General features: G+C 52.4%; 10 protein-coding genes and 1 non-coding gene across 18 annotated transcripts; 4 read left to right on the forward strand and 7 right to left on the reverse strand.

Moving 5' to 3' along the window:
* Window positions 1-23,554: 23,554 nt before the first annotated feature.
* On the forward strand, window positions 23,555-47,902 carry SLC9A3 (solute carrier family 9 member A3). 2 transcript variants are annotated; one of them, XM_056135296.1, is made up of 16 exons: window positions 23,555-23,771; window positions 39,343-39,645; window positions 40,889-41,049; window positions 42,417-42,495; window positions 42,813-42,990; window positions 43,183-43,403; window positions 43,749-43,951; window positions 44,185-44,274; window positions 44,361-44,431; window positions 44,851-44,980; window positions 45,456-45,571; window positions 45,954-46,083; window positions 46,432-46,608; window positions 46,708-46,780; window positions 47,256-47,369; window positions 47,655-47,902. In XM_056135296.1, the coding sequence occupies exons 1-16, from the start codon at window positions 23,555-23,557 to the stop codon at window positions 47,900-47,902; spliced, it is 2,511 nt and encodes an 836-aa protein (XP_055991271.1). The 2 variants fall into 2 exon arrangements, with proteins under 2 accessions (XP_055991271.1, XP_055991272.1); XM_056135297.1 differs by having other exon boundaries at window positions 44,212-44,274.
* A 4,717-nt stretch (window positions 47,903-52,619) lies between these two features.
* Window positions 52,620-73,835, reverse strand: EXOC3 (exocyst complex component 3). The gene is made up of 12 exons (XM_056135078.1): window positions 73,651-73,835; window positions 72,524-72,743; window positions 65,539-66,220; window positions 63,477-63,594; window positions 62,868-62,993; window positions 61,887-61,987; window positions 59,555-59,665; window positions 59,332-59,482; window positions 58,038-58,160; window positions 56,998-57,159; window positions 53,635-53,762; window positions 52,620-53,005 (listed from the first exon to the last, which is right to left on the reverse strand). The coding sequence occupies exons 1-12, from the start codon at window positions 73,792-73,794 to the stop codon at window positions 52,834-52,836; spliced, it is 2,238 nt and encodes a 745-aa protein (XP_055991053.1). The 5' UTR covers window positions 73,795-73,835; the 3' UTR covers window positions 52,620-52,833.
* Window positions 73,836-74,184: 349 nt separating this feature from the next.
* Window positions 74,185-122,084, reverse strand: AHRR (aryl hydrocarbon receptor repressor). Its single transcript, XM_056135092.1, has 13 exons — window positions 122,023-122,084; window positions 116,972-117,153; window positions 106,069-106,166; window positions 93,626-93,715; window positions 85,902-86,031; window positions 84,043-84,179; window positions 81,848-82,047; window positions 78,915-78,976; window positions 78,582-78,723; window positions 78,052-78,245; window positions 77,810-77,886; window positions 74,753-74,765; window positions 74,185-74,348 (listed from the first exon to the last, which is right to left on the reverse strand). Exons 1-13 carry the CDS (start codon window positions 122,082-122,084, stop codon window positions 74,185-74,187), a joined length of 1,551 nt encoding a protein of 516 aa, XP_055991067.1.
* On the forward strand, window positions 102,552-102,686 carry LOC130043032 (small nucleolar RNA SNORA70). Its single transcript, XR_008795305.1, has one exon. It is a non-coding gene; the product is annotated as a small nucleolar RNA SNORA70 (small nucleolar RNA).
* Window positions 122,085-134,864: 12,780 nt separating the features above from the next.
* Window positions 134,865-147,450, reverse strand: PDCD6 (programmed cell death 6). 2 transcript variants are annotated; one of them, XM_056135151.1, is made up of 6 exons: window positions 147,305-147,450; window positions 146,946-147,007; window positions 140,192-140,236; window positions 139,888-140,040; window positions 137,738-137,847; window positions 134,865-135,391 (listed from the first exon to the last, which is right to left on the reverse strand). In XM_056135151.1, exons 1-6 carry the CDS (start codon window positions 147,394-147,396, stop codon window positions 135,293-135,295), a joined length of 561 nt encoding a protein of 186 aa, XP_055991126.1. In that variant the 5' UTR covers window positions 147,397-147,450; the 3' UTR covers window positions 134,865-135,292. The 2 variants fall into 2 exon arrangements, with proteins under 2 accessions (XP_055991126.1, XP_055991125.1); XM_056135150.1 differs by having other exon boundaries at window positions 139,882-140,040.
* A 4,991-nt stretch (window positions 147,451-152,441) lies between these two features.
* SDHA (succinate dehydrogenase complex flavoprotein subunit A) lies at window positions 152,442-170,770 on the reverse strand. 2 transcript variants are annotated; one of them, XM_056135208.1, is made up of 15 exons: window positions 170,643-170,770; window positions 166,516-166,602; window positions 165,664-165,825; window positions 164,740-164,883; window positions 164,455-164,619; window positions 163,419-163,567; window positions 162,465-162,589; window positions 160,210-160,378; window positions 159,202-159,397; window positions 158,231-158,402; window positions 156,657-156,775; window positions 154,355-154,466; window positions 154,134-154,264; window positions 153,213-153,326; window positions 152,442-152,740 (listed from the first exon to the last, which is right to left on the reverse strand). In XM_056135208.1, the coding sequence occupies exons 1-15, from the start codon at window positions 170,703-170,705 to the stop codon at window positions 152,654-152,656; spliced, it is 1,995 nt and encodes a 664-aa protein (XP_055991183.1). In that variant the 5' UTR covers window positions 170,706-170,770; the 3' UTR covers window positions 152,442-152,653. The 2 variants fall into 2 exon arrangements, with proteins under 2 accessions (XP_055991183.1, XP_055991182.1); XM_056135207.1 differs by having other exon boundaries at window positions 166,516-166,605.
* A 281-nt stretch (window positions 170,771-171,051) lies between these two features.
* On the forward strand, window positions 171,052-174,963 carry CCDC127 (coiled-coil domain containing 127). Of its 2 annotated transcripts, none has more exons than XM_056135171.1 (3): window positions 171,052-171,062; window positions 171,625-171,756; window positions 173,726-174,963. In XM_056135171.1, the coding sequence occupies exons 2-3, from the start codon at window positions 171,636-171,638 to the stop codon at window positions 174,385-174,387; spliced, it is 783 nt and encodes a 260-aa protein (XP_055991146.1). In that variant the 5' UTR covers window positions 171,052-171,062; window positions 171,625-171,635; the 3' UTR covers window positions 174,388-174,963. The 2 variants fall into 2 exon arrangements, with proteins under 2 accessions (XP_055991146.1, XP_055991145.1); XM_056135170.1 differs by lacking the exon at window positions 171,052-171,062 and adding an exon at window positions 171,405-171,534 and having other exon boundaries at window positions 171,626-171,756.
* A 3,145-nt stretch (window positions 174,964-178,108) lies between these two features.
* On the reverse strand, window positions 178,109-184,919 carry LRRC14B (leucine rich repeat containing 14B). Its single transcript, XM_056135209.1, has 2 exons — window positions 183,993-184,919; window positions 178,109-179,342 (listed from the first exon to the last, which is right to left on the reverse strand). Exons 1-2 carry the CDS (start codon window positions 184,877-184,879, stop codon window positions 178,697-178,699), a joined length of 1,533 nt encoding a protein of 510 aa, XP_055991184.1. The 5' UTR covers window positions 184,880-184,919; the 3' UTR covers window positions 178,109-178,696.
* Window positions 184,920-197,031: 12,112 nt separating this feature from the next.
* Window positions 197,032-208,206, forward strand: GTPBP6 (GTP binding protein 6 (putative)). Of its 2 annotated transcripts, XR_008795301.1 has the most exons (11): window positions 197,032-197,383; window positions 198,304-198,441; window positions 198,861-198,931; window positions 199,058-199,188; window positions 199,521-199,588; window positions 200,314-200,472; window positions 202,690-202,898; window positions 204,692-204,840; window positions 206,673-206,825; window positions 207,386-207,674; window positions 207,955-208,206. XR_008795301.1 is itself a non-coding variant. In XM_056135145.1 (10 exons), the coding sequence occupies exons 1-10, from the start codon at window positions 197,032-197,034 to the stop codon at window positions 207,507-207,509; spliced, it is 1,554 nt and encodes a 517-aa protein (XP_055991120.1). In that variant the 3' UTR covers window positions 207,510-207,930. The 2 variants fall into 2 exon arrangements, 1 of the variants encoding a protein (XP_055991120.1); XM_056135145.1 differs by lacking the exon at window positions 207,955-208,206 and having other exon boundaries at window positions 207,386-207,930.
* Window positions 208,207-208,853: 647 nt separating this feature from the next.
* On the reverse strand, window positions 208,854-232,038 carry PLCXD1 (phosphatidylinositol specific phospholipase C X domain containing 1). Of its 3 annotated transcripts, XM_056135188.1 has the most exons (8): window positions 231,938-232,038; window positions 231,380-231,606; window positions 219,548-219,691; window positions 218,953-219,089; window positions 215,448-215,576; window positions 214,113-214,268; window positions 213,375-213,558; window positions 208,854-211,512 (listed from the first exon to the last, which is right to left on the reverse strand). In XM_056135188.1, the coding sequence occupies exons 3-8, from the start codon at window positions 219,672-219,674 to the stop codon at window positions 211,274-211,276; spliced, it is 972 nt and encodes a 323-aa protein (XP_055991163.1). In that variant the 5' UTR covers window positions 219,675-219,691; window positions 231,380-231,606; window positions 231,938-232,038; the 3' UTR covers window positions 208,854-211,273. The 3 variants fall into 3 exon arrangements, with proteins under 3 accessions (XP_055991163.1, XP_055991165.1, XP_055991164.1); XM_056135190.1 differs by lacking the exon at window positions 214,113-214,268 and having other exon boundaries at window positions 231,938-232,036; XM_056135189.1 differs by lacking the exon at window positions 231,380-231,606 and having other exon boundaries at window positions 231,938-231,974.
* An 11,376-nt stretch (window positions 232,039-243,414) lies between these two features.
* Window positions 243,415-251,581, reverse strand: LOC130042846 (regucalcin-like). The gene is made up of 7 exons (XM_056135093.1): window positions 251,495-251,581; window positions 248,898-249,063; window positions 248,040-248,222; window positions 246,071-246,286; window positions 244,288-244,419; window positions 243,717-243,871; window positions 243,415-243,465 (listed from the first exon to the last, which is right to left on the reverse strand). The coding sequence occupies exons 1-7, from the start codon at window positions 251,579-251,581 to the stop codon at window positions 243,415-243,417; spliced, it is 990 nt and encodes a 329-aa protein (XP_055991068.1).
* Between the last annotated feature and the right edge of the window lie 29,885 nt (window positions 251,582-281,466).

Below are 281,466 nucleotides of genomic sequence, written 5' to 3' on the forward strand. Positions count from 1 at the left end.
ATGGAGTGGACAGAGGCGGGTCCCTAGCTCTCCGTGTGGGTGGAGTTCCAACAGGAACTGGTATTGTATCTGCCCTATTTGTCCTACTTGACCAGCAGGACCCTTTATCTGACCTGCAGGACCGCCATTGACCATGCAGAACCCTCATCTGACCTGCAGGACCCCCGTTGGACCATGTAGGACCCTCATCTGAACTGCAGGACCCTCATCTGATCTGCAGGACCCTAGTCTGACCTGCAGGACCCCCATCTGACTGCGTAAGACCTCCATCTGACCTGCAGGACCCCAGTCTGACCTGCAGGACCTCTGTCTGAACTGCAGGACCCCCATCTGACCTGTAGGGCCCCCGTCTGACCATGCAGGCCCCTGGCAGGCTGACCGTGCAGGCCCAGGAGCTCTACACGGGCAAGATCTCCAGCTCTGGGAGAAGGAGATGGGGGTGGTCTAGGTGATCAGTGCCCCATCCCCACCTCACGAGGAGGGGCGCCCTGTGGACACAGGCCTGGTCTGGTTGACCGAAGAAGCCTCGCATAGGAAGGGTCTGTGCGGGCACCGGGCCTGGGGCCAACGTGCAGAGCAGAGCTGCAGCAGCCCTGCCCTGGGTCCATCACGGCCCGCTCACAGGCTGCGACCCGATAAGAAGCCCATTAAACCCCGTTTCCTCACCTGCCTTTCTCTCGGGTGACAGCGAGCCTAATCTTGGAGGGCCTGGGCACCTTATCTCCTTGGGCAGTGAACAGCCCCTCCCTGCGGCCCTTTGAAGACCTGCAGGTGGCCATGAAGCTAGCAAGGAGGAAGCATGCCCATGGAGGCTGGTGCCCTTGGCGCTGCCCAGCCGGGCTGGGCCTGGAGTCGGTGACGGGAGGCCGGAACACGGGCACCTACGGCGGGGTGAGCACAGTGGGTGAGGGGAGGCCCCACTGGCTTGTAGGTCTGGGCACAGCCCATGCCCAGGGACCTGTTGGCCAAGCCGACTGCCTCCCAGACCACAGTGAGGTCCAGGTGGCTCTCCCTCTGTGAGGCTGTCCTTCCTCGAGGCACTGTGGACACTCGTAGCCCTTTCGTCCACCCTGAGAAAGTGTGTGATGGCAGGTCCAGGGGCACCTGGCACTTTGCTGCCTGCCCTCTGTCCTGCCAGTCAGGACCCAAGCACCCTCACCCCTTAGGCGGAAACATCATCATGCATGGGCATGGACTGGCAAGGAAGCTGGCCCTGAGGTCAGGGGAGGCCTGTGCAGTGCCCCCTCACAGAGTCCCTACACGGACATCAGGACAGGGGCTCATACTGGCCCTGTCTCTGATCTGCCCCCGGCTGCACTGTGAGGAGATGAACCTTCAACACTCACCACCCTGTGGGCTTGAAATGACCAGCGTCTTCATCTCCTGCAGCTAAGTGTAGCCTTTCGTCTACACTTCAACACTCCCCATCCCTGTTGACTTGAAATGACTTGAAATGTCTTTGTCCCCTGCATTCAAGAGCAGCCTCTGACACAATGCACAGAATAGAATTCTAAGAGCAAATGTCATTTGGTGGCCACAAAGGCCTGTCCAGCTAAAAGCTCACAAATGTCATGTGAGGGACAGGGACAGAGCCCACAGTGTGTCCTGGACTACAGATGCCCAGGAGGCATGGTGGAGCTGGCACATGGCACCACCCTCACCCAAGGTCTGTGCAGGGAGGCTGGCATAAGGGCTGGACATGAGGAGGCCCAGGAGTCCCGGAAGAAGAGTTGGTTGGAGGTAAAGTGGAGTGAGGGAAGCAGAGGAAGAAGGGCTTTAACTGGGGCCCACTGAGGGGACTGGGGTGTACAGGGGGGACCGCACATGTGGGGGGGCAAGCACAACGCTCCCCCCAGGAGATCCGGGATCCCAGAGACCACGTAGCTGAGCTTGCAGCAGTGGGATTCCCCAAGAGTGTGGCCGTCAGGGAGGCGACAGACCCCCACAGCTCCAGGGACAGGGCTCTGGGTGTCAGCCCTGCCCCGACACACGGTCTGGACACTTCCTGCCCCCACCCCACCCGAAGGGTCTGGGGGCACCAGCACTGGTGGGGACTCTCTGCAGGATGGGCCGGCCAGTGGGCCGGCTAAGATGCCTCACGCCCAGCCCTGTCCATCTGCCATCTGCGTTTCCCTGACCAGCTTGCAGGCACCGTGGCTCTTCTGCAGAGCCTACTTAGAGGGGCCACCCTGACCTAATCTGCTTTGAGGAGCTACAGCTGAGACTATCACCCACCACGTCTCCCCACAGAAGGCTGGGCCCAGGTGCAGGCGAGATCAGGTGGGGTCAGATGCAGGTGCATCAGGTGCAGGTGGGTCAGGTGCAGGGGGGGTCAGGGGAGGTCAGGTGGGGTCAAGTGCAGGTAAAGTCAGGGGGGTCAAGTACAGGTGGGGTCAGGTAGGGCCAAGTAGGGTCAAGTGCAAATGGGGTCAAGTACAAGTGGGGTCAAGTTCAGGTGGGATCAGGTGGAGTCAGGTACAGGTGAAGTCAAGTACAGGCGGGGTCAGGTGCAGGTGGGGTCAGGCTGGGTCAGATGGGGCTAGGTGGGGTGAGTGTAGGTGGGGCTGGGCCATGAGGTTTGTCCCCTCTGTGACCCCACTTATCCCCCCAGGCCTCCTGCTGAGCCCACTGATGGGCTGAGCCCGCCCTGTAGGGCCAGGACCCTCAGGGACCTGAGCTCTCCTCTGGCTCCTCTTCATGTGCTGGGCTCTGGGTCCAGGCTGCCGCCCCTCCTGACAGGGACAGGGCCTGCTCAGTCCCTCACGTCAGCCTCGGGACAGCTGGGGAGTGGGGATCCTCGGGACCGTGTGTCTGTGAAAGGCACATGGGGTCAGTATATGTGCTACCTACGAGCATCACATGTTCATGCACGTGCAAGCCTTGTATATGCTTACCTAGATCTGTACGTGTGAATGCGCACATACGCATCAATATGTCTCGTATGTGTGCACGAACATACAAGAGGCATCTATGTACTATGTATATAAGCCATGTGTTACATTGCTGCATGTGCATGAATATGCATGTACACATGTGTATTTGTGTGTCTATACCACAGGTCACTGTGCACATATACACTCTGTGAATATACGCATGTGCCTGGATTTAGGTTGCCTTGCAGGTATACATTACTGCACACACATATGTGGAGCATGTACGTATACACGTGAGTATGTCTTTGCACACATATGTAAAAAAATGAAGCCTTTTTGAGAGCGTGGGCCATCAACCAGGAGAGCCCTGTGGCTGCACAGCTCTGCAGGATGAAGGCAATGGGGTGGTCAGCCCCATACCCTCTCGTTGGCAGGAGGAAGGTGGGGAAGGCACTGCTGCCCCGGGCGGTTGAGGGCCTGCATCTCCACTCGCACAATTCAGGGGAGGGGCAGAAAGAGATGTTTTCTTCCAAGGCTCAGCACCAGAGTCCCACAGGTCCTGTGGGCATTGCTGCCAGGGCACAACTTGGCACAGGCAACGGACGCTCCAATGGATGGAGAGGGGGCCCAGGGCCCACAGAGAAGGGGTGAAGGTGAGGGATGGTGGTGCAGACTGGAGTGGGGTGCAGGCTGGGTGGGGTGCAGGCCGGGGTGAGGGTGTAGGCTGCAGTGGATGGTGGACTGGGGTTGGGGTACAGACACAGGATGGGGTGCAGGCTTGTATGTCTTGTCAGGACAAGACTCCGGCTTCCAGGAAGTGAAGGAATCCACTGCAGAGTGCAGAAATCAGCCTGTATTGCTCCAGGTTGTGCAGTGGGCTATTGTGAGGGTCTGTGCTTTAGGGCTCAGTACACTTCGGAGTCTATGCATTGGGGAGTCAGTGCATTGTGGGAGTTTGTGCAGGAGGGTCAGTACATTGGGGATCTGTGTTGGGGGGATTTGTGCATTGAGGGATCATGCAGGGGGCCAGAGCGCTGGAGACAGGGCTGTGGTGTCTCCAAGCTCTGTCCAACTGTGAAGTGTGGTCAGACCTGTTGGCCAGGCTAGTGCCCCGAGGCTCCTCCTGGCTCTAGCGGCAGCAGGCGGACGCCCTCCCCTCCCTTCCCTGGGTTGAGTCCTCTCTTAGCATCCTGCAGAGGGGGCAGCAGGACCTGCTTTGTGGCGGGCTCCTGGCCTCCTGCCAGCCCTGAACGTCCAGAGGACAGAGCAGGGGCTGGTGGAGTCCATGTGCCCTGGGGTGGGGGTGCAGTCTCTGCAACTGCCCCTCTGGCACACAGACCCTGGCTGGGATCCCACTGCCTCACCCCTCTTAAGTTCTCCTGGAGAGGGGGCCCCCAAGGACAGACTGCTCTTAGTGCCAGCTGAGTCCTCAAGCACAGCGCCCCTGGTGGCCGTGGGCGCCCAGCACTGTCAGTATCAGCCCTTTTATTTTTATGAAACCACTATGAGATACACAGTTCCAAAGTTGTTCATGCTTGGGTTTCAGCCATACACTGTTACAACACCCATTGCTTTACTAGTGCACATTTCCCACCACCAATGTCCGCAGTTCCCTCCTCCCACCCCCACTCCCAGTCTGTCTCTAAAGCAGGCACTTTTTCCTTCCCCTCCCCTCCCCTCCTCCCATTTCCCCTTCCCTCTCCTCTATTCCCCTCCACATTCTCTCCTCTCCTCTTCTCCTCTCCCCTCCCCTCCTCTCTCCCCCTCTCTCTTTCTGTCTCCCTCCCCTTTTGGGTCTTGTAGTTTTCAGTACAGGTGCTGGAAGGTTACCATGCGTATCCCTTCATCTCCTTTCAGCATTCAATTCTTGTCCAGCTTGATCATTTCTAACCAATAGAGCTGGAGCGATAGCACAGCGGGTAGGGCGTTCGCCTTACAAGCGGCCAACATGACCGACCCGAGTTCGATTCCTCCGCCCCTCTCGGAGAGCCCGGCAAGCTACCGAGAGTATTCAATATGCCAGACACAGTAACAACAAAGTCTCCAATGGAGACGTTACTGGGCCCGCTCGAGCAAATCGACGATCAACGGGAGGGCCTTTACCTTTACCTTTATTGTCAGAGTGGTCCCTTCTCTGTCCTAACTGCCCTCTTCCTCACACTTGTGGCAAGCTTCCAACCAGGAATCCGTCCTGGACCTTGTTTCTGCTGTCCTTCTGTAACAGTCTCATACTATACTATGTTTTTCATATCCCACAAAAGAGTGCAATCATTCTTTTTTTTTTTTTTGCTTTTTTTTGGGGGGTCACTCCCAGCAATGCACAGGAATCACTCCTGGCTCTGCGCTCAGGAATTACCTCTGGCGGTGCTCAGGGGACCATATGGGATGCTGGGAATTGAACCCGGGTCGGCCGCGTGCAAGGCAAATGCCCTACCCGCTGTGCTATCGCTCCAGCCCCAAGAGTGCAATCATTCTGTCTCTCCCTATCTTGTGACTCACTCAGCATGATATTCTCCATGTTCATCCATTTTAAGGGAATTTCGTGACTTCATTTTTGCTGGTGCTGCATAGTATTTCATTTTGTAGATGTACCATAGTCTTCTTCTTCTTCTTCTTCTTCTTCTTCTTCTTCTTCTTCTTCTTCTTCTTCTTCTTCTTCTTCTTCTTCTTCTTCTTCTTCTTCCTCCTCCTCCTCCTCCTCCTCCTCCCTCTTTCCTCCTCCCCCTCCTCTCTTCCTCTTTTTCCTCCTCCTTCCCCTCCTTCTCTTCCTCTTCTTCCTCCTACTTTTTGGGTCACATCTGGCTTTGCATCCAGTAATTACGCCTGGCAGTGCGCAGGAGACCATATGGGATGCCGTGGATTGAACCGTGATTGGCATCATGCAAGGCGAATGCCTTTCCTGCTATACTATCACTCTAGCCCCCTGTACCATAGTTTCTTTATTCAGTCATCTGTTCTTGGGCACTCGAGCTGTTTCCAGATTCTGGCTATTGTGAATAGTCCTTCAATGAACATAGAAGTGCAGATGGCATTTCTGCTATGTGTATTTGGGCCCACGGGCTATATTCCCAGAAATGGTATTTCTGGGTCAAATGGGAGCTCAATTTCTAGTTTTTAGAGAAATGCCCATATTGTTTGCAAAAAAAATCCTGGACTAGTCTACATATGCACCAACAATGAATGAGGGTCCCTATCTCCCCACATCCGTGGCAGCACTGGTTGTTCTTATCTTTTTGATATGTGTCAGTCTCTCTGGTGTGAGATGATATCTCATTGTTATTTTGATCTGATGGTGATTAGTGAGGTAGAGTATTTTTTTTCATTTGCCTTTTGGCCACTTGAATTTCTTCTTTGAGGAAGTTTCTGTTCATTTCTTTACAGCACTTGCTCTTATCTGCACACAGAAGATACAGTACAGGTGATGGAAGGTTTAGTAGAAAGGTGCTAAGACCAAAGACAGCTGATGTTGCCCCCCACGTGGACAGGGGGAACAGGAGCCCAAGACCCATGTTGGTGAGCCTTATGGGGTGTAGCAGGGAGGGAAGGAGAGGAAGGAGAGCAGGGAGCAGTGGGAGGAGTGAGGGAGGAGTGGGAGCAGAGGGAGAAGGGGATGGAGAGCAGGGGAGGAGGGCGAGGAGGGATCAGGGGTGTAGGGGAGCAGGGGTGGCTGGAGTGGGAGTTAAGGGAGCCGTGGGGAGACGAACGGAGGTGCAGGGTGGAGAGCAGGGCAGGGACCTGGCCGTGGTACCCCCTTCTTGGGTGCTGTGGGGTCCCTGCGTTCCCCACGGTGGGGGCATGTGGGGATGGGGGGGGCTGGGCATGCCTGGGAGTGCTGGATTTTCAGCACAAACCTGGCCAGTCAGAGTGGCCTCAGGGACATGGACTCTGCAACCAGGCCCATGAGAAAGACCCCGAGAGGACCCATGAGGGTACGCTAAGGTGGACCCTTGGCGGCCCCCTCAGACACCAGCCACCGCTGGGATTCTGCACTGTGCACCTGGGAGGGGCCAGGCAGCCACCACCCTGAACCCAAGGGCTGCTGGGGTGACATGATGTCGCCGGAGGACCAGGATGCGGCTGTGTGACCACTCACGGGTGGGCCAGGAGTGGGATCAGTGCAGTCATTCACAGGAGAGCCGGGTGTGTAGTCCAGAGTCACTCACAGGAGGAGCTGGGGAGGAAGGACAGATTTCTTTGCTGTGGGTGAGGACACAGAGTTACAGAGTTCAGTGACCCCACAAAGCCGTGGGGCAGGAAGTGCCCCCAACCTCTGTACCTGTCCCGCGACCTTGCCCGGCTGGGCGTTTGCTCTATTTATAGATGCCGTTTCTTTCTGGTTTAGTGTCTGCAGCTACTGAGATTCCTTAGAAGTGTTGGGGACCCAGCCCAGGCCACAGGGCAGGTCCATGTCATAAAAGGTGGCATGACACATCCTTCTCAGCAGGAAATGCTCAGTAGGGGTCTGCGTGCACTGGACTAAACAGAAGAAACTGTGCATGCACAAGTGTTTTTGCATATGTGCTTGTGTGTGCATCTGTGTGCATGCATATGTGTGTGCATGTGTGTTTATGTGCTTGCATGTGTGTGCACGAATGTGCGTGTGTGTGTGTGTGTGTTTGTGGCAGGCAGAGGCTTTACTCCAGTGGCTGTAACCAGCATGGCCTGGCACCCAGCCCTGGCCTGAGAGGGGGACCCCAGAAGAGAGGGAGGACGCCAGGATGGGAAAGACCCAGGGTGGGAGAGACCCCAGGACAGGGGGAAACACACGACAGGGGCCTCAGCTCAGGAGAGAGGGGAGGGCCACGCCCCTCTGCCCCATCCCTATAGAACCGGGGTAGAGGCTGAGCCTCTTTGCACTCCTGGGGGCCACAACAGATGGGAAGGTTCTGGACCTTGTTCAGAACAGGAAGTTGGTTCCTCCAGCACGGCGGGCACTGGGGCTGAGAGCCCTGAACCTGGTGCCATGTGCTGCCCAGCACACAGTGACCTTTTCCCCAGGGTCACCAGCACTCTCCCAGGCTCCTCGCCTGGAGGACCCAAGCCCTGGCCATCTGCCCCGGGGCTCTACCACACCCGGCGAGGGGCTGAGTCGTCTGCAGCTCTGTGCGTCTTCAGGCGTCCTGGGTTTTGGTAGGCACCTCCTGAGGCCACAGCTGTGCTCTCTGGCTGTGAGACTGTGGGAACAAGGACTCTGCCTGTCCCACTGTCCTTGTCCCCTCTGTCTTTCCCGATATCCCTCCCTGTGCCCATATTGATGTTTAATGCCTTCTCATGGTTCTGTGGCAGTCGGGCCCCTGGCTGTCACCCCAGCCACACTAAGACCCTGTGCTCCTGTCAACTTCTGTCCCCCACATGGAGATCCCTGCCCACGGCACCTCTGCGTCCCGGCCCCTGCTGCTACAGCCCACCAGAGAAAGAGATCAGCTCCATGGCCTGACAGCACTGACAAAGCTTCTTTGAGGGTCTTTCCTGTGGCTCATGTGGGGGCCGAGTTCCTCAGGGCCATGGCTCCTCGGGCTGACACGTCCATCACCTACACGTGGAAGCCTCTGTGACTCATGACGACCGGGCCTCCCTGTGCACCGGGTCCGCACCGCATCCTGCTGATGTCTGGGACACCAGGGCTGTCCCCGGAGCTGGAGCTGTCCTGCAGCCCGTCCTGTGGGTTCTGGAGGGGGGCCGAGGGCACGATGCTTCTAGACCCAGACCCTGATGCACGTATTCTCCCTGCAGCTGCCGCTGTGTCCGCAGACACCCCAGCTGACTGGGGGACACCACGCTGCTTCCCAGGCTGGGATCATGTGTCCTGTGCAGGGGGCAGCAGCCCCTGGGGCCAGCTCCGCAGGGGGCAAAGGCAGGTGCTGGGTGCCCGGTGTGGTGACTCAGTCTCTGACACCTGAGCTGGGGGTGCCAGGCAGAGCCAAGACCACACCTGCAGTGACCCTGGGCAGGTGTGGAGGATCTGCTCTGGGAAAGCTTTGGGCACCTACCTTCACAACACATCCCTCAGTCCCAATGGGCAGCGCCCCCGGGCCCCAGGAGGATCCAGAGCAGAGACTTCCTAGGGCAGGGGCTGCCCCCCACCACACACTGTGAGCCTGGTGGCCAGCTGACATGCAAGCAGGTACAGAAGCGAGCGTGAGAGGCTGGCCGGGGTATGGCGAGGGGCAGAGGGGTGGGAGCTTCCTCCTCTGGGTGCAAAGGACCTTGTTTGGAATTCTAACAGCTGGGCTGTGGGAAGACGAGCCTCAGCCTCGTGGTGGTCCCTCCAGGGTCAAGCACGGGCCCCCACTACACCTCAGGCCGTGGGCTCGGAGGACGTGCATCCAGAGGCAGGGGCTGGACTGTGGCCCTGACCTCTGAGCTGCCAAGTTGGTCCCACGGTGTTCCGGGAAGCAGGAAGTGTGGCCTGAGTGAGCAAGTGAGAGAGTGGCACCAGCCCAAAGTCCCAAAGTCCCAGGCTGCAGCCCTGAACCTCCGTGGACCCTGTCTCCCCGGGGGCCCAGCCCCAAGCTGGCTGGTGAGGTCGGAACAGGGAGGGCAGAACACGAGACCCCTCGGCCCTGACGGCCATCTGGGGGGTGCTGGGCAGGCTCCCCACCCCCAGCCCTCCCCCACCGTCCTTGGGGTCACACACCAAGGGCCAACTTCCCTCCTGATAAGTCCTGGCAGCAGCTCCAGCCTGGGCCACCAAAGTCACTTTGTCTTGTTCCTGACCCCTCCTGTGGCACGGCTGCCATGGCTGTGGGTGTGGGCGGCAGTGCCCCTCGGCCCCTGATCCTGGCCAGGGAGGGGGCTCTTTACAAGGGGCCGCGGGGAATGGCACATGGACAGCAACTCACAGAGGCTCCAAAGGTTGGGCGAGAACATTCTGCGCCGTGCTTGCTCCACACACACAGCCCCCGAGGAGGGGCCGTGTGTGTCCTAGACTCAGCCCCCAGCCAAGGGTATCACCCCTCCCCGTGCACATCAGGAAGCTCCAGCAGGAGTAGTGGTGGGATGGTGAATGCTTGCCACACCCCACCAAGCACTGTGAGCAGCTGTGAGGCTGCCAGGATGAGCACACACAGGCTGGGGGTGCTCTGTGGGCTGGCGAGGCCTGGGGAGGGGCCCTGGAGATCTGAGGAGCCTGTGCCCCAGCTCAGGAGGGGCCTGGAGGCAGCTGTCCGGGTTTCGGAGAAGGGCCAGGTCCCAGCAACACCCCCACAGCTCCGCCCCAAGGAAGGGCCGTGTTTGCTCACCTTCTGGGCCCCTGGACCCGCTCTGGATGGGAAAGCCTGGGGAAAGCCATATCTGACCCACCCCGTCACCTGATTCCAGGCCGATGCAGATCAAATGGGGAGCGCACAGCCCCCCTTGGCCTGGCCACTGGGCACTGTGTCTGTCCAGACAGTGTGACCTGCCTTTGGTGCCGTGTGGGCTGTGCGGAGACACCTGCTCAGCTCTGGCCTGTCCCAACTCCTGCCCTCCCATGGCTACTCTTCCCTGCGGAGTCACAGAACCCGCCGTGGGCCCCCAGAAGGCCACCAAGTCTGGAGACAGTGCCGCACCACTTCCGCCCCAAGGCAGGCTTGCCTACACGTGTGGAACATAGCCAGCAGCTCGTCCCCACTCCCCACACCCTTCCCACGTGCCTGTGTGGTCAGGGACACCATGGGGGGACAGGACCCCCTCCACCTTCGGACATGGAGGGCCAGTCCAGGGTCCCTGGCCACATGCTGCTCCTCTGCTTGGCCTTCCTGGCGGCTCCCAGCATGCAGACCCCACGGGCATCCATGGTCATTGCCCACCCCAGACAGGCCCTGCTAGCCCAGCTGCAAGGCACTCCCAGAACACAGCACCCTGAGCCGCTTCTGCGTCTGCCCTCCCCGCCCAGGAACATGGATGCAGGTCCTGTGCCCTTTCACACAGGTCACACAGGACCCTGGGGGGCCAGCAGGGCAGGACGGCAGGGAAGCTGCTCCACAGCTGGTCTGGACACGTCCTGCGGGGACAGCGACTGACCATCTGGTACCAGTCTGTCCTGTGTCTGCTTCCATGGGGGGGTCTGTCCTGTGTCTCTATGGGGGGTCTGTCCTGTGTGTCCATGGGGGTCTGTCCTGTGTCTCCATGGGGGGGTCTGTCCTATGTCTGCCTCCATGGGGGGGTCTGTCCCATGTCTGTCTCTATTGGAGGTCTGCCCTGTGTCTCCATGGGGGGGACTGTCCTGTGTCTCCATAGGGGGTCTGCCCTGTGTCTGCCTCCATGGGGGGTCTGTCCTGTGTGTCCATGGGGGGGTCTGTCCTGTGTCTCTATGGGGGATCTGTCCTGTGTTTCCATGGGGGGATCTGTCCTGTGTTTCCATGGGGGGATCTGTCCTGTGTCTCCATGGGGGTCTGTCCTGTGTCTGCCTCCATGGAGGAATCTGTCCTGTGTCTGCCTCCATGGGGGGGTCTGTCCTGTGTCTGCCTCCATGGGGGGGTCTGTCCCGTGTCTGTCTCTATCAGGGGCCTGCCCTGTGTCTCCATGGGGAGTGTGACCTGTGACTCCATCTGGAGTTCTGTCCTGTGTCTCCATGGGGGTCTATCCTGTGTCTCCATCTGGGGGTCTGTCCTGTGTCTCCATGGGGTATGTCCTGTTTCTCCATGCGGGGGGGGGGTCTGTCCTGTGTCTTTGTGCAAGGGGACATTTGACCTTGTGCCTCTGCTGTCCAATCATCACTATTTTGTGCCCAGGACACTCCCCTCACTCTCCCCAGAGCCACATGTGTCTCCATGGGGGGGGGGTCTGTCCTGTGTCTGCCTCCATGGGGGATCTGTCCTGTGTGTCCATGGGGGGTCTGTCCTGTGTCTCTATGGGGGGATCTGTCCTGTGTCTCCATGGGGGTCTGTCCTGTGTCTGCCTTCATGGGTGGGAGGGTCTGTCCTGTGTCTGCCTCCATGGAGGGGTCTGTCCTGTGTCTGCCTCTATGGGGGAATCTGTCCTGTGTCTGCCTCCATGGGGGGGTCTGTCCTGTGTCTGCCACTATGGGGGTCTGTCCTGTGTCTGCCTCCATGGGAGGTCTGTCCCGTGTCTGTCTCTATCCGGGGTCTGCCCTGTGACTCCATCTGGAGTTCTGTCCTGTGTCTCCATGGGGGTCTATCCTGTGTCTCCATCTGGGGGTCTGTCCTGTGTCTCCATGGGGTATGTCATGTTTCTCCATGGGGGGGGTCTGTCCTGTGTCTTTGTGCAAGGGGACATTTGACCTTGTGCCTCTGTTGTCCAATCATCACTATTCTGTGCCCAGGACACTCCCCTCACTCTGCCCAGAGCCACTGGCAAGTCCTGGCCTGTGGTCCAACCCCACTTGACCTTCTGGCCTGGCCCTGGCCTGTGGTCCAGCTTCATTTTCTGTCCTGTGCAGAAGCTGAGTCTGAGCCTGCTGGTGGGGCAAGGCTGAGGGTCTGCAGGGGTGAGGCAGTGCTGTGAGGGCCTGACCACAGTTATTCTTCCTACATGCCACGGGGGCTGTGCTCAGAGATGGGCTCGCTGCTGCAGACTGGGCACCTGGTGGGCTCTGGGTCAGTAGAGAGGGGCAGGTGACAGGCTGGGTCATGGGGCGAAGCCAGGGATAGGAGCGGGGAGGGTCGGCTCCCTTGAGAGTCAGACTCCAGGAAGCTGCCCTGATTTGGTCTGTGCTGCAGTTCCCAGGGTGGAGTCCACAGACACCAGCCCTGACCCCCAGGACACTCTGCTTCTCATCCCTGACCCCTTGTCCTCCTTCAGCCTCTCCGTTCCAAGGACCCCTCCCTCTAGAGTCTGCAGGGGAGGGCTGGCCTATGGCCTGTGGTCTAGGGGTAGCTCACGCCTGGGAGCACCTGTGTCCCCAGGCTCAGCCTGGTCCTAGGCACCTGGTCAGCAACAGGCAGGTTGAAGTTGGGGTGAATCGTATTGACAAGGGGCTGAAGCAGTAGTATAGTGGGTAGGGCACTCGTCTTTTCCACAGAGTCCTTCATTTGGTGAGGGTGCTTGGAGCATGGGGTAGGAGGTCCTAGGAAGTTGGGGGCCAAGACCCATATCCCACCTGGGCTTGATCCCCTGTACCCCATGTGGTCCCCAGGCTCACCAGGAGAAGTCCTGATCACTGCGAGGTATGACCCCAAAATAAAACAAAACAGAACAACTGCATGTGATAGAGATGCACTGCTCCTGGCTTGCTACATTGGTGGAACCCGAGCAGCTACATTTATTTGCAGTTCACATTGGGAAGGAGTTTGGGAGTCCTGGTGCTGGCTGCCAGCCTGATGGCCTGTCACTATAGGCCCGGCCATGCCCACAGCCCCACACTTTTCAGCCCCTTGGCAGAAGTGGCAGGGAGGCGGCAGGTTGCACACTCGTATTGGCCAACCCTCTGGAGTGTCTCCTTGCATTTTACCGGGGACGGGCTGGGGTCCTAAGCCTCGAGTCCTTCATTTGGGGAGGGTGCTTGGAGCATGGGGTAGGAGGTCCTGGGAAGCTGGAGGCCAAGACCCACATCCCACCTGGGCCTGCGATAGTCAGAGCTATTCTGGGCTCCAGAAGGGGCTGAGGTGACCAGGGAGAGAACCAGCAAGGCACAAAAAGGTGGACGATGGTGCAGGTGAGCACACCTTAGACTTCAGTGGGAGGGACTGGAGAACGTAGGCACGAGGGGTGGACTCGCAAAGGTGGGCACACATGCTAGACCTCCATTCCATCAGCTCCTCTGGCTCAGGACTGAGGCAGAGCTGAGCTGTTTATCTCCCAGGAACTCTCAGCTCTGGGCTGTCAGCGGCTGGGACAAGGCCTCAGGCACTTTCTGCAATGTCCATACCTCCAGTGACCCCGTGTGGGGACCAGGAGATCCACTCAGGCTCAGCCTCCTAGAAAAATGTGAAATGTATCAGCAGTCCCAGATTCTCCTTTTGTCTGCCAGCTGGCTCGAGGGAACATTCTGGGGCTCATGGACCACCCGAGAATGACCAATGAGATGTGACTACCTGCTAGGTCTGCAGTGTGGGGTCTGATTTTTTTGGTTCTTTTTCTTGTTTTAGTTTTTGGACCACACCTGGCGATGCTCAGTTCTCACTTCTGGCTCTGCACTCAGGGGTCACTCCTAGCAGTGCTCAGGGGACCACAGGGGATGCTGAGGATGGAACCAGGGCTGAGTATGTGCAAGGCAAGAGCACTACCCACTGTAGTATTTCTCCAGTCCTGGTTTTTGTCTTGTTTTGTTTTGTTTTGGGCACACCTAGAGGTGCTCAGGTCGACTCCTGGCTCTGTGTTCAGTAATCACTCCTGGTGGGCCTTTGGGGACCATATGGTTTGCCAGGGATTGAACCCAGGTCAGCTGCACGCAAGGCAATCTTGGTACCTGCTATACTATGGCTCCTGCCCCTGGTGTGTGGGGTCTGGGCAGGGCAGCTCTGAGGGTCCTGGGCAGCAGCGGGCCCCTGGTAAGCCCAGTCTCAAGCCCTGAGAGCAACGTGTAGGGTGGCCAGGGCTGTCGGAGGTGTCGACTGCATAAATGCTGTGTAGACACAAATTAGCACGGGTTAATATGTAATTGTGCTTCTGTGGAGATCTCTGTGCTATTGTTTGATAAGGTTTAATGAGAAGGAGGGAGCCTCGATAAGCTTCTCATTGTGAGTGCCCCAAGGTCGCCGGTGCCCAGTGGACTCCACAGCACGGCACCAGCCCCAGGCGGCCCCCAGGGCTCAGCGCCCCTGTGGCTGCCCAGCCCAGAGGAACATGGATGCTGGCTGCCCACACCCTTCCCTCTGGGCTGGCAGGCCCCAGGGGCAGTGAGGGCAGGACACAATGCTATAAAGTCACTGCCCCGGTGGGACACGGAGTCCCCTTCCTTCCTGCAGGCACATCATGAGGATAAGCATGTCATAAACTGAGCTCACCTCCCCGCCCGAGTGGGGCTGGAACCCAGCAATTCAGGGCACCATCGGAGCAGGAGGGGCCAGCGCTACTTCCTGCTGTTCCCCGAGACACCCGGCCCTGACCCTGACCCCAATGTACAGGTCTGTGGTGGGCGCCCAGCATGCCAGCACCACCCAGGGACATCTAGACTGTGTGTGTACGTGTACACATGCATGTGCACACGTGTACATGCACACACACTAACTTGCATAAATGGGTACGCAGACACGGCCTCTTTCTCAGCATCTGCCTGGTCTCAGGGATGCTGTCCACATGCATGGGGCTGAGTCACCACCACCATGACCTTTGTCTCCTGTGCCACATGGAGGTGGATGGGGCCTTGGGGGAGCCACAGAAAGGCTGTTCCCCCAGTCCCTGAGTGCCACTGCCATGTCCCTGGCTATCCCTGACCAGGCCACTGGGCACCCCAGGCTCAGGGACCTGGGTACTGAGAAAGGGAGCGCTGCCCTTCAGCTCATGTTACTGGCTTGGCCAGAGTGACGCAGGGCAGACAGGCCATGTATGACGTGCACTCCCAGGCACCCTGGATGCCCCTGTCACCTCTGGTCACCCCTGGGACCCCTGTAACTCTGGTCATGCCTATCACCAGGGATTACATTTCCATAGACCCTGCCATGACACCCTCCCAGGGAGGCTGCAGCCCTGGCCTAGGGCTGGACTGTCAGCGGGATCCTCCAGACTGGGTGCCACTGTCCCCAACCCGCCTGGATCCCAGTACAGAGTTCAGGGATGTTCCCAATGGCACAAAACAAGACCACCCCACTCTCCCCTGTGCCCTGAGAACCAGCAGCCCCTCTCCGGGCTCCCCTGCTGAGAAACCAAAGGTCCAAGGCTTCAGCTGTGCCAGGTCTGTCTCCAGCTCCCCCAGCATCCCTGAGGTCTTACCCTGTCCAGCTGCCCTGCTGGGAACTCTGGGGCTGCCCTCGTGGCCAGTCTGGGGACCTGCCTGCATCTCTTGAGCTCTTGTTTTGTGCTGTTGGGAACATTCCTGAACTCTGTGCTGGGATCCAGGCAGGTTAGGGACAGTGGCACCCAGTCTGTGGATCTGATCCCTGGTCTCTCAGCCGGCAAGCTGAGCAGAACACTCGCGTGCGGCGGGCAGACAGGATGTGTCAAGAGGCAGTGGGCAGCGTGCATGCAACTGGCCAGTGCTGCACTAGCAGGTGAGCTCCTTGAGCAGTCCCTGCAGCAGCCCTAGGACCCTGGAGACCTGAGCCACGCCTGGCCCAGCTGCAGGATGGTGTCACCAAGCACAGAAAGTGAGGGATGCTCCAGGGGCACACAGCTTCTGGGGGGGCTGAACGGCCAGTGGGGGCCAGGCAGAAGTGCTGGTGGGGCTGAAAGCAGTTTTGAAAATGGTTTTGAAATACGTGTTGTTGTGCGTGTTGTTTGCTGGCCGTGGGGTCCCCAGGGAGGGGGGAGTTAGAGGCCCTGCAGTGGTGTCTCGGCTCTGGGGGCACCAGCAGAAGGGAGCCAGGCCCACCGTGCTTCCACACCCTCTCACAGCCACAACTGGTGACTCAGCGTCGCCTGGCACCCGCAGAATCACACCCATAAACCCAAGGGCTCATTTCTAGAAAGAACTGGCAGTCCGTGTCCTCCAGGTTCCCGTGCAGCGGTCGACCCGGGCACAGCCGGGCAGCGGGAGGGGACTGCTGTGCCCTTGGTGCCCTTGCCATAGCGGGGAGGGTCAGACCTACCTGAGCTCCGCAGCTCCTGTCTCTGGAGTTGGGGCTGCACACGGGTTCCCGGAAAACACAGACACAGTCTACCAGTCCCTCTGTCCCCGTGCCTCTGGTGCGGAAAGGCCCCGCGCCCACGCCGAGGCCCTGCAGGGCTGCCCGAGGCTGCCCTAGCCCTAACCCTCGAAGGGCTGCCCAGGGCTGCCCAAGGCCGAAGGACGGAGGCTGAGACCCAGGCGTCCAGAGAAGGGCTGGGTGGGCTGAGACCCAGGCGTCCAGAGAAGGGCTGGGTGGGGGTGCTGGGAAGCTGCACCTATGGGCCAGTGTGGAGGGTGCTGTGAGGATCCACCTCCCGGCCGGGCACACCCAGCAACCTGCAGACCCCTACCTCTGAGGCACAGCTCTGCCTTGACCTCATATCCCCTGGGATGAGGGGCACGAGGGGCAATGGATGCAGGGGAGGCTCAGGCACCTCCCAACCCCTGTGCTCCCTGGGGAAGCCAGGGCTCGGCCACTCACGGCTCCTTCCTCTGTGCTCTGGGAGCCAAGTCTGGGCAAACAGGAGAGCAGGTGGGAGGGTCCCTAGAGCCTGTGTGTGCCAGCCTGCCAGATGGGGACAGCTTTGCCCCTGGCCTGCCATATGGGAGCCCAGAGACACCCCCTCCCTGCCCCCTACAGTGACCCTTGGCCCACCCAGGCAGGGGCCTCAAATAGAGGGAACAGGGCACAGGACTGCCCCAGGCCAGGGATGCTATGTGGGGTCTGGGCTGGGGACACAGTCGGGGCCTGGGGACACTGTCGGGATCTGGGGGGGATTCAGTTGGGGTCTTGGGAACACTGTCTGGATCAGGGGACACTGTCGAGACCTGGGGAACTGTCAGGGATGGGGGGACACTGTTGCGGTCCTGGACAAGGCACTGCTGACGTCCAGCTGATGTTTCTGGGTACCCATGAGGCGAGGGCTGCTTGCAGGAGGGCCTGTGGGACCTTGACTTGGTGCCCGTCCCCTGTCTTGCATGAGGAAGTCCCATCTGAAAGGCTAATTAGTGCAAATGAGGCCGTGCTGGGCGCCTCCTGCCTCCCGCATTCCGGCCGCCACATTCCTCTCCCAGAAAACTTTCCATTGCGGGAGCAAGGGCCACGCGCAAGGGCCACGCGCGTCCTCAGGACCCTGTCAGGGCAGTTAGCCCATCCCCAGCCTTGGGGACCCCTGCTCTGCCCAGGCTTGGTGTCCCAAGACCCTACAACAGGCCCGAAGGGGACACGGGCTTTCACAGAAGCTCTGTGGGGACAGCCCCTCTGAGGATGGAGAAGACACCCAGGTCCTGTGGGTGTGCCCCCCCCCCCCAAGGACCTGCTCCTGTAGCCCCTGCAGTGTGGTGGGGCCGGGGCCCTGTGCTCCAGCTTCCATGTGGCCCCTCAGGGGACCCAGCTGTCCTGGAATCAGCCTCTGCTGACAGGCAAGAAGTGGGGGCCAGGCCTGGTCCCACAGAAGGTTCGGGCTGTGGCCTCAGACCCCAGTGAGGAGCTCCTGAGCAGGTACTCTCCTCCCTGGGAGGCTCGGGACACAATGAGCATTGTACTTCCCGGCCCCCGGGTCACACACATTATCAGCCACAGACAAAGCCCTGTGTCCACCCACGCCAGGCCATTGTCATACTGCTCCAGCCCCTGTTTGCTCTGGGCTGGCCTGACACCAAGGGTCAGTCCCCCATTCAGCAGGGTACAGGGTGGGGGTGCAGAGGGGGATGGACGGGGTGGGAATGCAGGGATGAGGAAAGCAGAGGTGGAGGGTGGAGTGCGGGGGGGGGGGGGGTTAGGGATGAGGGGTAGGGTTGCAAGGGTAGAGTACAGGGGTGGGATAAAGGGATAGGGGTGCAGAAGTGGGGGTTCAGGGGTGGGGTACGGTGGTGGTATGTCGTATGGAGGTGGTGGGGTACAGGAGTGGTGGTATAGGCTTAGAGTGCAGGGGTGGGGTATAGGGTTGGGGTGCAGGGGTGGGTGCAGGGGTGGGAGGTTCAGGACTTGGTTACCAAGATGGGTTTGTAGGGGTGGGGTGCAGGGGTGAGGGGTGCAGGGGTGGGTGCAAGGGTGAGTGCAGGAGTGGGTGTAGGGATGGAAGGTGTAGGGCTTGGGTGCAGAAATGGGGTTGTAGGGGTAGGGTACAAGGGTGAAGAGTGCAGGGATGGGAGTGCAGGGGTGGAGCACATTCATGAGGTGGGAAGTACAACTGTGGGGAAATGGGGTGGGTGCAGGTGTGACCCTGGCCCAGCTCAGAGTCCCGTGTACATCTGTGCAGGTGCCACGGCAGGTGGCCACATGGGAAACTGAGGCCAGTCAAGCAGACAGGATCTGCCCAGCCAGTGGGGTCGCTGACTGGCTTGTGCCTTGTGTGCCTGCAGCTGGTCCTGCTCAGACGCCTGTAGGCTCCACAGCTCACACCCATCCCTGCACTGTCGTCTTGGCAGTCACCCACGAGGGCAGCAGGGAACCCGTGGGTGACCCCTAGGGCCTCAGCACAGCCTGCAGGGAGGTGTCTCCTCCATCCAAGAAGCACAGCAGGGCCTGGCACTCCCTTCTGTCGGAGGCCTAGCACCCTGCCTTGCTGAATGAGAGCTAGGCCAGCAGTACCAGGCCAGTCCAGAGAAGTAGGGGCCCTAGAGCAGGAGAAGGGCCTTGTTCCGGAGGACGGGGGTTGGGGGCTGTGCAGAGGTTGGGGGGGGTCTGCGGACAGAGGGCAGCAGAAGCAGGAGGGAGGTGTTGGGTCAGTCTCCTGGGAAGTGCCATACAGGGGGAGCGAGGACCTCAGCTAGCCCCTCCTGGGGGTGCAGACCCAGATGCTGGGGGTGTGGGACCCCATCCCACTGCTGGCTTCAGCAGTGCAGAGAATGATGGAGCCGGTCAGGGGACATGGGGACAGTCATCCTCCCTGTGTCCCTGCCCCTGGAACAGTGATTCACCCCTGCAATGCCATGTGTGCCAGAGTTCCCCCTCCCACGCCCATAGCCAGAGGGTACCTGCCGCTGACCCACAGCTCGTCCAGCACTCCTGCAGCAGAACGGGGTGAGGCAGGGTCCAGGGAAGTGTGTCCTGACCCCAGAGGACCGCAGTAATGCTGCCCGGACACTGAGCTCAGTTCTGCTCTGGGGCCTTGGCGCCTGGGGCCGGAGGACAAGCTCCTGGTTGTGCAGACGTGGGTGGACCTCAGTGGGCCACGATGGTCAGTGAAGAGCTGTCCATGGAGGTGGGAGCAGCCAGCCGTGAGGATATCAGAGCGACTGTGGCAGGACAGCTCAGGAGGAGGACACCTAGGGGACAAAGCTCCCACTCAGTTCCACTGACTCTGGAGAGTCCGAGGCAGGAAGAGGGAGGGAGGTCCACACACGTGCATGTAACCAGCATGGTGAGAAATAAACAGGCATGCAGATGGCACACTAAAACCAAAAGAGACACATGGAACAGACATACACCTGCAGACCTGGAGAGGTGCATGGATGCAGATGTATCTGCACACCTGAAGCCGGTGCACAGACACATACCTGCACATTAGAGCAGGTGTATGGGCACAGACACACCTGCACACATGGAGCAAGTGCATGAACACAGACCTACCTGTGCACCCAGAGCAGGTGCACGGACACACACCTGTACATCCAGAGCAGGTGAATGGGCACAGGCACACATGCACACCGGGAACAGGTGTATAAACACACTCTTCTGGACCTGGAACAGATACATGGATGCAGACATACCTGTACACTTGGAGCGGGTGCACAGACATGCACCTGCACTCCACACCTGCAGTCCTGGAGCAGCACCAACACCCACAACTGCATACTCAGAGCAGATGCAAATACATACATACATCTGCACCCCACAGAAGACACTTGCTGACCAAGAACTCATGGCATCTGTCCCCAGACAGCAGATTCCAAACCACAAAGCCAGTTAACAGCTGCACCGGGGCAGAAAGTGTACGTGGTGTTTGTGTTCTGGCCACAGTGGAATTGCATTTCATCACAATCACAGAGAGGTAGTAGGGAAAGTCTTCAAACATGGCTATCACTACCAACGAACCCACATGCTTGTAAGTCATATGTCAGGGGAGAAAGCACAATGGCCACTTGAAGGTCTTATAGTGAGTGAGGAAAACAATTCAGCTGCACGGCATAAGTGACTGCAGCGGTCTGTGATGGAGAGATGCTGGGAACAATTTCCCGCTCAGGAACATCAAGGAAGCAAACAGGGAAGAAGAACACGAGCAAGAGCAAGAAAGCCGGAGATAAAAACAAAGACGATGAGGGAGAGAGCCACACTAGAACATGTGCTGAGCCCCGAGCTGCCTGTGAGTGATGTCCGCAGCCTTGTGCAGACCACGCCAGCACTGACCTGCGCCCTGCATGGGGCAGGGACCCCGCAACGGCCGTTAGCAGATGCTGAGAATGTTATGCCAGTAAATGGGAGGCCTGATGAAGTGGGCAAATTCTCACAGGTGCCATTACCAGGACGGGCACAAGAGACGCAGGAAGCCTGCGAGTCTCATATTTATTGGGAAATCAAACCCAATTACGAAACCTGGGCACTGCGGAGTCCACCTTGCTGGCTTCCTGGCAGGCGCCTCCATGTCTGCAGCTAGACTTTCCTGGCCGGTTGGCACCGTAGATGCTGCCTAGATAACATGTAAGTCAACCCCCTTTCCTATAAGGCTGTCATGGTGCACAGAAGTACGAGGATGATCCAGCCGGCATCTCCTGACTCCACGGAGTACCCAGGTCTGCATGAGGGGGCTCTGCAATGTCAGGTGGGGGTGTTCTCTTTGCTCCTTCCACCCCCCACTTTCTACACTGCCCACCTGCATCACAGGCTGATGCTGAGGCATGGAGCGGGCAGGTCCCTGCCCCGTCCATCTGAGCATGCTCCCCAGCAAGCAGGAGGGGGCTGGCCTGGCCCTCCACAGGAGCGACTGGGGTGGGCCCTCACACTCGCCTGGCTCGCTCTTCCTCTGCTGCTGGGTGGCCTTTCTCTTCATTGCTCTGCTCTGAACCCGCTCAGGCTGGTCACCTGTTCCCCATGCCCAGTCCCTCCCTGCCACTTCCCGCTCCGCAGGTAGGGTGCAGGTCGCTAGGCTACTACACCCAAGTCAAGGGCGAGCAGCAGGAAAAAGCCGTGCTGGGAACCCCAAACAGTTTACTGTGCTGCCCTCTGCCCTGAGGTGATGTCACCTACTCCCTGGGGTTGACCCCATCCCAGGCACATTTGTTGGGTCTCGGCATTGCCCCTCAGAGCTCAGGACCCGGTAAGATCTCTGGTCTGCTCTGGTCTGCTCTGGTCTGGACTGCTCTGCTCTGGTCAGTTCTGATCTACTCTGGCCTGCTCTTTGTTCATTCCACCCCCTTTCCTGCCACACTGCAGCTTGGAAAAAGGGCCCACCCAGTGCAGGGACCAGAGATGTAGGTAGGGGTGCTGCCAATGGCAGGGGTTCCCTCCAGAAATGGGGTCTTGCCATCAGAAAGGACAGAGGCTCAGGGTGACTCAATGCCAGGGCTCCCAGAGGGTTGGGTCCTGGGACTGTGGGGTCCTGGCAGTGGGGCAGGGCAGGGGACATGACATCATGTGGAATGAGGGCTGGGCCTGTACCCCAACCCCTCGCTTGGCGCCGGCTCACCTGAGGCCTTCACAGACCCCCCCTTCTCTGAGGCACTTGTGCTTCTGTCAAGCAGGAGAGAATGAGCACACTTCTCGGTGATGTGGGCCGGCTCCCTAGGGCCGGGCGCCAGGAGGGCGCCCCACACCCGCCCTTCTGCTGGGAGCAGTCCAGACTCCATGTGCTGGTGAGGGACTTCCACAGCCTGGAAGGGCTGTCAGAGGCCATGCAGCCCCAGCCGCCCCCATCCCCATGCTCGGGGACTTCATCCTAGTCCCCGCGTGGTGGCCTGGGGTCCTCAGGGCTCACCCCTCAGCCCTGCCCCTCTGTCCTCTGTCCCTTTCTGCTACCTCTCACAGCCCCTCTAGGGAGAACAGCCAGATTTGCTGTGGGGGGCCCTGAGGGTGCCCTGACGTCAGCATCTCTGGACACCACAGTACATGCGGTTTTGTGTGGACATGTCCATCTGTGGGGACATGTCTATCTTGGGAGATGTGGCCATCTGCAGGGCAGTCCTGACCGTCCCCCACACGCTCCCGAGAGCCAGAACTGTAGCACCAAGCCAGGATGTGGGCGAGGGAGCAGAGACATGGTCTGTCCTGCTGTCCAGAGGGAAGTGGGACCAGGGCCAGTCTTGTAGCCATGGCCCTCAACCCCACTGCTCAGGCTTCCGCTCAAACAAGCCCCCAGCATACTCCCCCCGCCCCAGGCTGACCCCGGCTCCCTGGAGAGCCTCACTTCAGGGCCCCAAAGCACAGCCTCAGCACGCCCCTCAGCGCACCCCAGCCGCCCAGAAAGGAGAGGGAACACCCTCCCCCAGAGAGGAGGTAATGCACCCCACAGCCACCCACGTTCCCATCTGTCTATTCAGCCAATGTCCAAGCTCTGGGGGCTGCCGCCAGCAGCCAGTCTCCAGGGGCGTCAAGAGCAGAGTCGAGGGGCTTTTTTGAGCAGAAGACCCCATGGTGGAAGTGGTGGTGGTGAGATGCCTGGCGGAAGCAGGAGGGGAGTGGACCCCCAGGTCGGTGAAGGGGCACAGCAGGAGACGAGAGGGACCGCCAGAGGAGGACCGGCGCTCCTGGGCAGACTGTCTCCTGGGTGGCTGCCGGCCAGGGCCTGGGGGAGTCGCCGAGCGGCCGCCGGGAGAGGCAGTGCCCTCCGTTGCCCACCCGCAGCCGCTCCCCTGCGGCGCCCGGGGAGCCGAGGCGGGGCTGGGACCGGGCTGGGAGCAAGATCTGGGCCTGGCCCGGCTGGGGCGGGCGGGCTGGCGTGCCGGGAGCGTGCTCGGGTGTCCTCGCTCGCGTGCGCCGTGGGGGCGGGCAGGCCCCGCCTAGGGGCGGGCGGGGGCCGCGGGATTAAAGGGCGCCCGCGGCGCGCCGTGCACCCCGGACAGCCGCGGCATGCGCGTCCCGAGAGCGCGCTGAACGATGTGGGGGCGCGGGGCCCGGGGCCCCCGCTGGGCGCCGCTGCTGGCGCTGCTGCTGGCGCTGGGCGCGCTGCCGTGGGCGCGGGCCGTCGAGGAGGAACCGGAGGGCGCGCACGGCCAAGGCCAGGGCTTCCAGGTGGTCACCTTCAAATGGCATCACGTCCAGGACCCCTACATCATCGCGCTCTGGATCCTCGTGGCCAGCTTGGCCAAGATCGGTAAGCGGCCCCGGACTCGGCGGCTCTCGGGTCCTCGCCCGGCTCTCGCGGCCAGCGCTGCCTGGCTCGGCGCGAGTCCTCGCGGGGTGCCCTGCTCGGCGCGCGCGCGCCTGCCCGGGTCCTCGAGCCTGGCTGGTCGGAGCGGTTGCGGCAGGGTCCCTGCGCGCTTTTTCCGGCCAGCCCTTCCGCGCCGCTCTCCGGGGCCCCGTGGCTAGCTCGTCCAGGGGGCTCCGCGACCCTCCTCTCTGCATCCCGGGGACTGTGTGGCGCGATCCTTCCCTTGCGCCTTCGGGGCTCTGCCCCTCGACCCTCCCCTTGCGCCCTCGGGGCTCCGCGGCGCGACCCTTCCCTTGCGCCCTCGGGGCTCCGCGGCGCGACCCTTCCCTTGCGCCCTCGGGGCTCCGCGGTCAGACCCTCCCCTTGCGCCCTCGGGGCTCCGCGGTCAGACCCTCCCCTTGCGCCCTCGGGGCTCCGCGGTCAGACTCTCCCCTTGCGCCCCGAGGCGCCCTGGCCAGACCCTCCGCGCTGCGCCTCCGGACGCCCTGCCGGCCTCAGGCTCGCGGGCTCCCAGTCCGCGGGGCCTTCTCTTGGCTAGTGCGCGCTCCTTAGTTCCCGGGGCAGGAGAGAAAACGGTGCGGCCCTGCCCGCGCCATCCTATTTATAGGCGCGTTCCTGTTCCGAGTCCGGGTCCCTCCCGTCTCAGCGCTCCAGTGAGCCGCGAAGTGGGGCTGCAGGCGCTTCCCAAGGTGATAGCAAGGTCAGCGGCGAGGAGGACCACGTCCGCGCTGGCTCCAGGGAGGGTCTGCTGGAATAAGTTGCCCTGGCGGGGAGCCTGGGAGGATGACCCAGCTGTGTCTTGGAATGGCGGGTCCAAAGCGCCCAGCCTTGGCAGGACCTGAGGGACAGACACAGGCGCCTGTATTGGGCCGCCTGTGTCCGCCGGCCCCCTTGTGGCTGCAGCTCAGTGTGGAGTAATGTGCCTCCCCCCTCCCCTTTCTGCTCTGGGAAGTGCCCATCTCAATGGATGGGGGTGTGCGGGGAGCCAGTGCTGCAGGGTGGGGACCTCTGAGGGGGCCTGGCTGGGCCCCTCAACTGCAGGGCTCCTGAGGCTGACCCACTTCTGGGCAGGCCTGCTGCACCCCTCTGTCCCGTGAACCCCTGGGGTGCTCTCCAGGGCACTTTCCAGCTCTGCAGGGCTCTGGGCCACACCCCCGTCTATACCCCTCACCACCAAGGATGCTCTGGGGTGGTGCCCAGATGCTGCAGAGTAGCCCTGGGCACACCCCGACCCCAGAGACCCCTGTGACACCAGGGTGACCTCTGGGAGCTCTGAGAGCATGCAAGGGGCCATGAGCTGCGTCCCCACCCCCAGGGCTCTGGGGTCTGACCGCGGGCAGTGGGTTCTGCAGGGATAGACTCAGAGCCGAGTCCCCTGGAAAGCACTGCACAGGGGTCCCTGCTCTCACTTGACCTCCTGGGTCTCGGATCAAAGCTCAGCCACGCCTAGATCCCTGGACTGAGCCCTCAGCCCAGGTCGCCTTTGTGGAAAGCAGGTGAGCCCCACGCACCCCAGCAGCTCTGGACTTCCTGGCAGGGCCAACCTTGGACCTCACTTAGGGAGTCCTGAGGAACCACCTGATCTGGGCCTTCTACAGGCCCCTGCAGCCATGGGCAGCGTCCACCCACCCAGTTCCACCTTGAGGGCTGCTGGGATCCTGATGTCCTACCCTGCTCAGATGATCCTTTCTGCTCTTGGAACCAAGGTCAAGCCAGAGTCAGGCTGGGAGGTTCCCTTTGGGATCCCCTGTGCCCCAGGGTGCCCACCCAGAGTGCTGTGAGCATCCACATGCAGGGCTGAGCCCCTGGGCGCCAGGAGGGGAGGATGCGGGTGTGGCTGGGCCAGGTGGTGTTCCTTGTGCTCCGGTGGGCTCCCACATGGTGTGGGATGCTGGAAGGGAGAACACCGAGGCTGGACCCCTTCCTTTGCACGGGGTGGGCTGCGGGGCAGGTGAGTGGGAGCCGCCCCTGGAGGCTGGAGAGACCATATGTGGGTGGCCAGGGAGAGGACAGGGCTTCTGCATGTTGGGTGCTGCTGTCCCGGACGCCACACAGTGGTGTGCAGCCTTCTGGGCCACACAGGGGTGTCACGTGCCGCAGACAGGACTGGTGGGTGGGCGGGGCTGCAGGCCACACTCTGGACGTGGGTCACTGTGGGCCTCTTGCTGCCCTTCCCACGCTCACCCAAACCCACCCCCCACATGCAGAAGGGCAAGGGTGTCTGGGTGAGACTGGCCTCTGTCCTTCCCGTTCCCTGCAGACCCTTGTTCCCCCCTCTTCTCTGGGGACAGCTCGTCCTACCCTCAAGGTCTGGGAGGGTATAGGAGGGACCTGCAGGGCCTGGCCCCAGGCTGAGTCCCGGCAGACAGTTGGGTCTTGCATTTCATGGCCCCCAGCTTGGGGGGGGGGGTGTCACGCCTTCCCATGGGCTCCTGGGCCTGGACCTGTGTCCTTATAACCCAGGAGCAGATGTGGGGAGCAGCGGGGCCCAGTAGGTGGTGCGTTGCGGAGGGCAGGCGGCCTGGGGAAGGTGTAAAGTCTCCTGTCTCAGAACGGAGAGGTTGTAAAGTGAACCAGTGCAGGAGGGGGCAAAGGTTGGTGGCCGGCAGCTCTGCCAGGGGCCAGCTCCCCCTCCATGCAGCCGGAGCTCCTTGTCCCCTGCCCCTCCCCAACACACACATTCTCCTGGCCCTTGGGAGGCAGACCCTCCCTGCCCACCTGAGCTGGGGTTTAAGGGCCCAGAGCCCCGTTCAAGCTGAGCCTGGAGGCTGAGCCTGCTCTTGTTCCCAGAGGACAGGACCAGTTGCCCCCTGCCCGCCCACTGTGGGGCCTTCAGCCTGGCCCTGCCCTGTCCCCTGCCTGGGGGGGGGGAGGTGCTGGGAATCAGGAGGGAGAAGCATTGTGCTGTGGACAGGGCCTTCCCTGGCCCATGAAGAACTCTCTTTCCAACTTTGACAGATTCTTGTCCAGTAATGACTAAGAGCGAACGCACTACCCGCTGTGCTATCGCTCCAGCCCGGAGTGATAGCACAGCGGGTAGGGCGTTCGCCTTACAAGCGGCCAACATGGCCGACCCGAGTTCGATTCCTCCACCCCTCTCGGAGAGCCCGGCAAGCTACCGAGAGTATTCGATATGCCAGACACAGTAACAACAAAGTCTCCAATGGAGACGTTACTGGGCCCGCTCGAGCAAATCGACGATCAACGGGAGGGTCTTTACCTTTACCTTTTACCTTAATGACTAAGAGCTGCTGAGTTGGTTCTGGGGCTGTTGCCCCTCTGGGCCGCATTCCCTGGAGCCGAGCTTGACTGACCGGGTGGTGGCCACAAGGTCAGAGCCAAGGCTGTCCTGCACCAGGGCCTGGCTGCGCCGGAGCCCCTCGGGGCAGGGGCTGGAGCTGCTCAGCCCCGGACGCCTGCGTGAGGTTCCCAGCTGGGCTGTTACCTCTGGAGCTGTCCCCTACAGAAAGGTCACTGGGTGCCCCCCACTTGGTGTGCGTGCTCTGTCCAGGCCACTGCCCCTTCCTGGGTTCACTCTCAGCACCCACCGTGTCCTACCTGTGGAGGGTCTGGTAGCTGTGGGGCTTTGGGGCAGGGACCCCAACGGTCTCCTGGTCCTGCCCCTGGGTGCAGGTCACTTGGGCCCCTCTGGGAGGTGGGCTGGGCCCCCCTAGACACCCCTCTTGGTCCTGTTAGGTCAGCACTGCAGACTCTGCATGGACCTACCGGCCAGGTTTGGGTTCTCTGCCAGCCAGTGGGGCCCATGGGTGTCCAAGCTGGCCCAGGGGATGAGTGTGTATGTGTGCCTGGGTGCATGAGGGCGCACCTATGCCTGTGGGTGGGCCTGTGCATGTATGTTGGTGTGAGTATGTGTGGGGGTGGGTATACATGTGGGTGTATGTGGGCATTTGCAGGGGCGCATGTGAGTGCATATTTGTGTGTGTGTCTGTGAGTGCATGTGACTACATGTGAGTGTGTGGGTACGTGTGAGCATATGTGCATGGGTGTATAGGTGCATGAGAATGTGTTTGGACATTTATGGGCATGTTTGGGCACATGTGTGTGCATGTCAGTGTGTGTAGGTGAGTGGGGTGGGCATCTGTGTGGGCACAGGTGAGAATATGTCAGTGAGTGTGAGTGTGGGTGTGAGTCTTTGTGGGCACATGTGGGTGCATGTCAGTGAGTGTGGGTGGGCATCTTCATGGGCCTACGTGGGTTCTGGTCAGTGTGTGTGGTGAGTGATCATGGGTGGTGGCCCCGCTGTGGCCCTGTCAGACAGGGGTGGGTGGTGGGGGGCGGGCCTATGGCCTGGCTGCGTCTCCCAGTTGCCACATGGGAAGGGAGTGCCCCTTCCCAGCTACACCCTCCGAGAGCTCTGTGGGAACGGGGATCAGGGTGGGGACACAGGCCTGGGCGGGCCGGCGAGAAGCAGCCCCACCCTCCCAAAGGCCTGTGAGCCACCTCGGCCGCCACTGAACAAGAAGGAGCAGGTCTGGCACTTGCTCCCGCCTCGCTCCGCCAGGCCGTGGCCGGGGCCCTAGGAGAAGGCCGTGGTTTAAGGACCAGCTGGGTCAGGGCGGGGCAGGTGGCCTGGGGTGGGGGCATGACTCGGGCAAGTGGGGCCCAGCCTGGGGCCTCTGCCAGGATCTCTCCAGAAAGAGCCCAGAGGGGCTAGTCAGATTTCAGAGCTCGGGGGTCCTGGGGCAGAGCATGTCTGGGGTGGAAGCCTCCATCCCAGCACCACCAGCCCCTCCTCGTGGCCTTCCCCCAGCACGCGTTCCCGCTGCAGACCGAGTACTCACTCGTGGCTTCTGGGAGGAGCGTGACGGGGGCTGTGGGATGCAGGGTGAGAGTCCAGGCTGGGGGTCAGGTGGCAGCTGGGGTGCAGCTTCCCTTCTGGGGCCTCAGAGGAAAGGAGGGGCCCTGGGCTGCAGACTGGGCGGTGGGGCCAGCAGTGGGGCCGGAAGGGTGTGGACTTTGCTAGGTGAGGGTGGCGAGAAGCCAACAGTCCCCTCAGCCCCGACCCCAGAACGCCGACTCTGGCTCCAGCAGGCCCTGGGCCTTCCGAGACACCTGGAGCAGGGCGAGGCAGGCCCGAGTCTGGGGGCCCAGCAGAGGTCAGCATGGGGAAGGGCCGGCTGCCCCCCACCCCCCCGGGCAGTTGCAGCCTCTCCCTCCTGAAAGCCTGGAGCCACCACCTGCAGAGCTGTCAGGCCAAAGTCCAGGACCTGCGGGAGCAAGTGGGCTTGGGTGAAGGCCGGCACCTGTGCGTCCCCCCAGCAGCCTGGGGACTGGCTGTCCGAGGGTGTGGTCCTGTTTCCCAGGTCAGCAGGCCCGGAGGGGCTGTGGGTGCTGCTGGGCTGCCTGGTGTCTTCGGGGCGTGGCCCTGGGGCAGGACACACAGACCTCTCCTTCAGGGCAGGGGAAGGCACAGCACAGGCCTGGGGTGGCTGGGGTCACCCTGCAGGGACACAGCAGAGACCCCATAAGCACCCAGAAGGCCGGCAAGCATCCTGCTCACCACCCCGGGGACCCCAGCACTGAGAGCTGGTGCCCCAGGGAAGCCTTCCTTCGAGTGCTTGAGCCAGTTACAGGAGGCCTGCACTCGACCTGAGAGGAGCACTGTAGAGGCCTGTGTGCACCCTGATAAAGGCATGTGAATGCCATGATGGAGACGTGTATGCCGTGATGGAGGCGTGTGTGCTGTGCTGTGATGGAGTCTTGTGTGTGCCCTAATAGAGGCGCGTGAGTGCCATGATGGAGGTCTGTACGTGCTATTATGGAAATATGTGCATGCTGTGATGTTGTTGTGTTGTGTTGTGATGGAGGCCTGTATGTGTTGTGATGGAGGGATGTGTGTGTTATGATGGAGGCATGTGTGCTGTGAGAGGCGTGTGTGACTTGGGGAGGCTCTGGCCCTGCCTCTCGGCCAAGCGCCTGATGGAGGCTCTTCCCAGGCCTGCTTGTTTGTCAGGTGAGGCTTCTGCTGAGTGTACCTGTCCCCATGAATTCCACATCCCAGAGGCCTCCCTGAGGCAGCGGCCTCTCTCCTGGTTTTCAGAGCGTCTCCCAGACTCAAGTGTCCATTTCCACAGGGCCTGACTTAGCGTGGCTTTTTACTGATGGGCCTCCAGCACTGTATTGAGAGCCTGTGCCGGGTGGCTGTCTGCTTCCCTGCACCTGCTAATGTGTGCGAGCTTCTTTGTCTTGATGCCTGTGGGATAGATTGGGGCAATCCATTCAGGTAGTCAAGGACTGTCTTCCTTCATTTGCTGAAGACCAGCCAGCTCGGTCCACTTGGCTGTTTCTGGCTCTCTGCTGTCCCTCTGACCTCTGGTCTCTTGATCACAGATGGTCAGGGGCAGCTGTGGTATCTCTGACTTGTTTCCTCCTATGCTGGCATAGCTGAGGGCTTTGCGTCACATACGTTGCTTACCGTGTGACTGTGTCTGAGATGACCGTCATGACCTTGTGTGATGGCGCGACCCTGTCTGAGTGATGGCTGTATCTCTCTGACAGTGGTGGATGTGACTGTGTCTGAGGTGGTAGACATTACTGTGAAGTGATGGCTGTGACTGTTTGACAAAGTGATGGCTCTGATGATGCCCGAGATGGTGATTGTGGCCATGTTGGAGGTGGTGGCCATGGTGGTATTTGAGATGGTGTCTGTGACGGTATCTGAGGTGGTGGCTCTGATGGTATCTGAGATGATCTCCATGTTCATGTCTGAGTTGGTGGCTGTGTCCATGTCTGAGGTGATGGATCTGATCATTTTTGATGGTGATGGTAGTGACCATGTCTGACAATGGGCGGCATAACTATATCTGAGGTGGTAGACATTACTGTGAAGTGGTGGCTGTGATGTGTCTGAGGTGGTGGCTCTGATGGCATCTGAGGTGGTGATTGTGACCATGTTTGAGGTGGTAAGATGGTGACTGTGTCTGAGATGGTGGCTGTGACCATGTATAAGATGATGACCCTATTGTATCTGAAAATAGTCATGATGCTGTCTGAGGTGGTGGGCATCACTATGAGGTAGTACCTGTGCTCATGTCTGAGGTGGTGAATGTGTTTGTGTCTGAGGTGGTGGATGTGATCATGTTTGATGGTGGTGGTAGTGACCATGTCTTTCAATGGTGGATGTGACTATGTTTGAGGTGGTGGCTGTGATAGTATCTGAGGTAATAGTTGTGATCATGTCTGAGGTGGCAGACATAACTATGAAGTGGTGGCTTTGGTTGTCTGTGGGTTGGTTGTGATAGTATCTGTAGTGGTGATTGTGACTGTGTCTGAGGAGGGGGCCATGACTGTGAGGTGGAGTTGTGACTGTCTGAGGAGGGGGCCATGACAGTATCTGAGATGATGATTGTGACTGTGCCTGAGCAGTGATTGTGACCATGTACAAGGTGGTGGAAGTGATTGTGAGGTGGTAGTTATAATTGTGCCTGAGGTGGTGGTCCTGTCCATGTCTAAGGGTAGTTGTGGTAATAATGATGTCTGAGGTGGTGGGCATGACTGTGATGTGGTGCCTCTGATCATGCCTGAGGTGGTGGGCACGCCTGGTGTTTTCCCCAGTTTCCCCAGTTTCCTCCGGGTGCTCTGTCCATGGCTGGCTGGAGGGCTGTGTGTCCATACTCCCCTCTGTGTTGTAGGCAGCCTTCCCGTCCCTGGCCTGCTTTCCTGCCTCCCTTCTGCCTGGGGGGCCCCTCTTTTGGGTGATGTTGTTTGCACCAAACGTGGCTCTGCTGTGCTCTGTGGGCATTGTGGGGAGTGTGGCTGGGTGCATGAACCCCGGACTTGTGTGCTGCCAGCTGTCCCCTGAGCTATCTGTTAGGTTTTGTGCCAGCAGCTGTGGATGCAGGTTGTGGCATATGTCACATGCCCACTGCTGTGTTGGCTCCCACTCAGCCCTGTGTTGAGACCCCCAGACACACATGTTCTTGGGCAGTGACTGGACACTCTGTCCATGTGTTCCCAGCTGGCTCTTCCTGACAGACTTGTCTGGGTTTAGGGGGCTGATCTGTATTCCCTGTCCTGTCACTTCCCTCTCTTCAAGTCTTAGCTTCTCTTAACGCTTCTTCTGGGTTTAGAAGCTCCCTGTGGACCCCGGGGTACTGTCCATTCTCTCCCCATCCCAGGCTCAGTTCTGAGGAGACGCCATGCCAAAGGGCAGGAGGTCCCGGGGGCACTGCTCAGGGTGGGGCCGGCCCCAGGCTCACCCACCGGACCTTCCTTGGACTTGCTGTGACCAGATGCGTGTTGTGCCCAGTGATGTCAGCTGGGCGTTTGTCCTGCCGGAAGGTGTCGCCCAGTAGCTGTGCGCTCTGTTGAGGTGATTTGCAGGGGCAGGACTGGGGCAACATGGCTGAGTTCATGCCACCTTGGGGAACCCTTGTCCTGCCAGGCTGCACAAATATCCAAGATCAACATTTGCACACGGCCAGGTGCCGGGTAGTGGCTGTGCCGGCCTGATAGGAGCTGTGATGCATGCCACACAAGTTGCATGGCTGCTGCCGGAAGGTCAAAGGTTCGGGAGGTCTCACCCGACCCCCAGGATACTATTGGGGCAACCCTGGGTCACGTCTGCTGGGATTTCACAAGGAATCTTGTGTTTGGGTATCGAACCCCCAACCAGCCACCATGCGCCAGTGGGGGTGGCCCCACACAAGGGGCCCCCCACTTGCTGGCCCCGGGAGCACCCCTCCCAGCTGGTCCCTTTGCCTCGTGCTGCCCACCCAGAGTCGCTCCCGGCAGCTTGAGTGCAGCTCCCATTCCATGCATCCTCTGGGCTGTGGCCTCTGGTGTCTGCCCCACCATGGGCTTCCCCTGTGCTGGGCTGGCATGGGGGGTCCTTCCTGGGGTTCAGTTCCTGGTCCCTTTGGTATCGGCTCCTCAGACAGGCTCGACTCACAGCCTCAATGGGTGTGCATGACGGCCTAGAGGTGCTCGTCACTCGGTCTGTGTGCCAGCACTGTCCCCTGCGGGCCACCCCTGCTCAGACTGGGCACCTGCATCCTGAGGACACCTCCGTGCTCCCAGTCGGTCCCAGCCTGAGCTCAGGTGCTCACGGGGGTCTCCACAGGTGTGGTGGGAGCGGCAAGAGCAGCTCAAGGTCCGGCTCTCTCCGTGCCTGCACACTCCATTGGACTCAGGTGCTGTCTTCAAGCTGGAAGTCTGTGAGCACAGTGGGTCCCCGTGCAGCTGCCAGCAGTGCCCACGGAAGAACCCCCGGGCAGGAAAGGCAGGAGGGACAGTGCCAGCCAGACACCATTAGGGCATTTCCCTGTCCTGGGGTCCTGCTCACACATGCACACACGCATACACACACGTGTGAGTGCACACATGTATACATGCAGAGCACATGGCACATGGATGCACGTGCCCACACATGCACACACACAGGCTATTGTGCTCCAGTGTGTCAGGGTGCTGGTCCTCAGCACAGCTCCTGTGGGGGCAGAGCAGGGTGGAGTGCTGCCCTCTCTGTGCCTGAGTGTGTCTGCATCTCTGTGTGTCTGTCTGTCTGTCTCTGTGGGTGACTGTGTCTGTGTGTCTGTCTGAGTTGTGTCTGGCTATACTTGGCTGTGGCTGTGGCTGTTTGTGTCTGTCTGTCTGTCTGTCTGTTTGTCTGTCTGTCTTCTGTATCTATCTGAGTCTGTGTCTGACTGTGCCTGTGGCTGTAATTGTCTGTCTGGTCTGACTGTGTGTGTCTGTATCTGGCTGTGTTTACGTGTCTGTCTGTGCCAGTGGCTGCATCTGTGAGTCTGTTTGCTTGTGGGTCTCCGTATACCTGAATGTATGAACTTCTGGCTCCATCCCTTACCCACTGCGGCCCTCAGGAGCTCCCCCATTTTTTTCTTTTTTAGTCACACTGTAGTGTGGCCTGGAGGGGTTACTTTTGGCTCTGCATTCAGGAATTACTTCTGGTGGTGCTCGGGGACCATCTGAGATGCTGGAGGATCGAACCCCGGTCAGCCACTTGCAAGGCAAACGCCTACCCTACTGTGCTATCGCTCTGCCCCCACCACCAGGGCCCATCTTGTTTCTGGACAGTTCACTGCTCTGCCCACTCTCTGTAGAGCTCAGATGTGTTAAAGTAAAACCAAGGGATTTACTGTGCTGCTGCATTTGCGTAGACTCAGCTGAATCCCGAGGACCCTGGAAGATGGCAGGGGGGACCAGCGCCCCCTGCAGACCCTGGAAGGTGGGGCGGGGGGCCATGCCCGCCCGCTGACCTTAGAGCTGGTGCTGTGGGCGGCCCTGGAGTGGCTGGCAGGAGGCATGGCTAGGCCTTTACTTGGTCGAAGGGTTGTAATTAGGACTAAACGCGTGTTCCCCATTGCGCCGTCCTGTGGCCAGTGGTTCATGCTTAATTGGCTGTGACTCGACTGGGCAATGAGTGACCCATTGGCCAGGAAGCCGCTGGTTCCAGGTGCCCTGGCTGTGAGGTCAGGGAGCCTCTGTCGCATGTCTCTTCCTTGGGACACATGTAGGTTTGACTGCGTCTTCAGCACCCGGCCCTCACTTGGGCTCTTCATGGCTTCCTGAAGGGCAGGGAGCTGGCTCCCAACTCTTGGCACCTGTAGGTGAGACACAGCCGCGTCAGGCCAGTCCCCCAGCTCCACACTGCCTGTGTCTGGACACCTGCTGTTGCCAGAACACACATCTGTGCCTGGGACTCATAGTTGGCAGTGGACACTAGGTTTTGCTGGGTTCTTATGTGCCATAGCCTTAGCTCTGGAGAAAGCAAAGATGCAGGTGCTGGTGGTCACCTGAGCATGTGGCCCATCACCTGGACATGTGGTCATGTGGCTATAAGGCACTGGTTCCTCAAGGTGAGCAGGAGGGCAGAGGGAGTTTCTGGTCCCTCACCACTCCTGCCTGGACCCCCACTTCTGCCATCCCTTCTGCCGACTTCTGGAGAGATGCAGGTGGTACCACCTGGAGGGAGGCTGCGTGGCGGAGATGGGGCCCTGTGTCATTCTGGGCCACGTCTGCGCCCCTGACAGTGACAGTGATTGTGGCACTGGGTTGGGGCACCCAAACCTTTCCCCTGATTCTCAGCTGTTCAACTTTGACTGGACTCCTGAGCCCAGCAAATGTCCCCGTGAGCTGAGTCTGTTTGACCCACTCACCACTGTGTACCTTCTCAGACAAGGAAGGCCTGGTCTTGGGCGAGGAGGGCCAAGGAGGCCAGGTCCTCTGGCTGGTCTTCCCCACAGCCATCGCAGCGTCAGGAGGGCAGCCCGCCCTGCCCTGGCTCCTAGGAAGAGGCTCGGGAGAGGGGAGGAGGCCTGGGCAGATGGTGAGACAGGACGTGTATCCATCAGGGCCACCAACACACAGAGCACAGGAACCCAACACGGAGACCCCACGTGAGCTTCACATGACATCCACAGAGCAGGAGTTTGAAGTGAGACATGAGCCACAAGGAGGACTGGGAGGAGCTGGTGTGAGGAAGAGGCGTTGGGATTTGGGGAGTGGTCCCTGGGCAGGCACTGGGGGACCACAGAATCAGTACCTGCCAGTTCAGCCTGTGATGCACACAGGGTTTAGGAGACACACAGCCGGCGATAGATACACATCAGGTATAGATGTACATTACAGGGATGTCAACATGCACGCAAGGTGTAGACACACAGGAGTGTAGACACACAGGGTGTAGACACATACAGGGCTGTACATACACACAGGGGTGTAGACACACAGGTTGTAGATACACAGGGCTGTAGATGCACACAGGAGTGTAGACACACTCAGATGTAGACACACCCAGGGTGTTGACCCCCGGGGTGTAGATCATATAGGGGTGTAGACACACACAGGGCTGTAGATACACAAAGAGGTGTAGACACACCCAGGGTGTAGATACACACAGGGCTATAGATACACACAGGGGTGTAGCCACACTCAAAGATGTAGACACACCCAGGGTGTAGACACACAGGGCCGTAGACACACCAACAGTGTAGATACACACAGGGGTGTAGCCACACTCAGAGACGTAGACACACCCAGGGTGTAGACACACAGGGCCGTAGAAACACCAACAGTGTAGATACACATAGGGGTGTAGCCACACACAGGGCTATAGACACACAGGGTGTAGACACACAGGGTGTAGACACACACGGGGTGTAGACGCATACAGGGGTGGACACATCCAGGGTGTAGGGGTGTAGACACACCGGGGTGTAGATGCACACAGGGTGTAGATGTATCCAAGGTTTAGACACACACAGAGGTTTAGACACACTTGGTGTAGATGCTCACAGGATGTAGACACTCCTAGGGTGTAGACACAGGGGTATAGAAGCACACAGGGGTGTAGACGCACACAAGGTGTAGACGCACACAGGGTGTAGACATGCACAGGGTGTAGATAAACACAGGGGTGTAGACACACTCAGATGTAGACACACCCAGGGTGTTGACCCACGGGGTGTAGATCATATAGGGGTGTAGACACACACAGGGCTGTGAATACACAAAGAGGTATAGACACACCCAGGGTGTAGATACTACACACAGGGCTATAGATACACACAGGAGTGTAGCCACACTCAGAGATGTAGACACACCCAGGGTGTAGACACACAGGGCTGTAGACACACCAACAGTGTAGATACACACAGGGGTGTAGCCATACTCAGAGACGTAGACACACCCAGGGTATAGACACACAGGGCCGTAGACACACCACTATGAGTGTGTCTACACTATGGGTGTGGACACAGGTGTGGACACTCAGGGGCTCTCATTGCAGCTGTGCTCTGTGTGTCGTGTGGCCGTAGTGTTGACCCGGGTGCCATGGCTATGGTTGCTGATGCTGATTCGCACCTGCTGCTGCAGATGGGCTGGCGTCTGGCGTGCCCTGTGCTGATCCGTGGTTGTCAGAGGCAGATTCTCAGTGGCCTGAACCCCTGCACCCCTCCTTTGCAGAGACGGTGCCCGAGCAGTGGGTTCTGGGAGCAGGACTGCAGTCCTGGGTGGCCTGCGAGTGTGGGGCCAGCCGTGCAGGGAGAGGCGTGTCGTGTGCTGTGGCTGCCGGAGGGGTCTTTGGCCCCAGGGAAAGGGGTGGGCCTGTTCAGTGCTGGTCCCCGGGAACCCACCCCAGCAGGGGCTCCTGCACGGCCCCTGGCACTCATTACCTCTGGTGCTTTGCATTTGGGTCCTCATGGTGGCTGTCACACGGGACCTGTGCCTGTGTCACACGTGCCCCGACCTGCCACTTCCTGGGTTCACGGGGGAGTGAGAGGCTGCCCCTCCTGTACAGAGACGACCCGCGGCCCATGTGGGCTGTGGCTCACGCTGTCTCTGATCTGACCCAGACGTGAGGCTATCCTGGGAGCCAGGCTAATCCCCTGATCCCATAATGATGCAGCAGGCGCCCAGGGAGGAGGGTGGGGCACCTGATGGCAGCAGGTCCCACCCGCACGTCCTGCCCGCTCCACCGCACCCAGAATGCTTCCCTCAGAAGGGGCACACCTGGCTGGAACACCCGAGCACAGCTGGCAGGGACCTGGGGCACAGCTGGCAGGGGCACCTGGGGCACAGCTGGCAGACACCCGGGCACAGTTGGCAGGGACCTGGGGCACAACTGGCAGGGACCTGGGCACATCTGGCAGCGGCACCTGGGGCACAGCTGGCAGGGACACCGGGGCACAATTGTCGAGGACATGGAGCACAGCTGGCAGGGACCCAGGGCACAGCTGGCTGGGACACCTGGGCACAGTTGGCAGGGACCTGGGGCACAGCTGGCAGGGACACTGGGGCACAATTGTCGGGGACATGGAGCACAGCTGGCAGGGACCCAGGGCACAGCTGGCAGGGACACCCGGGCACAGTTGGCAGGGACCTGGGGCACAGCTGGCAGGGACTGGAGCACAGCTGGCAAGGGCCTGGGGCACAGCTGGCAGGGACCTGGGCACAGCTGGCAGCGGCACCTGGGACACAGCTGGCAGGGACATGGAGCACAGCTGGCAGGGACACCCGGGCACAATTGTCAGGGACATGGAGCACAGCTGGCAGGGACTGGGGCACAGCTGGCAAGGACCTGGGGCACAGCTGGCAGCGGCACCTGGGGCACAGCTGGCAGGGACACCGGGGCACAATTGTCGGGGACATGGAGCACAGCTGTCAGGGACCCAGGGCACAGCTGTCAGGGACACCCGGGCACAGTTGGCAGGGACCTGGGGCACAGCTGGCAGGGACTGGAGCACAGCTGGCAAGGACCTGGGGCACAGCTGGCAGGGACCTGGGCACAGCTGGCAGCGGCACCTGGGGCACAGCTGGCAGGGACACCGGGGCACAATTGTCGGAGACATGGAGCATAGCTGGCAGGGACCCACGGCACAGCTGGCAGGGACACCCGGGCACAGTTGGCAGGGACCTGGGGCACAGCTGGCAGGAACTGGGGCACAGCTGGCAAGGACCTGGGGCACAGCTGGCAGGGACCCAGGGCACAGCTCGCAGGGATATGGGCACAGCTGACAGGAACCCGGGGCACAGTTGGCAAGGTCACCGGGGCACAGCTGGCAGGGACATGGGGCACAGCTGGCAGGGATATGGGCACAGCTGATGGGGACCTGAGGCACAGCTGGCAAGGACACCCGAGCACAGCTGACAGGGACCCGGGCACAGCTGGCAGGGACCTGGGCACAGCTGGCGGGGTCCTGGGCACAGCTGGCAGGGACATGGGGCACAGCTGGCAGGGACATGGGGCACAGCTGGCAGGGACATGGGCCACAGCTGGCAGGGACTGGGGCACAGCTGGCAAGGACATGGGGCACAGCTGGCATCCTGGGCACAGCTGGCAGGGACATGGAGCATAGCTGGCAGGGACATGGGGCACAGCTGGCAGGGATACCGGGCACAGCTGGTTTCCTGTCCTAACCAGACACACTTGCTGCCCTTCCTGCCTGCTCTGGAGACATGGGCTGTGACTCTCGGGAGACAAGTTCCTGAGGGTATCAGAGACAGTTTGGTGGGCATGACAGGGAGGGACAAGGTGACCCCACACTGCTGGACAGGGCACAGTTTCTTGGTGCCCACCCAGCAACCCTGGAAATCAGACGAACAGGAAGCCCTGCTGGCTTTTGGGGTGCCAGCAGTGCGTGGAAGCCCAAGGTTAGGGCTCCCCCAGGATCAGCGGTGCCCCAGATTGTGTCTGAGAGTGGACCCCAGAATCCTCCAGGACTGGCCAGTGATGGGCTGGGTTGGGGAACAGCTCCAGACCTGAGTGTGGAACTCCAACCTCTCCTGGACCTCAACCTGACCCTGTGGCCCTGACCCCCATGGACTCTGACCGTTTGTACCCCGAACTTATGCATCTGACCCCACAGACTCTGACCCCGTGTACCCTGATCTTAGGCATCTGACCCCATGACTGTGACCCCGTGTGACCCAACCTTATGCATCTGACCCCACGGACTCTGACCCCGTGTCCTGAACCCGTGCATCTGATGGTCTTGTGCTCTGCCCCGTGCGTCTGACCCATGCACTCTGCCCCCAGGCTTCCACCTGTCCCACAAGGTCACCAGCGTGGTCCCCGAGAGCGCGCTGCTCATCGTGCTGGGCCTGGTGCTGGGGGGCATCGTCTGGGCGGCCGACCACATCGCCTCCTTCACGCTCACCCCCACCGTCTTCTTCTTCTACCTGCTGCCTCCCATCGTGCTGGACGCTGGTTACTTCATGCCCAATCGCCTCTTCTTCGGCAACATGGGCAGCATCCTGCTGTACGCCGTGCTGGGCACCGTGTGGAACGCAGCCACCACCGGCCTCTCGCTCTACGGTGTCTTCCGGAGTGGCCTAATGGGTGAGTGGGTCACCCGGGAGCCGGGCAGTGGCACCGAGAGAGGTCAGCCTGCAGCCGCGGGGGCACATGCTGCTCGCCCGCATGTCGAAAGGCCCCAGTGAGGTTGCCGGGACCAGCCCCTCCCTGGCACCTCATGGCAGGCTGGATTCCCGTCAGACCAGGTCGGTGGGTGGGTGGGGCGGGTGTCTCACCCCGGCAGGGAGGTGGTCTGGACTCCCTCCAGTCACCCAGCCGCCGGGGAAGCAGGGCGGGGGGCAGAGCCGGTGCTCGGGCGGCCACTCAGCCACAGGCTGCCCATGAGCTGGCCGCTGCAGCTGCTCCGCCCGAGCTTGCTGTGGTTCTTCCCCAACTCAGCCCTGGCTCACCTCTGCCCTGTCTGCCTGGGGCCTGGGGCACTGTGCAGGCTGCCACTGACCGACCCAGACGGTGGCCACCGTCTTGTGTCTTCTTGGCGTCTTCAGCCCAGTTCTGGGATTGCTGGTCCCTGGGCACCCACCTGGGGTTCAGACAGTCCACTGGCAGGACCGGATTCGGGCAAAGGCCCGCATGGCACACGCTCTCCACAGCAAAGGCTATGGGAGACCCGCCTGGCCCGCTGGCCTCGTGCGTGCCCCACGGCAGAGTGACCCGGGGCTCACGTGTGGTGAGCCTCCCACACTGGCTCTGGGAAGCATCTTCTGTGGCACCTGGAGGCTGCGTGGTCCCTGTGGCTGTGGGCCTGGGGGCGCCCCCCACCAGGAACAGTGCTTGGGGGCTGCAGCCTGGTGCCCGGAACCTCCCGGCAAAAAGTCGATGTGGGGCAGTGGGCAGGGATCGGCCTCCCAAAGGGGCGCGTGTCTGGGGTCTGGGGCCGAGGAGCAGCTGCGACTGTGTCTCCGCAAACCTCCCCAGCTCCAGCCTCCGGCCGCTACCTGCAAACAGGCTGGCCACTGCCACGGGCCTGACCAGCTCTTGGGTATCTGGGCTGGGGGCAGCAAGACTCCTGCCAAGTCGCTCCAGCCTGGGCCCCCGACCGTCTGTGGCCCCAAGTCTGTCGCGAACGTCCCCTACAACACCGTCTCAGGCTTGTCGTTCTCCCCCTGGTTATCTTTCCTGTCGGGCAGGCCTCCAGTTTCTGAAGCTATGGGGTCCCTTCAAATGTCCGGGCGGGGTCCCCCGCCCACGCCTCGGGAACAGAGACAGGCGATCAGCGCCCAGCAGCCTTGGGGCCTTCAGAAACGTGGCCTGGCCTCCTTGTCCACAGGTGACCTCAACAGTGGGCTCCTGGACTTCCTCCTGTTTGGCAGCTTGATCGCGGCCGTGGACCCCGTGGCCGTGCTGGCCGTGTTCGAGGAGGTCCACGTGAACGAGGTCCTGTTCATAGTCGTGTTCGGGGAGTCACTGCTGAACGACGCGGTCACTGTGGTGAGCAGGGCCCACGCCCACCACACCTCACAGGGGTCCCTGCAGCACCACACAGCCCAGCCAGGCTCGCCCCTTCCGCTCAAGCTGGGCATGGTTCTGCCCAGAGCAGCAAGCAGGGCCCAGTCGGAGGGAAGTGGCTAGCTGCCCAGCCCCAGGATGGCCCTGCATACCTCCCACTGACCACGCCCTGAGGCGGTGGTTGGTGCCCCAGCAGGCGCGGAGAAGGCATGGATGTGTCCAAGTGCCAGACCTGGGGTCCAGCTGGGCCCCTGTCCAGTGTCCTGTCTACCAACATGTGCACAGGCACCCACCGTCCTGGACACAGAGTTCACAGGTGACCCAGACATGCCCTGTGGACTGAGAAACCTGGGTTCTGAAACCCTCTGGGTACCACGCTGTCGTGCCTAGGAGGAGCCTGACCGCCGTGGAGCTCCCTCACACCCACCCACTCACACCTGCCCATCACAGTCGTCTCCCTACACTCGCCAGCCCCACCAGAGGCCTCTGCCTACACTTGCTGCTCAAAGAAGCTGGGAGCCTCCTCAGATCTGCCTCCCTCAAATGTACCCTCCTCAGACCTACCCCTCCTCAGACCTCTCTCCCACACATCTGCCTTCTTCACGCCTGCCCCCCTCAGGCCTTCCCTCCCTCAAACCTGCTCACTCACATTTGACATTCCTCCTCACACCTGTCACCCACACCTGCCCCTCAAACCTGTCCCTTCGCCTTTGCCCCTTGACACTCACCCCCTCAGATCTGCCCCCCTCACAACCGTTCCTCCTTCGACCTCTCCCCACATGTGCCCCCCTCCCTGACTTGTTCCCTCCAGTCTTGCAGCCTTCAGAATGTACCAGAGGTGCCCTGAACACTGGGGCACTGGGCAGGGGCAGAGGAGCTTCTCCCAAGGCCAGTGCAGCAGCTCGACTGCACAAGAGTCGGAGCAACCTGTCAAGATGAGATGCTTGGTCCTGTCACAACCACGTCCCTGTCATACCTGGTCTCTGTTACACCAGGTTCCTGTCACGCCTGGTCCCTGTCACACCCAATTCCCATCATCACACCTGGGTCCTGTCACTCCCAGGTCCCTGTCACATCAGTGACAGGGCCTCGCTGGAAAGGAAAGAATGAGAATTGGCACATAGGGGTCAACTTCATGGCTGCGCCACAGCTTTGCTGAGTAGAGGAGAGAGCAAGTGCCACTCCTGAAGGCTTTAGCTCCTTCCAGAATGTTCTGTCTCATCGCCCTGTCTCTGTCCTTTACTAACTCTCACGATGGTCCTGTGGTGATCCTTGTCTGAGGGTTCAGTCAGAAGCTGCCACCGTGGGTTCTGAGGCAGACCTGGGCTCAGTGGCTTTTCTCTGCCTAGGTTCTGTACAATGTCTTCGAATCTTTTGTGACCCTGGGAGGTGACAATGTGACGGGCGTGGATTGTGTGAAAGGCATAGGTATGTGTCTGGGGGCGTCGTTCTCAGAGCTTGGGCCAGTCTCTCATGGTGGTGGGAGGCCTGGCTCCTGCCAGCACACCCGGGCCGCGGGTCCCTGCAGCTGGGTGGGGGTGCGGTTGTGGGTCCTTGTGTGCTGGGTGGGGACCTGCCTCCCACTCCGTGAAGCTAGCCCCGATCCCAATGAATTGGTCTCTTGTTCCCGGGCCGCCTCTGTGGGGGTTACCGGGCTGAGGCCCAGGAATGGTCTGGAAGCCGGCTCACCCCCACACGGCCCCGGCCACAAAGAGTTCTTGAGCCCAAGCGTCCCCTTCCCCCAGTGTCCTTCTTCGTGGTGAGCCTGGGGGGCACACTCGTCGGGGTCGCCTTCGCCTTCCTGCTCTCACTGGTGACTCGCTTCACCAAGCATGTTCGCATCATCGAGCCCGGCTTCGTCTTCGTTATCTCCTACTTGTCCTACCTCACCTCGGAGATGCTGTCACTGTCGGCCATCCTGGCGTGAGTCTGGGTCCAGCGGAGGGCGGGCAGAAATTGGGCAGTGCTGAGGGGAGTGGGGCCCGGCCTCCCCCACAGCCCTCATGGGCACACAGTGCAGGCAGCAGCTCAGATGCTCAGGGTCCCCCGAGGAGGAGCTCCGTGTTCAGGGCGCTGGAGTCTTGCCCTGGCGCCTCACGCCCACCCCTTCCTCAGCATCACCTTCTGCGGCATCTGCTGCCAGAAGTATGTGAAGGCCAACATCTCCGAGCAGTCGGCGACCACCGTGCGCTTCACCATGAAGATGCTGGCCAGCGGCGCTGAGACCATCATCTTCATGTTCCTGGGCATCTCGGCCGTGGACCCCCTCATCTGGAAGTGGAACACGGCCTTCGTGCTGCTCACACTGGTCTTCATCTCTGTGTACCGGGCCATCGGTGAGGGCAGGGAGCACTGGGAGACCTGGGGGGGCTGACCACCAGGGTCAGGACAGACATTCTGGAGCCCAGGGGGGACCACTGAGTGCGGAGGCTGAGGGAAGTCACCCCTGAGGACACGGGCTCCGTGTGGGGAAAGAGCATCACTCTCTCCCTTGCCCCAGCCCAGGTGGGGGGCCTGAGGGCTGCAGGGAGCCTGGCCACGTGGTGACACGGTGGTGGGTGACCCAGGTGACATGAATGACATGGGGTGACACAGGCTGGCCCCTGCCCAGGGAGGGGTCCCAGAAGGGGTAGGGGGATGGGGCTGGTGAGGCAGAGCCCCACTCTGGGCCCTGTCCCTAGGTGTGGTCCTGCAGACGTGGGTCCTGAACCGTTACCGGATGGTGCAGTTGGAGCTCATCGACCAAGTGGTCATGTCCTACGGGGGCCTGCGTGGGGCCGTGGCCTTCGCCCTGGTGGTCCTGCTGGATGAGAACAAGGTCAAAGAGAAGAGCCTGTTCGTGAGCACCACCATCGTGGTCATCTACTTCACTGTCATCTTCCAGGTGCCGCTGCTGCCTGGTGCTCACTCTTGTCACTGCTCCGCCACTGCTCTGCCTGTTACTGCGGCAGCCTCGGGCTTGGCTCGGGGACAGCGAGCTGGGGCCACGGGCCACAGACAGCGCAGCCCTGGGAGGGCCGCTTGGGTTCAGGCCCCTATGCTGGGGGCTTCGCGGGCTCGGTGGGAGGTGGGAGGGGCCGGCTGCCCGATGTCAGGATCAGCCCACCTGTTTCCCAGGGCCTGACCATTAAGCCCCTGGTGCAGTGGCTGAAGGTGAAGAGGAGCGAGCACCGTGAGCCCAAGCTCAATGAGAAGCTGCATGGCAGGGTAGGAGGGTGCAGGGGAGAGGGGAGGGGCAGGAGAGAGGAGGGGGCAGGCCCCCTTGCTGACTCCTACTCCATTCACTCCAAAAGGCCTTTGACCACATCCTGTCGGCCATTGAGGACATTTCCGGGCAGATAGGACACAACTACCTCCGAGATAAGTGAGTGACTGGTCAGAGGCTGCCCTCCCTCCCCGCCCAGACAACGACCAGATGCAGCCACTGGGGCCTGAACCAGAACTCAGTGTCACAGCCCCCAGTGGAGGGAGACATGCATGCACACATGTGCCTAGTACGTGTGTGCACTTCTATGCACATGTACACACACATACGTGGTCTCCTGGGAAAGCCCTCCACCTGCCCGTCACTTCTGTGTCCTACTGAGGGCACCAGTGGACCCAGGCTCCTGCCGTCCGTGTGTGCCATTCTCCCTTCTGATGTCCTCTCCCGTCAGCAGTGCTGGAGCAGGAGAGATAGGCGGTGGGACCTGTGGGGACCACTGGGTCGGTACTGCCATCCCCAAGGCTCCATCTGCGTTCACCGTGGCCCAGGAGCCCTCATGCCTCTCGGTTTGCCCCCAGGTGGTCCAATTTTGACAGAAAATTCCTCAGCAAGATACTCATGAGGAGATCAGCTCAGAAGTCCCGTGACCGGATTTTGAACGTTTTCCATGAGCTTAATCTGAAGGATGCTATCAGCTATGTGGCTGAGGTACTGGAACCTCCCACACCTCTCATTGACATAGATAAGGGATATGAAGCCTGGATGGTTGAGGCAGTGGCCCCAGGAGAGCCGGCCTGCACCCTGAGATTGGGGGTGGGGGACACTTCCCATGCTTGGAATGATTACCCTTGCTCAAAGGGAGCTGCTGTCCTCTCCCCCAAATTGGGCTACATCAGAGCTTCCCCCACCACAACAAACTAGAGCCCAGGACCCTGCTTAGACACTCCCCTGCCCACCCCACGGGACCCCTTTGTGCACTGGGGGTGCCTCTGGGGGGCGCCTGACCTGTCTCTGTGCCCTTCCGGAGAGCCGCTCCTCTCCGACTGTGACTGCTGCGCCCACTAGAGCTGACCTGTTGGGTTCCATCTGGGCTGGGGCATGGGGGCTGGACAGGTGGGGCCACCCCAGTGCCTTCTGGGTCCTTCATGAGGGCTGACCCCGCTGACCACGGGGTCCCCTGCAGGGCGAACGCCGTGGCTCCTTGGCCTTCATCCGCTCCCCCAGCACCGACAACATGGTGAACGTGGACTTCAGCTCCCGGCGCCCTTCTGCGGTGGAGGCCTCTGTCTCCTACCTCCTGTACGCCTGCCTGGAAACAAGACCGTGGGCATTTTGGCGCTGCAAAGGGGGCTGGGCACAGGAACAGAGGCGTGGGGTCACCACAGGGCTGGGAGGATGGAGGACCCAAAGCAGCAGCTTCAGGCGCTTGCAGGTCCCTCTCTGGGGCACAAGATGCTGTGGGTCTGTTCTGGGCTGCAGGCGTGTGTGTGTGTGTGTGTGTGTGTGTGTGTGTGTACGCGTGCGCATGCAGGTACCGGGGACCCAACTGGGTTCTGGAGGAGGAATCACTGGTCAGCATCCCAGAGGCCTGGTGGGGTCAGGGTGACAAAAACCCAGGGGGTTCTGCTTGTGGGGCGGGCAGGAGCAGTTGAGGGGTGCTCAGCGGGGCCCCCTATTGCAGGAGGGAGAACGTTAGCGCCGTGTGCCTGGACATGCAGTCCCTGGAGCAGAGGAGGAGGAGCATCCGTGACACGGAGGATGTGGTGACACACCACACGCTGCAGCAGTACCTGTACAAGCCAAGACAGGAAGTGAGCTGCTGTGCGGGCTGGGACCCGCGGCACCGGCAGGCCCCGCCCCGCTTAGGCCCCGCCCCTCCAAGACCCCGCCCCATGCTCCTGGCCCCGCCCCACGCTCCAGACCCGTCTCCTTGTGCCAAGGCTCGCCCCCACCCACATGCCGCACTGCCCTTGCGTGCACGCCCTTCCCCCACATGCCTTGGCTGCATCTCCCGCCCCAAGGCCGCCCCCACTTGCTAGTAATCCCTCAGTAACAAAGTGGGGACTTCCTGCCCCTGAAATAAGTTGGGAGTCCCTATGTTGGCGCACACTCTGGGCTGCCAGGTTCCGGGGCCTCCACTGACACCGTGTTTCCCCCAGTACAAACACCTGTACAGCCGGCATGAGCTGACACCGGAGGAGGATGAGAAGCAGGACAAGGAGATCTTCCATAGGACCATGCGCAAGCGCCTGGAGTCCTTCAAGTCCGCCAAGTTGGGGCTGAACCAGAACAAGAAGGCGTCCAAGCTGTACAAGAGGGAGCGTGCCCAGAAGCGGGTGAGCAGGAGGCCTGCCCCTAGCCCCGGAGGTGCCTCTGCAAAGGGGGTTCGGCCCTGCGCCTGATGCCGCCTTAACCAAGGTTTCGCTCTGCCGCAGAGAAACAGCAGCATCCCCAACGGGAAGCTGCCCCTGGAGGCTCCCGCACACAGCTACACCATCACGGAGAAAGGTACCAGGTGGTGCCCTGAGCCCAGCTGCTCCTTGCTGGGGGCTGTTGTGTCCCATATTCTCGGCAGTGCCCCTGGGGCACTGTGACCCCATGTCCTGAGCCCCGGGATGAGGGCCTCTCCTCATGTCCTCCCCGGTGGGCCCAAAGGCCAGGGATGGATCAGGGGAACTTTGTCCTGTTCCAGCGCAGCCGCCCAGCACTGCAGCCACCAAGCTGCCCAGATGCTGTTGCATTGGGTGGCAAAGATGTGAGCAGGCTGGGGTGGTGATCAGGGGTGGTGGTCAGGGGTTGGTGGTTAGGGGCACAGCTCGGGTTCGTGACGGGGATAGAGGTCAGGGGCACGGTTGGGGACTGTGGTCAGAGGCATGGTCAGCGACAGAGGTCGGGGCATGGTAGTGGATGTGCCAACATGGCATTCAGGGTGCTAATGCTGTGCTCAGCCTGGTCCCCTCCTGCCACCCCAACCCTGCTGCAGAAGTGGAGCTGTCTGAGCCCGAGGAAGTGCCCGACTATGAAGCGGAAGCTCTGAGTGGGGGGATCGAGTTCCTGGCCAATGTCACACAGGACACGGCCCCAGATTCTCCCTCAGGTACGGGAGGCACTGAGCGCAGGGTGCGGGCCGGGCTGTCTCAGGGCAGGCGCTGAGGTGACTCCCTCTAATATGCACAGAGGCTAAGGCTGTGGTCACCGCTCAGAGCTCCAGTCCAGTGGGCTCTGGAGGGATCTGGGTCCAGGCATGGAGGGAAAGACGGGTGGAGGCCAAAACCCACTGCAGACCCATGAGTTTCCAGACAGGGTTCCGGGTGCAGGCCTGCTGGTGGCCACCGCTGTGCCCAGACACTGGTGGAGGCTGATGTTGCCACCTGTCTCCTAGGGATTGACAACCCTGTGTTTGCTCCTGACGAGGACCAGGGCGTCCTCTCGAGGGTGCCTCCTTGGCTCTCTCCCGGAGAGACAGTGATGCCCTCCCAGAGGGCCCGTGCACAGGTGCCCTGCTCACCTGACCACTTCCACCGCTTGGCGCCCATCCGCCTCAGCACCAAGTCCACGGACTCATTCCTGCTGCAGGACCACCATGAAGATCCCCCACCAGCCCGCCCTCCGGAGACCACACACATGTAACTGCACCTGCTGTCACTTGTTCACTCTCTCCTCTCCTCAGGACTCTGTCATCTGCTTCTTCTGCACTCCTGCCGCCAGGACGCTCTCACTTCCTTCCATTTTCTCCTCTCCAGGACGCCCTCACCTACCTCTGCTCTCTCCTCAGGTCCCAGGACACCCTCACCTCCCTCTGCTCCCTTCTTTCTCCTTCTCTCCAGGATGCCCTCACCTCTCTCCTCCCCAGGACACCATCACGTCCCAGAACTGTCTCCTCTTCAGGACGCCCTTGTTTCCGTCTGCTCTCTGCTCTCCTCTCCAGGACACCTTCTCCTTCCTCTGCTCTCTTCTCCCCAGGATGCCCTCACCTCCCTCTTCTCTCCTCCACGCCAGGATGTCCTGGCCTCCCTCCTCTCTCCTCTCCAGGATGCCCTCACTACCCTCTGCTCCTTGGCTCCCTCCAGGGCACCTCTATCCCTCTGTCTGTATCCCATCTATGCCCATAACCCCTATGCCCACTCTCTATGCCTGCACCCCCTCTGTGCCCGCACCCCTCTCTGCCCATACCCCTTGCTTGCTTGCTAGCTCCTTCCTGCCATGCCTTCCATGTTTCTAGGGGCACTGAGGAGTGGGCACTAGTTCTTGGCTTGGTTCTGGGGCCTAGAATCATGGGGATGCAGTGTCCAGGCAGTTAGGGGAGCTTCCTGTGGGACTGTTGGGGACCCCTGAGTGAGACCCTGAAGCTCCTGGGGGCAGGGGGAAGGAGCACAGGCCAGACTGCAGGCTTCTTCCTGAGTATATGCTAGCCTCGTGCCCCCTGCAGTTCTGCCTGTTCAGCTGCTTGAGTGCAGGTGCAGGAAGGAAGGCCCCTGTCCTTGGACACTGATCCACACAGCAGAGCGGCTGCCTCCGGGCTGCGTGGGGAGGTGGCTCCTGGCTGTAGGGAACTAATGGTTCGCAGTGCCCGCAGCCAAGGCCGGGCAGTGGCCAGCTTCGGGAGGCAGTGGCGGATCCCCACGCAGCAGAACCCAGCCTGGCTAGCGGGCTCGAGGAGAGGCCGGGAGTAAGCCAGGGAGGTGGAGTTTGGGGCTCTGGGGGCTCGGGGCTCACGTTCGCATCTCCCCCAGGTGACACGGGCTCCGATGCGCCGCTGACCGGACGCTCGTCCCCAAGCGAGGAGCCCCAGCGCCCTGATCAGCCCCAGCTGGCCGCTCGGCTCCCACGCCCGCGCGCCCCGCCCACCGCGCCGCCGGCCCCGCCCACCGCGCCGCCGACCCCGCCCCCTCCGGCGCTCGCCCTGCCCACCGCGCCGCGGGACCGAGAGCCGGGGGCGGGACCGGAGCGCCGAGGGCTGCCGGGCGCGCATGCGCGGTCTGCGGCGGCGCGCCGCGTGCACAGCCGACGCTCGTTCCAGCGGCCGCGCGCGCGCCGCCCTGCGCTGCTCAAGCTCGCGTCGCTGCAGCCGTCGTGCCACACGCCCCCGCACTCGCTGGAGCAGGAGGAGACGCCGCTGTGACTCCACCCCTCCGTGGCCTCGATCTGGGAGACTCCCCTTCGTGGTCCTGTCCCCGCGAGGTGTATGCTCACTCGTGCCGAGGGCCGCCCTGGGCACTCACCCAGGAGTGGAGAGGCTAGGACTGGGATGGACAGAGTCTGGGGAGCGGCGAGTGGCCTCCCAAGCGTCCTAGGCCGCTCGGAGCTGCAGGCCCTGACTCAGTCGCCCGAAGGACCCGTGGCCGGTGTTTCAGTTTTCGCTGCTGTGTCCCTTCTCATCCGCGCTGCCAGTGGAGCCGAGGCCAAAAGGAAACGGGGCTTGCCCAGTGTGCCTCCCGTTCCAAAAGTCCAAGCCCGTAGCGCCCTCACCCTTCCGCCCACCTGTTGAGGGCTGATTCCAGGTCCTCCCGTGACCCAGGCGCTACTTCCGGCCCTCTTTACCAGTTCCATGAAATACTGTTAGCCCACTGTTAGGGGCGCAGGCACATACACTTCCACTCTAGTGTCCAAACATCTAGATCCTGCGCTCAACTCTGCGCGGACCTTAGCGAGGTAGCTCTGGGCACTGGACAGCCTGAGCTGTCCCGCCTGGAGGGTGGCTGAACCCGTCAGGCCTGGTCCAGGCTGCACTGGCCTCAGGCGCACTCAGAGCTCACAGTGAGGTGGGACTCAAACAGCTCCAATAAGCTGCAACAGGGGCCGGCCGTGGTATGGAAGGATTTCTAACTAACTTGCAGGATTTCTGAGCCGCCGAAGGATGTAGCATCCTGCCCCCCCCACCCCCTCCCGCTCCTTACCAGGGTCTCAGACCTTTTGGAGAGGCCTTTTATCCTGTTATTCTTGGGAAGTACACTGGGGTAGGGAGTACCCCCAGCTGCGCTTGCTCTCTGACTCAGGCTCTTTGTGTGAGGTGCAAGAAAGGATTCAGGGACAATGCAGCTACCAGATCCTCTAGTGCTACTGGCTCATGAGAGGACTTGCAGGTTTCCTGGATCCTTGAGGGGGCAGTTTAAAGTGCTGTAATGGGTTCCAGTCTTCTCCCAGCAGCCTGAGGGGCTGCTAGATCAGCCTTCAGCTACAGGGGAACCCACGAATTCCAAGGCACCATAGTCACCAACTACCACTGTAGCATCTGGCCATGTGGCCTGGCAGTCATGGGATACAGGATTCTGCATGGAGTTCCAGGCCTGTGGCCCAGTCTTTAGGGCAACTCTCAGCTGTCTGAATCGCCCAGTCCAGTTTTTGCAAGCAGCTTAGGGGCATTCTGAGGATCCACAGACACAAGCTTTCCATAGGTGGGACCACAAAAGCTGTTCCAGAAGAGCTGTTCCCAGGCCAGTCAAGAGGACTGATGCACCCTGGTCCTGTGAACACGTCACTCAGAATCTTCGCTGTTCTTTCATGATTGTCCAACAGAATGTAGTCTTGTGAATGTATTTCCTTAGGGAAACTTGTGAAATGTTTTCTTGGGAAGAATTCCTATTTATTTAATACTGAACTCTGGCCTGTTTTGTGGTAGATTGGAAAGTACACACATTTAGGAATATTTCTCACTTCTTTATTTTCTTGAAAGTAACTATAATAGTGCACACTGTGTACGATTGATCTATCATGAAAGATTTAAGAATTTCATTGATACTGGAATTGAAATGCATTTTATCAGTAGTGAAAATTGTGTGTTTCTTTTTGTAAATGTAATCTCAATCATGTTTGTGTAACTGAATCAGAACATGCCTTAAAGTGTACCTGGGGCCTGCTGGCAGTGGCTGGGCAGGGAACATCAGACTCCAGCCAGACTGCTTGATCGAGTCCATTAAAAATGTTTCAAGGCATTATGGGTACAAACTCTGTGTCCCAATGGCTCTGCTAGTGAGACAATGTGTCTGATAATACAGGGCCCGGCCCTGGCAGAGGCAGCCCTTGCCTCCTGACATTCCCATATACAATGTACACTTTCTTAGGAAGGAGTGCAGCACCCCATAGGCTTGAAGATAAGATGGAGCATCTGGCACCAGTGTTCCAAGGGGGTGGAACCTGAGCTTAGGCAGAGGCCAGAGCTGGAACCTCTACCTGTCCCCACACTTCCTGATGGAACCCCATGCGTATGCACCCCGCCGTCATCCCCAGCAGGGCCCATCTGAGGTTTCAGCATCATCTTTTGAGCAGCATGATTTCAGATGTTTATTATAAAAGGCAATCCACACAGGTAGAGCCCACAGATGCTGTATGGAGGCACTGAGCCGCTGGTGCTGTGACAGCTTACAGCTGTCCCAACATGACACCTGCCCTGGGCCATGGAGGCTAAAGAGGCAGCTCACTGTGGCCCAGACCTGTGGATGGTTGCCAGAGGCCTGAGAGCCACCTACCCAGGTTAGACATCCCCTTCATGCCCATTGCTTGTTGCATCCAGGAACCCAGTAGCACATTCACGCTCCACCAGCCTTGAGGACCATCATGTGAAGCCCTCCTCCACTCTCCCCCAGGCCATGGTAAGCAGCTGCTCCAGACCTCCTCTGGAGACAAGGCCCCCATTTCAGGGCCCTTTCTTAAACACAAGGAGATCAGATGCAAAATGGCATCTCCTCCACGAAGTGAGACAAGAGCCAAAACCCTTTCCTGACTCCTGGAACCTATAGGAGAACAAATAGGCTCTTTAACCCCACGTTCTCTCTCCTTGTTTTTTTCTCTGCTTGCTTATTTCCACCCTGGAGAAGTGTGTGTTCATTCTTGAGCATGTACTTCTCACTTACTTCTCCCTCACATCTATGCTTCAATAAAAACTACCTTACTTCACAAAAAACAAATTCCGCCCCCCCCCCCCCCCCCACACACACACACACAAAACAGAGAGAGCAAGAAAGCACAAGCATGGGCATTTTCCAACTTGGAAGATATTCTTTCACCAACTGGCAGTTTGGGGGACTTCCAGGGAAACTATCCAGGTGTGGGTTTTAGGCTGGGATGATCCTGAGGTGGAAGGATCCAGTCTTGGAGACAGGCACTGGAAGTTCAAGCACACTGACAAGTTCCTATTTGCTTTGAATTATAAAGCATTCTCCCCAGTGAATGGTCACTGGAAACAGTCTGGGGGACAAAATGACAGAGATGGATGGATGTTCAGCCTGCCACCTGTTGGGGAGGGTTTGAGATTGCACTGGCAGGACACTAGTCTCAGACCTGGGTTGCCTCTAGGCTAAAGGCACCCATCAGATTCCCTGCCCACCCCACCCCCACAGCAGTTTTTGCAGCTGCTTCACTTCTCACAGACATGGTGACTCGCTTTTATTACACAGAAGGGTGGGAAAGTGCTCAATCTAGGCCTCCTGGTCCTCCCGCATGGTCCTACCTCACCAAGGAGGTTCTCACGCTTGAGAGTCTTGCAGACGGCACCCAGGACTACAACACCCAGTGTGGCCTGAGTCTTGGCTGGAGCACGACTTAGCAAACAGTGGTGGCATAGGCTACTTGAGGAGCTTGGCCACATTCAGACTGGGGACAGTAATCTCTTTGAAGATGGGCACATAGTTGGGGTTGGGCTGAGCGGAGCCCTGCTCCAGAGTCTCAATGATGGTCTGCTTCATGTCCCTGCTGGCATCCCCTCGCATGGCCAGTAGTGCTCCAATGTGGTCATCCCTAGGGAGACATCAGGACATGGGGGTGTTAGGGAGCCCCTGCTCCAGCTCAACCAACATCCCAGACAGGGTCTCCTCGTATGGCAGGAGAGGACTCAGCTGTCTGTCCCCTCACTGTTGTTCTCTCTGCTCTGGCATTTCTGCCTCTCATCTCTGGTAGCCTGAGGGTGGAACTGGAGAGGGAGGATAGGGGGCCAGCAGCACAGAGAACATTGGGACAATTCAGGGCAACCCTGCAGAAAGCACAGTGGGCACAGACACTTCCAGTGGTTCTGGCTGAGCAAGAAACAGAGGCCACAGAGACCCCCCTGCAACCCCTGCTCAGACATACTCCTTGTCCTCTCTGTGCAGCAGCATCTCACCTAAGCTACCCACCTGTAGCCCCTGGGCTAATTTTCTGGTTGAAGGCACACAGCTAGTGGCCAGAATAGAATGGCCATGACACCACAACTCCCACAACCCTATCATATACTCTCTGGACTATGCTCACAAATGCCATCTCTAAGTGTCTCTCCATGTGATTCACACCTAATGCCCATGATCCCTCATCTTCCCCATAACCTTGAATCTGGCCTTAAAAAGACCCCTGCTACTGGTATACCACTTGCCAATGAAATAAAGTGCTATTACCTAATGTCTGGGTATTTGCTAACCAGTGTTGAGACTTCCAGGTAGAGTAGAGAAGGGTCTGTCAGCTTAATGACCTCAGCAACAGCAATGATAGTGTCACAGTGTCCATCTGTTTCTTCGCCAAGTCCCTAGGAAACAGCAGGTATGGAGGTGACAGGCAACCCTGACACTAGGGATGAGCACAGGTCAGTTCTCCCAGATACCACCTGGCTGGCACTTCCATCTCTGCCTCCTTCACAGGAATACCTAGAGGTCTGTGTCCTCAAGTTGGAGAGTCAGCAAGAAAATGTGTTAGGATGTTAGGGAGGGAGCTCAGATCTCTGACAAATTATGAGAGTCTAAATGTGTGGTCTGAGACTTAGAATGTTTTGAAGGAACCCCGGATTTGAAGGGTTCAAGAGTCTTAGGGGACCCCTGAATTTGAGGGGGTTAAGGGTGTCTGAGGGGAGCCTGGTCTGAGGTGCTAGAGCTTAAGGGGATCCCTGGTCTAAGAGGAACCTAGTCTGAGGGTTTAGAAAGTCTGAGGGGATCCTTGGTCTAAGCGGTTAAATAATTTTAAGAGAGACTAGTCTGAGGGATCATATCACCTGAGGGGGAGCCTGATACGAAGGGAAGGGTACAGAGTCTAACAGAAACCTGATCTGAGGGGTTAGAGTCTAAGGAAATACCTGGTCAGAAGAGAACCTTACGGGCCAGAACGATAGTACAGCAGGCAGAGCGTTTGTCTTGTACATGGCCGACATGGGTTCAATCCCTGATATCCTATATGGTCCCCTAAGCACCGCCAGGAGTAATTCCTGAGTGCAGAGTCAGGAGTAACCCCTAAGCATTGAGCAACACTGGGTGTGAACCAAAAAGCAAAAGAAAAAAAAAAAAGAAGAGAACTTGATCTGAGGGGATCCTTGGTCAGATTGGTTAGACTATGAGTTTATCCCTGGTCTGAAGGGAGCCTGATCTGAGGAGGTTACAGAGTCTAAGGTGATCCTTGGTCTTTGTGGAACCTGGTCTGAAGAGATACCTTGTCTTAGAAGAACTAGATCTGAGGGGATCCTAGGTCTGAGGGATTCAAGTGTGAGAGGATTCCTTGTTTCAGGGAAGCCTGGTCTGAAGGGTTAGAGTTTGAGGAAATTGTTGATCTGAGGCTGACCCGGGTTCGATTCCTCCACCCCTCTCGGAGAGCCAGGCAAGCAACTGAAAGTATCTCGCCCGCACAGCAAAGCCTGGCAAGCTACCCGTGACGTATTCGATATGCCAAACACAGTAACAACAAGTCTCACAATGGAGACGTTACTGGGCCTGCTTGAGCAAATCGGTGAACAACGGGAGGACAGTGCTACAGCGTAGTGCAGTTGATCTGAGGGTTTAGAGGATCTCTACACTGAGAGGGACTCTGAGAGAGCCTCACCTGAGAGAGAGTATGAGGGCAGCTTGGTTTGAGGGTCAGAGTCTGGGAGGATCCCTAATCTGAGGGAACTACTGGTCTGAAGTATTAAAGAGTCTGAGGAGGTCCTTGTGGTCTGAGAGGAATTTGGGTGGAGGGAGGGAAGAGAGGAGAGGGGAATGGGAGAGAGGGGAGAGAGGGGGAGGGAGGGAGGGAGAGAGAGAGAGAGAGAGACAGAGACAGAGAGAGAGAGACAGACAGACAGAGACACAGAGAGAGAGAGAGAGAGAGAGAGAGAGAGAGAGAGAGAGAGAGAGAGAGAGAGAATCACTAGTCTGAGGTAAACAGAAACACTAGTCTGAGGATCACTAGTCTGAGAGAAACTGGTCCGAGGGGGTTATAGATGCTGAGGAGATTCCTGGACTGAGGGGTTAGAAAGTCTGAGAGTTGCCTGGTCTGAGGAGTTAAGAGTCCGAGGGGATTCCTGGTCTCAGGGGTTAGAGACTGAGAGGATCCCTGGTGTCTGGTGAGCTTGATCTGGGGTTTGAGAGCCTATGGGGCTAGAGAGTAAGAGGATCCCTCTGAGAGGACCCCTGGGCTGAGAAAAACCTAAACTGAGGAGATCCCTGGTCTGAGTGGTTAAAATGTGAGAGGATCCTTGATCAGAGGGGAGCCTGGTCTGAGGGGAACCTAGTCTGACAAGAAAGATACCTGGTCCAAGGAGAACCTGATCTGAAGGGATCTCAGGACTGAGGGGTTAAAGTATGAAAGGATCCCTGGTCTGAGGGGATCCATTGCCTGAGGGATTAGAGTCTGAGAGAAAACTGGTCTGAGGGATCAGAGTCTCAGTCTAAGGAGCCAGAGAGGGAGAGGATCCCTAGTCTGCAAACCTGATCTAAGGAATCCCTGGTCTGAGGAGATCCCTGGTCTATAAGATTAGAGTCAGAGAGAATCCCTAGTCTGATTGGAACATGATCTAAGAAAATCCTTGATGTAAGAGGAATCTGATTTGAGGAGTTAAGAGAATCTAAGAAGATCCCTGATCTGAGTGATCTCTGGTCTAAGGGAATGCATCTTCTGAGAAGAGAGTCTTAAGGGGTTACAGAACCTAAGGGAGATTCCTTTTCTGAGGTATTAGAGTCTAAAAGAATCTCTAGTCTGAGGGGAAACTGGTCTGAGAGGATCCCTGGTCTAAGGGGGAACCTGCTCTGTGGGTTTAGAGTCTAACGGGATTCTTTGTCTGAGGGGAGCCTAGTCTTAGGAGTTTGAGAGTTTCAATGCCTCTTTTGCAAACCACAACACCGAAAAGGAGAGAGAGAACAAAAGGGAATGCCCTGCCACAGAGGCAGGGTGGGACAGGGGAGATGGGGGGTGGGAGGGATACTGGAACCCATGGTGGTAGAAAATGGGCACTGGTGGAGGGATGGGTATTTGATCATTGTATAATTGAAATCAAAGCACAAAAATTTGTAAGTCTACAACTGTACCTCATGGTGTTTCACTAATAAAAATTAAAAAAAAAAAAAAGAGTTTGAGAGCCTGAGGGGGTCCCTGGTCTGAGGGGTTACAGTCTGAGTGGATCTCTAGTCTGATGGCAGCCTAATCTGAGGAGTTAAGAGTCTGAGGGGAGCCTGATCTGAGGAGATCTCTGGTCTAATGGGAGTCTGGTCTAAGAGGTTTGAGAGTCTGAGGGGATCTGTGGTCTCTGGTTAGGATGCTGAGGAGCCTGGTCTGAGGGATAAGATTATCTGAGAAGAATCTGGTCTGAGGCATTAGTGTCTGTGGGGATTTCTACTGAGGGTTAGAGAGTCTGAGAAGAGCCTGGTTTGAGGGATTCTGAAGGAACCCAGCAGTGCAGAAGCTCTGGGAAGAGAAGCCTACTTACAAAGAGGGATGTCAGTGGTTCCTTGGTTCCTGATGCTGCTTGGCTGACTTTGAATATTCAAGGGGCTCCCAGGGCTCAGTAACTGGGGCTTACTCACAGAAGACAGCTTCCGGAATAGGAATCGAAGTTGCTCAGCCTCCCGGACCATTCTCTCGGCACCCTCCTTGCGTTCCTCTGCACTCCGGAAGGAGATGCGCTTCTGCATGACAGCCCTCAGGTACTCCACCACCACACGTCTGTGCGCCTCAGCCGTCAGCCTCTGGGGAAAATGCCTGTCACCTCAGCAAAAGGGGGTAGGCTGGCATATCCTTTCCCACCTGCTAGTGAGCACACCAAGCCCATGAGCCTGTGAGAAGCTTGTTTGGGATTGTGTCCTAGAAGCTCTGGCAGCTGCCACAGAATAGCTTCCTGCATACCCACACAGGTGGGAGGGCAACATCAGCTGCAGACCCACAGGCCACTTGCTCTGAGCAGAGTGTGGGTTCAGTGGAGACAGTGGGGCTTTCCCAGGCCAAGGTCCCACAGGACTAAAATCTGTGAGCACACACGTTACACCTTGCACAGATACTGCTGGTTACCAGTAAGTGAAAAGATGCCAGGAACTTCTAAGGAGGCTATGGTTGTGCTTGAGGAGTTCTGGGGAGGTTAACTCTGCACACTGAACAGGAGACCAGAGCACTCAAGGAGATGGGGCCAGGTACCACCCATCTGCAGGCAGGCCAAGATGACCTGCACAGATACCACAGCTACATAAGCTCAGGGAGGTGGGAATCTCGGGCAGGGAGCTGTCTAAAGGCCTAAGGTTAGCTGCCCCAACAACCAGAGGGGGGATGAATGGGGCACTACAAATAAGAGTAAGCAAGAGTGCCCAGAAGTCTGGAACGCGCTAGTTCCAGGAAAGAGGATGCACAGGAAAGCCCCTCTGCTCCAACAGTGCAGAGAGGACCAGCGAGGTCCAGCTACCAGCACCAGGGATAGCCAGTGTGCCCAGGACATCTTTACACAGGGCTCTTGGACACATATGAAATGTTTCAGCAAGAACTCGTGGAAGTAACAAGAAATTCAAACTCAATCTGGCTGGCCCTGTCCAACTGCCAGTATCTTCTACCAGTTGTTCATCGCTGGGGTCTCTCTTACCTTCTTATATGGCTTCTTAATTCTTGCAAAGTCATTGAAGTAGTCCTCCACGGTGACACAGATGATGTCTACAGCATTGGAGCCGAGAAGCCATTTCTTCGTCATCAGCTCATTGAGATGTTGCTGAAACACAAAAAACATCAGTCAGAAACAGTCCCAGGCACAGATGTTGGAAACGTGGCATTACTGCCAACTGCAAGCGGCCTGGAGGTATCCTGGCAGACACTACACCCCTCATATGTGCGACCCTGCGTGCAAGAACTGCAGACACACTGTCATGTGTTTGCCTGCCTAACACCACAAGAGAAAACCGCTCGTCTTGCAAATCCAGAAAATCTGTAGAGAATCCAAAGGTATCATTCCCTCATGAAACTGTTCAAAGGTAGATCTGCAAACTAAAGCTACAGCAGCCCCACACCAAAATGCCCTCCAGATTCAACTCTCATCACAGTGGTGTATAGGTCTCTCTCATGTTTCAGAGCAACTCGTAGGGCTGAGGCTACCTCTGATCTTGGCCAGCCTGCCGACAACAGCTAATGCTTAGCTTTAAGCTGCCACTCTGAGGCATGGCCTTCTGAATTATGCTGAAGACACTGGTATTTCTTCACTGTACAGTGCTTGTTTGTGCCCTTTATCTATATTCTGCCCTGTCTTATAAATGCATACTGTCTCCTTCCCAATTTCCCAGTCTCTCGGAGCTAAGCATTTCCTATCACACATCTTTCCATTTTCTCACATTTCAGGTTTTCCAGGCCTGGCCCACAAGCCTCTGCTTCTGCAGCTCCTAGAGCAGGCCATGTGTATGTTTAGAACAGACTCCACTTGCTCACAGAACACGGCTCTGTGTGACGCCAAGTGCGTCTGGGTGAGGGCTTTGTCTTGGATCTTTGTTCAAAGCAGAGACTGTTCTGTATGTTGCATCTGCTCATGGGCACAAGTCTATGCTTCAATCTGGTACCAAGCATCTGTGGAGATTAGAAGTAATCTTCTCACACATTTGTTTCTTGTTTGTGACCCAATAAGGGGTTTGGCAGTTTCCCTTTCCACCTTTTGAATACCTGATGGTAATAACTAAAGAGTAACCTCTGACATTCAGCATCAGGCACAACCATCATTTATTGGCTGGCGCCTCTCTGGTTGTACAAGCAAAAGGACCACTCAGGACAGCTCGACTCTGAATAGCAGAGCCCTGGTCTCAGCCCAGCTGAGCATGCAGTCATAGATGAACAAGCACTGTGTGCACTAGGAGAGCAGCAGGCAGCCCTCTCTATCCAGAAAGTGAGGGTGTGTATACCTCTAGGTCCAGAAAGACTTCCTCCAGTAGGCTGCTGCAGCCCTCCTGCGCAATGCTGTCTAGAATTCCATCCACACTGGGTTGGCTCAGAGACAGGTCTGGGTCCAAGCTGCTCTTCATGTACTTCCTTTTCAGGCTGACTACAGATTCTCTGCAGAGGACAGTTGTGGATGCATGAAGATGGATCCCCAACCCCCGTACACCCATGCCCACCAGCACTCACTTGAAGGTCTGGCAGTTGTTGATGATGGCAACCATGTAGTGCACATAGCACTGTGGGTGCTGGCGGTTACGTAGGTGATCCTCCTTGTAGAGCTGAGCTTCTTCTTTATACCTATGGACAGACCGTCAGATGTGCAGGTTCAATGCCACACAAATAACACCCACCTGCACACATCAAGCAGATGGAACTTTAAACTAGTTGTTTATAACACGTGACTGAAAATTTCACCAGAATTTAAAATAGTGTGCATTATCTTGATGTGACAGAAATTAGTAACACTGGCACACGCTACACATCCCTCTCTGAAACTGCCTGAAGAAATCAAGTATAATATAAACTGGTTCTCTAGATCAGGAAATACCTGAGCTCACCACAACTCTTCTACATTTCTCCGGCAAGCTCTCATATGCAGGATACAATAGTACACTGTGTTGTATGTACAGAAAATACCTAATTGCCTTTACTCTGAGGCTACACTGGTGATGCTTAAAAGCTGCTCCTAGCTCAGTGCTTGGCTTCACTCCAGCCCAGTGAACTTTCTCCAGTCTGGGAATGGGGGCATGGGGGGTGGGATAGGAGATGCAGGGGGTCACTCAGACAGAGCTTGGGGGGCAACTCCAGCAGTACTCAGCCAGTCAGGCCAGTAGTTCCATATGAGAGTAAGAAAATACTGTAATGCTCTGGCCCTGTAATGCCAGGGGTCACCTGCTACCTGTGCCTCCCCAGCACTACTCAGGGGCTGCAGGGCTATATCTGGAAATCCTTAGGGTCAATTAAAGGTGAAATGGGGGGTTGGGGCGTAGCACAGAGAGAAGGGCATTTGCCTTGCATGGGTCTGATTCCCAGCATTCCACATCGACCCCACGAGCACTGCCAGGAGTAATTCCTGAGTGCAGAGCCAGGAGTTATCCATGTGCATCGCTGGGTGTGACCCAAAAAACAACCAACCAAACAACAACATCAAAACCATAAAAAAAAAAGTAAAATGATTATTTCACTTCTCTGTCCAAAGTCATGTTCAGGTGCTCCAATAGCTGAGACCAAGAAGACTTCCTCTTTGTAGAGGAAGCTCCACCTTATTTCTGAAAAATGACATGCTCAGGTGGGGACTTCCACGGACAGGGGCTAATGACTCAGGCAGGGATCCCCATGATAGGAGAAAGAGGGGTGTTGATGAGAAACCAGGTAGGAGACCCTTAGGTGAGAACTTCCATGGTAACCTATGGAGAGGAAGGGGCAATTCTTTGGACCAGGACTCAAAGCTCTGCCCTCCACAAGCTCTACTAACCCAATGAACATTTTATAATAAAAGCATGTGGTTTGAGTGGTTGGGGACAAAGCTCATGATAAAGCACTAGCTTTATCATGTGGGAACCCCTGGGTTCATTATCAGGACCACACGATCCCCCGGGATCATGTGCTGGAAGTGACTCCTGAATACCAAGCTGGGAGAGGCACTGAGTGTCCAAAAACCAAATGAAAAAGCATGTGGTTGTGTATTTGGGAAACCCAAATGCCAACCTGATGTCAGATGGTTGTCTAGTGGTAAAACCCTGGAATTCACTAGCACTGTTCCCTCTTATCGTGGGAAAGGATTCTGGGTAAGGTTGGTTGATGGTGGTCACTCTTCTCCCTTTCTAGAGTCTGACCTTCCTCTCAGGCATTATTCTTTGGCTTATGATGGACATCTGGTGAAGCTTTGGAGGAGGTGTTCTTTTAATACTGGGCTTGTACAGCTTCTTGCGTACTGGTCTTATGTTAGAATTGGAGTAGGCCAGTGGATAAACCTGGTGTCAGATGAGTTCATGGGTCAATGCCAATTTTCTATGTGGCTGGCAGCACTGTGGTTAGACAATGTATGTAACAGATGCCATATTGTTCAGGACCTGCTTTAGAGGATTTGGGGGCAGGGATGACAGGAGGAGGCAAGCAGAGACTGAGAAAGACAGAGGGACAGCCTTGAATTGAGATACTGGGATTATTTTTTTCCTCTTTTTCTGAGCACGAAGGACATCTTCCACTCTGCATTTGTTTGAAAATATTCATCATAAACAACTCAAGAATCAGAAAGAATCTTCAAAAGCAGCCGTGGGGAAGCTCCACAGAGGCCCCTGTTTCTCTTCCCCAAAGGTTTAGGAAAAGGGCATAAAGGGAAGAAGGTGAGTACCCTCATACTGCTGCATCTGCTATGATTTCCCTCATGTCAGTCCTCTCTGAGGAATAAAAGGGCTTTGTTTATTTGTAAGCTGTCAGATGTATTAGGTTTCACAAAGATTAGCTTTCAGTTTTTAAATGGGTATTTTCGGAACCAGCATTCTGCAAACACACATACCTGCTTAAGAAAGAGCTCATCTGCTGAAGACACAGAACCAGCACCTTTGTCTTCAAGTCCTCGCTAATCTGAGCAGCAACTTGAAGGTTCTGCTCAAACATCTAGAAATGGGAGAACTGGTGAATTATGACCTAACTTCTCTTTATATAAAACTTCATCTGGAAGTGATAGAATACTACACATTAAAAGAAGTGAAATATATGCCCTCCTCCCAGGAAAACACGGGTCCCCTCCTCCCTGCACTGCAATGGGCTCCACAGTGGAGGCTGAAGGTACTCAGAGCACTATGGGACACTCCTCTGTTCCTGCAATGAGTCTCCAAGGCAGGGACTGCAAATTTTTCCAGGGCTGGTATTCAAGCTGCTTCTGCCAGTGCCTCAATTGCCCTCTCTAAAGGGTTTATGTGTAGTGTGCTGAGAAGAGTAAGGAGACAGCTATACATCCAAGCTGGAGACAACGTTCTCCTATGTCCTGAGCACAGGGCACCTACCATGATGTCACCTTAAAAGAAAAAGGTGAGGGCCAAACCATGCTTCCCCAGCGGTATTTCAGGGAACCCCCCACCTGCATTCACTCCTGCCCAGCTCGAGGCTGCCACAGATCTTCCAACATGTCTTAGCCTCCAACTATAAGTAAAATGAGGCCAGAAAAGAAAGGAACTAGGACTTATTCTCTTCTCAAACCCAATCAGATCACACTCGACTAGGAAAAGGATGGGGCACCTGTGACGAAAAGCTGAACACATACACCACTGGTATGAGGAAACTCACTTAAAGCATCACATACAACTAAATAGGTGCCAGTTCCAAAGAAAAAGGTCAGAAAAACAAAAATGGCTTTGGGCAAAGCTGCTTGGCAAGCAAGGCCAATTTTCCTGGCATCAGAGAAAAAGAATGTCTTTAACCCACGTCAGGTACAAGGGTTTGTCAGAGATGCCACAGACTGTCATCCAGCTGGGATGACCCCAGGGAGGGTGGGCACCTGGAACACAATGGCAGGGAGCGTGGTCTGATAGTAGCCATCCTGGTCAGCTTCTGGTTCCGTCTCTCGTAACCAATCTTTCTTGTCAGTTTCCAGTGCTTTCCGCAGCCAGGCAATGATATTGGACTAAGGAAAAGAACATCACAGAAAAGAAAGGCAAGGGCCAGAGAGAGAGGACAGGTGTTAAGGCACTTGCCTTTCATGCTGTCAGTCCTGGCTCAATCCCTGACACTACCAGGAGTGACCCCAGAGCACAAAACCAAAAGTAAGCTCTGAGAAGCATGGGTGTACCCAACCCTCCCCCTTGACACACACACCAAGAAAAAGAAAAGCACAGAACATTCAAGGGAATAGTGTGTCTGCAGAGCATGGCCCTCAGCCTCCTGGACTGAAATCTTGAAGCACCAAGCCAGGTAAGTCAGAAACACAGAACAAGACATGCCCACTCTGGCATACCACCCTTCTCCCTCCCAAATGGCAAACAGTCTGAGACCCAGGGTCCAGAATAGCATGAGGACCCCAATTCCGTACCCTTCAGGAGCAAGAGCAGTCTTCTGCCCTGCCCACCAGCACCAGACAGCCCCGATCACGATGGGCCTGTGCACTCACGGTGAGGGTTGACATGTAGGTGTCGAGCAGTTCTGAGACCATGTGTGGAGAGAGAAGAGAGTCCAGGCTGCTGGCATCCACCTCTGGGGCCAGCTCCACGTTCCCCATCATCTCTGCACTACAGCGAGAAGCAGGAGTGAGAATCACTGCAAGGGAAACAAAACACTGTGGCAAAAGGCTCTACCCAAGATGGGGGAGCTACGGAGACATCCGCATATCCCCCACTGGGGATAACACTGGGTGCCAAAGGCTCCACCAGCAAAGACTGAGTGTGAGGGTAGGGTCCTGTCCACCATTGAGAATGACCAAGTATGAGAGCGGAATCCTATTCAACACCAACGATGACTAAATACGAGGGAGGGATCCTGTCCACCACTGGGAAAGACTGAGCAAGAGGGTGTGATTCTGTCCATTACAGAGAATGACTGTGCATGTGGGGGGATCCTGTCCAACAATGAGCCTCCCATGTAGCAAAACGCACACACTGGATGGGACCAGCACTAGCAAGTGACATATATACTTTGCAGTAGTAGTAGCAATACAGGTAGTCTGGATCACTCTGACACTGCAAGACTGAAGGGGTCTTGCATGGGTCACACTTTGGAGGAGGCAGGACATGGACCAGGCTTCAGACAACATGGTTTTCTGGGACGGGGAAGATGTCCAGGAGGCTGGAGGTATCAAGACCCAAGGATTCCAATGAACCCTGGAGACCTGGGAAACCATCTGCCCAAGGACCGATACTGAGCAAACACAGGAACGAACTGCTCACTGAGAAAAAGTCAGAGCCTCCCTAGTAAAAAGCACTTCAGGGAACCCTACGGGTCAGATTCTTACTGAACTTGGGTCATTTCTGCCCACAAGAATCTGACTTTAGAGTATAAATATTTCTAGAATGAAAGTGGACGGACACTTGCAGAAGAAAGGCTGCAAGACAGGTGAGGGGACAACAGGAAGCTCTCAGGCACCCCAGACCAGAAAATGCTCTGGGTAGCAAGACACAGCAAAGTCCAGCCTCACAAATGACCCTGCTCCCCTGCTGCTGGATGTGAGGGCGTGGGCCCTCCTCCCTGTCTATCCCTTACCTCATGTGACAGGTTTGGTCTAGGAAGTTGGAAAAGGTCGTGCGGTATGGCCACCACAGTGAGGCATGACAGGTATAGGCGAGTGACCATCAGTGTATTTCTTTCCATATTTCCCTGAAGCAGATATACTCTCAACTGATGTGCCATTTCCCCAGACACACAACACAGACAAACACAGACACAGACACACACACATATGTGCACGCGCTATAACCTGATAGCTGAAACACAGGGTCACCTTCTTTAAGCAGCGTTGGGGACTGAACCCTGGTCTCATGCAGCAAATTATGTGCTTTATGACTAAATCATAGCCCCGGCCCAAGTTAAAGAACTTTCACATGCTAACAACAAGCTGAAACATGTATACATACAGCGCTGAATATTACTGTCCCTTTGACAACAGAAAAGGAAAAATGTTTCTTCTACCACTGATCTGATTCCTCTGCCACCCACTGCCTCACTATTCACCCCCACCCTCCAACTCCTACCAGCTGGTGAAATGAAAATGCCTTCAGGTGGACATGCAAAAAGGCCTTCAGCAGGAAGGAGTTGGGCTCAGTCACCTGGAAGGCAGCTCTGGAGCACGAAGCAAGTCACTGCCGAGGAGCATAGGTCTCCTGGAAACACACCTAATGGCACAGCCTAGACGCCAAGGGCGAGGAACCACCAAGTGTTCCCACAGCAGAGCCATGCCTTGCCTCAGAAGACCCAGAACAGACACCAATGCCCATGGTCTGAGCACCAGCCCAGAAAAACAGAGCAGCAGTGCGCAGGAACAATAGTAGAGTGGATAGGGTCCTTGCAACAGACCTGGGTTTGATCCCTGGCACCCCATATGGACCCTCCCCTCCAAGTCCACAAAGAGTATTCTTTTGAGGAGTAGGTTCTGAGAATCCCCATATATGGGCCCAAAACAAAAATAACAAAAGAAAACAGACCAGTGGCTCCCTGGTCAACACCGAGCCCGGGACACCTACCTGGTGTAGGTGTTTAAGACCCACGTCAACAGGCTCACAATCTCATTTGCTTCCAGATCTTCAGATGCAAGCTCCTGCATGCGTGTACTCAGAGCCTGATGGTACATTTGTAGAAGGTGCCTGAAGATCTCGTAATGTGGAGGGAAGCATTGCACCATGAGGTTCTTGGTCACAAGCAGGTCATCTAGGACATATTTCCGAATGATCTCCAGGTGGCGCACAAGCCACATCTTGTCGGACTCCCTGGTGTCAGCTTGCGTGCCCTCAATTCGCGTGGTCACAGTTCTGTCCAGGATGGCAAACATCTTCTCCTTCCAATTCTTGGGCCTCCCAGGAGGAACAAAGCCTGTTTGCTTTTTCCGGTCAAGGATGCGTCTATCAATTTTTTCTTCCCTTTCAATGATCCTGACAACCGAGACCAGGAGGGTGGGATCACGACGGACAGTGACCAATGCTCTCTGCAGCACCATCCATAGCTGTTTGGCCAGCTCATCAGAGAGACCCTGTGTGCTCCCAAAGTAGCTGTGGATGAGGGTCATGTCACGTGTGTTCCCACTGTCCATGCGGTACTGCTCGTACATCAGCCCATCCCGGGAGCACTCTAGGTCCATGAGCTTACGGTGGGCCTGCAGGAGCTCTCCTTGTTCTATGAGGTCCTGGGTCTCCCTCACAATCTCAGGCACTGTAAGAAACCACAGGAGAGGCATGTAGGACCCTTGAGAGATAAGAGGAGGTGTCTCCCCAGGACATGAGCATGCAGGGTGGCTGCCATGATGACCCTGGACTCAGAGGCCTCTGAAGACTGGAGAGCCCCAGAGAGTGAACTGGAGTGAATTTTAGGCAACTGCAGTTCTCCACAGTTCACAGAAACCAGAAGCCAACACAATATAAGCTCAGGTCAGCCTGGAGGAAAGGGAAGGCCCACCACTGCCACACTTGTTTGTTCATTGCAGCACTCTTTACAATAGCCAGAATCTGGAAAAAACCTGAGTGTCCAAGAACAGATGACTGGTTAAAGAAACTTTGGTACATCTACACAATGGAGTACTATGTAGCTGTTAGAAAAGATGAAGTCATGAAATTTACATATAAATGGTACTACATGGAAAGTATCATGCTAAGCGAAATGAGTCAGAAAGAGAGGGACAGACATAAAAAGACTGCATTCATCTGGGGGACATAAAGTAACAAAATAGGAGATTAATACCCAAGAATAGCTGAGATCAGTACCAGGAGGATTATTCCATGGCTTAGAGACCAGCTGGGCATTCTAGGTGAAAGGGCAGTTCAGATAGAGAAGGGAGCACCAAATAAAGGGTGTTTGGAGGATCCTCCCAGGATGGGAGATGCATGTTGAAAGTAGACTATGGACCGAACATGATTGCCACTCAATGCCTCTTTTGCAGACCACAACACCCAAAAGGAGAGAGAGAACAAAAGCGAATGCCCTGCTACAGAGGCAGGGTGGGATGGGGGGGATGGGGATGGGAAGGATACTGGGATCCATGGTGGTGGAAAATGGGCACTGGTGGAGGGATGGGTATTTCATCATTGTATAATCGAAACCCAAGCACAAAAATTTGTAAGTCTACAACTGTACCTCATGGTGTTTCACTAATAAAAATTAGTAAAAAAAAAAAAAGAAAAAAGAAACTCTGATTCAAAAGATATAAACTAAAAATAAAGAGACAGAAAATGAGACTCCAGGCAAATAGTAACCAAACAGATCAGCAGAGTCAACAGTGACATCAGGACTGGAGAGACACTTCCAGAGTTAAGGTAACATGCACCTGCCACCAGCTTGACCCAGCAATACCCATATCTTCCATATCATCCCCCTGAGCCCTGCCAGCTGTACTGTGCACCCCCCCCCCCAAAAAAAAGTGCTGGAAAGAAAACATGGTTATGAGACAAAAGAGGAATTACTATTAGTAAAAGGCTTCATCCAGGAAGCAAATAAACAATTCTAAATATTCACATAAAATGATATATATAAAGCAAAATTTGAGAGTTGAGAAAAATAAAAGCTGGAGACTCCAATATCCTATTCACAGTAATAAGATGGACACAACCAGACAGAAGGGGATTAAGAAACAGAGAACACGGGGACTGGAAAGACAGTATAGTGGGAGGATGCTCGCCTTGCACACAGCTGACCTGTGTTTAATCCCTGGCATCCCATATGGTACCCCGAGCCCCAAAGAAGTGATCTCTTGAGCACAGAGCCAGGAGTAAACTCTGAGCATTGTTGGGAATGTTCCCTAGACCCCCAAACAAACAGAGAACATGAACATGATGACCCAACAAAACCCCAGAGACACTCACACAGAACCCTCCCCTAAATAGTGCCCACTGCTTTCAAGCGCAGGGGTTTAAGCAGGCAAGACTACCAGAGCACAGATAAGTCTCAGCCATCCTGATAAAGGTATCATATAAAGCATCTTCTCTGACCTCATGGAGGAAATAGAAATCATTAACAGATAAAAAAAATTCATGAATGTGCTAGGGCTGAAGTGGGTAGGGCATTTGCCTTGCATGTGGCTGACCAGGGTTCAATCCCTAGCACCTCATTTGGCTCATTGAGCCCACCAGGAGTGATACCTGAGCACAGAGCCAGGATTAGGCCCTGAGCACCACCGGGTTGTGGCTCCAAAACAAACAAAAAATCCCCAAAATTATGAATTATGAAAGTGAAGAAATTAACCAGAAAGTCAAAGAAGAAATTGAAAGAGAAATTAAAAACCGCTTGGGAACTGGAAAGATAGTACAATGGATAGGGCATTTGCCTTGCATATGGTCAACCTGGGTTCAATTCGTGGCATCCTGTATGGTTCCCCAAGCACTACCAGGAGTAATTCTTGAATGCAGAGCTGGGAGTAGCCCCTAAGTACTGCCCGGCATGGCCCCCAAACCAAAAAGCAAACAAAATAAATATCACTTAGAATCAAATGAACACACGACATACCAAAACTTAGGGGACACACAGCAACAGTGCTAAAGGGGAAATTTTAGCTATTCACACACACACACACACACACGAACAAGCTCAAATCAACATTACACACACAAATACAAATACAAATACACACACACACACACACATATGAATGAGCTCAAGTCAACATTACAATTTAAGGAACTGGAACCAGAAGAGCAACTCAGACCAAACACAGCAGAAGGAAGGGGGAAAAAAAATCTAGGCACAGATTAGCAAACAGAAAACACGAAAATCAGAGAAAATGACCAAAACCAGGAGATCTTTGAAAAGATCAACAATGGACAAATAGTAGCTTGATGCATAAGAAAAAAGTCTCAAATAGTGAAATCAGAAATAAAAAGTGAAACCGTCACAGTCAATTCTATAGAAATAAAAGAATTATAAGAGCACTGTATGGACAATAGTAGATGACTAGGTGAAATGGCCAATTCTTAGAGACAAGGTTCACTAGACTGTCTCTTGTCACTGTAACTGGGAAGGGGTGGAGAGGACAGGGAAGCAAAGCTTCTGTTCTGACAGATGGAGAGTTCTGGAGATGGCCAGAGGCACTGTAGCAGAGTATCAAAGGACTGGATAGCAGTGGCTGTTAAGACAGCAGAACATATAGGATGCGTATTTTAAAATAAAAAACAAGTGAATGAAATCTACCATGCAGAATTAAGAAAGCAATTCCACTGCCAACTGCATCCAAAGAATCAAATACCAGGACTGAAGAGACAATAGGAGCCTGCCTTGGGGCTGGAGTGATAGTACAGCAGGTAGGGCGTTTGCCTTGCATGCAGCCAACCCGGGTTCGATTCCTAGCATCCCATATGGTCCCCTCAGCACCGCCAGAAGTAATTCCTGAGTACAGAGCCAGGAGTAGCCCCTGTGCATCGCTGGGTGTGACCCAAAAAGAAAAAAAAAAGAGCCTGCCTTGCACGAACTAGGTTCAATCCCCAGCACCACTTAGGATCCACTGAGCAATACCAGGAGTGAACCTGACCAGAACTACGAATAAGTCCCAGGTACTGCAGGGTATGGCCCTAACTCCTCCTTCCCCCAACCAGGGGCAAAATAAAAAATCCAAAGAATCAAATACCTACAAATAAATTTAACAAAGAATGTGAAAGATATATATGTAACAAAAACGATAAGACAGAGTTAACAAAAAGAAACAGACATTAAGAAACGGAGATATATAATGAACATGGAAGAAAATTATAATAGTAAAAGTCTCCATTGTGTCAAAGAAATATACACATTCACGGCAATCTCAATCCAAATTCCAATGACATATTTTAAGAAAATAGAAGGAAAATACTAGGTCTATGAAGGACTATATAAGATCTCAAATTGCTATGGCAATCCTGAGGAAGCAAAAGGAAAATGGAAGAATCGTGTTCCCTGACTTCAAGTTTATGACAAAATGACAACAATTAAAATTGTGTAGTATGAAAGTAAAGACACTTGGACCAATGGGATAGAACCAAAAAAACCCCCAGAAGTAAATGCACAAATTTACCAATACTAGAGTTATAACAAAGAATCTACAACCATTTTTTAAATGAACAGTGCCAGAAATGTGGGGCAGGCCTGTGTAAATGGGCAAAGCTAAACTCCTCTAAGTCAATCTACAGAAATAAATTAAAGGGATGGACCTGGAAGTAAAACCCAGAACTGTAGTGTACATGAGAAAACACAGTGAGACGTCCCATGTACCAGCATTAGAGACATTTGAAGGAACTCACCCCAGCAGGAAGCAAAGGGAAGACAGATTAACACTGAATCAAAAAGCCTGTATCCAGCCAAAGAAACTAAAAACAGACAGAAAAGAATCTCCTGGGTGGGAGGAGATACTTTTCTGCACACCACACATCTGATGAGAGGCTAATATCCATGGCCTATAAAGAGCTACAATTCAGTCGCAGGAGAGAAACTCCCCAGGAACAAAGAGTCATAAGGGGCCAGAGTGACAGTACAGAGGGTAGGGCGCTTGCCTTACACAGAGGCAATCCAGATTCAATCCCCATATGGTGCCCAGAGCACCGCCCAGAGGATCCTGAATGCAGAGACAGGAGTAATCCTAACATCACCAAGAGAGGGGAAAAAAAAAAAAGAAGAAAAAATAAAAGAAAAATAGGCAGAAGGTCCAAATAGACACGTCTCCAGAGAGGACACACAGGTGACCGAGACATATGGGAAAGTGTCCATTGTCTGTTATTTCTGGGTAAATGCAAACTGAGACCATCCTGCACTCCTACCCCATGCCATAGACATTGCTTGGGCATGGCTCTCACTCGAGTGAATGGCAAGGACAGTAGCGTTGGTGAGAACATGGAAAGGAGATCAGGGTGCTATAGGGATGGGACTGGAACCACCGCTGGAAAACACTCAGGAGTTTCCTCAAGAAGCTGACAATAGAGCCACCCAGAATCTGCCAATCCCACTCCTGGGAACGCCTGTGAGAGTGATAAAAGCATTTACAAGAAAGTCAGTCCACTTTTTGCATCTAGTAATCTGGGACATGTAAATGTCCGTCAGTACCTGACTAGGTGGAATGTGGTTCAATATAAACAAGATAAAATTCTGGTATATGAAACAAAATTAAAGGTGGAGTCAGAGCAGTAGTAGAGTGGGTAGGGTGCCTGCCTTGCACGCAGCCAACTCAGGTTTGATCCCCAGCATTCCATAGTGGTCCCCAAAACTCATCAGGAGTGATTTATGAGTGCAGAGCCAGGAGTAAACCCTAAGCATTGCTAGGTATGGCTCCCAAACGAAAACAAAACAAAACAAGAAATGGACGGTACTTAAGGGCATTAAGTAAACTAAGTCAGAAGGGGAAACATAAGTACTGAATATTTCACCTACGTGTGTACAAAGTAAGGCTGCAAAACAGGAGAGCAGACAAAAACACAGGACACCAAGAAAAGAACTAAGGTTACCTGAGGAGAAGGGGTGGGGCAATCTGGGGATATCTGGCAGTAGCCTCAGAGATGGGAAGAAAGTGCTGCCAGCGAAGAAGCAGCTGTGAGGGAGGGAAATCAACCACAGAGGTACTGGCTGAATCTACCGAAGAACCCAATTTCAGGAAGTCTCATCACCCTGTAGTTGTTTCCTTTTACCCCTTGTTGAAGTGCTTGCCACTCAGAGGGACGATTAGGGACAGGGAAGAGAGCACAAAGAGTGAGGTTGGAAGAGGTAAAAGGAGTGCAGGGGAGGTGAGAAGAGCTGAGTAGGCTCTTGTATCCAAAACCCTGGGTGAAGTCAGCGCACACTCGTACCCTGTACAATGTGGAAAGGGCAGGAACCAGTGTCCAGCCTCAAACATGCAACATGGGAAGAGAAGGCACAAGCCCATGTCAAGGCATCTTGCTGGGAGTGGTTGTCCCTGACAGAGATTCGGGGGTGGGTGGGTGGGGGTAGGAGGGAGAGAAAGGCCTAAGGGGTAAGGACTACCCAGCACAGAGTGGAGCCCAAGCAGGTGGCCTGACATTGCTGGAGAAGCCTGTCCACTCACAGAAACAGAAAGAAAGGCTGCCCCAGGCCCGGCTGCTCAATACCTCTGTCAGGTCTGGCTTGAACCACGACCGAGATCCTAGAGGGTTTTAGGCCACTATGGCCTGTCCATGCTCTCCCTCCATCTGTCCTTCTCTGCGACTGCATCAACCACAAACCATGGTGTTGGTGAGTGACACCGCAGACCTAACACTGGGCAGCTCCTGGAACAGGCAGTCAAGTGCCAAGGTTCCAGTGCAGAATCTCAGTGATGTGTGGGTTCGTGTGTCTGATGTGACCAAGGCTGAGGCCCGCAGCTCTCCTGGTCCCTGTATCCACCATATGTGCACTGAGTGCACAGCAGACACCAGCCCTGCCAATCCTGCCAGGTGGTACCTGCAAAGGGCCCCTCCTTGGCCCTGGGAAGTGCTAGGAGAAAATAGAGGCTCTCAGGGTTCCCCCCAGTTCCAAGCCGTAGTGTGAGTATGCAGATGCTTTCCATGCTCTCACCTGAGAAGATGCTCTTCAGGTTCTCCACAGCAGCAGCAAGTTGGCTGTGCCGTACCACAGCGTCCTTCACGTCCTTGAGGCTCTCAATGGTGTTGATGCTCTGCCTCCAGTCTGTGCTGACATCGGCTAGGGACTGCTGTATGTCCTTGACATCAGTGAGGGCACTGTGCAGCTGGCTCAGGCCTGTGCGCACCCCGTCCAGTTGCGACTGGATAGCAGCCTGGGGCAGGAGCATGTGGTGAGCAGTCAGGACCGGGAGGCCCCCCACCCCTTGCCAGGAGCCCCATCAGAGACAGTTCCAGAGCTGAGCTGAGAAAGGAGACAATCCAGGGCTTCCCCAAATGCACAAAGTGGCTCTCTCTTCTCTACTGCTGGCTGGCAGCGGAACAACAATGCCTTTTCTGTATGTGCAGTGCTTGGGGAGAGAACCCAGGGTCTCGCACATGCACAGCAAATGCTCCCCTGAGCCCCATCCTGCACCTACAACACCTCTCTGAGCTTTCTTGACACTGCTCATGGACTTAAAAGCCGTAGGGTACCACATGATGCCTCAGTCAGGACCAGGCTGCCCCTCCAACGGGAGCACTCAGATACAGGGTCGCTCACTACTAGCCAGCAGCCAGGCTTAGGGTCCCCCCACAATCAGACTCAACTCAAGGGTGGCCAGGTCACTGCATACACTGGGTCCAGCCATGGTGGCATCCACAGGTTTGCCAGCGCAAAGCCATGAAGGAAAGGGTGGGGGGGCATTGGCAAGAGCACCTGGGAGCATATGCCCTCAGGAGTCTCAACGGTTGTCAGTGAAGGTACTACACGGGGCAGAGACCACTCTCAGCATCCGAGTCACTCCTGACAGCCTAAAGGGTTTCCGCACGTTTCTAAGACATAAAAACTCTGCCTAAAACCATTTTGAAGGTGAGGGCCAGGGATGTGGTGCAGAGGCAGAGGCGCTGGGTGGGTGAGAGCCCAGGGCCGCCAAAACCAGAAAAGACCCCAAATCCTCAAATTCAGGATTCGAGGGAACGGCTGGGGCGCTGATGAGGACTGCGGGGACCGGACCGAGGGAGCCCGCGGGGCTCTGCATGGGACCGTGTGGAAAACGGAGGGCTCGTGCGTCCGGGCGGTACCTTGAGTCGCGCCTCCACTGACGCCTTCTTGCGGGCCTCGCGGCGGCGGTACTGCTCCACCTTGTCCAGCTGGTCGGGCCGCTGCAGCATGCCCGCCACCCGCTGCACGGCCGTGCCCACGGCCTCGCGGTCCGTCTCCTTCATGGCGCCCGCGCGGCTCCGCTACAGCAGCGACCGGGAGGTGTGAGCCGAGCCCGGCCGCGGAGAGGGAGGCCCCTCCGCCCCAAACGCTGTCGCACGGACTCGCCCGTCCCGGTGCTCCCCCGCCCTCAGACTCGCCCGTCCCGCTTCCCTCAGCCCTCAGACTCGCCCGTCCCGGTGCGCCCCCGCCCTCAGACTCGCCCGTCCCGGTGCTCCCCCGCCCCTAGACTCGCCCGTCCCGGTGCCCCCGGCCCTCAGACTCGCCCGTCCCGCTTCCCTCGGCCCTCAGACTCGCCCGTCCCGGTGCGCCCCCGCCCTCTGACTCGCACGACCCGCCCACAGCCCCTCACCTCAGCCCCGCCGCGCCGCTCCGCCCAGCGCCCAGACCCGAGGTCAGCGGCCGCGGGCACTTCCGCTTCCGGAGGCGCGGCCGGACTGCGCGCGCGCACACAGCTTGCTCCGCGGGTGCTCGCCGGAAGCTACGTCACGACGGGGCGTGTCCGGCGGGCGATAGCAGGTGGGCGTGTCTCCCCGGATGACGTCAGAGCACACGTTCCCTGGCACAGGGTGACGCCAGGCGGTCCGCTCCGGGAGAGCTCGGCCGTGAGCGGTGCTAATCCCCGCCGGCAGGAGCTCCCAGCAGAGTGCGTACAGGTGAGCGCGCACGCAGGCACAAGCTGTGGCCCGGCCTGTGGCAGCAGCCCAGCTGCGGAGTGTCCGAACCCGCACCGGAAAGCCCGCGGGAAGGGCAGGCGGGCCAGGGTGGCAGGTAGCAGCAGTCCCCAAGAAGAGGTGGAAATGACCCTGGCAGGACGAGCTGGTCACAGGGAGATCTGGAGTGGGAACATGCTCAGTACCAGGCTCAGATACCTGCTCTGCTGAGGAATTCCTGGACCAAGCAGGAAAGAACAGCAGCCCTCTGCAACATTGGACTGTTCAGCTGGGCCCCAAGCCCCAGTACCTCCCACGGCAACCTACGGGACAGATTGCACCCTGGGTGACTTGATCCCTCAGAGGTAGGCAGGAGGAACTACTTATCAGAACTGGACACAGGGCTCATGGGCAGGGACGCTGACCCCTCCTGGTGTTCCCTCCCCCAGTCACAGTCCAGATGTCCTGCTGTATGCATTAAGCTACATATTTCAAATGCAGTAGAGCTACTTCATTTCAATCAAGTAGCCTTTCCAACACTAAAATGAGCAGTAAGATGCCTTTTATTCAACATTTGTATTGCGATTTTAATACAAACCACAGTGGAAACATTTGAGAGCTCTAAGGCACTGAATCATCAGTAGAAAGGGTTGCATTATACAATATCCACTTTAAAATTTAACAGCTTAGTCCAGGGAACCGGCAGCTGCTTCCTTCCAGCAGAAGCTTCAGAAACATGAACTCCTGCTTCTCTTCCCCAGCACAGTCTCACGGCATGTTTGCGTCACATGTTTTTTTTAGCTATAGAGGCAGAAGCTACATACAGAAAAACACCCTGGGGTTTGTCCGGATAATGCACATGGAGGCAAAATTAGCCCATCTCCCTCCGCCTCTTCTCACACAGTGGCAAGGCTGAGTGTGAAATTGGGGTGCTGATGTGGGAAAGGACACACCTCCAGCCCACGTGTGGGAGACTCGAGGGCATGGCACTGTTGTCTGGCTGTAATTTTTACCCTAGATACATGAGGCTGTTGCCCAGCAGGTGCAGCCAGTGCTGAGTACCTGGTGGGGCCAAGGCCCTCAAGGCAGGGGGTACAATGCTCATGGGGCTCATCCCTGCTGCCCTGGCTCAGGTGGGGATCTACTAGTCTCTGGCCCCTAGTGTCCACAGCTGTGTGGTGAAGCGGAGGAGACAAGGGCATCTGCATGGGGGGACCCAAAGCTGGTGGAGCAGAGGTCACATGGTCTGAACACTAGAGAAGAAGGTTCTGGAATTCCACCTTTGTCCTGAGAAGAATGAGTGCTTTGGAGTTGCAGAGGGCAGAGCACACAGAGCATGATGAGGCTGGATCAGGGAAAGACCAGGGCAGGGATAGGCTGGGGTAGATGGAGGTCAGGACAGGCAGAGGCTGGGACAGGTGGTGGCCAGGACATGTGGAGGCGGGGACAGATGGAGACAAGGCAGGGGGAGGCCAAGACAGGTGGAGGCTGGGACAAGAGAGGCTGGAATGGGGTGGGGTGCTGGGAGAGGCCTGGGCAGGGGGAGACCAGGGCAGGGGGAAGCTGGGGCAGGAAGAGGTCAGGGCAGGTGAAGGCTGGGACAGGTGAAGGCTGGGGCAGGGGGGAACCAAGGCAGGGGGAGGTTGGGGAAGGGGGAGGCTAGGGCAGATGGCCCAGGCAGGAGGAGACTGAAGCAGATGGCAGTCTGAGCAGAGAAGGCCAAAGGCCGGGACATGGAGAGGCTGGGACACATGAAGGCTGGGGAAATGGAAACCCCGGCAGGGAGGAGCAGGACAAGGAGAATCCAGGACAGGGAGTGTTCACTGAGACAGAGTTGGGACAGAGTTGGGACAGAGGCAGGCTGGACTAAGGGAAGGCTAGCACAGGGGGAGGCTGAAACAAAGAGAAGCCAGGACAGAGGGAGTCTGGGACAGGTGGAGGCCAGGGCAGGGGGAGGCTTGGGCAGAGGTAGGCCAAGGTATGGGAGGCTGGGAGAAGTGAAGGTCAGGTTGCTGTTCTTTTGCCACTCTAGTAGGGGATGGGAACATTCAGGGATACAACCTGCAGAAGGTGAGCAGAGCAGAGACGGGGCTTAGATAGGACCTTGGGCTCGGGAGAGTTGATATCTCCCCAGGGGACCACAGTCCGTGTCCCCTCCATGGGCTGCCATGGTGACCCAGAAGAGCTGCTCCTGCCCAGCTCCAGGTCTGAGCAAGTGAAAGTTGAACCAAGGGAACAGCACTGATCACAGCACTCCCCGCTGCAGAAGCCAGGCCCACCCTGCTGAGGCTCCCAAGGATCTGCAGTGACCCATGCCCACCCAAGATGCCTCAGCTGGGAGGGCATCCCCACCACCCCAAGCCCAGGCTGGGCCCAGGCCTGTCCCTTTAGCCTCCTGTCTCCTTCCCCACACTGCTTCCTCTGCCCCAGGCCTGATTACTCCTGAGACAAACTGGCCACACGTGGACAGTATGTCTCCCTGTCCCTCTCTCCTGGCCCTGCTCCTCCTCTCTTCTCCAGCTCCAGATTTATAGGCCACAGGAGGCCACGCCCACCCAGAGCCCTCAGAAAACACCACAGAATCTTCAGGAAGGAGTTCAGTGTGCCCTGAGCCAGGCTCTGCTGTGTTGGCCAGGTGTCTGCCTAGTGTGGACATTCTTGGGGGTCCCAGGGTGAGTCTGCTCTGAGTCCCTCAGGCGGTCACTGGCAGCTTCACCCTCCTCCTCCCACTAGCTGGTCCATGTCACGGCCCCCTTGCAGAGAGAAAGTTCTGGGGAGCAGCCCTCAGAGCTGCACATGGAGAATGGCACCTAGGCACACCCACGTGGCTGCAGGCCCTGGGGCCTCCGAGCCACTTGCTGGCGGTGGCAGGAACTCCTTAGGGCAGAAACATGCACCCTGAGACTCTGGGCGGTCGCAGTGTCGCCAAGGCACTCCTGGGGACCCCCTCAGTGCACCCACTCTGGCTGTGAGCAGCCCAGCCCTGCGGGTCCAGGGGCTCCAGCTTGACTACAGGGGCAGCCCCGGGAGCTCTGCAGATGCAGTCAGGGCCAGGGGGACGAGAGCCTTGAACACAGGGCTGGGGGGTTCCATGTACATGCTCCAGGCAGGGGCAATGGGCGGGGACAGCTGGGCCGGGGGGGCTTCCCAGAGTGTGCCGGCAGCCAGGCTCTACTTTCAAGGGCACCCCAGCTGGGAAAGTGACCAGTGGCCCCCCAACTAGATGGCTGCCTCCCAGCCAACCCTGGCTTGGGGGCCCTGAGGAGCTGCTGGCCGTGCCCTCAGCAGCTGTATCCCTCTCCCGCTTGACAGACAGGGATAGTGCCAGGTTGCAGGGGGGCCGGGGGGGTCCTGGCACGGCCCTCACCTTGGTGTCCCTTGAGGGGTAGCCCCCTGCTGGGAGTCGCTGCTGCCCTGGGGGCGGGAACCCGTTCTCTACACCCACTGGGGAGAAGGTGCAGCCAGGCTGTGGCCGGCCCTGGCCCAGGCCCCCGTCCCGCTCAGCTCTGTTCGAACGTCCCACAGAGGCACCTGAACCTGAGGGCTGGCCCAGGGGGTGTGATCTGGGTGGACTCCTGAAAGTGGGGGTTCTGTGGTCGTGGGCGGTGCCTGGGACCCCAGCATAGGGCAGGCAGGGACCACGGGGCACCCCTTGTGTGGAGAAGGGGGCGGCTCTTTCTGGCTCCTGCTTCAGTCTCCCTGGAGTCCAGTCTAGGAGCCTGCCTGGTCCCAGCACTTGGCAGCAGCCGTCGTCCCCAGGGGCCTCCCTGCGCATCCGCGCTCTCGAGCTGGCAGGCCCTGTCCTGCAGGCAAAAGGCTTGTCAGGACGGCCGTGTAGCCCAGCATAGTGGCTGTGACGTGTCACTGCAGCTTCCAGGCTGGGACCACCACAAAGCCTGCCCTGCCCACCCCCGGGAGAGGGACGAAGTTCTGGCAGCTCTTTCTGTGACAGCCTTGCCGCAGGCTGTATGCTTGGGCGGAACACGGTGTTTGGGGGTCTCCCAAGGTGGGACCCTGCAGCCACCCCCAGGCCTGCATGTCCTCCAATCCGGAGCACAATCCTGGACCCATGAGCCTCTAACTCAGAAGCTGAGGGGCTGTGAGCAACCTTAAGCTGCCACAGTTAAGGCACCACTTACCCCGCGACACCCTCTGGGCCAGTGACGAGGCTAGGGCCTCCCCTGAGGCACAGGCAGGGGGTCCTGGCCGGAACCCGGGCCCAGCGTCCAATGTCCATCTGTAGTCCGAACACAGACATACCATTCTCTCCATCGCTCCTTCCTGCAGGGATACGGAGAAGGACAGCTAGTCCTAGGAGTAGCTCCAGGCCCATGGTTGTATTGTACCCCACCAGCCTGCCTGCTGGGCACCCCAGATCCTGACCCAACAACCCCAGATAGTCCTGTCCATGCCCACCAGGGAGCTACTAGAACAAATGTCCCCATATATGAGACCAGAGAAGCCATTGGTACCTGCCAGGGCACCAGGTTCTCTGCGCACCGTGGACTCACAGAGGTTTGTGGAGGTTCTTGACCTGCAGGGAGAACCAGAACCATGTCACATCACATCACAGGCATCAGCTCATGCTGATGCAGGGCATGTTTGCAAGGGGTGTGTGTGTAGGTGCTGGAGCCACACGGGTGCACTCAGGGACCAGGTGTGGTACTGAGGATCAAACCAGGGTTGGCCATGCGCAAGGCAAGCTCCTTGTCTCTGTCCTATCTCACAGATGTAGGATGAACAAACCCGAGAGGCAGGGCTGGACCCTGAGCAGGGTGAGGAGACACCGCGTCCTACACCATACTGAGTAGAGGTTGGACTTTTCTGGGGTCTAGGGAGTCCCTTGCAGGCCATGAAGGACTGTGTGTGCTGGAGAGCACAGACACATCTGCAGAGACAGGAATGAAATACTGCTCCCTCTAGTACTGCTGCTCTGGAAACACTGGCAAGGGAGGCAGCCAGCATTGGGCAGCACATACGCACTCACCTCACATACCAGACATGGCACGTGCTCACCTCACTCAACACATGTGACACACACTCACGTATCATGTGTGACACGTGCTCATCTCATACCACAGTGACAGACTCACCTCACATGTGGCACATGCTCACATACCATGTGTGACACCTAACCTCATATAACACACGTGATACCTCACACAAGCACGACACATTATCACTTAACACATCACACGACACACGCTCACACACATGTGACACCTGCTCACACACCAGATGTGACATACCACATGTGTGACACATACCTCACAATACATGTGTGTGCCTGTGTGCACGGGTACAACAAACATGTGAATTCTCTTTCCTGCATACACACAGACTGCAGCCTGAGCAAGACACTGACACACATGTGCATGCTCAAGCATGAATATGCACACACACAGGTGTGCATGCTCGTGATATGCACTTGCCCACAACACATGCACATCACACATATGCACATTCACACATATCACCCATTCCTAAGGCAGAGATTGTGTGCTTGCCTTGCACATAACTGATGGGGTGTGACCCCATACTGCATAGCCCCCATATCTTAGAGCTTACCTTAAGCCCTTAAAAAGACGATCACTCTTAGTAGATGCTATTTTCATCATTTTCCAAAATAAATAAAATGAGACTGAAAAGTGTTGAATGGAAAACCTGAGGCTCCTGGGTGCTAACGTGAAGTCTAAGCCCATCAACAGGCCCAGTTGAGCTTCCATTCAGGCTTTATTCTCCTTTCCAATATGGCCACACCAGGCCAGGGAGCTCAGAGAAAGACGGTTTCAGAGACAGCAGCAGGGAGAGAGAGCAGTGGTGGCTTCTGGGTGGCTCAGCCCAATCCTTGACCTCTCTCAGACAAGGGACCGTGATGCAGTTTTTTGGGCAGCGTCCAAACTGACCTCACATCATAGCTCTGAATATTCCCTAGCCAGTGTACACCTGTCCCCCAAGTTCCCCGACCTGCTCCACCTGCAAAGTGCCTGCACTTCCACATATGAGCAGTAGGGGGCAGAGCTGCACCAGGGAAGCCCCGTAAGGCCCGCAATGCTGACAGTGCCGATGTCAGTATTAGGGTGCAGGCCCATACTCTATGCTTGGGTCTGGGCAGACAGTGTGCTTGCCTTGCATAAGCCAACCAGTGTAACTCCTCACCGAATGGCCCCTTTAAGGGTCTAGGAATGTTTCTAACACTCCAACACTCACCTTGGCTGGGCCACTGTCCCCGTGGCGCCTCCCTCTGTGCATGTGGGAGCTGCAGCACTGGCTCTCTGGGGCCAGGGCAGCCCCAGCTATGATGATAGTGAAAAAGGTGTGTGTTTGTGGGGAGGGGGGTCTGGGTCAGGTTGGAGAGCATCAGTAGGGGGTCCTCAGTAGTGGTCCTGAATGAATCTCAGAGCCCAAGGGTCCTGGGTTTTTTTTTTTTTTTTTTGCCATAACCTTCACCTGGACGTCAGCAGATGTGGCTGAGCACCACTCACAGAACTGGGAATTGTGAGCAAGTATAGATGACATCCCACTGCCACTCATGAGACCATGAGGCCCTGGTTAACATAGCAGTGGCAGAGAGAGAGAGAGAGAGAGAGAGAGCAGAGCACAGGCAGACCCAGGTAAGGAGGGCCCAAGTGAGCACAGGTAAGGTGGAGCTGGGTGGGTGAGAACGGGTAATGTGGGCACAGGTGAGCACAGATAAGGAAGGCCCAGGTAGGTACAGATAAGGAGGGCCCAGGTGGGCACACATAAGGAAGTCCAGGTGGGCACATGTAAGAGGGCCCAGGTAAACACAGGTAAGGAGGGTCCAGGTGAGCACACATAAGGAGGGCACAGATGAGCACAGGTAAGGAGGAACCAGATGAGCACAGGTACTGTGGACTCAGGTGAGCACAGGAAAGGAAGGCCCAGGTAGTTACAGGTAAGGAGGGCCCAGATGGGCACAGGTAAGGAGTGTCCAAGTAAGCACAATTTAAGGAGAGTCCAAGTGAGCACAGGGGCTCAGGGAGGAGGGGCGTGTGGGAGTGGTTGCTGTGGACCAGCGTCCAACACTCACATGTAGACAAGAACCCCCAGGCTGTACCCACTGGGATCCCATCCTACTGCAGAGGTTTGGGGAAATTTCTGGTAGATAAGGGGGACTGTGAGGGTAACAGGGCCCAACTTTGCCTACAGCAGGAAGCCCAGAGTTTCCAGAAGGCTTTGAAGAGTGTCCAGGCACAGTGTGGGAGTGGGGAGTGAGGTGGGGGTGAGGGGTTTGCCCTGTTGGGCTGGGAGGGGCACCCTGGCTGACTTGGGGGAGACCAGGCTGCTCTGGTGTCAGCCACCCAGGAGCTGGGCTCTGCTCTGCATGGCCAGCTCCTCTAGCCTGGTGGGAACTGGGGGCAGAACCAAATGGGGCTGTGCTCACCTTGTGTCCAGCGCAGCTGTGGGGTCTGCCCGGGGTTTGGCCCGCAGGAAGGCTCCCTTTGCCTTCATTTCAGCCCCAGGAGGCAGAAGAAGGGGCGCTACAAGGCAGAACAGTGACAGCTGCGGGGGCAGAGCTGTCCCTGATGGGGCCTTTCGCTTCTGTCCGAACAGGAACCTCAGCTTCCCTTGAAACTGCATCGTCTGGTGTTAAAGGACAGAAAGAGATGTGTTGATGCGCACTTGCCACCCATCTAAGACCCTGGGGTCCTTGGGGACAAATATAGACAAAGGCTTCTTCCAAGAGATGAGATATGAGCCCATGCCCACCACCTTCCTGGGACACAGAGCTTCACTTCCCTGGTTTCCCAGGGGTGTTCTTGCTCTGTGTAGATGCCTGATTCCACTGAACGGTGGGAGAAAATCCTCTGTGAGGGCTTCCCAGGACCCTACTCCCATTCTGAGTGGCTGTTCTCGCCCATGTTGACCAAAACCTTTTGTTTCTGTAGAGCCCATGGTGGAGTTTCACAGTTTCTGGGGTCCAGGGAGGTGGCTCCGGTGGCAGATTTCTTTTCTGGCAGACCCCCAGCATTGCCAAAAGTGGCCCTCATGGCCCCTGAACACCACTGGAAGTGGCCTCTATAAAATTTTTAAATGATAGCTTTAAGTGGGGGAAAGCTGTTCTGCGGTTGGAATAACTATCCAGTGCCTTTGAGGGTTTTCTTGTCCTAGTGGAAGGACCCTACTCTGTCCCCACACTTTTGAGCCTGCCTCAATCCACCATCTGCCATCTATCATGGCATCATGAATCCATCCATCATGCATCATCCAACCATTCATTATTTTCCATCCATCCATTTGTAATCCATCATTCATCCATCCATCATCAGTCATCCTCTATTTATTATCCATCACCAACAGCCTGGGCTGGAGCGATAGCATAGCGGGTAGGGTGTTTGCCTTGCACGCAGCCAACATGGCCGACCCGAGTTCGATTCCTCCGCCCCTTTCGGAGAGTCCGGCAAGCTACCGAGAGTATTCGATATGCCAGACACAGTAACAACAAAGTCTCCAATGGAGACGTTACTGGGCCCGCTTGAGCAAATCGATGATCAACGGGAGGGCCTTTACCTTTACCTTTACCACCAACAGCCTATCTGTTCATCTGTCCATCATCCACCATGTACCCATCCATCATCAGTCACCTATCATTCATCTATCCAATTACCCACTGTACATCATTCACCATCTGTCCATTTATCCTCAATCCACCATCCATCCATCCATCATCCATTGCATTTCCCACCACCTATTCATCTGCGCAACCATCCATCATTCAAATGGCCTTGTTTTCTGTCCACCTTCACCCTCAGACACATCCTAAGCCCTTACTGAACACCATCAACCAGCTTCATGCTTGAGGTTCTAGCAAACAGCAACACTGGGGTTTTGTTCCTCCCAGGACCCACAATCTGGAAGGGAGACGGGCACTCCTTAGATCTCACGGTGGAGGTGAAGAAGACCTCCAGGACCCATAGTAGAGGAGGATCTGGGGAGGAGCTGCTTGCCCTCAGCGAGGCAAAAGCCAGAGGCCCGCCTAGCAGGTCCTGGGGTCTGGGGAACAGGGCGCCAAGGATCTGCCCATGGATATGGCCCTGGGCATTCTTGAGAGAGCAGGGACTCAGGGGAGACTTGAAGACCAAGCCAGAAGAAAGGGTGCAGGCTGCGACTCTGGTCCTGTGGGCAGCAGGAGTAGGACTGTACTCTTTGCTATGTTTGAGAAGGCCTACTTCCTCTTTCCTCAGCTCTGTCAGTGAGGAAAGCATCAAACAGCAGAGGAAACACTCCTCATGCATTGGCGAAAGAAGAGGTTTGAACCAGAGGTGAGCAGGGTGGTTGCTGCCAGGCCCCAGTGACTCTTCCTCACAGCAACACACTTGAGGGTGCTGGGACTCACCTTCATGGGCCCTTCAGGGAACCCACGTTCCTAACTGAATAAGAGACACATGTACATTGCTGAACTAGGACCCTGCCTTTCCTGCGAATCACACAGCAGTCTGCAGAAGGCTCACGTCCACTCTTGCACACTGACCCTCACACTGCACAGTTGCAAATACCCAGGTAGCATCACCTCCAGCTCTAACCTCCCTGTGTGTCCTGCTGCCCAGCAGATGCAGCCCAGCAGTGCTGGCCACTCACCAGGAAGCCAGAGGTGCTATCCAGCAGGCAGCGCACGCGGCAGACGAAGCAGCGGGTCAGGAAGGCTGAGTACTCAGAGGGTGAGCCTGGGGCCCCTTCCTGGGCCCTGAGTAGCCTGCCCAGCACCGCAGTGTCCTCTTCTGCCATCCAGGGGCAGAGACCAGGGAGAAACGATAAACATAGGTGAACTCACATCATGCCTGTAACAGTAGGTGAGTGACAGGGAGCACACACAGAAAATACAATACACACCTCACAGACAGAATACGCATACCTCACAAGATACACATGCTTCACACATACAGAATACACACACCTCACAACAGGATACACATGCGTCACACACAGAATACACATACCTCACACAAGAGAATATACATTCTTCACACATAAAAAAATACACACACCTTACACATACAAAATACACACACCTCAAAGATACAATACACGTGCCTCACACATACAGAATACATACACCTTACACATACAAAATACACACACCTTGCACACAGAGAATATACTCACCTCACACATACAAAATACACACATCTCAAAGGTACAATACACATGCCTCACATATAGAATACATGTGCCTCAAAAACAAACTATACATGCCTCACACTACAGAATACACACACCTCACAGACAGAATATACACAGAATGCACACACTTCACACATCCAGAATACAAATACCTCAGAGTACACACTCCACACTGAACATAGAATACACAAGCCTTACTTACACAGAATATATATGCTTCACCATAAAGAATACACACACCTCACAGACCATACACGCCTCACACACATAGAATATACATGCCTCACACACAAAATATGGACACCAAAGACATATAGAGTATACGTGCCTTACACAGAATACATATGCCTCACACATAGAATACATATACTTCGGACATATGGAACACACATGCCTTACACAATAGAATACACTGCCTCAGACATCCACATGCCTCAGACTTCCACATGCCTCATATATACAGAATACACACACTTCACACACAAAATACACATGCCTCACACACACTTTCCTTTCTGGACATGCCTTAGGTATATGGAAAGCACGTGCATCACAGAATGCACACACATGCCTCATATGCAGACAATGCACATAATTCATGCATATGGAACATATGGAACATACACGCCCCACCCAGTATACATATGCTACTCCCCACCGACACAAACTGCCTCCCAGAACACACATGCTCCCCCACAGTATACATATGCCACTCTCCACAGACCACCAACTGCCCCCAGAACACACATGCTTCCTCCACATGGAAAAACAGAAAACATAGCCCTCACACACCTGACATGCATACAGAACATACATAACACCCCACATGAAACACACATGGTACCCACACATATACCACACCACAAAGAACTGCATACTGCCCCCCACAGAATGTGTATCCCTCCCTGTGCAGTCCTCCATGTCCCTGCAGAGCACCTCTCTGAAGGGACCAGCTGGGGGCTCCCTTTAGGCCTTCAGGAAGGTGGTTCAGAGTGAGTGTGGACGGATCCCAACCCATCTCAGCTTGTGCACAGGACAGATACCTGCAAGGGCATTTGAGGACTCTTTCTGAGCTATTTCAGATACATGGAATGAGAACAAAGAAATTCCTGGAAGTCAGGGACCAAGAAGGGACCCTGAAAGCTGGCAGCTTCCTGGCAATGGGCACCCACCTGGCTGAGCAGGATGGGCTGCCAGACAGGGGCCACAGCCAACGGCTCTAGGCAGGGGCCCCAGAGAGGGTGGGATGGCTCTGTCTGCAGCAGTGCTGAGCCAGGGCTGCTTTCTCCAGAGGCAGCTGCAACCTGTGCACCCACCTGACTCTGAGGGCAAGGCCTGCCCACAGCCTAGCTGTGGGGGTGCCATAGCCCAGTGCAGCTGCCGGCAGAAGTCCCGGCGGTCGTCCACATGGATGTAATCATAGATGTTCTGGTGCATCACATCTGTCTGAAACATGCAGGAGATCCCCAAACACATCATCAGAGTTAAGTCACACAGGGAAGGCAGGTACCAGGGACATCACCTGCCATGAGCACAGAGCTGAGCAAATGATATATCAGTCCCCACTGAGCCTCAGGCTATGCTCCTGGAGCAAAGTGGAGGCTCTCAGGCCAGGAGACACATGCCCACAGCAGGACTGTGGCCAGGCTGTGCGTTTGTGGTGCCACAGCTGGGCCTGGTGTGTGACCTAACAGTGCCTCTTGGTCAAGTGTCCCTGGAAGAGTACCCCCAGGGAAGCAGGAACTGGTCAGTGGCCCCCAGAGATGACCTCATCCTTCCTGTATCTCCAGACCTGTCACCTCCTTTTTCCATGAGACCACCACCACACCCTCTAGTACACAGTGCTCTCTAGACTTTGATCCTCTGGCCCACCAGACTCTCTAACAAGGGCCGATCCTTGCAGGCAGGGGACCATTGGGGAATTGGGGTTGGTAGAACATGGGGAAGGTCACTCCTCGGGACACACAGCTTGATGGTTCTCTGAATATCACCCACCATCCAGATCGAGAGCCAGAATCCCAGAGCAGAGAAGCACCCGTCACTCTCCCCTAGGAGCAGTTCCATACAGACCCATCCTCACAACTGAGGGTGCCACAGGTCCTGTTATGCCCAGCATCTGCAGGTGACAGCCCTCTCACTCTCACACTGTATGCATATCACACGACGGACAGTCCCTCAGCCTCCTGGAAAACACTCCCAGCAGGGGTCCAGGGCATGGACTAGAGGTGAATGCATGTCCTGTGCCCCAGTGAGAGTGCATGCATATCCGATCTTGCCGACGGGTGTCTTTCCCACACATGTTCACCAAGCTGCCTGACAGGCACCGCTGCAGACAGTTCCACTCCCTTCATGAACTCAGCTTCGAGAGATTGTTCAGTCTTCCCTCCTTGAGTGGACTCTGTCCTAGGTCCTTTGGACCCTGACTGTGAACTTCCACAAATACCAGTCAGCCACCTGCTATTTACTGTATATGGTGGGGACAATGGAAATTCCTTCTCTCCCACGAGGATCCAATTTTCCAGTAAGACCACCAGCCCCCCCACCCCCCGCACAGTGCCTCTTTGCTGTGTCCCCTACTTGTTTGCACTAGTCTGCTTGACACTATACTTATGTCTCAGAGGTCTCTGTGTGATATCTCTGTAATATCTACTGTCTCAACTACTAGATTTACAGCAAGTACTGCTCTTGAATCAAAAGTTCCCTATAACTCTCACCCTGCTCCTTTTCCCTCCCAGGACAGTTCCGGCCATCCTGTCCATTCCAGGAAAGCTAAACCAGATTCCCTGTGAATTTTCACTGGCAAGCCCCAGAGCTTCATATCCCACAAGAGGAGAAGCCACAGGACATTTACTCCACACATACAGTGACTGAAGGGGTGTCTATAGGCAGTCATGTGGCACAACCAGGACCACATAGAGTCACTGGGCACGACCAAGAGTGTGATCGATTTTAACAGGGATGTAAAGGTAAAGGTAAAGGTAAAGGCCCTCCCGTTGATCATCGATTTGCTCGAGCGGGCCCAGTAACGTCTCCATTGGAGACTTTGTTGTTACTGTGTCTGGCATATCGAATACTCTCGGTAGCTTGCCGGGCTCTCCAAGAGGGGCAGAGGAATCGAACTCGGGTCGGCCATGTTGGCCGCTTGTAAGGCGAACGCCCTACCGCTGTGCTATCGCTCCAGGGATGTAGATATTCACTAATGGAAGAAACAAAATTTAGAAACATCATATTTGGGCTAGTGTGTCTGACAGTCCTTAGACTCAGTCTTCCGGAGTCTGATTACTACAAAGTGATGTCAGGACAAACTACTGGGGGAGATGCAAAGAAAGGAGAGAAAATGAATTAGTAAATATCATAAAACAAGTTTGGTTCAAATGAGAACCCATTATCTTAGCTAGACATGAAGCAAAGTGAAAACCGTGGGGGAAATCTCAAAGGAAATATGGTCACAGAGCAGAATAACTGCAGTGAGGACTCTGACGGGGGAACATCAGGGAGCAGAATAAAAGTAATGTGGACTCTAACATTGTGGAGAAGAAAGTAAAAGAAGAGAGGTCTCTAATAGGAAACATTATCATGGAAAAGAGTAATAGCAGGGAGGACTCAGGAAGTGTTATCAGGGAGCAGAAGAACAGTAGTAAGGAATCAAAGAAGACATCATCAAGGGAAGAGTAACAGCTGTGAGGAAAATTCTTCATGGAGCAGATAACACCAGCTAGGACTCTGATGAGAAACACTAGGGAGCATACAAAAAGAGGTGAGGACTCCGATAGGGATGTCATCCCTAAGTAGAGTAACAGCAGTGAGGTTCTGTCAGAAAATAAGACTGGAATAGCACTGTGGACTCTGAGAGGAAAAAATCATAAGGGTACGGGGTAAGGGCAATAACAGGACTGAGGATAAACATCAAGAAGCAAGAGTGAGGGGCTGGAGCAATAGCATAGCGGGTAGGGCATTTGCCTTGCACGTGGCCGATCCGGGTTCGATTTCCAGCATCCCGTAAGGTCCCCTGAGCACCGCCAGGGATGATTCCTGAGTGCAGAACCAGGAGTAATCCCTGTGCATCACCAGGTGTGACCGAAAGAGAAAAAAAAAGAAGCAGAGTGAATGCAGTGAGGATTTTTGTAGAAAATTTTATCACGGAGCAGAGTAAAAGCGGTAGATTGATAGGAAATGTCACAGGACATAGAAAGTGCAATGTGCACTCTAACAAGAAATGTCATAAGGAAGTATAATAGAAACAGTGAAAACATTGACAGAAAACACATTCAAGGAGCATAGCAGTGATAGTGAAGACTCTGATAGGAAATGCCCTCAGGAGCAGAGAATAGCAACAAGAGGACTCTGAAAAGAAAGCTGTTAAAAAATAGAGTGATAGTGAGGATTCTGAAGGAAACATAGTCAGGGAATAGACAAAATGCAGTGAAGAATGTTATAGGAAATATTATGCAAGTGAGTAAAAGCAGTGGGGACACTGACAGGAACTATCAGGAATCACAATAACAGCTGAGAGGATAATCACAAGAATCTTTATTATCCAGAAGAATAGTAGCTAAGAAGACTTTGAAGGAAACATTAAGGAACAGAGCAATAGTAGTGAGGAATCTGACAGAATCCTGGTAGGAAGCATCATCAGGGAACAGAGTAAAGACAATGAGGACTCTAACAGGAAAGTTGTAAAAGAGCAGAGTAATATCGGTCGGGACTGTGATGATAAATATTATGAGGAAGTATAGGAAAAGAAGCAGAAATTCTAACAGCAAACATCATCAAGGAATAAAGTAACAGCAGTGAGAACGCTGATAGAAAATATCACCAGCGAGCAAACTATAGGAAACGTCAGGGATCAGATGAAGCTAGAGAGGTAATGACAAGAATGTCATCAGGGAACAGAGTAAAAGCTTGGAGGAATAAGATAACAAAAGCTGTCACTGGGGGTGGAGAGATAGTACAGCATATAAGGAACTTGTCTTGTACATGACCAACCCAGGTTCGATCCCTGGCATCCCATATAGGCCCCCAAGCACCTTGAGGAGTAGTTCCTGAGTACAGTGTGAGGGGAAACCCCCAAGCATCGCCGGATATATGGTCCAAAAAATAAAACAAAACAAAACAAAAAACTCTCACATAGCAGAGTAGATGATAAATGTCATTATGAAGCAGTGAATAAGCAAAAAGGATTCTAACAGTCAGTGTTGTGATAGAACAGTGTCATAGCAGTGAGGAATCTGAGAGGAAATGTGATCAGAGTAAAAGCAGTGAGATTTATGAAGTAGTCAAGAAGTGGAGTAACTCTAACAAAATGGGAACTCTAACAAGAACCATCATCAGGAAGCAGAGGGAAATAAATGAGGATTCTGACAGAAAATGTCATCAAAGAGCAGAGTAGTACCAATGAGGGCTCTGACAGGAAACTTCATCACAAAGCAGGGTAGAATCAGTGTGGACACATATGGAAATGTCATGAGAGAGCAGAGTAACAACTGTAAAAACTCTGACAGAAAACCTCATCCTGGAGCAGAGCAACTTCTGTGAGAACTCAGAATATTCACAGAGAGCAAGAAAAAATAAAGTGTAGACTCTAACATGTAATGTCATCAGGGACAACATAACAGCAGTTGGTAACTTCATAAGAAACATTATCTGGAAGCAGAGTAACAGAAGTGATGATTGTCAGGAAACATCAGTAAGCAACAGAATAGCAGTAGTGAGAACTCTGGATACATCATCATGGAGCAGAGTAACAGCAATAAGCACTCTTCCAGGAAATGTAGTCTGGGCAGTAGTGACGACTTTGACAAAATGTTTCTTCAGGAAAGTGAGTATGCTTATAGGAAACTATCACAGAACAGAGTAAAACAGTGAGGACACTGATGGAAATGTCATTGTGGAGCAGAGTAACAACTTTAAGTACTCTGATGGAAAACCTTGCCATGGAGCAGAGCAACTGCAGTGAGGATTCAGTAAGAAGGGAGAAGGAGAAAAGGGAGAAGAAGAAAAGCATGGAGGACTCTGACAGGTAATGCCACCAATGCGAGCAAGAGCACACTAGTGAGATTCTGAAGAAAAACGTGGTAATGGGGGCTAGAGAGTATAGCAGTTACTATCTTGCCCATGGTCCATACGGGTTCAATCCCAGGCACCTCATATGATCCCATGAGCACTGCAAGGAGTGATCCCTGAGTGAAATCCAGGAGTAAGGCCTGAGCATGCCAGGTATGCTCCCCACCCCCCCGCCCCCAGAGTCATTAAGCTCTGAGGACACTGACAGATTTGTGGTTTCAGAGCAAAGTAACAACACTGTGGACTTGAAAAAATTGAAGCATAACAAAAGCAATGAATGTTCTGACAGCAAATATCATTAGGGAGCAAAGTACCAGCTGTAATGATTGACAGGAAGTAATGTCAGGAAACAAAACCAAAAAAGTGAGAATTTTGACAGAAACTTCTTCAGTGAACAGAATAACAGCAGTCAAGACACTGATGGGAAATACTATCAAGCAGTAGAATTATCAGTAGTGAGGGCTCTGACAGCAAACATTGTCAAATAACATAACTACATCAAGGAAAACTCTGACAGGATACTCATCATGAAGCAGAGTAACAGCAGTGATTCTGACAGGAAATGTGGTTAGGAAGCAGATTAAAGTAAGTGAGGAGACTTCCAGAGAAACTTCAGGCAGTAGAGAGAAGTGAGGTCTATAACAAAAATGTCATTGGGAAGCAAGGTGAAATAAGTACTGATTCTGACAGAAAATGTCATCACAAAGGGTAGTAAACTATAGTGAGGACTCTGACAGGAAACATCATAAGGTAGCAGAGAGAAAAAATAGAGAGAACTCTGATAAGAAACACACTGAAAGCAGAGCAACGATTGTGAGGACTTGGACAGGAAATGCCAGTGAACAGAGTAGTAGCAGTGAGTTGTCTAACAGGAATCATGTCATGAAACAAGAGTAACAGCAGTAAGGACCCTATCAGGAAATGTTGTCTAGGAGCAGAGTAAGCACAGTGAAGGTGTGACAGGAAATGTGATCAGAGAACAGAGTAATAGCTCAGGAGTATGTCAGGAAAGCCATCAAGGAGCATTGTTACAGCAGTAAAGACTAAAAACAAACAAACAAACAAAAAAAAACCCCAAAAACCCAACATCATCATGGAGCAGAGTAACATCAGTCAGGATTCTGACAGGAAATTTCTTCAGGGAGCAGAATAACAGCAATGAAGATTCTAATAGGTGCCTCACAGAGCAGAGCAGAGCATTTTGGATCTAATATAGATACTTCTGCAGTGGTCACTGATCTTAACACTGAGTGTACTTATACTCCCATCTTCCTTCAAACTATAACACCATCACCCTGGACTCCTTGTCGGATCCTCACATCTTTCTCCTCTGGAGACAGCTGAGAAACTGGACAACTAACAGTACTGTCAGTACACAAAACTGCATCAAAGTTAAGTCACCTGTCATTGTGCCAGACTGAAGAGTCCAACCATTGTGCTCAGGAGGGTTGGAAATGGTTTATTCCCAGCTTTCTGTCAGATACTTTGCACAAGATGATCACAATATAGCTCAAGGCTTTTAAAAAACATTTTCATGAAATTCCTTGCATAAACTAGAGGCACTGCCTGATTTAATGACATTTGGAAACAATTTCCTTATAATAAAAGGCAAACTTTTTATATTTCTAAAGCTTAAGGGGAAATAATCAAGCTCCAAGAAAGCAAGCCAGCTGATTAGCTAGTTCAGAACCAGACATAGGCAGCAGCTGGGAGGGGCAAAGCTGCCTGCATACCAGGAGCCAACCTTGTGCTGAGTGTTATAGCCTGGTGAAAGGCAAGAGATTCTGGGGGCCTGGAGACAAGACAATTTGAAGGGGTTGAGAGTACAGAGAGCAGGCTCAACCACATTGGTTTGGTTTTCTGGGCAAAATCCTTCACATGAGTCCTTCATGAAGCTGGCTGACTCTATGTCCAGCTATCTTGAGACTATTTGGAGAGAGATGCTGTATGGGAAGGTCCCAGGGCTCCAGAGTTGGGTGATATCAGGATAAGGAACTATTTCTCTCATCCAGGTCTTCCTGAGATTAGCTCTCCGATCCAGTACTGGGGATGAGCTCATGTCAGATGATGTTGAGAACCACAGAAGGCCCCTGGTGGAGGAGGCCATCATGAGGCCTCTTGATTTTCCCCAGCACTCTGCACATCCAGGACCATGTTGTTAGTGGGTGGTTTCCTGTTGACCACCTCTAGCCTGGGCATGAGGCTGCCTATTGCCAATGAAAGGATCTCACAGATGCATGCCTGCTGGAGTTCCCCCCCTCTGGCCTGTGGGCCATTGCTCACAGTGTAGCATATCTGAGTGGCCTTTCACCACTGGTCTGTATCACAGTGAAGAACTTACATTCAGTTCACCTCAAGTATTCGTTAAAAAATGCTCATGTCACAGCATGTCTCAGGGTCCTGCTGACACTGGCATCTGCTTCATCTGCTTTGCAAATGCTTTCTGTTCTGCCTCACATGGCCTTCACACTCTGGAGAGGCATCTCCCTGCAGTTCTTGAGGTTCACGATTGAGTTCTCCTCAGATAAGATTTGGGGGCCTTGTAGAAGTGGGATTGCCAGTTCTTAGCTCTCTGAGGAGGGCTCTTCCTTCCTCCCTACACTGGCCCTCATGGGAAAGCTCTCCACTCTTCCTCCCTCAGGCCTTTATCCAGTGGATTCTTAGCTTCCTCTTTCCCATGTTTGGGCTCAAGAATGGTTATCCAGGGTATTTCCACAACCCTGGGTACACAGGGTTTAAGACACAAATGGGTCTATAGATCTGGTGGTGTAGGTTCCCTGGGCTCTTCTGGGTGTCAAGGACCACATACACACATGCTCAATGTACAGGATCCAGTCATCACAGGCATAGGTCACCCTGGACACCATCATGTGACTGAGTCCTAGATATCCTGGTCTGACCACAAAGTCCCAAGTCAGATGAGCCTCAGCTGTGCAGGAAGGCTGCACTCCCACAGTGGCAGACAAATCATGCTTACCTGGTGGAAACCCAGATAGTCCACAATTGTTGCTGATGCATAGAATATCATGCCTTCTGCACTCACAACCAGAGCGAAGCCATCCAGCGACTAGAAGGAACCAAATATGGAGTTAGTACCTAGACATACTGCCAGGACCACCAAATGAGGGGTGTGTGTTCTGCTTCTGGGCCATCTGTGGTCTTTATCTCAGGCAGATTCATACTCACTTTTATTCCCCAGTCCTAGGCATGGGGAAGGCAGGAGTTGTTAGGGTCATAAACCTCGAGGTTAGGTCCTTAACTTCTAAAACAATCATGGCGGGCTGTGACTGCAGAGCCTTTACCTCCCCACCATACCCTCTTCTGTGCTGTCTTGGTCCTCTTATGAGTTTTATCACAGAAAGATGTTGAACTCCACCTAGGGCTATTTCTGGATCTACTGATCAGTGATGGGGTCTCTTTAGTCTATTCTGTCAATCACAACAGGAAGTTTTTATACATGAGTCTATCCTGGCTGAGGGGAAAATTGCTCTACAAGAGACTCGCAAAGCCCAGACATGTGATGGCGGTTTCTGAAGGAGAGAGGGAGATGCACATAGACAGGACCACATCCTGCATCCCCTGTCACCAGGGAAGCACAGATAAGCTTGCTGAGACACCATCTCAGACAGTGAGCAAGAGAGGTCTTACCCACAGGAAGGGGAAGCGTTACAGTCTCTGCACAACTGTTACTTTGCAGGCTGCTGTGCTGTGGTCTTACCCCTTGACTGGGGCACCAACTATTTGGTTGGGAGAGAAGCAGAGCCATCTAGATATCCAGATGATGTTCCGGGGTATCTGAAAGCCTCAGAGAATCAACTAAGATAACCAACAGGAATCAGGCAGGACACTGGACAAATCCTCCACATGGAGGTCCAACGATCTTTACACAGGAAAAAATGTGGTCAGACTGATGACACAGATAAAACCCCCTTTATTGACACACTGAGAAGCAAAGATAACTGGAATATGCAGGAAATCCCTGGAGAACAAGGTCTTATGGACAGTGGGAAGAGCATGTTTTTAGCCTGGACATGAAGGTCTCCTCAGCCTCAGGGATACTCCACGGCACACATAGCCTTATGGTCCTGTACAGTTCCACCTTGTGGGCCTACAAGCCACAGAAATACCAACAATCACAAATACACTGGGTTGGGACAGCTAAGAGGGAGGATTCTTCCTTGACCCGGATGAGAACAAAACTTTCAGCCTGTGGAGTTGAAAGCCAGATGCTCCCAGATATGGTTTAGTTCATGTCCTCAATGAGAGGTGCTCAGCCCCAGATACTGGAGTTTGGCTCTGTGCTTCTGGGACCTGGGCTTCTGCCTTTACTCAGAACTGCCTGAGTTGGCATAGGTGGAAGTCCCTAGAACTCTTCTGTGTGCTCCCTGACCTCCCACATTCAGCAGGGGGGGGAGGGGGGAGAGGAAAGGGTGTGGTGCAGCTCTAATTGCCCACTGCCTGCAACCAAAGACCCTGCTGGCATGGCTTGGTGGATGCTCTGCCCCACCCCACCAGTCTCCTGTGCCACTCAAGTGCTCCTCACCAGAACCCTGGAGTTTGGTCTGCTTAAACTGGACCTGTTTGAGGCTTCTGATGTGTGCCTAGCCCAGTCATCACTCAGTGGGACAGAGGGAAAGCGTTCTTGAGCCACTGCATGGGAGGGTGGTGAGCTCGAGTGAGGCTGGAAGAACAGACCTTAACATTGACTCAATGCCTTGTGCACCTACCACAAGTATTACCTTGCCAGGGCCCAGTCAGGCGGGGGCAACTGGGTCCACATGGAGTCCTGCAGACAAATGGTCAGTTGAATACCTGCTGTTACACCAAATGACTGAGAAGAGGAAGTTGCTCCCTCAGGCTAGGGGATAGTTCCCCACTCCCTGCCAAGGGAAAATCCAGCCCTGTAGACCCCAGGGGGGATGCTGGATCCCAAACAGGCATCCTCACTCAGTGGGCTGTCACACACTCTGATGTCCTCTAATAATAGTTCAAAGACCAAGGAAATGTTCAAGGCTTGAGTGTATTAAATGCCTTCTTAAAAAAGATTTTATGAGATTAGTCAGAACTCAAAACAACCTCAATTTTAACTCACAAGGCAGAAATTTAAAAAAGAGGACCATAAAGCTGTTTGCTGAGTCATATGGATTCAATATTGGATGACTTTCTGGTCCAGAATCTTCATGCCAAATCCTTTTTGCACATGTGGGACCATCTTCCAAATATGCATCAAGGACGCTTGTTTGTTTTCTCTCCCTCTTTTTAATTCTACAAGAGTTTCATGGAAAATGAGATCACTTTTCCAATTGGAAAAAGAATTTGGCCCCAAGCTTACGGCTGCACTTCTTTAAGAAAAAGTTCACATCCGCTCAATTAGGGCAAGTCACGAATCATGCACCTGCGTCCGAGTGGAGGCAGGGGCACTGCCCCCAGGCACAGCCACAGAGCAGGCACGAGGAAGCGTGTCCCGTCAGAAAGCCCTTTAAATAGTTTCCTCTCCTCCAGGTCCATGGCAGAAAGAAAACCCACAAGTGCTTCAAAGATCCTGCCGTCAAGGTCATGGCAGAGGAAGAAGAGGGAGAAGGGAACAATTGTGAACACGAACCCTTCATGGCTTCCCCTCAGAGTAAAGGGAAGTCAGAGGATGCCCTCCCCTGAGAACTGTTGCTATGGTCATGGAGCAACAACTCTAAGGCTAAGTGCAGCTAGTCACGCGAGGGGCATGGGGCGGTGTCAAGGCAGCTGGCCTGGCCCTGCTGGAACCAGATCACACGCGTGGGCCTCCCCAGGGGAGCTGTGTGTGTGCGTGCGAAGCAGAGCCTGCCCTGGGAGCAGAACTCATGGCTGTTTACACACCCTCAAAGCTCAGCCTTGAATTCCTGCCACAGAGTAGCAATGGCACTTGGGAGCAGTTCCTGAAACATGAGGTCAGCTGGGCATATGGGCCACAGGGATGGTCTCTGGTCCATGCTGCCCCATGAGCACATACACCTGCCCCTGGGGCTCCTGGACACTCACAGGCCCCTGATGCCTGGGGCTCCTGGTCATTCATGGGCCTCTTTTGCAGACAACCAACTTCACTGAAGGAAGACCCTGAGGAGTGGATGCTGAGAGCCGGGCCTCTTGATTGAAGCTCTCCCAGCCCCATGGCTTTGAGTCCAGCCCAGGGGCACATCCCTGGAGAATACTGCTGCCACAGAGACTCTTCAGCCAAGAGCTGCCACATGGAGAGAACTTGCAAGTTAATCAGCCTCTTTGGGCTTCAGTTTCCTCTGTGTCATGGGACACTGATGTGCCAGCACACAGGCAGCATAGGGCAACATTATCATTAGTGTATCCAAAAGACCTGGATCTGGATCATCTGATCCATGAGATATAGTGATGGGTCATCTGATCCATGAGATCAAGTGTATAGATCATCTGGTCCATGAGACCTGGATCTGGATTGTCTACATAGTGCTGGGTCATCTGGTCCATCGGATTTAGTATGTGGATCATCAGGTCCATATATGATCCATGAGATCTGGTGCTAGATAAATTGTTTTACACCAAGTTCTAGAATTACTCTCCAGAGAAATAACAGTGACACATTCATTAAAACCAAGACTTGCTTCTGAGAGCAAACACTTCAGTGTTACCTCTGATTCACAAAGCACCGTTGTGCTTTCACTTAAGTTGCCCTTGACAAATTGGAAAGGGAAGGACACGGGATGCCTGTCTGGAAGAAGAAGGCCCACTCTGCTGCGGACCCTGGTGGTTGGGGGCTACACACTCCAAAGATTCACAAATCTGATTGACTCTCTGGTATGTGTGTTACCCTACAGAAATGGGTCATTCCAGACCAGTTGGGTCCAGATCTGCCACTGGACAAGCTTCCAGACCTTCCCTCAGTGCATGGGCATCTTCATATGTGCCTGCATGTCCCCCATCCCTCTGCTGCGGAGCTGAAGGAAAGGGCTGTTCCAGACATTGGCTAACTTGGGGGAAGTCCCCATTGGCAGTAGTATTCACAGGGAAAAGCCAGAGAAGTCTGGTATCTGCTCCCTAGAGGAAATGTGTGGGAGCGGCGGTTGTGCTGAGGGGCATTATCAGCACCCACAGTTCCTGATGGAACAGGCTGGGTCATCCCACAGGTGTCCAGCACACCTGGAGAGGGGCAAGATCACATGAACTTAGGACAAAGCCTCCTGAAACCTGCTCCTTGCCTGGCAATTGCCTTGTAAGTGATAATAAGGCACATTCTCTGGCTCTGGAATAATGGGATGAGCACACACAGCACAGGGCTCTGAGAATAGCCAGTATGTCCCTTCCCCATACTGGGCTCACCTAGTCCATGCTGAGGTCACCTGATGACCCTCTTAGTGATCAAGAGCTCAGCATGGAAGGGTCTGAGCCCCAGAGTGTCCCAGTTAGGGAAGTCCTGATTTATCTTCATGGAGAACCCAGCATGTCCATCTCGGTGAGTCTGGACTGACAGTGCTGATGGCGGCTGATGGTAGACAGGTGGTATTTGGATGTTTGGGGCTAATAGTGGAACGTCAGGGATCTGTGGTGGACACTTGGGGCTAATGACAGACATTGGAGGTTAAAGATAACTGGTCAGGTCTGACATCACACAGTGCACTCAAATAGGTCTAGGCCTTTCCATGAGGACCAGACCAATACAACCTCCATTCACACTCTGCTGATCATTCACTAACATTTTGCTGAATTTACACTCCCTCTGCTGATCCTCCACTCACACTCTGATAAGACTCCACTCACACACTCTGCTGGTACTCCACTCACATGCTACAGAGCCCTGAAAGAAAAACGGCACCAAAGATGCTCAGGACAACAGACCTAGTTGTTACCACAGAGCTCCATGGTAATTTCTATGAACACAATATATGTTGTAGGAAACTATGGGCCAGGAGAAGCCAGAGTTGGAGCCACTCATTGGAGGTCACAGAAATGGGGGTGCAGGTGTGGGCATATCAAGGTGCCCTCTGGTAAATTAGCCTGGTTACCCCAGAACACTCAAGACACACGAGTCAAAAATCAGGACGTGATGGCTCTTCTTATGTCCGTCCATTGTCTCTCTTATGAGTGACCCAACAAGTCAGGCCTGAACCAAGAACTGAGGGCATATATGTTCTTTAGTGCCAGGCCCCTTTCCTGGGCCACAGACCCTACCCCTTTGCACTCCTGAACAGGACAGCCATGCTATATTTCCACAATGACAGCCCACCTGGGCCTGAACACTGGACACCAGACCGTTTTTCTTGCCAATTCACAGAAAGACCTGTGACCGCCTGAGTGAGCCAGGAGCTGCTCTGGGGCCTAAGCACATATACATTGACAGGAGCTCCCGCCACCTCCTGCCCGGCAACAGCCAGCAGCGAAGATGCATTCCTTGGCTCTGCCAGTAAGAAGAGGTGAACACAGCCTACAGTGGGACTAGACTCAGACACTCTTCCTGACACAGAACAGGGTGGCATGAGGAACCAGTGTGGGGAGGCCATGGGGTGCAGACCCTGCTCCCAGAGTCACTTGCCTGTCTCGTGGCACCCCTGAGCTCAGACGGAAGGGCACACTGATGCCTGAGAGCCACTGTGCCTGACTGGATCCCAAGGACACCCAGCCTGCACCCCTCTGACCATCCCACTTGCCTCGTCCTCCCTGGACTTCCCTGCTTGAGTCTGAGGGCTGTGGGTACAAAGCAGCAGTGGCTCACAGGGATGCTATGTTGATACTTCCCTGGTTGGGGTGGGGAGCCCCTGGCAGGCCTGTCCCTGGTCACCCACCTGGGGGCCAGGTTCCCTGTGGCCAGTTGAGACACAGCTGGTTCTATGGCCCTTGAATGTGTTGAGATAAGATCATTCCTGCCATTCCCAAGTCACTTCATTCCCAGGTCACCCCCACCACTTCCGGGTCACCTCCACCATTCCCAGGTCACCTCCCCATTTCCAGGTCACTTCATCATTCCCAGGTTACCTCACCATTCCCAGGTCACCTGCCATTTCCAAGTCAGCGCAAAGACAGCACAGGCAAGCTGTTGTCTGAGTCCATTGTCTGAGACCGCTTGTCCCCTTGAACTACAACAGTGGTCAGCAGCACTGGGACACTTGTCCTCAACAGGGACATTGTGGGGCCCTGCTACACACCAGAGACAATATGTGCCGATGCAGGTGTGCGGTGCAGAGGCTGTGTGTCCTGGGCCCTCCCAGTGCACCCTGGGTGGAGTGAAGAGCAGGGGCCCCTTCATGACTGGAGCCAGGAACAACTGCACCCCCATGAGAACTTCTCTGTTAGACCAGCAAGGAAGGCATGAGTGGGGGTCCTGCAAAGGAGATGACATATAACTTCTGTGTATGAACCAGCATGAGTCCCACTCACACTCCCCCATGTGTCTGTGTGAGGGTGCACTGTATGCAGTATGTGACATTACTCAGGGTGCACTGTGTATGCAGTATAAAAAGACCCTCCCGTTGATCATCGATTTGCTCGAGCGGGCCCAGTAACGTCTCCATTGGAGACTTTGTTGTTACTGTGTCTGGCATATCGAATACTCTCGGTAGCTTGCTGGGCTCTCCGAGAGGGGCGGAGGAATCGAACTCGGGTCGGCCATGTTGGCTGCGTGCAAGGCAGACGCCCTACCCGCTGTGCTATCGCTCCAGCCCTGGAGCGATACTGTGTATGCAGTATGTGAGTCGTTATATGTGGGCACATTATGTATGTGCATGTGTGTACACCATGTTTGTACAGGTACATGTCATGTGAAAACCTATGTTTGTTTATGCTGTGTGGGTGTGGCTATTGTGTGTATACTGAATATGTACACATGTTTATGTGTATGTGAGCATGTATATGTGTTTATTATGCATGCATACATGTGCACACATGTACATGCACATATAACGAGTAGTGTGTACATATGTGTATTGTATGTACATGCCCATGTGTACATTGTATATGTTTCTGTGTGCCTGTGTGCATGTATATGTATATCTGTATAACTGTGCATGTATATATGTGTGGCCATGTTTGTGTGTATGCATCTGTGTATGTTCATGTCGGTATGTGCACAAGTATATATGTGTGCATGTCTGTATGTTTCATATCTTTGTATCTGTGTGCATGCATATATATGTGTAAGTCTGTGCATGTGCATATGTGTGGCTGTGTATGTGTGTATCTGTGTATGTCTGTATAGTCTGTATGCACATGTGTACTTGTGTATGTATGCATACCTATGTGTATAAGTACTTGTGTAGGTGTTTCTGTGCTTGCGTCTGTGTATGTCTCTGTGTTCATGTGTAACTATCTCTGTCTTTGCGCGCATGTTTATATGTATTGCTGCACATGTCTGCATATGCATGTCTGTGTGTGCATGTGTATCTTCTTGTCTGTGCATATGTGTATCTCTGTGTCTGTGTGCATGTGTATGTGTGGATCACAGGTTGGCCATCTGAGAAGACACAGGAGAACACTGTGGAGAGGAGCTTTTGGATGAAGCTGACCAGGCTGTCTACAACTAGATCAAGGAACAACTCTGTTCCAACCTTACGCGGCAAGCAACCGGATCTGTGATGCATGGCTGATCCAACACACATGGCTTCTAAAAGCCCAAGGCAGAGGACTCAGAAGCTCAGGGAGGCCTAATGGCTGCTCTGAGAGAAACAAACCCAGAGGCTTGTCATTCAGCTTCATGGCGCAGCTGCTGATAGAGTCTGTGGTAGTGTGGCTGGGACAGGTGCAGCTGAGGGAGGAAGCGTGCAGACTCCTGTGAAAAACTAACGGCTCAAAAGTGGACATTACTCAGGGTCTCAGGAAAACACCTAATCTCATCTCAGTAAGAGGAGCTACCAAACGTGGCAAGAGAAGACATCGCCCCTGCAGGTTTGATGGGGCATTTCAGTGGGAAGAGAAGGAACTTTGGGGACCAGAACCTCAGGCCCAGGAGCTGCTGAGACAGAGATAATCCACCACACAGACTCTGAGCAGTGCCCACTGCCCACCAGTCCAGAGGGATGGGTGCATGCAGATGTGACTCTTACAACTGATACCACACGTGGGAATGGCAGAAGAAGCCCTGGGGTTTAAGCTTCTCTGTCTGACACTGAAAGTGGGGTTCATATGTTCTATTCCTTAGAGCAGCATTTTTCAACTGGTGGTCATAAATATTCCAAGGAGGCCACAGGTGAAAATGATGTAAATGAGGAGCTGTGGCACAAAACTAGGGGGCCAACCAGTAGGATGGGGGCACAGGGATGAAAGAAGGCCAGAAGGGGGCCATGACTGAAAAAAGCCTGAGAAACACTAGCTTAGAGCAACAATTACAAACATAATTAGAATATATATATACAACCCCAAATTTATAGACTAGAACAGAATACTAAGAAATATTCTTGTTTTAGCTAAGAAATATTCTAATCAAAAGGAAGACAAGAAAAAATAAGACAGGAAAAAATATTGAACTTAAACACTATAAAATCACTTCACTGTATGGAAATGACCTGAATACACCAATTCAAAGAAGGACATTGTCATCCTGAATTTTATTTTCCTGTTTTTGGTTTTTGGGCCACACCAAGCAGTGTTTACGGCTTACTCCTGACTGTGCTCAGGGATCACTCCTGATAGGGCTCTGGAGATAATATGTGGTAGCAGAAAACGAACCCAGATCAGTGACATGAAAGGCAAACGTCCTCCCAACTGTACTATTGCTCTGGTCCTGGATTTTTTTTTTGCTTTTTGGGTCACACCGGGTGATGCTCAGGGGTTATTCCTGGCTCTGCACTCAGGAATTACTCGTGGTGGTGCTCAGGGGACCATATGGGATGGTGGGATTCGAACCTGGGTCGGCCGCATGCAAGGCAAATGCCCTACCTGCTGTGCTATCGCTCCAGCCCTGGTCCTAAATTTTAAAATTAACAACTGTATGCTCTCGGACCTGTGGGGCCCAGTGTGCAATGACTACAGACCATAAGCAACCTCCTCAGTAGTGTCCCCAGCCTCTGGTTCTTGTATGGGCTGTAATAAGGAACGTGGAGACAGTTCTTTGTCGTGGATGTTCTTATTTGTTCTCATACTCACTGGCCCCAAACAGGTATGCAGGAGCCTGGCAGAATAACCAGGGTCCACATAGGCCAAGCCATCATGTCCATCCGCACCAAACTGCAGAACAAGGAGCATGTGATCGAGGCTCTTCTCCCTGGCGTGTTCAAGTTTCCTGGTCTCCAGAAGCTCCACATCTCCAGAAAGTGGGGCTTTACCAGTTTAATAATGATGAGCCTGAAGACAGTGGGACTGATAAACAGTTCATTCCAGTGACTGTGGGGTCAAATACATCCTCAACCCTGGGCCTCCGGACTGGTGGGCACTGAACTCCTGAGAGCCTTGGAGCTGCCCCCTCCAGTCTCTGCTCCCCACCCCAGCACACAAACGCCCCATCCCAACCCCACAATAAATCCTATTTCTTAACAAAAAATTGATTAATTAATTAGCTAAATAAAAATAAAACAAATAACTGCGTAGTGGTGAGAGCAACCACACTTAGAAAGAGTGAGCCACTGAGAGATGAGTAGCTCATTCACCCAGAGACTCAGGGTTTTTGCTGGCATGCAGTGACTATAGAACGTGTGTCTCAGACTCCAGGGCAGCTCCCCAGGTGGTGATGGTAGACGGGGCCATTTGCAGGGAAATGTCCCTCAGGAAGAAAGCACCCACCACAGAGCTCAAGGCATAGAATGGGAACTTGGGAGGTGAGAGGACCAGGGCAGAGCCACGGTTAAGTTGGCAGCACTGAGTGCAGACACGCATCCCAAGGACAAAGAAGCTTCTCCATGCAGGTGGGCGGGACAGCACTGGCTCCCAGGCCCTCATAACCAGGCACTGTTGTGCAGGGGGTCTCCCGGCAGGGGGTGCTACCAACACTTGCCCCAGCCCCATCGTGGGGCTCCAGACCACATCCCAGAGGTGATTCCATTTCAAGCTGCGGATCTCGGGTGCAGGTTAGGATGACACAGAGCAAAGGTCAGAGAAAACAATATTTGTATCTGGAGAAAAACAAACCATTAATAGATGGCTAACCAAGGGAAGGAAACACAGATCTCCAAGGAGAGAAGAGTCTAGTCACACAGACAGCCCATTTACTCCTGATTCAACAGGTAGAGGTCAGGCAGCACCATCCTTCAGGACACAGCTGCTAATAGTCACACTGGAACAGCCGCAGGACTCAGGCCTCCTAGAACATCCTTACAGAGCTCCACCCCTGCTGGCCACTAAGCTTAGGATACATTTCAGGAGGAAACAACAGTGATTATTCCATGTACTCCAGAAATATTAGAAGATTCAATGGTTTCACAAAGCCTTCAGAAAACTGCAAAAAAACATTTCTCATGAACACAGGAAGCCCCATAATACGTTAGCTGCTTCAACCCAGCAATATAAAGTGAGATCCTAGACACACTAGCTGGCTCCACTTTGGGCCAGTGGTTCATGACACTCACACTATTAACAGACTGAAGAGAAGACTCAATGAGCATCTCACCAATGCAGACAAAGTGTTTGCCACAACTGCGTTATCCATTCACAGTATAAACTGTCATCTCCCGAAGCATGATACTGTCCCAAATGGTGCCGGAACAGTCCAGGGCATAGGAGCAGTCAGAGACAACTGGAGGGTGCTTTTCTCTCACAGAAAGCTGATTTCTAGAGGATGCTGAGTGGTGAAAATTTTTCTGAAAGGGGGCAGTAGGCCAAATAAGTTTTGGAAACCGTGACTCAGGAAAAAGGGAATAGAAGGGGGCTTGGGGGGAAATTCAATCTAAGGCATCTACAAAAACAGCAAACCTAAGCTAATATATTTTTCCTTTGCTTTTTATTTCTGACCACTGCGCGGTTCCCAGGGGCTATTTCTTACTCTGTACTCTGGAATGACCGCCCAGTAATGCTCAGGCATATGCAGGACTGGTACTGAGGGAAGGATACTTGTGCCTTACCCTGTCCTAGCTCCCTGGCCTTGCTGACATCATTTGAAACACTGATTCCAAAGATCAGGAATGGGCAAAGCACATCCACTCCCACTCTACACTGCATTAAATCACAAATGTAATGGGGCAAGGAAAGTAAAATACAACGATCCAAAGGTAGATGCACTCAGACATGATCGAGTATGTACAGATTATCACAGACTCTACTGAAAAAAACTCCAGGAACCACTGGGAAAAAATCCAGCAAGATACAACATACAAGACAATCTAGAAAAAATAGAAAAATTAATGTATTTATACATGCTAGCGATCAAAACTGACATCGAACAACAGCTTATAATAACAACAAAAAGGTGAGATAACATCAAAAACTTCCAAACCAGTGTGGAGGAGGCAGTCCATAGACTGAGGGCTCCATTGGCTGCTGGAGTGACACCAAACTGCTTACCAATGCTCACCTAGCTAGCAGATGTCTATACAAAGTTAGACAAAGTTGCTAATTCTTCAGGTGGCCTATATGTGGACAGCTAGATGAGTGAAAATTAACAAAATGGTTTTGAAACAGAACAAAAAGGTTGAAGTGCCACAATTTGATTTCAAGATGTGCCAAAAACTTCAAGATGTGCAATGGAGACTATGGGGGCTTCTGGGCTTTACACGTAGTTGGGTTGCTGAGACAGGAAAGCCACTCTCTGTCCTGTGGAGCCTCACATGTGTGTGGAGAGTGAGATGCTCCATGGACCAGGGGATGATAATCATGGTAAATAATTGAGACCTGGCAGGTGCTGTGGGCACAGGCCCTGTGTCTGCTCCCCCAACCCAGCTTGAGCCAGGCATAGATGTGGGGCCAGGAGCCATGAACTCAGAACTGCAGAGAAGCAGAGATAATCTCTGTCATCTCTTAGCTGGGAGAGGAAAAGCAGGCTCTACAAAGACCCCATTCTTGCCAGAACCTATCTCTCCACGAGGCTCTGCAGAGAGAAAGAACAGACATGCCCCAAAGGAGGGGGACAGTCATAACCTCAAAGCCAGCAAAGGAGACCAGGAGACAAAAAACAGAGGATAGTACAGTGGGTAGGGTGTTTGCCTTGCACATGGCCAACCCAGATTTGATACCCGGCATCCCATATGGTCCCCCAAGCACCGCCAGGAGTAATTCCTGAGTACAGAGCCAGGATAACCCCTGAGCATCACTGGTTGTGACCCAAAAAGAAAGAAAGAAAGAAAGAAAGAAAGAAAGAAAGAGAGAGAGAGAGAGAGAGAGAGAGAGAGAGAGAGAGAGAGAGAGAGAAAGAAAAAATGTTCCACAGAAGAAAGCAAAGCACTTGGGCCACACCCTTCAGGGTAAACCTTTCTTGGCTTGTTCAGCCAGCAGGTGGGCCTGTTTGTTCCCTGAGGGTGATGACCTACCCTCCAGTATGGGGTCCCGACTCTGGTGGGGGCTCACCTCCAGCAACAGTCTTCCTTCCTGCACAGGGGTCCCTCTGGAAGGGTCTCTGACTCCGGGTGAGGAGGCACTGGCCCACGGCCCCTTCTCCTGCAGTGCTGTAGAACAAAGCGCAGGAATTGGCACCTGCCAAGCCCTGTCCCTGCCCTTTGCACTGTCTCCCACAGGGCTGTTTCCCTCAGCCCTACTGCACATCCTGCCCAGTCCTGAGGTGTGGGCGGGAGGATAGGGGCTCAGGCTGCCCAGAGTGGGCTAGCGTGACACCTGAATGTCAAAATGGGGTCTGATCTAAGCACCCCTACATCTGCTCCCCAGATACCACTGCTCCCTGCTCCTTCCTGAGACATCCCGACCCACAGTATCTCCTCAAGACCAAGCACAGGTGGGACCTCACAGTCAGTGCCTTGGATCACCCTTGACCCTGTGCCCTCCGCTCACCTCTCACTGGCAGCCACAGTGCCCTGTCCTCACCTGGACAATCCCCACACCCAAAGTCTGACCTCACCTCTACATTGTGGTGGAAATTTCAGATGTGTAGGACTCTTTCACATCAGACTGGAAGTCCTTGCTGGAGGGACCCCAGCCCCATACTCAGCATTACTCAGTACTTCCAAATCCTGCTGAAAGCAGTTGGATGTCTCAGGGATGCCTGACAGGAATGCTCTAAATCAGAATGGCCTCACTTTTCAGAGTAGGCAGATGGGAGGTGCTGCCCACTAAGGGAAGGACCTGATAGGTGCAAAGCCTTCTCTGTGCAAGCTCATCTGCACATGACTGTCTATGCAGCCTGTCTGTGCAAACCTATCTGTGCAGACCCATCTGTACAAACCCGTCTACAGGTTCTTCTATACAAGCCCATGTGAGGACTTATCTGTGCAAGCCCATCTGTGCAGACACATCTGTGTAAACCCATCTGTGCAAGTCCACTTTTGTAGAACCATCTGTGCAAGGCCATTTGTGCAAGCCTGTCTGTACAGACTTGTCTTTGCAAGCCCATCTGTGTAAGCCAGTCTGTGCAAGCCAGTCTGTGTAAGCTGGCTCCTGGTGTGGAGAGAACAGGCAACCCTTAACTCCCTCTTTCTAAAGAAGTGGCTCTGTGCACTGGTGCCGCTGCATCCCTGCAGGATGGAGCGGCACCAGTCACAGGACACCCAGGGATGCTCAGCCCCACCTTTTAGCCCTTGCCTTGACTGGTCAATAAACTTGGGGCTTCAGTGTCTATCCTACTGGTCAGAGAGCACCAAGACTGCAGCACCAGGTCCAAGATCAGCTCCAACATCTCCTCAGGATCCCACCTCCTTTGGACAGAGACCACCAGGCCAGCAGAACCTCTTCTCTAAAACCTCTGTGCCAGGAGAAGGCAGCCCTGGGGTGAGCCCAAAGGTGGAGGTAGCTCATCCCAACTGCTCATACTTCTGTCTGTTTGTCCTGGAGTTTGTATGTCTCCTTCCCTCTTCTGCCTCCCCTTGCACAGAGTCACTTCTGAACCTGCGTGAATGTCACAGCAAAATGCTTCCCACAGAATCCTACTCCAGAGCCAGCTCACTGGGGTCCCTGGGCAGAGATGCAGGGGACCTCTGCCCCCACTACCCCATTGATATTTTTAAGGCAAGGGAGACCTGAGCTGTGGGGGCCAAGAGGGGATCCAATCCCTGGTTTTGTCCTTTGGACCCAGTTCCCACGACATTGCACCTTGAATTCAGACCTGGCCTAAGTGGAGCACAGGGGTCGAGGCATCAGTATCCAGAGGCTAATGTCCTCCAGTGATCCTGGTCTCACAGAGGACCCCGGTAGACCCCTGTAGACCCCATGTTCTAATCATCCTGGAGGAAAAGTTCCACCAGCCTTGGGATGCCAGAGATCAGGGTCCTAGGCTTCCACAAGGCCTGGCCAACAGCCCACCTCTCCTCCAGAGATCCAGTAACCATGGGTGATGTGGGGACTCAGAATACCATCATCTGCCCACCTTTGGGTCACCAAGGCCTCCCATGAGCAAATTGAACCCCAGGATCCTGTCCCTCATTCCGCAGTCTCACAGCCCTCCAGCTCAAAACTCCCCATGATCTCAGACCCCATAGATTCCCTAGGTCCACTGACTTCCTGCCCCTAAACCCTGCACCTCACAGCCTTGCAGCCCCACAGTCCATGAGCCCCTCAGTCCCTCAGCATTGCAGCCCCATAGCCCCTTAGCCCCTCAGCCACACAGCCTTGCAACCCCTCAGACCCACAGCCCCTGAGCTCTGCAGTCCCTCAGCCTTGCAGCACCTCAATACTGCAGCCCTTCAGGCCCATAGCCTCTCAGCCCTGTAGTCCCTTAGCCCCCCAGCCCCCAAACCTTCAGTCCCTCAGTAACCTAGCCCCGAGATCCTCAGCCCTGCAACCCCTCAATTCCATAGTTTCCTCAACCTTTGCAGCAATGTGGTTCTCCAACTATGCAGGTCATGGCCCCCAGATCAGTTCCTGGGAATCTGGGATAGAACTGTCCTGTAAGCTCTCTCTCTCTCTCTCTCTTTCCTCCCTCTCTTTTTGTGCCTCTTTCCCTCTCTTTTACTCTTTCTCCCTCCCTCTTTCTCCCTCTCCCTCTCTTCCTGTCTCTCTTTCTGCCCCCTCTCATGCTTGGTCCCCTCTGCCAACCCCACAGATGGTTCTGGGAGGGGGCTCTAAGAGGAGGCATCACCCCTGTTCTCATGCACAGTGAGGCCTCATCTACTTTCCACCACCTCCCCTCCCCTACTACGGAGGCAGCTGACCCCCCAGCCTTGCGTGCTGCCCCGCACCCCACTTCCCCTCCTCCGCACCACATTCCTCAGCGCCCACAGACCTCCCCATGTCACGCGATGGGGCCTCAGCGACAGGCGCCTGGAGCAGGGCCAGCCCCTCGCGTGCAAGCAGGCGCCCCGCCCCGCCTGTGGGAGCTGGACAAGCCGCTGCTGTCCCCGGGAGGGAGTCGGGTCGGTTGGGGGGAAGAGAACCAGTGCTGTCCTGCTGTTCTGGGATCCCAGAGCCTGAGCAGAGTTGGGGGCAGTCCAAGCCCTTGTAGACCCCCAGGCCTCCCACCTGTGTGCTCTGGGATTCAATTGAAGTTCATCTGAGGGGTGTGTGGGGGCTCTGGAGAGGAATTTCAGCCCTTGGAGGAGCTCTGTGGAGTCCCATCCTCTCACCAGAGGACTCCTCTATGGCAAAGGACAAGCCCACCACCTTTGGTCCAGGGCCTCCTACCCCACTGCTGGCCCTGCCTGCCCCCGAGTCAGCCTCCCACGGCCCACAGGCTATCAGGCACCCCTAGGGCAGTGGTGGGGTGTCAGGAAGTTCATACAGAAGTGCTCACTTCTGTAAAGGCTCAGGCTCTGCCCACGGGTTCCCTCCCCAGCTCAGGTTCCCCAGGAAGCTCCATTCAACCATGCTTGAGGGTCACTGTTGAGGCCAGATCAGGCTACCCACTCATAGCCATGGAAGGTAACCAGAACCAGAGACCCTCCTTTTGCTGCTCTCTCTAGCACCCTGAAATGTTCCCTAGAAAGGCTAGTTTGAGGACTGACAGTGAGCACAGTGGAGTCGGTCCCACACAGCTGTGGGGTTGGGGGCTGAATAAAAGAAGAATTGCATCCCCCTGAGGTTCAGACTGGGGTCAATTGCAGCTGGAGGTCCTCTGTACTGCATCCCTCACTAGGAGAGATGTTTCCTTCACAGGAGACTCGGGCAGAGTGCCTCAGTGGCTTCTTGAGTGTCTGGCATTGAGGGGTATCCAAGTACTCTGGAGGAAGATCTAGAAGGCTTCCCTGCCTCTGGCTGCCTCTGAACAGTGATGTGATATCCAGAAGACAGCAGCTACTTTGCTCCCCATGCAGGTGAAGCCAGCCCTTTGGTGAATGGACAGATGGGCCAGAACATGCAGACTTACTGACGGTGGGGTGCAGGAAGGTCTCCAGGAATTGGGCATGGGACTTCTACCCCTGATGGTAATTGAGAAAGCAGCACAGACCCCAGGGAACACTGGCCTGATCCTGGATTCTGACTCTCTGTAACACTGGAAGAAAACTCCTGCATGCACTGCCTTGCCCTAGACCACATGGTGCCTCAATCTCTACTGTGCTGCTATGGTCGCACTCGATCAGGGGTCACCTAGATGGGACCCTCCTCTAGCTCTGTACTGGCCATGCTGGCCCATGGCTCCACCTTTGCTTCCCACTGACTGGTTGCCCTGGGTCCTCAGAGGTCCCACTTGGCCTGCCTGTCCCTCTGTATGCAGAGTGACACGGAGTACATCCTCACTACTGCCCATGAAGGAACTCCCATTCCAGGGGCCCTCAAAGCCTCATGAAGTGAGGACTTAAGATGAAGGGGGACACCATGGTCAGCACATCCACACATCTCACATGTCCCAGAGGCCTGTGCAGAGGTGTCACAAAGGTCCTCGTGTACTTAGCACTGAGAAGTGCTGTGGACAGAACTGAGCCCCCAGTTGACAGTGAAATTACTCCAGCAGGTATAGCTTTTGGAGGGGATTAGCTCCAGGTTGAGATTAGTGCCCTAGGAAGGATCCCCCACCTCCACACAAACACACTTTGTTCACCCTTTCTTCTATCATATGTGGGACCAGAGGCAGCCAGACTGGGGCTCTTTTAGGATGTGGGCAAGGAAAGGCCCCTCACCCATTGCTGGTGGGATTGTTGATCTGTTCAACCTTTTTTGGAAAACACTATGAATGTTTATCAGAAAGATAAGACTTGAGATTCCATAAGACTCAGTAATTCCATTTCTGGGCATCTACCCCAAGGGTTCAGAAATGAAGGGGATCATGCTATGGGACTGGGTTCCCTAGGATGGGACATTATGGGATCCAGCCCACATGGATTCTACCCTCAAGGGATCCAGTCCTCATGGTGTTCAGCCACATGGGATTCTGCCTTCACAGGATCCAATTTTCATGGGATCAGTTTTTATGGGATCCAGCCCATGCTTGACTGAACCTATACTTAATTCTGTTTCATGGGACAAGCCCACACAAGATCCAGCTCACATGAGATTGAACTTCTTGGGATCCAGTCCACCTGAGGGCCAGTCCTTACAGGACCAATGCTACATCTTGCTCTATGACTTTCGACCAAATTATGAGCAGAAACACTTCCTTGAGTTGCTAAGGCACAGTCCAGTACTGATTTAATAACTCCAGAACTGATCATATAGACCCAATATGGTCCTACATGGCCCTAGTACTGAATAAATACCCAAAATACTAGCCCAGTACTGACCAGTACTGACCATCTAGTCCAGTACTGACCACAAAACTCAATACTGACCACATAGCCCAGTACTGAAAATACAGCTCAGTATTGACCACATAAGCCTCAGTATTGACTATAGCACAGTAGCAAAAATATAACCCAAGACTGGTCATGTAGTCCAGTACTGACCACATGCCCCAAATGTAATTTCCCCAATATTGGCTTTATTGCAAGAAGGCTTGCTGTGCAGTCTTCATGTGTTGAGACATGATTTATTGACCAATTTTTCTCACTATATCAACAAGTTCCACATGGTTTGAAGAAATGTGAATTTTGTGGTTACCGGTGTGTGGTGTGTTCTGTGTCTCTCTTAAAGCAGCCCTTTACTGCACTGTTGAAATCCTCTATAATCTTTACTGTTTTTTATTAATTTGATCTATTAACTACTGTGAATTATTTTAAATCTTTCTCTTGATGAGTTCATGTATTTTTCTTATAGTTCTGTTCATATCTGTTTTATACTTTTGAAGCTGTATTACTAGAGGCTCACAATTTAAAACGAAGTTACTTGCTTAAAGAGATGGCTCTGATCATTGTTACAGATACTGTCTGATCCCCAGCAAGGACTTTAACCCTTACTCCTTCCCGGGTGTTTCGCAATATGTATGTTTTTGTGCACATTTTCATCTTCTCTTAGCCTTTGAGCATGGGTGTGATCCCAATAATTCTGATCTCAGCTGGTGTGTTGGGTCCACTGACACTGAGCGGAATCTGTGACACGTCTGAAATTCTTGGCTTTTTTTGCTGTTGCTCCACCCTATCATGCTTCTTTTGTCCTCATTTTTGTCTTTTAGCTTTTGGTTTATTCCCCCCTTTATTTAAACACCATGGTTTATAAAGTTGTTCATGAAACATTTGTTTCAGGCATTTAATATCCCCAAGACCAATCCCACCATCGGTGTGATGTTCCCTACTCACTGGCTCCATTTTCTTAATCACCCCCCAAGTCTGCCCCTTAGCCAGTCCAAAATGATTTGTTTTATATTGCTTGCTCCAAATAATGGATAATGAAATTGTTAAAATGTACTTCAGTAAAAGAAAATTTGTGAAAATTGTTATATCTCACCATGGGGTCATTAAGTCATTGTCTGAGAGTTTACTAAGCTGTTCATTGCTAGTTGAACCTTCTGTGTTAATGGTTTTGTTTATTGGGCTTAGTTGGTTTCTATGTTACTTTCCATTTAATTTGGTGTACCCCTATGAGCTGCAGGTTGACTTTAGGTTGACCTTGCGACCACTCATGAGTGATAGCACAACGGTAGGGCGTTTGCCTTGCATGCAGCCAACATGGCCGACCTGAGTGCGATTCCTCCGCCCCTCTCGGAGAGCCCGGCAAGCTACCGAGAGTATCTCACCCGCAGGGCAGAGCCTGGCAAGCTCCCCGTGATGTATTCGATATGCCAAACACAGTAACAACAAAGTCTCCAATGGAGACGTTACTGGGCCCGCTCGAGCAAATCGATGATCAACAGGAGGGTCTTTACTTTTACTTTACTTTACCCCTATGAGAGTGTCAGTATTGTAGAATTTGAGGTGTTGAGTGGCAGCATGATTCAGAAACTCCAGAATATTTAACTGGGCCTGGAGTTCACACCATGGTGGTTGTGTGCTGTGGGTGTGGCTGCTGGAGCTTCTGCAAGTACAGGAGGGTTGGGGGAGGCTGCTTGTCTCCACTCTGAGAAAACCCCATAGTTCTCAGCCTGAAAACTGGTGTACCTGGAATTTTCAACAGTTTAGGTCTGCAGAACTCAGTCATGAGGTGGTGGAGTCTGGCTGTTGGTATGGCTGCAACTGTGGGGTTTGAGTGTGGTTATTGGGGCATGGTGGGGACTTGGCCTGCCCCCTTCTGGGGGCACCCCAGACTTTTCATCAAGGAGATTGATGTACTCATGTATTTTTGTGGCTTGTTGATCTCTGCCAAGATTTAAAGGTGAATCTGTAAAGCTGGGCCAATGAATGAGCTTTTATGGCCATGGTTGTGGGATGTGGGTTATCTTTTCTGCTTTTGTATGGTTGTTTTCTTATGTATACTTTTTTTGGTTTATTGAATCACCATGAGTTAGAGCATTACGAAGCTGGCTGGATTTCAGTCATACTATGTTCCAACACCCACCCTCCACCAGTGTACATTACCCAGAACCAATATCCCCGGTTTTTCTCTATTTTTACACTTAACCCTACTTCTGTTGCCTTGATTATTATCATAGAAATGATCTAATCAACCTGTAAAGTCCATTAACCCAGAACCCCTGGATGTACTTGGAGCTCCTCTCTCACTGTGAAGGCTTCAATGGTTGAGGAGCGACTTCCTCCTTTGTTCCTCCAGTGCCTTTGTGGTTGTCACTTTACTTCAGCACCTGGTGCCTGCTTCATCCTTTTCCCCCTCAGTATCTTGATTTTCCCTCCTGGTCATCCCTTCTTTCTGCAGGTCATCCCTTCTTTCTTTCTTTCTCATCCCTTTATTTCTCCAGTTCTCTATGTGGCCTGTCATAGGCTCTCTGCCTCTTCACATCTGGAGATGCCAAGCAACCCCTAATTTCTGGCTGCCTCACTGATGGAAACTCAGGTCAGGCCCTGCCTGCTGAGCTGCTGGAACAGCAGGCAGGGGCTCAGTGCTGGTCATTGCTGGTCTCAGAGCCTTGAGGCTGGTCTGTGCATGAACTAGGATGTTAAGGTGGAACTTTTCCATCTGGATTTTGCTGAGGCCCAAATACAGCAGGCAGAAACTCCACCCAAGTCTAACACTGAGGCCTAAAGCAAATGCTGTATAAGCGAGTTCTGGCACCCCAAGAGGGCATGCTCCCTCCCCCTCCTACACAAGCAGCCCCTGAGGGCCAGTGGGCATGCAGGGCACCTCTGCATGCACAGAGCCCAGAGCCACTGGACATCTCTACAGGCAGCCCCATGTGTGTGAGGTGCAGGATCCTGTGAAGAGATGGGACCTCCACAGCCCCAAATGGCTAGTGAGTCCTCTCTCAGGAGGGTTCACTTCAGTGTTCTCCTAGGATGCCCGTGTCAGGGAGTGACTCCGGAGGCTGCTTCAACCCCGACACAGGTTCCCTCAGATGCTCAGGAAACAGAATTCGTGGCACAGGATGAAAGCAGGACTCAGGGCTTAGGACACAGGATGCAGGACACAGGGCTCAGGATGCAGGACATGGGACACAGGGCTCAGAATTCAGGACATGGAACACAGGGCTCAGGACATGGGATGTGGTATACACGGCTCAGGATGCAGGATGTGGGACACAGGGTTCAGAATGCAGGACATGGGACACAGGACTCAGGACACGGGACACAGGGCTTGGGATACAGGAGACAAGGCACAGGACTCAGGATACAGGACATGGTTCTCTGCAGCCATAGAACACTGGGACAAATCACTGTACCCTAGGACAGAGACACTGGCTGCTGCCACTCATCCCTACCCCCAGGGCCCAGTCAGGGAGCCAGGACAGTGTGGGGCTGGTGCAAGGACAGGAAGATGCAACTGAGCTCAGACTAATGCTGGACTGAATGTAATGAGGCTTCCGGTATTGTCCCTCAGGCCTCCAGGCTCTCACTACAACTAAGGGTCTCTCTGCTCCCTATGAGGTCATCTGCCTGTGGCCCTGAGCATGTCCCATGTCCTGTAAATCTGCTTACCCCCAGCCTCTGGCCACATACTCCAAAGGTTGTCCAACATCAACCCAAGGATGAGTATGGCTGCTCACTACCCCACTGAGCTGCAGTGCTGGGTATCCAGTACAACCCACAATCACAAGGGCTCCAGTATAATCACACCCCATGTGCTCACAATCATGGGGGCCCTAGCACAATCCACCTGCACATGCTCACAATCACAGGCTCCCCGGTATGACCACACCCCATGGGCTCACAATTACGGGACCCCAATATAACCACACCTCATGTGTTCACAATCATGGGCTCCCAGGAGATGAGACTAGCTGACCATGGTCACCCCATTTGTACTGCTACACCCTCCATGCCTCCCAGACCGCAGATGGCCACTGTGTCTGACACCACAACTTCAGTCTCAGAACTGTGGAAAGTCCCTTGTGCTGTCCTCATCAAACACCTGCAGAGATGTCCCCTGGGAGCCCATGGCTCTCAGGCCCAGGGTACCACTGGCCTGAGACTGCTGTTTTCAGGTTAAAAACTGTGTCACCTGAAACTGTTTCCGGCGGTGACAGAAGCAGGAAGACTTCCAGCCTGCAAGTGTTCTCTCAACGCTGTGAGGACCCATAACCAGTGCAGTAATCCTGTAGTCCTAACTGGCCGACCAGGGACCACATTTGTCCCATGGCATCCCCTACTCAAAGAACTATCAAGTAGGGAAGAACCAAGAATCCACGGCTCAGGCAGGCAGAGGGACAGAGCAGAGGTGGGGACACAGGCAGGGGACCAGTCAGAGCAGAGGCAGGGGGACACATGTAGGGCCCAGTCAGAGCTGAGATGGGAGAACACATGCAGAGCCCAGTCAGAGCAGAAGTGGGGCCCAGTCAGAGCTAAGATGGGAGATCACACACAATGCTCAGTCAGAGCTGAGACAGGAGGACACACATGCAGGCCCAGTCAGAGCTGAGGAGAGAAAAACACATGGGGGGGCCTGTCAAAGATGAGATGGTAAGAAACAGCCAGAGGCCCAGTCAGTTCTGAGGTAGGAGAAGGACACATGCAGGCCCATGGGTTTGGGGCATCAAGCAAGGAGACACATACGTTTCCACAGGGTCAGGGCACTGCACTGTGAGGGGCACACGTAGGGGCCTAGAGCTGAGGTGAGACAGATGCACAAGCCCCCAGGATTGGCAGTCCTGTGGGTGAGAGATGTCAGGGTCAACTGCCAGCAGGGATTCTAGCACTGATGTTCCCTGGGAGCCAAGGGCACTCAGGTCCAGGATCCCACCACCTGGGAGTGCTAAGAACAGAGGGCGTGGATCAAGGAGGTTGGGCATGCTGAGTGCAGAAGGGGTTGATAAGGAGAGTATGAGGGTACTGAGTACAGACAGGGTGGATCAGGGAAGTATGGGGGTGCTGAGTACAGACGGGGTGGGTCAGAGGAGTATGAGTGTTTTGAGCAGGGCCACAGCAAAGCCAGACCTAGGTATGCACGGGGCAGAGGGAGGCTGTGGGGGGATTCACACAGCAGTGCTCCAAGAGGCATCCAGTCAGAGATCTCAGATGCAACCCCACAGGAAGAGACAGAGAGCAGGATACCCCCACTGATAGCTATGGACAGCTAGGTGAAACAGTGTGATCCTCATGAAAATGCTTCCTTGCCCTGGCCATCCCAAGAGTAGCCTCTGTACCTAGATGTCCTCAGCATCCACCCTCTCAGGAACTTCCTGAGACTGCCTGCTTTCAGGAGCTCTTGTTCCTTCCCCCAGTATTCTCTGAGACAGCAGCACCCAGCCGACCTGCCTCCAGGTGTTCCAGGTGCTGTCTGTAGAACACAGCCCAGGTGACATCCAATGACACGGTAAGACCTGGGTTCCCAGGTGAGACTTGGGTTCCAGGTGAGACCCAGCAACACAGGTGGGACCAACCCCAGGTGAGACCTGGGCCCAGATGAGGCCTGTCACGTAAGACCAGGACCCGGGGAAGCTTTGAGCACCTACCTTGGAAGAAGCTTCTCACCCTGAGGTAGCTGACACTGAGGCGCAGCACAGAGAGCTTGTCCAACTTGGAGATGACATCAGGAGGAAAGGGTAGCAGGCTGGCCAGGTGGTCCAGCTCAGCATTGAGGCGGTCCCGGTGCCGCTTGGAAGGGTTTGACTTCTCTGCCTCCACAGTAGGTCTTCTATGGGAGACATCACAGTCAGACTCAGGCTCCTGGCCAGTACCTGCCTGAGTGCCCACAGGCAGGGCTCAGACCTACTGCTACACATACCCAAAGGGCTGAGACTAGCCTGAGCCTAAAGCCAGATACCAGGAACATTTGTCCTTTGAGTGAAACTGTGAGATCCAGCTTATCTCTGGGTTACTTCCCTAATGCAGTCTGCAATATGATCCATGTAATTTTGGGGAAAGGGAGCAAGGGAGGGAAGAGAGAGGAGGGGAGAGGCGGGGAGGGTATTTAGGCAGAGGGGCTGGCAGGGAAAGGGACCAGAGAGGAGGGGAGGGCAGGGAAGTGGAAGGGCTTCCCTGAAGGGCCATGCTGCTCAATGGTTAGCTCGTCTTGGGTTTGGAGGCTCCTGGGGTTTTGAGCACATGGGTTTCTTGCCCAGAGATTTTTCTGTTTCCACTTAAAATGTCCCTTGAGCAGTCTGCACAGTGTGGAGAAATTGCCTCTCTGTTCTGTTTTAGCACTTTGGGATAGACCTGAAGCTGTAGGCCTGAGGCCCATGCAGTTACAGGAACCTGTTGCCCCCATCTCAAAGCAAAGTCTATTTCAGTGAAACCTATTTCTGCTTTGAGGGACTCACTGGGTACTGTGCTCCGTGGGTACTGTGCTCAGTGGGAACTCTGCTAGTGGGTACTATGCTCAGTGGGTGCTATCTTCAGTGGAGTATTTGCTCAGTGGGGTACTATGCCCACTGACTGGCTGGGAGAAGCACCCCTTTTGGTTAATAGAGACCTGTCGCCTATCCAGAAAGCAGGAGAACACAGGGGGAAGGTGTGGGTCCAGCAGGGAGAGGCAGTGAGAGTCAGGCCTGTGTATAACCATAGAGCAGAGGGCAGTGAGCAGCACATCCTCAGGTGGGAGCAGAGTGCACTTGTCAGGTGGTACCCAGGTTTGAATTTAGGCCCTGGCAGAGCCAGGTATGTGCCCCCGCCCAGAACCATGTCCTCAGGCCTGAGACTGAATCTCTTTTGTGATAGCAAGTCATCCCCAGACCAATCTGGAGATTCAGTCTCAGTGGAAAGCCCAAGAGGACTTTTCCAAACAAGCTGCTGTTAGCAATCTGTGTAAACATGCAAAGGCCCTATCAGAATAGGCGATGACAAAGCTCAAAACTGGAGGATCAGGAGGATTCGAAGCTTCCTCCTCACTACAATAGTCAAGGTACTTGGGAATTAGAAAAAAAAAGAGAGAGATTTAAATGGAAGGTGCAGAGCAAGAGTCTAGGAACAGGCCCAGATTGCAGAGGCTGTTCGAGGCTTTCTCTGGAGAAGAGCCCAAGAAAATCAATGATTTACTGGAACCAACACTTGACCAGAGACAGAGTGTCCACAGTGCTGTGTTCCAGTCATAGGGAGCACAGCTGAGCAGATGGTACAGTACTGGTCACGAGGAGCACAGAACCTGTCACAGGAAGCACAGCTGAGTAAATGGCACAGCACTAGTCTCAAGGAAGCACAGAACCAGTCATGGGGAGCACAGCTGAGTAGATGGCAGAGCACTGGTCACAAGGAGCACAGCTCTAGTCACAAGGACCGTAATCCTGTTACAGGGAGCATAGCTGAACAGATGGCACAGCACCAGTCACAGGGAGCATAGCTGAGTGAGCACAGCATTGGTCATGGGAAGCCTAGCACCAATTGTGTGGAACTCAGCACCAGTCATGGGGAGGACAGATGTGTGAGCACATCACTTGTCATGGGAAGCACAGCACCAGTCACAGGGAGCGTGGCTGGGTGAGCACAGCACCAGACATGGGGAGCATAGCTGTGAGAGCACATCACTAGTCACAGGGAGCACAGAACCAGTCATGGGGAGCACATAACTGGTCACAGAGAGCACAGCACCAATACAGAGAGCATATCATTGGTCATGGGCAGCAGCTGCATCCACCACCGGCCATCCTGTGGCACTGACCTCACTCTGGAGACTCAGGAGTTCATGTCCTGTGTCCAGGAAGAGTGTCTGGTGGCTTCTTAAAAAGCTGACACTGTGTGACCGAGCTTTTCAAGAAAACAGATCTAGCCAGACATGCACAAGGCCAGCAGCTTCTTCCTAATAGTACCCTCATGCTCAGGCATGTCCATGGGCCCAGACCCTGTGCAGTCTGGTGTGAGGCTGCAGTTCACACTCCTCCCTGTGTAGAGGAGACCCTGGACACAGCATGAGAGACTGCTGGGCATGGAGACAGGGTAAGAGCAAGTCTGTGAACAGCACTCCAGAGAGGAGGCGGGGCTTGTGGTCTTGAGTCCATAGTCTCTGATGGGCATAGACATCAATCCAGCACCAACACGTGAAGATGTGCAGTCATGGGAGGATACTCATACAGAACAATGCGGGCTACAGGAGGAAGCTGCAAGGGAATGGTGTAGGAAGTTGCACATGGAATAATGCAGGCCATCGGACAAAGCCACAAGTGAAGCAGTTCAGGCCATAGGAGAACACCACATGTGGAACAGTACAGACCATAGAAGGAAGTCATAAGTGAAATGGTGCAGGCCGTGAGAGGAAGCTACATGTGAAATGGTGCAGGTCATGGGAGGTCACCACATGCTGCTGCATTGTTGGTGACCATGTGCTGTTCTGTGTACACCAAACAGCTGTAATCAAGTCTCATAGGATGCCACGTACACAAGGGGCCAGAGTAGAGCACTGTGCAGTGGGCCTTCCCATATACTGCATCCAGTCACGGTTTTCCTGTGGTAGCCTCAGCCCAGGAACCAGGCATCCGGGAACCATGGCTCCAGCTTCTGCTCATTCCAGGCCAAAATTCCTCTTCAAACTGTCAGTGGCTGCCACTCATGGAAGTCTGGGGAGGCCCAGAGCACCCCTGCATGACCAGTTGCCTGGCCTGACCCACAGCTGGGATGCAGAGAGGAACCAGGAGGCCTGTGGGCTCCAAGTCTGCAATCAAGCTTCAAAACCTCAAGTCCCCAGCACGACAACTCCTAAACATGTACCCAGAGAGGTGCATTGCACATGGACCCCATGCACATAGACACATGCAAGCTCCATGCACATGGACGCATCAGCACCACCCACCACCCCATGCACATGGACTCATGTCAGCACCACCCTCAGCCCTATGCACACAGACACATGTCAGCACCAAACACATGCACACATGTCAACACAGGTGAAAACCCTGTGTATACAAACACATGTCAGAACTATCCATAGCCCCATGCACATGGACACATGTCAGTCCCATGCTCGTGGACACATGTAAGCACTGTTTACAGCCCCCCAACATACATGGGCACATGTCCGATACCCACAATCCCCTATGCACTTGAACAGATACATGTCTGTGCAAGCCACACTCCCCCATGTACATGGACATATGTCTGTACATACTACAGTCCCACACACATGGACACATATATGTACAACCACAGTCCCTTATGCACATGGATAGGTAAAGGTAAAGGTAAAGGCCCTCCCGTTGATCGTCGATTTGCTCGAGCGGGCCCAGTAACGTCTCCACTGGAGACTTTGTTGTTACTGTGTCTGGCATATCGAATACTCTCGGTAGCTTGCCGGGCTCTCCGAGAGGGGCGGAGGAATCGAACTCGGGTCGGCCATGTTGGCCGCTTGTAAGGCGAACGCCTTACCGCTGTGCTATCGCTCCAGCCCTGGATACATGTTTGTATATATCACAGTCTCCCATGTACACATATCTTCTCATATCATAGTCTCCCATGTACATGGAGACATGTCTGTACACCCCACAGTCACCCATGTCCATGAACACATATCTGTATGCCCAAAGTCCCTCATGTATATGGACACACGTCTGTACAACCACAGCCCCTCATGTGCACAGACATACCTCTGTACACCCACAGTCCGTCATTTATTGGACATGGACATGAGTCTGCTAAAGCAGGAAAGGAGATGAGTTCAGACCCCACAGCTCACAACCCTTAGATACACCTCTGCACAAATGACCCTGGGCAAGTGCTGTTCAGGGACACTCTGCAGGTCCCGAGGGAGATGTAAGAAGCTCAGGACATTCTGTGTCCCCACCCCGGCTCTGACCCCCCAGTGGCATCGCGGCTACACAGGACAGACTTGGACATGGGCAAAGTGCAGAAGTTGCTCCCTCCAGTGAAGTGGGGAACCTGCCAGGGCCCTCACAGTCAGAGGGAGGGTGGCGTCTGCAGCCCTGGCTCTTGCTGTGGGCAGCTGGCTTCCACCCTGATGTCCTTCCTTGCCTTGAAATTCCTGTTAGAGCTACCCTTCCTTCCCCCTTCCTCCTCCCCTTCCTCTTCTCTCTCTTCTCCTCCTCCCCTTCACCTCTTTTTCCTTCCCCCTTGCTTCCTCCTCCTCCTCCCCTTCATTCCCCCCTCTTTTTCTTCTTTTATTCCCCTTTCCTTTCCCAGTTCCATCCCCACATTCTGCCCCCTTCCTTCCGGCTTCCTCCCCTTCTTCCCCCTACCTCCTCCCCTTCCTTCCTCCTTCCTTTCTGTATCTTTCCCTTCCCTCCTCCCCTTTATCTCCCCTTTTATCCTTTTACCTTCCCCCTTTTCTCCCCTCTTCCTCCTGTCTTTCCTCCCCTTCCCGCCTCTCCTCTTCTTCCCTCTTTCCTTCCTTCCTTCCTTCCTTCCTTCCTTCCTTCCTTCCTTCCTTCCTCCTCTTCCCCTTCTGCCCTCTCTTCTTCCCCTTCCTTCTCCCTTCCCTTTCCCCTTCCTTCCCTGGTTTCCTCTCCCTTTCCCCTTCCTTCTCCCCTTCCTTCCCCCGCTCTCATCTCCCCTCCCCTCCCCTCAGCCCTCCCTCCCTCCCTTCCTTCCACCCTTCCTTCCCCCATTCATTCTCCTCACCCACCGCTTCTGTATGGGTTTCCTCCTCCTCCTGCCAGCATACGTGCACTCCCCTGGTGGAATCATCCTCTAGGCAGAGAGACAGAGAGAAATAGAGGGAGAGGGAGAGAGAAGGTAGAGGGTTCAGACCCTGCAGCCTATGCCCCATAGGTGGGTGCCACCCCATTCCCTTCCATGGAGTCCCGGTTCTTACCCCCACTAGATAGTGAGGGTGAGCACTCCACCCACGATATTTCGACCCCCAGAGTGACCTGAGTGCCTATACCAAGCTCCTACATGGAGGCAGCCTGGGCCCTGGGAGTGGGAGTGGGGAGCCCTGTGAAGTTCAGGAGAACAGGAAGATGTGGGGGAACATCAGGAAGGGGTGGGAGAGCACTGGGGACCTGGGACAGTGTGGAATAGCATCGGGCAGGTGTGAGGGAGCACAGTGAGCACGGGGAAGTCATGGGGAGTACCAGGACCCCCAGGAGGATGTGGGGTAGCAGTAGGAGCCACAAGCAGGTGTAGGGAGGCCTGGGAAGGTGTGGAGCACCGGACATGTGTGTGGAAGCATGGAGAGCCCTGGGCAGATGTGGGGGTGCACCAGAAACTCTGAGCAGATGTACCTCAGGTGAGCCATAGGTGCAGGCTGTAGGGGGTCTGTGCAGGGATCATCAACCACTGTTCACCAAGGCTTGTGTATCCCTGGTTTTCTTTCTCTTCCCACCATTCCTGCAACCACAGCCCCCTCCTCTACAAATCAGCATCCTTTACAAATCAGATGCTGGGCTCAGCATCCCAGTGATGGCTTCTGCTTGGACCCTGCCCCAGTATCTCCCAGGTGACTGATTGCCATGGCCTCTATCAGCAACAATGTGGTCAGATGACACCGTGTTCCCTGAGGCACATTGAACCCCGTGGCCCAGGGGGATTGGGACATCAGAATCTTGATTTTTCCAACCCCCTACAGACCAGGTGCAACATCTGCCTTGTATGCATTCCCCAGCCCCATAAAGGCTGGACACTGAGGTAGTGAGCACCACTGCCCTATGCACAGAGCTGAGCCCGGCAGATATGCCATCATAAAGAGCAGTCATGGAGAAGGGAAGATTGACTGAGAGGGTCTGTCTGCAAAGCTCGGGAAATGCAGCATGATCAGGATCAAGAGGGGTACTATGGAAATACAGAGGGTCTTTCCCAAGAAGATACAGACCCCGGAACAGGACCTCAGGACACAGAAACAATGGGACCGTTGGGGATGCCAACAAGTCTCTTAGGAAGGGGAACAAAGCCAGGATGGGGCTGAGTTTACTCCTCTCCTGCTGCCCTTGCTAATACCTGCCTCCTCCGCAGGGCATCCGGGGTACAAACCTTCAACTTCCTGAACTGGTTGCAAAGACCAGGAAACATGCTGAGTGGGTTCTCCCACATCAGTAGAATAAAACTAGAAAACACATGGGAAATTCCAGCTATTTAGGAAGTTTCCCCCTTTTAAATAATGATGGGTCAAAGAAAACATTCTGAAGGAATGAAAGGGAAACAGAGGCGAGGGCATGTGCTGACAGAACTGATAGGAAATGCCAACTGAAGCTTGAGACATCCACTTTCAGCACCTGGAGCCCAAATCAAAGGAAAGTGTAGTTGGAGGACACATCAGCAGAACTGGAAGATGCTCCTGGGAAAGGTGAACAGAATCCATGACCTCTCATCAGATAAACACAAGCCACTGACATAGAGCTCATTAGCCCAGGGAGAGCTGAGACCAACACAGCAGGTTTTCTTGAAAGGTCCCCACCACAGCACAGTCTGACCTCACTGGGCTGCACATGGGAAGGGGCAGGTTGCAGTGTGGGTGCTCAGAACTGTGAGTCAAGAAAGGACCCCAGGTGGCTGCTGGTTGGTCCAGAATGTGTGGTCACCTGCAGTCAGGTCTGTGGGCACCTGGACTGAGATGTCCCCACCACACCAAGGGAAGATTCCTGGGGTCAGAGGTCCCTGTCCACGGTAGGACATTGTGGAGGCCAAGCAGAAAAACGAAAACATAGCCACAAATGCAGTGATTGAGAAACAGATCAAGTCTTTGAAAGATGCAAACTGTCACAACTCACCCAGGAAGAATCAGGTGACTCGTTTAGTCCTCTATCTTTTCCCCAAACAAAGCCCAGACCAGGAGGTCTCCTGATAGACCACTCAAGGAAGGAAGAAGTAACAGACTAGAAAAAATGACAGAACTGAAAATTGCCAATCCACTTCCAAGGTCAGCATTACACCAGTCCAAAACCAGACTTTTCAAGAAAACCTGGACCCATGTCGCTCATCCACAACACATAAGTACACATCAGACCCTCAAAGAGAGCCCACAGAGCTCTTACAAGGCAGTGCCACCAGGTGTGTGCAGGTGCCTGGTACAATGATTCTATCCTGAGAACTCAGAGAAATACATGTGATCCTTTCCCACCCCCCAACGTACAAACACACACACACACACACACACACATACACATACACACACACACACACCTGAGAGAAACTCTCTGGAGCCAGGAGAGGGATCCACGACAATGACTCAAATGCAAACTCCACAGTGAAGGATGTTTGCCCAAGGTCATGGAAACCCAAGGATGCCCTCCAGGGCAGCAGGGAAGACAGTGAGCAGGTCTCAGACCAACCTCTCGTCTCAGGATCACAGCCAATGACATGCAGACAGGGGCCAAGCACAGAAACACCGGCGCCCTCCACCTGCACTGTAACCAAACCTAGAAGGCAGTCCACACTGCCAGTGTGTGTGTGACCCACACAGAGGAGAAGTGGGAGACAGGAGAAATGAGAGCAGAGACATTCCGAGAGCTAAGAAGCCAGCCTGAGCCAGAGCCCACTGTGAGGGCAGGCAGAGGAATCTGGGGGCATCAGGAGAAAGTCTGTAGCTAAGGACTCTCAATGCTCAGGGTTCTGTGGTTCTACGGGACTGAGATGCCATTGAGAGCAGAATCAGGAAGCAGCAGGCCCAGTGTGGAGCTGGGCAGAGCAGACGGGAGTGCTGAGAGGAAGGTGCACTTCACCTTGCTAAGTAGCTAGCACTGGGAGCCCACAGAAGGGAAGAGGCTCCGCTAGAAGCCCTGCTGGGGCTGAGGGTGGGTACAGGGGCTAAGCACCACTGGGGCTTCCCCACACTCTGGGGCTCCTCACGAGGGCTTCTTACTGGAGCCTTTCCTCATTGTGGGCTTCTCACTGGAGCTTCTTATCACGGGAACTTCTCACCAGGGATTTAACCTCACTGGGTCTTCTCAGTGGAATTCTCACCAGGGTGTCTCCTCACCAGGACTTCTCACTGGGGCTTCTCCCTACCAGAGCTTCTCCTTACCAGAGCCTTCTCACCAGGGACTTCTCACTGGGGCTTCTCCTCATCGGAGCTTCTCCTCTCCTCCTCTCCTCTCCTTACAAGAGGCTTCTTACTGCAGCTTCTCCTCACTGGGGGTTTTTCTCTGAGTTTCTCCTTTTAGAAAGTTCCTGACTTGGGTCCTTGGCCACAGGGGTGAAGGTGTTCTTGCCAATTGTCTTGCTCTCCCTTGCTCTCCCTTGCTGAGAAACCCATCTGAAGGTTGCATATCTGTGTAAGCCTGAACCCCAGTTCTGGAAGGGTCACTTCAGAGTCTGCCTCCCCTCCACTGTGACCCCACTGCTGCATTAGCACTTCCTCATAATTAGTGCGAAAGTGCTGGAGGATCCCTTGCTCATGCAAGGTACTGAGTTCCATTGCTGGCACTGCACGACCCACTTCACAATGCTCCACCATGAGTGGCCCACAAAACACTTCTGCCTATGAAAGTCTCATGTCCAGTAAAAAATTAAGATGATAAAAGTTGATTTTTCAGCCCATGTATTTTATAGCTACTGAAACACTTCAAAGAAACTGCAGGTAGCGGCGTGTCTTTGAGTACCTTTCCATAAGCACCAGGCCACAGCTCCCAGTGGGATGCTCACACATATTCCAGAAGTGTCCCTGGCTTTCACCTGTGTTGAGGTGTTTACACAAGCCTGTGTAGGCTGAGTGTGGCTGAAAAACACTTGTGAAGTCCTGGCCTGGAGTGGTAGGGCATAAGTATAGAGATACAGGGGATAGGGTATAAGCTCAGTAGTTTAGTGTGAGAGGCCCTGAGTTTAATTCCTTGCAACAAATACGCACATACATACACATATACAGGCATAGGAAAGAGAATCTTTTAACAGATATCACTGGGACAAGCGTACACCAACATGCCATCATATTTTAAATGTTGGCCATAAAGCCCAAGTACAAGAGTCAAAGTTTGGAAAATTCTCAACAGAAACAGGATTATCTCACAGTAACCTTAAATTTGACATGAGTTCTCAGGCAGCACAAGCAAAGGAAAAATAAGTAGACAGAACCTCATTAAAATGAAGAATATGTCCTTCAAAGAATTCAATCAAGGAAGTGAAGACAGTCCACAGAGGGGTGAATATTCACAAATCATAACTGAAAAGGGCCTAGGATAAATGACAAATAGAGACTCACACAATTCAACAACAGAATACAAGCAAATATAAAGAAAGCCAAGGACTTATTAGGAATTTCTGCCAAAGAAGATAAGTAGTCCGGGGCCAGAGAGATAGTCTAAGGTAAGGTGCTTGCCTTGCACACAGCTGACCTATGTTTGATCCCCAGCACCCCATATGGTCCCCTGAACCTTACGAGGAGTGATTCCTGAGTGCAGAGCCAGGAGAAACCTCTGAGTATTGCTCAGTGTGGCTCCAAACACAAAAACATATATACAGTCAACAAGCACATAGAAAGAGGCTCAAAGTCATGAGAAAAATGCAAACAGAACCCACAATGCAGTACCTGTTCATTGCCATGGGGATTATGAGAAAGAAAGAAAGAAAGAAAGAAAGAAATTGGATGGGGGAGACAGCTTAAAACGTTGAGTGCACACTTTGTCTGAGGGACCCCCAAGTCAGTCCCTGACACTCCATGGTCCTCTTAGCACTGCCAGGAGTCACCCCCAAGCACCTCCAGAGGCTATGACCAGAGTATGAAAATCAATTCAACCATATACCACACAAATCACACCCAGACTCATAAAAGGAAGAAGCTTCAGGGGTTGGAAAGGAACATGTTGAGCTGTATTCATACCATGATGTATGTATTTTTTAAAAATTCTTAAATCAAAAAGAAAAAATTAAGACACGGGTGGGAGGAGAGCTCAAAGGGCTAGTGCACCTGATTTGCACACTGGAGGCCCAGGTTTGACCCCTGAAATGTATGATGCACAGTGTCTGGAGTAGAGCCATTAGTCAACCCCAGACAACAAGCCAGGAGAAGCCTTCAAGCACTGCCAGGTGAGGCTCTAAACACAAAAATGCTATCGAGGATGTGAAACACTGGGAATCTGCACTGTAGTGATATGTGAACTGGGTGGAACTGTGGAAACAGCCTGGCCAACTTACCATGTGAGTGCAGCTCCACGCCTAGGTGTATTAACGAGAAAACTGGAAACGTGTGTTCAAATGGAGACTGGCTCACATGCTCTGACATCGTCATTCACAGATTCCAGGATGCACACCCTCTGAGAGTGGAAAGTCATGATGGAATTTACTTAGCCTCAAAGAGGCCTGCATGCCTAGATTTGGGGGCTGGAATGAATGACAGTCACTGGGCAGGTTTACCAGTGAGTCCAGCAGGTCCAGAGCAGACAGAGGAATGAGTGAGAGGGCAGCCTGGAACTGAAGAAGGAGATTACTCAGTGTGGCCAATGTGTGAAGAAGTTAGTGAACCCCATCTTTTAAAAATGGGGAGTTGCGGCCAAAGCAATTGTACTGTGGGTAGGGTCTTGCCTTGCACATTGCTGACCTGAGTTCCATCCACAGCATTCTATATGTTCCTCCTGAGCCCCATCAGGAACGATCCTTGAGCTCAGAGCCAGGAGTAAGCCCTAAGTACCTCTGGGTTTGGTTCCCAAACCAAAAAATATTTAAAAAAATAAATACACAAATAAAAGGGGGAGTTACATAGAATGGGACAACATACGGACCTCAAACTTGCCCATAAATGTGAGCAGCATCTGAGGGGCCAAAGGGAAACGCAGGAGACTTGGGGGAGCTAGGAGGTATTTCCTGACCCTCAAGAGGATTTCAGGTAGAGGGACAGAGCTGACCCACTCCAGTCCAGAAGAGAGACCCCAGCACCTTAACCCAGGACTCTGCACTTGTTCAGTGCCAGAGCGGGTGGACAATGAGGGAGATAAACAGGGGCTGGGACCTTTGGGCAGGCAGTGCTGATCTCTTGCTCTTCAGCTGTCTCTCCCATGTCCAGACCCCATCACTGCACAAACTACATTCCCCTTTGCAGAAAGGCTCAACTTTTCATGGAAATAGCTGAGGAACTAGGGTCTCCAGAGCCTCAGCTCAGCTCAGACTGAAGGAATTAGCTCGATGCCTTAGCCAGTTCCCGGGTAATCACGTCTGAGTTCTGATGGGGGACCTGGGTCCATTCTAGGACCCTGGAGACAGGGGACCATGACAAGAGCAGCAGGCTTGCGGCCAAGCTGGGGCTGAGCCCGAACAGGGGTGCTGAGTACTCTCCTTAAGCTAGGACTCTGACAAAAAAAAGTGACGTGTGACACACCCTCCCTGGGATGCCTTTCCCCTTCCTTAGGATTCTCCTTCCCCAGGTTCTTCCTTTCCCAGAACCTGTCCCCTTCTTCAGGAACCCCTCCCTGGGCCACTAGCTTAGGGCAGCAGCTCTGTCAGCAAAGTCTCAGATTGCACTGTCTCTACACCTTACAGAGCTGGAGTGATAGCACAGTGGGTAGGGCATTTGCCTTGCACGCGGTCGACCTGGGTTTGATTCTTCCGTCTCTCTTGGAGAGCCCGGCAAGCTTACCGAGAGTATCCTGCCCGCACAGCAGAGCCTGGCAAGCTCCCTGTGGCATATTCAATATGTCAAAAACAGTAACAACAAGTCTCACTTCGTGTTCCTGGAGTGAGCAGAGAGGGACGAATGGAGATGTTACTGTGCCCACTCAAGCAAATCGATGAACAATAGGACGACAGTGCTACAGTGCTACAGTGCTACTCCTTGCATCCCTCTGGGAACCTTCAGAGACACCCCTGCAGAGCGGGCTGGTGGGTGGAAGTCCAAATGAGACTGGACATCCACAGTGGCCACTGACCAGGCCCAGAGATGCCAGTCCACAAAGCGTCAGAATGGGGGACACTCCCTGGGCATGGGGGTTAGCCTAGACCCCAGTGGAGGCTTCCAGGGGGCAATCACCCTTCACCCAACCAGGAATGGCCAGAAGGAGGGACACCCCCCCCCAAGCCACTCCTCACTCTGGCCTCCCACCTGCTTGCTCAAACAAGCATGAGTTGGGATTCTCCCCCAGAACAGGGGAAAGAGCTATATCCCAAGCTCATTGTGCCTCTGTGTCCAGAGCCACTGGTCAGGAGATCAGAGTGAAAGTGCAGCCACACCGTGTACCCCTCTATTATTCCCAAGTTAGAGACACAGCCTAAGCTCAGGGAATGGGACAGGGACAGGGGATCAGGATGGGGGGCAGGGATAGGGGATGGAGGCTAATATGAACAGGGGATCGGGGACAGAAGGAGACAGGGTCAGAGGACAGAGATGAGGATTGGGGGATGGGTGATGGGCAGAGACAGGAGAAGGGAATGGGGAACAGGGGCAAAAGGCAAGGGATGGTGGACAGAGGACAAGGGATGGGAGATGAACAGGGACAGAGGATAGAGACGAGGACGGAGGATGGGGCCAGTGGCAGGATATGGGAGTCAGAGGACAGACGACAGTGGCATGGGATAGGGACAGGAGAAGGAAATGGGGGGACAGGGCAGAGGACAGGGTCAGGGTACCTGAACAGAGGCAGGAGATGGGATGGGGACAGAGATGGGGGCAGGACAGGCAATAGAGGCAGGGTTCAGAGAAAGGGAAAGGAGATAGAGGACTGGGGCAGGGGACAGGGGACATTGGACAGGGCCCGGTCGCTGGGGACTTACCGAGCGCGCGCGGGGCGCAGAGCTGAGAGCGGGGCTGGCTCTGCTGCCGGTGGAAGACCAGCCAGCCCCGCCCCGCGGCCCTTCCCGTCGGGAGGCGACAGGGGGCGCGCGCACCCTGACCCGAGTCAACACTGCTCACCCCCCACCTCCTCCAGTCTACACACCCACAGGGCTCTCCGTGGTCACCGTCTGCTCTGAGGAGGGTCGTGCCCCGCATCCTCGCGTTCTGGGGATCCCCGTAGGACGGGGAGGGGTGCAGCTGGCGCAGCACAGACGGGGAGCATCCCGCGGAGAGGTGCGCTCCGGGTCCTCCAGCCCTACGCTCCTGGGGCCACCCGGCGGCGATGAGCGGCTAAACCGGCCCCTGCTGCCCGTCTGGGGCTTCAGGTGGCCTCTGCTAGGCTCATTTCTCCCGAGAGCCCCCCAGTTCCCCAGAGCCTCAGAAATTCCTGCACCCGCTGCACCTCCTCGTCCACCCGCCCCAGTCAGCTCTGCGGTGCTCCTGTCCCCCGTCTCCTCAGGGCCTCGGCCAGGGTGTCCCCCGCCCCCGGTCGGCGCCTGGAACCACCGCCCCTACCCCAGACGCTGGGACCAGCTGGGACCAGCCCCTTGCCTGTCCTCAGCATAGAGGACAGTCTCCAGCCCTGTTTGCCTGGAGATATCTCCGGGGAGGAGGTTGGTAAAGAATGGGGGTTCCCACGGACACCCCAGGAGTGGCCCGGTAATGTGGGAGCCAATGAGACACGAGGGGACCCTGGTGAGACCCGGGGGAGAGGCCCCGGCCCAGGAGTCTTTCAGGACAGACCCTGGCAATGCCGGGTGGGACCCGAGCTGAGTCTGTCAGGGCTGATTCTGTCAGGACGGGTATGTGGGGGTGGGGGTGGTGCCTGTCAGGGCGGGGTGGGGCCTGTAGGGCGGAGCCTGTCGGGTAGGGGCGGGGCCTGTAGGGCGAGGTCTTTAGGGCGGAGCCTGTCAGGACGGGTATGGGGGGGTGGGGGTGGTGCCTGTCAGGGCGGGGCGGGGCTGTAGGGCGGAGCCTGTCAGGACAGGCATGTGGGGGGTGGGGGTGGTGCCTGTCAGGGCAGGGCGGGGCTGTAGGGCGGAGCCTGTCAGGACAGGCATGTGGGGGGTGGGGGTGGTGCCTGTCAGGGCGGGGCGGGGCTGTAGGGCGGAGCCTGTCAGGACGGGTATGTGGGGGGTGGGGGGTGGTGCCTGTCAGGGCAGGGCGGGGCTGTAGGGCGGAGCCTGTCAGGACAGGCATGTGGGGGGTGGGGGTGGTGCCTGTCAGGGCGGAGCGGGGCTGTAGGGCGGAGCCTGTCAGGACGGATATGTGGGGGGTGGGGGTGGTGCCTGTCAGGGCGGAGCGGGGCTGTAGGGCGGAGCCTGTCAGGACGGGTATGTGGGGGGTGGGGGCGGTGCCTGTCAGGGCAGGGCGGGGCTGTAGGGCGGAGCCTGTCAGGACGGGTATGTGGGGGGTGGGGGCGGTGCCTGTTAGGGCAGGGCGGGGCTGTAGGGCGGAGCCTGTCAGGACGGGTATGTGGGGGGTGGGGGCGGTGCCTGTTAGGGCAGGGCGGGGCTGTAGGACGGAGCCTGTCAGGACAGGCATGTGGGGGGTGGGGGTGGTGCCTGTCAGGGCAGGGCGGGGCTGTAGGGCGGAGCCTGTCAGGACGGGTATGTGGGGGGTGGGGGCGGTGCCTGTCAGGGCGGGGCGGGTCTGTAGGGCGGAGCCTGTCAGGACGGGTATGTGGGGGGTGGGGGCGGTGCCTGTCAGGGCAGGGCGGGGCTGTAGGGCGGAGCCTGTCAGGACAGGCATGTGGGGGTGGGGGTGGTGCCTGTCAGAGTGGGGCGGGGTTTTTAGGGCGGAGCCTGTCAGGACGGGTATGTGGGGGGTGGGGGCGGTGCCTGTCAGGGCGGGGCGGGGTCTGTAGGGCGGAGCCTGTCAGGACAGGCATGTGGGGGTGGGGGTGGTGCCTGTCAGAGTGGGGCGGGGTTTTTAGGGCGGAGCCTGTCAGGACGGGTATGTGGGGGGTGGGGGCGGTGCCTGTCAGGGCGGGGCGGGGTCTGTAGGGCGGAGCCTGTCAGGACAGGCATGTGGGGGTGGGGGTGGTGCCTGTCAGAGTGGGGCGGGGTTTTTAGGGCGGAGCCTGTCAGGACGGGTATGTGGGGGGGTGGGGGCGGTGCCTGTCAGGGCGGGGCGGGGTCTGTAGGGCGGAGCCTCTCAGGACGGGTATGTGGGGGGTGGGGGCGGTGCCTGTCAGGGCAGGGCGGGGCTGTAGGGCGGAGCCTGTCAGGACAGGCATGTGGGGGTGGGGGTGGTGCCTGTCAGAGTGGGGCGGGGTCTGTAGGGCGGAGCCTGTCAGGACGGGTATGTGGGGGTGGGGGTGGTGCCTTTCAGGGCGGGTCAGGGTCTGTAGGGCGGAGCCTGTCAGGACAGGCATGTGGGGGTGGGGGTGGTGCCTGTCAGAGTGGGGCGGGGTCTTTAGGGCGGAGCCTGTCAAGACGGGTATGTAGGGGTGGGGGTGGTGCCTTCGGGGCGGGTCAGGGTTTGTAGGGCGGAGACTGTCAGGACAGGCATGTGGGGGGTGGGGGTGGTGCCGGGCCTTTAGGGCGGAGCCTGTTGGGTGGGCGGGGCCCTGAGGCGGAGCCTTCCGGGGGGAGGGGCGTGTTAGCGCAGAGCCTGTCAGCGCGGGGTGGGTCTGTCGGGGAGAGGAGAGGCGGGGTTGGAGGCTGTCAGGGGGCGCCGGAGAGATTGTCAGGGCGAGGCGGGCCTGTCGGGACAGGGCAGGACAGAGCAGGCAGGGCAGGGTTCTCCACAGCCCACCGAGGGTCATTTCCTGGCACAAGACCATCATCTTCCGTGACGGGTTTCCTTCCTGGAGACCCTGACTCATCTGCCTGGTGACCTGTGGACCTGACACCTACCCCACGCGCTCGGCTGCTCCGGAGAACCTTCCAGACTCCCGAGGGTGAGGGTATCAGGCCCGAGTTCTGGCCCCAACAGCAGTCCAGGCCTTGGCTAGTGACGACACGGAGCCAGTGTTCCTGGACAGCACAGGAGAGCCCAGTGTGGGCAACTGGCCGCATTAGAGCCAACGCTCCCCAGCTCCAGGGGACTGGCAGCCTCGGCAGGCCCTCTCCCGCCGGGAGAGTTCTGGGCAAGGGTACCTACTGTCACGGGGGGCTCTGGGCTCCTCTGGGGTTTGTGAGCGTGCAGGCGGACTAGGCGAAACCTCGGGGGTGTGGCAGCAGGGACTGCGCTAGGCAGCAGGTGCGCCTCCTGGTGGACAGAGCGCGGTACAGCAGACGCCGCGTCCAAATTTCCGCTCCCCCTCTCCAGAGTAGGACCAGTCCTGGCTTCCTCATTCCTCCTTACAGAACAGGTAAACGTGGACTATAACGCTAGGGATGTGGCCCACAATTAATCCCTGGCGCTGCATGGGTCCCCTGTAGGCGTGACCCTATAATGATTTTTTTGTTTTATTTGGCCATACCCGGCAGTGCTCAGGACTTACTCCTGACTGCTCTGGGATCATTCTGGAGGTAGGATAGCAGGTAAGGATAGCAGGTAAGATAGGATAGCAGGTAAATGTCTTGCACATAGATGATCCGGGTTCAACTCCTGGCATCCCATATTCCTGAGCACCACCAGGAGTGATTCCTGAGTGCAAAGTCCCTGAGCATCACCTGTGGACACTCCCAAAAACAAAAAAGTCAAAAGAGGGTCAGAGAGTGCAAGGGTTAAGGCACTAACAAGAGGACGAGAGTCATGGCACCCCCAGGAAGGTGGCAAGGACTGAGAACAGGAGAGAAAATGGTATGCATTATGCTGAATTTGTTCTGATACTAGGGAGCAATAAGGCAGGTCCTGAAATCCTGGAGTCCAGTATGTCACTTCTGAGCATCAGCACAGTGAAATGCCATTGATGGACAAGAAAGAAACAAAGCCAGGCATAAATGCACGATGGAATAGCACCAGCGTTAAGAGGGAAATTTTGGTACAAGATAAACCTGAGGACAATGCTCAGGAAATATCCCAACAGACAAGTGACCTGCTCCAATGCACAGAGAAGTGGACAGAGGTTCTGGAGTGTGAGGACACTACGGAATGGGGACTGAGTTTTCGGCAAGGGGAGATGAAATTGCTCAGGAGACAGAGGGCAGATGGCTGTATGACCATGTGGATGTACTTTGCATCACTTGGACAGATAATACCACCTTGCCCAATATCCATTTATCCTTTCAGATACTGATATTCAGGTCTTAAGAGGCAGCCATGGGTTGGACTCCCAGAGTATCTGTCTGGGGGCGGTCTCTCCCTAATCCAGTATTGCACAGATTCCCTTACATGTACACTGAGATACACACATTCCCTCGTATGCACACTCAGACATGCACATTAGCTCACATGCACACTCAGAAACACACACTCCCTCACATACTCACGCAGCTGTTCACATGCACACTCACTCCCTCACATATACACTTAAGCACACACACTCCTTCACGTGCACGCTCAGGCATACATACTCCCTCACATGCACACTCAGGCAAACACACTCATTTTTAGGCATACTTGCACATACTCTCATTTGCACGTAGTTAGGCTCACCCTCACTTGCACTTTCTCTCAAGCATACTCAGGCACATATAGTCCCTCATATACACAGACATGGGTCCCAGGCCCATTTTCAGATCACTGTTAGCTAGAACCTGAATACCCTTACGAGATCCAGCCCCAACTCTGGGGAAGCACATCAAGGGGAGGACAGAGCTCTTCACATCTGAGGGCATGCTGAGGACCCGTCGGGGCCATTTTGAATGTCTGAGACTCCGAGACCCGGGGCACATCAGCTTTATTGTGACAGTGCATATGCAAACACAATGGCCCCTTTAAAAAAGTAAGGCACATGAAAGTGTGCAAGTCCCCACGGCCACTGAGTGTCTGGGCTCCAGGAGAGATCATCTAAAAAGCACATGATGATTTCTGAGCATGCAGAATACTTGAACATTATTACCTCTTACCTCATGGCACTATTAAAAGTCACAAACCAAGTTTGTATCTGAATAATAATAGAACTATTCAAATTGCAAAAACAATCAGCTTATCCACATATGTACAATTGGGTCCCCGGATATCAATCATATAAAATCTAAAGGAAGAATAACAGCATCTAACTGCATCCGTTTTCTGCTCTGTTATATGGAAGAGATTTGGCATTTCCAGTCTTTTTCAATAAATCATGCTGCTATGTGTGAGGCCGGTGTTACACGATGCTGAAGACCATGGAGAGATACTGTTCGTATGACACCTGGATCCAGCCATCCTGGTCTGTGTCGTAGCGTCTGAATATATCTGTCAGCCTCTGAAGAAACAAGACAGTCAGTGCTCCGTATTTGTTAAACTCAAAGAACAGATCTATTTGGAAAAAGACAATTAGAACCCAATCTCAAAATGATTCAAGGCTCCACACCCTCAACTCAGGGGCCCACCAAACAGTGTCCACCAAGTTTTTCCCCAAGAAGGACATGGGTCTGGTGGGACACAAATAAGAGTCAGGAAAAAGGGCAGGAAGAGGGATGAAGGCTCATCCCCCTGGACTGTGTGCAGCCCTGGGTCCTGGGGGGCCATGCCCTGCTGCTGATCCTGGGCCTCCCCTCCCAAGCTAAGGCGTTCTCATGGGTAGCCAGGCCAGGGAGGCCAGACCCTCAGCTGGAGTACAGAAGGGCCAGTGTGCCTGACTGGCTCAGAGGCAAGATGACCTGGTTAGGGCTGACTGATGCCAGGCTAGCCCACTCTGGAAGCCTCTGAGAATTCTGACCAACACCAGTTTTCAGGAGAGCAGAGGGTTAGCACCCAGGTCCATGGTGACCTCACTGAGCCCAGTCATCCCTCTTCAGGGACCGTCGGCTACACTACTCCTTGCTGAGCAGTGGGGACAGCTGACAATAGAGTTCCGACAGAGGGGACAATCTCTTCATGCTCCTCACTGAACAGTGGATAATAAAGGGTCTGACGGAGGAGACTGTCTCCACATGCTCTTCACTAAAAAACTGAGAGTAAAGGGTCCCAATGGTGGGGACAGTTCTCACATTCTCATCATAAACAAGAGACACTGTGAGACTAACTGTAAAACCTACCAGCACTGGGGTCCGAGAGAGCTCGCCTTGCTTGCCTCATACGCAACCAACTCCAGGTTTATCCCTCGCACTTATTATGGTTCCCTGAGCCCCACGAGGAGTGATTCCTGATCACAGAGCCAAGAGTCAGCCCTGAACACTGTCAGGGCTGAGTTCCCCCAATATATCCAGCAGCAGTAGGCAGGCAGCTCCGGGGGGAAGCTTGATTACCTATGCTGTTCTGCCACCTCCATGGGAGCTGCAGGCCACTCTCAAAAATTGGGTGGGACCAGGAGTCACTGTGGGGCTACGGGCATACACATGGCCACTGAAAATCCAGTGGGGTACAGACAGAACAGGATCTCCCAAACTGGAGTCCCACTCCCACCAGCAACTGGCATAGCTGGGGAACTTAGTTGCTTAGAGAAGTCAAATTTCTGGGATGGGGGAAGCAGATGTCTCCCTCCAGGGACCCTCTGCCTGACAGTGACTCGGGGGCAGCTGTGCAGTGGCCACCTGGCACCTTCACAGGTCCCAGCAGGGCTGCTGAATGTGCTACCCACACAGACACACAAGCCCTGCCCAGGCTTTCAGCAGCAGAGACTTCGCTGCCTCGTTGTGCAGCATTTCCCAAATCCCAAACTACATATGGTTGGGGGTGGGGCGAGTGGTGTCTCCCTCCTGCTGCCGAGGCCTGGGTGGCAATACTTAATCAGGCTGTGTGATGGTTTCCAGTGCTCAGAGAGCTCCAGAACACTTTAGTGATGCCAGGGTTGAGTCTGGGGCCCCATGCATCCCAGACACGCACTCCAGCCTCCCAAATTACATGTACAAGCTTTGGGCTGTCCACATCTTTCAGAGAGTTGTGTAGTGTACGAGACCCCACCTTCTATTGAAGTGGGGCAATTTCAGAGGTAGGTTCTACTCCTCCATGGAGCCTGCCTCAGGGTAAGAGGGAGGGTGCCTGACCCTCACTGCAGCCAGGCTTGCAGGTAATAAGCACCTGTGTGTACCAGCCAGCAATTCTGCACTGCATTTTCAAATGGATTCGCAACACACCAGCACCACACGTTTCTAAGGCTTGATTAAGAAACTTGAGCCTCTGCCCATACACAGGGATGAAGGCCTTGGTGAGAACAAGGCTGCTGCCTCCGCCTTTGGGGGGTGTCTTGGGCAGGTCACCTCTAGGGAAAAGAAAAAGATAGGATATCCAGAAGGACAGAGCACAGCCACCCATGGCCAGGACTGACCTCATTGGCCCCACAGGGAAGCCTGCTGAGGAAGGCAGGCATGAAGGTCACAATGGAGTGACCCAGTTTCGGATGGAAATGCAGTGAAAACTGCAGATTATTTACCACAAAAATAGCTGGTCACAGCCTGGAGCAAATGCTCTTTCTCTTTACAATGGTCTGCTCGTGAGTATTCCCAAGGGGAATGAGAACCATTACTTCACCAGGGACCAGGTGACCAGAAACTCATCTTATTCATCTAATGCTACTAAACCACAGATTCCAGAAAGGAGGTCCTTGTGTCCACTTTCATAGCTCGCCCATTCCAGTTCTGCAACTCAACTCTCTGGAGTCTCCCATTACCTGCAGGACGATGCAGCCCTGGATGAAGTCATCGAAGGCAATCTGGCCCCGTCCTTGCCTGTCGAACTTTCGAATGAGAATGTCGTGAAACTGGTCAGAGAGCCGGTACCCTGAAAGAGGAAATAAACAATAAAGGAGGTCCAGGAGAGCGGCCATTCCCTGCAGCTCTTTCAGCTGGACACCTGCACTGCTCATGCCTGGGGCAGCAGGAGAAATTGGGGGCACGAAGATGTGCAGGTGAACCCACTTCTCAGGCAGCGGAGCAGAATACCACGAGTGCTGACCACTAGTGTGGCAACACCATAGAAAGGATCCTGAAGGCCCCTGGACTACAAAACAAGCCTTAAGGAGCAGACTCCCAACAGGTCACACTTCAGGCACTGATCACGGCCATGTCACAAGGGCTCGCTGCTTCCATTCTAACCCGTGGAGGGCATGAACAGATTCATAGCAAGGTCAGAGCCAGGGGGGACTGCGCTACCAGAGTCCTGGCTCCCTCCCCCACTGCCCCACTACCTGATGCTGTGAGGTCTCCTTATTCAGAAAAAAGACTGTTACCGTTTCAGGCTTTGTTGGGCTTCTGGCAAGGACATGGAACCTCCTATCACGTTCAGTCCCCACACCAGCACTTTTTTAGTCACTTCAAACATGCACACACGAAGAGCACCTTCCAGAGTGACCAGGTGTCCTGGGTATCTGTAATCCCAACCCAAGGTCCCTTCCTGCAAGCCAACCCAGCCCGCAAAGACAACACAATCTGAGCAGCCTCAGATCCTCACTCACAGGGTCCCATGGACAGACAGAGGCCTGGGCTGAGAGCAGAGCACGGGGCACAGCAAGAGGGAGGGAGGGGAAAGACTGGGAAAGGACAGATGTCATGGCACACACAGGCCCTGACCTCCAGCTGCAATTGCCCTCATGCTTAGTAAGGCCACAAGAAACAAAAAGAAGGAGATGAGCCAGGGACAGGCAGTGGGGACAAATGTGCCGCATGCTCTCACCACCAGAGCAGCCAGCATCGTCTAACCCCGGCTCCCGTCAGGAAGAGGAGGATACCGAGGTCCAGAGTAAAGTCAAGGCATAGCGCAGAGACAAGCACAAGGGGCCAGACTGAGAGTCTGTCCAACGTAGGGCATCCTGGACACTGCAGGGTCCCTGCTCCATGGTCCTCTCTGGTGGGCAGCCTCCACCCTCCTCTCTGACCACTCTCTTAGGAGGCTACTGTCTGCCCACTGACCCCTTCCTACAAGACCCCAACCCAGTACCTATCACTCCAAGCAAAGTGGGTCAGCTACTACTGAGTCTACCTCAGAGAGCTGGAGTTGACCTGGTACCTAGGCCTGATCCACACCATGGAGACAGAACTCCCTGCAGAGTCAGGGCCTGTCTGAACCTGTGTCCACATTCCTTGGGTGAGAAATGCGGGGGGAGGGGGGATAGGAGGGGGAATGGATGCAGGGTACAGGCCCAAAGCAGGGTGAGAGGAGAAAAGTGCTCAGGTATATGTGTCTACATGGTCTTAAGGCCCCTCAAGCTTTCCCTGGAAATCAAGGCACAAAAAGCATCTTCTAGGCCAGACACTTCAGGGTTATGTCATCCCCAACAAATCAGGATGTGGGCGGTATTTGAATGTGCCTGCACTCCCGTCTTCCTTTGTGAGTGAAAATGATGCTTCCTCACAAACAAGTGCTGTGAGAGGCCTCTGACTGACTCCTCTGGAAGTGTGCTATGTCTATGTCTGCACCCTACAGCACACACTCAGGTCTCATGGCATTGAGAACGGGCATCTGTGTTGCCTGCACCTCACAGAAGCACTTGGCAGGAGCTGCCCCTCCCCTTTCACCCCAGGATTCATTTAAATGGTCTGGGAAGCCACATTCTCAATGGGCTGGGACATCACACCACTCCGCAGAAGCACTCCACAGAAAACACACACTTGTATAGCCCTTATCTCATTTTGGATGAAAATCTGCATAAAAGTCTTCATGTCAAATAGACGCTTCATGATGTAAAAAACCTGCCTGATGCAAGCAAATGTTTTATACACACTAAGTTACAAAACAAGACAAACTGGTTTCAGATGGCTTGAAAGGCAGCTGGGCTCCAAAATGAAATATGCTACACAAGCAAGAAAGGTGGGTTACCGAAACCTGACAGTGCTTGCTTGAGCTCATTCTTGTCGATCATGCCAGAGTTGTCCCGGTCGTAGGTGCGGAAAACGTTCTGCCAGTCCGTGATGTACTTCCAGACACCTGTGAACTCGCTGAAGTTCACGCCGGCCTTGTTTTCTCGATCGAACATGGCTGAGACAAGAGCACGGGAAGAGGCAGGGCATGGTCACAGCACACACCAGCACCCCTGGGCCCCTCATGAGGTGGGTTAGCAGGGAACAGGGTCCCACCCTGTCCACATGGACAGGGTAGCAGCAAGCCCGTCACTTGTGCCTCTACTTACATATGATGGACCTCACAGTCACGGGGTTGAATGGCGTCCACGTGCCTGCAAAGACAGGGACTCAAGTGAGCAGGACGACGTTTCAGGACTCTTGCTTTCTGGTCTAAGAGAAGGCCCAGGAAGGGACACTCCTGCACCTCCGACACCCTGTGACACCAGGGAACACTCCTGCCCTCCCTACGCACCATGACACCAGAGGACACTCCTGCCTCTCCACTCCAACACCCTGTGATATCGGAGGACACTCCTGGCCCTCACCTCCAGGGGCGGGGGCATTTTTGGGGTTCGTGTGTGCACAGGAGTTGCTGGACCCTCTGAAACTTGAAGGACCCTTGAAACTAAGAAGGATCTGTCTGTAGGGCCAGGGAGGAACTCCTCTTATGTGGATTAAGAAGGTGTTTCTTGGAAGCCCCATTTGATAGGAACACCCATTTTCTTCCTTCCATGCATGAAAGATTTCAGTTCTGGGGCACCTAGCTCACACCCATGAGCCCAGGCTCTCTGACTAGCTACTTTCAGCCCACGACGTGATCTCACCAAAGACAAGAGCTTCACCTCACTTCTCTGTCTCAGGTAATAGAAACGCTTCCACAGCGGGGAGGACACTTGCTTTACATACAGTCAATCCAGTTCAAACCCAGGACCATATATGATCCCCAAACACCACCAGGAGTGATCCCTGAGCACAGAGCCTAGAACAAGTCCTGAGCACTTACTCTGTGTGGCCCTGCTGGGTGTGAGCACTGCTGGGTGTGGCCCAGAAACAAACAAGAAAAACGTTTCTCAGGAGCCATGTGAGTTGAGCCTCTGTGCTCACAAGCACAACTCTGTGCTTCCTCCGTGGTTCCCTCTGCCCCAGCCCCTGAGCCTGCCAGCACGCCAGGTCTGACTGGCAGCTCCTGGCAGTAGAGTGACGGACACACGGGCTGGGGAAAAGCATGACTGGAATCTGCATAAAGACAAGCATAAAGGAAGTTCTGAACACAGACCAAATCTGCTCTGCCCTCCCATTCTCTGGGCGTCGGGGTAGCATCTGAGGCCCTGCACACCTGCACCCTGGGACAGATGTGAGGTTTGTGCTCTCCCTCTGCCTCTTTCCCTCCTGTACCACTGAACTGGGCCAGAGAAGCATCTGTGGATGTAAGAGAGCAGAGCCAGCCACACTGTTCGCAAGAGAGTAGACAGGGCCGGTACCACCAGGAAACAGAAAAGGTGTAGTACTCACTCATGTGGGACTCACACGACACTCTGGGCTCAGAGTTTTGGCAGTGCTGGGCATGAGCCATGCTAGTCTCAGGCTCTGCAAGCCTGTGGCCTGGCTGCCATCAAACACCCAAGCTTCAGGCCTGTCGTAAGGCTGGGACACGGCAGGATTCAACAGCAACATCTGCGTCAGCAGCTGTGGTCAGTGCCTGAGCCTGCCATGGGTCTCATATTCATGCCTATCTCTGGAAGGCCAGAGGCCATGCCAACCGGTAGCTGAAGGAGCTGCTGAAAGGCGACTTTGTGCCCACGAACATGGGTCAGCCCAATACCAAACCCACTCACAGCACCATCCCAGGCGCTCCTGGCCGGTCTGGGCCTGGACCACTTCATCTCCAAGAACCAGACGACAGAAGCACATGCTGACCCTGGGCAGTTCTCCTCCAGTACCACCAGGGGACAGCACCAAGGCCTTGAAGAGCACTGAGATAGCATGCAGATCTCAGGAACAGCCCTGAATTCAGTGGGCAGAAGGCTCAATTCACAAAGAACACCAGGAACTAGACCACCCTTTTACAGGGGAACTCTCTCCATACCCTGGCAGCAGAGCTGTCCTCAGTTTTTTAAGTTTTCTTTCTCTATACTATCCACCTGGCCCCCTGTAATCCCATCAACGGCCAAGATTCAGAGACTATAAAACCCAGCTCCCGGACGAGAACAGTGCAGTCTCCTAACCCCCGCGCCTGGCTGTTCCTCGCCGGGGCCCCTTGGAGGGGAGCAGGTTGAGCTTTCCTCCCCGCCCCGACCAGGGCTCCAGCAGCCGACGACCTCCAGGACCAGCTACCACCATGCTGAGACCACTCTCCGCACACATGAAGGTACTAGCAGAGGGACAAATCCACGCGGGTTCCGGGGCCGAGATCTCCAAGCCTACTCGGATTGGAGTCGAGCATCCTCCACCCAGATCCTCCAAATTCCAGTAGGCGGGGGTCACACCCACCACCTGGCCCCCTGGCACCGTGTAATCCCATCAACGGCCAAGACTCAGAGACTATAAAATCCAGCTCCCGGAACCGCGCGGCCGCATTTGCGGCTGCGCGACATCTTATCAGGACATCTTTTTTATGACATCTTATTATCTCATTCCTACTTTGGACAAACTTGCAGGCTATCGAATGTAGCCTACCCACAGGGCAGAGTCTGGTAAACTCCCTGTGGCGTACCAAATATGCCGAATACCAGTAACAATGATGAGTCTCATTCTCCTAAAGAGCCTTGAATATAATCTCAGGACTAGGATGAAAGAGACGTTACTGGGGCCTGCTCGAGGCAATCGACGAATAACAGGATGATGAAATGAAATGAAAACGAAAATACTATCCTGTACTCCAAAATAGGAGGCAGGTGAGGTGGATAGGATGCTCGCCTTGCACACAGCCGACCCAATTTGATCCTCAGCTTCCCATATGGTCCCCCAAGTCCTGTCAGGAGTAACTCCTGAGTGTAGAGCCAGGAGTAAGCCCTGAGCATCACCTGGTGTGACCCATAAACACAAAAAGCAAAAAAAACTAGCCTGTGTATATGAGCACGAGTTAATGGCACCCAGAGAGCTGGAACACTAGCTCCCTGAAACCTGGTGGAAACAACCACACTTTTCCACATGATGGGCTGACGGCCTACCACAATGCCTCCAACCTGGGGCCCAGCCTCCACAGCTTTTCTGTGAGATTTGGATGGGCCGCGTGGGACCCCCTTCAGGGCTCTGGCCTCTGGGGGTGCAGTAGGTATCTTCCTCACACTAGGAGAGGGGATGCAGCCCCTCCAAAGCCTCTGAAGACCAACAACGCCCATCCTGTAGCTCACAACCATGCCGCTGTGTGTGCTCAGGGCACAGCTAATGGCACATCTGTCACACACCAGACACCTCTGTCTTAATATGGGTCTCAGTCCAATGCAGTCTGTATAACTGAATGTGGCGTCACTGTAAAAGAAATTTATTATTTGGTAAAAGAAACGGTTTATTTGTATTCCCACTGTGTACTCCTATAGTTGAGGTTCACGTAAAGAGTTTTCAGGTCAAAATGAGTCACAGGTAGAAAAAGTTCAAGTCATGTCTAGGTCGGAGTCAGCTTGCGAGCACAGGCTCAAATCCAGGTGTGAAAGTGGCCCCACACCCAAAGTAAACAAGGAAGCAGCCCTAGTGAACAGTCTGTGAGGGACCCTGCAGATGGGCTGGGAAGGCGCTGCTGCAGAAAGGGCGGCAGCAGACTGCCAGCGAGGCTACAAGCATGCAGAGCAGGGTCTAGGGCAGCAGCACCTGCATCCGGCAAGAGAAACCAAGCCCAACAGAGGATGAACCCCAAATCCCCTCCCAAAGAAACTGAGCAGCCTATAATCTGCCCAAAAACTTGTGCAATCTATACAAGTTTCCGGAAAGCACAAACGTGACAAGCTGAGTCCCTTCCAGTATGCCTGAAACTTTCTCCAGCAACTTTTACACAACCTGGGCATAGAGATGCACACAGCAGGGAGGCAAATCAGGAGAGAAACTTGTTGATTTCTGAGAATCAGTAAAGAAAATTTGCCCTTTTTTTTTGGGGGGGGGGAGGAACCACACCTGGATATGCTCAAAAAGCAGAACTATCAGGCCTACACCTCCAGGCCAAGTATGTCTTCAAGTGGCCACTAGTCTCTGCTGTGAAACTATCCTTCTGAGGGACCAGAGCAACAGCACAAAGGTTCAAGTGTTTTCTAGCCTGCAGCTGTGGGGAAAACTCAGGTTTCAAATCCTGGCATGCACAGGGTCCCCTGAGCACAGAGCCGGGGTGGCTTCTGGGCTAAGTGTGGCCATTCTTCCCAACTCACACCCCAGGTCTTTTAGCAAAAAGTCTAGTTTGTTACATCCAAGCCATGTAAAGGCAAACTTGCAAAAGGCACAGAAGACGCTTCCCAGTAGGTGATTCCAAGGCACACTATGAAACGAGGCGGTTCCAGCTCAAGTCAGACATGGCAGACAGAGCCTGCTCTGTGCCCTGCACACCACTAACCACAGCCTCCCCATGAGCCAGCACTGACAACGGACTCACTGTAATAGCCATAAGGGCCGCTCCAGAGAACTGTCTCTCAAAGAGCACTGTCACAGACTCACTCAAGGGACAGCCTGGCTGTTCTACAGTCTGAGTTTTCCGACCAGTAATGAACAATGAACCAACTCTCTGAAACAGCCCAAAACCCACATGTGGAACAGAAACTCAGGGAGTACCAATGAGAATCACTTCAGGCACAGTTATCGGTAACAGAGATGCAGGAGAGTAAGGAGAATGGATACAGAGGAGAATGGACACAGCCACCAGTGACCACGGTTCTGTGAGTTGACAGTCATTCACCTGCTAACCCCGGGTAGCAGAAGGTAGCCAGAGAAGTCAGAAAAATGGATAGAGAGATCAGGGAAGGAGGAAACTGAGACCGGGCCCGGGCAGTGAACACCCTGGAAAGGGCAGCGCTGTGAGCAGTATGTTAGGAGCTTGGGCTCAGGGGCCATGGGGAGCACATAGGTGCGCCAGATCTAATAGGAGCGGAGGGGCTCCGTGAGTCTGTATTGGGGTTGGGAGTGGGGTCCCTGCGGGGCTCGGTGCATCTGTGTCGGGGCCGGTAGTGGGGTCCCTGAGGGGCTCTGTGTGTCTATCCCAGGGACCGCAGGCACAGCCCCAGAGGCCAAGAGCACAAGCACAAGCTGTGCACACTAGTCACAGGCACTAGTTCCAAATCTGCCTCTGCAGAACAGGCAGGGCTGTGGGAATCGACCCTGCTCTGGGTGGTGGAAAGAGGCTGAAACATCTCGGTGTGGAGAGACAGGGCAGCGGACAGGGCTTTGTGTAGCCCACCTGAGTTCCAATCACCACACGGTCATCTGGCTCCATCCAGGATCACTCCTGAGCTCCAACAGGTGTGGCCCAACACCCCTCCCCCCATTCTCACTACTAGAAAGTAGCAAATTCAAATATTTTACACTTCACTGAAACAGTAAAGTTGGTTGAAGGCCTCAGGGCTTTAAGAGACAAAGCAGAGAGGCATCAAGGGAGCTTGCCACAAATATTATGAGGCAGCCCAGGAGACAGGCACCTCCCTCAGGCTGCTCTGGAGGGTCAGCACTGAATCCTGCCTTGAGGGACAGTTTCCAAGAGACCATGCCTGAAAGGTGAGCTGACACCTCATTAGCCTGGGCCTGGCCAGCAGGGCAGAGAACAGAGAAGGTGGACATGGAGACCCTACAGGCTTCTCCAGCAGCTGAGGCAGGGCATACTCTGTGAAAGCAGAGTCCCACCCGCCTGGGTGTCAGCAGAACTAAGGTAGCAGCCACCCTGGGCAAGAGCCTGAGCCCAGGCTCTGCAGCAGTGCCCGCTGAAGGGCAGTAAGTGTGGGCAGCCATGTGTACAGTGACGGATACCTACCCACACTGGCACAGGGCTGAGAAACCACTGCTGAGCCTGCCGCCCAGCCCGCCTGTGTGTTGCACTCATACTCCACACCTCACACTCCCTCCACTCACCTCCTCTGACTGTGGGGCAGAGCCAGAAAGGCCACGTCTATGGCCAGGTCACAGTCCTAGACAAGGGAGCCAGACCCAGGCGCTGAGTATGCTGCACAGTGGCTGGAGCTCACTGAGGCTGGACGCTCACTCCAGTTGGGCGGAAACCCCGGGAGAAGAATCACAGTGGGTACTCAGTAGAATGCTGTGAAACTCCACCTGGACCCTCGCTGAGTGAGCGTGGAATACGGCACACAGCCAACCTGTTTGATGCTAGGCATACACCACCCATCCAGGTCACCAGGGGTCAGAGAGGTTACTAAAACTGGGAGGGTGCTTGCCCTGCATGCAGCCAACATGAGTCCAATCCCTAGCACCAGCAGGCGTGGCCCCAAAACCAAAAACAAGAGAAAGTCTGAAGCCACGCTGCAGTTAACTGGACAGCAGCTAGCCCTGTCTCCAAGTCCCAGAGTGTAACCCAAGCCCTAGAGATGCGAATGGAAAATGTACGGGACCAATAAGGGTCAGGGCAGAGCCAGAGGGCACAGCAGGAGTGGTGGACTCAATTCCCCAAGGACAATGTGCATGAAACATCTTCTTCTGTTCGATACTCGAGTGAAGACCTCGGTTTCTCCAGATCTGGATTAGGGGGTGAGCACAGCCCTCAAACACTGACCACTCCCCTGAATGCTGCAGAGCCCCACATGAGGTACATGGTTCTCCAGAGCCGGCCAGCACCAAGAGGCACATCCAAAGCACTGCCACTGAGCCCATCACCACTGTCCCCTCACCAGCACCACAACTGTCCCCACCCCTGTCCCCTCCACCAGTCCCACTGCTGTCCCCACTGCCACCGTCCCCCACCAGCACCACCGCTGTCCCTCCGACTTGTCCCGTATTCACCAGCACCTCTGGAGCTGTGACCACCTTCCAGAGGGCCCCCGACGGCCTTACCTGAGAGACCAGGTGCATCCGCTGTGGGCGACGAAGCCCCTCAGCCTCCCTCCAGCCACCAGCACTCACCGTTAGACAGGGCCTGCTGGAGCTCGTTGTCCGAGATGACACCACTCCTGTCCTTGTCCACTCTGCGGGGACAGCACTGCTTAGGTGCATCAACTTCCTTCCCGTCCACGACCCTGGAGGTCGCTTTCCTCGCCCCTCCCTGCCTCTTCCTCTGCAACGGGCGGGCGAGCCCGACCTCTGCGCCCGACCGTGAGTCACCAGCTGCGCTCACTCACTCACCCGAGGGTGAGGGCGAGGGCGGGTTCTGCGGCCACCGGCGCGGCCAAGGGCGCCCCGCCCGCCAGCCGGGACCCTCGGACTCCGCAGGGTGGGGCCGCGGAGGCCGGCTCGGAGGGGTCGGAAGGGCGCGCGGGGCTCACCTCTGGAAGACGTTCCATAGAAAGCTCTGGTCGGGCAGTGCGGCGGCCGCGGGGCCGGCCCCAGGGCCCGGGCGGTACGGGTACGAGGCCATATGCCAGGCGGGCTGGGCTTGCGGCGCGGGCGGGCTGCACCAGCGGGTCCGGGCGGCTCCGCGCGGCTCTGCTTCCGGGGGCGGGGCCTGCCGCGAGCCACTTCCGGGGGCGGGCCCGCCGCGCGCCACTTCCGGGGCCCGGTCTGACCAATGAGCTCGCGGCCCCGTGTCCTCCCCCACCCACCCCGGGCGGCGCAGGCCCGCCCCCGGAAGTGCGTGCCGCGGCCGCGCGGCTCTGTCGGGGGAGGGGGACCCCGCGGCGCGCGTTTCTGTGTCGGTGAGGGGAGGAGGACCCGCGGCCGCCCGTGTCTGTGTCGGGAGGGGAGGGAGGACCCCGTGGCCTGTGTCGCGGAGAGGATCCCTGCGGCCACCCGTGTCTGTCGAAGAGGGGAGACTCCGTGGCCGCGCGTCTGTGTCGGGGAGGGGAGGAGGACCCCGCGGTCTTGCGTGTCTGTGTCGGGAGGGGAGGGGGGACCCCACGGTCTTGCGTGTCTGTGTCAGGAGGGGAGGGGGGACACGCGGCCGCGCAGAGCAGGGCTCTTGTGACTGCGCATGATCCTGATTCTTTCTTTTTTTTTTTATGATATTGAAAGTATCCTGCCCATTCGGCAGAGTCTGGCAAACTTCCCGTGTGGTACTCAATATGCCAAATACCAGTGACAATGATAGGTCTCATTCTCCTAGCCCTGAAAGAGCCTTGAATATGGCTCTTTTAAAATCTCAGGGCTAGGAAGAAGGAGCCGTTACTGGTGCCTGCTTGCCCAACAACAGGATGATCGTGATCGTGATTATGATCCTGATTCTTAACAGGGTCATGGGTGTCTGTGCTTTTCCAGACCCCTGCTTTGGCCCTTAGCTGTCTGCTCACTCGCACCCACTTGCCAGTATCAGTCGCAATAGGGTTCGCCAGAGGGTCACATCCATTTCACCCCGTGTGCATAGATTCAACTCCCCTCATTTCTTTGTATCCTGGGGGTTCACTTCACTGTACCCCCTGATTCACTCTACCCCTAGATCCCCCCATAGCTCACTGTACTCCCAGACTCCCTTGGATTCCCATGTCCCCTCCCCCTCGTGTCCCCATGCCCCCTCCATCTCTTTCCTATGAGTGTCCCTGCACACCCCACCCCCATGCTCTCTTGGCTGGGTCTGGAGTGGGAATTGACACCTTTCAGGTGTGTGTGGAGAAGAGCTAAGGAACTACTCTCTCCCACCACCCCAACCAAGGTTACCTGTCACCTGTGTCAGACCCTCACCCCAGTCTGCTACCCGCTGCCCAAATAGGCACACCAAAAGATAGGCCTGGCACCTTCAGACACCTGCCTCAGTCGCCCACTCCTCAGACCCCCAGCCTCTGGCTCTGAGATGCATGGTTTGCCCTGTGCCTGGTAAGACCCACCTGGGACCCTCTCCTATATGCCACTCTCAAGGAGGCATTGTCCACAGCTCTGCTGCAGGCACAGGAGACAGCCGTGTACTAAGACCCCCAGCATGACTGAGGGATTGGCTCTGCAGCCCCCCTGCGCTGAGATAATCAGCCCGTGTACTGAGATCCCCCTTTGCCAATAGACCAGGACTCTGTCCTTGTTCTGTTGTCTCTGTTGCTTAAAGTATTGATGTGCTGTCCCTATCGCTCAGCCATCAGGATTTAGTTCCCTCCTAATTGGGTTGGAAGCGCACTGGGAGACAGTCCTCCCCACTTTCACGCTCTCTTGTAAGGTCTGTCTTTGCTTTTCCTTATATCTGCTTTCTCTGCACTGGTTTGAAAATGCCAATTGTTACCTTGATGACCTCATGCCAGCACTTTCCACAACCTCCTCCCACGCCTCTGCCAATCTTTGTTAAAGAGATGAGTGGCCACCAGCTCTGTGCCCAGTCGCCTGCCTTTGTATACATGGCCATGTGGCTCACACGTGCATGTGTCCAGCCGCCACACTCTCTGGGAGAGCAGCTGATTGTTCGTTCTCTGGGTCACTGACAGTTGCCCCATGACATTTGCACCTGGAGACCTTCCTTTTTCAGTCACTGCCAAGTGCCTGCTGTGTGGTGTGAGTGGGTGTCTTACACCTGGCTTTCTATTCTCCATGGTGGTGACAGCATCCCCTATGGGATCGCCTGCCCCAGCTAACTAGAGGCAGTGCTGCTGAGTGCTTGCAGTGGATCGAGGGGACAGTGTGAAACTTTAAACTGCATAACTTTGATTAAAAGCAAATAATGATGTTGGTTATTTTACACATTAAAGTAATGTTGGTTATTTAAGTATGAACATTTATTTTTCACATTTTTGTTTGGGGGGGCCACACCTCAAACTCGAGTTGCTTGCTGGCTTCCAGTCACCTCCTATCAAATACCCTCTGGTCACTTTAATGTTCTATCTCAGGGTTAGCTGCTGTGGAATCCAATCTAAGATTTAGACTCATTCACTTCAGATTTTTTTTTTTGTATTTTGCTTTTTGGGTCACACCCTACTCAGGGGACTCCGCGCCAGGCTGTATTCACTCGGGGCACCCCAGAGCGGGGCGGATGAGAGCTCTCCCTGCTTCGAGGGACCAAGGCTTGGCAGCCGACCTCCAATACCCAGCCGCTGAGTGAGGGAATAATGACATGAAAAGGATTTGGAGGAATTCACTGCTGGTGAGAATTATGTCTGGTTCAACCTGGTGGAAACAGTATGGAGAGTTCTCAGTAAATTTAAAATTGAGCTGCTTTGGGATATGTAACCCCCATGAGAGAAAAATATTCATTCAAAAGGTTATAAGCACACCACTATCCATGGCAAGACTCAGCAAAATAGCTAAGATATGTAATCAACCTAGATATTCAACAGCAGATCAGTGGATCACGAAGAGGTATATATAAACGGTGGAATACTACTCAGCGCTAAGAAATGATGAAGTCATGCAATTTGCTACAGCATGAACGAGAACTGGAAAACATCGTGTTAACTGGAGAAAGGGAGAAGAAGGATAAACACAGGATATCACTTATATGTGGTATTTAGAGTAACAGGATGAGGAAATGCAATTTTTTAAAGGAGAGAGGTTTGGACCCTTGGACCCAGAGTATACAGAGGGAAGAAGGAAAGAGAGAGAAGAGATAGATGAGAAGAAATGGGGGCAGAGGTTAAGGGAACTCAGGTACATCAGTGGTATTAAGGAATGATAGAGCTAAATATCCAAACCACAGAGTCAGTATCACTGGAATTCCAAGACTCAAACTTTAATAACAAGATTTTAAAGGTGCTTGTCAAGATGACAAGACAAGTGGGGACTGGGGGACGGATGTGGGAGAGAGAATCCGGAAACACTGGTGGAGGAATTGGTGATGGAACATTGTGCATCAAAAGCCTAACTAGGAATAACTTTGTGATTCACGGTGCTTTAGCACTGCAATGTCCTCCCATTGTTCATCAATTTGCTCGAGTGGACCCAGTAACGTCTCCATTTTGAGACTTGTTGTTCCTGTGTTTGGCATATCGAATACATCACGGGTAGCTTGCCAGGCTTTGCCATGCGGGCGAGACACTCGGTAGCTTGCCGGGCTCTCTGAGAGGGGCGGAGGAATTGAACCCGGCTTGGCCAGGCCGGGCCGGCTGCGTGCAAGGCAAATGCCCTGCCTCTGTGCGATCGCTCCAGCCTCCAAATCCTTTTCATGTCATTATTCTCTCACACTCCAGGCCACTTTCCGGACACACAAGACGCTTCCTACCCATTTTCCATAACTGTTGCACCATATTTGATGGGGTTCAGACATTAGGCAGCAAATCATAGAAATATATATATGTCTATCAGAGAGCCTGGTAAGCTAGCAGGCTACCCGTGGCCGTATTTGATATGCCAAAAACATAAAGATAACAGGTCTCACTCCCCTGATCCTGAAAGAGCCTCCAATTGTAGGGAAAGATGAGTACGAAGAGGCTGCTAAAATCTCAGGCCTGGGAGGAATCGAGACGTTACTGGTGCCCACTCGAGTAAATCCACAAACAACAGGATGACAGTGACAGTGACGCTACTCAGGGGTTACTGCTCCTGGCTCATGCACTCAGGAATTACCCCTGGTGGTGCTCGGTGGACCATATGAGATGCTGGGAATCGAACCCTTGTCCGTGTACAAGGCAAACGCCCTACCTACTGTGCTATCACTCCAGCCCCTTCAAATTTGTTTTCAAGTTGGGGGCTGCAAATATCTATTGGCAAAGGATGTCAGCCCACCTCTGCCCACGCAGTAGAGGCTGGAAGTTGTCCCCTTTTTCTCGGGGCCACACCCAGTGGTGGGGGTGGTGGGGATTGAAGCCAGGGCTCCTTCCTGCAGAAGCACCAGCCCTTTGAGCCACCCCTAGGCTAGTTGCCAGCCCTGCAACTGCTGCATGACCTTTGCTGTGTGACTGCCTGACCCCTGAGGCTCAGCCGTCTAGACTAGCCAGCATCTGGCCCATCTGTGTTGTTTCCTGTCTTACAAATGCTCCAGGACTTACCTGTGTTCTTTTTCTTAGCCAATTTCCTTGGGTCCTCCAAGCGGACTTCCTGGGTCAATGGTAAATATGTGTACTTCAGATGCTGCTGAAGTCCCCTCAGTAGGGCCTACAATGATCTGGAGTCTTAGTGTAATATCTCACAACTTGCACAAAATTCTGGAGTTTACTAATCAGTAAGAAATTATCTTAATATAGTTTTTTAGCATTTCCATTTTGGGCAGTAACTGCGGAAAAAATGGTCATACACTCTATTTATGTAACACATTGAGCTGGTGTGTACCACTGCTGGCTCACACTTGGACATCCCAATGGGGAGACAACAGAAATAATTATTGTTGCCAAAGTCCCTTATAACACTTTAGTTTGGTGCCATCTGTCAAAGCAGAGCACAACTAGTGAAGCCCCCAACGGGGAGAAACATCAAGGGCGGTGCCAGGGTTCCCATGCAGGAGTATGTACTACCACATAGCACCTGGGCTCATACCACAGAATGAAAGATCATACTTTGCATTTCAGATCCACAAAGAACATGTTTGAAGTGTAAGCCCTTAAATGAACTTGGGAATCCGAATAAGGTTGTAGTTTATGTTTTATTGAAGGTGCCTGGTTTTAGCATTACACAAGTACGAAGCAGGTATAGGGATAGAGTGACTTTCCTGCATGCTGATCACTGGCAAGCTCTTGGCCTGGCCACTGGCCGCAAAGCTGGCTGCCCTGGCTCTGGCGGGCACCGGAACACACAGTCGGTGAGGACACATGGTGCAGAGTGGGGCCTGCTTCTGCTTAATAGGAGCGGATAGCGGGTGGCACGGTGGCACAGTCAGCCTCGTCCAAAGTCTTATCAATTACGGGTCTGTATTCCAGCTTGACCTTGAAACAGAGTTGATGGCAAGTTAAAGGAATGCTCCCAGGTCCTTCTGAAAAATCCACTAGGAACTCAAACTGACCACAAACCCACCCACAGACAACAAGGGCCTCCCTGGAACAGTTTTCAGCACTTGAAAATGATCCAAGTGCCTGAGAGGGCACTGGCGCTGTCACTTGAACAGTTGAGTGGCACAGTACAGGGGCCAGGAAGAGGGTGGGGGACAGTATAGGGAGGGGTGGGTAGCAGAGCGACCCACCCCCCAAACTCCCACAATATACCTTCCCTGTTCGTCTGTACACATCATATGTACACTTAGCCCCAAACACACCTTCCCCATCTGTACATGTGCAGACGTGGTCCCATACACACACCTCCCCTGCCTGGGCGCGTGCAGACAACGGCCCCATACATACTTTCATACCTTCATACACACCTTCCCTGTCTATACAAGTGCAGACACAGCCCCATACACACCTTTCCTGTCGGAACATCCACATAAGAAAGCGTGTGCTTCCTCCAGTGCTCTGCAAACGGCTTCTTCTGCTGGCCCTGGATGGGCTTGGAGTAATCATACTCGTCAACCCGCACCTGAGGCCAGAGAAGGCACGCATGATTTAGAAAATGACACAACCATGAAGTTTCTTCTACATCTACTAGAGCAGAACAGCCAGAAAATAGGGCAAACCTGAGAGCATGCCCCACAAAACAAATGAGATGTAAACCTAGGGGCCACACACCAGGTCTCTACAGCCCACAGACTGGCCCGAGAGCCAAATCTGGCTTGTCCGCTGTCCACCAATGGCCCACAGGACACAGCAGCTAGCCCGGGGCCAGTGGATGCCCCACCCTGTGCTCACAGGAGTCGAGCTGTTTTTCTTCCTACTACCCAGTGGGCAATGGCAGAACTTGCCTCAAGTCTGTCAAACATTTTCGCTTTCTCTTACTGATCTGTAATCTAAAAGACATTTTAAAAACCTGGTGATGGAGCTTTTTCAAACAAAGACCAAAAGGGTGTAGGAAAGCTGGGACTGGGCAGGACCCAGCCTGGAGTAGCTTCTGATTTTCAGCAAGTGCTTTCAGCTGAGTCAGGGCAAACTAAGCCACCCCATTCTGCCTCGGAAGACAGAGAGCAGCGAGCCCATCATGTCACTCCCCTTGAGCACAGGCTCTGCCTCCTCAGCAGCCCAGCGAGAGCAAGCCACTTCCGTACGTCTCACCCTGGTGAGCTGAGGAATGGGCAGGAGAGAAATACAGGTGCGGGGCCAGGGCAAGGAGGCAGGGACAAGGGGCAAAAGTAGGAGGGGAAAAAGACTTCTGTCCACAACTGGGAGAGGGAGCTGGAGAGCCAAGTGCAGCCTACAACCCTGTGGAAAGGGCCCAGGACAGTCTGCGCACCTTGTAATCCTCCCGGGCATGAGCCCCACGTGACTCCTTGCGGGCCTCTGCACCATAAATGGTCTGCAGCGCACACAGCATCAGGTTCTGCAGCTCCAGCGTCTCCACCAGGTCGGTGTTCCATACCATCCCTGCAGCACAGGAGGGGGAAGGTAGGTGTGACAGAGCTCCAGCCTCAGCCCTGGGGGTGGGTGTGTGGGGAGGCAGGGGAGTGGCCGCACCTCTGTCGAAGGTCTTCAGGTGCTTCAGGTCCCCGTAGAGTTGGCTGATTTTCTCACAGCCCTCCTGCAGCACGCTGCCCACTCGGAACACGGCGGCATGGTTCTGCATCGACTGCAGAGGTGCACAGATGAGGCTGGGGAACTTGCCAAGCTCGTTCCCCAGCCCACCCCTGGTGACTCTTTAAGCCCCATGGGACAAGGTGAGAAGCTGTCAAAGCTGGGTCAGAGAGAGGCGGGGAAGGCGTTCGCCTTGAACGTGTGTGCTCCTAATCAGAGCCTTGGCATCATGTAAGGTCTCCTGAGCACCGAGCTGGGAGCAATCACAAACTGTGAAGCCTCCAGATTTTCCTTCTGACTTCTATCAAATACTTGTATATATTAAACAGGTAGACTGTGCAGCTCTGTGACTAAACCCCCAATCCAGGACAATAACCTCATTCCTCTGATCAGTACAATCAGGTGCTGGCTAATGGGTCCACTCCAGGGGTCCATATAGCAGGTGTCTCAGACTCAAGCACACCATGTCAGAGGAACAACTGCAACCCAGGCACCACTGGGGCATATCACCCCAACCAGAATCTGGGCCGGACTTAAGGTGGCAGAAGGGCAAAGGTGCTGCCAGGTTCTACCAGAGCCTTCTTGTCCACTCACAAGCTGGGGTGGAACCATGGCAGTCTGCAGGGGAGCAAGGATGGAGGGTCGGAGGCCTGCAGCCTCAGCACTTGCTCCGCTGGTCACTCGGCCCCCACTTTCTTAAGTATGTTCACATCGTCACAGTCTGTCTATACTTCTCAGAAACGTGCTACGGAGTCAACCTAAGTTCCGTTTAGGTGCTGAAGAAACATTTTTCCTGTCTTACAAAATGAGTGTTCCGAAGACACACGTGAAAAGGGACGACTGGTGTGTGCTGATCTCTCAGCACTGGGCCTGGCCTTCCATCTGCCCACTTCCCATGGCCCTCCCCAAGTCAGTGCACACAGCTCTGCTGTCTCGGGTCGGAGGGCTGGTGCCTCTGGCACCTGTTAATGGTTCCCTCCCGTTCAGAGAGGAAAGCAAAGGACACATCTCACAACATCTTCTGAGTGGACGGAAATCACATCTGCGAACTCACAATCCCTCTATTTCACAAGCTCAATTCCTACTTGTTTTACATACTGCCTGATTAGTCTAAATATGTGGCACCCATTTTTCTGGGGTCATACTCAGCAATGCTCAGAGGTTACTCCCGGCGTTGCTCAGGGGACCATATGGGATGCGGGGGAGTGAACCCCGGTCGGTGTGGCAAGGCAAACACCTTTCCTGCTATACTGTAACTCCCGCTTCACCGACTCTCTAGTAACACTAAATGTGAAACCCTCTCAGCTCTAAGTAGACTACAGACCGAACATGATGGCCACTCAATACCTATATTGCCCAAAAGGAGAGAGAGCAAAAGGGAATGCCCGGCTACAGAGGCGGGGTGGGATGGGGGGGACAGGGTGGGGGTGGTGGGAGGGATACTGGGATCATTGGTGGTGGAGAATGGACTCTGGTGGAGGGGTGCGTACTCCATCATTGTATGACTGAAACATAAGCATGAAACTTTGTAAGTCTGTAACTGTACCTCACTGTGATTCATTTAAAAATTTAAAAAATTTGAAAAATTAAAATTAAAAAAAAAAAAACCCTCTCAGCTCCGCACATAGGCCACGCTCCCCATGCTCAAGCTCATGTGGCCCGAGGATGAAGTATCTCCATGGCCAACGTGCCACCGGAATGCCCAGCTCCGGCTTCCATCCACTAACCACACGCCTGCTCCCTGCCTGCATTCAAAGGGAATGATGGGCCCAGGTTCAGGGCAATCCCAGAGCTGCTGGAAGCTGGTGTGGTAATGGAATGGATTCCCAGGCAATGTGCTGGCCCTCAGCATATGTGCTAAATGATGCTCTAGCAGAGGTCAAGCATCTCAGCCCTTGCCCTGTTCCCCTTCAGGCCACGGTGCACATGAGTCGGTCTAAGGAGCCACACCAAGACCCCAGGAGAACACGAGATGTCCCTGGTGCTACGGAGCTGCTAGTTCTGCTCTGGGCTATACAACTCCAGAGTTCGGGGGGGCGGGGGGGGGGGGGTGAGAAATACGAACCAGGACCTTCATCTACTCACTCCTAGTCTCCTTTAGAGCAGAACCACAAGGATGGGCCCAAGCGGGGCCCAAGCAGGGCGTGGGTAGCCCAGGTACAGAGGCCAGGTGCAGGGCCCAGGTGCAGAGAACAGGTGCAGGGCCCAGGTGAAGAGTCCACATATACAGTGCTCTAGCTCTTACCTTCTGCATATTGAGCCTCAGTTCTGACGTTCTTATGCTTCCATCTGCAAACCTCAACTTATCAAGATTCATCACAGATTCTTCCCCAGCATTTGGTTTTATTGAGGGAACTTTATCTCCTTTAAAAACAAAACAAGGTGGGACAGAAGCTCAGAAGGACACACTGTGTCATGACCTTTCCTAATCTAAGCTGAGGAAGCAGTACTTAGCATGGGGCCAAAGAATCAACCAAGGCACAAGACTAGCAAAAAAAGTCCAGAAAGAAATCTCTCAAGTGGTGCCAGGGAGAGGGGCCAAAGGACCTGAGTGGGGCTTTGCACGCAGGAGTCCCAGATTTGAACCCTAGTACCTAATCCCAAGCCCCACTGGCAGTAGCCCCCAAACTACTGAAAATGAAAGATATAACCACCAGTTGAGGTTTTTGCTGGGGAAAAGGAAGGGGGGAAGAGACTGGAGCAATAGCACAGTGGGTTGGGTGTTTGCCTTGCATGTGGCCGACCTGGGTTTGATGTTCAGCATCCCATATGTTCCCCCTGAGCACTGCCAGGAGTAATTCCTGAGTGCAAAGCCTGGAGTAACCCCTGAGTATCACCGGGTGTGACCCGCCCCCCCAAAAAAGAGAGGGTGGGAGGGTGTGGAGGGGTGGTTGGACATATGGAGCAGTTCTCAGGAGCTATTCCTGGCTCTGTACTCAGGAATGACCCCTACTCGTGCTTGGGGGTTCAAATGTAGTGCCAGAAATTGGATAAGGGTCAGCTGCTTTTTTTTTTTCTTTCTGTTTCTGGGCCACATCCAGCAATGCTCAGGGGTTACTCCTGGCTCTGCACTCAGGGATCACTCCTGGTGCTTCCTGGAGGACCATATGGGATGCTGAGGACTAACCCTGGGTCAGCTACATGCAAGGCAGAGGCCCTACCTGCTATACTTTTCCTCTGGCCCCGGCTAAGCCACGTTGCAAAGCAAGTATCTTATCTGCTGTACAATCTCTCTTGTCTGTCAACTACCAGTCTAGACCAATTCTATGATTTTATAATCACAGAATACATGTGCCTGGGACAGTCACATCTCCTTTGTTTTTTTTGCATTAAATCTTCCCCCTCTCCTTTAAGTTTTGAGAAAGGTCCGAATATTTTCTTCTACAAGTACCAAGAATTCATTTATAACTGTTTAAACTAATATTGCACCTCAAATAACTATTACAAAACCAGAGCACTAGTATATGATAACTGGTATGTAATAATTCCCCTCAAGATAACAATTTCCTGGTGCTTGGCTGAGCAGTAGAGCTCATGCATCATATACATGTGGCCCTGGGCTCACTCCCAGACACCAAAAAATGAAAAGCAGAAACGCATAAAAATGACCAAATTCCTAGCTAATCTGAAGTGATTCCTCCAAAGAACATGGTTGCGAACCCCACTTGGTGGAAAATTTCCTCTGAATTGTTCAGGCCAATATAGCTGTCAGAGCTATGGGACACCCTGTTTAGGGCTGCACCAGCTACCACCGAGTGCATTTTCTTATACATGAGACCCGGTGGCCTCTGCCCCCTCAAATAGCCTGGTAGCACGTACCAGGTTTGCAGGACTCGGCGATACTCAGGGCACACGCCCGGCCAAAGACCACCAGGTCCAAGAGTGAGTTTGCCCCCAGACGGTTGGCACCATGCACCGAGGCACAGGCGGCTTCCCCGCAGGCATACAGCCCAGGCACAACCTGATCCTGACCATTCACGTGCTTCAGCACCTATGGGAGAGAAGAGCAGACATGGTATAGGAGATCAGTCTGCACGGACCATCTTCCCCACAGACCAGTGAGCAGGCTGGGAAGGACGAGAGCAACTCTGACTTCTCCCATCTGATGTGCATCAGAAACCTCACATGCCACCTACAAGCCAACCCTGATCCCATGCATTCCAGAGGCAATGAAGGGAGCAGGGTGGGAGACCGCAACTCTGGGAGGCATACGCGGAGCATCAATCCATACTTCTAGCTCCTCATCACGTGCACGAACACGATTCCCGCCTCCTCATGTACACAGGCACGATTCCTCTCCCTCATGTACATGGGCACAGTTCCCAACCTCATGTACTTAAGTATAGTTCCTTGCCTGTGTACATGAGTACATTTCCTACAACTTGTATGCCAGGATGCATTTTTGTCACTCATGTACATGGGTACAATTCTTACCCGTCATCCACATAAGATGAATTCCTACCATTCATCTACACAGCTGGTTTGATTCTGACTCCCCACCCCTTTTCAGAGAGTAAAAGTCATGCAAGCTTGCAGTGGCAGTCACTGTAATAAATACTCATTAGACAGGGTCAGTGTGAAAATGAATGAAGGTCATCATAAACTGAAAACACTGCTTATGAAATATTTTCACAGGAGGAATTAAAACTGGTTTTGGAAGGCATGGTAAGACCCTCACTCCTGCTGTGGTACATCAAAAGCAGCCAATACTCTTTAATGGAACGGCAAAGAGCCACGTGTGGCCCTGGGATCCATTGTGCACGTGGCCTGCTGCAGGCCTCCACACTCACCTGTCCCTTATAGTTCGTGGGAATGCCACCCATGTTGTAGTGCACTGTGGGCAGGACAGGGATTGGCTCCTTCGTGACGTCAACGCCAGCAAAGATCATGGCTGTCTCCGAGATGCCAGGCAAGCGCACGGCCAGCTGCTCGGGGGGTAGATGGTGCAGCTGCAGGTAGACATGGTCCTTCTCAGGCCCGCAGCCCCTGTGGAGAGCACCGAGGGCAGAGGATGAGAGCATGGCTCACTGGAGCCAAAGTGCCAGACTCAGAGACGGGAGAAAATGTCCCCTTCCCAGATCCCCATTCACGCCTGCCTTTCTTACATCCTGACCACAATCACAGGAGACCCAGTTTTGGGGCACGGCCGTGAACAACTCGACAGAACCTGTCCTCCTGGCTAGTGTTTTATCTTGTCCAATGCATTAAAAGCCCTCTTTGTTCTAAATATGCCAATGAACTATGCGACTTCCAAAGTTGGAGTACAGACGCTCTGGACTAGAGACTAGAAATAGGGCACCTGCCTCACAAACAGCCAAACTCAGATCGATCATAGGCGCCACATATGGTCCCACGTATGGTGTGCACCAGGAGTGATCCCTGAGTACTGCCGGGTGTGGTTGCTCCCTGCCAGAAGGAAAAAGTAGTAGTACAGAAGTACTAGAAGTTAAGCAGCGGAATCTGAGTACTCCCCAGTGATTGCCACAGCAGAGCCCTACACGCCCTCTACGTGTTAACCATGCAAACATCTCAGATGCGTGTGCCAACCGCCTGCACAAAGGAGAGGGTGTGTGCTGCTCTCCAAGTGCCACGTGCTCACAGGTTATATTCCACAGACTCAAGATACATTTAATCCATTGGCCAGAGTCCTCAAGCTCTAGGTCTTCGGATGTACTGAAGAGGGCAGCCCCTGAGGTGGAGGGAGGAACTGACTGCTGCTAGGACACCAGACGACAACAGCCACACGGGAAGGAGGCTCTGCCTGCATGCACTCAGGGTCTTTACAGAATCACACCCACCTTCCTTCTCGGATTTCCAGAGTCATGGACCGAGACACAACATCTCTGGATGCCAGGTCCTTTGCAACAGGCGCGTATCTCTCCATGAACCTCTCTCCTTGACTGTTGATGAGGATACCCCCTTCTCCGCGGCACCCTTCCGTAATGAGGCATCCAGCACCATAAATGCCTGCAGAGAACCCAGTAAGTTTTAAAGCTGACAACCTCCATGTCTATATGTCAAATACAAATCATTTTCCAGGGGAGAGGAGAAGAGAATACAAAAAGATTCATACTCTCAACAGAACAAATATTTTTAAGGAAGTTTTGGCCAACTGTAAGGAACAGGCAGAATCGACTGAGTACAGCAGAAGGATGGAGTCAAGGCCTCACACACAAGATGTGCTCTCAGCTAGATCTCTGGTCTGCTAATGCTGGTTGGTTTGGAGGCCACACCTGTCAGTTTTCTACTCCTGGTGGTGGTCAAGGACCACATGGCGACCAGCACTGAAACCAGGACTTCAAAATTCAAGGCAATGTGCTTCGGCTCTCGCCCTATTCCTCCAGCTCCTGAACATAAGACCTCAACAGAACTATATGAGAGACAGTTCAGGGTCTATTGCTGGATGTTTCAATGCTCCATACGATGGTGGTGCCCAGGGAAGAAAACCCAGCTTGGGAAGTTGCTACCTGAAGTGACCAAATGTCAGCACAGGCCAGGCTTTTCAAAGGAATACTTAGGTGGTCCTTGTATTCATAATTAAGCTGTCTTTTGGGGGGTGATGAATGGAGGGGTGTCTGAGCCATACCCAGCAGTACCCAGGGCTTACTCCTAGTCTGTGCTCAGGGGACCACATGTAGTGGCAGGGATCAGACCCAGGTTGGCCACAAGCAAAGCAGCACCCTACTGGCTGTACTACCACTCTGGCCCCATAATCACGTTTTGTAACAATCGCTTATTATTCTCATTTTCAAAGACAGCAACCTCAGAGACAAAGTGAAGGCCTGGAAACTTGACCTGTCGGATGACCCATAGCAGAAGAGAAGAAGCCCAACTCCAAGCCTGCCAATACAGCTGGGGCTGCACCCTGATTCTCAATGTTGTCCACTAATGTGACAAAAAACCAGGATGCCAAGCGCCTCCATGTTCTTAATCAGGTGACAAATGCAGTATCAATGTAACTTAAAAACACTTTCATCATTACTCCAAAGGACCATCTTAATTTTAGAACAAGGATGCAAATTCTTGTATTTCCACTACCTTTCATTTTTCCAAGTTTTAGTGGAACTTACTCTAGTGGCTTACCACTTATGTGCGAAAAAAGCACAAGATATGGAACTGTAAGTTGCAGGAGGAAATTCATGAGACCCAATCTATCTTTCCCTAAAAGTTAGTAGCAGAGCTGGAGAGAGCGCGAAGCAGGCTACATTCTGTGTTTTGACCCTGGTCTTGATCCCTGGCACCACACAGTTCCCCTGAACACCACTAGTCGTGACCCCAAACAAACCAGGTAGTGATATAGGTCAAGGAGAAAGCTCAAAGGTAATGCACAAGCTCTCATGCAGAAGGCTGGGACCAGTCCCCAACACCGCAGAGCCAGCACCTGAGCCAGGCCTCCACACAGAGCTAGGCGTAGCCCGAGCACCTCCGGCATGACGTATTCAAAGCACAAACGTGTCAAGTGCTGACTGCCACTGCAGATGCAGTCCCTGGGCTATAGGTCAGAAAGTGACTAAGGGTGTGATCTGTCCCAAGATGCTTTTCATGTCTGCTTTTCATCCCTAAACTCCAGTGCTGAGCTACCATTTCTGCACTAATGACTCTTTGCCTTGCAGTGTCTGCCCCTTCAGCCCTCCCATCTGAACCCCACCTTTGTACATTGACCCCCCCTCCCCAGTGTGGGGGAGACCTGCCTGCCACAGATGTGTCCTTCCCACATACCTGGTTTCATGCCCACCTGGTACTGGAGCTGATCAGATGTAGCCCTCCGCTCAGGACGACATGTGTGTCCCTGTGCCCATCCCATCCCTGTGTTCACCCCCACCCCTACCCAAGGTCCTATTACTACCGGCCCATGAGCACATCAGTGCAAGCCACAAGCCTAGCAGGTTTGGGGAGTTGACAAGCTCATAGGGAACTGAACTGGACACCTGTTTCTGAACCAGAGTGGACAGTGAACTAAACCAGCTCAGGGAAACAGGGGTCAAGGAGAAAAAGAAAACCCTGGATCCAGGCCAGGGCTGCCTCAACTGGGGTACCTGTGAGCCCGTCCTACCTGTGGGGTGGAACTGGACAAACTCCAGGTCCTGGCAGGGGAGGCCGGCCCTGGTGATCATGGCAGTGCCGTCCCCGGTGCTGGTGTGCGCAGATGTGCAGCTGAAGTAGGTGCGGCCATAGCCTCTGGAGAACAGGCAACAGAGTGGTAGGTGAGCGCATGGACCATGCCCTCAGGGGACGTGCTGGCGGCAGAGCCCAGGACAGGGGTCTCCTTCACGAACAAGCACTCTGAGCACTCTGTGACAACATCACAGCTACTTCATAACGAAACCTTAGCTACGTTTCTGGATCCTTCCCCCTCCCTTTTGTCGTGTATGGGCCGCACCCAGAGGTGCTCAGGTGTTCCTGGTGGAGCTAGGGTACTCTGTGTGGTCCCGGTGTTTGAACCTAGGTCAGCTGTGTGCAAGGCAAGAGCCCTGCCTGCTGTATCATCTCTCCACCCTTGAAATTCCCTTTTTTAATCTTAACTCCAGTGGGTAGAACAGAGCTCACATGCTCCAACTGTCCCCAAGAAAGCAAGGGACAGAAGAGTATCTGCTGCCCAGAAGATACCACTTGACTCCAGCCCCACCAGCTGCACACCAAGTGACACTGTAGCCATTACCAGGGGTGCTCTGTCCCCATCACACATACAAGACAAGCAGCTACTTTACTGCCTGCACTGGGTTACAACAGAGTCAGTCCAGAGAGAGAGCACAGCGGAGAGGGTGCCTGCCTTGCACACAGCCTATATGGCTTTGATCCCCAGCGTCCTATATGGTTCCCTGAGCCCCATCAGGAGTGATACATGAACTCAGAGCCAGGAGTAAGCCCTGAGCATCGCTGGGAGCAGCACAAAAACAAAGAGCAGCCTGTACCTGAACCTTGAGTCTACAGCACCTGCTTCCACAGAATGAACCCTGTAACTTCGCTTCCCCACAGAGCTGGAACTTAGCAACAAGCAGGTCCCTACCCAGTAGCCACAACAGTGTTCTTGGCTCGGATGCGATGGATTGTTCCGTCTTCTATGCACAAGGCAATGACACCACGACACTCCCCATTTTCCATCAGCAGATCCAAGGCAAAGTATTCCACGAAATAGCTAGTATCATAGCGCAGAGACTGGAAAACAGGAGAGACGAAATCCTGATCTGATGGCCAACAGTGCCACACCCATGTCCGGCTAACACTGCTGAGCAGTCAGACTTGGCCTGGGTGTGCATCCTGCAGGGTAGATGTGGTTGGGATAGTGCCAGGTGGAAAAGGGTGCACATTCACTTGCCCAGACAACAGTAACGGGACAATCTCACATCTACATGCCAGACAAAAGCAGCCACAGGATGGAAGCACATCTCCCGAGGCAGCCTAGGCACTCTGTTCCATGGGCTTCTGCCAGATACGGGGGCCAGCCTCACACTGAGCTGCTGGCTGCACATGGCCCAGAGCACATCAGCCAGGTCGTGGTCACGGGCCATGGGTGGGGGCTAGACTGGAGAGCACCACGTGACCCGCAGCAGAGCAATCGCCACTAAAAGCTCCACACATGCCTGGACCGCACAGTCCCTTTGGCTAACAGAAGGCTCCTGGCAAATGCCATCTCCCACGGGACAGTTCATGGCAGAGGCAGGATTGCCACACGCCTGTCATGCCAGAGAAGCCACCGGTGTTGTGATCTTTGTAAAAAAAAAGCTGTGTCTCTGCTTATCTGAAAGCCAGAGTTCAGAACTGAGACACTCTGATCCGTGAACACTCAGAACAAATGACGGGCACTCAGCACTGAAGCACATCAGTCAGCTCAGAAACGCACACACTGGGCACGCATGGCTTGTGGGTAACTGCGTGTGTGCGCACACGTGCCAGGTGATGGTCACCGCGTTCCCAGGCAGAAGCTTGCGCCCCAGTCACTAACACCTTGATGTCCTGCAGCTGAGTGGCTCTGGGCTGGCCTCACTGCTCTGCCTACCTCCCCACTCATGAGGGGCCCCTCCTCAGGCACTACATGGCCTCACCCGTCCATACAACGTGTGCAGCAGTGAGTGGCCAGTCCGGTCAGCCACACAGCAGCACCTATGGGCCTGTCCACCTTTTCCGAACTTCAGGCTCTGGCCCCCGAAGGCGCGCTGGTAGATCCTCCCATCCTCGGTCCTGCTGAAGGGCATGCCATAGTTCTCCAGCTGTGAGGCAGAGAGACATGCGTACTTACAGTGCATTCTCCACTTCCAAGCCCAGCCCTGGGGACCCCACAAAAGGACCCTCGCTGGCACAGCTCCCAGACAGAGCCACAGGGACATTACCTCCACCACCGAGGCAGGCGCCTGCTCCGTCATGTAGTGGATGGCGTCCTGGTCTCCCAGCCAGTCGGAGCCCTTCACTGTGTCGTAGAAGTGCCACCTCCAGTTGTCCTCCTCCATGTTCCCCAGAGCAGCGTTGATCCCACCCTGCACACACCACAGCCCCATCAGGCTCCCAGGAGATCTGTCTCAGAACTAGGGTCTTGGTGGCCAGTGCCTGAGGAGGCTGCTGAAGGCCAATCACAGGCCCTCATGCTGTGGGCCATAAGATCCCTGTTTCTGCCTCTGAGGAAACTGTGTCCCAAACAGCAGATGGGCTATACATGGCATCACACACCAGTGAAGCAACTATCCAGAGCCTGAGAATTGGGCCAGGAGAACTTCCCAGGGCCTGAGAACCAGGTCACAGAACTTCCCAGGACCTGAGAACCAGACCATGGGAGAACTTCCCAGAGCTTAAGAACTGGGTCACGGAAGAATTTCCCAGAGCCTGAGAACCGGGTGATGGTAGAATTTCCAGGGCTTGAGAACCAGGACCCAGAACTTCCCAGAGCCTGAGAACTGGGCCACGGGAGAACTTCCCAGGGCCTGAGAATTGGATCTCAGATATCAGCACACTCCCCTCCCTTTCTTTCTCCCCTGAGGTGACAATTTCTGTCCTGTAAGATCAAGGTTATCACCCCCAAGGTTGGCCCTGCACAGGCAAGGCCCTGGGAAAGAGAGAGCAGAAAAAGCGAGAGTAACAACGGTCAGAAAACTCATCCAAGGACACAACTCCTCTCAGACTGGGATCAGGGCGTCAGAGAAGACCAATTTAACAGGAGCAGAAATGAGTAACAACAAGCTCCAGGCGGCAGACGGGCTGGGATTGAGGGAAGGTGTGCACCGAGATCTGCAAAGTCCAGAAGTGTCGCATCCCCTTCTTACCTGGGCGGCAACAGTGTGGGACCGGGTGGGAAAGAGTTTTGTGACGCAGGCAGTGTTGAAACCAGCCTCAGAAAGGCCGAATGCAGCTCGCAGGCCTGCCCCTCCAGCACCGACCACCACTGCATCGAACTCATGGTCTACCACGGGATACTGTGCAGAAATCTGTGAGACAGAAACCCAGTTATCCACCAAGCCCACCGGACAGGAGGGGCCCCCAGGTATACTAGGGGGTGGGGGCCACATAGTAAACACTGCACCAGACTCCCACCATGTGCTGAGATGCTCCTCTGGGCACAACAGAGGACATGGGGACGCCAGAAGCTGCCCTACTCTGAGTGACACTCTCTGTGATGGTACCTGCTTCCCCTGGCCAACAGCACCTCCACCCACCTGGGAGCACCCGAGAACCACAGCCTGGACCCTTCAGCTGCTGCACAGACAGGAAGTAGGTGCACTCAGCACAGAAGGGCCCATGGTCACTTCCCAAGGCCCCTAGGGAAGCCCATGGTTTCCCAGGCTGCTGGTGGAGACAATGTCTATTCCTCAGGAAGTCCACAGATACCGCAGGCTACTGGTGCTCCGCGTGACACTGACCAGGGCCACAGATACATCACTGCTGAAGCAAACAGGGTTGATACCTACTCCTACTTGCATTAGGATAACTAGAGATCTGAACATACACTGGGCAAGGATTTCTTCCGTTAAACAATAACAGCACATACTAGTACATCTACATCAATACTAGTACGACAGCACATCTATTTGTGCACCATTATATCAAAATCCAATATTGCTTGTTGCTTCCGCCCCCCAGCAGGGAAGTGTAAGAGGGAAAAGAAACGAGGTACTCACAGAATCTGAAACTTTAGCTGATGACCTCTTAGTCCCATTGACAGTGAAGTGGAACCCACGGGAGCCTGTGTGTGACGTGGCCGGACACTGCTGAGACACAAAGAGAGCCTGAGTGTGCTGGGCGGGATCAGAGCTCCCTCAGAAGCCCCTCTCATGTTGTCCCCTGGAGGGCAGGGGCTATGCACGCTAGGGGAAGCTCTTGCAGCTCAGAGGACACTCACCCACTCAAACACAAAAAGGGGAAGTTTTTCAATTTTTCTTTCCCCTTGAGGCTCCCTGGGCAGTGGGACTGTTGGGACTGTCCACCGGCCAATCACCACCCAGTGTGTGTTCCTCAGCAGACAGGGAGGAAGGAAAGCTGCAGAGGCAGCGGATGCATGCTGGGAGAGCAGTACCACCACTCAAGAACAGTCATCTTAGTCCCATCTTCTTCAAGCTCAGGGCTGGGAGCCAGAGCGGGACTTCACGCACACAAAGGCAAAGCATGTACTTTACAGACTGAAATCCCCAAACACATATGCTAGAGAGACATGTATCTGCTCCTGTGTGTCTGAGAATACGGAATGAACTTAGAGCCAAATCTGACAGGACTTCCCTAAGGGAAGAAAGGACTTGGGAGGGGCAAAAATCCAAGGGCTGACCCCAGTAAGTACCTCATGGTCCCCCAGCATAGCTGCTGGGAAAAGTTCCCAAGTACCACCAGTGGGGTGTGACCCAGAACCAAACCAAAACTGCTGAAAGTTGAGCAGGTGCTCTATGCCCCAAGACCAAATGCAAGCCACAGGACATTTAAAACCTCCACATCAACACAGTTTCCTGGCTTTCTAAGTAGATCTGAACTGGTTAGAATGGTATTCTTTTTCTTTCCTTTTTCTTTTTAAATTAAACAACTGTGATTTAGGAAGTTTTTGGTAGTTAAGTTTTAGGCATACAATATTTCAACACCAATCCTACCACCAGTGTCAACTTCCCTCACCAGTGTTCCCAGGTTCCCTCCACACCCACAACCCCGTCCCATCCCTGCCTGTCAACTGGATAGGTACCTTACAAAATTCCAGTGGTTGCAGCTATAGAGGTATTCTTGAGTTCTCTGGTTTCAATTTTAAGTAATTTGTTTTATTGGCAAGATAATTTCATTTTTTCCCAGAAAATTAAAATAAAAGAAATACTCATTACTTTATTGTTCAGCTATATTTTTAAATGATAATCAAACCTTGCCAAAGATAGTCATTACAAAATCGATAATGTTCTTGAAATGTTAAAGTACATTTTGTTATATCAATTTAAAATTAAAATAGAAAACAATGAGATTCCCTTGGTATTTATTCTTTCTAGAATGTTCATACACATAAAGAAACAGACACAAGTGGCACTTACGTAATGAAATCTTGAGCAAATCATTGTATAATCACTCCATGGACATCAGGAACACAAATCTTTGTGTTCTGATTTGGCAGAGATTTGGGGGGGGGGGAGCATACCCAGCAGTGCTCAGTGCTCAGGGATTACCCTGGTGGGCTCCGGGGACCATATGTGGAGCCAGGGATCAAATCCAGGTCGGCTGGGTGCAAGGCAAGCACCTTACCCGGTGCAGTATGGCTCTAGCCATTGGGTGGAGATCTTAGAATCTGGAGTCTCCAATTTTAATCCAGACTGTCTTTAGGTAAGACTAATGTTTTTTTATCAATTACTTATCAAATGTGCTCTGAAAAGAAGCCGTCAAACTTTCTCTAGTGGGGCAAGCTGAGAAATGGGCAAAACCGAACTGCAGGAACCCATGGGCCTTAGAGGGAGAGAAAGGCCAGCGTTCTTCACTGGCACGGTGGGGCTCCCTCACCTCAGGCCACACCCGGGACACAGGGGCAAGGAACAACAGATCAGCATGACCCAATGTAAGCAGCAAGTAAAGGATCTGGAAGAGGTTCCCTAACTACTGGGAGGGCGGGGAAGGAGGGGTGTCAGAAGGGTGAGGTCAACTCAGTAATGTCCAAAGGGGATGAAACGCACGTGCAGATTCACAGGAGAAGGGGGAAAGGCTGCACAGGGCCCAGCACCAACCCAGTCGGAGCTCATCTGTGGAGGTGCATGCAGCCTTAGCTCTGCACACACTTTCTGGGATCATTAATTTCTATTACCTGTATAATTAATTTCGTTAAAACTTGAAGCCTCTGAACCTAGAGCTCACAAAGTTGCCTGGCCACGTGACCTCTGGCCTGGAGCGGTACGGAGAAGTTCTGCACGTTTCTTCACAAAACTCTCATGAACTGAGTCTATCCCAGCAGAAGGGATCTGCACCTGGGTCTGCCCCCTGGACTCCTGGCAATGCCAGATTAAACCAAGCCAAGTCACAATTTTTCAAATGAACTAATGAAACCATCACATAGAACGGAACTGAATGCCAATGGTGGTATACTATTTCAAGGGGCTGGAGAGAGAGAATAGAGGCTAAGGCACTCGTCTTGCTCACAGCCAACCCTGGTCTAATCCCCAGCACTGCAAACAGTTCTCTGAGCAACAGGAGTAGTCCCTGAGCACAGAGCCAGGAGGAAGCCCAGAGCACTGCCAGGTGTGGCCAAACCCTGCCCAATAATCACAAGAATCAAAACAAATACAATGGCCTAACTCTTGCAATTCTAATCAACTGTCAAAAAGCACATTTAAAGTACATCCAAAGAAATAGACTTTATTAGACCACTGCTTTGCATACACCTGCTAAGGCTCTGAGGAAGAGGGCAGCCCGTGAGAATTTCAGACCCTTGGTCGGGTCCATCAAACTACAGATACACAGGGGCAAAGGTAGCATGGGTGGGATATGCTGTCACTCAAGAGCAAAGGAAAATACAAAGTGACTTGCAAACCGATAGCTTGCCAACCTTTGCCAAGCGTGCGGGTGAGATACTCTTGGTAGCTTGCTGGGCTCTCCCAGAGGGGCAGAGGAATCCAACCTGGATCAGCCGGGCCGGTTGTGTGCAAGGCAAACGCCCTACCGCTGTGGAGGGATAGCAAGCTACCCTTGACGTATTCAATATGCCAAACACAGTAATAAGTCTCAAAATGGAGACGTTACTGGGCCCGCTGGAGCAAATCGATGAACAACGGGAGGACTGTGTTTTTTGTTTTTGTTGTTGTTTGACTTGCAAACATCAGAGAAGAAGAAAACATCCTCCTCACTAAACACCCCCAAGTTTTTTTCTTTCTGTTCTGCTGACGTTGCCCGCTTACAATTTCCAATTTGGGAGGTGCCCTCAGTTGCCCACCTGCTCCTCCCAAGGTGACCAGAGCCACTCCTGGTTCTCACGGGTGCAGCTCACACCCCCTTCTAGGGAGGCCGGCGCTGTGGCATACGCAGAACTGTGCAAACCCGGGACGCCCACGGGGAAGTCCCGTGAACAACTGGCCCCTTAGTTCACACCGGGGTTTTGGGACAGCTTTATGCCACAGGGAGCAGATCAAATACCCATGGGAAAACCATCACCAAGACAACACTTTTAAGGGTCTTTCTTGCTGGTCACGTTTGCCAGGACAGAGAATACAAAGCCAACAGCTGGTCCACGCAGGACCGGGCGCGCTGCCCCGGCTGCTGGGCCGGTGGTCGGTTCTGGTGGGCTCCCGGGCGAGCGGGCCGGGCCGGTGGCACCAGGCTTCCGCACCGCGCTACACTCCTTGCAGGAAGAGGCTCGGCCCGGACGAGGAGCAGCGTTCCCGGGCAGCGGCCAACGGTCAGCACAGCTGCCAGTCCGCTCGAGGCTCTGGCGGAAAAGCGGCCGGAGCGCGCACGGAGTCCCGAGCACTGACCGCGCAGGCCGTTGCCCGCTCCCGGGCCTTGCGCGGGGAGCACCAGGCGGGAAGTACCGGGCGGGGAGCAGCGGGCACGGGCCCCGCAGGCCGGTCGCTGCCCCGCCCGCGCCGACCTTGGCGGCCGCATCCTCCGAAGTCACCGCCGCCGCGCGTCCGTGACCTTCATCGGGCGGCTGAGGCCGAGCCCGGTGTCCCCCCGGCCCCGCCCTCGCGACCCAGCCCGAGGCCCTCGTCCGCCCCGTTATGTCCGCAGGCACCGTGCGGCCGCCGCCGCCTCCGCGGACTCCGAGCACCGCCTGCCCGGCAGCCCGGCCGCCGCGCCCACTCACCAGGCCAATCAGCACCTGGCGCCGCTGGCGCAGCAGCCTGGACACGGCCCGGACCCCCGACATGTCTGCGCCGCCGCGTCCCGCAGCCCCTGCGCCCGCCGCGCCTGCGTCCCTCCCGGCCGCGGTCACAAGGTCAGGGGGCAGGGCTGGAGGTACTGCGCCTGCGCGGGCCCGCGGGGGCGGGACGTGGATCCACCGCGCAGGCGCATCACGGCGCGCCCGGGGCAGGACGGGGTAACACCGCGCAGGCGCAGCACGGCGCGCCCCGGGCAAGACCGGGTAACACCGCGCAGGATGAGGTAACACCGCGCAGGCGCACCACGGTCCGCCTCGGACCGGACGTAGACCCATCGCGCAGGCGCTGGAGAGACGCCTCGCCGGCGGATTTCTGCGGACCCGGGGTCTGGCGCTTCCGGCCGGGTAGGTCTGGAGCGTTCCAAGACGGTAGCAGGCCCGCGGCACGCCCGGCAGTCCGCGATCGCACACCGCGGCGCTGGGCCTGCCGGCGGGGCACCCAATAGCGCGCCCGCCCCAGCTCAGATGGTGCTTTGGGGCGCGAGTCGGGCGGCCTCCGAGCTTGTGGCCAGGGCTTGAAAACACGCGGGCGGAGACTGTCCCGTCGACGCCCACCGTGCGTGCGGGGGACGTGCGGCTGCTGATGGCTTGTTTGCAAGGACCGCACCCCGAGCAGGCCTGGGAGTTCGTGCCCAGGGCCCGTGGAGGGCACGTCGGTGCCCAGACCACCTTTTCTCAGCCGAGCTGGTCGCCGGAAGCTGCCCAGTCAGCAGCCTCTTCCGTGTCCCCCTTTGGTCTCTCACTTTCCAAATTCTTTTCTTTCCATTCTGTAAGTCGGAACAGGGCAATGGGGCACAATGCATATTTTTGGAAGAAAGTAAGTGCGTATGAGATGGCAGGTAGCTGTGACTTGTGTTTTATGTCTCATGTAGTTAACGGCTTTATGTGGTTTTGTGATTTATTTCAAGGTGTATCTTCATGAACAACTTAAATGACCCCCCGAATTGGAACATCCGCCCTGACTCCAGGGCTGATGGGGGTGATGGCAGCAGATGGAATTATGCCCTGTTGGTTCCCATGCTGGGACTGGCGGCTTTTCGTAAGTCATTTCCCCTCACGTTTGCGTTTTCTGGGTGTTGCGTGTGGGGCCCAGCGATCCCAGGCTTTGGGGGCAGAGACAGTGCAAGTCATACCCTAGTTTTATCCCGTGCTACACATCCACCCTTGGAAGCCAGCCCCTGCAGACATGTGTTCACTGTCTTGGAGAGAACCCAGCACTGCAGAGATGCTTATATGGGTGGACAGGGTGGTGCCCAGTGATGAGAATATGCCTTGGACCTGGGGTGCGTCCAATATCCAACCCAAATCTCAAGAGAGATCCTGCTCGTGGTGTTGCCCTTTGAAGCCTAAGGGCTGCTTAGGGTTCTCTGTCCCTAGCTTTGGGCCATTCCAGGGGTAGCATAGGGCAGCACCATGACACAGGCACCTTCCACCCTCCTTCCCCTCATTTGTGAGGGACAGTAATGAGCAGTAAGGAAGGTGCAGAATTCAGGGCAGAGACCTGAGGGACTTTATCAACTGCTTTTGTGAGCGGTAAGTGTGATAACAACTACACTGCATAAACTATCAACTGCTTCTGGAGTGGTCTGGTCCCTCCCAGCAGGATCCCTCCCACAGGGTCTGGGACAAAACCAAGGTTGAGAAGGGTCTTGCCATTTCTGCTGGCCAGCAGGGACCATCCAGTCTATCCAGCTCCTAACCTGATGTGATCTATTACTCTGGGCTTATCCTAACTCAGCAGGTCCCTCAGGTGCTCCATTCATGGAACCTGATGGCTGGAAACAGGACCAAGTCCATCTCCCCATGCTATCTTAGAGGAATCATTTCTCTTGGTCTCCCTGCATGCAGAGCAGTTCCTCCTCAGGAAAGTTCAAAGTGCATCTTCCTTCCTCGTTCTGCCAGGATTCAGGCAGTTACCTTATGCCCATGGAAAGACAGGTGCTTTGCCCCCTATAACTTGGGAGTACGGGGCTGAGGGGGTATCCCCCGGTGAGCTCAGGCTTGAGGGTGGAACTCGCGGTCTCCCGTGCAGAGCCTGCACCCTAGCCCTTCATTATCGCGGTTATGTGGACTTTCTCTGACGAGAACAGTCATAGTGGCATGGAAGCAAGGTTGTGGTGGGAAAGAACGGGACTCTTTTGGCTCTTTTTTTGTTCTGATAAGCTGTCATCAGGGAGCTGGTTATAGTACTGCCCACCCTTTTCTCCCTTACTCTGCCTTGGGGTTGGTGTTGGCCAAGCATCCTGTGTTAGGAGAAACAGTGACTATTGCTGATTCTGTGGCTAGAAGACAGGCTGCTGGAGGTTTGGATCTTACACTACTTGGTAGATCCCAGCGTGGCCTCTGGGCTCCAGATCTGGGACCCAGTAGGCAGGTGAAACCCATGTCCAAGCCTGGTCCCTTGCCAGTGCTGCCTGATGCAATTGGTCCATCTAGGCTTCACATATGACATCCAGGGCTTCCGCTGTTCCAGAACACATCTGCTCCCCCCATGAGTGCAAGTCCTCACACATACCTGCTTCTGCTTCTGAATCTGAGGCTCCAGCCTCTCATGTCACGGCAGGAAGGTAGTTTACCGTCACTCGGAAGAGGCATCCTGACTCTGGAGGGCCTCTATGCCCATTCTTTGCACCTCCAAGCCCCTACCTGCATTTCACCTCTCCCAGACACGTATCAAAACTTCTGAGGCCCAGACTGTGTTCTGTGCTGGTGGATGCTCATAGCCTACACCCATCTTGTCACCTGGTAGTGGGGTCCAGTGAGGAGCGGGCATTGGACTGCACTGCAGGAAGTAGAGTAGAGGGGACCTGTCTAAGGCCTTGTTCTGTTTGGTGGGAACCCAACCTGCCTCCAAGGTAAGAACTTTACCTTCTATAATCTTAAACGCATTACCTATATTTGGCCTTCCTTGGCATAAGGGCTTACTGAAATGCTGATGCTAGTGTTATCTTTACGGGAGGATCACTCTTACTCTGGCTGTTCCTTATGCTCATTTTTATTCCTGTCAGGTTGGATTTGGTCTCGGGAGTCACAAAAGGAGATAGAAAAGGAGAGAGAAGCCTATCGCCAGAGAACAGCAGCTTTCCAGCGCGAACTGGAGGCCCAGTACCATGCTGTCATCTCTGAGAATCGGCGTGCTGTGGCCCAGCTGTCCTTGGAACTGGAAAAGGAGCAAAACAGGACAGCAAGTTATCGAGAAGCCCTTATCTCTCAGGGCCGCAAGCTGGTAGAGGAAAAGAAGCTTCTGGAACAGGAGCGGGCTCAGGTCCTGAAAGAAAAGAGACAGTTGCAGCCACTGAGAAGTGCGTATCTGCACTACCTGGCGCAGGAGGATGACTGGCAGCGGCGTGCCCAGCTCCTGCTCAGGGAGTTTGAAGCCGCACTCACAGAGCGACAGAACATCTACTGCAGCCTGCTGCTCCCCCGAAACAAGCGACTGGAGATCGAGAAGAATCTGCTTGTCCGTGCAGCCACTGACCCGGTTGCTACTGAGCTGGACGTTGCTACTGGCCTGACTGACATATTTAAGCACGACACGTATTGTGGTGATGTCTGGAACACCAACAAACGCCGGAATGGGAGACTTATGTGGCTGTATCTCAAGTATTGGGAACTAATTGTTGAACTGAACAAGTTTAAGAGAGTAGAGAAAGTCATTTTAGAGAAGTGAGAGATTCTGAGCTGAAACCTCAGTGATCAACGGTGGTGTCATGCTTACCGCCCCACGTCTACCCTGTTCCCTCAAGTGCTGTTCACACGGACCTGCCACCACCCAGCACCTTCCCCAGAGCCCCCTGACTCTTGCATAGAAGGACAATGACCGTGAGGTGGCAGGAGGCTGGAGCTCCTTGTGAGGTTCTTCAGCTCTGAGGGTGCAGTTTCCAGAAGCATGTCTTGAGTTGCCCATATTTCACCATGCAGAGCAGGATAACCTCCTGTCTCAACTCTAAAACTGGAGAAAGTCAAGTGCAGTCTCATCCCTCACTGTAACTTCTTGTTTCATCCCTCCCTAAATAAGTTTTGTTTACTTAAAGCATTTTTCTCCTAAATAAAATCTAGAAGTTGTGGGTGATGGACAGGACTGCCTGATGTGTCAGCAGTCATTGTGACGTCTCAGAACTATACCACCGAGGGAGGGAAGGGCCGGATGTGCTTCCCTCTGACTCAAGTCTATATTCTCAGTTGTATTCTGTATTTTGGTGTGTATTCTGACAGCACAGCACAATAAATTTATCTCCCATCCATAGCAGCAGCTACACTGTGTGATTCTTTACTGGTTCTTTCCTCTCCACATTTTTCTTTTACCACTGTGTGGGGTCTCCTTTCACACCCCCTTCACCAGGCTCATATTCGCCACTCAATCCTGATCTAAGCTGTGTACACTGCTCACTCTGGGTCCAGTGTCCACCCCTGGGTTGGGTCGCCTGTGGGGGAGGATTCAATACTTAGCTGTACTCAGAGATAAGAGTGATTGCACTGACAAGAGCAGAAATACTGAGAGCAAACCCATCACAAACTCTCATTTGGGCATTGGGGGCAGTCTCAGAGCGGGCTGGTCCCCTGATTTATGAGGACACATGAGTCCCACCTGGACTCCTGACTGGGCATTGTGGGGATATCCAACCCCTGTGAAGGCACCCAGGTGTTGAGGGGTTCATAGGTTCAAAAGCCCTTACTTTTTAGGTCAATGCAACCCCCAGTAACTTGATGTTCCTGAATAAACCCCACCACAGTGTTTATTCCACTGGGTCTGGGGCTCCCTCCAGATGACCCCACTCAAGACCATTGACTTCACCATCTCTACAGTAAGGAGGGGCAAGGAAAGTCCTTTCTGATACTTCCACTTAGTTTCACAGATCAAACAGGTCCAGGTACACAGACCTGACTTGGTCAAAAACAAAATGAAAATGAAAAATGGGCCGGGGAGATTGCCCAAAGGGCTGAAACATAGTGTGAGACCTGACTTTGATCCCCATCACTAGTGATCTTTTAGCACTGCCGGAAATGACCTGGAAACAAACACATCAGCAGGAAGACAAGCAAGTGCTATTCATCTAATGAGCTCTGCCTTCTAGTTTCACTTCTGTGACCTTCAGAGCAGTCCCCACAAATTCTGCACATCCATCCAACAGCTCTAGGCTCCAAGTCTTTTCAGCTAATTTAAGCCATTTCAATTCAAAACCTTCTATTACAGTGTCTTCACCCAACCAACTGGAAGTCACCACATGCCATTTCACAGCAAATACCTCAAATGTGATTGCCAATTTCAGAGTCAGATGGCATGAAATGGACACTCAGCCATGAGCACACGCAGATGGGCAGTAACTTGGGGAACTATCCTCTGACTGCCCTGTGCCCATGAGCAGATGAGCTAATGTGAGCATCTTTATCTGCTGTGGAAAGAGACTTAGCTGAGAGCTGGACATGACCTAAAAATTCTTAAAATTCGCCTACAGATTCGTGGTTCTGTTTTTCTCCTTCTAAAAAGATAAATCCATGTGGAAAAGTATTTCTCTGTGCATAGACGGTCAAACTGGGGTAGAGAGAGGAAAGAGAATACAGACCACTTGAAGAAAGACTGATTTACCAGGAAATGTGACTGGAGAAAACGCAAGAAAATTTCTTGTCCAGGTTTAACTCAAAATTTCTTGTCCAAGGTTCAACTCAAAAGGGTTGGTTAAGGCATGGACACCAAGGAGCAGTGCTGGGCAGAGCCCGGACCAGGACACCAAGTTCATTTCAGGGAACTTGGGCCGAGTTAATATTCCCCATACTCTCTCTCTCTACTTTTGCTCCTTCTAAGCAGTTAAAAATATGTTGAAAGGGCTGGGGATGTGGCTCAGAGACAGAGCACTTGCCTTGCATGTGTGGGGTCTGGGTTTGACCCCAAGCACTGAACCCACCAGGAGTAGCCTGAATATTGCTAGGTGTGACCCCAAACTCCGAGTAAAAACATGTGAACACAACTGTGAGACTCAGTGTGCAATCTCTGCTCTAATGATCATTCCTTACAATTACCTTCAATTTCTCTCCAAATTTATCTTTCCTGTGGACAGGAAGGCTGGTTGCAGGCGTGCATGCAGTTCCACCGCCAACCTCTGCAGGGCCACACTAGCGAACATTTGCCAGTATCAATGGTGCTTCTGTGACTCTGTGTTTACAGTGGAAGTGACCTAAGTGACATTGGAATAATGTCAGGAGGTATAACGATTGACCTAAATTATTCCAGAAGTAAAATAAGAAGCAGGTGGTAATTCTGTAAATCCAGCCAGTTCACTTACTAAATAAGCTTTATTTCTCACTTGTATGTGTATGTGTTGGCACATAGTATGGTTGTGCTGGCAGATGAACTGTTTCTTACATGTCTCCTGGGAACAGTTCTCCTGCAGACATGGCCAGTGATGCTGTAACAGGGAAGAGCCCTCACCAGCGAGCCTGATGGTGTGACTCAGGAGCAAGCATTAAACTCTACATCTTGCTCTCACACCAGCCCTCTCCACAGTGTTCTATCTCTCACAGCCCCACCAGCCCTATTGACCACTCATCCCCGCCTGACAGAGGACAAACGGGGACAACAGCGCTATCCCCTCCTGTTCCTGGTACCTGAGTAATTACGCCTGCTCTTCTCACCAAGCAACCCCTGAACTTGGGTTCAGTAACAACCGTTTCTATGTGGACTTGGGTAAGAAGTGCTCAGTATTTACTCAGCTCATCTCTTCACAAAAAGATGGGAGGAAAAGTCTCTAGTGACTCCACTGTTTCACTGGATGAAAACAAGTCCATGATGAACACCTGACCTGCCAGACTCTACCAAAGCCCTCCTGCTCTCAATGTATACTTGGGAAACAAGGTCTGGAAGACAAATTATCAGTTAGCAAGGATCAAGTAACAGCCGTTAATCTTTACGAGCCCTCTTCCTGTAGGACACGCAAGTCTCCATGGATATCCTCATTGTGCCCTGCATCACTTAGACCCCTAGGGAGAGCAGGTGTGTGTCACAGATGCTCCGCCCCCAACATTACCAGGAGGAACCTCAGCTGAGCTGCCTTTGTGATTGGACCACTGACTGGAGCACTGCCCTGAGCTGCTTTTGTGATTGGACATTCAGCTGGGGTCTACTCTGAGCTGCCATTATGATTGGAAGACTGGTTGGAAAGCTGTCCTGAGCTGCTGATGGTTTTACTGGTGCCCACAGTCACCTTTCTCACTTTCTCACTCGCGTAGCATTGAAAACAGCTGTTCCCCTGATGGTCTGCACCCTGTACACCCCTTACCCCTCGCCAGGCTCCCGCATACAGAGCGGGCACTTCCGTTCTTTCAGCCATCTCCCCTCATCCACATTCCTCCACAGACTCCGTCTGCATTGTAATATTACACATGAATAAGCCATATGTGTTTATTAGGGTTTGCTTATGCTGGCCTTCAGCTCACAGACCAGGTGTGATAGAAAACACGTACACAGGTGTGGCCCCCGCCTGCGGGCAGTCAGCTGCATCCCCACAAAGGATGGGGCTCGCCTGGCCAGAGCACAGTGGCATTGCAAGACTTGTCTTGGGGAAACAGAAATGGGGCAGCAGAAGGGGGTCAACCGCCATACTGCTGTTTTCCCTTTGAGCCAGCAGCTGCCTGCTATCCCTTGTGTCTGCCTCTGTCTCTGTGCAGGGCCTGAGGAGGGCTGGGTCTCAGGTTGGCAGGTGGCCTGCACTCAGGGCTAGCACAGAGATGTGTTCTCATGTCTTCTCTTCCACCACCTTCCACGTGTTCTCTCATTCCCTCCCCTCACATGCAGCCAACACTGAATGTCCCCCTTTCCCAGGTTCCATGACCCAGAGACTACTCTGGTTCTTCAGGCTCCTGCCACCCAGTACTCGGGGGCTGCCTGCGCTAGAGAGCCAAGCTCCCTGGCAGTGCCTGCAGGCAGCTCTTCTCTGTGACGCTCTGCATGACGTCTCCAGGCTATGCTCCAGCTTGCAGTGCTGCTACTCCATCTGCTTCAGTGCTCTAGAGAAGTTTTCCAGAGCAGTTTTGAAAGCCTGTAGCAAGAAGGCCCCAAGCTCACGACTGGTTTCCTGGATGTCAGGATCGAAGCTCCCATAGAGTGGCGTGGAGGCCTGGATATCTTCGCGGCCGGCCCGCAGCAGCAGGGCATGCAGGTCCTGCGCAATCATGTCGTATTTGTGCTGGTCGAATTTTGATGCAGTCAGTTCATCCTGCGGGTAGGCTGTGCCCTCCGGGTAACAGTCTTTGGGCACTGGGAACTCCACCCATCGCAGCCGTGGCAGCTCCCCCAAAGCAGAGAAAAGACGCCGCAGGCCCTGGGCAGACAGCGGGTTCCCAAGGAAGCGCAGCTCCTGAAGCTGGTGGCAGGGGTCCAGGGCTGAGATTAGTATGCTTACGTGGCCATCCTCAATACCACACTCCTCCAGGGTGAGGACTCTCAAGGTGGGCGCTGCCCGGCGCAGCAGCCTGAAGAAGGATGAAGGGTACAGGCTCACCAGGCTATGCCCACTGAGGTCTAGCACCTCCAGGTGGGCAGCATGGGCACAGTCAGCCAGGAAGGCCATGTCTGCGTGGTTCAGGGAGCAGCTGGCCAGATCCAGTACCTTCAGCGGGGTCTGCAGGGGGCTACAGGCAGAGCAGAGAGCAGTGAGAAGGAGAGCATTTGTGACTGGGTGGCTGACATGGCTTGGGGCCCAGCCTGCTGCCTGACCCACTTGCCTGAGCTTGAAAGGGCTTTACTCTTGAATAGCAAAGCCCCAGCCAGGCCTCACATATTCCTCCTCCAGCTGCCTGTTGGCCATGTGTGCTGGGATCCGACCTTCCCTGCAGCCACAGCTCTCGAAGATGGATTTACCTACAGCCCATGAGTGGAGTACAGGAAGGGGCCTCCTGTGAGAGTGTCACATGCTCAGGACTCAGCGGGGAGGGAGTACAGCTCTTGGAGGAGCCCAGGTCCATAGAAATCAGGCCAGGAGGACCAGATCAGCATTGCCAGGGATGCGATCTGTGTGGTGGTGTGTGGGGTGGGCTTGCTCCCAGTTACTCTCCTGGCAGTGCCAATCTGCACCCTCAGAGCTAAGCTTCTTGCTGTCACCTATCATCCCTCATGCCTGGGCCTGGGACCCATGGCTTCCTCCACCTTGTTAGGTCTCGCAATGACTGTTACCAGGGCCCTGGATGCAGTTTCACACCTGACTGGAGTGAAGTTCTTCTTTTGTTTTGGGGCCACGCCTGGTGGTCCTGAGAGCCATGTGGTGCTATTCTTCACACCCAGGACTCCCAAAGCAAACTGTATCTCAGTTATGGAGCCACCTTGGGCCCTTGGTGAAGGGCTTGCTCTGTCCACAAATGCCCAGGAGGAAATTATCCCTCACATTAGCGCCAGGTCTGACCTTCCCATCACCCATTCTGTGTACAGCAGGTCCAGTGCAGACTGTTCCTTTGCTATGGAATCTCCTGTGTAGCAGCTGTCTGGGGCCTGCATTTGGGAAAGGGGCTCCAGCTTGACGCTGAATCTCTGACCCCATCCCTGATCCTACTGACTCCTGACCTCTCCAAGCTGACCCCAAACCTTCCTTTGCTAATCTCTGATCCCCCTACTGACCTGTCCCTGCTAAACCCTGAAACCCGCCCCCAATGACTTGGCTGTTTTCTGCTGACCTCTGACCTCCCCCTACTGACCCAACCTCCCCTGCTGACCTGACCCTCTTATGTTGACCACAACCTTTCTGTTGCTCACCCCTGAACTCTGGAAGCTTATGCTGCTATGAAATCCCCAGTGTCCCTCTCCCCATTCTTTCCATGCCTACATTTCCATGGCTGACCATCTCATGGCCACTGGACAGGACAGGAGAGACCTGGTCTGGTTCACTGTTGAGCCTTCCTAAATAGGAACATGGGCCCTGTGGGGCTGGACCTGCCAGAATCTCCTTAGGAAATTACAAGCTCGGCCGCCTTGACCTTAAGCCACCCTGCCCAGGGCCTGCCCACCTGCCATAGGAAGACTGTAGTTTCCTGTCCTATAGGACTCAGCACACTCAGAACTGTGAGGCCTTTTTGCCACTCTTGCTGGCCACCTCTAGTAAAGTGGCCAACACTGTCCTCACAAGTGAATACTCTTGGAGACCTCTGCCCCCTTCCAGGACTGTGGAGCCAGTCTAGGCTCAAGGTGGGGCTTTTCCACTCTCCAATAACCTAGGGTGGGTTGGGCCACTGATAGTGCTCAGGGGCTGTGCTCAGGAGAGAGCCCTGGTGGTGCTAGGAACCATACAGTGTGCTGGGATGGAACTGGTCAGCTTTAGGTAAGACAAATGCCTCACTTCTTGCTCTCCCTCTAGCCCACTGCTGTCATCGTCATAGCCAGTGCCAATTAATGACTGGCAAGAGATTTTCTCATTAAACGAGAAAGCCCCACCAGATGGTCCCATGAGGACACGGCTGTCTCCACCACCAGAGGCGATTCAGTCCCAAACACACACAGGAAGGGTAGCAGGTGTGGGGTGTGGACACCAACGCAGATTTGCATCCTGGCACCAACATGACTTTGGTCACCGTAACATGACACCAATACAGCTCAGGAAGTGACCTGACACTCAACACAGCTCCATTCATGTGTGTCCTGACACCAACATGACTCAGGACACTGTGACTTGACACCAACACAGCTACAGTCACATGTGACCTGACACCAACACGGCTCAAGACATTGTGATGTGGACCAACATGACTCTGGCCAGGTTCTTCTTCCCTGGGTCAGCTGCAGGGTCCCTCTCCTCCGGCCACCTTATAACTATTATCTCCACATTTCCATGCTGTGCCCCATGCAGTCCTGGTGAGCTGGTGCTCCTTGCTTCCCAGTTCTCCTGAGGGTTCTGGAGAGGCAGAGCCTGCTGTGCTGTGCTATCCAGGCCCCGGTCGCTCCACCTAACTCTGCCTCACTCAACCCAGAATGTCCTTCTGCACTGCCGACTCACGGCATGAAATGGTCAAGAACCCGAGGGATGTATCCAACCCTTGGCAATGCTAGGACCTGCCAGTCAGTCATTGCCTTTGCAGAAACTGGGGCCCTGTTTGAAGCCCATCACCAACTTCTCTCATGTCCCTGAATCATAAAGAGGGACCAGAGTCCCTTGGTCTGCCCTGCCAGGTTCAAGTCAGCTCCTTCTCCTAAGTTTCTTATTTCTGTCAACAAGTTTCCATGGAAATTTCCTGTCGAGTTGCACATCTTGGGGGGGACTGTCCCCTTGGATCTTCTGCCTGAAGGACAACTGTGCTCACCATCTTCTTTGGGCCTTAAGCCAAAACTTTCTCTGCCTTCTCCAGAAGTGTTAGAGACACCTGGGCCCTTACCATAATATCAGTGACCGGTAGGAGCCATTCATCACCTTCCTATACTCCATCAGAGAATGTGACTCACCAGTGATCCTCATGGCTGTCTTACCTGGTGCCCTCAGGCTCTACCTCTCTCTACAGATATTGCCACAGTGTAGACCAGTGGTAACTGGACTTGTCTGGCAAATCAGCTTCGAATGCTGATATCTAGCTCTGGTTTATTTAGATTAACAAGGTTGTTTAGATCCTCAATATGGAGAATCTATTCATGACAGTCTGTGTGAATCCAAGGTTAATATCTGTGGACGTATGCAGGATAGGGGGGACACAAGCAAAGCAGGTAAACTGGTTCTGTTTTCTTTGCAGTGGGTCATCTATGGAACAAACACATAAGAAACCTACCCAGAACTGCAGATAGAATGGTGAGAGTACCCATGTGGCCTCTGGACTGGAGACAAAGCACAGGGGTTAAGGCGCTTGCCTTGCATTAATTCCTCGCACCACATATGGCCCCTGAGCACGGCCAGAGGTCACTCCTGAGCACAGAGCCTGGAGTAGTCCCTGAGCACTGCTGGTTGTGACCCATCCCCATGTCCAATTGGCTTGCTGCTGACAACTGGTTTTCTGCCATCAGATGCTGTCAATACCTACTGCTGCCTCATCTCCCAAGTACAGTTGCAAGTCACTGATTTTGAAGAGCTGAGGCCTTCAAAGGTGCTTGGCTCTCTAGGTCTGGGGCATCTTGAGGTGCCTGGCCTTGCAGCTGGCCAGTAGAAGCATCTCATTCTGTTCAGGTCACAGTTGTGGTAGTGATGCCCACACAGACTCTGCTCTGATGTGCATTTGCCAGGGGTTCCCCAGCCCCAGTTAGCCTGGGGATTCCACCCACCATTTCTTTGCCCATTACTCAGTCATGCATGGTCTCCTGGACTAGTGACTGGGGCCTGGCCACTGAAGCGCCTGCCCTTTTGCTCTAAGTAGTCAAAACCTCGTTGAGTCTTATCCAGGCCTGAGATTCTGAGTGTTTCCTGCCCCTAACACAGAGAGGCTCTGTCCAGTGCTGTGGATACTGCAGAGATGGTCACCTATGCATGCCAGAGAATAGCCTGGACACAAAGGGACAAAATGACAAGGAAAAGTACAGCAAGGGAACTGCTCAGACATAGAGGGATTCAGAGAGAGCACACTGGACACTAGTGTTGGAAGAGACAGACAAGGAGTTACCTCTGGCCACCTGTACCCAGAAGACCCAAACCACCAGCTCCCTGATTTGCAATGCTGCAGAATTGAAGTATCTTCAGGCCACTCTACATCTCATTGTAAAGGTCAAGGACTCAGAGGCCACTCCGCACTCCCACCCTCCTTCCTGACCCCTGCTTGGAAACCCCCATGTGGTGCTACCCACCACCTGCAGCCCACATCTGACTCAGTCCTCAGTCTCAGGTGCACCTGCGCTTGGCCCAAGGAAAGTGTTTCCCTGATTAATTCTCAGGTGACAGCACTTGTGGCTGGGAAACGAGAAGTTCCTCTCTTTAACTGTTATGAAATACTTTGTTCCCTGCCCTCCACGGTGCCACCTAGGCTGTGACGCACAGCAGGACAGCACCGATTTTCATCTGGGCCTCCTGAACGGCAGCCTGGTAAGGAGCCAGCCGCCCCACCAGAACCGCGTCAGTGGGCAGGAGCCCGAGACGGAAGCAGCCAAGCGTGGGAGACAGCAGACCAGCGCGTGGCTCTCAAGGGAGGACTCACTGCAGCTGGCGCAGGGACAGCTACTCCCACGCGGGTGGCAGTATGGACAGCAGGTGCCATGCACAGCTTCACCTGTGTGCCTGCTGAGTAGGACCTTCACTCTTCCTACTGGCCACAAAAAGTGCCAGGACACTGGTGACCTTCAGTCAGGCTTCAGGATGGGGCTGACCCTCCCCTGCACCCCAGACTCACCCAAGCAGCTGCTGGATCTTCCCAGTCAGTGTGGAGAAGGCCACACTCAGCTCTGTAAGTTGGGCCATCCGGCCGAGTGCCTGGGAGATAGAAGTGAAGAGGGGGTCCTTGCCATCGGGGCCCAGGGTGTGGGCGGGGGGTGCATCCAAGGCCTTGGCGGGCAGGGTGAGTGCAGTCAGCTGGGGGAGGCCAACCTGGGCCAGCATTTGCTGCACGTGGCCGGTGTGCAGCCGCACGTTGTGGACCACCTGCAGCCGGCGCAGCTGGCCCGGCCCTGCCAGGCGTAGTACCTGCAGCAGTGGCCCTGGGTCCAGGCTATCTGCCCGCAGGGACACGCAGCACACTTGCAGGGGTGAAGCTCCCTGGGGTGCCAGGGCCTGCACCACCACCTGGAAATTACCCTCGGTGACAAAGATGTCGGCCAGGACCTGGATGGGGACCGGGGCAGCCCGAGGCTCAACCTGCAGTGCACAGCAGGTCCTGGCCAGCAGTTCGGTGCGGCCCCATCTGCCCAGCGCCTGCCCACAGGGACACTGCTGCACCTGCACATCCCGGAGTCCTGTGAGGTCCACCAGGCGCAGCCCCTGCTCCCCATCCCGGAGAACATGGTCAGCCAGGCCCTGCACACATGCCTCCAGGCAGGCCCTGCATGCCCGGTCCCGCAGGTCCTCAGGCTGCTCTGTGCTCGGCGCCAGCAGCAGATCCAGCCGGAACTCCTCCAGTGGCCAGCGGCCCAGCAGAACACGGATTACCTCACTCTGCTCTAGCAAGTAGCTGGCTTTGAACAGGAGCGGGTACAGGCTGTGGGCCACCCAGTCCAGACTCTGCTGAGCCACCTGTGGGTGGGACACAAGGGCCGCGGTGGACAGGAAGCGCAGTGTCCTCATGGCGCCTGCAGGAGCAGGAGGTCCCAGTGCCCCCCGAGCTGTGTGCTGGACTTGCTGCAGCTGCTGACGCCACACTGGGCGGGCGGAGGCCGCTTCTGTGGTCACCTGACTGCTATTTTGGGCCTGTTGGGAGCAGGGTGTGGACATGCTGGTGGATATAGCTATGTCCTGGCGCCCCTGGTGAAAACGGAGATGGCCCAGTGCTGGTTCTTGGGGCCCTTGACAGTGTCTGTGTCTGCTATTGGACAGCCTGTCCTGGGGGTGCAGTGGGCCCATCCTGGGGCAGTTTCTTTCAAGGGCTGTGCCCGCCATGACAATCCCTCCTGAAGCACCCACCAGGCCCCCTGCTGACAAACAAGCAGGCCCCAAGGTCAAGAAGGCCCTGCCTATAGCAGACTTTGGGGACCCTCACCCCCTCTTAACCTAAGGTGTGTGGTTGGGGTCACAACAATGGGGTAGAGTCAACCACCTCCTAATTCATGGTTTTGAGAGGGATGATGCCAGTTCCATGGGGGAAACTGACCTTCCTATCCTTTGCCAGGGCTGGCTGGCTTCCAGCCTCACTGCTAGGTAGCACCTTCTTCACACAGCGAGCAGGACCTGCTGTGAGGCCAGCGCCAGCCTCCCCTTCCTGGGGCTTATTGTCCCTTCACAGGACAGACGGTCTTCTGCAAGTGCCCTACTGCCATGGGCTTTCTAAGAGGGGTGTGAGTGTCTCTGAGAACGTATGTGAGCATGAGAGTGTGTGTGAGAGCTTGAGAGTATGTGTGTGGGTGTGGGAGTGTATATAGGGGTGTTTATGTGAATGTGTTGTGAAGAGGTGTGGGAGAGAGGGTATGAATGTATGAATGTATACGTGTGTATAAGAAAGAGTGTGTGGTGTAAATCTGTTTACTGGTGTATGCATGTGTGTTGCAGGTAGTGATATCTGCATGTTGGGGTGCGTATGGGTGTTGGTGTGTTTGAGGGTGTGTGTTGGGGTATGTGAGTGTGCCAGGGGTTGTGTGTGTGAGTGTAGGTATTAATACATATTGGGGTGTGGGTGTCAGTTTGTTACTATGGGTATGAATGTGAGTGAGTGGGTTGTGTTTGGAAGTGCATGTTATGTGTAAGCATATGCATGGATGTTGGTGTGTGAATGAGCCAGCATGTATGGGCATCAGTATGGATATGTGCTACTTGTGAGTATGGGCTTCAGTGTGTGTGAACCCAAGGGCAGAGCAGGGTCTGTTCTCCCCATTCACAACCCTCAAACTCCCAGCTATTGAATCAGACTGATTCCCAGTCCCAGTCCTATACCTCCATGGACCCTGGGGTGGGGCAGCTCCCAAACTCGTGCTGATCCCCTGCAGAACCACAGCAGAGCAGCAGTGAAAACCAGTGCAGTTCATTTACATTCGTAAATCTGGAAGAAGTCAGCTCTGGGATGGAAATCAGGAGACAGTCCAGCTCCATTCTGAGGAGGGGCGAGGATGGGGATGGAGGTGGGAGGTTGGGGTTGAGGAGAAGGTGTCCCTGGCACAAGCTCACTGGAGCTTGGTTGATATCTCCCTGACACTCCTCTTATCCTGGGAGGCCCTTCACAGGTCACCCACACACAGATCTCTCCGGGGGGTGGTTGTGTCCCAGTCTCACTGTGGATGACCAGTGGCCTTAGAGGTTCCCAGGTATTGTCTCTGCTCCCAGGTATTGTCTCTGCTAAATACACACAGTGTGTTGAAAAGGAAGTAGACTCAGGCACAGTGCCACTGAGGGAGCATGTGGAGCAAAAGTGGCACAACCACACATGTGTAAGAATGCACCTGGGTGCAGTCACACACTTGGGGGAACATGCCTGGGGGACCACACACCTGGGAGGATGCACCTGAGAGCAGCCACACACACGTGGGAGGACACACCTGGGGGTCACACACCTGGAAGTCTCACACCTGGAAGCAGTGCCTATTGCAGTGTGTCTGAGACCCTGTTCCCCTGCTGTGAAGTTCCCTGTACTCCCTGGGCCTGCCCACCTGGGTCTGCACAACTGGGTCTGCACACCTGCGCCTGCATACCTGGGCCTGTACATCTGGGTCTGCACTCCTGTCCCTGAACACCTGGGTCTGAATACTGGGTCTGCACACTTGGACCTGCTCACCAAGCCTGCATACCTGGGCCTGCAAACCTGGGCAATGACCTTGAAGAAGATGTTTCTATGGCTAAAGGACAGGATAACTGACTATTGCTTGACAGGGACACACAGGGACATGTCCACAGGACACACAGTGATCCCTCTTAGGAGGCTTTCCCCTCCCCATAGCCCTGAGCAGGGAGGGCACCCCTCACCTTTCTGCTTACTGCATCAGTCTTCCTCACAGCGTTGGGCCTCAGTGAGAGAGAACCTGCTCCAATTCTGAGTGGCCGAGGGGCTCTGGGCCAGTGGACTTTGTGGGGTGGGGGTCCCCAGCTGCACCTCTGGCTCCCCTCAAGCCCCTGACAGCTACCCCGCTATGGCTGACACTTTTCCCTGTGCTCATCAGCTCCCCAGCACCTGCTTCCTGGGCAGTGGGGAAGGGCCTGGAAGGGTCCCTGGGCATGTATCCCTGGATCCTGCTACATGGCCTCCCTCCTGCCCATACAGAGCACTTGAGATCTGCTTCATGGTGAAGCTCCCAGAGTCGGTTGGGGGAACCACCCACCAGTCCCTGGGCCAAGCTGGCGGGTCGTGAGGCTGTGTCTGAGGCAGCCTCTCCCAAAAATAACTGTGCCTCCTGGTGCCCAGGCCCAGCTCACTGCTACTCACCCTGGCACCATGCCCCCCACTCACCCAGCAGCTCCTCGGCAGCTCTCAGGACACTTGGCAGTAGGCTCTGGCCCAGGTGGTTGGGGCCCTGCCCCCTTTCTTCCCCCACCCCCCAAAATGCCTAGGCCCCTCACTCCCCACTGCATGGGCCAAAGGCACTCAGCACTCTTAGGCTCACCTTGCTCTGCAGCCCTGCAGGGACTCTACTGTCTAGAAATGGAGATGAGGTTCACTGAGAAATAGATTCAGAGCTTCCATTTTAAAACACACTACTACACTCGCATGTGCTTGAAACCTCCTCAGGTTGCTTGTGGTTTGGACCTTTGGGAGCTGCCAGGGGCCTGCCTGCACCGAATGGCATGACCGACCTCCAGCCACACCCTGTTGGTTACTCGATTTCCAGCAAGGACACTGGGGCAGGGAGAACCTTCCTTTCACCTGTCATTAGACTCCATGTCTGACCTTACCTAAGAGAGCTCCAGCTGGATCAGGACTAGAACTGTATCCAATGACCCAAACAAACAGGCAGAGGAGAGAGACAGGAGTGTGTGCCTGGTCTGGGATGTGGGTCAGAGAGTCTCACTGAGCCAGACTGCAGGTCAGCACTAGCTGACAGGATGGAGGGAGAAAGTGGGCTAGGGAGGGCACGTGAAGCATCTCAGATGAGAGGCCCTTCCTCAAACCTCAAAGTAGAAGATAATTCTAGTTGGTCTGAAGTTGGTTATTGGGGTGGGGGCGGTATTAGGCCTCACCTATAGTGCTTAGGGGCTACTCCCAGCTCTATGCTCAGGAATGACCCCTGGCAGTACTGAGAATCGAACCAAGGTACTTCCTATTCTCTCTCTCTCTCTCTCTCTCTCTCTCTCTCTCTCTCTCTCTCTCTCTCTCTGAATCAGAACAAAGTTAAAGAATGGATTGCAAACTGGGTGACCCTGCCTAAACTACCAAATGGTCATTCCAAATAGTCCATTGAAATGTGAGAAATTCACAGAAACCTGGCAAATGGATGGAAAACCCACTAGAAAACAAATGAAAATGATAAATGATGTTCCAGCATAGGAAGAAAAGTTCAACAGCAAAAGAAAGAAAACCACGATGAGATTTCATCCGAAAGCGCATGAGCTGGACTGGCAGTTGCAGACCTTCCTGGGTGCTACCTGAGGCCCCAGGAAGACAGTGGGAGTCTCAGGAAAGACTGCTCAGACCACGTACCTTCCCTTCATGCACAGCAACCACGGGAATCTCCAAAGCAGGGCACGGCCAGGAGAGGAGGGCATCCCTGCTGGGGCCTGCAGGAGTCCGGGAAATGTGGGGTCTGAGGGAGGCCGGTCTGTTCAGTTCTCCTTGGACTGACCTAATCACCTCCCTGTTGAAGCGTCCTCATATCCCAGCCACTCTCCAGTCCCTGTAGATGCCTGCTGGAGGCGAGCACCAGCCTGGCAGCAACCCCGACAGTAATTAGCACAGAAGGCAGCTGTGCAGGGCATCCTGAGGGACCCTATGTCACTGTGACGCGTGTCCGAAGCAATGCACTCCTTTGCTCCAACATAGCTTAGCAGAACTGAGGCCCCAGGAGGCTTTCCCTGGAAGGCGGGAGCTGGGCTGCAGGGAGTGAAGGTCACGGAACTCAGGACAGGGCCATCTGGGCCACAGCCAGGAGCAGTGAGGGCTAGCCCCACGTTGGGGTGGTCTTGTTCACAACATGCTTGGTGTCTGCTAGATATGTTTAGGCTGAGTGGGATGGGTATGGGCCTTTGAGTGGCTCTTGCAAATACATCCTCAATGGCTGGCTCACCTGCTGAGTGGCACTAATCTGACCTCTGTGGTCACCCACTGGTCGTTTTCACTGGCACCAAGATCCTCACTCCTCAACCAGGGCAGCATGGAATTGCTTTCCAGTCAGAGGACAACTGGTAGGTTTCCAGGACCGGCTCCATCATGGCCCTGAGCAGGACAAACATGCTCTGTGGAACCCAGTCCCACTGATGAGCTGAACAGAGCCCTCCCATCGCCTCTTGCTGGGGTCTGTACCTGCCTTGCCTCGCTCCCCTTCCCTAACCTCTGTGTATCTTTCGTCTCTGGTGCTCCATGAGCTATGTTATGCTTATGATTCTTCTATCGATGACAAGTAACCAAATTATCTGTTCTCAAGTTGTCTGTCAAACAAGTACAGTAAAGTCACCCAAGGCTGCCTGTGCAGTGTGCAGGGCCGTGTGTGCACACAGAGAGCAGAAAACAATCTGTAGATTTCAATTATTTTTTTTTTTTTGTAGAAAACAATCTGTAGAAATGCAATGGCATCCTCACTGTCTATGGGGAAAGGCTCCAGCTTCTAGCACAGTGTGGGCAGAGGAGGAGAGACAAACTCTCAGCAGAGAGAAACGGAGCTCGCAGCTGTGAGTTCCCGTAAGCACCTTCAGTCTGGGCTTGTTTCATCACTGCTGGGCTTTGTTGGAGACCCTGGGGGAGCTGCTGTTGGAGCACGCAGTTCATGCAGCTGCAATTGCATGGCCTTTTCCTGTTTGCATGAGCATATTCATTTAGTGACTAGTCAGGCCCCTGGAGTTGCTTTACCTTATAGAAGCTGACCAGTCACCGTGACCTCATTGTGCAGTCACCTTCTTCACAATGACCTTGCCAGAGTTTTCACTCCCCAGCTGGAGGACAGTGGCTGTTTCCAGCTTGGGGCAATCCTAAATCATCTCACCAGAACACTGAGGGAGCACAAGTCTTCCTTTCTCTTGGTCAAATATCCAGCAGTGGGTTTGCTGGCCCCATGCTAGGTGTGGGTCAAACTGAAGAAACAGCCATCGTTCCAGTGTGACTGCAGCTGCTTGAAGCTCCACCAGCAACACAGAGCACTTGTCATTGACACGTCTCCTTATGCTACCGTCCTGGTCAGGGTCCATGTGTGTTTCTCCCAGTGGACAGAGATGCAGAATACACTCAGCTCTGTGGTCGCTCATGTATCTTCCATGAGGACGCCTTCCTAAATGTTCTGCCAATATTTTGTTGGGGTGATTGCTTTATTACAGAGAGTTGAACTTCACATATTCTGGAGATAAGCCCTTTAACAAGCATTGTTTTGCAAATATATTCTCAGTGTTCATAGCCCAAGGTTTCATCCTAATAATAGTGACTTGGGGGACGGGGTTAGGCTGCATCCAGTAGTGTCCAAATGCTACTCCTGGCTCTGTGTTCAGGGGTCATTCCTGGAAGTGATCAGGAGATTCTGTGTGGTGCTGGGTATTGAACCAGAGTCAGCCATGTACGAGACAAGTGCTGTAACCCCTGTATAATCCCTCTGGTCCAGTAACTGTGTCTTTTGAGAAGATTTTTCTTTTTATATTTTCTCTTTTTCTTTTTTTGAATTTTTTTTAAAAATTAAATCACTAAGATACACAGTTACAAGGTTTTTCATGATTTGATCTCAGTCATACAATGTTCTAACACCCATCCCCTCACCAGTATCCATTTACTAACACAAATATCTACAGTTTCCCTCCTGCAAATCCCCTGCTCCCCACCCCTACCAGCCTGCCTCTATGGCAGGCATTTTTCTTGAAAGAGTGGAATCTTGAAGGTTAAGTCCAAAGGCCTGCAGAGGGGATGCAATGGTAAGAAGCAGGCCTGTCTTCACACACACCTGGGTGCAGCAGCTGGAGATACCCTTGGGTAGCCAACAGCCCCAAAGGACTGATACATGTGTGTATGAGTGACAGTCATGCTCTCTACTTGCCCTTTAATATATGTATGTGCGTGCATGCATGTGTGTGTGTGTGTGTGTGTGTGTGTGTGTGTGTGTGTGTGTAAGCAAAACAAATTCTGGTTTTTTTTGGTGGGGGGAATCAAACAGGTAGACAGCATGCAAGGAAAATGCCCTACACACTCTACTATTGGCAAAACAAATTCTCAGGAGCTGTAGAATATTGGCATAAAGGAGGACCAAGAGCTAGTAAAAGGGTTAAGACTTTTGCCTTGCATGCTGCCAACACATCTGACCACCAGTTTCACATATGACCCCCCAAACACTGCCAGGAGTGATTCATGAGCACAGATAGAGGAGAAAGCCCTGAACACCACCATCACTCAACCTTCTCCCCCCCCCCACCATACACACAAAGGATGATCAAGCTGGAAAAAAGGAAGATCAGGTGAATACAGAGGGAAACCAGGAGGGGTCAGAGGAGGGTCAGGTAAATACACAGGAGGATCAGGTGAATTTAGAGGAGGATCAGGAGGGATCAGAGGAGGATCAGAAGAGAACAGAGGAGGATGAGGTGGGATCAGGGGCACCACGGTATGTCTCAAGTGACTCTCTGCAGATGGGGATTCCAGAGAGGAGAGGTCTCCTGTTGCTCCTGATTCTGGGAGGCTAAATCTGTCCTAGGGTGAACACTTCCATATTTGGCACTTATTTGCAAAGTCTCTGTTTTGTGCTTTATAGGACATTTCCTTACCCACCAAAGGGAAATATTTGAATATTTGACCTAAGAAACACATATTTTGTCCAGCAACCCCCTTCGTGGAGAATCACTTTTCCCACCCAGACCTCTATGGGAAAGAGACAATGCACAAATAAAGGGTGGCCTTGGGAATCAGCGTGGGGGATGACTGAGGCATGTGCTAAGAAGGGATCAGAGGAGGGTGAGGTATGAACACATAGGCTGAACAGCTCTGATCATGAGCACTGTGAAAGAATAAACATCGGTGGTCCTGGTGGTATAAGCACCCATGTCTGTGCTTTGTATGGATGTCACAGGAGACAAATATGTAAGAATCACATTCAGTGGTGGACACAGGGGCCAGGGTTGTGACTCAGCAGCACACCCTACAGTGGATGTGGCTGAGGAGACAGGCTTGGGTGGAGGGATGGTGAGACGAGGGCATAAGAGGGGAAGCAGGAAGGAATGGGGGTGCTCTGGGGACATTTACCTTCCTCTCTGACTGCATCAAGGACTAGGGGTAATGAAAAGCAGATGGAGTCCCCTTACCTGTTCCCCGCAGTTTGTCCCCCTGATTGGTCACTGGACCTGACTGAGAGTGGGAAAACCCACTGGGTGTTACTTTAGGGACTCCTTGGTCCTTTTGTCCCAGGACCAAGACTTCCTAGGACAAGTGATCTGAGAGGCTTCCAGACTTTTCTCTTGACTCAGAGTCTCCTGGGAGTCTCCAGGGGCCTGGAGGTTCCTTTTTGGGGATTTCTTGGCAGTTGCTCCTGTCCCCTGGGCCCTGTTCCATGGGTTTCATCTTTGAGAAACCCCTGAGGTTAAAGAAAAGAAAAAACATTTTATAATAAAGTGACTTTTCCACATGTATAAATTACAATTTTCAGAATCCTATGGAATTTGTTAAGTAAGTAAAAGTAAGTAAAGGCCCTCCCGTTGATCATCGATTTGCTTGAGCAGGCCCAGTAACGTTTCCATTGGAGACTTTGTTGTTACTGTGTCTGGCATATCGAATACGTTCACGGGGAGCTTGCCAGGCTCTGCCGTGCAGACGAGATACTCTCGGTAGCTTGCCAGGCTCTCCAAGAGGGGCGGAGGAATCGAACTCAGGTCGGCCATGTTGGCTGCGTGCAAGGCAAACGCCCTACCACTGTGCTATCGCTCCAGCCCTATGGAATTTGTTCGGCACCTTAATAAGCAATGTTATCTATAAAATGCAGAAAAAGATGAAGAACCAATGCTTCCTGATTAGAAAGCCCACTGCATTGCAGACCTGCTGCCTCTCAGGACACACAGGACTCCCTCATACACTCAGGTGCTCCCACAGCAAACCTGGTGCCTCTCAGGACACTCAGGTGCTCCCACAGCCTCATTCCTTCCAGAAACAGAGCACAGGAGCTCTCAACAGCAAAACGAACCCTTCTCCCTTTCGGGGAGGAAGCAGGGCTGGGGCGTGAGAAATAATGGATGGCAGGCAGGTAATTCCAGGTCAGAGTGATTCTTTCAAATCCTGACTTCTCTCAACAATGGAGAGTAGGCAGTGCCTTCCATTCACTCACAGAAATGCACAGGCCTCTCCTCTCTGCATAGCACTACCCCTCCCAAACACACAAAGCACATCTGGTATGGTTACTGGGTCAAGCCTAGCCCTACAGTTGTCTTGCACCTGCATTGATAAACCAATTTCCCCAGGTTGTAGTGTCTGAGGACGGTTTTGTTCTTGGAAGTCTCAGGAATAATTTAGGAGGTGCCTAAGGGCTGGTGTTATATTCAGCTGGTGGCCCGGTGAGGCAGAGGTGGGTGGGGTTTATATCTTTGCAACATTGCTTCAGGCATCACAGAAGTAAGGGAATGAAAAATCGGTTCTGCCTGGGGAAAGAAACCAGCAAGACAGAGGCATTAGGCAGCCCCCACTGCCCTTGTCCTAACTGGAGACCTGGGCATCACTCTCCTGACCATGTAGGACAAACATGCTCTGTGGAACCCAGTCCCACTGATGAGCTGGACAGAGACCTCCCACCGCCTCTTGCTTGGGTCTGTACCTGCCTGGCCTCACTCCCCTGCCCTACCCCTATGTATCTTCCGCCTCCAGTGCTCTATGGGCTATGTTATGCTTATAACCCTCCTGCCAAGGTGGGGGAGTAGGCACATGTCTAACACAGGCCACTTTGTTCCTGCTCAGCTCCTCTAAGGCCCCAGGACTGACCTTAGAGGAGGCCAGCAACAGCCTGGACCCAGGCAGCTTCTTCCTGTTCCTGAAGATCCTTGGGCTGTAGTCGAGCTCCTCCACACTGCTTCTCTGCTCCTTGAACAGCAAGAGTTGGGCACAGGGGAGAGGTCAAGCTCCACAGCTCTGGAAGCTCTCTGTTCATGTGCTTCCATAGCCAGCAACAATTTCTAGAACATTCTTTTCATAGCTGGGCTGCAATGGTGGTTTCAGTTACTCACCAGAGGCTTACTGGGCCCCTCCTTTTGGTTCATCATTGCATGACCCAGGCGCAGGGGCAGAAGACTGCACTGTTCTCGTCCGGGTTCTGGATTTTAAAGTCTCTGAGTCTTGGCCGCTGATGGGATTACACGGCGCCAGGGGGCCAGGTGGTGGGTGTGACCCCCGCCTACTGGAATTTGGAGGATCTGGGTGGAAGATGCTCAACTCCAATTCGAGTAGGCTTGGAGGTCTCGGCCCCGGAACCCGCGTGGCTTTGTCCCTCTGCCAGTACCTTCATGTGTGCGGAGAGTGGTCTCAGCATGGTGGTGGCTGGTCCTGGAGGTCTTCGGCTGCCGGAGCCCTGGTCGGGGCGGGGAGGAAAGCTCAACCCGCTCCCCTCCAAGGGGCTCCGGGAAGGAACACCCAGGCGCGGGGGCAGAAGTCTTGGAAGAAACCAACCTTGCTGACACCTTGGTCTGTACTTCATGAACTGCAGGATAATACATTTCTTTATCTGTGCTGCTCAGTTTACAGTCATGGTTATGACAGCCCCAGCAGTTTTCCCTGAGGAATTTATCCTGACCAAAGCAGAGTCTTATTTTAATGTCACCATGATCATGGACACCTTTATTTTATTTTAACCAGAATCTTGCATACCCTTACTTTATTGTCGCCATAATTGCATGCGCCCTCCCTGCAATTACTGTAGGTCTCTAAGCATTGCCTTCTTGACATATACACATAAAATTATTTTTAACATTCACCTTATTTAGCAAATTTAAAAAATTAACTTAGTTTTATTTATATTTGATCTGTATTATTTAGATTTTGCTTGTTGATTATTTGCATTTATAAATTATTATGCCTTCATAGCTTTCTTTTTTACCACATACAACTTCCAGTATGGTGAATAGTATTTGAATATACCTGAAATGTCTTATATGTTTCACCATAGTATAAATGAAGTTACTTTTCTCGAATAAAAATTGGGCAATAATGAGCCCAGAGATATGGTACAGGAGTTTAGGTGCTTGCCTTGTACACGGCTAACCCTGGTTGAATCCCTTGTACCACATACGATTCCCAAAGCACCACCAGGAGTGATCTCTGAACATAAAGCCAGCTTTAAACCCTGAGCATCACCAGGTGAAACTCCTTCCCATAAAATAAAATAAAATAAACTTTGGGCATAACTTCTCACAGCTGATGTCTACAATTTTATTATGTAAGGAAAATCAAAGGAAAAGGCTTGTATTCAGAAGCATCAAACACAGTGGAAGGTGGGTGTGAGTTTAAAGGTTGTAAAAGCACTCCATGGGTGTGTGTGCTGAGGACAGTTAGATCATAGGGTTTCACTGGTGCCTACCTCAAGGCAAGAGTTGAGAGATTGATCTCCAAGGACTCTGAACGGCCACTAATGACCTCTACATACTAAGGTTGTATGTATGCATTTGTGTGTGTTTGTGTGTGGGGGAAACAAAGGAATACTTACCAACAGAACAGTGATTTCTCTAGCAAACCACCTCAAGTAAGACAGTGGAATGCTGGAGGGGTTCCTCTGCACTGGCCTGCTGGGGCTGTCATAACCATGACTGTAAACTGAGCAGCACAGATAAAGAAATGTATTATCCTGCAGCTCATGAAGTACAGACCAAGGTGTCAGCAAGGTTGGTTTCTTCCGAGACTTAACTTTTTAGCTTGGTTTTGTTCAGTTAGGATATTGGAAGTTGCCAGGAGCTCATCAAGTTGCCAGATGTTTTGTCTCTTTCCAGCTTTTAAGTGGGAGTTCCTCCTCTCTTGAAAATAAACTATTTGATGGGCCAGGTGAGGCTCTTGCCTTGCAAGCAGTCCACCTGGGTTCCATCCTTAGACTGTGTGGTCCCCCTAACACCACCAGGAGTGACTCCCTAATACTGCGAGGTGTGGCCCCAAATAAACAAAAAAATAAATGAAATATCATATTTGCCTGAACGTTGTTCTAAGTCTAAAGTCTATATTGGAAGTGGGGTAGTTAGTTATAGCATTCTCTGTGACCTTCCTCCAGGCAGACCCTGAACTCCTGAAAGGTAAAGTTCTCTCTTTCATCCATGCAGAAATGATTTCTTTTTGCGGACACCTCCTAATTCCAGATTTATATTTGTTTACACAGCTGTGTTGCATTCTTTAAAGGCTTTAATTTAGCTTGAAGTAATCATTTGTTCTTCTTAATTGTGAACCCATAACATGAACTGATGAATGGGCTGCAGTGAGCCTGAGTTCACTCCAGCCCCACCCTCCCAAGAGTCTGGGACGCTCGGGGAAGCGGCCCACGCGAGCGCCGCTGGGGTGCAGGCAGCAGTCTGCAGCTGCCCGAAGGCCGCACAGCAAAGCGCGTCCCACGTGGCAGGCGCCCGGCCCTCGTCCAATCAGCGCGGGGTCACGTGAGTCCGGGGAACCAATGGACGCCCCCGCGGCGCCTCGGCCGCTACCGCGCCCGGTACGGAAGCGTGGGCACAGAATGTGGGCCGCGCGGGCCGCCGTCCTCCTGGGGGTCGGGCTCTCTCGCGTGGCTCGCAGCCTCCGGTCACCGAGGGTCACGCTCCCGCTGCCGTTCCAACCCCAGCACGGGCTCGCCTCTGTAGGACATGGGGGTGCGCAGGGCCAGGAGGGGCGAGGGGGCGGGCAGTGGGGCCCAGGAACTAAAGGCCGGAGGAGCCGGGCGGGAGAAGAGAAAGAGGAAGAGCCAGACGATGCGGGAGAAGATGAGGCGCTGCTGAAGAGGGAGCCTTTGTTGCCGGCGGGGACGCAGCGCGTGTGTTTGATTCACCCTGAGGTCAAGTGGGGACCCGGGAAGCCCCAGCTTACACAAGGTGACGTGTGGGCGGGGCGCCGAGGGCCAGAACCAATGGCCGTAAGTCAGGCGCGCTCTGGGGGCGTGGTTTCTAGTGCTGTAACCAATGAGATCTAAGTCTGGGGGCGGGGCTACGAATGCTTTGTACCCTTGAATAGTCCCGGAGGCGAGCCTTGGGGGGGGAAGGGGCGTCTCTGATTTTGACCAATGGGGCCTAAGCCTGAGAGGGCGCGGTTTTATAAGGCGGGGCTGTGAGGGTCGTACCCGCATTCTAGATTCCAAGAGGCGGAGAGATGGGGGCGGGCTTCCGAGGACCGTAACCAATGGGGCGGAGGGCTAACCCACTGCGGAAACTGAGGCAAGAGGGCTTTGGAAGCAGGACTCTGAGGCCCCTAACGGAGAGTCCGGGACAGAGCTTCCAGGCCTATAGGATGAGTAGTTGGAGGTCAGGGTTATGGGGGCAGGCATCTGGGCCTTGGGTGCATCAGAGTTTTGCCTCGTGTCATCCTATCCTATGACTATGGACCTGGGTGGATGCTCTCTTTCTTTCCTACATTGGGATCAGCTCTGGATGACACCCAGGACAAGGAGTCGGCATCCTTTCGCACACACTGTTCATAAGGAGCCTCGTGAGACTTGACCTCCAGCAGGTCAGGACCGGCCAGGGCGTCCCCTCACCTCCTCCCACCCAGTTCCAGCATAAGGCTGACCATGCCGGTGCTCCCACTCCGCTGGTCGCAGACCCCACTCCTCTGACCACCTCATCCATCACTGGCTCTCTAGAAGCACACAGCTGTGTTTCAGACAAATACCCATGCAGGTGCTTTCCAGGGAACCTGCTTGCAGAAAACAGGCAGTAACCCAACAGAGGAGCACAGAGTAGGATGCACTGGGCATGGTTGGACACCAGCCCTCATACTGGCCTCTTTCTCCCTAAAGCCAAGTGGCAGGTTGCAGAGGCAGAGGCACTGGTAGGCACCCTAGATAACTGGTCAGTGGTGGAGACATTGGTGATACCCATGAAAACACCTGACAGGAAGCTTTTGTTCAGCAAAGGAACCCTGGAGCACCTGACAGGTGAGTGTCCCTCCCCCCCACCCCCCTAAAATTGTCTCCTCTCAGAGAAGTGGAGGAATATGGCTAACCCTGAAACAAGGCTGCCTTGCAGAAACACGGGGCAGTTGTCCAGAAGCTGCTTTTCCCTTGGGAGCTGGGATGAGGCTCTGAGAGTATGTTGCCCGGTTGAGAGTGTGGGGGAAGCTACCTCTGGCCCTACCCAGTCTTCCCTACTGTCTATGCCCCATGATCTGGGCATGTTCTTGTGACTCCATCATCCCTGCCGACAGAACCCATCCCCTCTTGTCCCTGTGGAATTGTGAGCTCTTGCCTCAGCCCGACTGACTCCTCAGATATGTGCTTTGAAGGCAGACACAGCCCAACAGAGTGCAGGGCTGGTCCCTCACAGACTGGCCCCCTGACGAGCCTTCCTTTACTAGAGACAATCCGAGGGTCCTCAGAGATCACAGCTGTCTTCCTGAATGTGGAGCGGCTGGCTGCACCCACTCAGGTACTGCCTAGCCCATTGGTTCCTGCCCAAGCTTGAGGGTGAACAGCAGGGATGGGGGTGGGGCAGAAGAGGCATGCAGTGGTGTGTTGCATCTGCCCCTGCCTGAACACACCCCTCCTGCTGCAGAAAGAACTGGAAACTCTATGGGGCGTGCGGGTGTTGGACCGGTTCACCGTGGTGCTTCACATCTTCCGCTGCAATGCAAGGACGCAGGAGGCCCAGCTGCAGGTGGCCCTGGCAGAGCTGCCCCTCCTGAGGTGCCGGCAGACACTCCATGGACCTTCCCTGAATCCCTGTTGGTGGCTGTCCTGTGGAGTGCATGTGACATAAAGTGGCCACACCCCAGGCCAGTAGTTGGTGGGGTCTGTGTCCTAGCAGTGTGCCTGTGGGGCCACCCTCATGTTAGGGATCCCTCTCCAGTCTGGGCCAGTGTTCCTCACGCTGCCTAGGAGCACCTAAGACTCCAGTCTCTCCGTTCTGAGGCCACAACCCCAGTTGTCTTCTTGTCCCGAAGTGTGCCGCCCTCTCAGTTCTCTCAGCCAAGTTATAGACAGGCCTGCAACTCTCAGCTGTTCCGTTTTCATTCCAGGTCCAACCTGAAAGATGGCAGCAGCTGCTTGGAGCACAGAGGGGGCTCTCGCTATATCATGGGGTCAGGTAACGTGGGCCTCATCCTGACTGGGCGCTGGGAGGGGGGTCCTGAAACAGCACCCCTAGAAGGTCTTAGCAGGTATCCACCTCTGTGCATACATTCACACAAACTGAGCTGGTGTGGTCTTCTGTGCACTTGTCACAAAGGACCACACACTGGACAGCACCTCCCTTTGTCCTGCAGACCAGAGTCCGACCACCACGACTTCCAGGGCTGTGCTCCCTGCCTGTTCAATTTCTGGGGGGCTCTGCCATCCGCTGGTTGTGGCTGCGCCTTCCTGTCTTGGCTCTGTCTGCGTGTGGCTTCCCCTGTGTATGTGTCTCTTTTGTCTCTTGTGAAGACATGGACTGGATTGAGGGTCACACCAGAACCTTGTTTAGGGCTGTCCACTCCCAGAAGAACCCACTTCAGCCTCACAATTGCAGAGACTGTTTCCCAGAGAAGGTTGACCTGGGTTCCAGATCAGGAGGGAGACATGTCTGGGGTACACTTAGCTCATTGCATATATCTTGGGTTCTCCTTGGCTCTCCCCTTGGCTTTCCTGGGTAAAGGGGAGCTCAGCTGACCTCCAAGGTGCAGTCTGGAGGCAAGGCCACCCCTGGGTGGACAGTCTCTGGCTGTGGGGAGCAGCCTCTGTCACCCTCTACATTCCCAGGGACCTGAGGTGGAGCTGCTCTGACATGTTCCCCTGTTAGTACTGCTTGCTCACCACCATCCTGGGTGTTTTTAGGAGAATCTTTCATGCAGGTCCAGAAACGCCTCTTAAGAGAGAAGGAAATGAAGATACGGAAGGCCCTGGAGAAACTCAGGAGTAAAAGACGCCTCTTGGGGCGGCAGCGGCAACAGCGGGAGCTGCCAGTCATTTCAGTGGTGGGATACACTAACTGTGGTGAGTGAGTGGATGCAGAAGGTGGGGGAAGTGGGGTACCAAGATAGCAACACTCAGAATACTGACTGCAGTGGGTGGTAGTGCTTAGAGTGCAAAATCAGTGTTTGCTTAGTGCAGGGTACATTGACTATGGTGTCCTGAGACAGGGACATCGACTGTGGTGTGCTGAGACAGTTCCTCCCTGACTGCGGTGTCCTGAGACAAGTACACTAACTTGTCTGAGAAGTGCAGACATGAGGAGTGGGACACCTGAGGGCCGAACGAATGGGCTCAGGGAACCCCCTGAAGACCCTTCAGGCAGCAGAAATCGCCTGGTACTAGTAGAGCATGAAGCAGGCCAGTCCATGGGATGAGTGAGCCATACAAGGTCCAGGCCCAAGGTCCAGGTGCATGTGTGACTGCCCTCTTATGGGCATTTCCAAACAGAAATTGGAAGTGACATTTGGTTTCCCTCATCATGGACACGCACTTCCCAGAGCAGAAGTGTCAAATTTCATGACCAGATATCTCAGTGTGTTTTCAGGTGCAAAGTATACATCTGAAAGGCTGTATGAAGAGAAGATACATGTAACAGGAAGAACTTTGGGCCCCTCAGAGTGTGAGGGACAGGATGTCACAGCCTACTGAGATGGCAGCACCAGATTCATACCCTGATTTCACTTTCACTTGTGGGTCTCTGTGGGCCTTGGTGGTCTCCACATGATGCATGAGTGGCTGGCCATGCACTGTGGATCTGAGGCTGGACAATGAAGTGCCTTCCCAGGAACCTGGGCCACCTGCCTTAAATCCAGGCCACACACACCTCCCAGGAGACCACAAGCTTCTGCCTGACTCTTGGAACCTCAGCCTACAAACAGACTCCCTAAGGTCCCTCAGGAGGCACGGTAACCCTGAGGCTCCCCCTGCCTGCGTTCAAGGTCCCTACAGATGAGATGACCTCACTTCACCCTCAGGCAGGATCAGCTGGTGGCCACCTGTGGTCAGATGACTAGTAACAGGTGTGGCCCGGACATGGTCCTTTGTAGATGGGCATCTGTGTTCAGGAAAGGCTGTGGGATGCTGGTGGTGTTGAGGGACCTTATGTCTGTGTTTGCTTCCAAAGCATCTACATAGACATTCACTGCACCTGACTGTATCCACCACACTTCGTCACTTCCATACACACCAAGGGGTTTCAACCACCAGTCCTAGTCCTGTGCTGGTGTGCAGACATATCTGTGTGGTTACAAAAAAGTTATTGCCACTTAACAGGAGATAGCACAGCGGTAGGGCGTTCGCCTTACAAGCAGCCAACATGGCCGACCCGAGTTCGATTCCTCCGCCCCTCTCGGAGAGCCTGGCAAGCTACCGAGAGTATCTTGCCCGCAGGGCAGAGCCTGGCAAGCTCCCCGTGACGTATTCGATATGCCAGACACAGTAACAACAAAGTCTCCAATGGAGACATTACTGGGCCCGCTCGAGCAAATCGACGATCAATGGGAGGGCCTTAACAGGAGACATGGCGGGTCATCCCAGGGTCCATTTTGTGGCATTATAAATACTGATAGAAAAATCTCCTTATCTAATTGTTTTTATTTCTGCCCTACGAGTCCACAAAATGTTTCTCATATTTGCACCTTCTAGTAGCTCTAATCAGATGTCCACCCGAGGATTTACCATAAATCCACCGAAATTTAATCACTGCTTCACTGCATCTATACATCATCCTGTGTACACCATTGTCCACTGTCTGTCTATACAGATGCCTACCTTTCTCACTCCCCATCCAAACTCCGTCCCCCATTGTCTCCGCCAAGACCCCTTTATACACATTACGCATCCTCCTCCACATCATCGTCTTACACCGTCACCTCTCATCTGCTCCACACGCTGTTTATACACTCACCCATCTCACATACTGTATCTTCCCATATTCCAACATCACCCCCACATCTACGCTGTCACCTTTTGTCCCCTCTATAGCATCACCCGTAAACATCAGTCCCATGCTCACCATCCCTCTGTGCACCCCATCTGTGCCATCACCCAACCAAACAGGCCCCCAGACTTAAAGTGGTTCTTTTGCTTGGTGCAGAGGCAGCCACATCCTTACCCTCCAGGGTCCTGCAGGGCCTCAGCACTGGGTGCTGCCTATCAGGGACAGGGTCAGACGTGTTAGCAGCCCAAAGCCCTTACAGGAGCCTTTCCTTCAGCATGTCTCCTTGCTCTCCACTGCAGGAAAAACCACACTGGTGAAGGCACTGACGGGGGATGCTGCCATCCAGCCCCAGGACCAGCTGTTTGCCACACTGGATGTGACAGCCCATGCAGGGTCACTGCCCTCCCGCATGACTGTCATCTACATGGACACCATTGGCTTCCTCTCCCAGCTGCCCCATGGCCTCATTGAGTCCTTTTCTGCCACCCTGGACGATGTGGCCCATTCGGTGAGTGTGGTCATCCCAGGGTCCAAAACCCTTTACAGACAGTGGGAGGGGGGCAGGTCACTCCCATGTGACCTCACCGGGAGGCAGGTCCCTAGCATGTGACATGACGAGGGGCAGGCCCTTCATGTGTGATATAACCAACACGAATCCCTCATTAGTGACATTACTAAGGCAGGTTCCTCATGTGGCATCACCAGGGCGGGTCCCTCATACTTGACATCACCAGGGTAGGTCACTCATACATAACATCAGTGTTGGGTCCCTCACACAGCCTGTAGGGTAGTTCTCTCACCTCTTACCCTCTCAAGGAGCTGATGTTGAGCCTCTCTGCTGTGGTGGTCTTGTGAGCCCCCCTTTTGGAGTTAAGGAGCACACAGCACTGTCCAGGGAAATGGGAGAATACCATTCAGTCATTGGTCAGGCTGATGTGCAGCTTCAATGATTGTTCCAAGGGTTCATGCTCTGTTCCTTCTTAAAAGTGCCCCAGAGAGAACACGAGGAAAGCCACAAACTGAACGAAAGGTACTCCCACCAAACTGTGCTGTCATTGGGCACAGTTTGGAGGGGTCTCAGAGATAGGAGAACAGTGTGGCTTGTCCAGCAGTGTGGGATTAAGAGGGAAGCCTGAGGACAGGTAGCCAGGCAAGTTGAGACCTTCCCTCAGCCTGTGAAGCCAAGTTTGCCATGATCCAACTCTGGACCAGGCGAGACAGGGTGGGCAACTGCATTATCTTGGCAGGATTCCTAGACCAAGAACCTCTGAAACACATTTATATGTTGAAAGTGTGTGTGTGTGTGTGTGTGTGTGTGTGTGTGTGTGTGTGTGTACACATATAGCCCTGAAGTTGAAACCACAAATGTAAGCAGTACCTCCTGGCAACACCAGGGAGCCTTCTCATGGAAACCCTTGAAATTGGAAAAGCAGGGACTGGGGCCATGCTCCAAGGACTGAGCACAGCTTTACAGTGGCCCAGCCTCTGCTCCTAACACTGCATGGTTCCCCAAACACCATTGAGATTGACCTCTGAGCAAGAGCCAGGTTTAGCTCCTGAGCTCCATTGAGAAAAATAAATAAGGAAAAGTATTCTTTAAAATGTGAAATGCTCTAAACTTTGTTTAATATGTTTCTCAGGCCTGTACATGGCCAACCTGGGTTTGATTCCCATATGGTTCCCCAAGCCCCACCAGGAGTGACATCTGAGCACCACTGGGTGTGGCCCAAAAACTTAAATAAGTCAATAAAAATTAAATATTTCTCAAAAGGATGAAAGCCCAAATGAATGAAAATTGGGTGGTGCTTCTAACTGGCCTCTTGCTACCACTGGGGAGGTGCAGAGGACTCCATGGTGCAGGACACAGCCAGGGCATGGTATGTGACAAAACTCAGATGGGACAGGGATATGACATGGTATGCTGTAGCTGGGATGGGTCTGGGACATGATGGAGACATGATGAGAACATGACACGTAATATAACTGGGACATGAGAGGGACATGATGTGCTGGAGCTGGCATGTGACAGGGACGTGATGTACTAATATGGGGACATACGCTGTGATGGCACACTGAGTGGTCACAATCCTGGCACACAAGGCTGAGTGGCCTGGCAGCAGGCAGGACTTGGGATCACCAGGAGGGCTTGTGACTTGTACATCAGTTTATTGTCCCTGCATCCTGCCCACTCCCCGCAAGATAGATGGGCTCTGTGGGGGCAGTCCTGGCCTGCTGTATCCTCGTGTGTCTCTGGGGACCCACAGCCTGCACATCCCAACCTCGAGACCCATCTGGTGGCAGGATGTTATCATCCACGTAAGAGACATGAGCCACCCTGAAGCCGAGCTGCAGAAGGCCTGTGTCCTGTCCACGCTGCGTGGCCTGCACCTGCCCGCCCCACTCCTTGCCTCCATCGTGGAAGTTCACAACAAGGTGGACCTGGTACCTGGGTGAGTTGTGTGTTTTCAAAAAGCTGGCAGCGCTCTCTCTTGCCACTGCATTCAGTGGTCTTGAGCCACTTCTCCCACCCTGGGGAGGCCAAAGGCGATAGGTAGGCGAAGGAAGGAACGAGGGCCAGGTTGGTCGGTATCAATTGTAGTTTATTCCAATCTCCACTCCCCTTCTGCTTCTCTATCTCCAGCCCCCTTCATTTTCCTTCTTGCTTCCCCCTCCTCCTTCTGGCCTCTGGATCTGACTCTGCCCCCTCAGTTTTACAGTCTTAGTTTATAGCAATCACATAGGGTGGTGATACAAAGGTGGGTTGAACATTAACAAATCAACAGAGAGGAGTAAGACCACTCCTCCAGGAGATTAACTCAAGGATAAAATCTCATCTAAAGATTACTCCAGATTACTAGGAGATCTGCTCAAGGGCGGGATACCATCCAGGGTGTGTCGCTTTCTTCTTTCCTCAGCTAGTAAAAGTAAGTAAAGTAAAGGCCCTCCCATTGATCGTCGATTTGCTCGAGCGGGCCCAGTGACGTCTCCATTGGAGACTTGGTTGTTACTGTGTTTGGCATATCGAATACGTCATGGGGAGCTTGCCAGGCTCTGCCGTGCGGGCGAGATACTCTCGGTAGCTTGCTGGGCTCTCTGAGAGGGGCGCAGGAATCGAACTCGGGTCGGCCATGTTGGCTGCGTGCAAGGCAAACGCCCTACCGCTGTGCTAGTAATCCACTTAAACAGTTGTAGTAAATCTACTTCTAATCTGTCTAGCAATGTCATTCTGTATGAGCACAGTAAGAGATATAAATTTAAGGTTTGGTTCTTCCTGAAGACATCTCACTATATATTCTGCAATATATGTAGACCACAGTTCTCAAGCCAGTTTAGTCTTCCTAACCCCAGCAGGGTCCTAATCTCATCATTACTTTTGGATCATGACAGCATTTGTCCATGATCATGCCCTCAACTTACAGTTGAGTATTGTGGTGCTTTGACCTGGCCCATATTGATGCCAGGGTAGCTCACAGCTTGCCCTGGGTCCATTCAGTCCCTTGTTGGGACCTTGCTTTTGGGGTTCTAGGAACTAAGGGCAACTGAGTCGAGAAAGCAGATGCTCAGGAGTAAGTATTATTTGGAGTCAGTCAACTCCCAAGTTACGAAAACATAATGTTAACTGTCTTCCTGTGACCATACAGAAAGGACATTGCTTTAAGTATGCAAAAGACATAACTTACAAGTTCAGTGTCCTTAGAAGGATCTGATCTTAATGGGTTATCAGAATCTGATTAGGGGGAAAAGATGATTAATTGGTTGGGGAGGATAGCACAGAGAAGAGTTTACAGATAAACACAGGAATGGGAGTGACTCGGGAGCACTGTGATGAATATAACCCGATAAACCTAAGCTCCCTGTGGCAAGGGAGAAAGGACAAACCAATGTTACACTACAGTGAGTGACGTCCCAGCCACACCCACTACTGTAGACTTGTCCTTGTGTACCAGGGGGACCCCCACCACACCATACGTTTATCCTGTCCTGGGATAACTCCCTCGCACCCTGGTTTGGGGCACCTATCACGTGGGGTTCACCTACTCTTACGAGAAGCCTTCCTGTGCCAGCGTCTCTCGGGGACCAGAAATTCTGTCACAGCCTGAGCAACACATTTGATTGAACCCCACTTTCCACCCCAGCCTTCTCTTGTGCCTTGTCCTCTTTGTATTGTCCTGTGAATACCCCTATGTGGCCTGTGCTTTCCTCAGGTAACTGGAGGGTCACAGGCAAGTGTGTGGTACTCTTAGGACTGCCACTGAGCAGGGTCTGCCTCCTTCTCTCCCAGGTACTGTCCCACAGGGCCACATGCTGTGGCTGTGTCTGCCCTTCTGGGACAAGGGTTGGAGGAGCTGAAAGCTAAATTGGAAGATGCTGTTTTGATGGCAACAGGGAAACAGATTCTCACCTTCCGAGTCCATCTGGATGGTCCACAGCTCAGGTGAGGAGACTTGGGCTGCCCGGTAGGAGGAGATAAAGGCCTGGGGTGGGCACAGTGAAAGGATAGAGGTCTGTGGGGATGGGTACATGGGCATTGGGAAGTAATTGAGACCCAGGGGATGGAGGGTCTGGGGGATGGTCAGGGGAGATGGAGGGTCTGAGGGGTGGTTGGGGGGGATGGAGGGCCAGGTTGGGATAGAGGGTTCGGGGCATGGAGGCTCAGGGCGATGGACGATCAGGGGGGCCCAGTGGGGATGGAAGGTCAGAAGGATGGAGGTGGGGGACAAGGTGGGGCCTGGGTTCCGTTGTGCAAGTAGGAGGGATAAGAAACAGGAAAGGGAGTTCCAGGTGAGCCACTTGCCAGCAGCAGAAGTGATTAACGTCACCTGCACATTCAGGGCCTCACCTTCCTTTTCATGTCAGGTTCATGCCAGTTCCTCAGCCAGCCAGAATAGGGTCCTGATGTGGGGTGCGAGTGTGGACTGGGGCTGGCGCTTGTGTGGTGAACAGGTGTAGGATGAGATGGTCAGGCACCCCTTCCTGTCTGTCTCTCCTGCACAGCTGGCTGCATGCAGAGACCACAGTGCAGGAGGTAGCCGTGTTCCCTGAAGCTGGCACAGCTGACGTCACAGTCATCATAAGCAGCTCTGCTCTGGGCAAGTTCAGAAAGCTCTTTCCAGAGTGACAGACGGTCCCAGGAGTGGAGTGGTGCTGCCTCCAGTTTCCATCTGCACCCACGGGTGGTTGATGTGAAACAGTTCCTCACTGGCTATGATGTCTCAGAGCAGGAGGGGAAAGGCTGTATGTCTGCGTGTGGAAGCCTGTCTGCCCGCTCTGCTGCCAGCCCTTGGTGAGTTCAGAGGTGCTTCTCGCCTGTCGGGCCCTGTCTCACTCACTCAGCAGTCCAGGCCTGCTGCCCCCTCACCACACAGTGTCAGAGACAGAACTAAAAACAAGGGGCCTGGTGCCCACAAATGTGTGGGACATCCATGTATCTGCCAAGCCAGGTGTGTACATCCATGCACATAAGGCCTGGGTCAGTCACCTCTCGTGATTGTGGCAGGCCACATACTCTTCTTTGTAGAAAATAGAAAACTTCCAGCATCCTTTCTTGTTTTGTTGGTGCTCAGGGGTCACTCATGGTGTTTCCAAGGATCAAACCCAAGGCTTCTGCATGCCATGCCTGTGCTCAACCTGTCACATCATCTCCCAGCTGCAGTACCTTCCTGATGCCCCGTGCAGAAGAGGAGACAAAGTAATGTCCCGCAACATGTCCACATCAAGACATGGGTTCACCCTGGGTCCCCTAGCAGGAAGTGGCCCTGGACATTCTGAATCTAGCACTGTAAGCAGAAGCCTGTGCAGCTCCGCCTGTGCTCACTTTCACGGTCTCACACCTTCACTTGAGACCTTGGTACAGGACAGTAGGCTGTCCATGCACTTCAGTCCTGGGCTTGTCCCCTGGATCTTGGAGCCTGAAGGGACTCTGCTGGGTCAAAGGCACCTCCGAGGTTCATCTTTCCTGCTAATTTGCTGGTCCCTGGGCATCACATTCCCCAGGGGTGCCTCCAAATATCTTCTCTGCCAGTCACCACCTGCAGGGCCTCCCACTTCTCTGGTGTGGCCTTGAGGTTTTCTTTCGCCTCAATTCCATTCAGTAGGGACTCAGGAAGGCATGTGGTCTGACTCTGCTCCCTGGGCCGGCCCACTGACCCACTGTCCCTCCCCATCACCAATACTGCATCGCCAGGGTCCAGGGCAGTGTTCAGACTGAGGAAGCCTGACGAGGGCCTCCATGAGGGAAATTGAGTATTGGGGTAGGGGGTGGCTGGTGCCTGGAACAGAGAGGGTTTCACACTTGCTGTGGTAAGGGAGGTACAAGACAAAATTCCCATATTGCCCAGATCCAGCACTGGCTGTCCTAGAGTCCTCTTTGGACAGGAAGGACAGACTCCCGTTGCTGCCCCTGTGTCTGATACTGAATGCAGGAAGATGAATAGAGGGAGACAGGCATATCCTTTGTTGTATGATGCTGTGACCTTTATTGACCAGAAACACGCAGGATGGGCCCTTCCCCACAGGTGCAGGTGTGTGTATGGCTGTGAGTCATCTACAGAGTAAAACCTTATGAAGGGTGTGTCCCTCCCCACACAGATCTCAGACATTCATCTGTAAAAATGAAATGCAGAATCTACACATCAGGCCTCATGGGCGAGCTTAAAATGGGAAACTCAAATTTTTGATCCAGTTCTGACTTTACATAGCAAACTAAAAGCACATTTTTATAGAGCTGCATAATCTGAAGAAACTGCTCTGTCAGCATTTTGGAAAGCCCTTCCTGTGTATTTTCATGAATGCTGCCGACAATGCCGTGGGTAGCAAATAGCTAGAACCGTCTGCCTGATGCCTCCTAACTTCTGTAGAATGAACTGGTTCATGCGGAGTCCATCCAACCACAGACCTGAGGTGACCACAGTTTTGTGGGTTTAGAGGGAAACATGGCTTCCAGGCCATGAATCTGTTGCCATGCATGGTCCTTCCTCACAGCCATGTAGACTAAATGCTTTGGGGTCCTGACCCAGGAAACGGGCTGAGGAAGCCAGGCCAATGAGTTTGTCTTTCTGGATTCTGGAGGTCTTTGAAAGATCATGGCATCTGGTGCCAAAAGATGAACAGATCCTTTGTGAAAATGATAGGTTTGATCCCAAGAGAACATGCTGCAATGTGGACAGTCATTTTCAACACTGCCCTAAGAAAGTTGACCGTTCCAGGACAGGACATACACATAATTCTTGGGAACCTCTGGAGATGGAAGGGAGTGAGCCTAGGTTAAGTTTGCCCTTTGGCCAAGAACTCACCACCGGTTTGTTGAAGCTCTATATACAAGAGGAGGTGGCTCTGAGTTTCTGATGTGGGAGCTGGTGCTGAAAGCAGCGCAAGGGATGGAGTGAAATGGAGTCTCTTAGAGTGGGCGGGTTACATGGAGATGTAGCCCTTGGGAGAAAGTTCCCTCCCATCTCTCACAAGAGAGGCACACCACATAGGGTCATAGGAGAGCTGAATGTGTTTGGGACGCAGTAGGCTGTGCATTCTCAGGGAAAGGCGGGCAAGGCAGCACAGGTGAGAATCATCTGATTCTGGCAGTCCTGGGCCACAGGAGTGCACCAGCCCTGAGAAATTGTGGCCGGGGAGCACTCAGTGCCCAGTGCAGTGGGAGGTGCCTAGTGCACCAAGAAACTGCTCATCTCCAGGGATCAGCCAGCTGAGGGCAGGCTCCTGAGGTTTCAGGCCGCAAATGGGTGCTGTGTTTATATCATGGGTGCCGTGAGGAATGGATGCCAAATGGGTAACAGAGCCAAGAAAGCTGATAAATATCCACTGTCACGTTGGGGGAAAGGGAAGGATCACAGGTATGTGGTGGGTGTAGAGGTGATGAGCTGGAGTGGCGGAGTGGGGGGAAGGTTACACATGTGTTAGGGGAAGAGTCACAGGACAGTTATGAGTGTGGGGGGGGGATTCAGCTGTGAGTGGACAGTCACAGGTGTGAGGGGAGACTCAAGTGTGAGGGCACAGTTATAGGTGTAAGGGGGAAACCAAGGTATGAGGGACAGTCACAGTTGTGAGGAGAGACACAGGTATGAGGGGACAGTCAGGTGTGAGAGGAAAGTCACAAGGTGTGAGGGGACAGGTCTGAGGAGAGTCACAAGGTGTGAGGGGAGAGTCACAGTGGGAGGGGACAGTGCTTCATTTCTGGAGCACTGTAGAATGGGGAGCCTCTTGCTGGCCCGAGTGTGGGTGGAGGGAGGAGGCAGGTCTGGATCCTCTCTAAAGGGGCAGAGGTGAGTCTCTGGGTGCTGCAGGAGCAACTGGAGACTGGCCGCAGGCTTGCATGGGCCATTCCTCAAAACACCCCTGTCACTGACTTCCTCACACCTACTGATGATGCATCCTGGGAGGCTTCTATCCATTTCTGAGGAGCAAGCACTACACTCCTCATTTGGGGCAGATTCCCCCATATCTCTCCCCATCAACTGCTGAAAAAGCAGAATCAAACAAGAGCTGGGAAAGGGCACAGCTTCCTCAGGATTAGAGCTCGGGGATCCCTTGTGCTCCTAAGAGTGGCTTTCTCAGGGGGCCCTGACATCACTGCCCTTTCCAACCGATATGCCTTTCTCCACTATGCACATAACCTCACAGCCCTAAGACTTCATTCAACCCAGGAGACATGCCCCAGCTCTGCTCTAGGACCACCCAGCCTCGTTGACCTGATTCTGCCTTTAATTGGCAGCATGATAATCAGTACCAAAGGCCAGAGAGGCCCTAAGGAGTGGGGAGCCCAGCTCCTGCCATGGGCATGCTGGGCCAAAGCAGCAGAGACCATCGCCCCATCCTGGGGCCCCTCTATCCCCTGAATTCTGGTCAAGTGCATGTTCAGACAGGTAGGAATGGTTAGCACCCCAGCAGCTTATCATTGAGCCTGATGACATCACCGACAAAAGTGTCAGCGCCAATGAAGTCACCAGCGATAATGTTGGTGCAGCGCCCACCGGGCCCAGGATGCTGTTCTCGGACCCATGCACACAGGTATGGCAGGCTGGGAAGTGTCATCTTCTTGAGGGACATGGATGGGTGCACAAGGACGTACTCCAGGTTCTCCGTCAGGTTGATCCCCGCCACAAACAGTCCATCTGAAACACACGTGGGCTCAGGCTGGAGCACAGACAGGACAGCAGGAAAGGACCCTACAGGGTCCCTACCTGCTGTAGGAGGCTTTTGGTAGCTCCACCCTCAGAAGATAGACTGAAAATATTCTCGTTACATCGGAACCCACAACTGTTTTCTGTGACATGGAGATTTAAAAAAATTTAACATTTTCATTAACAGACAATTTACTTACTAATTTAAAAGCACTGAAAATGAGATTTGCTATATCACATTCACTGTATCATGCAGCCAGCAAGCCTCTCAGTTTCTGAAGAGGGGCTGTCCTCAGGACCAGCCCCTCCCAGCTCCTTCCTCCAGCCCCCAGCACCAGGAACCATGTCATGTCTGTAGGTACCTGATCTGGATGCTTCCTGTCAACTGGACCCGCACTGTGTCCTTTTACATCTCACTTTTTGGAACCTTCGTTTTCTGGGCACATCACATTGTAGCTAGGGTTTCCTTGCTGTCTTAGATAAGTAATAGCCAGCATCCAGCTGGAGCACAGATTCACTCATCTCATAATAGATGTGTGTGTGCTGCCCACTAAGTATTCTGGCAATGAAGTAGGACCCACAGATTTCAAGTTTCAGTCAGGTGGGGTGCCAGGGTTCCAACTCCCTAACATTCCTGCCCTGTGATGTTCTCCCTGTCTGGCCCTTAATAACCCTGAGCAGCACATGGCAGATGGGTCAAAGGCTGATGCAGGCTCTGTGGACAGACAGTGGCTTCAAAAAAACAAACGCCAGGTGAATGATCTCACTAAAGCAAGTCTTTCCATAAGAATCAGCCAGTGAACAGAAGTCAAGGTTAGCAAAATCCTGGAAGGTGGGGTTGCCACTTCAGTAGGACCAGGGTCAAAGGAGCTGCTGCAACAAGCATGTTTGACCCAGTAAGAGCTTCTCCTGTCACCAGATGTGTGACACATATTTGCATGATGCGATGAGACCTCTGGTTTATTTTTTAAAGTATGGTTCTATATCAGGTTTACTCAGCAGAAATGTCCAGTGAATGGGTAATCGTGGAACCAGGTGTCAACAGCACAGCACTTAGATACCGGGCATTGAATCAAAGAAATAGGACAGTTGAATCTTTGGCTGGGAAGAGAAAATACTTCAAGCCAGTGAATGGTTGCCAATCAACTATGGAGATGAGGCAGGAGTTAGACTCTGGATCACAACTGAAATCTGGGAGAGGGTTCATCCCATCTTACAGCTGAGGTCTGTAACAATTTACAACTCAAATGCTGGAATAGGGGGCTGACCAACAGGCTGGAGCATGCTTAGTATGCAGGAGGCCCAGGTTTTGTCTTGGCTACCACACATGGGGGCACAAATATGCAACAGGTAGAGTTGGGGACATCTGCAGTGGGTAGAGCCTTCAGTCACCAAAAGTTGGGACATGTGTGCAAAGGGGTTTTCTTCAGCTATTGAACCCTGGATCAAAGGACGAAAACCCTGATGCTTGATATAAAGTTAATCTCAGAGCAGGTGTAGCAGCTATGACATGATAACATGGACACCTCAACGTCATGCCACATGCACATTGCACAAAAATTGTGCTCATGTGTCCATTGTGTGCCCATCTGCGCATGTAAACATACATGGCTATATATGTGCGAGTGTGCACCTGCACATGTGCACAGGTGGTCATACATGCAGATGTTTGCACACAACATACTTGGTTGTCTCATGCTTCCTTCCTTGAAACCAGAGGCAAACTTAGGACATTGCATCATGGGACCAGGCTTCAGGGCAGAGTCTTCCACAGAGCAGTCTCACTTGCCATGACCAACAGCACCTCAGTCCAGACAGAACATGGACATCTCCTGCTGGCAAGACTTACTCACCTGGGCGTCCACAACTCTTCATATGCTCCAGGTAGCAGACCAGTTCTTGGGCCTTCACCTTGTTGCCCCACCAATAGGGGATCCCTGGCCACAGCTCCTGGTGTCGGCTTACAGCACCCTCATCTTCATAGGACAGGACCACCTGCTGACCCTTTGCCCATAGTTGACGCAGTGTAGGTATATCCTACAGGGAAGATGTTGGGAGTTTCTGTGACACACGGATGATGGTAACTGGGGTATGTTTGAGATGGGGGAGGTGGGCTACTGGGTACCCAGAAGATGTTAAAGAGATGTCCAAGATACAAGGTTGATAGGAAATTTGGGTATTAGTGCTCCACTCCATCCAGCCCCTCCATCCTGTTCCATCCATCTTACTTCCTTTCATCTTGTCACTCTCCATCTTGACCCCTCCATCCTGTCCCCTCTATCCTGTATCACCCATCCTGTTCTCTCCATTCTGACTCCTCCATCCTGTTCCCCTCTATCCTTTGCCCTCCAATCTGTCCCTTCCATCTTTTCACCCTCTATCCCATCCCCTCATTCTGCTAGGGAGGACCAGATTGCATCTTGTAAGTATTGATCCCTGGTCATCAAGTAGAGCCTGTTATCAGCTTCTCCCGGCTGATCTTAGCACCACTGCAGCTGAGTCAAGTATGTAGATGAAGTCTGTAGTGGCAGTGGTAGCCCACACCCCACAACCCACCAAGGAGAGATGTGGGAAGTCAGGACACTTCTCACCCCTCGGGGACACAGCATATCTCCAAAGATGTTCTTGATACAGCCCACCAGGTACTCGTGCAGGTCGTCCGTCATCCCCTCAAAGTTTCTGCAGGCCAGGATGACCACCTCTCGGGGGTGGCTTTCCAGCCACTCAGAGATCTCGGTAAGCGTGTCCTGGAGGATGGGCTGAGTCATACACACAGGGCCTGGGGCAGGAGGATGCTACCCCAGCCCAGAGATCTCTGCAAAGCAAACCTACTGGGAAAATGTGTCATCCCTGCCTGAGGCAAACATGACAACAGTCCCGCAGAAAATGGTCTCACTGGAAACTCACCCCAGCTGGATGACACCACAACACGCTCTGCACAGGGAAGCAGATACATGTGCATATGCATGCATGCCTGTAGGTACAGATGTGCATGAATGTGTGTACACATACATGTGTGCACCTGTGAGCATGTGTGTATGCTTGACTGTGTATTGTGTATGCATGTATGCCTGTGTGCAAGTGTTTGTGCATGTGTGTATGCTTGAGTGTGTGCACACACATGAGTGTGTGCGTGTGTATGTATGCATGCATAGGCATGTGTGCATGCAAGTGTTCCTGTGTGTATGTGATTTTGTGCACATGTGAGTGTATCCACATGCATGTATATGTGTTCATGAGTTTGTGTATACATAGAATTCCTCTCAGTACACGTTAGTGTACATGGCACATGTGTGATTTGTCAGTGCACAGTTGCATGTGTTCACTTGCTTGTACATATGTGCACCCACACATGTGAGTGTGTACATGCAATTGTATAGCCAGTGGAAGCATGCTCACCGCAGACAGGCACAGTGTGTGGGAAAGTGAAGGTTAGAAGCTCTCAGGAATAAGCAGGCGCCATCGGGTGACATGCAGAGTGAGATCCCAGAGAAAGCACCTCTGATCCCAAGAGTCCGGGGGTTCACAGTGAGCACAGAGGAAGCAGCAGTGTCAAGGTGATGTTACCTAACAGCCAAAGGAGAATGAATTGAAAACATGATGTCAAGGCAAGAAGTCAGATCAGGCCCAAGTGTGCAAAAACAAAACAAAACACCCAGGAAGTGAAGGAGAAGCAGGGGTTTGGGTGTAGTTACGAGAAGCATAAAAACCAGAACTTGGTGCTGGAGCATGCATATAGCCCAGAGCTTGGTGACTGAGAGTGCTGGTCAGACACTTTAACTCTGGAACAGACACGGTCCATCTCCAGGGAGTGAGGAGACTTCCTATCTGCTCAGCATGGCCCCATCCCACAAAGGTCAGCCTCTCCTGTCTGGAAGGGATGTGGTGCAATTCCTGTGTTCCCCCCCACTCCGCAACACACACACCTCCACCAGTGCAGTCGTGTACACCATATGGACAAAGTGCAGGTTCTTCTCGGATCCCTGCAGCATATGAGCAATCCGCAGGTCCAGGTACCGCACCCCAGCGTCCAGCTGCTCAGTGATGTTCAGTGCCTGTGGGTGGAGAGTGCTCACATCTGCCAGCATAGCAGCAGCTCCCACTCCAGTTCATGACCCGCTACTCAGGATACCTGTCCAAAGGTCCCGCTCTCCAATGCCAGCTCAGTGCTACCCCTAGAGCAGGTCACCACTGGTCTTAGAGACCACTTCCCAGAGAACAGGACATGTGCTGGGGAGGAACTGTCCTAGGAAGCAGCTAGATGACCGTGTCCTTGCAGTGCCTGCTGGACCTTGACACTGGTCTCTCAGGGCATGCCTGCAGGGACCTGTCCCCAACTCTCACACATCTTCCCAGAAGTCAAGTCTCAAGGAAAGGATCCTCAGGGTCTCAAGAGGGATTAGGCCTGCATCAGAGTCCTGGAGGTCAGGATGCGCTGGGGGACAGCACTCGGACAGCTGTTTCCACCCACTAACAGGACTAGGGAAGGCAAGAAAACAGAGCTAGGATAAATAAAGAAAAATTAGTTTTCATACAAAGTTATCATGGGGGTGCTGGAGTGACAGTACAGCAGCAGAGCACTTGCCTTGCATACAGCCAACCTGGGTTCAATCCTGAACATCATATATGATCTCCTGACCCTGCCAAGAGTAAGCCCTAAGTGACAAGCCAGGAGTAAGTCCTACGCAGAGCTGAGTGTAGCCGCAAACCAACCAACCAACCAAAACGAAAAAAGAATTACGGAGAATGAAGGAGCAAGAAGATGCTATGGTGCTCTCAGTACAAAGTGGTGGTGGGAAAAGATTAAAAACACATATACAGAAAAGGTGGTGCTCTCTAGAAAATATAAAAACAAAAGTAAAAGCAACATTGAAAGGTAATAGAAATAGTGCAAGTCATAGCGGCAAAGAAGAAACAATGTGAAAATAGTCTACACCTATGAGGCCCTTCATTCTCCTCTTCACTCCTTAGTGGCAGATGAGGAAGCTGAGGTGCAGAGGCTACCAGGGGCCATGGCTGTACCATTCCCAGTCTCCATCACACTTCTGAGTAGCTCACGTGAGAAATTGGCTTCAGGGTCACCCCTTGTCTGGGACTCTCCTCCTGGAGAGGCCCAGGGGCCTTGACAAGGGCATCAATCCCACCCCTGCTGCCCACAGGATCAGGGCACCCCTCCCCCATTCAGGGTCCTCGGGCTGCCCTGTCCATGCCTGCCATTCCATGACCTTCCTGAGTCAGTGTTGGGAACACAGAAAGTGACTGTATTCTACAGACCCTACAATGGCCTTTAGTGATCAGCAGATGGAAAAAAGGGAGGTCACTATTTAATATTTGGAAAACAAGTATCCGAAGAGGCCAGGGGCTTCATGTGGCTCTGCTTAGGCTGTGGAACTTCCTGCACTCCCCGTCAGAACCACAGAGCCAGACTGTTCTGTTCCAGTTGTGTGACAACACCTGCCCTTCCTCAGTCTGGTCTTAGAGCTGTGGCTACAACCAGGCTCGGGGCAGGTGCACCTACAGAGGTCTGCATCTCCCACCAAGAGAAGAAACCCTGCCCTTTTCGCTGTGAAATCAAGCCTCGGGCACAAACCAACAGGAATGCCAAGATGAGAGCTAATGGCACTGCCCAACAGCAGTTCTTCGGAGGGTTCTCCTCACACCTGCTGGGTGCCTGTGCCTGTGGCAGGGAGAGTCTGTGCAGCCGAGGTTGCCAGGGCCTCACATACAAATGCTTTGTGCTGGTTCCTCCTACCCAGAACAGTCCTGCCTGTTCCAAGAACGGGTAAGTTAGAGTCCACCATGGTTGGTGTTGGGATGAGTTGACTTATTCCTCCAGGCAGAAATAAAGCTACATTCCTTTCCTTCCTGCTGCACGACTAAGAACTTTAAAGTTTAGTGATGAAAACAATGGAGAAATCACCTCCAGAGTCTGAGTAACTTTTTAGCCTGTAGCTGTGGAAATCCAGCTTCACATAGGGATCCGGGGCGAGCAGAGCCACTATAGAAGGTGACTAGAGGTGGAGAACTGAGGGAACAGAAAAGCTGGTAAGGAGGACTGCTCAATGGCTGGAAGCTTGCTACAAGCTTGTCTGGAGGGCAATGAGCAGTTAGGATAGAGAAGGGACCAGAATGACAATAATAATTAGAAATGATCATCTTGGACAGGAACTGGGTGTTTAAAGTAGGTAAAAGAACCATAAAGCCCAAAGGGGGGGGGAGAGAGAGAGAGAGAGAGAGAGAGAGAGAGAGAGAGAGAGAGAGAGAGAGAGAGAGAGAGAGGAGTAAAAGTGCCTACCATAAAGTCAGGCAGGAGGAGAGGGTGGGAGTAAAACTGAGGACATTGGTGGTGGGAAATGGAGAAGGGACAGGTGTTAGAACATTATGTGACTGAAACCCAATCATGAACAACTTTGTAACCATATCTTACTATGTAGCACTGTAGCACTGTCCTCTGGTTGTTCATCATTTTGCTTGAGGGGGCACCAGTAACATCTCACAACAAATTGTGAGACTTGTTGTTACTGTTTTTGGCATATCAAATACTTCAGGATAGCTTGCCAGGTTTTGCCGTATGGGCGAGATACTCTCGGTAGCTTGCTGGGCTCTCCAAGAGGAGCAGAGGAATAGAACCAGGGTCGGTCGCATGGCAAATGCCCTACCCGCTGTGCTATCGCTCCAGTAAAAAAAATTTAAATAAATAAAATGTATTTTACCTGCTTAACACACACACACACACACACACACACACACACACACACATGCTCACACACACATACAGAAAAAAGTTGGTAGAAAGGACCATGCTGGGAGGAGAGGGAGCTGCTTCCAAGGGGGCCTGGACTATTATCTGAGGCCCCCTCTTGTGGCCTTGGTGCCAAGCACAGTAGGAGCTCCCACCACCTCTGCCCCCCCCCCCATTGCCCTGTTCATCATCAACCTGCACTATCAGAGAACCTGCACGCAGGCCTCATCCTCTGCCAACCCCCATAAGCAAGATAGTCCTGTTGACTGTTTGTCAGCTTGTGAAATGCCAACGGTCAGTTCTTCCTCATTTTTCTGAAGTGAGCATAAAACTTCTGAAGAAGCTTCCACAAGTTCCCCAGGGCCTGGAGCAGCTCAGAAAGGAGGGGGAGGAAGATACCCACATCTGTGTCCCAGGAGGAGGGGTCCTCACAGTCCACTCAGCTCATCAAACAGAGAAGCCCTGAGTGATCATCCAGAACCCCAGGTACTTGGCCCTTTGAGCCAAGAAGGGGTTCTCCCAGAGGCTCCCTGGGATGCACACCCCCTCCTGGCTTCCTGTGTCTTCAACAACCAGCCCCCTCCCTCCTTTCCTTGGGAGGTTTCTAGGTCGGTGCTGTTTTGCCCTCTGCTCCAGGTCCCAAGATTGGTTGGGGCTTGCCTCCAGGGTCCTCGGCCCAGAGCCCTTACCTGGGTGATGGACCACTTCAACACCACGGGGCGGGTGACACACGGCAGGACCTTGCCCAGAAGCTGAAGCAGCCAGGACTGCTCGTGGGAAATGGGGGACTTTGTGTTCAAGCAGTATGTCATGGTGTCGTGGCTCCCTATAGAGATGCAGGGTGTTGCCACGGTTAGGTGAACAAACAGATAACCGCGCAGTGACAGCAGACATACAAAGCAGGATGACAAATCAGCCTGGGGCTACACCCCCATGGATGCTCCTGCTCCGAATGCTGAAATGCCCTTCATGTTTTTGAGGGAGAATGGCAACCCCCAAACATAGCAGATGTTCCCCCAGAACTGCCAGCAGTCTCCCCTCTTAACCCCCTCCCTCCTTTCCTCTAGGAGGTTTCTGAGTGGGTGTGGGTTTTCTCTCCATTCCAGACCTCCAAGATGGGTTGGGGCTCTGGCCTCCAAGACTCTCCAGACCCTCAGCAAGAACCAGAAACTGAAGGGAAGACACTGTTATGTCCGTGTGTGTGTGTGTGTGTGCGCGCGCGCACAAGTGTGGTAGTGGGTTTCCCACCCCAACGATGGACCCGTCTGGTGGATACAGGCTCACCTGGGATGGAGAGGTGGTGGAGAGGCACATCCCAGAGCCCAGGACACAGCGCCGACATCCAGTCTGCATTATCCATGGGGCAGGGCAGATTGTTGAAGTTTCCAGAAGCACTTACCTGCCCACCCATTAGGAGGCCTCTGGAACCTGAGGAAAGAAATGAGGTTCATGAGGTTGAAAGTGGCTGTTCCACAGTGGGCCTGGCCTTAAGAAAAGGAACCAAAGAAACTCCCCAGAAAGGCAGGAGCACAGGGGAGAAAAGAGCTGGGGTAGGGGGAGGCACAGCCAGACAGAGTGGGGGAACTCAAGCCCTGCAATGGCTGTAGGATGGAGCAGAGGACCCTGCAGGGTCCTGCAGCTCACATCATGGGGCTCATGGTGTGTTCTTGGAGGCTGGCTCACTCTGGCCCTGCCTCCGCACTGCACTGACCTCCTGCGCATCCTGCCCAAAGCTGTGTGTGCGGCTCTGGAAAGCAGCCTGGAGTGAATGCCCTGAGAGGGGCATGAGGGAGCACCGCTGCTCCTTTGCTGGGCTCTCCCTCTGTCTATGGTGATAGACTCCAGCTGGATATGAGCCCCAACATGGTGTGCAGACACCAAGAACTCAGAGGTCTTTGTGGTTTACTCTGCGGACATGGAGTGCAGCTCCTTAGAGTCCCAGGAACACACACACCAAGAGAACTGGGATGTGGTGGAAGAGGACTCTGGAAGAGTTCTTGGGCTCACACTGTGGTCCTGACAGGAGAACTGTGTGCATGCCAAAGGTGCTGCTGGCAGTAATATTCCTCAGAAAGGCAGACTCCAGAGTGGGCTTTGGTGCACCCCACAAACGCCCATGCACGCCCATGGGCATGACAGGCAGCACATAACCCCAGGTCATCTAATATTAAAATCTCCCTGTCCTGAGCTCAAGCTCCCTTAACCTTAACTTCCACACAGCAGGGTGCCCCCAGGGGCTGAGCGCCCTTTACCCAGATTCCTACACTGGCACCAGTCATGTCTTAGAATGTTTGGAGATGGGTCCTTATAGGTTTTATTGGTTTAATCATGAAAGAGTCATTTGGCCTCCTTGGTGGAGTCCAGGGTTTCAAGGAAGGAACTCAGGGCTCTGTGCGTGCTAGGCCTGTGTGCCAGCCCTCCAAACTGTCTGTGGTGTCAGATGGGTCTTTAAAGAAGACAATTTCAATGAAGTCACTAATAATACAACAATTGAGAGCCCTGTGTGACAGAGTCCTCATAGGATGAGCTACGCATGCCCACATGAGTGGGCCAAGACACACCTGGATCATTTAGCCAGCTCCCAGGGCCTCCCCTTTAGTCTCTACCTGTGACAGTAACTTAGAAATGAGGGTCCCTCAGAAACAAAAACAATGGAGAAAAGACATTTGCACCCCTCTGTTCCTTGCAGCACTATCCAAAATAGTCAAAATCTAGACAACCCAAGTGTCCAAGAATAGATGACTGGATAAAGAAACTATCTTTATCACATACACAGTGGACTACTATGCAGCTGTTCCAGGGAGGGACCTGGCGAATATCATTTGAATGAAGCTAACTAGAGGGAGAGAGACCGACATAGAAACATAAAGAAACATAACAGTGGAACAATATGTGGGAATACCCAGACAATGGAAACTAAGAACATGAGAACTGATATTCAGTATGAACTACGCTATGCTACTGGAGGGGCCTGGAGGATAAGATCGAAAGCAGGGGCCGCAACACCTACCATGGAGAGAAGCATTCAACCAGGAGGAGGTTGCGGCACTAAAAGTTGGTAAAATGTTATGTATGAAACCCATCAGCAACAGTACTATTATATATATATATGATATATATATATTATGTATATATATATATATATATATATCTCACCAGGAGTAATTCCTGAGCACAGAGCCAGGAGTAACCCTTGAGCATCGCCAAGTGTGGCCCAAAGATAAAACAAAAAAGATCATTCAGAATCTTAAACCAGCTGTACATTTTTCATATATAATGTTCAGCAATCAATAAAACAATCAGATATTCAAAGGGGAAAAATGAGGGGGCCAGAACAGGTCACCCAAATGCCTCATTCTTGCACAGATTACTTTGAACTCTGCAGGCAACAGCCAACCAGCAGAGGAGGGAAGCTTCCAACTCTTTTTCAGAGTCCTAAGGGAATTCACATTTCCAAACCCTCCTCAACAGCCTCTTATGCCACGCTTTCCTGATCACCACCCCATCACCTGCACCCCACAAAGAAGCACAGCCTGCTCCCTTGGTATAGTGGAAGATGGTACAGCCCCATGAGTATTGGATGAGTTTGCACTGTGGGAGACCCCAACAGGCCCATGTATCTCTCCTGTTCACCTATCTTGGCCAGTCTTGTTCATACAGTGCAGGTAGGGAGCCCAAAGAAGGGGAGATGATTTGCTTTTCTCAGCAGAAACACCTCTTTGATCAATATCTGAGCATCCCAATGTCCTATCAGGTCCCTTACCAGTTGAATTACCCCCAGCTGATGTGGCCACCTACCAGATCAGCAAGAACCCTGTTAGGCTGGTTCCCTGCTGTGCCCTCCACGGGCTCTTATACGAGGGTCCTTCAATTTGCTTGGAGCTGTGAAGCCCTCTGACTGGATCTGATTCTGTGCCAAGACTCTCACTTCACAACCAACCCCCTCACGACCTGACTCACACCTGGTTTGCTGCTTTGAGTTCATCTGCTCTGGGCCTCTCTGCCAGGACATAGTGAGGCTGTGAAGAAGTTCACAAGGAGCCACGTGTGCCCCAGGCCAGATGCCCACATCCAGGCTGTGGTCCTGTGATGGTGGCCAGCAGCCTTGTAAGGACACTGGTGGGGGAGTGCGAAAGTTGTGTTTGTGTGTGAACCATCTGCTCCTGCCTTGGTTTCCCTCCCTTCCAGTGTTTAGTTATAGTGCCTATCTTGCAGGTCAGATGGGGCATTCAAAATGGAACCCCTGGTAGCCTCACTGCCCGCTGACTCTCACCCTGATGCTCTGGACTCTCTGCTAGGGGAAGGGCTGCTGGCCAGCTAGTCTGAGGTCTCCAGTTCCTGAAACACTGTTACAAGTCCAGTTGAAACACTGTTACAACTGAGGAGGGTGGTCAGGGTTTGCCACCCCAAAACATGCCACTTAGACTTGAGGAATAGTGTTGAGTTACAGGACATTGGGAAACAGACCAAGAGTAACTATGCCAGAAAGTAGAGTCTAGTAGACACAGAGTAAACACAAGGAAGTGAGTGAGTGAGGGGGTGAGCTACCCATGATGTATTCGATGTATCAAAAACACTAACAAGTCTCACAATGGAGATGTTACTGGTGCCCGCTTGAGCAAAATCGATGAACAATGGGAGGACAGTGCTACAGTGCTACTATAACCAAATCCAAGTTCATATTATGAGCCAATATTTTTCTTGTCTTTTTCTGTTTACGGTAACACCTCTTGTGCTCAGGGACTACTCCCTGCTCTGTGCTCAAATGTCGTTCCTTCAGTGCTCAGGGGCAACTCCTGGGTCTGCACTTGTTGGTTACTCCTGGTAGTGTTCTGAAGATCATGCAGTGCTAGGGATTGAACCAGGGCCTCCTAAAATGTAACACATGTGCTCAGCTCACTGGACCATCTCTCTGGCCCCAAGATATTTCTTTTAAGTAAGAAAATCAGGGCTGGAGAGATAATACAGTGGGTAGGGCACTTGTCTTGCACATGGCTGACTTGGGTTTAATCTCCAGCATCCTACATGGTCCCTTGATCCCCATGGGAGTGATTCCTGGATATAGGATAACATTGGTTTGTCCTTTCTCCTTTGCCACAGGGAGTGAGCTTAGGTTTATCGGGTTACACCCATCACAGTGCTCCCGAGTCACTCCCATTCCTTTGTGCTTATCTGTAACTTCTCTGTGCTCTCTTCCCCAACCAGTCTATCACCTTTTCCCCTCTAATCAGACTCTGTTTTGTAAGGATCATTCTGAGGACAATGAACTTGTATTGTAAGTTAAATATTGCCCTTCCCCTCTCCTTATGTCTTTTGTATAAAAGGTAAAGGCCCTCCCGTTGATTGTCGATTTGCTCGAGCGGGCCCAGTAATGTCTCCATTGGAGACTTTGTTGTTATTGTGTTTGGCATATCAAATACTCTCGGTAGCTTGCCGGGCTCTCCGAGGTTTACTTTATTTTCTTTTTTATTTTATTGAATCACCATGAGATAGTTACAAGCTTTCATGTTTGGGTTACAAACACACAGTGATCAAACACCCATCCCTCCATGTATAGTTTACTTTAAAGCAATGTTCTTTTTGTATAAACCCAGGAAGACAGTTAATATTATGCTTTTGTAACTTAGGAGTTAATTGACTCCGAATAATATTCACTCCTGGACATCTGCTTTCTCTACTTAAGCCTCAGTTGCCCTTAGTTACTAGCACCCCAAAAGCAAGGTCCTGAGGAGGGACTGAATGAACCCAGGGAAAGCTGTGAGCTACCCTGGCACCAAATGGGCCAGGCCAAAGTGCCACAATAATTAACTATAAGTTAAGAGCATGGTCATAGACAAATCCTGTCATGACCCAAAAAGTAACGACAAGATTAGGACCCTGCTAGGGTTAGGAAAGACTAATCTGACCTGAGCACTATAGTCTGAGATCTATAGTAAGATGGCCCTAGGAGAGCAATCCTATAAGCTTAATGTATCTCTTACTGTGCTCACACAAAATGATTACTATTATGAATGTATGTTTGTTGGACTAAGGAGAGGAGAAACACACCCATAGTTGGAATTTCAGTCTTGGGAGGGTCATCTTACTAAATGAGTATTTGTCCTTGAAGAAGCTTCCCTGAGGGAAGGACTTTACCTCTGTTGATGGTATGACCACACCTACATGTAATTATTACCCCCAACCCTCATGTTTTGGGATTTAACTAAGGCTGTAAGAGTGGGCTGGGGGAACCAGAACGAGAATGAAGTAGAATGGGGAGGCAGAGGCAGGAAGGAGAAATATGAAGGAGCAGGTTCCAAGAGGAGGGTGAGGGGGATCAGGGAAGGATGATTCGGAGGAGGAAGAGAATGGAGATGGGAATGGAATAAACTGCAACTGACACCAACCAGCCTGACCCTTGTTCCTTCCTTCATCCTCCCTTCAACCATCAACCTCCCCAGGGTGGGAGAGAGCCGCGAGGTCCTTTTGTAATTTATTTTTGAATACACACCTGAGTATAGAGCCAGGAGTAACCCCTGAGTATTGCTGGGTGTAGCCCCAGAACAGAAAAGGAAAGAAAAGAAAAGAAAAGAAAAGAAAAGAAAAGAAAAGAAAAGGGGGAGGCTGGCCTGAAAATTCACAGATGCACTCAGAACTGCACCATTCACTAAGCCAATGACGTTGGAGGAATTGTTCAGGATGGGAGATGTGTGCTGACAGTAGATAAAGGGCTAAACATAGCCTCTCAGTAACTATATTGCAAACCGTAATGCCCAAAAGTAGAGAGAGAATATGGGGGAAATTGTCTGCCATAGAGGCAGGGGGAGGGTTGGAAGGGGGGGTATACTGGGGACGTTAGTGGTGGAGAACGTGCACTGGTGGAGGGATGGGTGTTCGATCATTGTATGACTGAAACTCAAACATGGAAGTTTTATAACTATCTCATGGTGATTCAGTTGAAAAAACTTTTTTTGACTGTCACTGTTTTCCCATTGTTCATCAATTTGCTCGAGCGGGCATCAGTAATGTCTCCATTGTGAGACTTGTTGTTACTGTTTTTTTTTTCCTTTTTGGGTCACATCTGGAAATGCTCAGGATTACTCCTGGATTTGCACTCAGGAATTACTCCTGGTGGTGCTCAGGGGACCATATGGGATGCTGGGAATAGAATCCAGGTCAGCTGCATGCAAGGCAAACGCCCTACCGACTGTGCTATCACTCCAGTCCCTGGTACTGTTTCTGACATATCAAATATGCCACGGGGAGCTTGCCAGGTTCTGCCATGCGGGCGGGATATTCTCGGTAGCTTGCTGGGCTCTCTGAGAGGGATGGAGGAATTGAACCCTGGTCGGTCGCAGGCAAGGCAAACGCCCTACCCAATGTGCTACTGCTCCAGTCCTAAAAAAAAGAAAAAATAATAATAACTGCATTGTTTTGCTTCCAGGTCCTGGAGTGTGGGGCTGCTAATGCAGCACATATTTCTTCACTCTGTCATATCTCACAGAGAGGATACATCAACAATCTAACTCTAGATGATCATCTTCACAACACACAAAACTCACTCCAGGATGCAAAAGGCACAATGGGAAAGCAATCCCACCACATTTAGTCACCAAAGATGGTAGCCTTGAAGATCCAACTAGTAATAATAAACATGGAAAAAAGACTCAAAATAAATGAACAGCAGACAAGAGAATTCTAGGATGAATTCAAGAGGAACAATATAGGAATCATCTGGGTCCCAGAGGGACAGGAAGGCAACCTCATGTCAAAGCAACAGTCAAAATCATTGTTGCCGAGAACTTCCCTGAGCTGGAGAGCACAGGCACCTAGATCCAAGAGACCCAAAGTGTACCAGTTAAAAGAGAGAGACTGAATGATGAATGCCATAGATAAAGATAGAATACTTAAGTCATCAAGAGCAAAGAAATAAATTACATACAAAGAACAGTGATAAGATTTACGGCAGATTAGGGGCTGGAGTGATAGCACAGCAAGTAGGGCATTTGCCTTGCATGCGGCTGATCCGGGTTCGATTCCCAGCATCCCATATGGTCCCCTGAGCACTGCCAGGACTAATTCAATACCACAAGCCTACAGTAAACATACTCAATGGTTTAAACTAAAATCCTTCCCCTTAAGAACAGGCATAAAACAAGGTTGCCTTCTCACCACTTTTTTTCAGCATGCTATTGGAAGTACTTGCCATAGCATTTGGGCAAGAAAAAGACATCAAGGGCATCGAGACAGGAAAGAAAGAAGTCGAGCTTTTATTCTTGAAAGATGATGTAGCACTGTAGCACCGTCCTCCCGTTATTTATCGATTTGCTCAAGCAGGCCCAGTAAAGTCTCCATCATGAGACTTGTTGTTACTGTGTTTGGCATATCGAATATGTCACAGGTAGCTTGCCAGGCTTTGCCGTGCAGGCAAGATACTCTCAGTAGCTTGCTGGGCTCTCTAAGAGGAAGAATCGAACCCAGCTCGGCCAGTATCGCTCCAGCCCTTGAAAGATGATATGATCCTATATTTAGAAAACCCTAAAGACTCTAAAAAAAAAAAAAAGCTCCCAGAAACAATTAATTTGTGCAGCAAAGTGGCAGGTTACAAAATTAACACTCAAAAGCCCACAGCTTTCCTATATGCGAATAATGAAATAGAAGAGAAAGTTTTTTTAAAAAAAAAATCCCATTCACAATTGTGTCTCAGAAAATCAAATACCTAGGAATGGCTTAACTAAAGAGGTGAAAGACCTATACAAAAAAAAAAAAAACTACAAAAAATTATTTTAAGAAATAAAATACTTTGCTCATGGATTGGGAGGATTAACATTATCAAAATGGCAATGCTCCTCAAAGCATTATACAGATTCAATGCAGTACCTATAAAAATATCCATGACATTTTAAAAATAAATAAATCAAACACTCCCAAAATTTATATGGAACAGTAACACCCTCCCCCTGCCCAAATAGCTAAAGCAATCTTAGAGGGAAAAGATATAGAAAGCATCACTTTCCCCAAATTCAAAATGTATTAGAAAGTGGTAATAATTAAAACAGAATTGTACTGGAATGAGGACAGACACTCAGATCAATGAAATAGAATAGAAAATCCAGAGATAGACCCTCAGGTATATGCTCAGTTTATCTTTGATAAAGAAGCAAAAAATATGAAGTGGAACAAGGAAAGCCTCCTCAATAAATTATGTTAGAAAAACTAATCAGTCACATGCAAAAAAGCAAACTCAGACCTTTTTCTAACACCGTGTAAAAAAGTCAAATTAAAATGGATTAGCGGCCTCGATATCAGACCTGAATCTATAAAGTATACAGAAGAAAATATAGGCAGAACTCTCCAAGATATTGAAGCTAGAGCTATCTCTAAGGATGAAACGCCACTGACCACATAAGAAGCAGAGACAAAAAATGGGACTATATTAAACTGAGAAGCTTCTGTACCTCAAAGGAAACGAGAGAATACAAAGCCAGCTGACAGACTGAGAGAAATTATTCACCTACCACTAATCTTTGTAACTTTGAAATTCACGGTGATTCAATATAAAAAACAAAAAGAAAGGAAAAGAATGAGGCTGGGAAACTAGCGCACTCAGTCTGGTGCTTGCTTCGCCAAATCTGAATTTAACCCCCAGCACTGTTGATGGTCCCCTGAGCACTGCCAGAAATGATCCCTGAGCACTGCCAGGAATGATCCATGAGCACAGAGTCAGTAAACCCTGAGAACCACCAGGTATGGGAAAAAGAAACACAAGAGAAGAAAAAAAGGGACAGGGAGATAACTTAATGGGTTAAGCACATACAAAACATGCACGGGCAAGGCCTGGATCAATCCCAAGCATTGCCTGGTTCCTCAAGCATCACCAGAAATGACCCCCAAGCACAGAGCCAGGAAAAGCCCTCAAGCTCAATGGATATGAGCCACCAACATCCCTCTCAAAAAGGTGGGGAGAGGGGCGGAGTGATAGTGTAGCAGGTAGGGTGTTTACCTTGCACACAGCAAACCCAGATTAGAGCCTTGGCACCCATATGGTTCCCTGAGTCCACCAGGAGTGAGCCATGAGCACAGAGCCAGGAGTAAGCTCTGAGCACCACTGGATGTGGTCCAAAAACAAATGGAAGGAAGGAAGGAAGGAAGGAAGGGAGGGAGGAAGGGAAGGAGGAAAGGAAGAGAGACAAACTTTAGACTGCCGTCTTCCTGAAAGAAGCAGCACGTCCTTTGTGAAGACAGCCCCACCCCCTGCCCAGCTCCCAGCCCCACAGTAGCAGAAGGAACTCATCATACAGAAGAAGGCATACAACCACAACAGCCCTGCCCACTAGCTCCCCATAAGCTTCTTCCCCAAATCCACTACCCAGCATGCTTGTTTCCCAGCTTGTCACTTTCTTCTACACTGATCCCAGAAACCTCTCATCTGCCTCTTTGGTTGCCTTTCAATGGAGACCTCTGTACTTGATAAGCTTTTCCATCACTTTAAATTGTGGTCCTCAGGTGCAGCTGATAAGGAATTTTTTCCCTTTGATCCAAGGAACATAGAGATGATCCCATGGGTCTATATCCCCTCAGCAGCAACAACGACTGCTCCTCTCCCCAACTCCCAGATGGGTTCGAGAGACTTTCAGCCAGCTGGTGCCCTCTTTCCCTGCACATCCCATGTCCCTCCAGGAGTGCACATGGACCCAAGAACCACTTAGGGTCAATTCACCAAACCCAGGTGTCCTGGGGTCAGTTGGGCCCAGTTGTAGGGAGCACCTCCCCCACACCATTGCCTCTGCTCCCCCACAACCTCCTGAAATGCTGTGGGGCAGGGTGGTCAGGAGCAGGAGGAGACCTGACAGGGTTTGTCAGGCCAAATTCACAGAATACTCAATTGCCCCTTAAAATAAGGGAAGAGAATTCCTCTGCCCTTTCTTCAGCAGCACTTACTTTAGAAAATCTGTCAACTATTTCTCTGTCTCTAAGATGCTTGCAAACCCTGTAAAGGCTAAAAAAATTTCAGGGCAAAGAGAACAGGGGTCAAGGGACTTGCTAACATGTGGTCAACCCTGTTTGGTCCTCAGCAATGCATGGTCCTCCAAGAACTCTGAGCAGAAAGCCAGGACGCAACCCTCCCCCCCCCTCCAAATAAAAACCAGTCTTGAATGCATCTATGGTGCAGTTATTTGAGGTGATGTAGGGACAGTAATGGGGGATTGTGATGTGTACAGGAACTTTGTACATTGGCTGTGATGGATACAGGAACTTTGTACATAGATATCATAAATTAGCATAATTATAACCACATCACTAAGACTATAATAAAAAATAAAAACAAAGGAACAAAAATCAAACTCTACTCTGGCATGCTTTTCTTGGCTCTGGAACTTTCAGAAATGAGATAGATGAAGAAGAATCCGAATTTGTTCTGAATCGTATCTGCCAACACAACTCTCTCTTTAGCAGTGAGCCCAAGATTAGGTCCTTAACTGGGGTCCTAGGGCCCCAGTAATAATCCCAGGCTTTTCATTGTGAGAAAGCCAACAATTTCTGAGATTTCTGGCTTTGGGAAGTGGTCCTCCTAATCCCCGAGGTGACCCACAGCTCAGAGATCCCTCCTGCGTCTTTCTTACTGCGTGGATTGACCCAGGGGGTCCAACAATCCAGGGGAAGTCTGAACCTCTGCAAACCCAACCCCTTCTCTGCAACAGGCCAAACACATCCAGAAATAAAAGCTGCATTTGCCCATCATAGGCCAGAACACCCCGATTCTAAAGGTATGTCTACCCTACACGATGATCGCCACTCCAGGAGAGACCAGTCGGCAACCAGGGTTGCCATACCACCTAGAGGTGAAAAAATTTGCCACAGCCTCCTTGTCGGGTGTCAGAAGGAGCTCAGCTGGACACTTACACACACCGCACACTGCCTGCTATAAGTCCTGGGTCACCCGCCTCCTAGACCCTGTGCAGCTCCTGCCTTGAACTTCAATTTTGCCGCCTGTGATGTGGAAGAACCATGCTCTGGACAATGGTGAAGGTCAAACTGGGAAGTTTCATTTTAGCTACTATAGAAACTTTGCCAGCAATATTCTGTCTCTGATCTTTAGGGTTCATGGAGTGGAGAGACAGTGCAGGGGTTTAGGTGCTGGTCTTGCGTGTGGCTGACCTGGGTTCAAACCCCATCACCGCATATGGTCCCCCAAACACCAGGAGTGATTCCTGATCACTGCTGGTGAGACAACCCCCACCCCACCCCAACCAACCCCTGAAAAGACTCATGTTGTCTCCAAGGCTGACACTCTCAATTCCCGAACCTCATGCACTGCCCAACCAGGATTCTCTTCCCCAGGCCAGAACACAAGCTATGGGGCATTTGTGCTCCGTGCCCTCAGCATACACCCCTACAAAGTGTGGACAGCAATGACCCATGCACTCCCACTGCCCAGAGTCCCTTCTTTATACTCTGCTGATCCCCTCCAGGAGGACGCTCCTTTTCTTCAACCCCAGGACAGGGTGACCGGTAGTTGGAAATTATCCTTGTTGTAACTACACCTGTTAGAGCAAAAGTCCCTCACTACAGAAATAGACTGCTATGAATACGTCTCCTTACTACAGTAATAGTCCCACAGTGACAACGGTCCTCCCGTTACAGTAGTAGTCCCACCTCGGGCATAGTTCCCTCACTACAGCAACATTCCCACAAGCAAGTGTGGCATCTCTATAGTACTGGCCCCTCAGCTGTACTAAGGCAATACCACTGCGATCATGTTAACCATGTTTCCAACCTTTTAAAACCTGGTCCACAGTCGACACTGTGAAAATGGCTCTAGCTTTAGGGGGGATCTGGGCATGTGTGTGTCCTGCCCCAAACCTCCTAGACCTTTACTCATCTCCCACACTGACCACTGAGACTGTTTATCCCTGTGCCCTGCCTCAGCACCTTGAGGCCAGTTAAAGACAGGATTCTGCCCTCCCTCCCTGCATTGTACCTGGGATGCTCTGGACCTTGCCTCACTGCCATGTGCTGACCGCCAGGTACCTGGACCTCCGTGGCTGCTTCCTGGCTTCTTTCAGGGACCCGGTGCTAACCCACCTACCTGGGAGTCTCAGGTGACCTCCTTTCAGGCTCCCAACCAGCCCTCACCTGGCGACACCAGCCGATGTCCTGCGGACCTCCGCCCCTGGCTCCACCGCTGAGCCTGACCTCCGCAGCTGCGTCTCCTTCACTGTGTTCTCACCATCGGGGCCGACTGAAGTGTGGACAGGAGGATTTCCAAAGGCAGCCAGGCTCCAGTCGGGCTGACCTGCCATCCAGGTGAGCCACCTGTGACCTGTGCTGGCACGCAGTGCTCCGGAGCTCGGCAATACCTCCTGGGTGAATACAGACGGGTGTGTGCATTCCCGTCCCGCTCCTCACCCGACTTCCCGACACTCGGTCATCCCCCAAACACTCACCCGGCTCCCCGCCGCCCCCGGCTCAGGGCCCCGGGCCTGGCTCTTCCACGCCGTGCCGGGCAGGCGGGAGCAGCAGGAGGCGCGCCCAGGCAGCAGCGCCGAGGCGGCCCGGGGCCCTGTCTGGGCTCGGCCCGGCTCCGCAGCCCCGTCCGAGCCGACAGCGCGCGGGGACCCAGCAGGGACCCAGCCGGGCGCGCGCTCACGGCCCAGGACGCGGCGGGAAGGTGGACGCCGGCCCCGCACTCACCTCCCCGGGTCCCCGCAGACCCCGAGTCCCCGCGGCGGCCGCCCGCGCGGCGCTTCCTCGGACTCCGCCGCTGCTGATTGGGCAGAGCCGGCCCGCCCCGTCCCCGCCCCCGCGCTGCCCCGGCGGCCGCCGGCCGGGTGCGAGCCCTCTCGGCCCGCCGGCCCCGCGCGAGCTCAGAGGAAGAACCTGGCCGTGTCCCTAGGGCCGGGCTCCTGACCCCTCTGGCCTCTGGCCTTTCCTGCCACCAGTGTGGCCCCAGAGCAGATAAGGGTCTGCCCACAGATCTCCGGTTGCATCACCTCCTCTGCTATCTCTCAAGCCCGGTGAGCAAACTCACAATCCTGCCTCTAGTGTCCGGCTCTCCAGCTCCAAGTGGCCCTTGTTCTGTCCCCAAGAAGGGTGTGACCACCGTGGGTGGAGGTGCGTTGCCAGCGGGACCCACTCCCCTCACCCCCTTGTGAGATCCCAGCAGGGCACCCCTCCCTCATCTTCCCCCTCCAGGCTGCTCCCCTGCGTTGTCCACTCAGCTGACAGGTGTCCCGAGCCCTGTCAGCTTTTCCTTAAAACTTACCTGTTTGGTCCAGAGATTCAAACCTATTGGCATGTGTTCTCACATAGTGCGACCCTGTAATTTAAGAACTCCCTGTTTATCTGTGCTTAGTTCTTTATTTACCTCTGCTATTGAGTAATTGTTTTCTCAATTCTCTTTGCAGCACATATCCTGCAGTTTTTGTTTGTTTGTTTGTTTGTTTTGCTTTTTGGGTCACACCAGGCGATGCTCAGGGGTTACTCCTGGCTCATGCACTCGGGAATTACTCCTGGCAGTGCTCGGGGGATCATATGGGATGCTGGGAATCGAACCCGGGTCGACCATGTTGGCTGCGTGCAAGGGAAACGCCCTACCCGCTGTGCTATCGCTCCAGCCCCTATCGTGCAGTTTTAAGGATATATCTGTTTCATGATTATTATTCTATTTTGTGGTGTAATTTATCTTGCTAAATTATCAGCTACTATATAACGGCATACATGCTCTGGGCCATTATTACTTGTTCCTCCGTTTCTTTAAGGTTGTTTGCCCTTCTACATTTTTGAGCTATAACCCTGCTAAGACTTATTCTTGTTGCTGTGCAAGGACAATGTCAGGTGTGCCCAAGGCCAGGAGCTGGAAAACTATGGTGCCCACCTGCTGCCCTAAGGGTATTCCATGAAATAAGTATCAGGGGATGAGATGTTCTGAATATAAAATCGCCCATCTGGCCAGAAATTTATCTATGCAAAATATAAGAAAAATAATTTATTTCATTAAACCAGTGTGATGGTTGAATTGTGTCCCCCAATAGCTTAGGCTAAACCCTGACCCCCAGAATTCCAGAACAAAATTGTATTTGGAACTAGATTATTCTTCTTTCCTTCCTTCCTTCCTTCCTTCCTTCCTTCCTTCCTTCCTTCTTTCCTTCCTTCCTTCCTTCCTTCCTTCCTTCCTTCGTACCTTCCCTCTTTCTTTCCTCCTTCCTTTCTCTTTCTCTTCTTTCTACCCATTTCTTCCATTTTTTTAAATAAAAAAAAGGTCTTGCATGTCGATCTCCTGCCTCAGTTAGACTGCCTAAATGATAGTGTATGTTTTTTCTCTATGGATATAGAATGTGTTGTTTTATGGCCATTCAGCCTAAAAGACTATGGGAAAGCTAAGAGGAATATAAAGTTTACTTCATCTTTTAATGCTTAGCTACTGCTTAACAAGTTACTTATTAGTATATAAGTAGGTTTAATAATATGCAGTAATTTATCCAAAAATTATTCTAGCCCCAAACCAGATAAAACATTAGACAAATTGGCTTGGATTTCAAAATGTAACTTTCTTTAATTAATGTTATGTCCTAAAAGAAATAAATTGTTTCTTTTATAATTTTTTTAAAGTGTTTACTCTTTTAGTGCCTACTTTTTATGTTTCTTATATTTGTAAAACAGCTTTACTGAGGAACAAAATAAAACCAGCTCCTTCCCCACAATTTAGTGCGTTGTATGTGATATGATCGTCGATATGAAACTTTTGTTTTTTATTTTTTTTATTTTTTTTATTTTTTTTAATTTTTTTAAAAATTTATTTATTGAATCACTGTGGGAAAGGTTACAAAGCTTTCAGGTTTATGTCTCAGTCATGCAAATATCAAACACATTTCCCTTTACCAATACTTATTTTTTACCCTGAAGAACCCCAATAAAACCCCACCCCGCACCCCTCCCCGTCCCTGTGAGGCAGATGAATTCTAGTTAACACTCTATCTGCTTTGATTAGATTCATTGTTTCAATAAGATTCACCACTATTATTTAGAGTTTACCCCCCCCCAAATCAGACATGCTGAAAAAGCATTGTGAAGTGATTTGCTTGATATGAAACTTTTAATATTTAAAACTGCCACATTGAAGTTTACGGTAATTGGCACAATTTTCTATTGGTCTCTCAAGATCTTTTATTGTTCTTATATTGCTATAATTTTATGTTGATTTTAAATTATTCCAATATTGTTTAAGAAATGTCGCTTTCATTAGCAGTCATCTGTGTGGTGACAGGGGGAGACTGATAACTGGGGGTGAAGTCTCCTATGAGAAGTGTTTAATAAAGTCATCAGAAGTGACTGTTGTGAGCCACATCACAGAAAACCCACTGAAAACATGACAGATTAAAAAAAAAACTCGGCTGTTCTCTGACCAGGAAACTCAGCCCCCATCATTCCATAGTTGTATTTATCCAGAGAAAACATAAAGCTTCTAGCATCTTCTCCACTAGCTAGAAATACCCTTGGGAGCAGAACTCCCTAGAGACAGGGAGGCAGGGTCTTCTTCCTGATAGTCCAAAGACAGAGAGGCTCTGGGTTCCAGAACTGTGTGTATTCAAAAGAGTTGTGGGTCCTCTCACCACGTGGGTTTGGTGGCCATGAGGCGCTTCCCTATCCCCCAGCTGGCTACCAATGGTCGACAGAAGGAGGGAACACGCTCGCCAAGCTGGTTGCTGATCAGACACCGTTTATTCCAGTCTTGGTCCTGCAGTTTATTCCATTCTCCCTGCGCTCCTGTTCCAGACTTACTGCACGTCCCATTTCAGTTTCTCTCTGCCCCTATACCCATCTCCTGTCCCTCACGCTAGCCTATGTCCAGTCTTGCAGCCTTAGTTGTCCACCCAATCCCCCAGAGTTCAGAGTATGAAATACACCCAGGTTCAGACAGCACAACCACATTATGTAAAGCCCTTCCTTTGGGGAAGCTCTTCTAAGACAAAGATCTGGCCCTAGGAGATCAGCCCAAGGACGGAATTCCATCTAAGGGCATATTGCTCCTTTCCTTAGTCCATATTCATTTAAACAATCATTTTAAATTTACTTCTTAATAATCTTTCTAGTTATTTTGTTATGGACACAGTAAGAGATATATTAAGCTTATGGGGTGGCTCTCTTGGGGACATTTTGCTATATGTCCCAGACTATAGTCTCCAGGTCAGATTAATCCTTCCTATCCCCAGCAGAGTTCTTGTCCAGTCACTTTTCTTTGGATTATGACAGAATTTGTCCACGATCATGCTCTTATTATAAATTTTATGGTGCTTGGCCTGTCCTGTTTCAATGCCAGGGTAGCTCACAGCTTGCCCTGGGTCCATCCAAGTCCCTTCATTGAGACCCTGCTTTGGGGTTGCTAGGAACGAAGGGCAACTAAGGCTTAAGTTTAGTAAGTGTGACAGATGCCCAGAAGTAAATATTACTTGGAGTCAATTAACTCCCAAGTTACAAAAGCATAGCATTAGCTGTCTTCCTATGTCCATACAAAAAGGACATTGCTCTAAACTATGCTAAGGACATAAGAGAAAGAGAAAAAGCAATATTTCACTTACAAATACAAAATCCAGACTCCTTAGAAGAATCTGACCTAAGCATCACAGGGTCTGATTTGGGGATAAGTGATTAGCAGATAAGGAAAGCAGAGCACAAAGGAGAGTTTAAAGATAAACACAGAGGAATGGGAGTGCCTCGGGAGCACTGTAATGGGTATAATTCAATAAACCTAAGTTCCCTGTGGCAAGGGAGAAAGGATGGAGGAGGAAGGACGAATCAGTGTTATCCTACACAGTCCTTCCTGGGATGTACACTAGGAACACTTCAGCTTCTAGAGAGATTCACAGACACTAAGGGATCAGGGTCCAGCATTGCAGGTTTCAAAGGAAATTTTCAGGCCACTGAAAGTCTCAGGGTGCAGGCACCCAGACCAATCTGGAGGAGAGCTGCACCGGACCTACCGGAACCATAAGGCAAGTGACCTGTTTTCCCATGCTGGACAGAGCTGTATCCCAACAAGTCACCATTTCTAGGTTGGGCATGTGGGCACACACAGTAGGGACAGGTATGGCAACCGCAGAGCATGTGTGCCACCTGCAGCATTTCAGGTGTAGTGTCGGTAGCTCACCAAGGCTCCTTGGCCTCACAGGTTTACATGGCTTGGTATCTGGGCATGACTGCCATTACTCTCACATTCGAGAACCTTCCATGGGAGGCCACAGCACCATCATGTGTGTATCCTCATGTGAACAGAAGCGCAGTTAGGCCTTTGAATTAGTTGATTGGAGTCGTAGTGGGTGTCCCCAGAGGTAGAGTCATGGGGATGGAGGAACAGGACCTCAGACTTTCAATCCTCAACTGCAGGGATCAGTACAGAGTTCCCCACTGCCCTCAGGTGTGAGCAGATGATAATTGAGACATGCTTTCACCTTTGTCCCTGGCCCCCTCCTGAAATGACAGTGAAGCTAAACTAGTGGCCTGCAGGCATTGTGTGTGTGTGTGGGGGGGGGGGGTGAGGTTGAACAAAACCTGACCCCCCCACAGAGAGAGAATGTACTCTCTCTGGGGCCTTTCTTCCACAGATTTCAGAGAGGGAAGACTCATGCTTTGGATGTGCACTAAAATTGGGCTTGGAGCTCCAAACCCAAGCAACCCCATTTCTATCTCCCCCTCCACACCATTCTTACCTGGAACAGAAGACATACTCACCTCCAACAAGCCCAGAAACTCAAATCCTGTTCATATCTCCACCCTCCTCTTACCTTTATACCCTCCTCCAAAACCTGTTCACAACCCATCTTAGTTATATCCCTAGAAATCCTCTCACAACCCCCATCTTCCTAAGACCCCTAAATCCTGCTCACAGCCCCCAATCCTTCCTAGGGACCCTGAGTTCTGCCCATCCTACCAAATCATCCTCACTTTCCTGGAAACCCTGTGTTGACAGCCCAGCCCATCAGCCAGGACCCTGGAATCTCCTCTGGCCTCCAGATCATCACTGTGACATGAGAGGAGTCCCTGGGAGCTTCACTCTGCACCCAACACCCCTTTCCCTCTCCTGCTGTGGGGTTTCTGCGTCAGAGATTCCATGCAGCTGTCTTTCCTTGGTCTCTGAGGACCTGACCTTCATGGCAGAGACTGGAGCCCCATCCAGTCCTGAGTGGAGTCTTGGAGGTAGGCTGGGCCTCAAGCAGGTCTGAGCACTCTGGAAACCACTCACCTGTCATCCAAGGATTTGACAAGGGTGTGTTCAAATGTGCCGCCCTGTAGATGCGTCCGAGGGAGCTAAGGACTCTTGAGAAACCACGCGCCTAAGAAGGTGACCTAGGTCTTTCCACCTGAAAGCAAAACACAAAATCCCAACAGGTGCCCTCCTGTCAGGACACACTGGAGATCGCAAAGGGCAGTGGAGTGGGTCTGTGCCCAATACCAGAAGAACTCGTCATTTTCTCTAACAGTGGGATGAAGACACCTACCATCATCTTTCTCTGTATGAGTATTCTACCTCTCCTTCTTGCAAGATAAATGTGTATACTTTGGAGTAATGTGTGCTTTTCAGAAATATTTGACAGCTGGTGCAGGGGCCTTTTTCCTCTGGCTCATCTGTTGCTGCTGCTAACATACTGCCTGGTGTGGCTCTTGGGTGACAATCGGTGAACTAATAGGGCGCTTTTTAAAAAAAAAAATCAACTGGAGTTTGTAGTTGACATCAGGTCACTCTGGGATTGGGCCTTCAATGATTATTCATTAAACACATGTACTTCATCATCATAGTGTCACATGGCAAGTTTCAATTGCCCTAAAGTCCTCCATCTTCACCTGTCACCCTTCTTCATCCCCTGCTACTGCTGTCCCTTTTATTGTCAACATAATCTTGCCTTTTCAAATGTTAAAAAGCAAATAACAGAGGGAGGCCAGCTCTGAAAATTGATTGAGCAGACAAATGAAGTTTATTCATACAAGAAAAGCGAATTTAGCTTGTTTAGCAAAACTAACCTGCATATGGTCTCATCTACTTATGCTTCTGGAAGCCCTCACTAAGTTTTCACTGTTTCTCAAGGTGATCACGATCACGACCGTCCTGTTTTTCATCAATTGCCTCGAGCAAGCCCCAGTAACGTCTCCTTCGTCCTAGCCCTGAGATTTTTTTAAAAGTGCTATATTCAAGGCTCTTTCAGGGTTAGGAGAGTGAGACACATCATTGTTACTGGTATTTGGCATATTGGGTACGCCACGGGGAGTTTGCCAGACTCTGCCGTGTGGGCAGGTTACATTCGGTAGCCTGCCAGTTTGTCCAAAGTAGAAATGAGATTCGCAGCCACAAATGCGGCCACGCGGTTCTGGGAGCTGGGTTTTATAGTCTCTGAAAACTGTTTCTCAAGGTGATCTCTGACTAATTGCCTATCGTTCAAAAAGTTCTAATACTCTAACCCATCACTGTGAAGGACATAGTAACTATGCAACTGCTTGAGAACCAACCTCTGAGCTTCTGTGGGTGCAGGCCAGGGATCCCAGGTGCACCTTTTTGCACAATTAACTTTACTAATTACCACTTTGGTGATTTATTGGTTTTACTCCTGTGTTCATGACCTTTTGAATTAACCATATTCTAGATCTGGATCATACAAAGGTATGTAGGTTCTGATCAGTTTACTGATCCACTTGAAATGCGTTTTCAATCAACATTGCTCAAGAATATTGTTCCAATGTAATGGATTTTTTTTTATGTAGGAGTACTGCTATTTATTCAGCCACTGATTAGCTGATTAAATTATGCATGAACTCCACCTTACTTTTTTTCATTTTTTATAATTTTATTTATTGAATCACCATGAGAGCAGTTACAAAGCTTTCGGGTCTAAGTCTCGGTCATAAATGAAACACCCGTACCTTCACCAGTGCCCATTCTCCACCACCAAAAACCCCAGTATATCCCCATCACGCACCCTCCCCCTACCTGTGGGGCAGATGATTTCCACATTACTCTCTCTCTCTACTTTGATCACATTCAATATTTTGACACCAGACCCACCATTATTATTTGAGATTTTACCCCAACACTCAGATCCGCTGAAAAGGCAACAGTAGACAATTTGTGTTCTATTGCTGGTTATGAATAAGATATGATGTCGCATGGCTGCAGTAGGCCCATATGATTTTGAAATTACAAAATTTTAACACTTAATTCTGGAGGTATTTCTGCCAAAAGCCACTGGGTTTCGAGATTTGCTCCTGAGTCTCTGGGATCATGGCCATGAGCAGCTTGATCAGGCCATGATCCCAGAGAGGCCGTTCGTGGGCGATGACTTGGGGTCTCGTTGGGGTGGGGAGGACAGGCCCGGCTCCAGCCCCCCATCCCGTGAGGCCCAACAAGTTTCATCACTGCGGGCACCCAAGCCTGACTGTCCAGTGGCCTCTGGAGGATGACGGCCACCAAGCCGCCAAGAGGGAGCAGGCGGAGTGACAACACCCTTTCTTCCCTGGGGTGGCCTGGCGACAGTAACGTACTGTGGGGTCCGGACGCATTTCTGCCAAAAGCCACTGGGTTTTGAGATTTGTTTCTGAGTCTCTGGGATCATGGCCGTCAAGCAGCTTGATCATCAGACAGAGAGGCCGTTTGTGGGCGATGACTTAGGGTCTCGTTGGGGTGGGGAGGACAGGACCGGCTCCACCCCCATCCCGTGAGGCACTGCGTGTCTCATCACTGGGGTCCCAAACCTGACTGTCCAGTGGTCTCTGAAGGATGGTGGCCACTGGGCCGCGGGAGGGAACAGTCCAAGGCACAAAACCTATTCCCACCTGGGTTAGCCCAGCACCGGTAACCTACTGCAGGGACCGGACGCATTTCTGCCAAAAGCTGCTGGGTTTCGAGATGTGTTTCTGAGTCTCTGGAATCATGGCCATTAAGTAGCTCAATAAGGAACCAGAGAGGCCATGCCTCCAATTATATATCTGAGCCAAAGGTGGTTTGTGGGTGTGTTTCCCACATACCTAACTTTTGGCCATTTACTATCTTGGTAAACTTTGCCCCAAGTTTTTGGGGTCTGGCCAAAGGCACAACAGCAATTTTGGGGTATCTGGAAGTCTGAAGGCGCCATCAGGTAGCTGATGCATTTGCCTCACAGGTACAGATTGTGTAATGGATTTTATGCCTAGAAGTATTTTCTTGATTCCCAGAAGACTTGTGCTTATGAGCATGCCATGATATTTTTATGTCATGTATTATAAGGTTCAAAGAGTTACAATTTTTCTAATTTTAGCATTTTAATTATGAGTAGTTCCAACTATTCAAATGCATTACACATGTTTATAAAAATATTGAATAAAAGTATGTAATTGAATAATATCTTTTATTTATAATTTTTGAAGTCAAATAAGTTTATTCAGGAAATAAAGTGAAGAAAAGGGAAAGATGTGTGCTCAGGAGTGGCCCAGAGTGGATTTTTGTTTGTTTGTTAGTTTTTTCTTTTTGAGTCACACCCGGCGATGCACAGGGGTTACTTCTGGCTCATGCACTCAGGAATTACTCCTGGCGGTGCTCGGGGGACCATATGGGATGCTGGGAATCAAACCCGGGTTGGCCACGTGCAAGGCAAACACCTTACTTGCTGTGCTATTGCTCGAGCCCCCCAGAATGGATTTTTTGGGGGTAATATTAAGTGTGGATATTTTTCATAACTGCTTTTGTCTCAAATTCTTCACACAAGCAGGAATTTTGGGACTTTTCCTAGAGAAAGGCATTGAATTTCTGGTGGTCCATTCCTAGTTCCTATTGCAGTCTTGTTAGTGCACTCCTGGTGCTTCTCCTTCCAGGGATGCAGCTTCTCTTGAAGTGGGAATTAGTAAAGTGGGGAGTGAAGGAGCCAGACTTGAGGAAAGAGTGCTTCCACCTTTCTGCTCAACTCACCTCAACCACCACTGCTCGGGGAAGTGCCTTGCCTAGATCAGGTCCGTCCTCACCTCAGCACAGACACCATGGGTCCACTGTCTTTTCCTCACAGAAAAAAATTTCAAGAGGAAGTGAAATGGTGAAGCAAGAAAGTTTTTACTGAAACTTACTTAGAAATATGTGAGGGGGAACAAACAAGAAAATATAAAGAAAAAATTTTATATCTTAAAAAAAGAAAGAAAGATGTGAGGGGAGAGGACAGGAGAAGTAGATGTTTGAGAGAGAACACAGGCCTCTCCAGAGTGGAATAAGCAAGCAAAGAAATACAGAGACAGGCAAGCGAGATTCAAGTTCAAGGAAAAACAGAGGCCTGAAGAGCAAACCTGAATCACATCTTTTAATAAAATGAATGCAGTTTTATTATATTTATTTATTTATTGGTTTTTGGCCACATTCAACAGTGCTCAGGGACTATTTGCAGATCTGTGCTCAGGATTGTTCCCAGTGCTCAGTGAACCCAGGCTTCCTGCAGGTAAAGTATGCAGTCCACCCCTTTGGCTGTCTCTCCAGTCCTCTGAGTAAATTTTCAAATTTTCAAGAATATCTATGATATTATAATAAGGATACTGACTAATTAGCTCATTCCTAGCACCGAGTCATTTTGCTTAGATCAGAGTAGGATAAATGTAATTTATTTATTTATTTATTTATTGCTTTTTTGGGTCATGCCTGGCAATGCACAGGGGTTATTCCTGGTTCATGCGCTCAGGAATTACTCCTGGGGTGCTCAGGGGACCATATGGGATGCTGGGAATCGAACCCGGGTCGGCCGCGTGCAAGACAAACGCCCTACCCGCTGTGCTATCGCTACAGCCCCACATTTATTTTTTAAATCCCTCCAGTCACATGCTCGATTATGACATGACGTTCTGGTCATCTGTCATCTAACAAGGTGATCTGCTTGTTGAAAGACAACAACTATCAAAAAGGATTTATAATGCTCTTATTAAATGTCTGGGAAGCTGGCCAAAGGGCTTAGTGTGTTCACCATAGTTAATTTTACCAGTTCCTCTTCCACTGAGAAATCTAGTCTAACCTGTGTGCTCCAAAGACTCAGGATAGTTGCAGTCACATCTGGTTTGTTCCTACTTAACTAAGCTTTTTAATGAAGCTCTATGGTCTTGGGCAGGACTCTCAGTGCATCTACAAATCTCTGCCATAGCATTGTACACTGGCACAATGTGATTGACATGTTTATCAGCTCTATATGATTACTGGCCCTGTAAAATTCTCGGACTATAAAGGGGCAATTCCATGTCACTAGAAGGAAAGGTGCCTAATTATGGAATAACAGTTCATATGACCCAATAAATAAGCTTCAAAGTCCTCTGACAGACACGGAGACACAAGCTTGAGGGTCTTTCCTGACATCCTCAGAGACACAGCCTGAGGGTCCTTCTTGACAGAATCAGACACATTCTGAGGGTTTTCCTGACATAATCAGAGACACAGTCCGAGGGTCCTTCCTGACAGAATTAGAGACACAGGCAGAGAGTGCTTCCCAACAGGATTTAAAGACAGGCTCAAGACATCACACTTCTTTTCCAAGGCCTCCTCCTCACACTGTCACTTTGGCATCAGGACTCAACATAAGTTGATTGGTACACACAGTGTGTAATCATGCATAGAATCAGTCAATTCTGTCAGGAAATGGGTTTGTGGTTTCAGGATTATGGGTAGAGGTAGGAGTGAGGGGTCTCCATTGGGGGGATAAGAATGATCTGAAATCAGACAGAAGTAGTATCAGTATTACATTTTAAATGGCAAAATGTCCCTGATTTGTCAGACCTAAGTTGAAGTGGCCAGCTGAATTCTGTGTATCTTAGCACTCATTACAGATCATTGTTCCTGTCATTGACAGCTAAATACAAATTCCCAGGCAGGGAATTTCTGTTCTGTGAGAGACACTGTTTTCTAGGCAAGGTTTGACATCCAGGGTAATAACGAGTGTATGTGGTGATGCATAGGGGACATAGTGATTACCCCAAAGGGTATCTGACACCTACCTTAACTAATACCCAAGTATTAGAAGCCCCTGAAGTGGCAAGTGACAGTGACAGAGTCCATTTGCAGGTTGATCTGCTTTATTTTCTGACTAGAGCATTATGGGAACTCTTTGGTAGCTGAGAACAAACCACTGCCCCTCCTCCTACCCCAGTCCTGGGCCACAGGGTTGTGCAGAGCTGCTCTGGCAGGGCCTGGCTCAGCCTGCAAAGGAGTGAGGTGCAATCCCTGTAGCTCCAAGACCTGTGACCTGTTGGGGAAAAGACAAAAGACAACACTCAGGTCAGTTCCAGTGTGGACCATGGTGCATGGCCAGCTCACCAAGTGACTTGGAAACCCACAAGTTTTTTATGGGTATGGAGGTGCCACAAGACCATTTAAACTGTGCTTTCTCAGCACTGGACTTCTCGCCCCCTGAACATGACAGTTATGCAGTGGCTCATGCCCCTGCCTGACCCCCAGAACTGCCCACAAAGTCCCCTCAGTGTGAGCTGTATGAACCTTGAAGACGTGTCCTGCCTGAGGCTCCTGGGACCACTGCTGTGGGCTGAGGCCATCTGCTGCAGATGTCACATACAGGTCAGAGTAGTGGGGGCCCCCGAAGCAGCAGGATGTAACTCTGGACACAGGCAACTTCACGGTTAATAGTCGATTCCCTACGGCAGCATAAAGTCGGTCAGAAGAGAGCAGCTACCCACTCCTGCACCTGCCTCTGACTTCTAGGACAGGGGTGAGGAAAGATTGTGGTTAAACCCTCTAGCCTGTGCCCCTTGTCACAGATGCTCAGGGGGAAAACAAGTGACAATTCAGATGCCACTTGACCCCTACAGGTATGGGCCACCTCTCTCCCCTACAGGTATGGGCCCACATCTACCCCTACAATTATGGGGCCACCTCTACCCCCCTACCATTATGGGCCACTTCTGCCTCCTACAGATATGGGCCACCTTGGTCGCTTACAGAAATGGATCTTGTCCGTGTCCCACGTCCCTGACGTCAGAATTGTGTAGATGCAGTGGCCTTCCCAACCCCAGTCAAAACTGTTCTAAGGTCAGCCAGTTGTCCAGCATACCTGTCTCAGGGTCCAGACGAATGACCTGGCCTCCATCGATGCAGGCTACCCAGAGTTTCCCCGTGGTATCCACGCACATACCGTCTGGCATACCCTGTTCCTTTGGCAGCTGGTATAGCAGCCTTGGGTTGGCTGCAAACAGAGATGGCGAGGGTGGGGGTGAGGGAGCTTAGCTGTGTTCCCAGCTTAGCTGTGGATCTCGGAAGCGCAGCTCAGCAATGGGAGCATTGGATGCAGTCATTCGTACAGTCCATCCTGTAGATGCCCTAATAGCCAGAGGATTCATATCTTCAAATATAACCTTGCAAGAAACATCTCAAAGGCTGGCCAGAGAAGGCAGAGCCAGATAGTTTCACATTCTCAGTCCACACACAACAGTGGGTAGTAATAGCCACCTTAGGAGCAGACAGAGGAGCAACTGGACATGGTAGTATGTGTGTGTGTGTGTGTGTGCGCACGCGTGCATGCACACACACACGTATGTGAGCATGCAGCTCAGACATAAGGTACTCCCTGCCCCAGTAAAGGTCAGTTTCTGCTGTACCTCTCTTGGGACCCCTTTCCTTCTCAAAGGGTTTGGGTGATCTGCCCCTTCTTGGGATTCTCTCCTGTTTTCTCCTGCCTCTTCACCCCAGGTAGGACCGAAGGCAACTCTGCTTCACATGGAAATCTAGGATCTCTCCTTGGAAACCCCTTCCCCACCCTGTCTACTGCCCAGCACCTGTCACATAACTACTAGGACTCCCCAGACGAGTCCTAACCTATACCTCCTGGTGGGCCTCCACTTGACGGAGCCTTTGTAGATGTAACTGGGTCAAGACGAGGGCCCAGAACTCACCCCAGCTCCACAAACCAGGGCTGGTCAGTCTTTACAGCCCATATGGTGACCCCTAGGGGAATGACTGTGCATGACAGCCTGCCACTGCCCCTGGACTGAGTACTAACCCTGAGAGTGACCTTCCAGCATTAGGATAGGACGTCACAGGAAACCCCTTTCTACAAGTGGATCTCAATTTCTAGGGATCCCCAGAGCACCCCTCCCTCCATATGACCTACTTTTCCCGGGACCCTCCCCCACAACCCTGCACAGGTGGGCTTCTCTTCCCCAATAGCTCTGGGGTCAGGCGGCAAGCTCCTTGCCTCTGCCTGTGAGGCCAGGCAGGAGGAGCTCCTTCCTCCTGAAGTCAGTGAGCTCTGATGAGGCTGGAGTGAGGTCAGCCACATGGGTGGCCACCCACACTTACATGACTAATTCCAGTAAATCCCTGACACCAAGGGCATGGATGGGGCCTTGAGGGGCTAACTACAGGACCAGACACAGGAGTGAAGCGGGGCCTCTAGGGGTAGGGAAAACGGGGGAGACAAGGTTGGAGAATAGGGAGGAGAATGGGAAACTGGGGTGGATATAAAGGGGACCTCAGGGGAACTGAGGGATTGCTGGACACGCCTCAGGTGAAGTCAGGTAATTGTGAGGTACCACCCTCAGGAAAGGCCTTCATAGCTCAAAGCCATGTCCCTGCTGCCTTTGTGGACCATCTAACATGTTGCCTTTCCCTGGCTGAGTTCCCACCCCTTTCAGAGGGCTCTTGGGACTAATGGGGGATGCCGTTAGTGGTACCATCAGGAGTGAGGGTCTCAGTGCAGAGTTGGGGCATTGGTGAAAGGGCAGGATGGACTGCAGGGAGAGGTCTCTGCACTGGTAGGACGGCATCTGTGCAGGGCAGAGGTGGGTCTGTGCATGGGCAGGGATGGGTGAGCTCCATGCACAGGCAGGGGTTCCTACCAATTCCTCCTGTTTCCACTTGGTAGTCGTAGGCTCGAACACAGCGGTCCAGGCTGTCAATGTGGTAGAAGGTTCTGTGGTCCAGGGACCAGTCCAGTCCGTTGGGAATGCCCAGTCCATGCAGGTATCTGACCACCGAGTGATCAGCATAGAGAGTGTACAGGGACCCCTGGCCAGGCTCCCACACCCCAGGGGCTGATTCCTCTGGCATGGTGCCTGCAAAGATGGGGGTGAGGCAGCAGCATCCCCTCACTTACCCACCCAGTTCCAACCAGTCCACTGGGTGCACAGCACCAAGTGACAGTTACCCTCCCTGTGCACCAGTGATTACTCGGGCACTAAGAAACACAATGAACATACACAACCTCACAGCATCCCAGCTCCCCATTGTGGGAGTGATCTGCTAGAGGGGGCTTAATTGTCAACCCCAAAAGTCACGGGCCAGTTCTCACACAGAACCTAGGAGTGGACTTTTATTTGGAAACAGGGAGACAGACCTAGAGCAGAAGCTCCTGGAGAGCAAGGCAGAGATGGGGAAGGGGTGCGGCCACCTGCACAGGGATTCCCAGAGTCACAGAAGCAGGAATAGGAAAGACAGACCCTCTTCCGCAGCTCTGGAGGGAGTCCAACCCTAGGAGGTCAGGTTGCTGGGCTCCAGGATATGGAGGGTGGATTTGGACCCCTTGTTATAGTCATGTTTCAACTGCCCCAGGAAATGAATGCAGCTGATAAATACTCTCTATTCTGATCATTCCACAAGGAGGCTCCCCATGGGACAGGATTTGAAGGACCACACAGTGCATGGACACTGACTGCTGCTGGGCATCCAGAAACTGGCCAAAGCCAGGAAGTTCTGGTGGGCCAGTCCAGGACACCTCAGGGGCTGAGTTTTCTTGATCTTTGGGGAGGAGGGTCTCAGAGGTTCTACCTCTGCAGTTCAAGCTGGAAGTGGGCACATGGGATCCTCCTGAGACCTCTTGGGATCTGGCCATGCGTCCCAATGGCACTATGAACACACACCATAGACTGAACTCTGGGTGCCACCTAGCATGTACCAAATGGGTGGAGGGTGGTCTTGGAACCACACAGCCTCTCATCCTCTGCTTGTGAAGAACATTTCCTTTGCATTTTGGAAGCATCTCTTGTTGAGGGCCAAGCTCACAGTTTGTGGGTCCGCCCCCCAACACTCCTCCCCACAAGAACATCCTCATGAGGACTTCATCTCCAGGCTTGAGTCATTCCATCCCCAATATTCTCAGAAAGGAGTGCATATGGCTGGAGCAATAGGACATTGAGGAGGGTTCTTGCCTTGCATGTGGCTAACTCTGGTTCAATACCTGGCACCCGGTATGGTCCCCGGACCACTGCTAGGAGTGATCCCTGAGCACAAAGCCAGGATTAATCCTTGAATACCATCAGGTGGGTCGTCCAAACAAACAAAAATAGTTCAGGAAGTCCCTTTGCAAAATATCTACTGTCCGCTCTCTGTGCCTGCATCTATAAAACGTGGCTTTGAGACTACTTGGCCCTAGCCTTGGTGCTAACCACAAACCCCCACCCTAAAGACCCTGGGGCACAGAGCCCAGTACCATCAGTCTGTGAGCTGTGCTGCCACACCTTCAGGGAAAATGAATCTTAGGGGACAGTGCTCAGCTTCAGAAAGGCCCTCCTGACTGCTCTCTGCCACATGTTGGCCCATCTCATGCCCCAACTGGGTGGTCAAGACCACATCCAGAGAGTGGCTTTGTGCAGAAGCCAGACGGGAAGAAGAATCAGAGTTGAGAAATGCCAGAAATCTTTGGAGCAACAGCGACAGCCAGGTGACCCCAGTAGCTAGACATTGAGCTGCTACCCCAGAGAAAGGGATAGAGGCCAGATTGTTCCTTCTGGGACAGACAACCAGAGGACACTGGTCTTCATTTTTCCCATCACTCCAACTTGGGGTTCAGGAGCCCGTTTGGAAGCTCACCTGCCACAAATCTCCCGGCGGGGTCCACCTTGCCATCATTGAACCTATTGTGGGGCTTGTCCTGGTCCAGCCGAGCTGTCCACTGTACCTGCTGTGTCTCCCAGTCCAGGAAGCCCAGGCAAGTGCCAGCGGCCACCACATAGGCCCCCTTCCCTCGCAGGGCCACACAACCAACACGGTTGCCTGTGGGAAGATGAAGGAGGGAGAGGCAGCCACCCACGGCATCAGAACAAATGCTGACCCTCACTGTCCATTGTGAAGGCCAGGATGTCTGCCCATTCCCAGGCCCTGTGGGAGACCTGCTCCAGGCACCCCCTGTGGAGTCCAGGAAATATGGTCTCCTGGATTTTTCCTGGGTGGGTCTCCTTTCTGTGTCCCCCTCCCCAAATTGAAGGATCCACCCCCACACTCTGCCCACAGTGATTATAGGTGTAGGTCTACATGTGGGTGACACGGCACCTTTGTCTTCAGCCTACTGCACTCCTACATCACCCCACCCTTGGAACTGACGCAGGTGCTCCATCACCATCATGCAGGTGGCATCTCAGAGATCAGAGATCAGATTCAGTCATACCTTTGAGTGAGTAACGGACTAGTGCAGCTCTCCAAGCTCTCAGTGGGTGTCACTAGCACTGAGACACAGACACTGAACCCGCACCCTGCCACCAGAAGACTTGGAAGTTTTTTGTGCTTCTGCTGACCTTTCCTGGGGATGCTGTTGGTCCAGCGGGGAATGGCCCAGAACCTCTAGGTTCATTGCAGCAAGCAGTCAGCTTACAGTCCCTCCCCCCAAGGCAGGGGTCCTAGACTCAGCTGTGGGAAGAGTGCAGTTCCCCAAGCCCCATGGCCCCAGCTTACTCAGGCCCACTGTCTGCACCTCGCCGCTGCCTGGGTCCCAGCGGCACACAGTCTGGGCATTTATGTCCACATAGACCAGTTGCCCTGTCTTCTCTTCCCAAACAGGACTCTCCGCCATGCGGTGCTTCTTTCTGATGACAGCCTCAATCTTGAAGGACTCCATGACCTGCAGAGGAGAAGGAGGCTTGGGGAGGCTGATAGACTTCCCTCTGACTCTACTCTGTGATCCCCTCCCTCCAAGCCCAGCACTAAGGCACAGTGGGACTCTAAAGCCTGAGGAAGAATAGGAAGAAGGGGAGGAATAAGAAGAAGAGAAGGAAGAGTAGGAAAAGAAGGAGTGAAAGGAGGAAGAGGAGGAGGAAGAGAAGAAGGAGAAAGAGAAGGAGGAGGAGGACGAGAAGAAATAGGAGGAAGAGAAGGAGGAGAGGAGGAAGAGAAGAAATGGAAGAGAATAAGTAGGAGGAGGAAAAGGAAGAGAAGGAGGAAGAAGAAGAGGAGAAGGAAAAGGAAGAGAAGAAGGAGGCGGAAGAGAAAAAAGAGATGGGAAGAGGAGGAAGGGGAGAAGGAGGAGAAAGAATAGATGAAGGATTAGGAGGGGGAGAAGGAGGAAGAAGAAGAGATGGAGGAGGGGATGAAGAGAAGAAGGAGGAGGACAAAGAGGAGGAAGTTGACAAAAAGGAGGAGGAGAAGGAGAGAGTGGAGGACAAGGAGGAGGAAGAGAAGGATGATGAGGATGATCAGGAGGCAGTGCCAGGGGACTGCCTCTGTCTGGGTCCTTCCTGCCTCTCTCCTCCTCTTACCTCATGGGGCAGAGAGATCTGAGGCTTCCAAGTGTGAAACTGGCTCCAAGAGCCTTCCTTCTGATGAATAAGAAATCCAACTGGTGTTCACCCCTTGCCTTTGCACAGACTAAGTTCTTAGGAGCCCGAACAGCAGCAGGAAGGGCCCAACTCCTATTTAAGGGCAATGCTCCCCAGACCCTCTTCTGCCCTGCTCTTACCACACCCATCAGTCCCACTCGCAGATGGGACTGACTCCCTAGGGCTCAAGTCCCAGCTCTGGCATGGTGGGGTACACACAGAGGGAGGCTTGCACCAGGCTGTCTCTGGAGTGGGGCCCCCCTAAGGCGGTGCCTTTCCCAAAACCCTGCTCTCTGAGGAGTCACTTTGTAAGAAACTTCCTTTACTAGAACTCCTCTGAGTTTTGGTATGGGGTAACCCAAAGTAAAAGGTTCACACTCACAGTACCTGTGCGGCATTCTCCCAAAAACTCACCTGCCTGCTCCTGCAGATGCCTCAGAAAGTGCACAGCCAGGCCCGTGGGCCCCACCCGAACAGCCACTCCTCCTCCCTCTCCCCTCCTCCCTCTTTGTGGCCAATCCTGCAGGGTGCTTTCCTGCCTGGGTCCGCCTCTGTTCTGTCCTGGGGGCTCCCTATTTCCTACTCCCCTGGCTCTCTCTGTCCTGTGAGGCTCCCTCAGCTTTACCTCTGTCCTGGGAACTTCCCCGAGCCTTCCCTCTATCTATACTGGTGGTCTCCCATTTCTGCCTCTGTCTGTCCTGGGCAGGGCAGGGAGGGGGGCCAGTTACCTAGCCTAGCTCTGCTTCTGTCTGGGCTCAATGTTGGGGATTTTACCCAGCCAGCCCTGTCTTGGCTCTTGCTGTGATCATGATCATCCAAGCCCTCACCTAGATTCCATCTCTTCTTTGTACTGGGGTGAGGGCTGTGGGGACAAAACTCTGTAGTAATAGGAAGTGCCTGTTGGTAGAGGAAATGAAGGGTTCTATGAACCGCCTCATTCAGGAGCCCCGGGACTGCATCCCTAGAGACTTCCCCCTCTACTGTGTCCAGGGTGGGGGCTTACAGGCTCTTGGCACCTACTGGGGTCTCATCTCCCCTTAATGCCGCCCATATGCCAGATACCTCCTGGTACATAGGGCTCACTAGGCAAGCACTCCCCATCCCTTGGGCCTCACCTGGGAAGGCACTTTTCTGCACACAGGGTGTGCTCTGACTAGCACATGAAGTTACTTGGACAGGAACCTCCCAGCACACAGGGCTCACTTGGGCAGGATCATGGGCCTTAACTAGGCAGGCACTCCCTAGCCCACGAGCCTCATCTGGGCAGACAGCTCCCAGTTCATGGGGTTCACTGGGCATAACCTCTCCCCCAGTACATGGCTCACCATGCAGGGAATGTACTCAGAAGTCTATTGCGGAGTATCCCCAGCTTCAACTATTTGTCAGAACTGACCCCTTCTCCCAGGACCTCCGGTGGGATTCAAATTAACAAGCAGCAGGATTGTCCCTCCCCAGAGTGGGGAGGTGCCTTGGTTTCACTGGCCAGAGCCCAGCCCTATGGAAAGGGCTGCTCTCACTGCTGCCTTAGGGGCTTCCGGGCCTCTCCCCTTCCTTTACCCCTCCCTGCCCCTGCTTCCTCCTAGCTCTACTAGCAGAGGAATACTTGTCATTCTACGGTCACAAAGTCTCAAGACACATCGATTGCCAGCCATATCACTTCCTCTTGGGCAACTGCAAAGCTGGCCTGTTGTCTCTAGATTTCCTAATTCCTGGGAGGTGGGCCAGCTCTTCCAATACCCTGAAGGCCTCAGCCTTGCCCGCAGAAAATGCTCTTGTTACAGCCATTCGAGGGGCTGGTGTATCCAGGTGGCCACCACCAGACATCCTAGAATTCTCTGCCTCTGTCTTTCTGGGTCCTGCACCAATACTACCTGGTGTCCCAGCCCCACAGCCCCAGTTCTGGTTCTTTCTGCAGCTTCTTGAGGACCCTGAGCCTGGTGTTCCCACCTGAAGCTGAATCCAGGTTCGTCCATCCTGCTGATCACACCTGAGGGGTGGCACTGACCCTTCTGAGCAGCCCTGAGATCCTGAAAGTCTGGGGAAGAACTAAGGAGCTTGGGGTCTGGGTGGGAACACAGAGTGACTTCTGGGACCACTGGCTCAGGACTATCCGGGTCACTCATGAAACTGCCTGGGTCCGGCAGAACAGGATCACCGACAGCTCTCACCCAGGAAGGTTCCCAGAGGGTCTGACCTTGGCGTTCCTTGCAGTGCTTTCAGGGACCCTAAGTCAGGAAGTGCTGTCTGGTGCTCCACCTGGGCTTCCTTTGCATTTAGGTGCTCACCGGAGCTCGGTGTAGCCTCTAGAGATTTCTGAGCTAACCCAGTAGGGAGATCTGTCACGAGATCTGTGGACACATTTGTGGGCCTCCACAGAGCTCAGACTCATTGCTCTCATGGGGGCATTTGGGAAACCACAAACCTGTCTGAAAAGCCAGTGATGTAGGGTTAAAAGAGCAGTCTTCAGGGGTGAGAGGAGGACTGAGGTCCCTTGTGAAGGTGGCTCTTCTGCTCAGTCATGTCTGCAGTTCCATCGCTCCCACTTTGCCGATCTCCAATCCAAAGGGAAAAGTAAAGTAGCTGCCATAGAGAATGCCTCAGTGTTCAGGGTACGTAGGAAGGACTCTCATCTTTATGTCATGACACAGTAGAAAGAGAGAAGCTACAGCAGGAACCTGAGGGGCTTCGGCTCAGCTGGTGCAGGGATAGTGGTGACCCTCCTTTGAGGTTAGGACCCAGACCGATGAGTGTCCTAAAACACTCAGAGCTGAGCCTCCCTTAACTCATTGCCCCCAAGTTTCCAGTGGTCTCTACATTAGCCCCCTGGCCCCCAGGCTTCCCAGGCACTGATGCCAGGATATCCTCCTGAGTGAGAGCTCCCCAGTCCTCTAGCCTCTCTTCCCTGGAACATGCTTCTCATCCTTCCAGACTTGCCTCTGGGGCTCTTTCTCTGAGCTTCAATCTCACTGTCTCTTCCATCTGTCGGATGATCTCACCCCCTTATGACTTGACACACCTGCTTATGCCCAGCTCTCCAGGTTTATAGCTGTAGTTCAGCAATGGCTCCAAACCTGAGGCCCAACGCCCACATTTGGAAATTTAACAGGCATTTGGAAGTTCGCAGAGAGCTGCCCTGATTCCCATTGCTGTTCATATGGCCACTGCTGCCTCTGTATGAGTCTGGGGTATGGCCCCACAGCTGGGGTATCACCCTCTCCCCATCCCCACATCTGGCTCACCAATCACTACTGCTGAAGATTGGTTACCAACACTTATGTCCACCCAGGACTCTGAGTGTGGGCACTTACTTGGAAACAGAGTCTCTACAGATGGGATAAAGAGAAAGGTTTGAACCATTCCACTCCAGAGAGACTAACATACTTTAAAAAGAATAACAGGAACCAGTGCTGATTTGGATACAGGGAAAAAGGACCCTCATTCACTGCTGGTGGGAATGTGGACTGTTTCAGTCTTTCAAAAACAATGTGGACATTCTTCAAAACAGTAGAAATTAAACTTCCTATGGCCCAATCATTCCACTGCTTGGAACATACCCCAAAGGCCCAAAATCACAATACAAAAAAGAAATCTGCACTCCTATGTTCATTGCAGCACAATTCACAGTAACCAAAATCTGGAAATAACCCAAGTGCTCAAGAATAGATGACTGGATAAAAAAAAAAAACTGTGGTACATATCACAGTGGAATACTACTGGATTGTAAGAGAAGATGAAGTCATGAAATTTTGCTGTTATGTGGATGGATCTGGAAAGTTTATGTTGAATAAACTTAATCAGAGGGAGAGGGACAGACACAGAATGATCTCTCTCCTATGTGGGATATAAAGAAATATAGTAGGGGAATACCAAATGCCCAAAGGCAAAAGTAAGCGAAGGGTACAATATGATACTGGTGGACGAAAGTGGTCACTCTGGACAACAGAATGCTGAAAGGAGATAGAATCTGCATATCATAGAGGCAATATGGGGGGTAGGGAGGAGGATAATTAGTGACGTTGGTAAAGGGAAGTGGACACTGGTGCTGGAACATTGTATGCCTGAAACTCATTCATGAATAACTTGGTAACTTTGTTACTCAAAAAAAAAAAAAAAACAAACCCACTGTCCTCCCGTTGTTCATGGATTTACTCGAGTGGGCCCAGTAATGTCTCCATTTTGAGACTTGTTGTTACTGTGTTTGGCATACTGAATAGTCCCGGGTGAGATATTCTCGGTAGCTTGCCGGGCTCTCCGAGAGGGGCGGAGGAATCAAACCCAGCTCAGCCAGGCTAGCAGCACGCAAGGCAAACGCCCTACCGCTGTGCTATCCTATCCCTTCAGCATTTGGTGACTAAATTAAATAAATAAATAAGAGAAGGCTTTGAGGTAAACTGGCCCTGAGCAAGGGGGTCTCTAAACTCACAGCTGTGCCCTTACAAGACACAGGACAGATTTCTCAGAGCAAGACTTGCTGTCTCTTCACTTCTTGTCTCCCATGTAAGTGAATGCCCGCTACCATGTGTCCCATTTGAGAAAACAGCCCTCCCTGTGTACCCCCCCACCCCCGTAAGAGGACATTCGAACACTTCCCTGGGTCACATGAGAATGAGCACCTCTCAAGTGCAGGTCTGAACAATACCATGGTGATTTCCTTGACTGCTCTGTTATTAACTCTGAGAACTGATTTAAGGGGGTCACAAACTCCATGATCTTATTATATCTTTATTTGGTTTTATTTTGGGAGTCCACACTCAGTAATGTGCAGGGCCACTCCTGGCTGTGTTTAGGGACTATAAATTACCATGGATTGATTTGGAAAGTAATGACAACACTCCAGTCCTCTGAGCCATCTCTGATCAGTAACTCTTATCCTTGGGAGTTTTTTTTTTAGAAATACTAAAAGATTTATTGCAGATATTTCTATTACACAATTATGTTACATATTAAGATACAAAGGTAAAGGCCCTCCCGTTGATTGTCGATTTGCTCTAGCGGGCCCAGTAACGTCTCCATTGGAGACTTTGTTGTTACTGTGTCTGGCATATCGAATACGTCACGGGGAGCTTGCCAGGCCCTGCCGTGCGGGCGAGATACTCTCGGTAGCTTGCCACTGGAGCGATAGCACAGCGGGTAGGGCGTTCGCCTTACAAGCGGCCAACATGGCCGACCCGAGTTCGATTCCTCCACCCCTCTCGGAGAGCCCGGCAAGCTACTGAGAGTATTCGATATGCCAGACACAGTAACAACAAAGTCTCCAATGGAGACGTTACTGGGCCTGCTCGAGCAAATCGAAGATCAACGGGAGGGCCTTTACCTTTACCTTTACCTTTATTAAGATACAAATACGTGGAGTTCATGCCCAATTCAATCAGCTAATCAGTGGCTGAATAAATAGCAGTACTCCTACATAAGAAAAAAAAGATACAAATACATTTGAAATGTTGACACATAAAGGGATGGTTAAATCATTGAAGATTTCCTTTGCAAAAAGATGATGTCTTCAAGTTTTCATACCTGTAATGAATCTGTCCTCTTGAGCGTTCTGAGGTCACATGCTCACCCAGGTCTGCCTGGGTTCAAACCCAGGTGGGACTTCTCCTCCTGGAGAAGTCCTGGAGGAGATCCAGGGGAGCATTATTGCTTTTCAATCTTGTCCAGATTATGTAGGACCCACCCTTCTTGTCCCATGCTCTTTCTTCATCTGCAAAGCACATCCCTTGAACCTGTCTCCAAGGCTTCTCTCTGTCATCTGCTCTTAGTCTGTCTTCCTTCTCAAGTTTCTACCTGGGAACACCTACTCAATGGGGCCATCTTGCATCTCAGGTTACTTAATATCAAATCAGGTTAGGTCACATATTCAGTTTTCAGGATTTAGAACATGGACAACTGAGGGACATTAATCTGTCTTCCATGTGGGGATCAGTATAAGGATATTTTTCTTTAGTTGTGGTTGTATTTCACAATCCAAGCAACCCCTGACTCTTGACTGTAGGTATGTCTCTGAGAAACCCTTGCCAAAGAGGGAGCATCATTAGTGCCCCATTATTCTAGAACAGGTTTTAGGAGGTAAGGGGCAGATACCTCGGGAGGAATTACTCATATCCTGTCCTGTGATCTGGCAGAGTTGGTGGCAAGGTCAGGGCCTGAGGTTCCCTAGAACAGTGTTCATATTTTTCCAATCATGGCTCACTTCCAGCCTTGCTTCCTTCTCATGACCCTCCCCACCTTGTCCTACCAGCTGGACCCCTAGTCTCAAGCCATGGTCTTCTATTTACATACTTTTCATCTGTAGCCACCTTGGACTATGGCTCCTGGTTGAGAAATACTGACCTAGGAGTATCAGCAGCTGCTGGAAGTAACATGGTTCCCCTAACCCCTGTGATCCGATCTGCTGGGCCAGAACCCCCCTGGCCAGCCTGGCTGAGGTGCTTGGGAAGCATCAAGCTCCTGTCAAAAGCACAAGTATGAGGACATTCCCCAGCATTAGGGTTCTTGTTGGATATAAGGAGACCTCAGAAACCACGAGGATGACTTTTAGTGTTGTACAAGCTTAATTTTACAGCAGAAACCTCCCCATGGATAGGTAGACATACAGAGGGTCCATGCAGACACAAGAGAATCACCCAAAATGAAAAGGATGGGAGTTCTGACACTTGCTAGCATGTGGGGGAACCTTTAAAGAAGGGTACTCCTGGAGGATCCTCTGAGGATGGGAGATGCATGCTGAAAGTAGACTATAGACTGAATATGATTGCCACTCAATGCCTCTTTTGCAAACCACAGCACCCAAAAGGAGAGAGAGAACAAAAGGGAATGTCCTGCCACAGAGGCAGGGTGGAATGGGGGAATGGGGGGTGGGAGGGATACTGGGATCAGTGTTGGTGGAGAATGGGCACTGGTGAAAGAATAGGTACTTGATCGTTGTATAATTGAAACCCAAGCACAAAAATTTGTAAGTCTACAACTGTACCTCATGGTGTTTCACTAATAAAAATTTTTAAAAAATTTTTTAAAAATAAAGTAACCAAAGGGAAAAAGAAAAAATAATAAAGAAGGGTGCCCCTGTTCATCCCCAACACCAAACCCGGTCTTCTTCCCCTCCCAGGTCAGTCATTATTCGAAACCAGGACTTTGCTTTCCCCGCATATGCATCCCAGTCATCCTCTAGGACCATAGGCCGCCCACCAACCCTGAGCCTCTTCCTGTTCGTCCCCAACGCCCTTCCCAGTCTTCTTCCCATCCCAGGTTGTACCCCCCACACACACCAGGTATTCATAGGGGCGTGGCCTCTGCAGAAGTGGGCGTAGCCTAATTTTGGGCTGGTGGACGCTCATGCGGCCGCAGGTAAATTACTCATACCCAACAATCTTGTGTAACATCTCAGTCTTCATATCACCATACCAGCATGAAGAAACAACGTAAATCCCCACCATGAGAGAATGATGAAAAGAGCTCAGAAGCCTCATTAGGTGTTACTCACTTAAGGGAGCTCTCTGAGAAAGAATTCAGATATGATGTAACGAAGATGTTCAATGAACTTAATGAAACAGCGAGACAGATATCCAGTAAATTAAAGGAGGATATGAAAGAAATAATCGAGAAAATACAGGATGAAATGAGAGCAGTAATTGGAAAGCTATGGACAGAAATGTCACGAATAAAAGATTTGGTAGATGAAATAAAAAACTCAGTGTGTGCCCTCAACAGTAGAATGGCTACAGCTGAAGACGAAATCAGGCAGATGGAAGATAAGCTGCAGGAAGCCTACAGGCAACAACAAATAATGGCAAGAGACTTCAAAATAGCTCTAGAGCAAATCAGAGTTTTAGGGGATGATTCCAAGAGGAACAACATTAGAATCATTGGAGTACCAGAAGGTCAGGGAAACAGTACCAATGAAAAAGCCACGGTTAAGCAAATCATTGCTGAAAAGTTCCCAGAGCTGGACAATGCAGGCATCCAGATTCAAGGAGCCCAAAGGGTGCCAGCTAAAAGAGACTCTAACAAAAACACTCCAAGACATATCATAGTTAAAATAATGGATGTTATGGATAGACACAATACTGCAAGCAGCAAGGTCAAAGAAGGAAATCACATACAAAGGACCACGCTTTAGATTCACAGCAGACCTATCAGAGGAAACCTCCAAGCCTGAAGGTAATGGTGGGATATAGTGAAAAAACTCACTTAAATGAACCCTTCACCAAGAATACTTTATACAGGATGAAATGAGAGCAGAAATTGGATAAACTCTCACTCAAACTCGAAGAAACGATACACTAATTTATGGACAAACAACAGCTCAGGAACTTCATAGACTCAAAACCAAACCTAAAGGCTAAAGGGGCTACTGTAAGACAACACAAACCCCTACAAGCACAACAAACCCTTACAGAAAGATGACACAAAACCCCATAACAATAATCTCTCTCAATGTCAATGGTCTAAATTCACCAATTAAGAGACACAGAGTGGCAAAATGGATTCAGAGACAGAACCCAACATTCTGCTGCCTACAAGAAACACATCTGAACAATCAGAAAAAAACACAGACTCAAAGTCGAAGGATGAAAAACAACCCTGCAAGCAAACAACCCCCTCAAAAAAGCTGGAGTGGCCTTACTAGTATCAGACAACATAGATTTCAGGTTGAAAAAGATTAGAAGGAACAGTGAAGGCCATTTTTTATTAATCAAGAGATATGTTCAGCAGGAAGAAATCACACTCCTAAACGTATACGCACCCAATGAGGGACCAGCCGAATACCTACAACAACTGCTAGTAGACCTTAAGAAGGACATTACCAGCAACACAATAGTAGTTGGAGACTTCAACACTGCCTTATCACCCCTAGGTAGATTAAGAAGATTAAAACTCAGCAAGGAAATAATGGCTCTGAAGGAAGAAATAGAAGACAGAGGGCTAATAGATCTATACAGGACTTTGTACCCCCCAAAAAAGAATACACATTCTTTTCCAGTGCACATGGAACATTTTCCAGAATAAACCATGCACTGGGCCACAAAGCAAACCTCAACAGAATCAGGAAGATAGACATTGTATCAACTATCTTCTCAGACCATGATGCACTGAAGATAGAAATTAATCGTGTACAGATGCAGAAAACCAAATCAAAGACCTGGAAATTAAACAACTCAATGTTCAACAATGAATCGGTCAGGAAAGAAATTAAGGAAGAAATCAAAAGATATCTGGAAACAAATGAGAATGAAGACACAAGCTACCAGAACCTATGGGATGCAGCTAAAGCCATGTTAAAGGGGGAAATTTATAGCTCTGCAAGCATTTCTCAGAAAGGAAGAAAGGGCCCACATAAACAACTTGACTTCACAGTTCAAGATCTTAGAAAAGGACCAACAAAAGGAGCCCAAACCAGGCAGAAGGAAAGATATTATAAAACTTAGAGCAGAAATCAACTACATGGAAACAAAAAAAAATCCAAAAGATCAATGAAACCAAGAGCTGGTTCTTCAAGAAAATAAACAAGATAGATAAACCACTAGCAAGACTCACAAAGAAAGAGAGAGAGAACCCTAATAAACTGAATCAGAAATGAGAAGGGAGATATCACAACAGAAACCAAAGAAATTCAAAATATCATCAGAGACTACTTTGAAAGTCTGTATGCCACGAAACAAGAGAACCTAGAAGAAATGGATAAATTCCTGGATTCCTATAATCTCCCAAGGCTGAATCAAGAAGATCTAGAATACCTGAATAGTCCTATTAATATCAAGGAAATTGAAACTGTAATCAAAAGTCTTCCCAAAAACAAAAGCCCAGGTCCAGATGGATTCACTAGCGAATTTTTCCAAACATTTAAAGAGGACCTATTGCCAGTTCTTCTCAAGCTTTTCCAGGAAATTGAAGGAACAGAAACTCTCCCAAACAGTTTCTATGAAGCTCATATCTCTCTAATACCAAAAGGAAACAAAGACACCACAAGAAATGAAAACTATAGGTCGATATCCCTGATGAACACAGATGTGAAGATTCTCAACAAAATACTAGCAAATAGAATTCAACAACTCATCAAAAAGATCATACACCATGACCAAGTGGGACTCATCCCGGGGATGCAAGGATGGTTTAACATTCGGAAATCAGTCAACATAATCCATCATATCAACAAAAGAAAAGATAAAAACCATATGATCATATCAATAGATGCAGAGAAAACATTTGACAAGATCCAGCACCTATTTATGATGAAAACCCTAGCCAAAATGGGTATAGAAGGGACTTTCCTCAATATAGTTAAAGCCATCTACCACAAGCCTATGGCAAGCATCATCCTCAATGGGGAAAATATAAGAGGCTTCCCTCTAAGATCAGGGACGAGTCAAGGATTCCCACTCTCTCCACTGCTGTTCAATATAGTACTGGAAGTACTTGCAATATTGGTTAGGCAAGAAAAAGATATAAGGGCATTCAGGTAGGAAAGGAAGAAATCAAGCTCTCTATTCGCAGATGATATGATACTATACTTAGAGAACCCTAAAACCTCTACCAAGAAACTCCTAGAACAATAGACTCTTATAGTAAAGTAGCAGGCTATAAAATCATTATCAAAAAGTCCATGGCTTTCCTATATGCAAATAATGAGAGAGAAGAAAGTGACATTAAAAAAAATTAGGACTGGAGCAATAGCACAGCGGGTAGGGCGTTTGCCTTGCACGCAGCCGACCTAGGTTCGATTCCCAGCATCCCATATGGTCCCCCGAGCACCGTCAGGAGTAATTCCTGAGTGCATGAACCAGGAGTAACTCCTGTGCATCGCCGGGTGTGACCCAAAAAGCAAAAAAAAAAAATCCCGTTCACAATTGTGCCCCAGAAAATCAAGTACCTAGGAATCAGCTTAACTAAGGATGTAAAACACCTGTACAAAGAAAACTACAAAACACTACTTCAGGAAATGAAAGAGTACACGAGGAAATGGAAAGATATCCCCTGCTCATGGATCGGGAGAATTAACATTATCAAAGTGGCAATACTCCCCAAAGCACTGTACAAATTCAATGTGATCCCTATAACGATATCCATGACATTCTTCAAATAAATGGAGCAAACACTCCTGAAATTCATATGGAACAATAAGCACCCACGAATATCTAAAGCAATTCTTGGGAGAAAGAAAATGGGAGGAATCAACCTCCCCAATATCAAACTCTACTACAAAGCAGTAATAATTAAAACAGCATGGTATTGGAACAAAGGCAGAGCCACAAACCAATGGAACAGGGTTGAATATACTGACATCTCCCCTCAAACATATGATGATCTAATCTTTGATAAGGGAACAAGAAATGTGAAGTGGAGCAAGAAAATCCTCTTTAACAAATTGTGCTGGCAAAACTGGACAGCTACATGCAAAAAAAAAGAAAGAAAGAAAGAAAGAAAGAAAGAAAGAAAGAAAGAAAGAAAGGTGCTCAGATCTCTACCTAACATCATGTACAAAAGTAAGATCAAAATGGATTAAAGGCCTCAACATCAGATCGGAATCCATAAGGTACATTGAAGACAAGGTTGGCAAAACCCTCCATGACATTGAAGCTAACGGTATCTTCAAAGATGACACGCCACTGGTCAAGCAAGTGAAAACAGAGATAGACAAATGGACTATCTTAAACTAAGAAGCTTCTGCACATCAAAAGAAACAGTGACCAAAATACAAAGACAGTCTACAGAATGGGAAAGGATATTCACCCAAAACCCATCTGACAAGGGGTTGATATCAAGGATATACAAAGCACTGGTTGAACTCCATAAGAAGAAAACATCCAACCCCATCAAAAAATGGGGCAACAAAATGAACAGAAACTTTCTCAAAGAAGAAATCTGAATGGCAAAAAGGCACACGAGAAAATGCTCTACATCACTAATCATCAGGGAGATGCAGATCAAAACAACAATGAGATATCATCTCACACCACAGAGACTAGAACACATCCAAAAGAACAAAAGCAGCCGGTGTTGGCGTGTATGTGGCGAGAAAGGGACCCTCCTTCACTGTTGGTAGGAATGCCAACTGGTCCAGCTCTTTTGGAAAACAGTATGAACAATTCTCAAAAAATTAAAAATTGAGCTCCCATTTGACCCAACAATACCACTCCTGGGAATATAACCCAGAGATGCAAAAAAGTACAGTCAAAATGACATCTGCACTTCTATGTTCATTGCTACACTGTTCACAATAGCCAAAATTTGGAAAAACCCCAAGTGCCCGAGAACAGAGGACTGGTTAAAGAAACTGGTACATCTACACAATGGAATACTATGCAGCTGTTAGAAAAGACAAAGTCATGAAATTTACATACAAGTGGTTCTACATGAAAAGTATCATGCTAAGTGAAATGAGCTAGAAAGAGAGAGACAGACATAGAAAAACTGCACTCACCTCAGGAATATAAAGTAACAGAATGGGAGTCAAACACCCAAGAATAGTTGAGACAAGTACCAGGAGCTCTGCTCCAGGGCTTGGAAGCCGGCAGCACATGCTGGGGGGAAAGGCAGCTCAGATAGAGAAGGGAACACCAAGTCAAGGATGTTTGGAGGACTCACTCGGGATTCGAGATGCATGCTGAAAGTAGATTATAGACGAACATGATGGCTACTCAGTACTTCTATTGCAAACTACAAGACCCTGAAGGAAAGTGAGCAAAAGGGAATGCCCTGCCACAGAGGCGGGGTGGGGTGGGGGGGTGGGAGGGCTACTAGGATCATTGATGGTGGAGAACGGGCACTGGTGGAGGGATGGGTATTCGATCATTGTGTAACTGAAACCCAAGCACTAAAGTTTGTAAATCTACAACTGTACCTCATGATGTTTTTCTTATAAATAAATAAATATAAATTAAAAAATAAAGAAGCATGCTCATTGAGAGACTCAGACACAAAGACTACGTTGTGTGCATGTGGGTGCGTGCACGCATGCATATGTGTATGTGCGTGTGTGTGTGTGTGTATGTGAGAGAGAGAGAGAGAGACAGAGAGAGAGAGGAGAGAGAGAGATCCTGTTGGCATGAAATGTACAAACCAGGTAGGTCCACAGACAGAAGTGGTTTGGTGATGCCAGAGGCTGGGAAGGTGGTGCAAGACAAATGGGGATTGGGTCTCCTTTGGGGTGATGCGAATGTTCTGAAATACAACATTGTGAATGCATTTTTTTAAAATGTAGGAGTACCGCTATTTATTCAGCCATTGATTAAGCTGGAGCGATAGCACAGCGGGTAGGGCGTTCGCCTTACAAGCAGCCAACATGGCCGACCCGAGTTCGATTCCTCCGCCCCTCTCGGAGAGCCCGGCAAGCTACCGAGAGTATTCGATATGCCAGACACAGTAACAACAAAGTCTCCAATGGAGACGTTACTGGGCCCGCTCGAGCAAATCGACGATCAACGGGAGGGCCTTTTATTATTTATGATTAAGCTGGTTGAATTGGGCATGAACTCCACATTACTTTTTTTAATTAAAAAAATTTTAATTGACTATCCATGAGATAGAATATTATGAAGCTCTTCATAATTGGGTTTAGGTCATACAATGATCCAGCACCCATCCCTCTACCAGTGTACATTTCCCACCACCAATGTCCCCTGTTTCCCTATCACCATCCCCCTAAGTCCCACTCCCATGCCCAGCCTCCCTCCATGGGAGGCACTTTCCTTCTTGCTCTCTCTTTCTCTCTTTTTTCCTTTTGTCCATTATGGTGTTTACTTTTGCAGTAAAGGTGTTAAGAGGTCATGATGTTTATTCAAGGCATTTGGTATTTTTATCGGGATGGTAAGGCTGGAGTAGCTTTTCAACTGGGTGGCCTCTTTGGGGTGTGGATGTGATTGCTGAGGCTTCCAGAAGTACAGGGAATGGGGGGAGAGAGCCCATCCCAATTCCAAGAAAGCCTGGAGATTTCAGTCACAAAACTCACCTATCCAAATTTTCAGCAGATTATATTTTGGTGAGGTCCATCCTGAGACAGTAAAGTCAGGGTGAGGGTATGGTGACAATTTTGGATTGTGGAAGTAAGTGGCTGCTGGGGGCTCTGCTTGGGGAGGCCCCTGGTCAACCCGCCCCCTCCAATTTATCCTGGTCTGTTCAGCCATGTGAGGGCCCGAGATTAACTACAGCTTTTGATCTCTGTCGAGATTTTTTTATGGGTCTCTTAAATAAGGCCAATAAATGGGCTTGTATAGGTGAGCCAGAGGTACTTTGTGGGTGTGGCTCCCACATACCTAACTTTTGGCCGTTTAATTTCTTGGTAAACTTGATCCCAAGTTGTCGGATACAGCCGAAGGCACAGCAGCAGTTTTGGGGTATCAGGAAGCCTGAAGACACCATCAGGCTGCTGATGCACTCGCCCCACAGGTACAGGTTGACCTGCTGGAGGCACCATACCTCTGTGAATGTATTTTACAGAGCAGAAAATTATACCTTCTTGATGTGATTGAGAAAACAAATCAGAGCAATAGTCCATGTCTATCCAGGCCCTCATGATCTCCACACATCCCCACCCACAACCCTCCAGACCTGTTTGGCCAAAGAAAGGCTGGTTTTCCTTAATTATGAGCCCTGGTTGGTAGAGATCTGCCCACCTGGGAAGCCTGATCAGCTGGTCTCCTGGACATGAAACCCAGGTCACCTGGAGCAGAGTCTATATTAAATAACCCCTTAAAACTGGTGCACCTGGAGTCTCAGGCAGGGGTGTATGACTGGGAGTGAGGGGCCAGTCAGAGTGGGCCTTTGGTGAAACCTTCCACAGACATGGCTGTGGGGAGGAAACCAGTGCATGCCCACACATGCAATGGATACTCTCCAGAATAAAGGCCTTGATGCGAAGATAAGTGTCTCGGGCCCACCAGCCACTTGCAAACAGTGTCTGGCAGACAGCTTCTGTGTGGTCTCAGGTGCTATTTTTCTCTGCCTGCTTTGCTTCACTGACTCCAAGTTGCTGGGTATGTGTAAGTTCGGAAAGTCCTGTGCACACTTGTTTTCTTGTGTATGTGGGAAGATATACAGCATAAGGGCAGTCAGTCCGAAGAACAGTAGACTTAATTAAAGCTTTTTTATCGTTTTGAATTTTGGGCCATACCCAGCAGTACTCAAGGCTTTTTCCTGGCTCTGAGTTCAGGGATCACTGCTGGAGGGGTTCAGGGACCACATGTAGTGACAGTGATGAAATCTGGGTTGGCTGGTGAATGCTCTCCCTGATACACTATTGCTCTGGCCCCATCTTCTCTGGGACTTCATGACTTTCTAAAAGGAAAATGCCTTCAAGAATCTGTATCTCCAATGGAGATACTCCTGGAAGAGATCCACCTCTAATGCAAATATCCCCTCAGGGGCCCACCTCCAGTGAACACACTCACGCAGGGATCAATGAGTAACAGGGACACAACTGCAGGAGACCCACCTCTGGCCAGGACACTCATGCAGGGGGCCTACTTCTAATGGGGAGATGCCTGTAGGGGATATTTGAAGTGAGGTAGAAAGCGGGGGGTGGGGTGGGTATAGAGACTAGTAGAAAACACACACACAAAAAAAAAAAACAAACACTGTCCTCCCGTTGTTCATCGATTTGCTCGAGCAGACCCAGTAACATCTCCATTTTGAGACCTGTTGTTACTGTGTTTGGCTTTTTGAATATGTCACGGGTAGCTTGCCAGTCTTTGCCATGCGGGTGAGATACTCTAGCTTGCCGGGCTCTCCGAGAGGGCAGAGGAATCAAACCCGGCTTGGCCAGGCTGGCTGCGCGCAAAGCAAACGCCCTACTGCTGTGCTATCCGTTAGCGCGTGGTACTTATATGACAGTGCGAGTGGAGAGACTAGTAGAGCTTTTTAGGAAAAGAATAAAACCAAGATGTGACTTAAAGAAGCTGCCTTGGGGCTGGAGTGATAGCTCAGTGGGTAGGGCGTTTACCTTGCATGTGGCCAACCCGGGTTTGATTTCCAGCATCCCATATGGTTCCCTGAGCACCGTCAGGGGTAATTTCTGAACGCAGAGCCAGGAGTGACTCCTGTGCATTGCCGGGTGTGGCCCAAAAAGAAAAAAAAAAGAAGTTACCTTGTTACCAGTTTTCGATCAATGGACCAACCTAGTAACATGTTCATTTTTATAAGTTTGTCCCAAAGTTTCCCCAAAGTTTGTTGCTATGGCGTGGTCAACATGGGAGACAGGGAGGCCTGAAACTGTTAGTGGTCTTCTTTGATGTTCTGTGTGTGTGTGTGTGTGTGTGTGTGTGTGTGTGTGTGTGTGTGTTGGGTATAGTAGGGGTGGGGAGATTGGACCATACCTGGTGATGCTCAGTGGGTGTTTCCAGCTCTGTGCTCAGGACTGGTGGTTGGTTCTCAGAATCATACATGTACCAAGGTTGGCTGCTTTAGTAAACATGGCAAGTCCCTTACTTTCTTTATTATCTCATGTTTTTCTTTAATATTATCATAACCTTTGCTCTACCTGGCAGCAGATACTCTCAGAATGTCCAGCCTATGCTCTGGACCTGGAATTCTTGTATCCCAAAGGCTTTCGGAGTTCCTCATATGGGTCCTGTATCTCAAAGGTCTTTCATGCATTTGGTCTGGTTTAACTTGGAAACGGTATCTTGATTTTTTTGTGTACATCACTAGGCTACTGCCCCATATTCTCCTTTCTCCCCCACCCCCTGAATTTCAGGGCAGCTATGTGGATTAAAATTTGGGTGAAACTTCTTTTCTATTTAAGCACAGGTTTCAGGTTCTTATAGTTTGTATAAAACAGGTTATCTATCATAGAGCAGAAACTTGCATTTGAGGAAAATTAAGAAGAGACAAAGCATTTATCTTTTGGCTGGCTCCTGGTAATTCTAACACGCTGGTTGATTAAAGACTGCATTTACATTTAGGGGTTGGGGGTCTGAGGCAGTATAATGTGGGTATGAACAAAATGCAATCCTTGAGGTAAGGATGTTTACATTCATAAAATCATGTTAAGGAATGCCAGGCTCTACAACATAGTTCTTTAAAAGGCCCATTTACTAAGAGGCTGAAATTGTAAATTCAATTTGTAGGGTAGTTCTTCCATACTCAAAGGAAAAATTTTCTCCCCTTCAAAGAAATTTCTCCCCGCTGTGAGAAATCATTCTTGCCTTCCCCAAACTATTTATATTTTACAACAGGATCCAAGTGACATCATCTGCCTAGATGCTAAGAGATAGTAGACCCACATTTCTACTGAAAATGGCTCACCTAGTCCAGAGTTTGTTAACTTGGAAAGCTGGTTCTTCTGGAATCTTATCATGAGTATTATTATGCAACCAACAATTTTGCAGTGACAAACCAATGAGTTTGCAGTAATCAATTGCTTGCACATAAGGACAGACCCTGCATATTAGTTTCATCAGGACTCACTGGTGGTGACTGCAAGAATAAAATCTCACATCACTGCAAATGTGGTTATTAAGGGAGCAGGACAGGGTTGTCACTGCTGTCATGAGATATCCCCTACAAGCAGAGGCACAGTTGGTTGCAGAGGTGAGCTGATGCAAGAATTCTTCTCAAGGTCCTAAGAATCAGTGTATTCAGGGGGTGTGGTTTGAGAGCAGTGAGTGAAGTTGTCACAGAGGATTCACACAGTTCCTGGTGTTGGTTTTGTTGTTGCTATCCATGAAAAGGCATTTATGTCATAGTGCCCATGTCACTGCTCTCACATGGGGCATGACACTGCTCTTTTCATTCCCTCAGCCAGGTGATGGAGCTGTTCCCAGAGGGAGATTCTCACACAGTTCTGAGCAGGGATGCTCCGCATACTGAATCATCAGTGTTTAAAGGGGCGTGCTTTGTTGAGGAAGGGGGTATCTGCAAGGAGGTAGCAAAGACTTTATGAAAAATAAAGAATCATAATATAATCATATACGGAAATATAGTCATAAGTAATCTGAAGCAGAAAACTTAGTGTTCCAACTCCTGAGTTGGTAACAAGGTCCCACTCCTTCTTCTGTACCTGTTCTAGTCTCATGACTCACCTGAGAAATCACACACAAGTCCTGCTGCGGTGGGTAAGATTCCTGCTCTGCATGGGTCTAGTATCAAGATCTGCACCTGCAGGGGCTGCTTTCTAATATTTTGCTTCGAGACACTGCAGGGAAGTGAAGTGGTAGTGGGGCAGTCTGGTAATGCTAGTGTTTTTCTTTAGAAATATTTCTGGGACAGGATAAACTGTGAAGCTGATGTTGATGGGAAACGTGGGAACTGAGGCAACAGGCAGCCTCAGTAGCGACAGTGCTAATGCCCTTGACCCATCTTGGTCTCTGTGGAAGTGCCTGGGAGCGGGTGTTTAGGGCTGGTGAAAGTCTGCCACAACCCCATACACAACATAGACACTGTGTTTCCACCCAGCCCATGAAGCAGTCCTGCAAATTGTACCTGAGGTCCACTTGATCTATGCCACAGACAGAACCCCCACTCCCATCCTCCTGCACTTCAAAGCTCGCTGGACAAAGATATTTAAGAATAGGTACAAGCACTACCTTTTGGTTACCCAGATCCCAGGGAAATCAAAGGGAAGAAGGGTTTTGTGTCTCCCCACCCTAATGAAACAAACACCAAATCCTGGCTCGCAGACAACCTCAGAACCACTTTGTGGGAGAACATTTTGCAGAGTAGCCATGATGCCACCAGGAATGGGTAGATGTCAAAGTAAATGTCATTCCTCCAAGGAATCTTGCAGCCACACAGAAAGAGAGAGAGAAGAGCAGGTGAGGCGGTGGAACCCAGGCAGCATGAGATGAGGTGAAGGTGCAGGGATTCTTGCCTTCTGCTCCCAGTGTCCTGGTCCAGTAGGTCCTGGGCAGTGGAGGTTCCTAAGCACACCTCAAGAGTGCGGTTTTGTTGGGGCTGGAGCAATAGCACAGCAGGTAGGGCGCTTGCCTGCGGCCAACCTGGGTTCGATTCCCAGCATCCTATATGGTCCCCTGAGCACCGCCAGGAGTAATTCCTGAGTGTATGAGCCAGGAGTAACCCCTGTGCAATGCCGGGTGTGACCCCCCCCCCCAAAAAAAACACTTTTTTTTTTTGCTCGGAAATGGCCAGAGGGCCCGTGCTGCTGTCCTTCCCGCTAAGGCGCATGCGGACCCAGGGACTAAGTCCCTGCTTCACCAGTACCCTTTCAGCTCCCACCAATGAAAACGCCCTCCAGCTCCTCAAAGTTCCCTGCCCATGGAGTTTATTCCGTTCCATTGCTCCCAGATCTCGTCACCCCCAAGGTTGCCCCGACCTCAATCGCCCCCACGTGGAAGGTTCCTCAAACCCACCTGAGACCCTCTGGCCTCCCCTCTGGCCTTCGGTTCTATCCGTCAATCCTCGGTTTTGCCCTCCGCACCCAAGGTGTGTCCTTTCTGTCAATCAACCTTAAGTCCCATCCTTCCCCCGCTCCTCCTCCCTCCTGTCCCCAATCGCCACTTGGGTTCGTCTGTGCACGCTCGGCTCTGTCCTTGCACGCTCGGCTGTGTCCGTAAACGCTGAACACAGTTCTCCCTGAACGCGCAGTTCTCCATGTCCATTTCCATGAACTGAGCTTCTCGGCTTTCCTTCAACTCTCGGCACTCTCCGAGAATTGCTGGCTGCCTCTGCCGTCAACTCGCTACTTTAACTCTCAGCTCCTTTGGGGCACCCGGGCTGTTGCCCGGCTTCCAGCAACTGCACCTGTTACGTTCCACGTTCCGAGCGCTGTGGGATCTACCCTCTGTGCTCTGTGATGTGGGTCAGAGATGAAGGGTCAGCAACCTTCCACCTTCCCTGAGGCTCCAGGATGAAGGGACTTGCCCAGGGTCACACCTGAGCGTAGGTTCAGCTGGCTCTGGTTTTCTTGCCCTGCAATCTCGGATGCACGAAGGGAGGAGGGAATGTTTGTTTTGGCCACTGTTTAATGCCTCAGCCTCTCTCCAGCGTTGTGGGGGCTCAGAGGTCTCACGGAGTCTCTTCCTGTACATATACATACATACACACATCAAGATGAAATTTTTTCAAAATATTTTAAATTAAAAAATTTTTTTACTTTGTTCAGGACGTCATTTCTGATAGTACTCAAACAACCAACCATAGCAAACTCAAGGATAGCATCTTAGCCCTGTGTCCCCTCAGATCGTATGTTTAATACTGTCCTTTCATTCTCATAATTTGCCATTTAGCAATTCTATTTGTAGGTTGTTTTATATTTAAATTATACAACATTACTTTTCTAGGCTTCTATATCCTTACTGTGTCGAACTTCCAGTACACTGAATAATATTTGAATATACCTAAATGCTTTAAATAATTCATTATGAAGGGAGTTAGAGAGAATTCAAGGAACTGAGTTCAAACTGGGTCACTTTACCCAGTAAGTAGCAAGTTTGGTTTTCAAATGTTCTTTGGTTAGTAGACAAGGCTTGTTTTATAGGCAAAATCACTTATCACTTGACATTCCATTACTCATCGATTTGCTTGAATGGCGCCAGTAACATCTCCATTTGTCCCTGTCACGTGTTAGTGTAGCCAAACGGCATCTGCTGGCTCCAGGAACACAAAGAGTATCAAACTGTTCGTTCAGGATCTTGAGGAAGAAATCTGACCATTTTGTAGGTGGGCAGCCATGCGATCTTTTGGCATCCCGTGGAATCCAGTTGGTAATGGCTCTAGTCCAGTGGTCGTCTCCAAATCACATTACGTGTTCAGCCCATCTGATTTTCGATGCCTTGGCAAATGAGACAGCGTCCCTGATTCTCCATCATCGATGGAGGTCAGAACTCCAGGTTCCTTCTCTCACTTGAGTGAAGCGTGATACTCCAAGCATAGCTCTTTCAATTCCTCTTTGGGAGACCGAATAGCGTTCTCATCCTGTTTTCTTAGGGCCCAGGTCTCTGAGGTGTATGTTAATGCAGGAAGAATGGTGGAGTCGAAGAGATCTGCTCGGAGCAGAAGGTTCTTTGTCCTCTTAGCTATTTCTTCAACGCTCTTGAAGGCATTCCATACTGCTCTCTTCCTCCTGTGTAACTCAGGTGCCAGGTTGTTTGTCATATTGAGTTCTTGACCTAGGTACACATAACTGCTACATTCAGAGATATTCGTTCTGTTGAGAGTAAATGGAACATCAGGAACGAGTCTGTTTCTCATGAACATTGTCTTTGTGAGATTCAGCTGCAGTCCAACCTTTCCACACTCACAATCAAAGTCAGCCAGCATTTGTGCTGCTTGGCTAATGTTTGGTGTTATTAGAACAATGCCATCAGCTAAGCAGAGGTGGTGTAGTTGCTGACCATCTATCTTCACTCCCATTCCTTCTCATTCCAGTCATCTCATGACATTCTCGAGGGTGGCACTGAAGAATTTCAGTGAAATGGTATCACCCTGCCAAACCCCCTCTCTTGACGTCAATGATCACTTCCTTGTAGAATGGTGAGATCCTGCTAGTGAATCCGTAATACAGCTCACGGAGGAACCTGATGTATTGAGTTTGAACGCCCTGTTTGGCTAGGGCTTCGATGACTGCCTCAGTTTCAACAGAGTCAAAGGCCTTCTTTAAATCAATCAATGTTAGACATTGTGGCATCTTGAACTCCCAAGAAACCTCAATGATCTTGGTTACCATGTGGATATGGTTGATCGTGCTGAATCCTTTGCAGAACCTGGCTTGCTTGCATGGTTGTCCTTCATCTAGTGTTCTGCCAATCCTATTCAGGATGACTCAAGTGAACAGCTTATAGATGATGGACAACAGGCAGATCGGGCGATTGTTGCCAAAGTTGTGGATATCTCCCTCCTTGTACAGAAGATCGGTCCTGCTGGTTTTCCATTGCATTCAGACAGGTAGTGTGTGAAGAGCCAAGCCAGCGTATTGACGAGTACTGACAGCAGATTCTTCAGGTGTTTGGGTCTGACCTTGTCTGGGCCAGGTGCTGTTCACTTCTTTACCAACGAAATGGCGTGTCGGATTTCGGAAGGGAGAATGTTGGGAACGACATATCCATCCTGCGGAATTTGGTATGTGGGCAGGTGGATGTGGCTATTGAAGAGATCCGAGTAGAAGTCATGGATAATCTTCTCCATTGCCCTTCTGGAAGATGTGATCCACCAGAACGTGGAGGGCAGTCATCTTGATCTTGTAGTTGGTGAAGGACAGGCGGGCATTGTGAATGCTTTTCCCGGCTTCTACCGCATTGGCCAGCAATGCTGCTCTTCTCTCTTTGAGGTCCTCCTTTATTGCTTCTCTGCACTGCTTTGCAAGCTCACGCCCAGCCACGTTGGCGAATGAGCTGGAGAGTTGTTTTTTTTTCCTTTTTGGGTCACACCCAGCGATGCACAGGGGTTACTCCTGGCTCTGCACTCAGGAATTACCCCTGGAGGTGCTTAGGGGATCATATGGGATGCTGGGAATTGAACTCGGGTCGGCCGCGTGCAAGGCAAACGCCCTACCCGCTGTGCTATTGCTCCAGCCCGAGCTGGAGAGTTTTTGAAGACAGGCGTCTTTTTGTGACTTTCTCTCCCTCAGTGTTCCTCGCACAATCATGGAGGTGCTGAACCAGTCGATCGTATTCTTCGTCAATGTTGCCAACGACGGCATCTTCCCATGTTGCTGCAATAGTGCCAAAGAGCTCCCAGTTGGGGGTCATTCTGGGAGTTCTCTTCTTAAACTTTGCAGCCCTTTCTCCCTGCTCCGTGAAGTAGAATTTTGCACAAAGGAGACAGTGGTCCAATCCCGTTTGGAATTTTGGGACAACAGCAACATCGGTCAGGCAAAACCATTGATTGAATATAATGTGGTCAATTTCATTGTGGAACTGTCCACCAGGAGACTCCCATGTCCAACATTTAGATTTGCCCTCTGGAACTGTGAGTTACCATGGTTGGTTTTGGTTGACATGATGAACTCAGTCTCTCACCCTATTCGTTCCATTCTAGGCCATGGGTACCAATGTGGAGTTCTTTGGGTGATACACTTGGGCCTATCTTGGCATTAAAATCACCAACAATGATCTTGTAGAGGGTGTGGTTTTCTTTATAGAACTTCTCCAGCTCCATGTAGAACTTCTCAATTTCTTCTTCATCGTAGTTGGATGTTGGTGCATAGATGACAAAGATAGAAACTGCCAGCAGTGAGCCACATCTATTCAAGTGTAAGTGTCCAATTTGGGATCTTAGGCATTCGAATGAATCAATGATCATGGCCAAGTTCGTGTTGATGAGGACACCGATACCACCAATGCCTCTTTTGTTGCATGTTCCGAGGAGCAGTTCTTCTCCAGTGTCAAAAGTGGAGTGATGTGGTTGATGCCTTCTCGTCTCAGTCAGACCAATGATGTCATATTTGATCTTCTATGTTTGCACCATCAGGTCCTTGATGGATGCTTCTGATGCCAGCATACGTGTGTTGAAAGCACAGATAGTCATTTTAGTCCTTCTTCGTTTTGGCAGCCTAGTTCGTCCCTGAGATTTTATCAGCCTCTCCTTGCTCATCCTTCTTAATACTGCTGTATTGGGGGCTCTTTTAGGGTCAGGGGAATGAGGCCTATTGTTTTTAGTATTTTTGGCACATCAAATATGCCACAGGTAGCTTGCCAGGCTCTGCTGTGCAGGCGGGATATTCTCAGTAGCATGCCAGTCTCTCCGAGCGGGATGAACGCTTTCAGGGCTGCCTCTAATCACCCTTATAGGTATTCCCATGGTTCACACCAGATTTGAATCCCATCAAATACGGTGTGGTAATCTTGGAAGATGGGTATTAAGTGTCTTATGACGTGTCGTGCGTGGTTATCATGCTCTTGCTAGCATCCCTAATTTAGTTAAAGTTTATCTTTAACCTTTCCCTTGTATTTTACTTCTCATTGTCTCAGTTCCCCAAGTCAGTCTTGATTACTTATAAGCCAAAACTTTCTGGTAGTTCTGGACTTTGTATTTGTACCACTTTGTATTTGAAGTGCTGTGTATTTGTACCTACTTTTCTATTTCTCCTATAGCCTTTTTTATATTTTACTATAGTGCAATGTTCTTCGGTTAAACACAGACCATTAATGCTATGTCCCTAATATTTGAGAGTTGATTGACTGACTCTGAAATATATCTACTCCTGGGCTTCCATCATAATTTCTTGACTCAGGCTTCAGTTGCTGTAGTTCCTAACACCCTAAAAGGGAGGTCCCGTCATGGGACTGGGATGGACCCGGGGTGAGTGGCAAAGCTACCACAACATTGAAATAGGACAGTCTACAAAGCATAAGTGCATGGTCTTTTTTTTTTTTCTTTTTGGGTCACACCCGGCAATGCACAGGAGTTACTCCTGGTTCATGCACTCAGGAATTACTCCTGGCGGTGCTCGGGGGACCATATGGGATGCTGGGAATCGAACCTAGGTCGGCTGCGTGCAAGGCAAATGCCCTACCCACTGTGCTATTGCTCCAGCCCAAGTGCATGGTCTTGATGCAAGCTATTATGACTTAAGAGACAAGACTGCCATGGGGAAGGGCAAGCTGAACTGGCCTGAGGACTTAGTCTAGGATTTATAGTAAAAGCCTTGCTTGCTCTCATCCTAGAGAACTAAGAGTTGGGATCTTTGTCTCTACTGTCCCTCTGTCACAACTCTCTCTTTCCCATAGGCGTCAAAGAATCCAAATGGCTACTCCGTCCTTGGTCTTAGACTTTCACTGTTTCTCTGTGGAATAACATTGGTTGGTCCTTTCTCCTCCATCCTTTCTCCCTTGCCACAAGGAGCTTAGGTTTATTGGGTTACACCCATCACAGTGCTCCCGAGGCACTCCCATTCCTCTGTGTTTATCTTTATCCTTTCCTTTATGCTCTGCTTTCCCTATCTGTTAATCACTTATATCCCCAAATCAGACACTGTGATGTTTAGGTCAGATTCTTCATCTGGCAATGCTCAGAGCTTACTCCTGGTGCTGTGCTCAGGGATCATCCATGGCAGCGCTCCAGAGACCAGGGACCATATGGGATACCTAGAATCCAATCCAGATCAGCAGTGTGCAAGTCAAGCACCCTACCTACTGTTTTCTCTCTGGCCCCGGCTAGGATTGACTTTGACTCAGCATTTTAGTGCTGCATGCATCCTTAGAGTAGAGCTTGTCATATCCTCTCTTTACCAGTTGCTGCAAAGCCAGTAGTGTGAAATGTTTGCTAGTGCATTCCTCCTGAAGGTTAATTCTATTTGAGAGTCTCCTGGAATACTTCTGCTTTCTTTTCTTTTGTTCCCCCAGCTTAAAAAAAAAAGTGAATCATCATGAGATATACAATTATATAGTTGTTCAAGATTGATTTTCAGTCATTCAATGTTCCAACGCGTTTCCTTTCATATGTGCACATTTCCCACCACCTATGACCCCAGTAGAATACTTCTGCTTTCTTACTGGGTGGCTTTATCAACCTCACCTGCACACTGGCTGGCTGCGTGCCTGTTCCCTGCCACACGGGCCAATCCCAGCTGCTGTCACCAGCTTCTGCGGACACGCAGACCTTGGACATTTTATGAATGCGTGCCCCCTGGGGGTGTGACCTCACCTGCTACTACGCCTGGGGGATTCAGGTCAGCCTGTGACTGCTTCTCAGTTCGTCAGAGTGAGGCCCGTTTCCCCCTCAGGCTTCCACAGCCCGCTGGCCCTTGGTCACCCCAGAGCGTGGCCGGGGCTTCTCTCTCTGGTGTCCGCGTGCGCTCCTACCCCGGACGCTCTCGCTTTCCCGTGCGCTCAGGTGCTCCCTTGGAGTCGATCACCAGAGCCTCTGGGCGTTTTCTCCCGGGCCTCCAGTCTTTCCTGTGCTGATTCGCCCCTGCGGAGAAGCTGGGAGCCCATTTGACGGTCCCTGAGGCAAAGCAGGTGAATGCATTTATCCTCAAATTATTCCAGCCAAGGGCCAGAGGGCAACTTCTTTGGGCCAGAGTGCAGGTGTTTTCTTTTTTTTTCTCACCGAGATAAAATATTTTCTGAGAAAGATTTTGAGAGAAGTGAGTGGGGCGGGAAAGAGAGAGACAGCAAATGTCCAAGGAAAGAGCTTGGGGTTGCAGAGCTCGAACTAGGAAAACAGCCTGCAGCCGCGACCTCAGAGCCACGTGCTTCTGCTAGAAGGCCCCACCTGCCACCGCGCCTCCCACCTGGGTGGGACCCTATTTGGGTAAGTGTGTGTGTATGGAGATTTGTATTTTTCTTCATTTTTGGCAGGGTGTCTGCTGAGTTTTTTTCAGTGGCAAAGCTAAGACAACCTACCCATTCAGTGTTTCATCAATAGCACAAGGTGGTGCCTGAGTTAGACACCTTGCAGTGCTGATTTCTGAGAGGGACAGATTCCAGGTCATTTGTATGCGCTCGGCTGATGGTCGTTTCTGTGTTTAAACCTTTCATTCTTTAAATACCAGGTTTCCACGCATGAAAGGCAGTGAACACTGTAGGATGATATGCGTGCCATCAGGGCATTAGAAGTGCCTGAGTTGCTCTTTTAATCATCCTTGATGAAGAATTACACTTGGACTATGGAGTGGTGTCATGAGGCCCTGCTGGACACATGTGTCTACAATTGCTGTAAGCAGCAGACTTCATTGTTTTTGTCATGAAGATATTGCCACTTGATATGTGGCAGTGTGGCTCTGGGTTCTGCTCATAGTTCTGAGGCCAAAACATTCACCTGTGTCTTAAGTGTGGGTTGCATTGCAATCATAAAACTTATTTCATGGCATATTTGGAATTTGGAATATGCTCGCGAGATGCACGTATGCATGAGTCCGTGGTATGTGACTTACAAGTGCGTTTTTTAAAATGTTGAAAAAGCAGATTTTCAGAGGTTGCCTTTTCCCTGAATACTACGATTACCATTGCCGATTGTGATGTTGAGGTTCAAGTTTCCTGGTTCTCACCTGAGAATCCCCAGCAGTGATGAGACTATTCAGAGGAGTGTGGTCCATTTTAGTGGATTTCTTTTGTATTTGTTTCTTTAGGGCTGCTCACCTTGTGACTCTGGGTCTGTCTGTGTGTCCTGGGGATCATTCAGGGAGTCCTTATGAAATGATAGTCTCCTGCCCTTTGCATCATATCCTTACCTCTATTCATTTTATCTTAAGCATGATTTTTGAAAGGTCTTGTCTGTTTTCTAGATTTTCCTGACCAACGTCCAGAATCCAGGCAATATGGCTTTTTTGCCCCCACCTGCTTGCTGCGCATCTCATGAAACCAGAGATTCATTGTTTCCTATTCCTTCTTGCCATAATAGTGGCCACTGTGAGTTCACAAGCTGCCTTGAGCAGAGGTTACACAGGTGAGTTGTCTGAATTCATACACTGACTGGGCACACTTCTCAATTAACTGGCACACAAATTTTAAAAAAAAACACCTAGTGCCTGTGACCAGGCCTGAAATAGGAATGCTGTGAGGATTAAGAGAAGGAAATATGGGCGTAAAAAGTGTGGGATCAGGGGGCTAACAGCCTCACAGACTGAAAGCATTAACTAACCTCCACATAGAATATTTATTGCTAGAATAAGTGATTATCAGGAGAACAGCATTCTTAGGTCAAATGACTCACTATATTTACCTCTCCAAGTTACCCCTTTACACATCTCTGGGCCTTAGTATATAGGGACGAACATCTTTGTAATAGACTTTATAAGTTTTATGGCACTGGTCAAAGCTCCTAAGCTCTAGAGGTACAAGTCTTGATTGCCTACTGGTCTGGGGACTGTGATCCCCTTTAGGATAGTGGCTTATGTTGCTATAAGAAGTTCATTATTGCCCTTTCTTAGCATAATTGTCTCAAGGAAGCAGTTCTAAAAACTCATGTAGTGTCTGAAGGGACCACTACTTCTTTTTTTTTTAGGTGTCTGCATTGTCCTTTTTATTTATTTTTTTTAATAGTTTATTTCTTTATTGAATCACTGTGGGAAAAGTTACAGAGCTTTCAGGTTTAGGTCTCAGTCATGTAAGTATAAAACACATTTTCCTTTACCAATACTTATTTTTAACCGTGAACCCCAATAGAACCCCACCTCCCACCCCTCCCAATTCCTGTGAGGCAGATGAGTTCTAGTTAATACTCTATCTACTTTGACTAGATACATTGTTTCGATAGAAGATGCACAATTATTGTTTAGAGTTTACGACATCCCCCCCCCCAATCAGATATGCTGAAACAGTGTTGTGAAATGATTTGCTTTCTACAGCTTGGTTTAAGAATAAAATGATGTCGCGCGGCCGCAATAGCAGCTGCGCGGTTTTGGATTTCTGCTGTTTCACTTATTAACCCTGGAAGTATTTCTATTAAAAGTTAGATAGTTAAGAGATTGGTTTCTGTGCTCTGGAGTCGTGGCCGTGCCGGAGAGCCGCTCATGGGGGGCAGCTGGTAACCTCGGTCGGGCGTGAAGGACGGCCCAGAACGCCCCCCTTCCCATGAGGCCCCTGCTGCCCCCCGCCCCCGGCTCAAACCTGCTGTCCACAAGGCTCCCGTGCGGCCGCCATCTTTCCGGACCACTTCTTCTGAGACTGCATTCATATTGAGTGTGAATGAGCTAAGAATTCACAGTTGCTCATGTGCAATAAATAGAAGGCATTACAATGAGGATCAGTGGTAAGGCAACAAGCGTAGCATATGTGAAGGCTTGTGTGATGGGCTTGTAGCATTACAGGTTAGCTCCCCCCTGTCTGAGACAATGACTAGTGCTCACTGTCAGAGGAGGGTGGCATGTCCTCACACAATGCTCTGCCTCTGCACAGTGATTGACTAAGTCATAGGAGCATACAGATCTGAGAGCACTGGATGACCACCACTCCCAGAATGGTCTAAAGGAGAAATCCATAGAAATGGAGTGTGTTGGGCATCATGCCAATGACCACTTGCAGACATCACTCTAGCTCTTACACGTATGTGTGTCCCTGACCATATCCATTCATGGCTTTTCAGCCACCATCATGCCTGTTTCCTGACAGTAAAACTCTGTCAGCCTCCAGACCCTGACATGCATGTGTGGCTTGATGTTCATGTTCCACCAGAGACCCATGTGACTGCCCCAACACTATTAGCTTCCAACTCCAGAGTGCCTGAGATGGAGGTGCTGTGCAGGTGAGTCATCACTGATCACACACAATGCATGTGTATCATGTCATATGCATATTTTTCACATGTGGAAAAGTTTCTGTGGCATTCAACTGTGTTTAATATTTTCCAGCTTGTTGTAGTCTAAGTGACATCTGCACTTGTTTGTTCATTGCAGCACTGTTTGCAATAGCTAGAATCTGGAAAAAACCTGAGTGCCCGAGAACAGATGACTGGTTAAAGAAGCTTTGGTACATCTACACAATGGAGTACTATAAGCCTCCAATGGAGACTAGAAAAGATGAATCCACGAAATTTACATACAAGTGGTACTACATGGAAAGTATCAGATTTAGAAATCCCAGATCCCACTTTCTCAACATACTCATTGTTTTGCATCTGTACCTTCCTGGTGTTGCAGATGGGCCCATGGTAGCCCCCAGGGCATGCTTGGCTTGCCAGATAGATCACAGTGGGTCACTGGGAACACTAAGGGTAATGGTCCAGGACCGACAGCCTTGCACATTACTTTGCTGTGGTTGGGATTGAAGTACCAGTTACTTAGCTCTGGATCTTGTGTGTGTAAGGGCTGTGGCCCCCATTCTCAAGTGTTTTCCTTTGTATGTTACTGTTTGTTGTTTTTCAATGAGTGAGGGTCCAGACAGAACATGTGCTGTGGCTTACAGAAGGTCCAGATTTCATTCCCACTGCTAACTGAGTTAGCATAACTTCATGATCCCGAGCCCAGATCCGTGTGTTATATCTGAGTGCTTATGTGTGTGTGTGTGTTCAGTGCAAAACCCAGCAGAAGTGATTGATTCCTTTTCCTTTTGAGTCCCCCCACCTGTCCCGTAATGGCAGTACTTCGGTTTACTTATGTTGCTGAGTGACTGCTATTTCAGATTTTGTGGGTTAGAAATCCCAGATCCCACTTTCTCAACATACTCATTGTTTTGCATTTACTCACTTTGGAGCAGTGGGTAGCCATGTACAGCTCTTTGCCTACTGTTTTATTCTGTCCAGTATGGAGATCTTGAGACTCATAGTGAAGTGATTTGAGGTGTCGGGTCTGCGTACATTTCCTTCAGCAGCATTGACATATTTGCTTTGCATGTTGCAGTCTTCTGTTGCTGTATAATCTTATTTCAAGTGTTTTTGGTGGAGCACAGTAGAGCTTGACAAAACCAATAGTATCATCAAGCAATGCTCGAAGTCTGTATCGCACTGCTGATAAAAAGTAATGAAAATTATGTTGGTTCACTTTTAGATTTTAGGCTGAGGCTCGCATACCATGGTGGTTCCTTATGTAATTTTGGAGCTGTGAACAACTTATTTTACTAGATTCAAAAGCCCATTTATTGTTCATAGAACCCTTAGTTGTGATGAAAGATGGTTTTTTTTTCCCCTTTATTTTATTTTATTTTTTTTAAAGTTGTAGATTTACAATTTGTTGTGCTTTGGTTTCAATTATACAATGATCAGATACCCATCCCTCCACCAGTGCCCATTTTCCACCACCATGGATAATATCCCTCCCACCCCCATCCCCCCATCCCCCCTGTCTCTGTGGCAGGGCAATCCCCTGTGTTCTCTCTCTCCTTTTGGGTGTTGTGGTCTGCAAAAGAGGCATTGAGTGGCAAACATGTTCAGTCCATAGTCTACTTTCGACATGCATCTCCCCCCCTGGGAGGATCCTCCAAACATCCTTTATTTGGTGCTCCCTTATCTATCTGAACAGCCCTTTCCTCTAGGATACCCGGCTGGCCTCTAAGTTATGGAGTAATCCTCCTGGTGCTGATCTCAGCTATTCTTGGGTATTAATCTCATACTTTGTTACTTTATATCCCCCAGATGAATGCAATCTTTCTATGTCTATCCCTCTCTTTCTGACTCATTTCGCTTAGCATGATACTTTCCATATTGTACCACTTGTATGTAAATTTCATGATTTCATCTTTTCTAAGAGCTACATAGTACTCCATTGTGTAGATGTACCAAAGTTTCTTTAACCAGTCATCTGTTCTTGGGCATTCAGGTTTCTTCCAGTTTCTGGCTATTGTAAAGAGTGCTGCAATGAACAAACAAGTGCAGATGTCACTTCGACTATACATTTTTGCCTCTCTGGGATATATTCCCAGGAGTGGTATTGCTGGGTCAAATGGGAGCTCAATTTCTAATTTTTTGAGAATCGTCCATACTGTTTTCCAGAAGGGCTGAACCAGTGGACATTCCCACCAACAGTGAAGGAGTGTCCCTTTCTCGCCACATCCACGCCAGCATCGGTTGCTTTTGTTCTTTTGAATGTGGGCCAGTCTCTGAGGTGTGAGATGGTATCTCATTGTGGTTTTGATCTGCATCTCCCTGATGATTAATGATGTAGAGCATTTTCTCATGTGCTTTCTTGCCATTCGGATTTCTTCTTTGAGAAAGTTTCTGTTCATTTCATTGCCCCATTTTTGGATGGGGTTGGATGTTTTCTTCTTGTGGAGTTTAACCAGTATTTTGTATATCCTGGATATCAACCCCTTGTCAGATGTGTATTCGGTGAATATCCTTTCCCATTCTGTAGACTGTCTTTGTATTTTGGTCACTGTTTCTTTGGAGGTGCAGAAGCTTCTTAGTTTAAGATAGTCCCATTTATCTATCTCTGTTTTCACTTGCTC

This window comes from Sorex fumeus, unplaced genomic scaffold (genome assembly GCF_029834395.1).
Source record: "Sorex fumeus unplaced genomic scaffold, SorFum_2.1 ptg000110l, whole genome shotgun sequence".
NCBI lineage: Eukaryota > Metazoa > Chordata > Mammalia > Eulipotyphla > Soricidae > Sorex > Sorex fumeus.

What these genes read in the sequence shown, in the direction of transcription:
- SDHA (XM_056135207.1), bottom strand. Translation starts at nt 170,705, where the DNA reads ATGTCGGGGGTCCGGGCCGTGTCCAGGCTGCTGCGCCAGCGGCGCCAG. An exon ending in CCACGAACTATAAGGGACAG is followed by an intron (nt 158,403 to 159,201) that starts GTGAGTGTGGAG and finishes TCTCTCCCATAG; the next exon opens with GTGCTGAAGCACGTGAATGG. An exon ending in CCTGAAGACCTTCGACAGAG is followed by an intron (nt 154,265 to 154,354) that starts GTGCGGCCACTC and finishes CCTGTGCTGCAG; the next exon opens with GGATGGTATGGAACACCGAC.
- CCDC127 (XM_056135170.1), top strand. Translation starts at nt 171,515, where the DNA reads ATGCATATTTTTGGAAGAAA. An exon ending in ATGCATATTTTTGGAAGAAA is followed by an intron (nt 171,535 to 171,625) that starts GTAAGTGCGTAT and finishes ATTTATTTCAAG; the next exon opens with GTGTATCTTCATGAACAACT. An exon ending in GCTGGGACTGGCGGCTTTTC is followed by an intron (nt 171,757 to 173,725) that starts GTAAGTCATTTC and finishes TATTCCTGTCAG; the next exon opens with GTTGGATTTGGTCTCGGGAG.
- PLCXD1 (XM_056135188.1), bottom strand. Translation starts at nt 219,674, where the DNA reads ATGGGTGGGCAGGTAAGTGCTTCTGGAAACTTCAACAATCTGCCCTGC. An exon ending in TGAAGTGGTCCATCACCCAG is followed by an intron (nt 215,577 to 218,952) that starts GTAAGGGCTCTG and finishes CTCCACCCACAG; the next exon opens with GCACTGAACATCACTGAGCA. An exon ending in ACACGACTGCACTGGTGGAG is followed by an intron (nt 214,269 to 215,447) that starts GTGTGTGTGTTG and finishes CCCATCCTCCAG; the next exon opens with GACACGCTTACCGAGATCTC.
- LRRC14B (XM_056135209.1), bottom strand. Translation starts at nt 184,879, where the DNA reads ATGAGGACACTGCGCTTCCTGTCCACCGCGGCCCTTGTGTCCCACCCA. An exon ending in AAGATCCAGCAGCTGCTTGG is followed by an intron (nt 179,343 to 183,992) that starts GTGAGTCTGGGG and finishes CTCTGCCTGTAG; the next exon opens with CCCCCTGCAGACCCCGCTGA.
- SLC9A3 (XM_056135296.1), top strand. Translation starts at nt 23,555, where the DNA reads ATGTGGGGGCGCGGGGCCCGGGGCCCCCGCTGGGCGCCGCTGCTGGCG. An exon ending in GGCCAGCTTGGCCAAGATCG is followed by an intron (nt 23,772 to 39,342) that starts GTAAGCGGCCCC and finishes CTCTGCCCCCAG; the next exon opens with GCTTCCACCTGTCCCACAAG. An exon ending in ATGAGAAGCTGCATGGCAGG is followed by an intron (nt 44,275 to 44,360) that starts GTAGGAGGGTGC and finishes TCACTCCAAAAG; the next exon opens with GCCTTTGACCACATCCTGTC.
- PDCD6 (XM_056135150.1), bottom strand. Translation starts at nt 147,396, where the DNA reads ATGGCCTCGTACCCGTACCGCCCGGGCCCTGGGGCCGGCCCCGCGGCC. An exon ending in CTATGGAACGTCTTCCAGAG is followed by an intron (nt 147,008 to 147,304) that starts GTGAGCCCCGCG and finishes CTGTCCCCGCAG; the next exon opens with AGTGGACAAGGACAGGAGTG. An exon ending in GCAAGCACTGTCAGGTTTCG is followed by an intron (nt 137,848 to 139,881) that starts GTAACCCACCTT and finishes TTCCTCTTTCAG; the next exon opens with GGTACCGGCTCTCTGACCAG.
- EXOC3 (XM_056135078.1), bottom strand. Translation starts at nt 73,794, where the DNA reads ATGAAGGAGACGGACCGCGAGGCCGTGGGCACGGCCGTGCAGCGGGTG. An exon ending in ATGAGCTCTTTCTTAAGCAG is followed by an intron (nt 59,666 to 61,886) that starts GTATGTGTGTTT and finishes GTCTGTCCATAG; the next exon opens with GTATAAAGAAGAAGCTCAGC. An exon ending in TATTCCGGAAGCTGTCTTCT is followed by an intron (nt 53,763 to 56,997) that starts GTGAGTAAGCCC and finishes GCTGTTTCCTAG; the next exon opens with GGACTTGGCGAAGAAACAGA.
- AHRR (XM_056135092.1), bottom strand. Translation starts at nt 122,084, where the DNA reads ATGATTCCACCAGGGGAGTGCACGTATGCTGGCAGGAGGAGGAGGAAA. An exon ending in GGCCCAGAGGGTGTCGCGGG is followed by an intron (nt 78,246 to 78,581) that starts GTAAGTGGTGCC and finishes TTTTGCCTGCAG; the next exon opens with GACAGGGCCTGCCAGCTCGA. An exon ending in GCCCTATGCTGGGGTCCCAG is followed by an intron (nt 77,887 to 78,051) that starts GCACCGCCCACG and finishes CCTTCTCCCCAG; the next exon opens with TGGGTGTAGAGAACGGGTTC.
- LOC130042846 (XM_056135093.1), bottom strand. Translation starts at nt 251,581, where the DNA reads ATGTCTGGTGGTGGCCACCTGGATACACCAGCCCCTCGAATGGCTGTA. An exon ending in AGTGGAAACAGGAGGAATTG is followed by an intron (nt 244,420 to 246,070) that starts GTAGGAACCCCT and finishes CTCTGTTTGCAG; the next exon opens with CCAACCCAAGGCTGCTATAC. An exon ending in AGGCAGGACACGTCTTCAAG is followed by an intron (nt 243,466 to 243,716) that starts GTTCATACAGCT and finishes TTTCCCCAACAG; the next exon opens with GTCACAGGTCTTGGAGCTAC.
- GTPBP6 (XM_056135145.1), top strand. Translation starts at nt 197,032, where the DNA reads ATGTGGGCCGCGCGGGCCGCCGTCCTCCTGGGGGTCGGGCTCTCTCGC. An exon ending in GGTGGGATACACTAACTGTG is followed by an intron (nt 200,473 to 202,689) that starts GTGAGTGAGTGG and finishes TCTCCACTGCAG; the next exon opens with GAAAAACCACACTGGTGAAG. An exon ending in AAGGTGGACCTGGTACCTGG is followed by an intron (nt 204,841 to 206,672) that starts GTGAGTTGTGTG and finishes CTTCTCTCCCAG; the next exon opens with GTACTGTCCCACAGGGCCAC.